The sequence below is a fragment of the Cibotium barometz genome, chromosome 40 (genome assembly GCF_041138505.1).
Source record: "Cibotium barometz isolate CiBa-2024 chromosome 40, ASM4113850v1, whole genome shotgun sequence".
Lineage (NCBI taxonomy): Eukaryota > Viridiplantae > Streptophyta > Polypodiopsida > Cyatheales > Cibotiaceae > Cibotium > Cibotium barometz.
The window spans coordinates 23,031,350-23,319,707 of NC_141085.1; the positions used below are offsets into that span (position 1 = coordinate 23,031,350).

Genomic DNA, 288,358 nt, shown 5'->3' on the forward strand with positions numbered 1-288,358 from the left:
ACAGGTTGCATACAAAAATTGCATGTATACAGGTTGTGTTGAAGTACTGTTGCATAGTCACAAAAGATATTGTTGATATTGGGCGTATGTACATGTATCTAGACATATCTGGTGACATACAGGTTGTGTTGAAGTACTGTTGCATAGTCACAAAAAGAGATTGTTGTGTTACAGGTTGCATACAAAAATTGCATGTTTGTAGGTTTCTGATTGTTGCAAGTAAAAATTTCGGATGGAATCAATAAGATTGTCTATGAGAAGCTAGACAAGAATAACTTCCATGCCTGGAAGTTCAAAATGACCAATTACTTGATGGGTAAAGGATTTTGGGACTATGTCGAAGGAGATAATGAGGAGCCTCCAGAGTTGTCCACCGCTAAAGATAATGCCACTCCAAGGGATATAAAGGCATTCAAAGTCATGTATTGGCTTCCGATTAGTGTCACAAACCCAATGATAGGACATATACAAGATGCCAAGGCTTTAGCAATTGCATGGCAGAACCTGGTAGTACAGATGTCCTAAACCAATACAAAGGCAAGGAAACTACAGCTAAAATAAGAGCTACATACTGTGGAAAAGAAAAGCATGTTTATCAATGAGTATAATTTAAAGATCAAGGGCATTATTGAATCCCTTGGGTCTATTAATGTATCCATGGAAGATGATGATTTGGTGAGTTTTTGTTTGAATGGGCTTGGCAAAGAGTACAAGCCATTCAAGACCTCCGTCGTAGTCAGAGAGAATATTCTCGAATTTTGGTTCTTGGTGTCTATGTTGATCTCATAGAAGAAAATTCTCTAGGTGAGGACTCTTCTTCAAATCAAGAATACATCAAAACGGGCCTTATACTCTAATTGAAGTAGAGGTCGTGGTAGAGGTTAAGGTGGTGGCCAACAAGGAAACCATAATTCTAGACAACAAAAGTCCAATGATCTGCATTAGTAGTAATCATACACAAGTGGAAGAGGCCAGTCTAAAGGCAGGAGGAGCCAAAGAGGTCAAGGTGGTTGGCAAAGAAATCAAAGTGTAAATAGCATAGAGTGCTATTATTCTGGCAAACTAGGGCACATGGCAAAGGAATGCTATAAAAAGTAAAATGACATTAAAAGGGGAAAGTTGCAGCAAGGCAACTATGCATCATCTAATAAACAGGGTGGTGATGATAGAAGTGAGCAGCTATTTGTGATATAGCACATGATTAGTTGCACAACATGAGATGTGTGAGAGTCTCAAGATATATGGTATGTACATTCTAGTGCCTCTAGCCACATGACCAGTACGGTAAATGTTTTAGAGACATGTAAAAATGGAAAGACCAGGTTATGTAGAAATAAGTGATGATATTGTGCATCCCTTTGCACATGTTGGTAAAGTGACATTGTCTATGCAGGATGGCAAAATGAAGTACTTTGCAATAGATGTACTTCATGTTTCAAATATTACAAAGAACCTGGTTTCTATTGGATAGATGGTTGAGCAAGGTTTGTAAGTGAGGTTCCTTAAGGATGTTTTGTGAAAGACTTCAAAAATTAGTGTCGCTTGGTTGCAAAGGGCAACAAAAATGGCACGATATTTACTTTGGATGTAAACATGACTCAAGTAAAGGCAGTCGTGTTTGCGCATGGAACATGTGTCATTGTTGTAAATATTGATATATGACACAAGCGCATTGGTCATGTGAATATACATCAACTGAAGTCTATGTAGGCCCAAAATATTGTTGCAGGTTTGCCAAAGTTTAAGGTTGCTGGTATGCATAAAGTATGTGAAGCATGCCAGCTTGGTAAGCAGGACAAACATGCTTTCTCACATGAAAAGCATGTCAATGCAAGGCCATTAGATGTTATACATTCAGATGTTTGGGGACTAGCCAAGACTGTACAATTTTTGCAGGTTGCAAGTATTATGTTACATTCATTGATGATCACACTAGAAAAGTGTGGGATTACTTCATGAAGGAGAAAAGTGAGATGTTTGCTCACTTTCAGATATTTAAAGTCTTGGTTGAGAAGAAAAAAGGCATGCAAGTAAAATTCTTGAGATCAGATGGTGGGGGATAAAATTTCTCCAATGAGTTCAATAATTTCCTAAGAAAGAAGGGAATCAAGAGAAAATTTACATACAAGTACACTCCGCAACATAATGATATTACAGAAAGAAAAAATAGACACATTGTAGAAGTGACACATGCCTTAATGGTTGAAAAGAGTAGTATGCCACATTATTTTTGGGCAGAAGCAATAGCAACTATTGTGTACATTATAAACAGGATATTCACTATAGTTGTTCTTGGTATCATGCCTAAAAACAAGTTTACAGGCATAAGATCGGATGTGTCTCACTTGAAAATGTTTGGGTGTATTGCATATATGCATGTTCCTGGTGCAGTAAGAACAAAGTTGGATCAAAGGCAAAGAAATGCATCTTTATTGGCTATGCTATGGAGAAGAAAGGTTATAGATGTTATAACTCTACCACTCATGAGATGCAAGAAAGCAGAGATGTCTTTGTCGAGATGAGTAGTTGGTATGCACCAGCGGTGTGAAGGCAACAGAAGATGTAGATGTAAGAAGTGCTAATATTGCACCACATATAAAGCAGCAATTATTAGAGGTGTTTAGTGAACCTAGAGAATTCTCTAGTAGTGGATCCAATGTTAGTCCATAGTAGTCAGGTAGGTTGAGGATAGATGTAGGTAAACATGTATCACGCAAAGGGAAGAAAAAGGTAGATCAACTTTTTGTGAACTGATCTGTCAGCAAGTCACTCATATATGGATGGTGATTCTAATAGCTCCAAGCAAAGCCTTGATGAGGATCTTAGCATTTCGTCTATGGTTACTCCGGGTGTAAGGAGAACTAGAGCTATTTTAAGGACACCTGGCAATGATCCAGGTGTACGCAGGTCTATGAGGGTTAGGTGGTACATTGTTGAGACATGTTGAGATATGATGGATATACAATCCATCGTTATGCTTATATTATTAAAGTAATATAGGAGTTGGAGCCCACTTGTTTTGTGCAGGCACTTGGAAATAAGGAAGGGAAGATGCCATGAATAAGGAGATGATAGCATTGGATGCAAATGTAACATGGGAGTTAGTGCCTTTGCCTAAGGAAAAGAAGGCAATTGGATGCAAATGCAACATGGAAGTTAGTGCCTTTGCCTTAAAAAAGAAGGCGATTGGATGCAAGTAGGTGTATAAAGTCAAGCATAACATTGTTTAGTGAGCAGGTATAAGGCAAGTTTGGTTGCCAAGGGCTATGCACGAACTTCTAGCATCGACTATGTAGAGGAGACATTCAGCTCGATTGCAAGAATGGCAACTGTGAGAGTTGTCATTGCTATGGATGTAGCAGAGTTAGTCTTTACTTACATCAGATGGATGTAAAGAATGCCTTCTTACATGGTGATTTTCAAGAAGAAGTATACATGATGCACCACGAGGTTATGAGAGTGATGCAAACCTAGATTTTGTGTATAGGTTACGCAAAGCCTTGTATGGCTTGAAGCAAGCACCCAGATTTTGTGTACAAGTTATGAGAGTGATGCACACTGAGATTTTTTGTACAGGTTACACAAAGCCTTGTATAGTGTGAAGCAGGCACCCAGAGCATTACCAAACAAGATGAGGAAGTATCTTGTTATACCATTGGATTTTAGATATCCAAATGAAATTTTTCACTTTATGTAAAAAAGACAGATAGAGAGAGGCACTGTACAAGGGTGTTGCTATGGCAGCTTGTGAGGTAGCTTGGTTTCGAAAGATACTTGTGGTGATATGGGTAAGCCCGTGGATAGGGCAGTTGTCATTTATTGTGACAACATGAGTAGCATACAATTCAGTAACTCAATATACCACGTTAAAACAAAGCACATTGAGGTGCATTATCACTTTGTGAGAGAGAAGGTTCTAGCATGTGATGTAGATCTAGTAGATGTTATCACAGAGGATAAAGTGGTTGGCATCTTCACAAAGTCATTGGGCACAAAGAAAGTCCACAGGTTTAGGAGCTTACTTGGAGTACAGTGTGTGGAGTTGAGCTCGAGGGGGAGTGTTGAGATATCGAGCTCAACTAGTGCTATGGTGGACATTGATAAACCCGCATGGGTGACAACTTCCGCACTTATGCCATTGGCATGGTTGTTGCTAAGATTATGGTTGATATGCTGGTAGTGGATGATAGGCTATGTGACAGCCACTTTGGAGTACTAGAGTTATGCCATAGGTATAGCGCCAGCTCATCTAGTCAAGTTCACATTATGGACCAACCATTTGTATGTTATTGTAGGAGAGTAATTTCTCTGTATGTATGTACTCTTATCTTTTAGTTATGTGGTTGTAGAGAAGAGAAAAAGATAGAAGAAAATTCAACCATTCATCTCTCTCTTGTATCTTACTCTCTTGTGTGTGTGTGTTTGCTTGCAAGGAACGTAAGCTCTCTCTCTCTCCCTCGCATTCTCTTTACCTAGTAGGTGCCATCTAATTTTCATGGTGGGGATGTGAGCTCTATTTGAGCTATATATAGACGTATCAAGATGATTTTAATAATGCAAGCCATGATCATGTGACTAGTTTCTCTCCCTTTTTTAATTATAGTAATTAGTGTTAACTGCTTTTATTAACTATGGCATTTCTCATGTTTGAACCACCATGCCTTCCACTTAGCACTCTCTTGCACATGAATACCATGATTCTCAACAAGGGTTGCTTCCTTTTTTTTGGGTGCTAAATGTGGAGCATATGAGTTGCCACAAGATTCAATCCCCTATTTAACCCATGAGTACACATGTTAAATGCTAAGACGTGTAAAGGCTACACCCTTTACTTTGGCGCTTTAAAAATTTTAATTTCTATTAAATCTCCCTTTGGTCCTAGCTAGCGAAAAGCAACACTATCTTACTAACATAGACTTTTCTCCCTTTGGTCCTAGCTAGCAAAAGCAACACTATCTTACTAACATAGACTTTTCTCCTCAAAATAAAGAAGTGAATAAACTCTCTCTCTCTCTCTCTCTCTCTCTCTCTCTCTCTCTCTCTCTCTCTCTCTCTCTAATTTACAAAGGCAAACTCATCAAATTCTCTCTCTTCCATGTGTGAAATCGGAAGCTACTATCAAAAACCTCTTATCATCCTTTAAACCTAAAGATGAATCTTTCCAGTTTTAAGTAAGAGAGTTTTTCTTAATTATTTTGTCTTCTTAAATTTTTTCTAAAATTTTCATTTCATCCAATAATTAACCACATTATTCATAAAGCTTCAACACATAAAAATACATATTTCACTCTTTTTACATAGGTGAATGCGTGTATTTTTGCTTGCATATTTTTTTTAAATGAATTGTGTGATAGTAGCAAGTGATTTGCTTCTATATAGAGGGAAGAAGTTATTTATTTGCATATGCATAATTATATTGTATATATTTAAATTTTCATATTGTTTATTCCATGAGAAGCACATGGGTTTGGTTAATTTCTAAAAAATATTTTCATGCTTAGGAATATGGGGAAGTTATGTCAAAATTTTCTTAGAAGTTCATGCATAAACTTTTGGAAAATTAGCGAAGAAAGGTAAAGCTTTGTTAGTTTTTCTAGGTTAAAGGAAAATGATTTACACATAAACTAAAGCTTTGTTAGTTTTTATGGGTTAAAAGAAAACAATTTACACAAACTAAAGCTTTGTTAGTTTTTATGGGTTAAAGCAAAATGATTTACACATAAACTAAAGCTAAACTTTTGAAAACTATTTACACACAAACTAAAGCTAAACTTTTGAAAATGTTTGGCTGAAAACATGGAAGCTTCTCCTGACCAATTCGGTCATAGACGTGCTATAATAAGACAGGACACTAGTGGCTCTTTTCTAGCAATTTCTCAGGCTATAGTAGCAGTGGGTACGAGGGGTGTTACCCAACCACAACCACAGAAGGTCCTTATCAAACCAAATTAGCTTTAGAATTTATTCTAGCAAGTTTAGGATCTACAGACTCGAGTGGCACAAAGTGAAGAATGGCCGTCCCACAAGCTGGGCCATTGGGTACTTTTGGGACATATCCTCCTTCGACTACCGAATTGTTTTCTTGAGAGAAGAAGAGCGTTATCCAGACTTTGTCAGAGCTTGGGTGAGTCAATGAGAGACACATTTTGAAATTGTTCATTGCCCAGAAGAGCATAAAAAATTGGCAATAGAAATGTTTCTAAGAGGTCGTACCTTCTCCTGGTGGCAAGATCTTAAAGTGAAACTCACAACTCCTAGGACTTGGGGAAACTTCAAGTTTTCTAGAAAACCTTTCTTTCCTTGTTATGTACCTTGATAGCATAGATGTATTACGGGGAAAAGAGTGGTTTTTCCACAAAAGCCCCATTGTAAATATTGACTATGTACATCATGTAATCACTTTTGAACATAATATGAAGAAGGTTTCCTTCGTTGGTGATTTATTTGGTCTAATGAGCATCTTCTAGTATTGGTGTGTCAAATGTAATTATTAGTGATGATAGTCATGTATGTTCAGCTTTGGAAATGAGAGAAATGATAATGAATGTGATGTTCTTTATTATCTTTTAAAGCATGAAGTGCAGTGTAGTGATGGTATTTGGGCATCTTCCTTAAAGAATAGTTTTGAAATGTTTCCGTGATTCAAAGATTTCTTTTTATTCTAGTTATTTTTCTCAATGTGAAGTTGATGGGTGTATTTTTGTTGGCAAGCATTTTTTAGCAAGCGCTTTTTGGTGTTTAGGCGAGTGATTTCTCTCTCTACACTTCTCTCCCTCTACTGTCTCGCACATTGCGACTCATGGTGACACTAGAGGAGAGGAGTAGATGGATACAAGAACACTACACATATTGCAACTCATTTACAACTATCAATGAAACTCGTTTACAACTACCATTGCAACTCATTTACAAAGTCACCATATTATATCTTAAACTTCCATTATATTCCCTATAAAACTTACAAGGCCACAACATTACATGCAAACACCTACGACATAACACGATCATTCGTACTTCTTTACAAAGACATCATATGAAAGCATTTTGGGCCTCAACTATCATCTTGGCCTTTTCCATCTACCCTAACTTCCGAATGAAAGGGGCAACTTCAACTCTAAAAGGAACCTCCTTTGCCTCTTCAATGATGCCGAAATCTCTCCATATCCCAATGGCTGTTGCTGCTTTCACCTTTACCATTTGGCATGTTTTAAGCTTCTTGTAGATCTCATGCACTTCAGACGTTGTTGTCAATGCTTCTAAAATGACATCCTATCTGGGTTCCTTTTCTTTGAGTTGCATGAAAGATTGAAGAGCTTTACTTAAGATGATTGCAAACATAGTAGTATTAGAGGGATTGTTGGATGAAGCCATAAACAAGGAGTTCACAAGGACCCTATTACAATATAAAGATATAAGGGGAGAGTGGTGTGGATGTGTCTACAAGAAGAGTATTGGAACATGGTAATCTCTATTATTTTTATAACTTTAAAAGGAATAAAAAAATACTTTTTGAGCACTAGAATTCTTACTTTAAGCATAAGAATAACTACTTTAAGCACAATTGTTATTATTTTAATGTCTCAGGCTAGCACTCTTTCATCGCTCTCTTTCTCATAGAAACGTCAAGATCTCACACCAAATTGCTCCATCTCTCTCAAAAAACAATGCCATGGAAGAAGCAAAAAACAAATCCATTGACATAATATGAGTGAACAACAATAATGTCTAAAACCAATCTATTTTGGGCATTAAAACCTACTAAAATACATCAGTACAGACGCTACACATGGCAGTGGAAGAAGGAAGGTGGTATGGGGTAGGGATCTCTTCTAAAAGGTGCAAGTGTGGGTGGAAAAAGTGGCCTTGCAAGATCAAGACGTGGTGCCCACCATGAGGGAACTGCAAAAGAACATACGGGGGATGTATGTGGAATGACATGTCGATATTGGGGCTCCATTAGAACACCAATACAAGTGGAATGACATGTCGATATTGGGGCTCCATTAGAACACCAATACAAGTGGCCATGACAAAGCACTAGACTATGTTGGGCTCATGGGTAGTACTAAGAGGACTGGAGGATATGGTGTTCGCACATCCATCTATTGCTCCCGTCGAGCAATCTCACTGACCTCACCCCTTAAAAATTGGTGGCAAGTGGTCACAGACATGAACTAAGGCACACCTCATCACTCTCCATGACGCTGATGCAATGTCGTTGTAGTGTCTTACATGCTCTAACCATGGTCCCAGTACCAGAAAAGCAATCTAGGACTGCATCCTCGTGATCAGTGTGAATGTCCAGAGTAATCATCTGCCATAGTACAAGCTCACAATTAGCATATGGACAATTGGACAACAATGTTTAAGATAATGCCTATATAACAATTTCACTACTCGAATCGTACTTTAATTACCTTGTGAAAGGCTCGCTACGCTCAATAGTATATGGGATGGGATTCCTGTCTACATCCAACTGGTATGGGGAGGTTTCCTCCTGTGCTTTCGGCTCCAGGAAGATATCATCACCCACCTCAAAACCTGAACAATCTGCAACTACCTCATGAACCCCGCCTGTCATACTTTGGATGACTAGACGTACTCTCACTGGGGTGAGTGAAGATAGCGATGAACAAAGCGAAGACCTACATGCACACACTAGTAAGTATGTTAGGGAGGGAAATCATTGATTTTCACTTTGATAAAAACCAAAGAAACCTACACTCACCTCTTCTTGGCCATCTTCTGACATGACATACAGGTATTGCGGAACGCGCAAGAACAAAGTCCTTCACAATGTGAAGTTCCAAGTTCCTACCACACAGCAATCCCCAGGCCCTCCGTATGTAGAGTGCACACCATAGTGCCATCGGCCTGTAGGAACTGTGCAATAAGCACAAAAGCCAACTCCACAAGTGCCTCCCTAAAAACATTCCATTGAGGAACCACAAAATCACCCTTGTGGAGACATAGATCTGTAGGAAAATCAGCCCACACCAAGCACAATCCTCCAAGGCTATTAAAGGCGTCCATGCTTCCCCACCTCGTTAGAGATCCCATGAATCGTTGCAATACTACAAGATTCTTGGAACAACAAAGCATGTAAGGGGAGTGCAAACTCTATAATGACGATGAATGGAGAGAGTCACTAGCACGCGTGAGAGATCGTACCTATGTTTTCGTTTTCCCAAAAGTGCAAGACAAGGTGATCAATGTTGAAGCTCAAAACTAAGTTTAGGGGGTCCACCACAACGGGATGGTAGTCTTCAACACCAAATACATGTTATGTGCATTGATGAGTAAATGATCTAATGAATGTTCAAACATGTTAAGTTCACTTACTAGATCCCAAAAGGTCTGCCTCGTCATCTTTTAAAATCTCCGACCCCTGCTCTTGGGTCTCACCGTGCGAAGGGGTCACCTGCTCTTCACCCTATGCATGGGACTACTGCTCATCTTCATGATCATCATCCTTGGAATGGCTGTTCTCGTATTCCTCATAAAAGTCATCACCTTCCCACTTTGGTCGTGACCTTTTTTGGGACGATGGAGGCTCCTCAATATTGTGGATTTCTTACCCTTTTTCTTCTTGGGAGCCAATTGTTGCTCGGTGGTAGGCTTCTTGCCCTTTCTCGATACTGCATTCAACCAACACTAGAACTTTAAATTCTCAAAAAACAAGCTTCATACAAATTAAATATTGTACATAAGGAAACGTACTTTGAAACTACTCTGCCTCCTACACTCCCCCTCTAGGTAGTCTAACCACCACCATGGGCAAAGTATCCATGTGTCCTTTCCCCGAAGCTCGTTGATCCACTCTTCGCGGTGCAATCCTATCTCCTCTACCTCAAATAGCACACCCATGCATTTGAAGGGTGCTCGAGAATGTAGACCCAATCATGTACACTACTTCTCCACCACCTAATACACAAACGTTAAAGAAGTCTAAGAAACCAATACAAGAGGCGTGCCAACTTCTCCACCATGCAAGGTGAAAAAAAAAAGAGTTGTGGTACTTTATACTTGTACAAGAGGCATCATAATGTGCATGGTAGGTGTGGTTGCTGGTTAGAATCCAAGGTGGCACGCATTTGTTCTTTCCACCTGACGAATGCCTTCTCAAAATGAGACTTCCTATACAATTTCAAGGCATCCGTGATACCTACTCTAGAGTCTACTGTGGCTCTCTCGTGCATACCAGCTATTGCACGTAAGCCCGTCGCCTCCAGCTTCGCGTACAATTTGTGTGTACTCGGTCAATTGGAACCAGTACACATGATAATGGATCCACATGAAGAATGCTCTGTTGAATGGAGGAATCTGTGTGTCCCTCATAGCAAACTCTCCACTAGCCAATATGTCAAGTAACCTACATTTCTTGCATTATAAACAAGCATTAGGTTTCTACTAACTTTATTTTTTAAAATGTAATACGTCAAGAGAGCTAGAGATCTTACTCTTAATTTGAAACATGTGCTCGAGAAATCTCTGCTAGCTTCATGGTAGTGAATTTGCTAGCCTTTTCACCCTAGCCTTGGTATGAGATCACTTTTAAAAAAAACTCTTTCCCATAATCAGGGTTGGCAACTTGTGCCAGCTCATGTCCCCTCTCAGTGAAAAGTGCCTCTGTCTCCTTTAGGGCGTCCCTATAGTTCGTGTTGAACATTTCTACATTCATCATGTATTCTCTACTCCCTCACGCTCAGGTAAGCCACCATTGATCTTGGCTTGGAACGTGGCATCAAAGTCCGACTGCAATGCATTTATATTTATTTAAGAAACGTACTTTGAAATCAAAACATTAAGAAACATAATTCAAAATCAAAACATATTACAATGCGCACACACCTTGAAAACTAATTGTGACAAGAGTGCCATGGGAAGCTTCAACCACTTGGATCTATTGGGTCCCGATGAGTAAGTGCTTTCTGGGCCCATGCACAATCAGCATCACTAAACTTTGACAACAATGATTGTGGAACGGGAAGACCCACACGTTGCATCATAAATACATCATGTGCCATTGCGTTCGGCACATGAATGCTAGTGACCCTGAAAATTAGCATGCATTTTAAACAAGGAAAATGATGACATACACAATGTTTGTTCATTTCATACACAAAAAAACATTGTACAATGCACTTACTTGTTGATCATGCACAGCACCAACAAGAACCCCGCCTCCTCTTCCTTAAGGAACCGAACCACTCTGCAATTCACCTTGGGAATCCTCTCTTTTTTGACTCAATTGGTATTCACCCATTCTTGTCAATCTTTAAGTCAATGGTTGTCATCCTAAACAACAAACATATTCCCAACCATGTGTTGCCATCCTTCGATCTCCTCTAATATCGTATCAAATTCACATGACAATGATAGGTCATGGCCGGCTGCACCTCGATGGTCGGATGGAAGGGATGCTTTGCCTAGGAAACCCTTTGAGATAATGAATGTTGCCATTATCGATTGGTATTCTCCCTCCTCGATACTTCAGGTCAACCCCTCGATAGAATCCTCGTTTGTGTGGATTGCTGAGTTTGCAAGGAGGCGACAAAGTGGCACTCTAGGAAGGCAGTTTTGGTTGTCGACCAAGTGGTCCTCCACCCAATTCGTAGAGATGTGTCGATTAACCACTTGGTTGAAACTCTCTTTCACAAAAACTCCATAATTGTGGCACTACTGCTAGCCAAACGATTGTTGGTGGGCATTGAAGAACCAGCTCCCATAGTCAACTGCAATTGTAATACTGTTTGCGAACAAAATAGGTAATATTCGTAAAAAGGAGAAACATTTGGCATCTTTCATAAAAAGGTTCACTTCTTATCTCTTTTTGAAAAGTGGTCTACGCATGCATTCAACATTGCCAAAAAAATGATAATATTTTGGACACTTTATACATTTCTTACAAAAATTGACATGAAAAAAAAAACTTTGTTTTGCTTACTTTTTGAGATTATGATTGAGAATCAAACAATAAGTTTTCAAAAACATGCCAAAATAGAGACAATGGTTATTATTGCCATCTTCAATCCAGAAAAAATTTGATACAACTATAAAAAGAAGCCATTTTCTAAACCTATAGCTTATGACATAGTTATGGTTCCTCATAATCATTGCTATCTATACCAACACCATCACTCTAGTTCATGTGCCTTTCCTTAAGAAGGTAGACGAGGCATTCTCGTCTTCACTAATCTCACAAATATAATTTTTCCTTCTATGTGTACACTTGAAGCTTAGACTCCTTGGGTCATCTGCCATGTTAGCATGATTGAGGATGTGCTATAGAGTGCAACTATTAAAAACTATCTATTTATATAAATATATTACAAGAGTTTTATCTTCTATTATCTATTTATATAAATATATTACAAAAGTGTTATCAGCTATTATCTTAATTATAAAACCCTATTTGGCTCTTGATGATGAGAGTAGTATTAAAATCCATTTTGAAGCTCTTGAGTATCACAATTTCTTAATTGATAAACTATAAATTTTTTTAAAGCGCTCGTTATGTACAGATGAATTTTAAAATATCATGAATAAGCTATTTAAAAGTTGTCTAATTTGGAAAATAATTACACTCATTTTTAAAGAAGATGTGTCCTTGACGTGATAAAAAAGGGGGGTCAAAATGGTAATTTTAGTTATTAAATGAGTTTAAAAAGCATAAAAAAGCTCACTTTAAGAAACAAAAGTTTATACTTTCCACATTAGGAATTTTTTGGACCCAAAAAGGGCCTCCTAAGGATTCCTAATTTTAAGGGATTAGAGCTTAAAAAGCTGGGCTTAAGGGAGACAAAGGCTATGATGACCCCCTTGCCACATCAGCCATACCCCCCTAGTTTCACTTTTTAAGAAGAATCTTCTCATAGTCTCTCTCTTACTTTTTGACTTTTCTCATACTTTCTCTCTTACTTTTTGAATTTTTTATCTTCACTCTCTATAAATTGAATCTTTCTTGTCAGTTTGAAATCTCCTTTCTCATTAACTCCCACCATATCTCCCTTCCACATCAGCACAACATTCTCATATTTAGGTGGGCCCCAAAAAGTGAATTTTTTTTATTTTTTTACATTTTGAGGTGAAAAAACACCATCTAACCAATATGTATGATGAAAATAATTTTTTCCATCCAAAAAGCTTGTAATTCAAGGGTCACATCAGAATCCTGTTAGGAGCCAGTACATCCATAACTAACTGTCAGGTCCCCACAACCCATAAACATAACTAACTGTCAAATCCCGAAATTGTGGGGATCCTAAAAATTATTATTTTTTAATTTTTCTCATAAATGTAATCTATTGATGAGAAAAAACTCCATGTTAGTATATTTGTATATCAAAAATATCATTTTCTACTTAGAAAAATGGATTTGTGTTAAACCTGCAACAACAAAGTTTTAACAGTCTCTCAATCACTCCCTCTCTCTCTCTCTCTCTCTCTCTCTCTCTCTCTCTCTCTCTGCTTTAGATTCTTCCTCTGCTTAGCTATGAAGCCTTTGCAAGCTGTGTGTATAGCCCCTTGTGAAGCTAGAAAACGGAAGGTTGATTTACACATTCGTATTCTTGAAGAGTTTAGCAACTCTAAAAAAACCCATCCTACTGATGCACAATCTGTCTAAGCTCATAGGATAGATAAGGATAAAAATGTAGATCTTTGGGTTGATGGGCATCTCTATCCAGTTGACCCTCCATTAAGAGCAAACCCTCCTTTCCGTAATTTATCATCTTTTATGCAATTTGTTGGCGAAGGAGAGCTTGGCTTGTTAGGATACTGTAGAAGACTGACTACAAGTGGAGCTTGGCAAACCCATATTCTCCAATCTCAATTGCAAGTATCACAATTCAGCCTTTTATAATGTCAAGAAGGACTTAAAACATCATCAGGTAAAATGAAAGAGATCCTCGCAGAGAATGTGGAAAAGGATGCAAAGATTCAAAGGCTAGAGGAACTTATCAAACAACTCAAAGCAACGCCAATGCTCGTCGTCGTGAACGCAAAAAGACATTGGCTGGTATAGAATCTCTTGTGTTTAAAGGTGGAGCATGGAAGAAAAGGATTTGTACAACAAAGTAAGCAACATAAACTTTCATTATGCACTCACAGTGATTTAAACAAAATAGTTATGATTTGTGTTCTGCACGAGGTGTGTGGTTCTAATGAAGAAGGATGGAAGAATTTGGTCAAAGCCATTCTAAATACCAAGGATATTCTCTCAATTATTACTAACCCTCATCATCCTAAAATACGCCAAGCTATTGTCAGTAATGTAGTGTGCGAGATTACCACCTTCATCGATTCTTCATTAATTCAACATGCTTGTGATGCGGCTGGAATCAGCATGAAAGGGTACCAAGCAATCCGTCAGGTTGTAAAAGATGCATTTCTAAGACAAGGAATCACTGGCACTTTATTTCCTACACTCAAGGTGATTCACAATGTCAAGCGTATCAATAATGATGATGTGCAGCGAGCTATAAGACAGTTTTATCACATAGAGGGCACACTAACATTAGACACAGGGTCGAGCAGAAAGAAAATCAAGACAATAAGTACAGAATTTCACTATGATGTTTGCAATAACATCTTTGTTCATATTGAGAGACTACAACAAGCTATGGAGAAGTTCTATGGTCTTTCACCAGCAGGTGAGAACTTGCAATTGCTACTATTCATGTTTTTCAGTAGAAAATGAAGACGATTATTTTGTTTTGAATATTGTAAATTACCGTTTATTTATAGTTTTGGGGAGCACACTTTCATTTGTGCTCAAGCTAGATGAGTGCCAAATTGTGAAAGGTCGGAAGCTAGAATGTATGAGCATTACGCTCATGAATGAGGCCATGATTTGTGCATGGAAAAAGACTACCAAACCAAGTTTTAGTGTGCAATCTGAGAAAGAGGTCTGGTGGCTTGGTGCATTTGAGGTACCGAAGGAGACACATGAGGTATTGACATGGATGTTTGAAAGGACTCCCTAGATAACAGATGTAATCAAAAAGCAAATTGATGATCAACTTTTAGATGTAGAAAACATAGGAAAGTTCAAGGTGGATTGGCATCTTGGGGGAGATTTGAAGATAATTAAATGCATGAAGGGTTGTGCTCAAGGCGTGACATCAAGATGGCCTTGTCCATACTGCAATGCTCAGATTGATATTCCTAGGCAGAAAAAGACAAATGGAAAAGGTATATAGAAGGTTGGTTTTGTTGGAAAGGATGCCTCGAAAGGTCCCAAGAAAGGAAAAAAGCAACAAGAAGATGCAGTAGATCCAACCGAGTCACCTGATGATGAAGATGAGGAACAACCAGATGCAGTGGAAGGTGTCATGTCTCGTGATATGCTAGGAGAACCAAATAGGAATTCAAATTGGAGCCCCATCATTAATTTTCCACTAAAGAATATTCACTTTTGCACACTCCATGCATTCATGAGAATCTTTGATCGATTGCTTAAGTGCCATATCGATTATGCATTCACTTTGCCTACACAAGAGAGGAAAGTTGCAGCCCTTGGTAAATTAGAGCATCTTTTGAATTCTCTGGGCTGCCATGGCGGAAACGTGAAAATTGGAGTGAATAAGCAATGTCATACGAGGTTGCTCAAAAAGTCTCCATGACTGGATCAAAGGCAAGGAGATTTTTGGAGAAGCCAACAAACATACAGAATTCAAAGAAGACTTGGGGACTCTGGAGAGACCTGTGTGCAATCACCACAAATGTAGATTGTCCAATGCCAGCTCTTGTAAATATGCGCAAACAGGTTTGGATAAATTTAATAACATGGTTCGCATTATGAATCAAAGTAGCACAACTGCCCAAGAATGAGCATCATTCCAACAACATATCATAGAATTCACCACAAAAGTGTGCTAGGTGCTTGGGGAGAGAGTAAAGTAACACACTATATGGTAAGTTATACATCAAAAAAATAAATTGGTGTTTTAACCTTGACTTTTTCTAATTAAATTCTATTGTCATGTGTACAGCACATAGTTTATGTGCATGGTGCGTATTTCATGAACAAGTATGGATCGCGCGACATGTGGAGTACCCAAGGGATGGAGAAATCACATTATAAAGCAAGAGAGGTTTATTTAAAAAATACAAGACATGGAGGTGGAGCTTCTATAGGAGGAACACGTACAAACTATCTACAAGAGATGTTCAATTGGTTTTATCGCACAACCTTTAGAAGGGTATTGGTTAGGGAGTGGGCAATCTAAGCTTGCGCAAGAGGCACGCAAGGCTGCAAAAAGTCATGCTTGGCTTGAATGGTTGCAGACCAATGCTCCCCATAGGCATGGTGCTTGTGGCGTGCACGAATGAGGAGACAAGGGAGGCGTTGGATTGTACTAGCATAAATCTAGATGTAATAAGGCTAAGAAAATAAGTTTAGTTAGGTTTTTTGCCCCTTAAAAAAAAACTATTAATAGTTCCTTCTCTCACTTCATTTTCATTTCATTTTTTTAGAGAGCTTGAGCTCAAGATCTACGTAGACACCCACATAAGGACACCAGCACATCACCACATTAGCATAGTCGTACATGGATATGGCACGCACCAAGAACACCGCACGTGTTACCATGCCTTCACAAAACACAGTGCAAGGCACCCAAGGACCACATACTGGCAACGCCACGGAAGAGAGTGACCCTTGGATTCTAGGACACGCCCAATGGGATCACCAGAGTCCAACCCTCCTCCCACAGCAACACCAGCGCACACACATGCAGGCCCTTCTAGTGGGAGCAAGCGTGTGAAGAAGACTCCACAATGCAGCCACCCCAGAGATCAAGATAGAGAGGCCAATGATGAGCAGTTCGACTGGGTTGGTGAAAACATTCCTACATTGCGCAGCACCATAGGTGGCAAGACCCTACTACTACAAGGACAGGGTCTCCTACCTACCCGGGAGGAACTTGATACACAAGTACCACAGCAACAGGAGGAGGAGGATTCAGACTATGAGAGAGACCAAGAGGAGGTTCCTGCAAGTGCGCGCAAGCGTAGAAAGGTCAAGCTCTTCCCAACCTCGCCACCAACGCACTAACACAACACAGAGAGCTCCAAGGAGAAGGATATGCCAAGGGCATAGGGCTCTATAAGAAATCAAGTTTTATAAGAGGAACACTGAGTTGCTGATAAGAAGAGCCCCTTTTGCTCCCACAGCGAAGGAGATTCTCCAACGATATAGAATAGAGTTCCATGTACAGGGAATTGCCCTTGAAGCATTGCAAGAAGCCTCTGAGGCTTACCTTGTTGGGCTTCTTGAAGACACCAACCTCCTTGCAATACATGCAAAGAGGATTACCATATCTGCCAAGGACATGCAACTAGCTCGGCGCATTCGAGGCAAGTGAAACACGATCTAGAGATCTTAGATATTAACCTTTTTTTGAAGCAACTCTTTTGTTTCAAACCCCCCTTTGTAACAAGCCTATCTGGCTTTCATTTGTAACCTTTTGATAATTAAAATTTTAAGTTTCTCTTACAATGTCTCGGTTTCATCATGTTTGTTTAACATGGAGTGTCTATCATGTGCCAGTTTGTCACCCAAGGCATCAGAAATACTCCTGGAGGACTGAGGAAGTTGTGCCACAATAGTGCGAATTTGGCCTCTGCAACAACAATAGCGATGTAGGCTCAAAATTCGCACTGTTCTGGCACTTCTCCCCTAGCCACTCAGGATCATTTCTAATGCATTTATAAATGAAGCTGAGCACACTAATTGTGAGAAACAGTAGTTTATAAGATAAAAACACTTTTAACCATGTGTAAAAATATAGTGTTTATCATCCAATACATCAGAATTGCTCCTGGAGGACTAGGGAAGCTATGCTAGAACAGTGCGAATTTCGGCTCTGCAACGGCGGCGGTGCAAGCTCAAAATTCGCACCGTTTTGGCACTGCTCCCCCAGCCACTCAAGATCATTTTTGATGCATTATAAATGAAGTTAAGCACACTAATTGTGAGAAATAGTAGTTTATAAGATAAAAACACCTTTAATCATATGTAAAAATATAGTGTTTATCATCTAATGCATCAGAATTGCTCCTGGAAGACTGGGGAAGCTATGCCAAAACAGTGCGAATTTAGGCTCTGCGACGACGGCAGTGCACGATAATAAAGTTGAGTACACTAATTCTGAGAAACAATAGTTTATAAGATAAAAACAGCTTTAACCATGTGTAAAATTACATTGTTTGTCATCCACTACATAAGAATTGCTCCTGGAGGACTGGGGAAGCTATGCCAGAACAGTGCGAATTTAGGCTCTGCAGCGGCGGTGAAGGCTTAAAATTCGCACTGTTCTGGCACTGCTCCCCCAGCCACTCAGGATCATTTCTGATGCATTTATAATGAAGTTGAGCACACTAATTGTGAGAAATATTAGTTTATAAGATAAAAACACCTTTAATCATGTGTAACACTCAGGATCATTTCTGATGTATTTATAATGAAGTTGAGTACATTAATGATGTTGAGTACATTAATTATAAAAACAGTAATTTATAAAATAAAAATACCTTTAATCATGTATAAAAATACATTATGTCATCCAATGCATCAGAATTGCTCCTGGAGGGCTGGGGAAGCTATGCCATAACAGTACGAATTTGGGCTCTACAGCAGTGGTGCAGGCTCAAAATTCGCACTGTTTTGGCACTGCTCCCCCAGCCACCCAGAATCATTTTTGATGCATTTATAATCAAGTTGAGTACATTGAGTATGAGAAACAGTAATTTACAAGATAAAAATACCTTTAATCATGTGTAAAAGTACATTATTTATCATCCAATGCATTAGAATTGCTCCTGAAGGGCTGGGGAAGCTGTGCCAAAACAGTGCGAATTTGGGCTCTACAGTAGCGATGCAAGCTCAAAATTCGCACTATTCTGGCACTACTCCCCCAGGCTCCCAGGGTCATTTCTGATGCATTTACAAAAACATTGATGGTACAAACTAGAAAAAACAATGATATACTTGATGAAAATAAGTTTGCAAAAATTGTATTGTATTCATAATAAGAAATGATACATCATTTCTTGTAAAAGCTTTCTTACAATATTGAGCTTCCTTTTCTTATTGTTGGGCAGAGTGTGCTCAAGGAGTGATTGGGCTATTTCTTGAGGATCATCTATGCCTATACTTTTGGCTATACCTATACGAGCAAGAAGCTTACCCCTAAATCCAGAACCAAAAACATCAAAGGCAAGGGATTTTTTAATCAGAACTATACATTTGGTGCTCTGTGCCATAGAGGCTACACAGAGCACCTTAGAGAGGGCTTTCAAAAAGAAGAGAGTGAAGGCAGATTGAGGGGTGTAGTCCCTGATAATGGCGATTGAGGGGTGTAGTCCTTGTGGATAATGGCGATGCCATCCACAGGAAGTCGACCAAGATAGTGCGCCAACGCAACATCATGTCCATGGACCTTGGCCTAGTCTCTGCTACTACTGCCGCCTCTCCTAGCAAATGCGTCAATTTCAACCACCCTCTGTAATCAAAGGAAAAATCAAAATATTTTCCTATACATAATTACAAATGTTTCTAGGTTGTAAAAGGTCGATTATTACCTCTTGCTCAATGTCTTCTTTTGCCAAAGTGCTGGTGGGGGCGGAGAGGTCAATTGAGGACTTAGCCTCATCCTTTTTTGGTGCTTTGGTCTCCTCCATTACTCCAGTAGCAAGGGTATCCTTTTCAGCCTCTAGCTTATCTTGTAAGGTTGTGAATTCCTCCTCTGGAACTAGGGCTTGCTCCACGGTCTCAACCACAGTTTCCTTGACCAAAGCAACTATCTATGCGATAGATTCTCCAAGAAGGGGTAATATAGCACTATCTAGGTGAGGACTGAGGTTGGACGTATCAAGGTCCACCTCACATCACGTGCATATAATGCCCAAGCATTCATCCATTCTCAAGCCAGCTGTCTTCACCTTCCACCATAATGGTGCTCAAGAGATTGATCTCAAGCTCTGGTAGCACCTTGCTCTCCTTGTGTGGGGAAGATGGCCCCGCATCTTCTACTACAGTGGGTTGTTCAGCTCTGCAGATTCTGGAAAGTGCTCTGATGCAAGCTGTTCTTCTACACCAGCACTCGTTCCTATACTGCCTTCACTTCCTTGTCATCCCTCAAATACGCTGCCAACTGCAATGCAGGCATCTCTAACTCCTCATCCAAATCCTCATTGTCGCTGATGAGGAACACAAAAGTGGCGAGCTAGGAGAGGAACCTAGTTCCTAAATTGCCCTTCCCCAACCTCTTCACCTCCTGCTTATTGAAGGTACATTAAGCTCCTGTGGGGATGTAGATGTCGATGAAGCGTTCAAGGCGCTGGATGTAGGGGCGGGCATATTGTTGAATGTACTTAAGTAGCTCAACAGGCACCCATCGATCATTGGGGCAATGGGGAAAGGAGATGGAGTGGGGAGCCAAGTATTGCTCCATATATGCAATCTGTGTCTCATAATGTTGGGATGCAAGGGCGAGCGACTTTACAAAGTTGACTTCACGAGAGAACATGACAAAGAGCTCGCTCTTGCCCGCCCACGGGGTGGTGGAGAGGAACTCACAGAAGTTGTCAAAGTGGGTAGCCATGTGAATGCAAAGAGATAATGTGAGCTTGCGCTTGGTTTCTATCACGTGAAAATGAGAAAGAAGGCACCTTTGGCTATTTATAGTTAAAATTTAAAGTTTGGCCTTTTCACACTAGATCGCTAGACAAAAAAATTACAGTTTGCAAAAATATTAAGATTTCAATTAAATAAAGATTGGTTAAAAAAGAGCCTGCTACAAAATTACAAGCATGTCATCTAATCTAAAATTGTTATAATGTCTTCATTTTTTGCCCCTCTTGTGACATTTACTTCATGTTGATCTCCATCTCCTTGTTGACTTGAAAGCTTGTCATTGCCTTTACCTCGATCTTGAAACTCTTGCCCCTCACGTGCATCAAAACAGAGGCTATTTTCCCATATACTCAGTTCATCTTCAAGCTCTTCCACATGCCTACTATGTGTTGGTAGGGCTATGCACCTTGCTCTGCTGAAAATTCAAGGTCCCCCATTTGCCATGATTCTGAGACCATGGTTGTTCCCTCCTTACGCTTCCCAATCTGTAAAAATATAGAAAGTGGCACAATAACCAGAAAGTGTAAGGGTTAACTCTAGACATGCAGTGGAATCAGATATACCTTTCTTCTCATCAACTTGAAACTTGACTCTTCCACATTGTCAAAGCCCATGATGCTAAAGTGTTGATACAAGTCTGCTAGGCTCCAATGCTTGCTTGCTGTGCCACTCACTCAATCCATCCATTTTGCATCATCGCAGCAGCTACCTCAATAGGCATAATTTCTTCTTCTGAGGCTTGAAGTGGGATCCCTGTCTCGTGCTTTTGCATCCATCTTTGGTAGTGCAGACGCATGTACAAAATAGAGTGTGCCTTCAAGAACCTGAAAGACACTGTAGAATCTACTACATTGCACTTGTACACATCACCTTGATGTGACCCCTCATTAACATCCCAACCCTCTCCTAGTAATCCTTGAATGAGGTCAGACCGTACCTCCTTATTACAAATATACATTATTTTTGTTTGGTGCATTGGCATGGAATTGAACATGTGCACAACAACATGTAAAGGACAAAACCAATTTAGCCCTACTGACCTAGATGCCTTTGAAAACTTGAGTGATGTCTTGATATCACTTACCATCTTAAACTTTAAGCATAAGATGGTCCAAGCATCAGGTTTGGGCCATTCGGGATTGTTAAGAGGGGAGTTGGGGATCTCTTCTAGCTTGGCAAATAAACCTGGTTTTTTATCTACAAAATATGAGTGAGAAAAGAAAAAGATATTGTTATGTACAAGATCACTTGGGCTTTGAGATACAAACATTGCCTCTCCAATGGATGCATGCATAGCATAAAAAACTCCAGTGAGGCTTTGGAGTGGTTGTTCCTCAACGTAATTAGAGGGAAAAATATCTGCAGAGCAGAGAGACATAAGAAAATATCTGCAGAGAGACATAAGAAAATGGAGAATCATAAGAAAATTTAAAACAAAAAATTCAATATTAGCATGTTAAAGCTGTGTTTATGTTACACTGACAATTTGAAGGAAACCTTGGTCGTTGGCCTTGAATGTACAGGTCTCCAAGGTCTCCAAGGGTATACACATGTTAAAGCTGTGTTTATGTTACACTGACAATTTGAAGGAAACCTTGGTCGTTGGCCTTGAATGTACAGGTCTCCAAGGGTATACACATGTTGCACTATGGCAACCAGTCCTTCCTTCTTAGTATGCTTGAAGCCTTGTAGCCGCCCCTTCCAATGATGTAGCATTGTAGCATATTCCCCAGTTCGATGTGGTCCCTTAGAGCTTGGCTGCATATAGACCCAAGCCCCAACCCTGAATCTTGTTGGAGCCCAAACTCCATTCTCATCTCTTGTGTTATGCATCACAAGCTCTTCCACCTTCTCCTCCCTAGGTCTTCTCACATTATTGGAAGAGGCCATGGTGGTAAGAAAAGAGAAGAAGGGAAAATAAAAGCTTGTTTTACAACAGAAGAGTGGAGAGGAGAGAAAGTTCAGGGTTTTCAGTGCAGCAATGGAAAGCTTAAAAGAGGGTTAGAGTTTGAGAATAGGCTTCCTGGACCTAGAATAGACTAAAGAGGGATAGAGTTTCTGCAGCAGCAATGGAGAGGGAGGGAGCTTGAGAGAGAGAGAGAGAGAGAGAGAGAGAGAGAGAGAGAGAGAGGGAGATTGAGAGAGGGAGCTTGAGAAGGAGGGAGAGCTTGAGAGGGATGGAGTTTATGCAGCAATGGAGAGCTCAGAAAAGGAAGAAAGAGGGAGAGGGAGCTTGAGACTAAGGGAGCTTGACAAGGAGGGAGAGCTTGAGAGGTATGGAGTTTCTGTAGCAATGGAGAGATTAGAAGAGGAAGAAAGAGGTTCAAAATGAGCTTTCCAAACCTAGAGTATGTTGGGGGGAAGTTTGAGAGGGAAAACACACTTTTGGGAAAATTTTGAAAATTTTTAATTTTTACGGTTTTTCATCTGCGCGATTCTAGGTGGGGGGGACCTCTAAGTTTAAGCCCAAGAGGTAGGGGGACAAGAGTAGTAATTAGGCCCCATTAGCAAACCAAAGCCTAGGCCCCCAGGGTCAAAGAAGTAAAAAATGTGCACCCAGCCCTCTTCCTATTGGTCCATTCCTAATCAAAAGTTAATCCAAGAGGCCCTCTTTGGGTCCAAAAAATTCCTAATGAAAAATACTTTTTTGTAAAATATTAAGTAGGGACATGGGTTCAAATCCTATTGGTTACTACACATGGTAAGGATCTTTTAGCTATAACATTTGCAACCAACTTAATGTAGAGTAACAACTTCTCAGCTAAGAGTTGATGTTTTGCATCAGCTTTATACAAAACATCAACTTTTATGAAAATTTGATGTTTTGCATTAAGCTGATGTAAAACATCAACTTTTTATGCAAAAGATTAACATTTTTACAAAAGTTGATGTTTTGCATTAAAATTATTCAAAACATCAACTTTTCCACAAAAGATGATGTTTTGCATTGTTGATGCAAAACATCAACTCTACCACAAAACTTGATGTTTTGCATTAACTTTAATGTAAAACATCAACTCTTAACCTATAACTTGATGTTTTGCATCAACTTTAATGTAAAACATCAACTATTTTTCTTAACTTTGAAATATTTTTACATTTTTATGAGATTTTTTTTTTAAATCACCAACAAATCTATAAAAACTCATTTCAAATAGTACATAGTAGCCAATAAAGTCTCAAAAAAAAATCCTATAAATCATAGAATTAAAGAAAAAATATGCCTAGGATAAGGTGATATAGGTAAAACATAGGTTTAGGACTAAGGACCTAAAAACACACATAGTCGTAACCTTTGACTACAAATTTGGGAGGAGGTCTTTACAAAAAATGCTTGTCTATGTATCCATGTAACCTTTGTATCATAAATAATATTGCTACATAGTAGATTCCAATAATTCATAATAGCAAAAGAGCTAGATGAGATAATTCATGACCTGTGCAATGCTCCATTGATAATTCATGACCTGTGCAATGCTCCATTGATTTGGAAAACTATGAGTCGATTGATTCGCCAATCCTGGTTTTTATTCTACAATTCAATTTTAAAACTGAAGAACTATAAGCAAATGCACGTGGTGGGACCATATATGTCAGGGAGGGGGTGCATGTGAGACTCTGGCCGCCATGCTTATGTGTAGTAGTATGCTCTCCAGGATAGTGGACCTTGAATCTATCGTCATCGTGAAAGCTCCAAGCTTCTCTCTACCACCATTCAAGAAGCCCTGAGCTCCTCTCTTTTCTCTCTGTACACAAAGACAATGTCGCGGGCAAAGATTGCATCATTCGCATGTCCTCGGATTAATTATAACCATAGCTTATTCTACACTACCCTTAGACATACCATCTCTCAACATCCTTTACATGTACTCTAAATAATTATAACTAGAGCTCATTCCTACACTACTCTTAGACTTACCATCACCTATGTTCACACCTACATTCATGATAATGGCTATCTGGATCAAACATCAACATATGCATACTATGAATTTTTACCACCACCACATATCTACATGATATAGGCTACAATTTTTTTCCGCCACCATTATTTATATTGCATAACAAGAATTTCCTTCATGACAACAAATGCCTACGTGGGTCGAAATTTACACCCATAGGCTATATGATGTCTGTCTCTAAAATTGTCCTACCGAAAAAATATTTCAATTTTCTACTTTTTTAACATACTTAGGTTTACTCAGAGCCTCCATAGTTATCGTCTTCTACATATATATGAATAAAAGTCTACCTTTTCACACCTATAAACTGACCTCTTTAAATTCTTAGCATTGGTTGTATATCATGCCCACTACCTACTTGTAAATAATAGAGCAAATAATTATGTCATGTAAACTGTCAAGGTAAGTATATACTCAAGGCTTTGCTATTTGGATCTAGAAATAGACTCAAGGATGTTTGTAGGATTTTTTCATAACTTATGGAGTTTATAATGTTATGTATTCTAATATTTTTTTAGTGCTTGTCAAATAATTCGCATATTTATGCATAGTGGTAGAATTTGTCCCAAGACATTCCATTTAAAAAAGCATCTTACATTCATGAAATTTATAAAATAAAATTTATTTAAAAAAGATTGATATTTCTTTAAGTTGTGTGTAGACTCCTATGCTATTTTGTAAGTCAAGTTTATTTTTATGTCACAAACAACAACAGTTTATAAATCTACGAAGGTCACACATGTTCTTGATCTTGAAAAAAATATCAAAATTCATGTAATTTTTAAATGTATACATGGAATTCTAGATGTGTTTTCAAAAAACTATGCTTTTAAGCCATTTTTGAGATTTCATGCATTTTGGAAGGGAATCTTTTTAGGTAACGCTCGTCAGTTATCTATTTTGCTCGCAATAATGTTTTGTGAGGTGTTTATTACCTCGCTTGATGTGGCCACTTGTGATATGCCCACATCTTGTGAGAGAGCGATCTCATCTTGCGATCTAGTGAACCCCTTGATTGTGCAAACGAGTGCGTGGAGGCATTTTGTCTTGAATAAGCATCCATATTTAAAGAATAGTTCATAAATTAGTCCTTAATCACTAAGATACGATTATTTTAAATTAGTCTTTAATTATCATTAATCATTGATTCAAATAACATGCACTATCTCTTAAATTTTAGAAATTATTATGCCATTTATATTAACCAAAATAATTTTACCTCGAGAATTTGGGTGATTGAGAACTCTTGGGCAAGTGAGGACCGCTTGAGCTTGAGAGCGTTGAGACTGCTACCGCTTGAGGGCTGCTTCATCTTGAAGGCGCTTGAGGATAGGCGTTGAGGGCACTTGAGGGCTTCCAGAGGGTGAGCTTGATTGAGAGGGTGAGAGAGAGAGAGAGAGAGTGAGAGAGGGTAAGCTTGAGAGGTCTGATGAGAGAGAGAGAGAGAGAGAGACAGAGAGACAGAGAGAGAGAGTTTTGTCGTTTTGAAGGCTCTATTGTGAGCCCTAACCATTGTGCGCAACAGCTTTTAAAGCCATTGCATAACCACGCGCCTGGTAGGCCGCGTGGCCTTTACCGGCATGCGTGGTGCGCGACATGGCCACATGGACTATGTAGTCCACATGGCCTTGTCACGTGTAATGTGGACATTACAAGTGGCGTGGCCATGTGGCACCACGTGTAATGCCCGAACTTGGGCATTACACATGGCATGCCACGTACAGCCACGTGTGTCATCGATAGTGACACATGTGGCTGTGAAGTACATGTGGCGTTAATTACTAGGAACCACGTGTAATTCACGAGGCGCCCACGTGGACTACACCCCCGCACAGTCCACGTGGGCACGCCACATGTGGTGCGTAGTGCTGCACATGCCACCACGTGCACTACGCACCACACGTGGCAGCCACGTATAATGCCCGCACTCAAGCATTACACATGGCAGCCAGGCATGGCATGTGCCGCATTGCCTGCATGCCATCGGCTACTTGGTGCGGTCGGTGGCATGCAGGCCACGTGTCCTACATGCAAAAGGCCACACGCTAGAGGAGGGCCCACAAAAGCCCTTCTCCTAAGCACCCCCTCTCCTATCGACCCCTCTCCTATCCCTCCCTATCTATCTTTCCCTATCCCTGCATGCTATATTTGTGCCCCACGTCTTTTGCAGCCCAAGCATCCCCTCCTTTCCCTGTGATCTATCAAGGCTAAAACTCTCTTTATTTGTAGTGCCCGCGTGAAGACACCCACTTCTCTTCCATCAACATGCTTTTTTTTTTTACATGTCATGGCCACGCCATCATTAGAGGAGTGTACCATGGAGTGTATCATCTTGCAAAAGGATACATGGCGCTTGATGAGATGTACAAGAAAGACTCAAACAATCCAAACTTGTAAACCAAGCTAAAGAGATTTCAGGGAGTTTATTATGGGAATTGAAGCAAATAATCAAAGCAAAGGAGAACGACCCTGCTGAATGTCAAGTATAATTGCTTACTGGAGGACATATACAGAGTCATCAAACGATGAGAACGAGCAACTAATTAGGAATTTGGCCGAATCAATTGTTGCGCATCGTAGAGCCTAATGAGTGTGTTTCTTAAGTCTTAAGCATAGTAATAATGCTAGCACTACTTCATAATGCCAGCTTCTTTGATGTAGTAATAATGTTGACACTACTTCATATAGTGCCAACTTCTTTAATGTATTTATCAAGTTTTTTTATAGCTTAATGATGATTATGTTTTTTTATGTTCATCTTGTAAACCCTAATGAAGGAGAGAGAGGAGAGAGATGTACGGATGCTAATTTCTTTTTATATATATATATGGATTTTTTAAAATTAATTTAAAAAAATCAAAAATCAAAATTAAATTATAACGGTTAAATGAAAAATGGCCAACTTTTTTAAGGGTGTTAATCACCATTTGATACTTGCAATTCTTTTTATTCTTGTGTACTTCATTTTCGCTCCTCTTTATAACGAGTTGTATAATCACATTCCCATCTTCTAAGAAAACTCTACATTTCAACAATGGATGGGTTATGGTGAGTGCAAAGTTTTTACATGACCAAGTAGCTCCCCACTCATTTTATGGATTACAAGCCATAGTAAATATTGGGTCCCAAGAGTTGCATATCCCTCTAGAGGCAACCTCTAATCATGAGGGGGAGGAGTTCTACATACTTGAGGACTCTCTTTCAACCAATTACTCTCAGCAATAGTTGATTCTTCATTGAACTCAAACCCACAAACAATAGCCATCTTAGATAGCCTGCCCTTAGGTCTTCCAACTCAAAAGAATGTGATAGATTTATATAGGCTACCCCTTTCAAGATAACAACAAAACCAATGCAACATGCTCAACAACCAGTGTTGCAAGAGGACATGGTAAGAGCGTTTTAGAATACCTTTTTAGCATAAAGAAGGGAAACACATTGACAAAGATTTTGTTGAATGTCAAAGAGGTTATCAAGGCCATGGAGATTCCTAAACAATAGGCAAAAGAAATTGTAATGGCAATACTAGTGTAAGAAGATGGTTCCTCACATTTCATTAGGAAACAAGAGTTCATCAACATTGCAGAGGAGATGGGACCACTAATGGACGACAACTGGTAGGCTAATCTAGTTTGGCAAATTAGGTTTATGTAAAAGAGTCATTAAAATCTAGATAAGTAAATTTTGATATTTGAACAAATTTAATTTTAGGTTGCGGAGGTCAGTCAAACTACAGCTTGGCAATGGCCTTCAAAGGAGAGCTTTAGCTTGGATGCACTTCTAAAGCTAAAGCAAGAGTGCACTTACGACTTCTTCCACGGAAGCAGGTTCCTGGTCAAGGGTTCTCAAGTAAGAAGTGCTATGTTTTCAAGATGTCCACCATTGGACCTGCTTCAGGGCTGGATTTGGTGAATCGAATGCGATGGACCGGCTCTGGTGACATTCGTGGATATAGTTCGACCACACCTGACAAACATCAGATCGGGTGACCATGGCTTATCATGTATATGATCCAAGGTAGCAAATTACCAATGTAGAGTATTTAGGTAGTTAGAGAGAGCTAATTGTACAACCTCTTAAATGACTATAGTTTTCACACAGCATACAAGATCTTCTCACGATTGCAACATGTGAAATGAAAGAGGAGGATATGGAGGCACAATGTCTGTTCTAGGAATGCATTAATGAAGTGATGGCCAACCATGGTTGTAAGAGGGTTTCACATTAATATAATTGGAAGTTGTACGTGAATGAACTTGGTTTTATTTTTAGTTTGAACCAACAACCTCAATTGTAGAGGATGCATTGTTGACATGTTTTTATGTATTCACTCCCTCTGGCTCACTATCGACCTCTCCCTCTCAAATAATTATGTCAAGTTGCTCTCTCCAACTTGCTTCGCCCTCTCTTCAGAGAGAGGGGGGTATCTTTTTGGAATCCGCTCACTCAATTCCCAAAAAGCGCTCGCTCGAAAATGCACCAAAAAATCCCCCAAGTTGATACTTACAAGCATCAGCTCTGCTAGGGCTATGAGTTTATCTCTAGGGAAGGGAGAACAGAGTGTTTCTATTTATTTTTCTCAACGTGAAGTTGATGCTTTAGCTCTAGGGAATTGAGAAAAGAGTGATTCTATCCTTCATGAGAGTTTCATTGTGGGAGATCAGTAGACTAGTTCGAGCTTTGGTGCTATTAATATGGCATGCCTGAAGGGAGTGGACCTTCGGAGTGTGGATGGAATATATATATTCCCACATTTATCACTTTTATGAATTCTCCTAGACTTTGGATTGGGACACCTTTCTAAATTCGGGCAATCATAGCTTACTTTAAGTGTATGTGGGTGAATCCATACATGCGTGGAAGTATTGGTTGCATCGTCTCGTTGATATAAAGTTTCGTATGGTTGTTTTTTTTAATCCATTAATTTATTAATTGATTAGCTTAGTTGATGCAAGTGTAGATCATTGAACCGGATAATGGAGGCGAGCTGGTGTTGATTAAAAATATCTTGAGATGACCAATTTTGAATGTCGACAAATAATATTCGATTTTGTGACAAGAAAGCGTCATTAATATACTTTGGACATCGCCATTCATATTTATTAGCAATGTGTATATATTATTTGGGACATGTGAAAGCTCCCTTGTGCATATTTGGTTTTTCAAGATATGTGCACTTTTATAAGGTTTAAGGCTCACATATATTTTTAAAGAAGTCTAGCTTGCAAGCAAGTTATTCTTGAAAAGTCGACATATATATAAAGCACACTATTTTGAGCCCCAAAAGCTATCCCATGAAATATATTTAAGTACATGAAGAGGAAGTGTGGGCTCACTCTTGTGTAGGGGGGCAAATTGGACCCAATATTATGTCTTTAGTATTTCTTTGTTCTATTTATTCTCAATATTTTATTTATTGCAAAGACTATTTTGGGTTTATGTCAACCTTTGACGACATTAACAAGATTACGGTTAAAAATAAATATCATTTGCCAAGGATGGATGATCTTATTGATTGGCTTTATGGAGCGTGATACTTCACAAAGATTGATCTAAGGACAAGTTATCATTAGATTAGGATATTTGAGGATGATGTCTTTAAGACTCGGTTTAGGACTAGATATATGCATTTGGATTTACCATTTGGACTCACGAATGCTAACTTTCAAGCAGATGTTGAATGATTTATTTCGTCCATATATGTGAAAGTTCTTGATTGTCTTTTTAGATGATATCCTCGTGTATAGTGAGACCCTTGAGGAGCATGCTCAACATTTGAGAATTGTGTTAGATATTCTCAGAAAAAGAAGTACTGCTTAAAGAAAGCAAATGTGATCTTGTCAAATAAGAGTTTACATACCTTGGACATGTTATCACTATTAATAGTATCCTCATTGATTATGAGAAGAGGGGGAAGATCTGTGAATGGCCAATCCTAAAGAGCATTACCCTAGTCAAATCCTTTTTAGGATTTGTTAATTTCTTTTAGACATTTATATGGAATTATGCAAAGATTGCTTTACCTCTTTTGAACCTTTCAAAAGGCGTGGAGAAAGGCAAGTACAATAAGTACAAGCATGTTGAGTGGACCAAGGAGTTGGATGGGTGCTTTAATGAATTGAAATATTAAGCAACCACAGCTGCTTCTATGTTGTAGATTGTGGATCCAAGTAAACCATTTGTGGTTGAAACGGATGTCAATGAGTATGCTATTGGTTCTAGGATGGTAGGGTAGTTGCTTCTTTAAAAGTAAAAACTGATCGACCCTCAGATAAAGTGGCCTACACATGAGAAAGAGCCTTTTGATGTTATTCATGCTTTGAAAAACAAGAGACATTATCTTTATGGCTCTACTTTTGTAGTATTTGTGGATAATTCGCCTTTGAAATACTTGCAATCCTCCAGAGTTGAGGGGAAAAAAGACTCATTTAGTTCAAGCTTATGCAAGAGTTTGATTTCGAGATTTGTTATCGGAAAGGATTTACCAATGAAGTGGTAGATGCTTTAAGTAGAATCGGCTACATGAATCAACTCTCATTTGTGGAGATTTAGTTTGATCTATTTGACTCTCTGAAGGGCTTGTATCCCCGTCATGGATTCTTTGGTAGGATCTGGGATATTGTCCAGGTTGGGACGACCTCTATTTTTGTTAGCATGAGGGAGTTTTCTATGTGGAACGGTTTTCTCTTCTGAAAGGGAAAGGTCTTTGTACCCCGATGTTGATGGTGCAAGGAGTCAATCTTGTTTGAGTGTCATGACACACCTTTTGCTGGGCATCCGGTGTGCTAAGAACTGAGCAGTTGGGTAAGAAGAGAAAAGTTGATGTCGAACCTTGAGGAGGAATAATGCCATTTGGGTGATCGTTGAGACCGACTCACCAAATCGGCTAGGTTCATCTCTACAAAAGAAAAAGTCTAAGGGCCTTTACACACCAAGGTCTGCCCACCCCCACAGCTAATGTTGGGAGCCAATTGGATGCTTAAACTGGGCTCGATGGGTGCCAACGCGATTACACATAGCCAAAATTGGGCAGACTTCAAAAGGTGAGGTGGCAGTTGACTGGCACTCATGATAAGCAATTTCATGGGCAGCCAACGTTGGCTGCCCAAACTTGGGCACCCACTCATCCCACCAATCAAATTCAAATACAATTGCAGTCTTCTATCAATAATGCATTTAATACTAACCTTTTGAAACTTTTGAAAGATTATGGCTTGGGCGGTGTGTAAACCCCCTGCCCATTGAAGGCTACCAACTCATGCCCAGACCATGAGCATGCATTGGGCGGGATTGGGTGGTGTGTAAAGGCCCTAAGTGTTGTATGGCTTGCTCATTTATTTATTGAGAAGTTGTTTAGCCTTGGTAGGACAACCCTTTGGTTGAGCTGGGCGCGGACGTTTGTGAATCAGGGCAAAGTTTCCCGCCAAAATAGTCATTGCGGCACATAGCATTTCGAAATGTATAGCAGAGTAAGGACTGTTTTCTCTCTCGAAACTCTAATCAGAAACCCTGATTGGCGCAGGTCTTGAACTCTCAGTCTGAAGAGCTCTCCATCTCTGCGCTGCAGCAGAATCGAACCTCTCAGAAGAAACCCTAACCTGTCAGAATTCCTAACTAGACGAAAAACTTCATTTGCCCTAAGCAGAGCAGGCCATTATCTGGTTGTCTTTGCATTTGTGGTCTCCTCAAGGATGGTAAGAGGAAAGAAGGACCTTGAAGTTGCAAAGGCAGGGTACAAGGAGGCCGTGGACAGAGGGGACAGGGACGAGCAGGCGCGATGGGCAAACCAGGTCGGCCATGCCTGCAAAGAGAGGGGTCAGTATGTTGAAGCCCTGAAATGGTTCCGGAAAGATTACGAAATCTCCACCAAAAGAATGTGTGTGGACGCTTCCCCGCCAGGAAACCTGATGCCCACCTGCCAATCTATTGGAGAAATTTACCTGCGGCTGAATGATTTTGATCAAGCTCTCATCTACCAGGTTAGGGTTAGCAAAATATAGCTGCTGTTTTCTAGTATTGGGGTTAACCTGCTGTTGCAGCTGATTTTTTTAAATTAGGGTCAGGATTAGGGCTTCTGATTATCAACTTGGGGTTATGAATTCAATGTTTATTCCCAGGTTAGGGTTAGGTTAGAAATCGATATGCCCTTTTTAGGGTAGGTTTAATTTTATGTTTTTGTATATATGCGTGTGTATGTACAGGGTTAGTGTCACGAGTCAACCTTATCAGAGTCTCTACAAATAACCCAACTTTTTACCGACAGCATTTTCATTTCACTGTCTTCAACCTGGCTGGGTGATATTTGTTTGGTTTTCCCTGTTTTCAGAGAAAGCATTTTCAACTAGCTGAGGAAATCGACAACCTTGTGGAGCAACAACGGGCAAGCACACAACTTGGTCGCACTTACGTGGAGATCTATGAGCAGAAAGATGACTTCTCAGCCCTTCAGAATGCCAAGGAATATCTGAAGATAGCCATGGACCTTGCCAAGTCCCTGAAGGAGAACCCACCAAGCAGGGACTCCCCATCTTTCGTGAAAGAACTAGTGGATGCTTACAACAACATGGGGCTACTGATGATGGTCATAGATGATCACAGGCAGGCGGCCAGTCTTTTCCAACATGGTTTGAGGATTTGCAATGAAGAGGAGCTTCGAGAAGATGACGATGCACGCTCCCGAATCCATCATAATCTGGGGCGCCTATACTGTGAAAGAAGAGAGTGGGACAAAGCCAAGCATCATACCCAGGCAGACATAGCAATATGCCAGAGGATACCACATCCCCAGGGAGAGGCGAAGGGTTTTATCAACTTAGGGGAAATGCACTTCAAACGCCAACGGTATGAGGAGGCTACTCGTTGCTTCGAACGGGCTTTGCAAGTAGCACAATCTCTTGAGGACGAAGACGATCTCATCTCAACAGCTCAGAAGAACTTGGATGTTGTTTGTGAAGCAGAAGATAAATTGTTGAAGTTAACAGTTGGGGAGCAGCAGCTCAGAAAGTTGCAGCGCAAGAAGCTAGGTGAAATTGCTGTCAAGGCTGGCCAACACGTTGAGGAGTACAAGCTTCTCAATGATCTTATCGGGCTAGCAGAAAACCTTCAAGCATGGGAGAAGGTAAGTCCACATTTTACTATTTAATGTAAGTCACATTTTTAGCTTTCTTTGTGTCCATGTGCTCATAAGCAATTTGCCTTGCATGCAACCTTTGGATCAGTTGCAGCAATTTTGTTCTGGCTGTCATACAAAAAAACTGAATGGATTTGTCTACATCACATGCAGTCATCACTGCTCAGTGTCATGTCTGGACAGGAGCTACAGGTTCTAGGCTGTTGAGGGTACGAAATTGATATCTGTTCTTTAAGAACTATGAGCAAACCAGTTAAGACAGTTCGCAGAGAGAAAGAAAGTTTTAAATAGTGCAACGAGTCCATGAGAACAGAGTCATGGAAAAAAAACTGGAAAAAATGTTAGTAGGTAACAGTGTTGTGAGAGCCAGATGGCTGATATTAGATGTCACTATGTGGGATGAACGGGAGATAGTGTAGCAAGACCGAGCTAATGATGCCACACAGATCAGAGAGCTGTAGTAATATCTTGTGTATTATGGGAGCTCTCCATGTCGTAGAAGAATGTCTTGGATCTATAGCTGACATATAGAAGGTGAGGATGCTTGGGTCAGGGACAGCCTTCAAAATGGATCTACCCTTCTGGTGAACCCCGGGTGCGTGGGACAAGAGGATCACATGTCTCTGGATGGACATGTGTGCATCAAAATAATTTGTAATGGAGGTTTGAGAAGGGTCTTGCTGGCTCTTTCTCTCGGAGGGCTGCCTCAGCATGACCTCTCTGTGAGACGAAGAAGCTCATGTAAAAACATGCTCGAACATCTCTGATCCTCATACTGTGAATGACCTGTGTGAGGGGGCTGAATCTGTCCTGGAAACAATGGAATCTCCGTTGGACCAGGCTGATACAGGAGGCTAATGCTCATGGACAATAATAACCCAAGTCTTGATTATATAGTGGCTACTGTTGCTATAAATAACTGTCCGGTCATTGCACATATTTAGCATGAAGAGATCATTCGATTGGTCAGGATTTGTCTATGATAATATTGAACATGTTATGTTTGGTATGGGTGTCAACCCAAGTTTTCCTTGAGAATTAGAACTTGAAGATGTAGGTGTAGTTCTAGAAAGAATTGACCTATTGTATAGCCAATTTCATAGTTGTGCATTCGGTAGAGGATACGGTACAGTAGGAGAGTTGTATCATGGGTGTTTTGGCTTGGACAAAATTTTGATAGGAACACTTTCAGAGGTCATTTATGACGAGAGTGTTTAGATATCTGGTATTTTTGTTGTTCTCAGAGAGAGAGAGAGATGTTTTTATCCCTTGGGTACGAAGAATTACCCAATCCTAATAAGATAGGTAATTTGATTGGCTACGACAATTGTCTTTGTGATTATCCGATTCCTCAAGAGTTGGATTGAGGGATTGTTGTGTTCCTCACGACACTGTTTTGAGTTGGTCTGTTTTTAGTTCCATTGAGATAGTTGTAGGAATAGTGGTTGCAGATTTAGTTAGTTCCTATAGCAAAGTTATGAGTGGAAAGTGTATGAATGGCTAGAGAAAGCCTGCTGATACAGGTAGCTAGGGTTCAGGTCATGCCGAAGGCCTTAGTAGACAACAAGTGTTGGTGGTATACTAGTGTTGATTGGCACTGCTCGTGGGATTGGAGCCTTAGCCTTTGGCTTGGGGAGGTTTGCGGACGCGAACCTACGGTTGGGTGGTGAGCTAGCTTGCACCCCTCTTAGGGAGTTTGCACTAATCACTCATGTTTTGCGTTTTGGAGATCCCTTGGGTTGTAACAGTGGGACAATGAGCTCCACATCAATGAGAAGAAGAGCACATTTGGACTATTAGAAGTTCATGTCAGAATACGCAGCGGAGATGATGACAAAATTTGGAAAGCATTCAGCCCATTGTGCTCCAACGCATCTCCTCCAGGAAGCATTGGGAGCAGCATAATCAGCAAACGCATCATCCTCAGCATCATCATCAGCAAACGCATTCAGTTCAGCCCATCAGATCTGCAAACGCATCTGCGTTTCATCATCAGGTCAGCATTCAGCATCTGTTCCAAAGCCTCCCTTCAGCGTTTCCTTCCCAGGAGACAAGGGAAAGATAGTGGACAGCAGTTCATTCAGTTCATTCAGTATATTCAGCATATAGGCAGCATATTCAGCAGTACAGATCCATTTGGATCTCATTGTAACCGCATTCTTCATATAATATAGCTGCATTGCATTGACACCTATTTGTCCATCTCTTAAACATCATTAAGTGCAGTTTAGTTAGGCTAAGGTTGTGATTACTACGGTCTTAATCTCTCACATGTCACATTGGTATCAGAGCGTTACAGGGTAACCAGCCTTAGAGCATGTTCATTCCAGCAGTCATTCAGTCAGACATCATTTTTATCGCTTCCGCACAGTTAAACCCAGTTCTCAAAATTTTGCAAGCCACCCTTAGGGATTTTCCCTTAGGTATGCATCAGTAACCCATTCATCTGCATTCTTGCACAGCATATAGGGTTGCACATGGCTTGCATAACAAACATCATAGCAGTCATCTTAGCAGTCATCTTAGCAGTCTTGCATACATGTTACCCATGAACTCTCAGGGAAGAATGACATCCATCATCAAAGGAGGACATAAGTTTTGGACTTCAACTGGCAGCAGCAGGGGGTTTTTCTTCCACAGAAGACGGAAGTTTGCTCCAACATCACCTCAGGAGGTTCAGAGCTTCAGGTACGACGGAGATGGTAGGTGAAAGGTTCCCACAGGCAAGTCAGGGGTGACTCAGGTATTTGCCATTCAGTTCCCGCAATACATAGAGTCTTGGCTCGAAGGATTTCACTCCTGCAAACGGCCTCAGTCCCGGCAGCAGAAGACAGAAGGGGGCAGTGGTTCGGAGGAGAAGGATCATCAGAGGAGTCGAAGGTTGCCAGGTATCCACCCAGCAACAGTTTAGCAGCGGGGAATGTCACGTGCACACCAGTCAGGTGTACAGTGACATGGCATCATTAGCATCATCAGGAGTCATCAGGTAGTTTACTGGCATTTATGCAATTTTATAGGCATTTTTCAGGCATTTATGGGGCAACCGACAGCAAGTTGTGGACATTGCATCTGGTCGACAGTCCTTATGCTGGCTGACCAGCAGCATGCTTGCATATATATACAGGCGCCTCTCCATTCAGCAGAGCAAGCTCATCATAGAAGCATTCAACCCATTGTGCTCCAACGCATCTCCTCCAGGAAGCATTGGGAGCAGCATAATCAGCAAACGCATCATCCTCAGCATCATCATCAGCAAACGCATTCAGTTCAGCCCATCAGATCTGCAAACGCATCTGCGTTTCATCATCAGGTCAGCATTCAGCATCTGTTCCAAAGCCTCCCTTCAGCGTTTCCTTCCCAGGAGACAAGGGAAAGATAGTGGACAGCAGTTCATTCAGTTCATTCAGTATATTCAGCATATAGGCAGCATATTCAGCAGTACAGATCCATTTGGATCTCATTGTAACCGCATTCTTCATATAATATAGCTGCATTGCATTGACACCTATTTGTCTGTCTCTTAAACATCATTAAGTGCAGTTTAGTTAGGCTAAGGTTGTGATTACTACGGTCTTAATCTCTCACATGTCACATGGAGTGCCGCCTAAGCAAAGCCTGAGATAGCAACTTCGTGAAGAGGTCCACCGTATTGTCCTCCGTCGAATAGAACTCTAGCAAGATGTCATCAACAACAATCTTCTCACGAACAAAGTGCCTCTGGATGACCGTGGATTCCTTCAGTGGAAGCCCAATCCTGCCATGCAACCTCTACAACCTCACCACCTCACAAGTAGCACCACAAGCAGCCCGGTACTCTGCCTCTGTCGACGACAAGGCAAAAGATGACTGTCTCTTACTGCTCCAGAAAATTGCTCCTGGGCCGGAAGCAGATCTCCTCGTGTCTGAATTCCCCAAACTGAGTCACTCCAACCTTGGAGTTCGACTCCATCCATCAATCTCCCTCCTGTGTAAAAGAGACCAAGATCCTTCGCATGCTGCAAAAACCACAAGATACGCAATCCTGCCTCCCAAAGAGTCATCTGCAAACATGAGCCCAACAGCCTCATCAGGAAGCTCCTGTCCAATTTGGTATCCATCAACCAAATCAATGAACCATACTGCTTCTGAGTCAAAAAGGCATCATGCTGCTCACAAGGATCAACACCTGTTACGGTGGGATGCCAAGTCCTGGAAACCTGTTGAAGTCCACGCAAGGTCTTCGGAAACCTGTAACCAACCCCCTTTGAATCCGGAACCACAAAGCCTGGAGAATGTGCAACAACCACCTCCTTCTGCAAGTAATCAACTGCCACCTGCCTGGCTTTCCAAGAGGTCCCTGTGGAAAGAACTTCCTCAACTACAGGAATTTCTTTGTCCCGAATGCTACGAGACATCAGACCATAGGTTACCTGTTCAATTTCCTCTGACTGACGAACACAAGAACCACCAGCATCAGTACTGGAAAGTTCCTGCCAAGTACTGCCATCAATTGGCAAGCTATCCACCATCTGGTCCGGGAAAGCCTGCACCTCCAGCATATCCACACTTAAGTGGCCATTACCAGATTGCCACTCATCACAAAACTGAGGACCTGGGAGAGAGTGCTGAAAGCTTGTAAACTCCATTCTCCACTTTGCCTTCCCAAACTACTTGGCTTGTTGCCTTGTCTCGGAGAGCAACAAAATGCTCATCAAACTCCACCCGTACGCAAGTCTTGCAAACCTGATGCACTGACAACAGATGAAAACCAAGTGACGGAACATACAACACTTGGGATGAATGCTTCTCCCCTCTGCCATCGGGAACTATCTCCAACTTGCCTTCACTGTGAACTGGGATAGTGGATGTATCCACAGTAAGAATGTGACCAGAATACTTGCAGAGATCTTGTAAATCTGAACGAGAAGGAGTCATGTGCTTGGAAGTACCAGTGTCTAGAATCCACTCCCGAGTATCCGTAGCGGTGAGTCCTCCAATCTCCTTCCTGCCCAAAGAAAATGAAACATCAGTGTCCATCACCTCCAGGTGCACAAATGTTGGAGTCTTCATGATTGCTATTGAGGAATCTTCACCCTTCTCGGTGTTTTGCTTGGGACACTGCCTCCAATAGTGGCTTTTCTCGCCACAATCATTACAGGTTCTCTCTGCCTTTAGTTTCTCGCGGTCAACGTCGGACTTCTTCTCAGAAGACTTCTCCGATGAAGCCTTCCCTTTGACCTTGTTACGGCCTTTCGACTGTTGGTTAGTTAAGGCCTCCGAACCTCCGCCCTGTGGAGGGTTCGAGAATCTTTGCTCCTGGTCCAAGACCATGGGCACAAGCTCCTCCCATGTAATGGTGTTGAGCCTGCCCACTGGTAATCAAAGATGAGTAGAATGCTGAGTACTGAGAGGGCAAATGCGACAGCAACGTTATGGCCATATCCTTTGACGATATCTCCTTCCCAGCCTGGAGAACTTCCTGCTGAAGAGCCTGCAGCTTGTTAATGTGCTTCTGCATCGTCAACGACTTTGCAGGATTCATAACTTGCATCTGTACTTCCAAGGAAATCCTCTTCATGGGCGATACCCTATTGTAAAGAGAAGCCAAATGTTGCCATATACCTCTGGCCAGCGTCATGTGCTTGATATGATTGATTACCTGCGGTGTGCAGTTGAGGAAGATGAATGAACGGACCTTGGTGTTGACACGATCCCACAATTGTGCCTGTGCCTCCCGGTCCTTACGAATCGACGGTAACTCCCCTTCCTCTACCTCTGGCCGTGGAACCCCAACAACGATGAAATCAGCAAGGTCATATGACTCCAGAACAGATTCCATTATAACCTTCCATATGCCGTAGTTCTCGTCCAACTGACAGTCCATCGGGAATGTGGGGAGTGTTGGGATCTTCACATGCTTCTCAGCCATCTCTAATAGATCTGTCATTGTGGGGATGTAACTAAAAAAAGGGTGGGTGGGTGGGAACAAAGAAGAACTTACACATGCAAGTGGCTGTCCAGCAAATCAGCCCGCCGTCCTCTTGCTTCTCCTCTTCCCGAACAGTCCCAAACAGTCCACCAATCAGCAACACAACAGTCCCCCTCTTGCTCACACAACTCCCAAGATCTATCAAGAGCCTAGGGCTCTGATACCATGTCAGAATACGCAGCGGAGATGATGACAAAATCTGGAAACACTAGAGCAAGAACAGTGCAGAAAATAAACAGCACAAGAGAAGTAGAGAGATAGGCGTGTAACTCTGCTCTATATACACAAGAAGATCCTGAATACAACACACAAAGTGGCAAGGGGTTGTGGGGCCATTTTACATGGCCCCCATACAGCAGTCGTCCTGCTCTAGGACAGCCGACAGGAGTCCAAAGGTGCCCACGATTGCATACGCACCAGTCAGCCAGCCCATAGGGGTGTCGGCCAGCACCAAGAGGGTCCACGACCTGTCCACATACAGTCGGCCAGCACCACTAAGAAGACTGATGCAGTCGGCTACCAAATAGGACCTCCTGCCACCACAGAACTGCCCCCCAAGCCATAGAAAAAATAGGAAAAATGGGGGAAGAATACGGGGAGTGAGGAAAAATGAGAAACCACCTACAAAGGGTGGGCACACCCACAACAAAGGCCCTGGTGAATAGGTAAAGACAAGAGATGACTTCTAACGGTTCATTATGTTGTATATGTTCTCAATGCTTTTTCAGTATTCGTCTTGATCTTGAAAAGGTGGAAGCTTTATTGGATTGGGAAATTCCCAAGGCTGCTCAAGAAATCAGATCATTTTTGGGTCTTTACCAAGCCTAGAGTATATTTGGGTCTTTGCCAAGCCTAGAGTATACATATGGACAAGTTTTCTGACCTTGCAGCTCCTCTCACAGATCTTCTCAAAGGAGTGAAGATGCGTTGCCAGAAAGTATCCATTACAGGCAAGGCTCGTGAAGCATTTTATGCATTGAAGAAAGTGGTCTCGGAAGAGTCAATTCTTAGGCTTGCATCATGGATGATGAGATGACCCGCTCAAGGTTATTACTGGCATTAGCAGTCTTGCCATTGGAGTTGTTTTACAACAAGATGGCAAATCAATGGCTTATTATAGTCAAAAGTTGAATGTTGGATGAAAAAACTATTTTGTATATGGCAAGGAGCTATTGAGGGTGGTCATAGCACTCGAGCATTGGAAACTTCTCCTTTATGGGAGGAAAGTCAATAACCAGGCACTTAAATGGTTACCGACCATGCTTAGGGTCTAGTGGGGTGATAGACAAGTCAGGTGGAGTGGATTTTTCCAAGAGTTTGGAGGCATGATTGAGTATGCCTTTGGCCTCGTTGCTAGTGCTCGAAGTCGAAAGACCACTATTCAAACCATTGTTGGAGTCCCCTGTGCTCGAGATTCCAAGCAAATAGTATGAAGTCACAATATGCAAATTCTCTAAAATTCGGGACTCTATAGCTTGGCCCTCACTTTAAAACCGGGCCACTAGGCAGCTCAAGATGGTTGGTTGTTCTATAAAAACCAACTATGTGTAACTAAGGATGAAAAAGACAGGTACTTCTTCATAATGGTCATGATTTTCTTGTTGGGGTTCATCGCGATATCAATAGTACGATGGAGTGATTATTTTATCGGCCAAAAATGGGAAGGGACATCTACGAGATTTGCCAAAAAGTGAAGGTTCCGCACACGAAGAAGGTTGGTTGGTTCAATCTTTGTCTATTCTCGAGAGGTCTTTTCAGGATATTAGCGTGTACTTTGTATGCCCTCTTCCAACAGCTATAGAAACTAGGAATGCATAGTGTATGATCATTGTTGAGACCTGTTCAGTAAGTTTTGCATGCTCATTCCTTGTTGCAAGTAGATGGCCACATCAAAAGACATTGCTCGCCTCTTTCATGTAGGGCATGTAGGTATCATAGGCTAGCCTTCCATAGATGGGCATCCCATATGGGATGCCCAAGAGGCACAAAAGGGGCCAGCCATGGGACTTTGGCTTAGTGGCCAACGGCCAACCCTTAGGCTAGGATTAGATTGCAGGGTGAGAGGAATGGGCCATGGCACTGAATAAAGTGTGGAGTTGTTGCCTCTCAAAATGGAGTGGGAGAAAATGCAAAATTCCCCAAGGTGGCGAGCTCCCCGTATTGCTGATCTGCGCCCCCCTCTGATTTGTGCCATTCTGTTCTTCGCCCTTTGTTCCTCAGCCTCCTTCTTGCCCGCTAGCCCCTCCCTCTTGCTCATTCTCTCCTGCCTCATGCTGCACCATTCGAGCATACCCCCCCCCATGTGTCCTACCTCCGCCTAGCCATTTGCTCCCCCCTGCATTCTAGCTCAGCCCTTGCTCCTTCACATGCTTTCTTTTTCTCTCTCTTTCCTGTCCTGTTACCTTTTTTTTCCGAGAAAAAGATCCTTCTATTAGTTAATGAAAAAACAGCCACAATGGGCTAGATACAACCCCGTAGGGCTAGATACAAACTCGCCTCATGTATGGGGCGGCTATCAAATGATCATAAGGGAAGAGACACTTCTCCTCCGGCTGGCCGCTCTGTGAGGAGAAGGCTATCTCATAAGGGGGGGAAGGGGGGGGAGGGAAACAACCACATGGGTGGTCTGTAATGTTAGAAGTCATCTCTTGTCTACTTTTATACACCAGGGCCTTTGTTGTGGGTGTGCCCGCCCTTATGAGGTGTTTTATCATTTTTCCTCACTCCCCGTATTTTTTCCCTATTTTTCCCCATTTTCCAGTGGTGTGGAGGGATGCCAGAGGTTGGCAGGAGCACCTAGTGGTGGCTGGCCGACTGTCCCATCAGCAGACGTGTGACTGGCCGACTGCCCATCAGCAAGCGTGGAGTATTTTATTGTTGGCCGACTTGCTGTATGCAGTCGTGGGCTTCATTTACTGCTGGCCGACTGCTCATGCAGTCGTGGAGGGCCACCAGTGCTGGCCGACTGCTCACATGGGGCATATAAATAGGCCCCATACCCCCACCACTTTCTCATTCAGTGTTCTGCGGGATCTTGTGTATAGAGAAGAGTTTACACACCTATCTCTCTGTGTTTCTTGTGCTGTCTATTTTCTGCATTCTACTTGCTCTTGTCTACCCAAGTTTGGTTATCATTTCCGCTGCATATTCTGACATGTAATGCCAAGTGGGGTCACCTCTTCTATTTGTGAGAAATGGGCCAGGCCTCCAAGGCCTCAAGAAGGCTTCTTGCCGCTTCCGCATGCGGTCTGAACGTCCCTGAAGCTTCCCCCATTGACTGCGGAGGGTGTGAATGATATCTAGCCATATGCTTGTGATGGACTCAACCGGCAGAGTGTGGGTGCCCTTGATGGCCTCGTTGCATCTAGTTCGCCAAATGTGCCAGCTTGCTATGCTATTGCAAATCTCCCATCCCTGGCATGAGCTTGGCTGCCAGTCGCTTGTAGGTGGGGCTGTGACTGGTACTGTTGCAATACGATGGTGAGAGACTGAAGGGCCAGCCCTCCCCCATCCTCGTCATAAGTCCTGACTCTTGACCACTCCAGCCTCTGTGGCCCAAGCAACAGCGCCCCATGTAATGATTCGGGTTGATGCGTTGTCCATAATGAAGATGCGGAGAATTCGTTGCCAATTCTGTTGATTCTTCGGGCAATCCCAAAGACAATGTCACTGAGACTTCTTAGGGTGGCCGCATCGTGGGCAAGTAGCTAGCCAACGACCAATTGCCAGCCAACAAATGTCGACCGCCAAAATCTTGAGTGCCAGCAACCAAAGAAAGAGAGTGATCTTTCTAGGCCGAAAGCTATCCCAAAGCCTCTTCCAAAAATCTGAAAGGAAGCGTTGTGAGAGGCCTTGTGACTACCAATGTGTTGTTGTTGTCAGTGTGCCATCTATCTTTGGCATTTGGATCCTGTGGCCTAGCCGTGCTGTGTATGCAAAGAAGGGGGCCATCCAAAGTCTCCTCCCGATCCGCGGGGTCATGCCAAGTCCACTCTCTCGGGTCCTACTATAGGCGCATGAAGGTCGGCACTCCCATATCCATAGCTGCCAAAATCTCTCCCTGGCCACCTTCTCGTGCCCGAAAACCAACCACCCTGTGATATGCAGCGGAAGTCTTTGTATTGGTTGATCCTGTCACACAATATGCTCACACCGTCTTCTGTATCCTGAGTTTCGTGAGTTTAGCAATCCATTTCATTTACTTCAAACTTTAAAGAGATGAGAGAGAGATATGAACACTGTACACCAGATTGGGTCTCGAATTACCCACTGAAGGGCCCCCTATCCCGATAACGAGATAGTATTTGCTTTATTACTTTAGAGAGAATGACTTTGGACTGTAGATAAGCCAAACGCAAGATCTCGGAGGATCGGAGAGCGGCTGATCTGTACACGGCTGTAGAAACACCTCAATGACTTGATCTCGAGCTTATGCACTCCTCCCAAGGGCATGAGGAAGGGCTGCACACCTGAGGCTCAAAGAAGAAGAAGGTGGACTGTTCTACACACTGTTAGAATGCTGAAAACACATATGAATGCTGAGTTACCTTCACCAGATGACTGCTGAATGTGTGGATGATGCACAGAATGCTGAACACTGATGCAAACAACAGTTTCAGGGCTGGAAACTGCTGTAGACTGTTGCTTCAGGGTTGGAATCTGCTGTGGACAGAAACGCTGAGCTGTGGAGGATGCTGTGGACTGAAACGCATGTGAATCTGGGACTGCAGGAGCTGTTGCTGTACGGCTGGGACAGAAACGCAGCACTGCTGCTGCTGGATCAGAAAACGCAGGTGTATACAGGCTGCAAACTGGCGTTGAACTGAAGGTGAAGAGTATGCTGAATCTGGGCCTGAACTGAGTGCTGAATTCAGGGCTGAATGCAAGCACCTAGGGCTGAATGAAGCTAGGGTTTCTCAAGGGGCTGGAGAAGCAAGCTTATGGGCTCTAGGGTTGGATTAGTCTTGGGCTGAAAGCAAGAGAGAGGAGAGCTCTTAGCACAATGAAGACTGAATGAGCAAAAGAGGCTCTAGGCAAGCCTATTTATACTAACTGGAGGTTGGTCATTTAATAAAGTTAATATTTATAAATGCCCAATAATGCAAATAATGATAAATAGATACTAATAAATATGGAAAAAATACCAGATAAATCCCAGTAAATTCCCTAACGCTTTGGGGATGTTCTAAATGATGCACAGGCATATGTATGCATATTATGCAAGATGCAGAGTGCTTTCTGATGCAAACCCTAAGGCTTCTTCTGACTCTACATGCATGAATGATTCTCTCCAAGTGGGTTAAGGGACTTGACTGACTGACTGACCCACTAAGGCTGAGGAATGACCTACGTAGCTCATGCCTGACTTATCCTGGACTGAGGATGTACAATGGGGTCACGGCGTACGACAAATATCATCCTACTGGGTTCTAAAACTGTACAAATGTTGCACTTCTGATGATGAGCCATCTTGTCACCATGCACTGAGTGCAGAGTGCATGTGACATTCCCTCCTGATTAGCTTGGCGGCAGGTTCATGGCTTCCAAGTAGTCCGCCAATAACTGGGGGTACTCCTGAAAGAACTCCTCGTCGAGCCATATGGCTTCGTGGGTGCCTCGATCTCGGAACTTCGTATAGAACTGACGAATCCGTCGACCGGAACCATGCTTCCATCGATGAAGAAGGATCTGCTCAGGCTCAATAACTTCTGCCTCGTCTACCACGTCTGGCTGCTGTTCATCTGAAACATCAAACACTTCTGGACCAACATATGGTTTTAGCCAAGAAACATGGAAAACATCATGCATTGTCCAACTGACAGGCAACTTTAACTTCATTGAGACATCACTTATCTTCTTAACTATTGGAAAAGGGCCAAAACTATGGAATGAAAGCTTGGGACAATGTTTGCCCACTTGTTTCAATCTTTGTTTCATGATGCACTGAGAGACCCAATCCCCTTCCTTGAAGTGGATATCTCGTCTAAACTTACATGCCTGTCTGTGAACTGAATGATGGCCAGGCTCAAAATTGAGGGCCAAACTGGGTTGAGTATCAAACTTTGCGGAATCGACATACTGATCTTCTAAGTCTTTTCCAGAGATGTTGAGAATGGTAGACTCCTGACTGGTCGGGATGCTCGTCTTTCTACTAAGAACATCTGCTACTACTGGGTTATGTTGACCAGGGATGTACTTAATCATTCCTCCAAACTGTTGGAAGAGCTGACCCTGTCTAGTGTGCTGAGCACTCCACTGGGCACTTGGCATCGTCGGGAGCCACTTAAGTGCTTGGTGGTCTGTGGTGACTGTGAAAATGTGTCCATAAGGAACATGTTTCAAATGTTTGAGAACTGACTGCTGTTCTAGCTTGCCCTTGAAAGTCTTGGAAAGACAAGAGGGAAACTTGCTAGGAGGTTCTGCTAACTGTGGAATACTGGGTAGGAGATCATCCTTAAAAATGTCTGAATGAGAAAGGAGATCTGCTAACTGAGAGACTGAAGATAATGAGACAGCGGTTATTGATGAGATAGAAGCTGTCTGAGCATAAATTAATGCTTCTTCTGCTCCCTTGCATATAGCTCGTCGGGCCTGGAGATGAGAAATCATAGGAACGCCAAGAATGCTCCTATCCCCCCGAATCATGACAGGCTCAGGAAAACCTTTAGAGATAATAAAGGTGTCCTGCCCCCAATTGGGAATAGGTTCATACTGACGAAACCACTGGATTCCTAAGATCATGTCACATCCCAAAAGAGGAGAGACAATGAAATCTTGTTGGAATGAGGCCTTCTGAACTTCAAAGGCAAATTGCTGTGCCTTCTGGGAAATGTGGGTGCGAAGACCAGGTGTAAACCCGTCCACATCCAGATGATATGGAACTAATGTGCAATTCAATTTATTAGCCAACTGGGGAGAGATGGCGTCTTCAGAACTACCCATATCGAAAAGGACTACAAACTGTCGGCCCTGGGCAGAGCCATAAGCTCGGATAAGGCTCTTCTGAGCAGCATCGCTCTCACCCTCCTGCTTAGCATCAAATACCACGGATGGCATAGGATGCATGGAAGGTAAAAGTTGAACTGCATTTGAGGTAGTAGGCGGGGCTGGAGGAGCTGGGGAAGCTGTGGCAACTGTGGAAGAAGGAGCTTTGGCAGCTTGTGCCGCTTGCCATTTGTGGCAATCCTTCTTACCATGCCCTATAATATGACAGAAAAAACATCTATTTTCTAACTGGTACTTCTTTTGCTCCTCTGGAGAAAGATAATCTCCAGTAATGCCTGCTTTAGCCTTTTCATCAGGGGTTTTCTTAGGTTCTTTATCCTTCTTACCCCCTGAACTGGAGCTATTACTGCTGTCCTTCTTAGCATCTTTAGAAGATGCGTTACCTTTCCCTGTCTGTGCAGCGGATTGCTGCTGCTGGGGTTTGGTACTGGACTGAGATGCCTGCTTGGGCTTGCCCCCGTTGAGCTTCATTTCTTCATTCTGAGCGAGAGTCAAAGCCCGGTCATATGTACTTGGTTCAAAGTTACGAACTGTGAACCGAATGTTGGAGTCCAATCCACGAATGAATTGCTCCATCTTGGCCTGCTCAGATAACCCTAACTGCTGTGCTAAAGTAATAACCTTACCGGAAAACTGAAGCACTGGGGAACCGTTCTGCCTGAGTCCATAGAACTCGTCTTTCAGACCGGTCATGTACTGGGGCGGGAGAAATCTGGTCTTCAGGTCATGGACAAAGATGTCCCAGTCAAAGGCTGTGACACCTGTGGCCTGGTCAGTATGAATACTAGACCAATGCTGCCACCAAGTGACTGCCTCACCAGTGAGATGGGGAGCCGCTAAGTGGACTTTGTCTTGAGGGTCTGTGATCCTAGCTAATGGAAAATGAGCATTAAATTGATGAACAAATTGATTAACTGAAGAATGATCACACTTACCATCATACTTGCTGAAATTCGGTTGACTGCGAATGATGGTGGTTGCTGCTGCGGGATGCTGGCTGGTGACACCTATGATTGGGGAGACTGAGGAGAGCTGCTGATACCTCAGGTGTATGGCCTCCTTTTCCCGTTGGTGTTCGAGTAACATACGTTCTCGATCAAGCTCACGTTGGTGTTCCCGAGCGGCGAGTTCAGCCTGACGCCGGTCTTCGTCGATCCTGCGTTGGGCTTCCTCATAGTCCCGTCTTTCTTCTTTTTCTCTTCTCCTTCGGGCCTCGTCCTCTCTCCTTTGTTGTTCCATCTGAAAGAAGAGGGAGATGTAGTCGGGTGCTGCTGGAGGTGTAGAAGGACGTGCTGCTGCTACCTCCAAGAGTTGGAGACGCTCCATGAGTAGCTGGTTCTGAGCTCTAAGAAGAGCTATGGTGTCTGCTGTAGGCGGAAGAACAAGGTCTCCTTCGGGGGAGACGTCTTCCGGCTGATGAGTACTCTCTCCTGTAGACATGATGCTGAAGTCGGTGGTCGTGCCGGAACGCAATCTAACCATCCGAGGATGCCCCCACGCTAGGATACGGTGTGTGTGGACTATCTGAATCTGATACCAATGTGATATGCAGCGGAAGTCTTTGTATTGGTTGATCCTGTCACACAATATGCTCACACCGTCTTCTGTATCCTGAGTTTCGTGAGTTTAGCAATCCATTTCATTTACTTCAAACTTTAAAGAGATGAGAGAGAGATATGAACACTGTACACCAGATTGGGTCCCGAATTACCCACTGAAGGGCCCCCTATCCCGATAACGAGATAGTATTTGCTTTATTACTTTAGAGAGAATGACTTTGGACTGTAGATAAGCCAAACGCAAGATCTCGGAGGATCGGAGAGCGGCTGATCTGTACACGGCTGTAGAAACACCTCAATGACTTGATCTCGAGCCTATGCACTCCTCCCAAGGGCATGAGGAAGGGCTGCACATGTCACGTGCACACCAGTCAGGTGTACAGTGACATGGCATCATTATGGCATCATCATATGGCATCATTAGCATCATCAGATTCATCACATATTTAATCAGCATTTTTCAGGCATTTTTCAGGTATTTTATGACCAGCCGACTGGCATTTATGGTATTTATGCTCAGTCGTGGACATATAGCAGCTGGCCGACTGCATTAATGCTGGCCGACCAGCATCCTTCATGCATATAAATAGAAGAGCACCTCATCCATTCAGTCATCAGGCATCAGAGTGAAGCACATCCTCATCTGGAGCATCTGGCGTTTCAGCATATCAGCCTCAGCACCATAATCAGCAAACGCAGCCTCCTCTGGAGCATCATGCGTTTCAGCCATCATCATCAGCAGTAGCATTCAGTTAACGCATCTCCATCAGCATTCAACGCATCTCCATCAGCATTCAGTTAACGCATCATCTCCATCAGCCATCATCATCAGCAAACGCAGCCAGTTCAGCCCAACAGGTCAGCGTTTCATCATCCATTCAGCATACAGCTTCTGTTCCAAAGCCTCCCTTCAGTGTTTCCTTCCCAGGAGATAAGGGAAAGAGTGGACAGCAGTTCAGCCCGCATTTCCAGCACATAGTCAGCATATTCAGCAGCACAGATCCAGTTGGATCTCATTGTAACCGCATTCATTCATTTAATATAGCTGCACTGCATTGACACATACTTGTCTATCTCTTTGTATATCTGTTTGTCTCTTAAACATCATTAAGTGCAGTTAAGTGTAGACTAAGGTTGAGATTACTATGGTCTCATCCCTCACATGTTACATTGGTATCCCTCACCCTCTGCAAGGTGCAGCCATTGAAATCCTCTTAAGGGGAGCTCGGATCTCTCTAGTTCGCCATGAGATCCAATAGAAAAAGTGAGCAGACCCCTGCCCTCATTTGCTCCGTGGACTGCCATGAGAATATTGTGTCTAGTAAACACGCCTAGCCATACTGGGGGGTCGGGTCTAGGATAGGAGTCAGCCAGTCCTGAGGGATAGCTGAGTCGATGTCGATACTGAGCCTATCTCTACCCCGGTGTAACGCGCGGAAGCTTTGGGTAGTCTTCTTTTAGCCCTAAACACTCTTGGAAACCTTCTGATGCAAAAAATGCACCATCTGATGCAAAAACGCAGGTAGAGAGAGAGTAGAGAGAGAGAGAGAAGTGCTGGAAATTCAGTATATACTATGGTACAAAAAGGTACATATCTTGCAGCCCTTGGCTGTCTCCATAAAAAGGTGGTTAACCCTAAAATCTGTCCCCTATGGGACCTCTAGTGATCCCAACCCCTAGTGGGTTTGAATGCCTAGAATGATTGGCACTTGGGCTATTTATAGCCCCTTGATATTCATGGGGAACTGGCCGACTGCTGGTCGGCCAGTCCATATATTCATAAATCCCTTTTTACTTCAGCCGACTGGTTATACTGCTTGCTCATGATGCGCCTGATGCTGCCCATGTCCTCTGATTCAGCCGACTGGTTCTGTGAGCAGCCGACAGCATCCCTTTGGTTCTTCTCCAAGCCTTGCTTCAGTCTACACTGCAAAGGTGCTCTGTGCTCTGTGCTCCATCATCCTGGTTCTTCTACTGGGTTCATACTCTTTATCTGGTTGCCTTTTCTGGATCTAGCCCTGAGAATGTCCATGGCATCTATGATGCACATGACACCCGTCAGACCTCTCTCTTGAACTTGTGGGGGTAGTATTGCCTGTGTGCAATCCAATCTCCAAGAGACCTGGCTGGTCCCATGCTCAAGGCGCCCCATGATACATGCGGTCGGCCCCCCCAAGGGGGTTCCAAACCAAAGGCCATCGAAGCCGCTCCTCTGAGGCAACTTGAGCTATCTGTCTGAGGGCCGGCTTGAGATGATCCCAAGCTCGTAGTAAGTTGGTGGCAAATCTCTCCTCAAAAGCCAGACTAAAACCGTGAGCTCGCATCTCTGTGAAGATCCATTTGGTACTTAACAATCAGCTTGCCTAGCAAGGCACGGCTTTGAATAGCAGGGTCAATGAGGCCTTGCCCCCCTCTACGACATGGTTGAATGATCACTCTCCATGCCACCTTGGCCGTGGCTGGCCTCCCGTCTCGCTGCTTGCCCATAAGAAGTTCCGAATCAATCGTTGTACTTGGCCAATACATGCTCGAGAAATGACCCAGCACGACGTGATGTACCACATGGTGGCAAGAAGAACCTGGTTCGCTACCATAACTCTGCCTGCCAGGGAGAGTCTTGCCGAACTCCAGTATAAAAGCTTCTTCGGAATGCTTAGAAGAAGCGGGGCAAGTTGCTGCTCGGGAGAGATATCAATGCCCACTTGGCAACCAAGATAACGAACTGGGTTGCCCCTCGGGATCCACTGGAAAGCCTCATTTGGCTGCCAAGTCGGGGCAGGTGCTGAGCCTACCCAAAAATCACACGACTTGTGCCAGTTGATCTGCACTCCTGATGCGTGGCAGAAAATCTCTATCGTCTCCGGAGATTCCCCACATCTCTTGAAAGGAAAGCTGTTGTGTCGTCTCCAAACTAGAGTCAAGCAGCTCCTCTTGCGTGTGGAGGGGGAGATGCAATCCTTGAAGCTTGGTCTCTTGAGAGAAAGCTACTCATGGCCTTGGCGACAAATAAGAAGAGGCAAGGTGCCAAAGGACAGCCCTATCGAACCGAGTGGGAAAGGGGGAATCTGTCGCCCACCACGAGCTCCCTGAATGAGAATCTGGTTGTGTGAGGCTGAGTAAAGTCCAGAGACTCCATGAACCCACTCCATGGGAAATCCCATCCGATTCATTCTGCCCTCTAGAAAGCTCCAATCCACCATATCATAAGCTTTCTCAAAGTCTAGAAGAAGCACAATGAGGTCCTGTTGTCGCATCCTCATCGAGGCAATCACCTTCTAGAAGGTAAAGAATCAAGATGTTGTCTAGGATGCTCCGAGCCTGAACAAAGCCAGTTTGAGTGTCGTGGATCAAGTCTGGGAGGAAAGGTTGAAGTCTCCTGTTGATGGCCTTGGCCAAGATCTTATAGGTTGTCCCTAGAAGAGTGATGGGTCTCCACTGTGGGATCTCCAATCTGTCGCCACCCTCTTTGGGAATCAAGTGAATCAAGCCCTTTGAGAGCCTCTCTGGCATGGTACCAGTAACCATAATCTCGTTGAAGGCAGCTCCAAGGCTGCCTTCCATGATGTTCCAATGGCTAGAAGCCCATTGCCCTTGGGCATTTGCCCTTGGGAAGTGCCGTCACTACCTCCGCCAACTCCTTAGCAGTGAATGGTGTCGATAAGGACCTGAGAGAAGGGGGAACCACCTCCCTTGTGTGTCACCAGACGCTCTCGCGTGCTTCCACCACCTGTGGAGATAATGGGGCACTTGTAAGAAGAGATCAAAAGAAGTCCGTGGCAATGGCTCACACATGGAGGGGATCTAAAACGATAGCTCCATCTTGGCCTTGCAACTTGTGAATGCCGTCTCTCCTCCTATGGGGGTTGGCTATCTCAAAAAAATCCCCTTTGACTTTGTCACTGGCCTGAGTCCAGAATGAGGCCCTAGCATGATACCTGTACACCACCCTCCTCTCCTCGATGGATCTAATCTCCGTGCGGGCGGTAGCAAGGTGACTCTCGATCCATTGGCTATCGGGGGACCTCTCTTGAAGCTGCTGTAAAGAGGCTAGACTCGTCCTCAGACTCCTCTCCTGCTCTCGGAAGCCCTCCAATTGGCTTTGGGCTGCCTCCTGCAAGAAATTGGTGATCTCCCCTAGGTCCACATCCAATGTGCAAGCAGCAGAGCACGAGATAAAGTTCAATCGTGCCCATATCTGCTCTATCTTGTTGCATATCTCAGGGTCTTGAATGAGGCTGTTCGAAATCCTAGAGCTCGCATGCCTGTCATGCCTCCAAGGGTCCTATAAGGACAGAATAGCCGAGACGTGATTAGAAAAGGAAGTGCTTGCCAGGAAACCAATCTTGCCCCCACGGCTACAAGCCCACTCATCAACATAAAACCTGTCTAGTCTAGAGAGGTTGGGGCCTGTGCTCCTCCTAGTTGATCTCGAGAAGCTAAGGCTCCCAGTACTACGCCCAAACTCTGGAAGATGCTGAGGCCCAAGGGTCCTGTCCTGTGTGTGCGAGAATCATCTCCTCCTAGGTCGAATACTCTACTCTTGAGACTGTGGCCGTGCCACCTGCAAGTCTTTCCTCTGCTGCTTCTATCATGTTAAAGTCACTGCCCAAGCACCAAAAGTCAGCCTAAGGGAGGGCTTGTCGGACTGTGCTCCAAAAGAGGGCTCTATTTGCTGCAATGTTTGGAGCATAAACATTGAGGAAGCCAATGCTATCCTCTCTGATCAAAATAGTAATCCACTGTGCACGCCTCAGGATTATGACTCCTAAGCCAGTCACTAACGGCAAAAGCTGCTCATTGACCGAAATACACACACCTCCCTGCGTCCCTGAGGCAGAGTGAACTGTTGTGGGTGAAGTTGGTGTCAAGGATGGAGGAGGAGGGGGGGAGGAGGCGGGAGAGGTGGTGAGGGAGGGCGGAGGGGCAGAGAGGCCGGAGAGGGGTGTTGCTGTGAGAGATTCGCCACTCGTCCGCAACTAGGTCGTCTGTAGTAGTCAGGGCCTAATGCTCTGTTGCTTGAGGGCCTACCCCTTGGTGAGGATTTGCACAAGAAACGAGGGGAGGAACCATCGGAGGCGGTCTCTTGGAATGCCATCAAGGGCAAGCTCTGGCTAAATGTCCCATTTGTTTGCAAATGAAGCATTGACTCGGAAGGTTTGAATACTCCACGCATTGCTATATGGGGTCGTCCTCCCGATGGCTAGGAATAGATATACAATGCGGCACAGACTTCGGCGAGGCTACACAGATGTGGTAGGATGGAATCCCAGCTACCCGTGCGAGGGCCAAGGCAGCAGTGGGAGGGGACTCCATTGTTGTCCCGATGGCACCACCAATCACTGGGAGAAGAGGAAGGTACTACATCCTAAGGCTTGGGAAACACACTCTCATTGAGAAGCCCGACACACCAGCCAGACGGTTAGACGCAGGATCGAAGTCGTGTTGCCATCGTGCAAAGAAGGCATGCGCCGTACGCAGTGCAAGGGGGCTCAGTTGCATGACTTGGTTTGACGCCGTTGGCGAGTCGAACTCCACTTGGTAGTATCCGCTCCCCAGAGGGTGAATATCAGTGATCTTTGCAGGCTCGCTTGTAAAAGATTCCTAAGTTGTCCGCATGCGGGGCAGCTACCAACAATTTGCAAACCAGGGTGGAGGCCTCTAGTGAGGCAACATTCATGGTGGCGAGAATTTGAAGATCTGCTTCAGAGAAGGAAATGCAAGCAACGACGGCCTTGGTCGGGGATGACGGAGCGGTTGCCATGGAGTCCTCCTGAGGGTGAAGATCAGAATAGGTGGAAGCTTGTTGAATAGAGCGAAAAACCCCAAAGAGCTTGAGAGCTCAACCTACACGGGAGGGGATAAAGGAAGAGCAACTGAAGAAAGAAAAGGAGGACGGAGGGGGGCGGCTTTGATGGGAGGCGGGGCAGGAAAGGGGGACGAAGGAGAGGGAAGAGATGGGGGCGGGAGGAAACGGAGGCGCCAAGGGGAGAGGGGAGGCGGGCAGAGGCATGAAAGGTGAAAGAGCCCCCCACGAAGAAGGGGGGAGGGGGCGGCACAAGAACATGTAGAGAGGGGGGGGGGACTACGCGAAGGAAAGGAGAAGGGGTGGGTTGAAATGCGCAATGGGAGGAGGGGGCGCAGGAGATATGCAGACGAGGGGGAGAGCTCAGATGTGCTCACGATATCAGTATATGCTTCTTGTCCTGTTGCCTTGTTTAGACCTGCGTTTCTTTGTTGCCCTCTCCTCCCTCTTGCTTTTCACTCCAGCTCCCTTCTCTTCATGGTCCTTTTTGTTGAGAATAAGTTGATCTACATCCATCACTTAGTGTGTGACATTGGATTTAATATATTTATGTTAAGGGTATAGGCAAAGGTGTTAACCATGGGTTAGCTTGTAACCCATGGTTATTGACTAGCATTAAAGTGTGATATGCAGCGGAAGTCTTTGTATTGGAAGATCCTGTCACACAAATGCTCACACCGTCTTCTGTATCCTGAGTTTCGTGAGTTTAGCAATCCATTTCAATACTTCAAACTTTAAAGAGGATGAGAGAGAGAGATATGAGAACTGTACACCAGATTGGGTCCCGAATTACCCACTGAAGGGCCCCCTATCCCGATAACGAGATAGTATTTGCTTTATTTCTTTAGAGAGAATGACTGTGGACTGTAGATAAGCCAAACGCAAGATCTCGGAGGATCGGAGAGTGGCTGATCTGTACACTGCTGTAGAAACACCTCGATGACTTGATCTCGAGCCTATGCACTCTTCCCAAGGGCATGAGGAAGGGCTGCACACCTGAGGCTGAGAGAAGAAGAAGGTGGACTGTTCTACACTATGTTAGAATGCTGAAAACACTTAAGAATGCTGTGTTACCTTCACCAAATGACTGCTGCATGTATGGATGATGCACAAAAGGCTGGACACTGATGCAAACAGCAGATTCAGGGCTGGAAATTGCTGTAGACTGAATCTTCAGGGCTGGAAACTGCTGTGGACAGAAACGCTAGCCTGTAGAGATGCTGTGGACTGAAACGCATGAGCAAACAGAGGCTGCAGGCTGCTGCTGTACGGCTGGACAGAAAACGCAGGACTGCTGTACGGCTGGGCAAAATGCAGGACTGCTGTGCTGAATCTGGTGTTGAACTGGGCTGAATGGTGTGCTGAATCTGGGCCTAAATGGATGCTGAATCAGGGCTGAATGGATGCTGAAGGCAGGCGCCTAGGGCTGATTGAAGCTATGGTTTCTCAAGGGGCTGGAGAAGCAAGCTTATGGGCTCTAGGGCTGGATTAGTCTAGGGCTGAAAGCAAGGGTGCTCCTAGGGCTGAGGAGGAGAGCTCTTAGCACAATGAAGACTGAATGAGAGAATAGGCTCTAGGCAAGCCTATTTATACTAACTGGAGGTTGGTCATTTAATAAAGTTTTATATTTATAAATGCCCAATAATGCAAATAATGCTAAATAAATACTAATAAATATGGAAAAAATACCAGATAAATCCCAATAAATTCCCTAAGGCTTCAGGGATGTTCTAAATGATGCACAGGCATATGAATGCATATTATGCAGGATGCAGAGTGCTTTCTGATGCAAACCCTAAGGCTTCTTCTGACTCTACATGCATGAATGATTCTCTCCAAGTGGGTTAAGGGACTTGATTGATTGACTGACCCACTAAGGCTGAGGAATGACCTACGTAGCTCGTGCCTGACTTATCATGGACTGAGGATGTACAATGGGGTCACGACGTACGACAATTATCATCCTATTGGGTTCTAAAAGTGTACAATTGTTGCACTTCTGATGATGAGCCATCTTGTCACCATGTACTGAGTGCAGAGTGCATGTGACATTCCCTCCTGATTAGCTTGGCGGCAGGTTCATGGCTTCCAAGTAGTCCGCCAATAACTGGGGTTACTCCTGGAAGAACTCCTCGTCGAGCCATACGGCTTCGTGGGTGCCTCGATCTCGGAACTTCGTATAGAACTGACGAATCCGTCGACCGGAACCATGCTTCCATCGATGAAGAAGGATTTGCTCAGGCTCAATAACTTCTGCCTCGTCTACCACGTCTGGCTGCTGTTCATCTGAAACATCAAACACTTCTGGACCAACATATGGTTTTAGCCAAGAAACATGGAAAACATCATGCATTGTCCAACTGGCAGGCAACTTTAACTTTATGGAGACATCACTTAACTTTTTGACTATTGGAAAAGGGCCAAAACTACGGAATGAAAGCTTGGGACAATGTTTGCCCACTTGTTTAAATCTTTGTTTCATGATGCACGGAGAGACCCAATCCCCTTCCTTGAAGTGGATATCTCGTCTAAACTTACATGCTTGTCTGTGAACTGAATGATGGCCAGGCTCAAAATTGAGGGCCAACCTGGGTTGAGTACCAAACTCTGCGGAATCGACATACTGATCTTCTAAGTCTTTTCCAGAAATGTTGAGAATGGTAGACTCCTGATGACTGGTTGGGATGCTGGTCTTATCTGCTACTGGGTTATGCTGACCAGGGATGTACTTAATCATTCCTCCAACTTGTTGGAAGAGCTGACCCTGTCTAGTGTGTTGAGCACTCCACTGGGCACTTGGCATCGTCGGGAGCCACTTAAGTGCTTGGTGGTCTGTGGTGACTGTGAAAATGTGTCCATAAGGAACATGTTTCAAATGTTTGAGAACTGACTGCTGTTCTAGCTTGCCCTTAAAAGTCTTGGAAAGACAAGAGGGAAACTTGCTAGGAAGTTCTGCTAACTGTGGGATACTGGGTAGGAGATCATCCTTAAAAATGTCTGAATGAGAAAGGAGATCTGCTAACTGAGGGACTGAAGATGATGAGACAACGGTTATTGATGAGATAGAAGCTGTCTGAGCATAAATTAATGCTCCTTCTGCTCCCTTGCATATAGCTCGTCGGGCCTGGAGATGAGAAATCATAGGAACGCCAAGAATGCTCCTATCCCCCCGAATCATGACAGGCTCAAGAAAACCTTTAGAGATAATAAAGGTGTCCTGTCCCCAATTGGGAATAGGTTCATACTGATGAAACCACTGGATTCCTAAGATCATGTCACATCCCAAAAGAGGAGAGACAATGAAATCTCGCTGGAATGAGGCCTTTTGAACTTGAAAAGAAAACTGTTGTGCCTTCTGAGAGATGTGGGTGCGGAGACCAGGTGTAAACCCGTCTACCTCCAAATGACAGGGCACTAAGGTACAGCTCATGTTGGTAGCCAACTGGGGAGAGATGGCATCCTCAGAACTGCCCATGTCAAAAAGGATTATGAACTGTCGGCCCTTGGCAGAGCCATAAGCTCGGATCAGGCTTTTCTGGTGGTTGTTGCCTCACCCTCCTGCTTAGCATCAAGTACCACAGATGGCATGGAATGCATAGAAGGTAAGATCTGAACCGCATTGGTGGTAGTAGGCACGTCTGGAGGAGCAGGGGATACTGCGGCAACTGTGGCAGAAGGCTCTTTGGAGGCTTGCTCCGCTTGTCTTTTTGGACAATCCTTCTTACCATGCCCAATGGTATGACAGAAAAAACATCTGTTTTTTGATTGATACTGTCTTTGCTCCTCTGGAGGAAGATAGCCTCCAGTGATGCCTGCTTGAGCCTTTTCCTCAGGGGTCTTCTTAGGCTTGGATTCCTTACCCCCTGAACTAGAGCTAGGACTGTTGTCTCTCTTAGTGTCTTTACCCTTCCCCTGTTGGGGTTTGGTACTGGACTGAGATGACTGCTTGGGCTTGCCCCCGTTAAGCTTCATTTCTTCATTCTGAGCGAGAGTCAGAGCCCGGTCATATGTGCTTGGTTCAAAGTTACGAACTGTGAACCGAATGTTAGAGTCCAATCCACGAATGAATTGCTCCATCTTGGCCTGCTCAGATAACCCTAACTGCTGTGCTAAAGTAATAACCTTACCGGAAAACTGAAGCACTGGGGATCCGTTCTGTCTGTGTCCATAGAACTCGTCTTTCAGACCGGTCATGTACTAGGGCGGGAGAAATCTGGTCTTCAGGTCATGGACAAAGATGTCCCAGTCAAAGGTTGTGACACCTGTGGCCTGGTCAGTATGAATACTAGACCAATGCTGCCACCAAGTAACTGCTGTACGGCTGGGCAAAACGCAGGACTGCTGTGCTGAATCTGGCGTTGAACTGGGCTGAATGGTGTGCTGAATCTGGGCCTGAATGGATGCTGAATCAGGGCTGAATGGATGCTGAAGGCAGGCGCCTAGGGCTGACTGAAGCTATGGTTTCTCAAGGGGCTGGAGAAGCAAGCTTATGGGCTCTAGGGCTGGATTAGTTTAGGGCTGAAAGCAAGGGTGCTCCTGGGGCTGAGGAGGAGAGCTCTTAGCACAATGAAGACTGAATGAGAGAATAGGCTCTAGGCAAGCCTATTTATACTAACTGGAGGTTGGTCATTTAATAAAGTTTTATATTTATAAATGCCCAATAATGCAAATAATGCTAAATAAATACTAATAAATATGGAAAAAATACCAGATAAATCCCAGTAAATTCCCTAAGGCTTCAGGGATGTTCTAAATGATGCACAGGCATATGAATGCATATTATGCAGGATGCAGAGTGCTTTCTGATGCAAACCCTAAGGCTTCTTCTGACTCTACATGCATGAATGATTCTCTCCAAGTGGGTTAAGGGACTTGACTAATTGACTGACCCGTGTATGAGTGATTTGTTCACAGGCATCCCTTCTCATTATTAAGTGTGTGCATTGGTTGCTAAGTAGGTTGTTTTCATGCTTCAATTGAGTGGCACTTTGGAGCATATTAGAGAGAGAAAAAAATCTGTTACAAAACAGTACATAAAACTCTTTGTGAGTACATTTAGCAAAGCTTTGTGATCACTGATGGCATTCACATCCTCTTAGTGAGTGACATGTTGAGAGATTGAGAGCCTTTTCATTCACTTTGTGTGAGACTAATTGAGATGAATTATGAGAAAGGGAGCTTGTTTGAGTGACTCTTGTGTGAGGCATTCATATGTATGTGAAGGAGTAGTCTTTCCATCCTCATATCTAAGTGAGAGAGGAGTAAGAGGTACGAGAGTAAGGAAAAACTCTTTCTTTTCCATGTGAGAGTGATATATACTACAGTGGGAAACATCACCTATTTCTATACAGCCAGGTGTCAAGCGTTGAAGGCAAGGTGGTTGTCTCTGTGATTCTGTGTGATACGCATCAATGGTGGGTGACAACTAAAGTGGCAACGCTAGCAGCAGTGGTGTTTTTTGTGTGCAAGGGCGGTGGCTGCAAAGGGTGCAACAAAGACTTGTGTAGATCCAGCGGCGGCAGTAAACTCGTGCTTGTGTGTCGAATAGTAAAGCTCGCCTTGGTGACTGGGAAGAGCTTCCGCACATTGGAAATACAAGCAACAAGCTCAAGCACAGCTTCGATATCTAAGGTGGTTAGCTGTATGCAAGGTCACTTGGGAGTCCACATCAGTATGCATACAGTCCTAACCATAGTAACAAAAAAACCTATTTCTAGCTTTCGAAACTCGAAACTTCGAAATGGTTTTTAAAAACCTCAAAACCTCTCTAGTACGGTAGTTTCATCCAAATTTCAGTTTTTGTTTTTTTCCCCCTTGGATTTTTTGGGATTTTTTTAATTTTGTTTTTTTCCATAGCCGCCTCATCACCTTTCTTCCCTCTTCTTCTCCTACCTCCCTCCTTCCCTTTTCCATCTTCAGCTACTTCTTTCACCTCTACTCTTGCTTCCTTCATTGTCTTCTTCTCTCCTTTCTCTTCGTCTCTCCTCTATTTCTCCCTTGCTCTTCTTCTCCTTTTCTCTTCTTTCTCCTTTTTCTTCCTTCAATGTCTTAAATCTTTCCCAATTTCGACCTTCTCTTCTTCAATCTTAAGAGTCCTTGATTGAATCACTTGTGGCATCTAATCAAGCAAAATTGCCATAATGCCTCACCAAAATAAGGATGGTTCCCCGAGATAGGTGAGAAGAGACCATTTTTTTCATCATTACACTATGTTTTTAGATGGCTACTATAAGTTCTTTAAGTATTTATACTTTATGAAATTATTGATTTTTCGAAACCTCGCGGTTTCTTAGTCGAGGGACGAAACCTTTTGAAAAAAGCCCCAAAAACCTTGAAACGAAAAAAATCTCGAAACGTTTCTTGTGACTATGGTCTTAACACAACTAGTTGCATTCAAAAACAAGTAAGACAAGTGTAATATCCTCTCTTGAGCTTAGACGTATGGGCATCATCGGCAACAACTAATCTGCAAACCCTACTAGCAATAAGCCTTTTTGATGCGTAACACCCTCTCTCTCTCTCAATTGTGCAAGATAATGCTTTGGGAATAGGCTTTCCATGTGTTGCACTAACTTTTGTAGCTGTGAATTAGTTGGCAAGAATGAGCGGCGACTGTCATGCTCTATTTTCAGAAGAAGCGCTAAAAGCTGGCCGAATACATATTGAGGGGTTTATTAATATCTCCTTTTTTCTTCTCTTTTTGGGACACAAACAAACCTTTGTAATAGTCCTATCACTATAAAGAACCCATTGTGTATGACATGCCTAGTTCTTGTAAGCCAAGCAACATCAACCAAAAAAAGATTAAAATAAAAAAAACCAAAACCAAAAAATCAAGAAAATCTCACTACTTGGTAAAAAGTATGGAATTTTCAGAATTTCTATGTAGAAATATGCATTTGTATGGGGAAGAAACTTGGTGAAGCCAAGTGAGAGAGAATCTTTGTATTTATCCTCCAACTTTAAAGGGTTTTTACAACTAGAGAGAAACTTTGTGGTAACATCTTAAAAAAAATAAAATAAAAAAATGTCAAGTCACCATGGATGTTTCTTTGATAGAAATGACCATTTTGATAGCTCAAAATATCATACTTGGGCTATCAAAGTGCAAATGGCTCTCATAGATTAAGCTCTATGGGATATTGCAAGTGGGACCGAAAGGAAACCCACAGCAAGGAATCTGGAGGCAGTTTAAAAATGGGAAGACAATGATGCCAAAGCTTTGTCATTCATCATCAGTGGTCTTAGTGACAATCAGATACATTAGGTCAGCTCATCATCTAGTGCCCGTGAACATAGTTGTCAGGTATGATACCGCACGGTTCGTACGATACGATACCGTACGGGAAAATACGATATGATATAAAGAAAATCTTATTGTACGGTATTTAAAAAAAATACTTAATAAACTTTAGTATTTTCAATTTCAAAGAGAAGACAAGTTGTCACATGACACAAACACTAAAATTCCATTAAAACCAAGTTGAAAACATACATAGATGATAGATGTTAGGCTAAAGCCTAAGTCATACAATGCGAGGCGCTCTAGGTGCATGTAGGTGGCCCGGTCCCATAGTAGTAAGTACAAAAAGTGGTGCACAAAAAAGAGAGGCTAGAGAGTTGGGGCTAGAATCTAGGTGGAGAATTGATCACTATCAAAATCAGAGCTCTCGCTAGGATCATCTCCATCAGAAGAGTGCCCATCGGAGCACTCGCAGAAGTCACCCTCGCTAAGGACGTTACCCTCATCATCAAACTCGGGCTCTCTAAGCTCCTGTGACACGGCAATCGGAGCATCCTCATTTGCAAGAGCAGAGGAAGAACTACCGGAACCTCGTCGTGTGTAGGTTTGCACTATGCCACTCGAGCCGGGAGGAAAGATGCGTCCGCCGCGAGTGTCCACTCGCACTCCTTTGCTACTAGGTCCAGTTGTTGCTTGCCCACGACGAGTATGAGAAACTCGTCGATCAATCTCCTGGAGCTCTGCATAGAGCTCCGCATAGTCTCTCCTCCTCCTCATCTACCTCCTTGTGGACACTCTTCAGAGAGTCGCTTGTGAGCTTGAACTCGTCCACATTTACCTACAAGCGATAATGCGCATTGACACGTTGTGGAGTGGAAAAAAAAGCAAGGAAACAGGCCTCTATAGCTTCCCACTCCCCCAACCTTGGAATCACTAGCACAAAACAGGGGCACCATAGACAAAATAATCACCCAACAAACACATACACTTCCACTGTGTGCATGACGAGGTAATCGAAGGCTGGCACAAAGTGCGTTGTGAGAGTGTAAACCCGTGGACTACACCACCAAACACGTCAATCACGCCTTCTCCTTCAAATCAACACACACGAGATACAAACACAGAAACCATAGCCAGATACATGACCAGTATCATCCATCTTTGAATTCCCAACCAACACTTCCATACAAGCTTCTTCCAACACACAGAAGCTTTTGCTTCACACCATCTCACATACTTGACACCTTCAAATCAACACACAAGATGTATACTCACAAGGTTGTCCCCCATTCGTCTTGGCAACATATACCTGGGCCATGGCCTCTGGCTAATACGAGCTGCACCTCAACAAGGTAACCATCTGCTGCGCTACCAGCAGCTGCGCCAAAAACAACAAACTTTGGCGCCGGCAACAGTACACTCTCTCTCCTTGCTACCAGCTGTAGAAAATATGAAAGCAAGAGCAGACTAGAAATGAAACAAGAACACAAATGAAAGACAAAGAGTTACCTTGAGATGAGTGTAGACAAGACACAAGATTGATACTTTCATTGATGTGACACCCACAATATATAGGTGAGAAGTACAAGATAGAGTAGACTGACTTATGGGACAATTATATAGGTGCCACATGGCACACACTTAAGACTAGACAAATGTAGACTAGAGAAATAGTACACCTAGTGTGCACTTATTTCCAACTAGACAAATGTAGACTAGAGAAATAGTACACCTAGTGTGCACTTATTTCCAACACCCTCCTTAAGTGGACACTAGGAGGAAGACAGAAAGACAAGACTAGAAGACAGACATAAAGACCTATAGACTGAGAGACAAGACAGAAGACATGACAGACAAAGATCCTGAGACACCCCTCCTCAAGTGATATCCTCATATGGGTTCACAAGGATAGGGACAAGATGGATCTAAAACAAGACAGTCAAATTGATAGACAAATAGACAGACAGACAAGACTAGATAGACAGAAGACTGACTGTAGACCTGACTGTAGACAAACAGATGGACCTTGAAGACATCCTCTCCTCAAGGGCAATCTCTGCCTCTTGGGTAGGGACAAGAGAGAGGTCAAAAAGCATAATGAGTAAGACACTAGAACCCCTTGACCTACATCATCGGTGGTCAAAGTGGTAGACAAGAAAGGTGAAGTAATCAGAAAGCCCATTCCTCATCATGTGAGGAATGAACAGCAAGATCTGCTGATGTAGATGCTGTAGCAACATGGGCTGAGGTAGATGCAGGGGCTGATGTAGAGGTTTTAGAGTAGCAGTCCTTCTCCCGGTGATTATCACGGCCACAAATGGTGCATGGATGAGCCTTGAAGCAGTCCTTCTCCATATGATTAGTTTTTCCACAATGGGTGCAAGGCTTTCTTACCTTAGAACCTCCTTTCTTTGCTAAAAATGTAGTGTCAGTTACCTTTTGTTGTTTTGTTCTTTCCTCTTCTTGGAGAGCATTGATGATACCTTCAAGAGTAGGATTATTGTGATACTTGAAGGTAGTGACAAGAGTAGCATAGGTGTCAGGTAAGCTTTTGAGAAGCACAGCAATAGCAATATCTTCGGAGATGGGGGACTTCACTGATGCAAGCTGAACCATAAGACTGCGAAAATAATTGACATGAGAGGCTATAGTAGCTCCCTCCTGCATATATAGATCAAAGAATGAGATCATAAGTGCAATCTTAGAGTTTTTAGAGCGGGGTCCAAAAAGGGTATCCAAAGTGATCCATGCTCGAGAAGCAGACTACGTCGGAGATGTGATGAATGTAATCATCTCCAAGACCGAGCAAGATGATAGCATAGGCTTTGTCATTCTTGGCAGTGGGAGCATAAGTGATAACTTGCTCAATGTCGGAATCTTCGGGAGCAGCATGGTGAACAACGTCCCAAAGACTTTCTTTCATAAGATGGCACTTGATTTTGATTTGCCAAGTATGAAAGTTGGACCCATTGAATTTGTCGATAGACATGAGAGAATGAGTAGAAGAGGCCATGTGGGAAGGTCTTACCTCTTGCTAAAATGCAAGGGCAGTGTCTATTCCCTTACAAGATTGCAGAAATGAATGAAAGAAGAGATCCAAACTGTTTTTAGAAGCCGGCTCTCTCACCACTTGTCAAGGCCATAGCATGTGACAGCCCATCGAAGCATGAGGAACTAGCAGTTTGCAGATATGAGGATAAGAAAAGGACTGACCAGCAAACTGAAGGAGACAATGCACAGTACCTTGTAGACTCTTCAAGAGGAAGCGATGTTAGAACTGAATGCAGCAAATAGCTCGTTAGGAGGAAAGTCGATCTGCAGCTGCTTCTAGATGATGCGCACCCTTGAGTCGATGAAGAAGGCAGCCAAAGGAGAGCAGCAATAGTACAGCGGGCTGTATGAGCCTGAACAGGGTGGACAACAAGAAAGTGGGCGGACAGAAAATTCAGGCCGGCGGGTTGCTTACTGATATGACGAGCTGCATGTGCAATACTAGAGGACAGAAGCGAACATATAGAAACGGTGAGATACAAAAAAAACGTGAGGCAGCTCCCAAAAATGTGGCGGCAGATAGTTGTTGGGCTGCTACAGCAGCAGGTCGACTACCAAGAGCAGGGGCAGCACCCAGCTAAGCGGCGGCCAACAGCAAAGGCGGCAGCCTGTTCTGAACCAAGTGACTGCAGCAAGAAGAGGGGCAGTCGCTCACAGGAAACAGGGGCAAAGATGAGGGGAGCCAGGATAAACCTGCTCTGATACCATGTAGAAAATATGAAAGCAAGAGCAGACTAGAAATGGAACAAGAACACAAATGAAAGACAAAGAGTTACCTTGAGATGAGTGTAGACAAGACACAAGATTGATACTTTCATTGATGTGACACCCACAATATATAGATGAGAAGTACAAGATAGAGTAGACTGACTTATGGGACAATTATAGAGGTGCCACATGGCACACACTTAAGACTAGACAAATGTAGACTAGAGAAATAGTACACCTAGTGTGCACTTATTTCCAACACCAGCCATCGCCTGCTGCGACAAAGCAAACAAAGCAACACCTAAAAAACTCTCCGCTACCAGAGGCGGCAACCCCAATGAAAAACTCCCTATACTGTCACCACCAGTGCGCCATCCTTTTTACTTCTTAGAGTTTTAAGAATTCCACTCGCAGAATCGAGCAAATCCTGAAATTGTGCTCCTCGTTTGGCATCCATCACACCCGCCGTCTTCTCACCCGCCGTTTGAACCTTTCTTTGCTTGCTATTTTAATTCCGCCGCCCTTTTTAAAGAAAATTACATGGTATTGCATTATTTCCCTTATGTATTAAGGCCTCTATATATTAAGGCCCTAAGTATTATGCACACCTTTGGCTTGATACTGGTGATGAAGATCTCCGATTGCATACGTGCCATCTACAAAGATTTGATCTTCTCCTGCTCTTCGAGATCCCAGATTTAAGGAAGCCAAACCTTGATCATAACTCTGGTGGTGTTCCACAATGTGTTCCCCATGTTGTTGCCAAACATCTTGCCATTGATGTAACCTTAGTCTTGCACCGTTTCCAACAAACATATCTGCATCAAACACATCATCACATGCTAAAAAGGCTTCATTGCCACTTCAGTGGGTGGAGTATTGGGCATCCCAGTGCTATATGAACATGCATCTATATGTACATATGCCCAAAACACTTTTACAAAATTTTGCCTGACATACTTTGCCCAACCCCTAGTCTGCTAGAGCATTTATGCTCAGCAGCAAAAAGATAAAGTCCAATAGCTATCCACCAGGATCAAAAGGAATCTGTTGTAACTTACCATCCCATTTCCCAACATCTGTGAAAAACAATGGTTGCATCACTACATACCAAACGTCATTCATATGTGCCACAAAATCATTTTCGTCCAAAGCATTCACAGACTCTGACCACGCAGCATCACCTTCAAGCCTTCGCTCTTCAAATAAACCATGAAAGAACACTTCACCCACAACAAACCTCCTTGTCTTCAAAACCTGTGGCATTACAACATCTAGCATCCAATTCATCAATACCAGTGAAGGCCAAGTTCCAACATTTTGACCTTTATGCACACAAAAATCCACAACCTTTCCAACAGCAGTGTCCACAAGCACTTCCAACTCTTGTTAAATAGGCATCTCTTCACAACCATACAACTCAACTGATTTAGAATCCTTGTCATCCATGGACTTTGTCTTTAACATTTCAGCAACACGCAAAGAAGCCTTAGTTACATTCTCAACCATATTTGCATCCATGTCCATCTCTGGCTCCTGTTCATCAAGGCTAGCAACTGCCCACATATCATCCTCAAACACAATACTCACATCACAACGCTCTTCATCAGCCCAATCTACATGCATATCTTCTTGAGTGTTGCCAACCCCCCTAGTATCATCGTCCAAAGACTCCCCAGCACATAATGCATCAAATGGAAAAACATCCACATCATTCATCGTAGGTACCATACCACCATCAAGCTGTCCAAGAAAATCCATAACAATAGGATCTTCCTCCATGCTCTCCACATCCGCATTGCAAACTGTCTTCACTTCATCACAAGTCCCTACCCCATCCTCCTCCCTTGTAGAATCTGGCAAAGAATCATCCTCAAAGCATTATGTATCCAACTCCTCTTCCTTCTTATCATGAGCCAATCCCAAGGCATTATCCTCTTTGCTTCCATGTGCATGCATGTCATCCAGATCCGAATGCAAATGATCTTCAATAGAGCATTCCAAATCACTGTCATGCACAGCCATGACGTCCCAATCCAAAGAAGAATCCACTGGCAACTCCTCATGTGCAAAAGTCTCAAACCTTGACCCAGATTCCTCATCCTGCTTTTCAACATGCACATCCTTAGTTTCAATCGCAACATCAATAGGGAAAACCTTAGCTACATCCACATCATTCATCAAACACACATCTTCACTTTGCTCCTTCACCTGCTTCATCCACCTTCACATGCTTTAAAGACTTTGGAAAAAAATCAAAAGGCACATAGAACATCCCCCTTTGCACCTGCATAGGCCTTTGAGGCTCCTGTCTAATCAAACTTTGCATAGGACTCTTATCCACCTCAACCAAATTTACATGCATATCCCTTGCAGACACAACACCTTCATGCAGATAAATACCCATCTCCATCTGCTTCAAAATCTTGCCTTCCTTTTCCCTAGCAACCCTAACTGCATCATCAAATGACTTGGGATTCTTCAACTCAACCCTGATCTTCAAATGGGGTAGCAAACCATCAATAAACAAGCTCTTCTTCAGAAACATAGAAGGAACTTCTTGCTTCAATGTCGTACACCACTTATCCCATAGACATGTAAATACCTTCCCAAAATCATCCAGTGATTGCCCATGGACCTGCTTCAAGATACTCAACTCCTGCCAAAGCACACTAGGCTCCTCTGCTTGTTGCTGAAAATGCTCCAAAAGGCCTTCTTTCAACCTGTCTAAGGTCAAAACACCATGTAGCTCATATGCTGCATCCTGTGCTTCAAAATCTTTAAGCCAGCTTCGGGCATCTTCCTTCAAAAAAATCTTTACTAGCCTCAAAACCTGCTCTTCATCTGTAACATGATTGCTAATGCATGTCAACTCCATTTGCTCCAAAAAGTTAAACACATCTTCATTCTTACTGCCATGAAATTTTGGATAAGACCACATCATGAAAATCTGCAACAATCCCTGCCAAAAGAAGCGGTACGAGTCTCTTTCCTATGGGGCATACACCCTTGTAGGCGAAGAAAAACCCTTGGCTCTCCTCAGTGGGGGCACCAAAAAGCTTTGGAGTGGAAAAAAAAGCAAGGAAACAGGCCTCTATAGCTTCCCACTCCCCCAACCTTGGAATCACTAGCACAAAACAAGGGCACCATAGACAAAATAATCACCCAACAAACACATACACTTCCACTGTGTGCATGACGAGGTAATCGAAGGCTGGCACAAAGTGCGCTGTGAGAGTGTAAACCCGTGGACTACACCACCAAACACGTCAATCACACCTTCTCCTTCAAATCAACACACATGAGATACAAACACAGAAACCATAGCCAGATACATCACCAGTATCATCCATCTTTGAATTCCCAACCAACACTTCCATACAAGCTTCTTCCAACACACAGAAGCTTTTGCTTCACACCATCTCACATACTTGACACCTTCAAATCAACACACAAGATGTATACTCACAAGGTTGTCTTCCATTCGTCGTGGCAACATATACCTGGGCCATGGCCTCTGGCTAATACGAGCTGCACCTCAACAAGGTAACCATCTGCTGCGCTACCAGTAGCTGCGCCAAAAACAACAAACTCTGGCGCCGGCAGCAGTACACTCTCTCTCCTTGCTACCAGCCACCGCCTGCTACGACAAAGCAAACAAAGCAACACCTAAAAAACTCTCCGCTACCAGAGGCGGCAATCCCAATGAAAAACTCCCTATACTGTCACCACCAATGCGCCATCCTTTTTACTTCTCAGAGTTTTAAGAATTCCACTTGCAGAATTGGGTAAATCTTGAAATTATGCTCCTCGTTTGGCATCCATCACACCCGCCGTCTTCTCACCCGCCGTTTGAACCTTTCTTTGCTTGCTATTTTAATTCCGCCGCCCTTTTTAAAGAAAATTACATGGTATTGCATTATTTCCCTTATGTATCAAGGCCTTTATATATTAAGGTCCTAAGTATTATGCACACCTTTGGCTTGATATTGGTGATGAAGATCTCCGATTGCATACGTGCCATCTACAAAGATTTGATCTGCTCCTGCTCTTCGAGATCCCAGATTTAAGGAAGCCAAACCTTGATCATAACTCTGGTGGTGTTCCACAATGTGTTCCCCATGTTGTTGCCAAACATCCTGCCATTGATGTAACCTTAGTCTTGCACCGTTTCCAACAAACATATCTGCATCAAACACATCATCACATGCTAAAAAGGCTTCATTGCCACTTCAGTGGGTGGAGTATTGGGCATCCCAGTGCTATATGAACATGCATCTATATGTACATATGTCCAAAACACTTTTACAAAATTTTGCCTGACAACGTCACATAGTTATTATCAAATAAAACTCAAAAAGCAAAAAGCTAGAAGTTTACAACTTAAGTTTTAATTTTTAATTGGTCGTTAGTTGTAAGTTGTAATTTAAAAGTTAAAAGCTATACGGTATACCTGTCTAGCCGAGTCCATCTTGTGCATGGCACGTAGCATGCGCAAGTTAGTGCGACAATACACTAGCCGCTCTAGTTGCCGTGTGCTCAAGCGATTGCTGAGCTTTGTGTGTATGAGAGAGTAGGTGCTTCAATTTCTCACATGCACCCGAAGCACAATCTTGAGCCAAGAGTCTCAAAGCCAGCTTTTGGAGGCGGCTAAGCGTGTAGCCAAATGTCTCCCCACCAGAAAAGGGGTTTCACAAGATACTCCCTTTTCCAAGTAGGCGGTGATGCAAGTGCAGCTCCCTCCCTCTGGTCATTGTAGCTAATGAGCTCTTCCAAGAACTTCCCATGGAACTCCTTTGGCAATGCCTTAGGCAAGAAGGCATCGCGGTCCTCTAGCAACAACTCAATGTCGGTGAAGAGGGCGGGGAGGCTATAGGCGGCTTGGTCCATATGGGCTTATGGCCATTGGCAAGTAACGCCAGCCGCCAAGTATCCAAAGTCTCGACTCCCAAACGGCTCTAAATGGGCTGCGCAGTGCGGGCAGTGAGTCGTGTCCAGTCTGGCAGGCTGATGGGCAGTGAGTCTGCAAACGGGTCATCTAACGCGCAGAAAACGGCCATGCAAACGCGGCGAAAACAGGCGAAAACGGCGAAACGGTGCGCAGCAACAACGCCAACGATCAAGAAAACACGCCTGTCGACCATACGAACCCGTACGGTATTTCGTACGAAATGGGGTCGTACGACGTACGGAAACAACTATGCCCATGAAGGTTGGCTAAGATTGAAAGCTATCTTTGGTCAAACCAATGCTGCAGCACGTCTGTTTCTCATAAAGTGTCTTTACAAGTTAGAGAGAGCTGAAAAGATAACAATTGCAACTCATATTATGAATGACCTTAGGTGTCTAATCGACCAGCTCTCTTGAGGAGGTGCTTTCATTTCAGAAGAAGCAGTTGTTTTTGTACTTTTATGCAGCATGCATCCAACATTTGAACAATGTGTTTCTGTCATTTCCAATCAATCCAACCTTACACTTGTCTCAGCAGCGTCATCTCTAATTTTAGAAGAAACGACAATGGAGGCAAGTTCATCATCTCAAATTGCACCACATCTCTTGGGAGACCAAGCTTTAATTGCAAATCAAGATAAAAAGAAGGCACCAAGAATTTGCTATTATTGCATAAAAAAAGGGCATATGATCAAAGATTGCAAGAAGAAAAAGAAAGATGAAGAGAAAGGGAACTTCATCGACAAAGACAAAGACAAAGACAAAGACAAAGACAAAGACAAGGACAAAGGCAAAGCCAAATCTAAGGAGGAGGCTAACGTGGTTGAATTTGATAGGGCTTTTTAGTCCCTTAGTGGTAAATTTTCATTGTGATACTATGTGATTGTTTGACTCCTTGATCTACACACCCTGCGGGGCATGCATGTAGATCAAGAGAGGGTGTTGAGAATAAGTTGATCTACATCCATCACTTAGTGTGACTGTTTGTGATATTGGATTTAATACATTTATGCTAAGGATATAGGCAAAGGTGTAAACCATGGGTTAGCTTGTAACCCATGGTTATTGGCTAGCATTAAAGGCACCTCTTCTAGGTGGCAAGAGAGGGGCAAGTGGGCAAGTGGATGAGAGCTAGGCGCCTTTCTTCCATGAGCCTATAAAAGCAGGGTCTCAACACTTTCTCATGTGTGTGAGAGGTCTAGCATTCTTGTAAGTTCTTTCTGCTTAATCCAAGGTTTGTGTTACTTTGTGAAACCCTTGCTTTTATCACCATTTGACTCTTCTTTGAGTACTCTAACTATTCTATGTGTTAAGTAGCTCTAATGAGATGTGTGAGATCTTTATCATTGTTACTTAATGAGTATTCATTAGCATAATCATTGTTTGAAGTATTGCTTTGTGTTATGATAAGCTATCACATCTGTTGGAGAATGCACAGGTAGAAGCATAAACAAGACAAGAGAGAGAGTACTAAGTAGAGAGAGCTTGTGGACAAGATCACCTTTTATATTAGCTTGAAGCTTTACAATGACAATTAGCCAGCAAAAGAATGTTGAACTTGTGCAAGAGATTGGATTGAATAGTGAGAAATGGGGGAACTTCTTATATAGTGCATGAATGACCTGGTCGACTGCACTAAAGCAGGCCGAGCAACTCACGATCCATAAAAAGAAGAAAAAATACATAAAACACGATATAAATGGTACAATCCCAAATACACTAAGATTCATAAATTCTAACATCCCCTCTGCAGCTCATAGTGTGCAAGAGTTGAAAGAAGATAAGCTGCTGATGAAGATGCAACCATGGATCCTCCAGCACCGCGAATATTGGAATCACTTCAGAGAGAGCATCCACTGTCATGTGCACAGTGTGTATCTACCGTGTGCTACATGCACACAAGACTAGCTTCGAGGTTTGGGAAAGCTTGGAGCTAGGCAGGCTGATTGGCGAGTTGAGTTAGGGATAGACTAACGGGAGGGCACCCAAGTGTGGACACCCGATGACCGGCCAAGAGCCTATAAAAGGGTGGCCAAGGTTAGTCATTAGTTCATAGAGTCTCGCGTGTCTTTGTGAGAGCTCTATGGTCAGGAGCCTGGATCTAGTGCAGACGTGCACCTGCTTTATGCAGTCGAGGCCGATAGCAGTCTCGAGGGCCGTGAGGATAGCTTCGTGGCGGTATGGGACGTCACGAGGTAGAGATTGGTCGGTACGTCCATCTAGTTAGCTCAGCTCGTGGCTTGGTGGGGACAGCCAAGACTTGTGGGCTTGCCCACGGCTGTCAAGGTTGGGAGGTGAGTCAGGCTTGCACCCCCTTCACGTTTGCTTGGTTTTGTTTGCAGGTTTCAAGTCTTGTACCAGGAGCGTTCTACGAGGTGATCTTGCAGGGATTTGACAGTGGTATCAGAGCAAGCCTCGTGAACGAGCAAGTCGGTAGGTAGAGAAAAAGAGGTCGAAGAAAAGGTATGAGTTCGAGAAGCTTGTTGTTTCTCTGTTCATATTGTTGTTTTTTCAAATTTAGTATGTTGCTTTTGCATCCTAAGAACCCATGATGGGGTTGTGGTCTTGTATGGGTTGTTTGCTTAGCAAGAAGAAGGGTTGGATGTGTTCTGCAATTCTTTGAACAGTTTGAGACAGAGAAGAAGTAAAAGCATGCCAGAAGTATGTAAGAGAGAGAGAGAGAGAGAGAGAGAGAGAGAGAGAGAGAGAGAGAGTAGCGCCGGTTGTTTGCTCTTACGGCTGTATCACTTGTGTGGGTGTGGCGCACAAGTGGCTGCACATACATAGTTGTGTGATGCTTGAAGGTTGCGCAGCCCACCTGAATGAGGACGCAAGCCGCATGAACTTGCGTCAGAGTATGCAGGCGCGCTGGTACGCACGGCCAGGTAGGCACCTTTGCCTATTCGCACGTGGACTGGTATGCGCAAGTAGGCACAAGCGGCCAAGTCTGTGCGCAGGCGGCCAATCTTTGCAGGTAGGCACGCGGGTACACGTAGGCCGATGGGTGGCAGGTAGGCGGCGCTAAGGTGTTGCAAAAATTAGTGAAAAGCAAACGATAGCGCCGGGTGGAGTTTTTTTTATAGCTTTCGTTAAAAAAAAAAACCCACACCATGCTTTGCCTTGCTTTCGTTTTTTTCTTGAACCTTAGCAAAGGGGTTTAAAAACCCTGCCTTGTTTTTATATATATATATATATATATATATATATATATATAACACAAAAGTAAAAGCTAAGTAAGCTTTTGGGGAAGCCTATAAATTCTCCTCAAGGAGGCTTCTTACCACGCATCTCTCAAGCTCTCAAGTTCTCTAGTACTCTTCTTTGTGCAAGATCATACTTTTCTCTCATCTTGTTCTCTTCAAGATGTCGACCTATGGAGCCCATTCCCGAATGTAAAGACTTGCCGGCTTACGGAAGCCACCGATGGCGATCTTTTCGACGATTTTGTTTCAAAATCAGATTTCCAAGAGTTTAAAGTTGCTCTCGAAGTTTCTTTCTCGGAACGTCAAGCATAAATCGCCACGCAGATGCAGGCTTTACAGAACTCCATCTCTTTGTTGACCACTATCCTATCTACTCTTTCGGGTATGGATACTTTGGCATCTGCTTTAGGCCCCAATATTACTCCGGAACAGTTTGGGGGCGAGCAAAAGCAGCGTACCAAGGAGATAGTGAACACTTGGCTACATAAGTGGCAGGTCCATTTTCAGTTTCATCCATATGACGATGGCAAAAAGATCCAATTAGCAGCAGGTTTCCTCTTAGGCAAAGCTTTGCTTTGGTGGAAAGAACTTAATCCTAAACCATTGACTTGGGCACAATTCGAAGAAGTCTTCAAGAAAGAGGATGACTATGATGTTGTTGCCCGGTTTGCTACTTTGACCATGACCTCGCAGAACCTCATTATGAGGTCTATCTCCAGAAATTTAGAGACTTGCAGATGAAAGCTACGAAGATGGGTTTCACCACTCTTTTGGGTTTCTTCGTAGACGGTTTACTCGACTCATACCGTTTACAGGTTAAAAACAACAAATGCAGAACTTTGGACGAGGCCATTCATTCCGCTCATATCTATGATGATACAATTTGCAAAACATAAAAATCAAGAAAACCATAGATTTTTCATTAAAATTTGTAAACAAAGTAAGAAAATTAGCTTACATGGAGCTTGTAAGCTCTCCTTTGGCTTGAGGGATTGAGGGTTCCACTCTTGTTTGAAGCAATAGTGGCCACCAATTCACTCTGGAGAGGATTAGGCCAAAAACAATTGAATTGGTCTCTTCCAAGTCTAAACCCTTTACTGAGCCGGGGGAACAAGCACAAAAGGAAGTTCTCCGCACCGATGGCTAGCACGACAGAAGGAAAGTCTTCGGACCAACCTGCCCTGAGTTGGCAGGAGGATCCAGTTGTTGTTGGCCGACTGCATCAGCATGTGTGTGTTCCCATTCTGGAGTTGGCCGACTGCTGCATATGCTGGTCGTGGAGATTCAGGACCAGTCGGTTGCCTATAGGACAGGTCGACTGGTATATGGGGCCATATAAATAGGCCCCCAGTCCCCCATTCCATTTTGTATCATACTCCGGGATCTTCTTGTGTATATAGAGCAGAGTTACACACATCTATCTCTCTCTGTTGTGTTGTATTTTTTTCTGTATGCATTTTTGCTCTCGTGTTCCCAGATCTGGTCATCATCTCCGTTGCGTATTCTGACAGAACGTTCTATGAGGTGATCCTGCGGGGATTTGACATCCACCAACCTGTTTCCTCGAAACAAAATGCCACCATGAATAGCAAGGAACTTTGCTTGGCCACGAATTCCCACACAAGTATGCAGTGAACTCCAAGAATAGATGGTAAGTTGCTGGACACCGCATCCATAATCCCCAACAGTGGACGGAACACATCACGTCCCAAAAGCCTCGAACAATGAACTTGGAAAAGATTATGTTCATAATTTCTACTTATTTTTGTACTAATTCTTTCTATTTGCTACTTCCCTTAGTGCTAGGCTTCATTATGTCTGAGTCTGCCCTGCATCTCCGGAGGTTTGACAGAAACTCAGTTTCAAGGGCTTTGTGTGAATATATGCTCTTATGTGTGTGTGTGTGTGTGGATTGCGTGTGTGAGAGCATATCTTGATACAGAGTTCTACACCCACGATTGGGCACTGATGACGTTAGTGGGGATGTCGTAGTATCTAGTCCATACTATACATAATGGAGTTGATAGTTATATAGTCTTGTGGGTTGACTACCATGAGTATATAGCATGCACATTCCTAAAAGGTGAATTTGGGCATGTTCTTGGATTCATCTAGGTATATATATATATAATTTCTGTTGGAAATAAGTGCACACTAGGTGTACTATTTCTCTAGTCTAGTTTCAGTTCAGTCTTTGTGTCTTGAGTCTAGTGCCATGTGGCACCTCTACATTTATCCCATAAGTGAGTCTACTCAATCTTGTACTTCTCACCTATAAATTGTAGGTGTCACATCAATGAATATATCAATCTTGTGTCTTGTCTACACTCATCTCAAGGTAACTCTTTGTCTTTCATTTTTTGTTCTTGTTTCATTTCTAGTCTGCTCTAGCTTTCATATTTTCTACATGGTATCATAGCCATGGTTTTAGGGTTTCCCTGTTTTTTTCTATGAGCTTTCGCCATTCTCTCCAAGCTGTCCCACTCAATTCAGCGCAGCCCATGTGTTGCCCGCCATATCTTCAGGCCGCTGCCTAGTTGCATCTGTTGCCCTCGCCAGATTCACAGCATTGGGACATAACGTGTGTACCTATCCAATACCTGCTGCTGTAGCAACCCGCCGGCCTGAACTTGCTGTCCGCCCTGTTGAATACTTGAGAGCTTTAACTGGTGGTTACCTGCGCCCGCTGTTTTTCATTGCACCCGTTGCTCTAGAAGTCTCAAGATGGCCCTTTGTGTATTTTTCGCCATGACCCTGCTCCCCCTTGCACCTACTCACTCTGCAGACAGTAGCGCCGACTTGCAATGCATTTGCGCCCTAAAGAGCACCTCTTCGTCTCTCTACACCGCTGCCCTCAGCCTATCCACAGTCTGCTGCAGCCATAGCTGCGTTTTTTTCTGCCCGCCATGCCAACAACTGCCCGACTTCTTCTTCTTGCTGCTGCGGGGGTTCATCATGGTGCTGCCGCCTCTCTACTTGAGCTTACCGGCCTGTCCTCTAGTACTGCACATGCAGCAGCTACCCCCGCACTCTCTTCTTCATCAACATGTCTTCTCAAGTCGTGGACCTCTTGGACATTCAACTCATGCAACAACTTGTCATTTTTGGATCTCTAGTCTTCTCGACATCACCTCCTTTTGTGAAGGTAAACTCCAATGCTGATTTTGGACCTGATTTGCAACATCTGTGCAAAAGGCATTTTCCCCTTTGTTATTTCACATTTCCTCTTCATCTTCACATGTGGGTTAGCTGTCCATTGGACCAGCCAGACTTGCAGCAGCAAATTTGAAACAGAAATCAAGTGTATGTCGTGTTCTATTTTCAGTCTACTCTCTATTTCTTATTTTTTTTAAAAAAAAAAAGAAAAAAAAAGAAAAAAAAAGAAAAAAAAAAGAGAGTTCTGAATTTCATTTACTTCTCTATCTTGTACGGGATTAGACACTGCCAAATCTGGTAAGACCTTCCCATCTCTCTCATAATTGTCTATGTTTTCATGCTATCTACCACCATTGATCACCAATGATGTAGATCATGGGGTAATATCATGTCTATTTGTCTACATGGACTTATCTTTGTCCCTATCCAAGAGGCACCCCTGCATTACTCACTCTAGCAGGAGGATTGACCTTGAGGAGGGATTATCTATCAAGGTCCATCTCTCTGTCTATCTACAATCAGTCAGTCTCTCTGTCTATGTGTCTATCTTGTGTGATCTTACAGTCATATGTCTCTGACACTCTGTCTATCAGTCTATATGCCTATCTTTTGTGGATTAGCTACCCACATTCTCTTGGCATTTTTTGTCTATTTATCTTCTGTTTGTCAGTCTCTCTCATGTCTATCTGAAAGTTCTCTCTCTGTGGGACCACTCTACTGGCTGATTGTCTCTCTCTCTGTCTGTCTATGATCCACTCTTGTCCCTACCCTTGTGGACCCATATGAGGATATCACTTGAGGAGGGGTGTCTCAGGATCTTTTGTCTCTCATATCTTGTCTCTCAGTCTATCAGTCTTTATGTCTGTCTTCTAGTCTTGTCCATCTTGTCTTCTAGCTTGTCTCTCAATCCTTGTCTAGTCTCTCTGTCTTGGTCTTATCTTTTGTCATGTCATAGTCTTGTCTTTTTGTCTTCCTCCTAGTGTCCACTTAAGGAGGGTGTTGGAAATAAGTGCACACTAGGTGTACTATTTCTCTAGTCTAGTTTCAGTTCAGTCTTTGTGTCTTGAGTCTAGTGCCATGTGGCATCTCTACATTTATCCCATAAGTGAGTCTACTCAATCTTGTACTTCTCACCTATAAATTGTAGGTGTCACATCAATGAATATATCAATCTTGTGTCTTGTCTACACTCATCTCAAGGTAACTCTTTGTCTTTCATTTTTTGTTCTTGTTTCATTTCTAGTCTGCTCTAGCTTTCATATTTTCTACAATTTCTGCTACACCAAAGGTAACCATGTCTTGCTAGATATCTAATGCTTGGAACTCCAAATCATGGTCCCCATGCACCAGTAGGTGGAGTTGTAGTTAGTTTCCTCTCTCGCCCACAAGCCTCCTCTGGTGGAAGCACATGGGGGAAATTGCATGTGTACTAGAGAAGTACACCATTTGGTCCTCCTAAGCCGGAAGCACCTTGGGAGTCCTAGAAGTGGTACTAGAATCTGTATCACTGTCACGTGTCGCGTCTTTGCCCTTTCTCTGAGATGAAGCCTTGCCCTTCGTCTTGTCCTTCTTCTTAGACAAACAATCTTTGGACAGATGTCCTCTCTTCTCACAAGAGAAGCAACGACTCCGACCTTTCTTTTGAACTGAGAAAAGTGCTTGGTCAGAATTGTTGACTAACACCTTCAACTTACCCTATGAGACGAGAACGGACTCTTTCTCCAAAAGTAGGGAGCTAAGATCATCAAAATCCAATTGAGTGGATGTGACTTGGCACCGCAAAGATCGAGAAATCACATCATAGTCCGGAGGAAGCTTGGTGAGGATAAGTGCAGCCAGCTGAGCAGAGGACAAAGTAGCACCCATAGCGTCATGGATAAACTTGGCCTTCATGAGAAACGTCTGCATGGAACTGCCTTCAGGGAATAACAAAACGTAGAGCTGCCCTTGCAAGGTAACTGCCTTGCTCTCATTGACGAATCTCGAGCAAAGAGATCCTCCAATTTAGACCATACTTGATGAGCATTGGTGAGAGTTTGCATTGCTAGTGAGACCTCCTCTGTGATAGTCCGCACAAGCACAGAATACGCCTTTGAGTCTCGATTCTCCCAGTCTTGTAATTCCGCAACAAATTCACCCTCCTGATCTTGAGTCCACCTCCTAGAGTTTTGAGGACGCTCGGGCTTCCTTTCAGTGCCCTGAATAATATCCCACAAACCCTTGTGGATGAACCAGATCCACATCTGAAGCTTCCAATGGGCATAGTTGGGTCTTTTCAACTTGTCATCCTTGTTCATACAGGGAGGAGCCATATCCACAGCAACAAGAAACACAAATCTCAGCTCTCAAAGACTTCTCTCAAGTGCTTTCCAACGAAGCGAGGCTCCAAAACCAATCAGCCCCCTCTCAAACCTGAGAGAGGAGGAGGCTGGACAACAGCAAAACAGTTTAAGAAACCACTGGGAACATCCTATCGGAAGGGTAGGGACTCGTGGAGGAAGAAGGAAATGTACAGCCACTTGTTTGGCAACTCCACATGCAAGAGAACTCACCAACAACTGATGCCGGAGCAGAATTTGCAGCCAAAACTCCAACGCTTGCCTCTGTAGAAGAAAACACAGCCAAGAACCAGGCCGGCTTGCCTCTGTAGGAGAGAACGCAGCCAAGAAACTGGCCAGCAGCAAGGGAAGGGCTGGTTGGATGAGAAAATGCAGCAGATTATGGAAACACAGCCACTGTTTGGGATTGATCTGCAGCCACAGCCAAGAGAAGCTAGGCCAGAAAACGCAAGGCATAGATGAGAAGGCGGCAGATTTGCAGAAGATAGAGCAGCCTGAACCTGAGCGAGTGATACCATGTTGGAGAATGCACATGCAGAAGCATAAACAAGACAAGAGAGAGAGTAGAGAGAGCTTGTGGACAAGATGACCTTTTATATTAGCTTGAAGGTTTACAATGGCAATTGGCCAGCAAGAGAATGTTGAACTTGTGCAAGGGATTGGATTGAATAGTGAGAAATGGGTGAACTCCTTATAGAGTGCATGAATGACTTGGCCGACTGCATTGAAGTACTCACGACCCATAAAAAGAAGAGAAAATACATAAAATACCAAATAAATGGTACAACCCCAAATACAGTGAGATGCATAAATTCTGACAACATCATCTATTGGTGACTAGCTTCATAACTAAGTGATTTCAACACTTTCCTCTCTCTCTCTCTCAGCATATAGAGATGCATCTTGCCTTAGCACTCCATCCACATCCCCACCCCCCTTATATTGTTTGTATATGGGCTCCACCGATTCATGATGATTCACAGTTGTATCCAGACACATGCACACTTTTTCTTTTGTTTCTTTTCTTCCGATGACCGGAAGAACACAGTTGTATTATTTTTTGTCTCATAGGCCGACTTTGGCCTCTCGTAGGCATTAATCAAGGAGAACAAGAAGACATCCGATTCCAACCTCAATGAGGTGGAAAACAAACTACACAAGCACATCATAGCTCTCGAAGCACGGGTCACGCACCTCGAACAAGAGAACACGGCACTCAAGGAGGAGGTGAGTGCATTGAAAGTGGAAATGGTAGCCATCAAGAATGCAGAGAAGGAAGAAGGGGAGATCAATGACAACACTCTCACGGCCATCAAAGAAGAGATCTCCAAGGAGATCACAAAGGACATGGAGGGAAAGCTTGAAGCCAAGCAGTCAGGATGGGTCGAGGTGGTGAAGAAGAACATCCGTAAAGAAGTGAGGGAGGAGACTCAAAGGGAAGAAAACCAAATCATTCACACCACCATTGAGGAGGAGAAGATGAGGCATGCCCGCCGCCTCAACATTCGAGTCACAGGTATAGCCGAGACACCCGACTCCACTCCCGAGAAAGATGGACAGCTTCTATGCATGAAGCTCGGCTACAAGGAAGAGCACCCTCTCCCCTTCACCAAAGCATGGAGAGCCGGGAAAGACTCAACACGCAAGCGAGCCCTCATCCTACAGTTTGCAGGAGAGACGGAGAGGGTCACCTTCATGAGGAAGAGGGTCATACTACGGGGTTTAGAGGGAGCTCCTATTTTCTTGGATGATGATCTCACGAGGATGCAGCTTGAGCATAGGAGAACTTGCATGCCACGAGTCTTACACGCGAGGAGAGAAGGCAAGAAGGCCTTCTATCGAGATGGTCGGGTCATCATTGATGGCCGGCCCATGGATTAGCGGTTTGGGGCCTATGGGACACAGACCAGGCCACTGACAGAGATACACATAGCAGTATGGAACTGTAATGGTTCACTATGGGTGCAGCCTGGACGACTGGAGCATGTTATGGTGGGGAGAGACATCATACTTCTGACAGAGACACATCAGAGCCCAGAGAGAGGGCTACCTCGAGTAGAGGGATTCCAGTGGGAGTCAGCATACAGGAGGACCACACGCCAGGGTACCTCGAGAGGGTCGGGGGGAGTAGCAGTCCTATTCAGACGGGAGCTACAGGGGAGACTGAGAGTGGTAGCACAGGATCCAGAGGCCAGATACATGTGGATCAGCTTACAGCTCTCACAGGACAGGGTTATATACATAGCTCTATGTTACTTTTCTCCATCAGGATCCTCCTACGTCATTACAGAGGACATGCCACAGGAGGAGGAGATAGGAGCCTCGCCATACACTTGTCTGTCAGAGGAGATTATGCATTATTCTACACTAGGGGAAGTATTTCTTACGGGCGACTTCAATGCCCACACACAGAGCAGACAGTGTGAGGTGTATGACTATGATGACATGGAGATCCTCCACCCTGTGGATCCAGAGGAGATAGGGGCTAGTCGGGCATCAGAGGACACTGGACCAGACAGAGGGCATTATGGGGACCACTTACTAGAGTTGGGAGCCAGGCATCGTCTCGTTATTTATAACGGGATGCTACAGTGGCCGGGATCAGGAGGGCTGACATGCTTCCCACATGGGGGTCATACACGGACCGGAGGCACGGTGGTAGACTACATTATGGGGTCTTTGGAGGCATCACAGCTTGTCACCTCATTCTCCATTCCACCTCGTCCTATTGGGGCAGATCATACATACTTGGCATTTTCACTAGCCGGATCACCAGTATCACCAGCCCCCCATATACCGACGCCACACACTACCATCTACTTCACACATGACATGGCAGACATATACACTGGCAGAGTAGAGGATGGGCTCCTACTCATGGATCCCCTAGCATCTATGGATACCATTACAGCCCAGCTCGCATCACTCCTACACACGGCTGCATTACAGAGCTTCCCACATCGTGTACACTCAAGAGAGCCTGCGAGACCTGGGACTATGCCCCAGAACAGATGGTATGATGACGAGTGCAGAGCCCTATACTCACGACTCCGCATACAGAGAGCCTTGGGAGCCATCACAGAGCAGGAGTCGAGGAGAGAGATGAGGAGACTTACTCGCCGCAAAAGGCGGGCCTTTGCAGAGATACAGGAGCTAGAGATCTTTCATTTCTTCATGAGTAGAGATAGCCCTGTCTCATGGCGGCACTTCAGAGAGCCCCGGACCCCGACACCTATTGCAGACCCACAGACATGGCACACATATGCAGAGGGTCTATACCATGCCCCACAGCAGCCACCTATACCTCAGCCACAGGAGCCTCGACCTACCACAGCTAGCTTCTTTACCCACTCGATGGTACAGGAAGCTATCCGCCGCCTACAGCATGGACGGGCCGCCGACCATATGGGCCTGCAGGGTGAGCATCTCATATATGCAGTAGATTCTTTAGCTCCTTTTCTTGCACACCTGTTTAACAGGGCACTAGCAGAGGGTTTGCCTGCGGAGTGGACGATGCACACCATTGTGCCGATTCACAAAACAGGGGATATGCTCGATCCGAGCAACTACAGGACGGTTATGGTTGGCCACGTGTTGGCCAAACTCTATGGTGCAGTGCTGGAGCAGGAGCTTAGCTTATATGCTGAGCGAGCAGGTTTACGCTCATCAGGGCAGGCAGGCTTCAGGAGAGCTTTCTCTACCATTGACCATGTATTCACTTTGAGATGTATGATTGATCAGGCCAGAGTGAGGAAGAGAAAGCTCTATTGCTGCTTTGTGGATTTCCGCAAGGCATTTAACACAGTACCACGAGAGAGGCTCTTTCAGCGCCTGCAGTCTCTTGGCATACCAGCAGATATGACATGGGGCATCTATGCATTATATGAGCAGGTTTTTGGGCGAGTCAGATGTCCAGGAGGTATGTCCGAGACTATTGCTAGCACCATTGGTGTGAAGCAAGGATGCCCACTTTCCCCCACGCTATTTGGGTTATACATTGATGAGGTGGCTGACTTCATTACACGGGGAGGCGGAGATGGAGTTGATTTAGCAGGTACCTTAGTACATATTATGCTCTATGCTGATGATATTGTATTGGTGTCTGAGTCCCCAGGTGGTCTACAGCAGCATCTACATGCACTCCATGATTTCTGCACACAGAGGGGTCTTACTGTGAACCTTGGGAAAACCAAGGTTATGGTCTTTCATACATCGAGACAGGGCAGGAGTCAGCTGACATTCACTCTCGCAGGATGCCAGGTGGAGGTGGTGACATCATACGTGTACCTAGGGGTTACCTTCTCTGCAGCAGCCACACGCTTTACCATGGGTTCAGCAGCCAGAGCTAGATTGACACGGGGATATGCAGCATTGGCTATGCTAGAGAGACAGTGCCACCAAGCGCATTTTCAGGAGCCCCGGACGAAGGGGTGGCTATTTGACACATTAGTCACACCGGCATTGATGTATGGAGCAGCAGTATGGGCGCCAGGCCTTGCTACTCATTGGTGGACACAGATAGAGAGACCACAGGCCCTCATGATGGCACGCATGATACGCAGCAAACCGTCAGTACCTCATGACATTATCCGAGCAGAGTTTGCTGCGCCTCCTATGATGGTAGAGGCCATATTTCAGACTATATGCCTGCTAGACAGATTCAGAGAGATGCCACAGGACAGATTATCATACAGAGCTTTTCAGGCATCTAGACAGTTGGCTGAGGCAGGAGACAGAGGATCATGGTATGCACAGGTCACACATTGGTTCTCACAGCATGGCCTAGACATGGATCATCTACCACCATTCCAGTATGACAGGGATGCACCACATATCCGTCTCTCTCATAGTGAGAGGAACAGAGTATTGAGACAGGATCTATGGCAGCTCTATACACGAGAGACATGGATATCGCCTACACAGCCTCTTCCACCGAAGATGCTATACTACAGAGATCACTTCATGAGTATCACTGATGATGGATTTATAGAGAGGCCTAGATACATGGAGGGCTTTTTACCACACGGCTCCCGAGTGGCTATTGGTCAGCTCAGAGTTTCATCACACCGATTGGAGATTGAGACTGGCAGAGCAGCACGGATCCCCCGAGAGGAGAGGGTATGCAGATTGTGCAGAGAGGAGGTGGAGAGTGAGGAGCATTATGTATGCAGATGCAGAGCATATACAGCCATCAGACAGAGATATCCCATTTTATTCAGAGAGCCACATTCCCTACGCCAGATCTTTGAGACAGCAGACCAGCGCATACTGGGGAGATACATTCTAGACATACAGCGCCACAGAGAGACATTATTACAGGCTCAGACAGCTCCAGAGGGGGGCGACAGACACAGATTACTACATTTTTTCAGAGATCCATACCCCTCCCAGCCCCTACACGGCAGGGAATTACTCTCCAGAGAGCAGAGACACTTAGAGCCCGTAGGAGACAGAGGACACCTGGCTTTCGGACACCACGCCTATACCAGAGAGAGATGACAGAGATCAGAGCTCAGTTTCACAGAGAGGGTGCGGAGCGACTGGCTCGCTTCAGAGCACACCCAGGCATGTTCTTCAGGGAGCTGTGGACACCCCCTTCACTGATGTATACCATTTTATACCCCCAGTATGGTACAGGATGGAGCTAGCTAGGTTGCATATCATGATTGTATACTCCATGCATATAGCTTTGCATTCTCCTAGTAATAGAGCTCCATCCCCTGCACACCCAGATTCAGCTTTTTTATTCAGTACTTTTTCATTTTGTTGGGATGACAGAGGATACCCCATACAGGTACTCCGATTTGTCTCATAGGCCGAGTTCGGTCTTTTGGAAGACGTTAATAAAATCTTTCTTTCTTTCTTTCTTTCTCTCTCTCTCTGTGTCTCTTTTGCTTTTCCCTTTGGCTTCCTCCTCTTCGCTGCCCTTTCTTTTGCCCTACTCAAGTATGGATTACACTTAATTAGGTTCAAGTCGGCCTTTTTTTTCTTGATTAACATTGTGGCTAATCAATCCCCTCCGGCCGAGCGAGGGATGCTTTTAACCCCATGAAAAGCATGCCCTTCTTTAGTTACACTGTGCGGAATGCGAGACTTTTGGTTCTGGGACAAATCCAGAGAGTCCCTACTTTTAGGTCTCATTGGGAGGCTTATGGGATCACCCTTGACATCATAGAACTTTTTGGCAGAGGTGGTGGCACTCGTACATGGAAACAAAGATTTTGTCTTTTATTTGGCTTTCTCTACATGGTGGCTTGGCCACCAACCAATGGAGATTGGTGGTCGTTGGTGCTAGCCCACTTGTTCGAGATGTGCGGGAACTTCAGAGTTAGTCTACTTTTGCTGATGGGAGTGCAGGGAGGCACATAGGATTTGGATTGCAATAGTACACCTTTTTGGAAGGATGAGGAGGGATGCGTACATTTGTTTTGGTGCTATTGTATTGCATGTGGGGGCCAGCTATTGCATTGCATGTAGGGGGATAGGGAGATTCAATGAGAGGGGGCGTAGGGTGTTGTCGGTTCTTGGTTGAGTCCTCCGAAAATCTTCTCAGCATTTATTATCTTTGTGTAGTGATCTTAAGGACCCATGCATACATATTCTAATGTGGAGCAACAGCCAATGCTTATACTCTTGAAAAAGTTTTTTTGATATGTAGTCAATGAATATTTTGAGCATATCAAAAAAACTTTTTCAAGAGTACAATGAATATTCTGAGCTTGTATGCAAAGGTGTGGCCCAACGCTGCATGCTACATGATATTCCTCATACCCAATATAGACCACCTCTGCAGAGGATTGATACTACTTGGGAGCTCATTGCCAATATCACAGCTTGGGAGATTTGGAGGGCTAGATGCACAAAGGCTATTGAGGGCACTCAGACTCACTATATGGGGAGATATTATTCACTTTTATGGCAACATGGGCTCGTATACAAGGGACCTTCGAGATGTGCGCATGCAAAGCGCACCGTTTTCATGAGGGAGTGGGATCAAGGTATCTTTTTCTCAACGACCCCCACAGGACTCTCTCTTGGCACCTTTGTGCCCCATATTAGTTGAGGTCAACCTACATTTTGGGATAGGTTTTGTTTTGCTCTGCCTTCCAGCCGTGATTTTGTAAGGTTTATTCATACTTAATAGAAGTCTCCTTTTTGCAAAAAAATAAAATTAAAAATTCTGAATTTGTAAGTCTGGGCCTGCCTTAGATCTGGTCCTTCCTTACTAATGTTAAGGTTTTTTTGTGCAGCATCTCAAGCTTGCCAAGAGTTTAAAAGCAGTTGTCAAAGAGATGGGTGACATGGAAAAGCTCGGGGATGCATTGGAGACTGTGGGCGAATCCTACTATAATCTTAGGGATTTTGCAAAGGCGAAGAAGTGGCATCTAAGGAGTTGGGATCTTTGTAAACGAATTGGCCACCTTGAAGTAAGCTTCCACCTGTGTATGATGCGTTTTTTATAAAATTGGCTTCTGAAAGATTTTCATCTTGGATTTGAATGCTTTACAGGGACAATGTGTAGCGATGATCAACTATGGAAATGCGCTTGATTGTACTGAAGATTGGGAACAGGCTTTGAAGGCATATAACGATGCTTATGAGTACAGTTTTCTTATACCTAGTACATGAAAGTGTATAAACTACTTTTATAACCCTTTGAAAACTCATCAAATCCTGGGGATGCAGTAGTGCGGCTAGAGGATGAATGAACGTGATCTCAAGTCTCAAGGGGTGGAGCAAATGCTCTTACAATACGTCAGTAAGGTTGGTTGTTACCTTAGGCAGTTGGGCACAAGGTACCACGTTTGCTCCCAAGTGCAGTACTATTTAAGGATGTTAGGTGGCATCCACCTTAGCCCTGTAAAAAACCTGCATGCTGTTGATCTGTTGTGGAAGGGGGATCTGAGCCAACAGGTCTTGGAGGTGACGACCTATGATCCTCACTATTGGAACTGTTCTGACCAGTTTTCAATGCTATCATGGTCTATATGTCTTAATCGCCAATTTCTGCACCCTTTAGATGTGTCAAAGGCCCTAGTCAGCCCCTTTTATAAAGTTGGTTAGAGCCCTAAAACAAGGTGGACCTGCTCAGCCTTCTGTCTGGCCTGTAGCTTTCACTTGAACGGCCTTGAGTATCTACAGCGCCTATGGGCCTACAACAGTAAATTCACTTGGTACAGGCTCAAACGAGTCATTCGTGCATCAAAGACTGAATAAGTGGCATTCAGCTCACATGTAAGGGCTGCTACAGCCCGGCGAATGAAGGGGGGGAGAGGAGGGAGGGGGGGGGCATTGCCTCCGAGAACTCGGAGGACAAGCCAAAATCAATAGGAATCTCTTGGACAACGCGGGGGGTTGCCACGTTGTCCATCTCCTAGTTAGGAACTAAATGCTTATAATGGTTGCCAGTGGGAACCGTTGCCTCGGGGGGGTTACCTGCCTGGTGTTCTGGCTGGCGGTGCTCCCACGGAAGCAGGCAGTGGTGCCACTTGGACTGGTTGCCAACGGCTAGTACCCTCCTCCTCCTGAGCCTGATTGAGGTTGGCCATAGGGATCGGTGGGCCGAGAACCTCCACCGTGGGCTCTCTTGCTCTCGTCAAGCACTCTCGTTGAGGCCTCGGGGCGACATGCGTCGTGGAAGCGTGTTCTTAATTAATGCTAAGCAAAGAAGATTAATGCTATGTTTAGCAAAGACACATAAGAGAAGGAGAGATCGACCTAATCTATTATATATTGCCAAAACACAATAAACTTGCCGATTCACAGCTTCATGATGCATACCAAAGATCCTTGCAACCCTTTGCTTGGAATCGGACAAGAGAAGCTCTTGTTGATCCACCATTGTGTCCTTGGTGCCTTGTAGACTCTGACAAATGTATCCTCTTGATCTTTGAATGATGATTCTATTGAGTTGCTTTTACATTTTTAGCCCACCAAACTTTGTCCAAAATGTCATATTTTGTGTTCATTATGTGTCCAACTTGTGCCCCAACCATTGGGTTATGTCTTGGACACTTTTGGGCTGCCAGGACTTCTCAAATCGGACCCTATTCTGCCTCTTGTCTTCTCATATACTTGTTGATGAGGATGAGCATGTCCATGAGCATCAGGATTAACGGATGCACATAACATTTAGATGGGGGATGGGGGGATGTCTCTTGCAGGCTTGGTGCCGAGGGCAAGATTGAGCAAGGTGGCCCTATGTACTTGTAGATGAAACACTTGTTGGGGAGACTAGTGTACTCTACCTGTTGAAGAATTGGGTCGCCCTGGAGGTTGCAAGAGATCCTTTGAGGAGGAAATGCAAACTTTGATGGACGGAATGCTCGCTCCCCTTGCCACCACTGAAGCGGCCGTCTATAGGGACTCCAAAACTTACCCTATTGACCATCCAATTGATCAAATCAGAGGGTGATACTCTTTTCGGAGATTGGGGAAGCAGACCATCTCACAGGGAAGTTGGATACACTTGCCAAGGGTTGGTGGATGTAGGGTCGAAGCCATGGTGACATCTCGCGAAGAACGCATGAGCGTTATGTATTGCAACGGGACTCTTGTTGGATCAGAGGAATCCTGGCTGTGTAGGCTATGGAGGTTGTGGCAAGAATAACACCATAGCAAGATGAAGTTGTACGAGAGAGAAATGAAATGATATATTAACGTCTCTAAGAGGCCATAATGGCCTATGAGACCAAAACTGAGAGTACATCTGAAGTTGGTGTCTCATCAAAGAGAACAAGCAAATGAAACTAAAAAGTACAATAAACTGACTGTCATACAGTTATAAGAACTGTAAGTAAGACTCCTAGATGATATTGAGTACAAAATACTAGAAAATGTATATCAAGTAGATCCATGTATGCTGATCAGTTGAAGTGTTGCTCTCTCCTCAGATCAAATATCTTTGCCATGGAGATGTCTAGAATGGAGAGGTCGTAGAAGCGAGGTAGGCGCCTCCGATGCCGAGCAATAATGGCTCTGACCTGGCGATGGTGAGGATGCCGTGGTCGGGGTCTTGTGGCCGACGAGCATGACATAAGATGACTGCTCTATCAATAGTGACTCCCTGGGAGCATGGCTGGTGCCATGATGGCCCGATGGAGGAGGTATCAGGAGGTGTGTGGGCGGGGGTGCGGGTGCGGGTGTGGGTGTCGGTGCTGGTGTCGAAGAAATCTGTCAGGATCCTCTGTCTAGGTACATCATGGCTCGGTCTCCTGTTTGCCAAGAAGGTCTCTCTGTGTCTCTTGAGCTCAAGTAGGAACAATCCCAGGCATCTCTGATCCTCAAACTCCATGACCTTGCGTAACGGCCCAAAACCCTCTCGGAAGCGGCAGTGATATCTCCCTCGGATCTCATAATATACTGTACATCGGCAAATGTAGTGCTCCTCTGTCTCTGCCTCCTGGTAGCATAGCTGACAAATGCGGTCATTCGAGATCTGATGCACATATTGCTTTGTCTCAATCCGCAGCTGGTGTGATGAGGTCCGGATCTGTCCAATGGCACAACGTATCCCATGTGATAGGTGTACGTCCATGTACGCCGGGCGGGTGATAAAATCATCTGATGAGAGGTGTAAAAAATGGCTCTTGTAATGAGCCATTTTCGTGCCTAAGGGCTCAAGGGGACTAGTCCATGTCCTCTCTGTGTCCACTCTGACGATATCCATCCTAATCACGCGGTTCTACTCTGAGTGGGTGAGATCCAAAATGGACAATCCAGGCTGTACTGAAAGGGTGGTAGGTCAAACCATGATCTCATTTGAGCATACCAGCAATGAGTATCTCCATCCTCTGCCAACTGTATGGATGAGGTCAATGCCAATCGGGAGTGCCTCTGTTGAGGGAGCTCCCATAGCCGTTGTAAAAAGGTAACTGCCTGGAATAGGGCCTCGGTCACTACTAGTGTGGCACCCAGCTTAGCCCTTACAATCTGATGTGGTACCGATGAATTGCTCCGAATCATGTGCGCAATCATCATAATCAGTGGTCTCTCCATTTGTCTCCATCCCTCATCCGTCCCTCTGGGATCTCTGATGTATGTTGGGCTCCCAAATTGGAGCTCCGTACAGGAGAGGGTCGGTGTAACAAGTGTATCAAAAAGCCACAATTTGGTGCGCATAGCCGCCCAATGACCCATGCATGACATAAGTGATGATGTGTGAAAAGATAAGGGGCTTGCCTATAAAAGCAATGTACTATGTATACAGTCCAAAGAGGGTGGGTGATAGTGGTTATCCTTGCTTCACTCCTATCGTGTTGGTCACCATATCGGATAGTCCACTTGGAGCTCGGACTCTCCCTGTCAGAGACTCATACAAAGCGTATATCCCCCACTGCATATCCTCAGGTACCTCAATGTCATGCAATCTGTGCATAAGCCTGGCACGTGGTACGGTATCGAAGGCTTTGACTCCTCATGTCTGAATGTAGGTGCATGTTGCTTTCCATCCAATTGAGAAGAACCCGCTTGGAATGTAGTAGGCTTCATCTCCTGCATAGAAGGCCTCCTAGCATCCGTCTCATGAATCCGAAAGTGACATTCTTGGTGGAATGCTCATGTGTTACCTTGGGAGAAACCTCTTGTACCATGGGTAGCTTGCCTTCCCTACGGCCTTCAAAAGCTGTCCCAAATTGCTTGCCTTCATGTAAAGCACCATGACCACTATCATAGGAAGGTTGGCTCATTGGCCGAGCGACCCTCTCTTCCAAAACTTCCATCCTTGTAGCCATAGTGTCAAGCCTACCATTGACTTCCACCCTTGTAGCCATCGTGTCCATCTTAGCATTCATTTCCATCAGCATTTGCATGATCGAATCGATGGGGATGGCATGCGAAGATTGTGGGGTGTGCCTATGGGCACTTCCGACATTCAACTCCTCATTCCCTTCTCTTGAAGTATGTCCAAAAGTATCCCCTTCTCTTGAAGTGTGCCGAAGAGTATCCTCCGGAGCATCCAAAATTCCTTGGTCCATCATTGCTTCTTCACCCTCTACCTCATCAGAAGCCAAAGTGTTGCGTCTCGGTCGCCCTTTTGGCTTCGGTTCCATGGAAACCTTCGGTTTCAGAAATTTGGCTCTAAATTGAGGTAGGGATGTCCGATTGAAGTGATCTAAAGCTTGTTGGAGAGCTAATGAAGTGTACTAGACCACTATGCAAAGACCCGTAAGAGATGAGGTGTGCTACTATTCTCTGTTTTAGGGTTTACAGGGTTATAGACTGAAACGGTATTTTGGGTACAACTTGAGCTAGAGATATCCAAATGCAAAACTTTTTAGCTCAAATGGAAGCCTTCGATGAGTACTACAAGCCTATGTAATTTGATCTAGAAGATCTTCAAACCCCTGTGACTGAATTAGGGTTTACTGTTTTACAAAAACTCTAAATTCTACCCTAAAGAGATATCGAAATGCGGAGGTTAAGGGCTCGTTGGGTAGCTCTAAGGAAGCACTAAGAGCTCATATGGTCCCTTTTAATTCAGTCCAAAAGGGTTGGGACTGAATTAAGGTTTTTGTGAATTTGCAGATTCTTGCCAAAGTGACTCTTTTTGTGCCCAATTGATCTTTGTTTGCTCCCAAACCAATGTCAACACCTTTCGCACCTCATTGGCATTCCAAGGTCTACAAATTATGCTCCACAAGCTTTAATTGTCCATGTATGACCAGAAATTTGAGAAAATTTTGACATAGTCTCCTTTGTTTTAGAGACTAAATCTCAATTTTTCTAAAGTAGCAATGCAAAAATCCATAATCCTCTTATCAATTCCCATCCATTTCATAGCATGTGCCTCAACTTGCATCACCAAAAGGCATACAAATTCCTTGCAATTCCAAGCATTCACCATACGTTTCCCATGGCATAATGCAAGATCAATTCCCATGAGATGTCCATATGAAGGCGCCATTGCCATGTACATAAACCAAGAGGATGATTGTGCGAAGAAGATCGTCGGTGTAGCGCGTTGAAGCTTGCCGATCTCCCGGCCAAGCTCTTCTCACTCCCGTACCTAGTCCGAACCAAGGCACGGGTTGAGGCCAAGTCTTCACCTCCACACCTAATCCTCCACTGTACCGCTTTGCCACGGCACTCACGGCACGGTGGATTCAAGCCATGCTCCCCCCCGGGCCTCTCCGCCAACACCCGGGGTACCCTCACCAACATATCTAGTTTTTAGAAATTGAAGTGAGTGCAAATAATTGTGAGGTGCATATAGCTTGAATATGAAAATGAGGCGGATCACTTACAAGGATGTGGCATGACTCATGTCCATTACAATATACTCATAAACCATTATGCATGAACTCATGCTTATCCACATAGCTTCAAATGTCCGCCATTCATCCAAAGATCCAACATCAATCAATAAGCACAAGTGAGGTAATACCATATATCAATGACATCAATATCCAATTGGTATCAATCTTATAAGCATTGCTTATGAGTAATTGGCATCAAATGGCATTCAAGGGCATCAACTTGCATTTGAATGTAGCATTACCAATTGATTCCAATCACACATCAAGCTCTTCCAATGCTCAATAGTATCATACCAATGCATAAGAGCATCATGTCCATAGCAAAAACCTTCTCATTATTACCCAACATCCACTCCATGCATGTGGCTCAATCAATGCATCTAAGCATCTGCATTCCTTCATCCATTTACGCATGGATTCATCAAAGAATCTTGCATTTGTCTCACAAATGGCTACATGACAACCAAATGGGTGTGATTAAAGAAAGATGTGAGCAATAAGCTTTCTATGCATCCCCATTAGAGCATGTAATCACTTTCCAATGGATCATGAGTTATGTAGGAATGTTAAAATTCTGTAAATTAGGGTTTCCTTTCATGAATAACCCCAATTTGTCCATAGCATGAGGATTAATCACCAATGCTTGAGAAAATGGCCATAGCAACTCACCAATGGTATTCCGAAAGCTTCAATGGTTGGATTGTTGCTTGATAGAGCCTCCAATGGATCCAAATCTTGAAGATTTTTGCAATTTTTGAGGGCTGGTCAAACCTCCTCTTCTCCCTCTCCAATAGCAATGAAGAACTCCCCAAAATCCGCAAAAGATTAGTCATTTTCTTGATAATTTTTTGAATTTTTTCTTGATTTCTTGGAGTTTTGGCTTAATCTTGCTTAATTTCTACTTAATCTTTTGAGATTAGTTGAGGGGAGGCATCATTTCATGTAATTTCATGGAGATTTAGCTCAATTGGATCTAATTTGGGCACCTTGGATCAATTATTTGGAGTGGGGATATAAAAATTGAGAATTTTTTTTTAAATTAATCACCTGTTAATCTCTCTGTTAATCACGTTTATCTTTTTGTGCTTCTACTCCAAGCTTTCCATAGCCATTACTTCTCATCTTTTCCTCTTTTTGCTCCCATTTGCTAGGGCTTTTGTTGATCTTGAGGAGAGGAACACATAGAGTACCAATTTACATGCATTTTTCTGAAAATTTCTGAAAATTTGTTTCCCTTTTCTTTGCCTTTGCTCCAAACCCTAATCTCTCTCACATAGCTCACCATTGTCCCATTCCACTCACTCTAAATTGCTGCAAATGTTATCCTATTGCTAATGAGGGCCTAGCTTGGTGTTAGTCTTGCTTTTTTTGACCCGTGAGGCTAGGCGTGGCTGCGCTGAATTCGCACGCAGCCTAACGGCCTACAATCACAAGAAGAAGATCCATTCCATTCCATTTGGTATCAGAGCCTTGATTTTGATCCATTATCAAGGTTTTGGGCATGAGATTAGTCATTTTCTTGATAATTTTATGAATTTTCTCTTGGTTTCTTGGAGTTTTGGCTTAATCTTGCTTAATTTCTACTTAATGTTTTGAGATTAGTGGAGAGGAGGCATCATTTCATGTGATTTTATGGAGATTTAACTCAATTGGATCTAATTTGGGTACCTTGGACCAATTATTTGGGGTGGGGATACAAAAATTGAGAAAAATTTGAATTAATCACTTGTTAATCTCTCTGTTAATCATGTTTATCTTTTTGTGCTTCTACTCCAAGCTTTCCATAGCCATTACTTCTCATCTTTCTCCCATTTTGCTCCCATTTGCTCTAGGGCTTTTGTTGATCTTGAGGAGAGGAATACATAGAGTACCAATTTACATGCATTTTTCTGAAAATTTCTGAAAATTTGTTTCCCTTTTCTCTCCCTTTGCTCCAAACCCTAATCTCTCTCACATAGCTCACCATTGTCCCATTCCACTCGCTCTAAATTGTTGTAAATGTTATCCTATTGCTAATGAGGGCCTAACTTGGTGTTACTCTTGCCTTTTTGACCCGTGAGGCTAGGCGTGGTTGCGCCGAATTCGCACGTAGCCTCACGGCCTACAATCACAAGAAGAAGATCCATTCCATTCCATTTGGTGGTTAGCTAAGATGTTTGGCATCTCTTTTGTGGATTTTGGGGAGTTCTTCATTGCTATTGGAGAGGGAGAAGAGGAGGTTTGACCAGCCCTCAAAAATTGCAAAAATCTTCAAGATTTGGATCCATTGGAGGCTCTATCAAGCAACAATCCAACCATTGAAGCTTTCGGAATACCATTGGTGAGTTGCTATGGCCATTTTCTCAAGCATTGGTGATTAATCCTCATGCTATGGACAAATTGGGGTTATTCATGAAAGGAAACCCTATAACTCATGATCCATTGGAAAGTGATTACATGCTCTAATGGGGATGCATAGAAAGCTTATTGCTCACATCTTTCTTTAATCACACTCATTTGGTTGTCATGTGGTCATTTGTGAGACAAATGCAAGATTCTTTGATAAATCCATGCATAAATGGATGAAGGAATGCATATGCTTAGATGCATTGATTGAGCCACATGCATGGAGTGGATGTTGGGTAATAATGAGAAGGTTTTTGCTATGGACATGATGCTCTTATGCATTGGTATGATGCTATTGAGCATTGGAAGAGCTTGATGTGTGATTGGAATCAATTGGTAATGCTACATTCAAATGCAAGTTGATGCCCTTGAATGCCATTTGATGCCAATTACTCATAAGCAATGCTTATAAGATTGATACCAATTGGATATTGATGTCATTGGTATATGGTATTACCTCACTTGTGCTTATTGATTGATGTTGGATCTTTGGATGAATGGCGGACATTTGAAGCTATGTGGATAAGCATGAGTTCATGCATAATGGGTTATGAGTATATTGTAATGGGCATGAGTCATGCCACATCCTTGTAAGTGATCCGCCTCATTTTCATATTCAAGCTATATGCACCTCACAATTGTTTGCACTCACTTCAATTTCTAAAAACTAGATATGTTGGTGAGGGTACCCCGGGTGTTGGCGGAGAGGCCCGGGGGGGAGCATGGCTTGAATCCACCGTGCCGTGAGTGCTGTGGTAAAGCGGTACAGTGGAGGATTAGGTGTGGAGGTGAAGACTTGGCCTCAACCCGTGCCTTGGTTCGGACTAGGTACGGGAGTGAGAAGAGCTTGGCCGGGAGATCGGCAAGCTTCAACGCGCTACACCGACGATCTTCTCCCCACAATCATCCTCTTGGTTTATGTATATGGCAATGGCGCCTTAATATGGATATCTCATGGGAATTGATCTTGCATTATGCCATGGGAAACGTATGGTGAATGCTTGGAATTACAAGGAATTTGTATGCCTTTTGGTGATGCAAGTTGAGGCACATGCTATGAAATGGATGGAAATTGATAAGAGGATTATGGATTTTTGCATTGCTACTTGAGAAAAATTGAGATTTAGCCCCTAAAACAAAGGAGTCTGTCAAAATTTTCTCAAATTTCTGGTCATACATGGACAATTGAAGCTTGTGGAGCATAATTTGCAGACCTTGGGATGCCAATGAGGTGCGAAAGGTGTTGACATTGGTTTGGGAGCAAACAAAGATCAATTGGGCACAAAAAGGGTCACTTTGGCAAGAATCTGCAGATTCACAAAAACCTTAATTCAGTCCCAACCCTTTTGGACAAAATTAAAAGGGACCATATGAGCTTTTAGTGCTTCCTTAGAGCTACCCAACGAGCCCTTAACCTCCGCATTTCGATATCTCTTTAGAGTAGAATTTAGGGTTTTTGCAGAAACAGTAAACCCTAATTCAGTCACAGGGGTTTGAAGGTCTGCTAGATCCAATTACATAGGCTTGTAGTACTCATCGAAGGCTTCCATTTGAGCTAAAAAGTTTTGCATTTGGATATCTCTAGCTCAAGTTGTACCCAAAATACCGTTTCAGTCTATAACCCTGTAAACCCTAAAACAGAGAATAGTAGCACACCTCATCTCTTACGGGTCTTTGCATAGTGGTGTAGTACACTTCATTAGCTCTCCAACAAGCTTTAGATCACTTCAATCGGACATCCCTACCTCAATTTAGAGCCAAATTTCTGAAACCGAAGGTTTCCATGGGGCCGAAGCCAAAAGGGCGACCGAGGCGCAATACTTTGGCTTCCGACGAGGTAGAGGGTGAAGAAGCAATGATGGAGCAAGGAATTTTGGATGCTCCGGAGGATACTCTTGGGCACACTTGAAGAGAAGGGGATACTTTTGGGCATACTTCAAGAGAAGGGAATGAGGAGTTGAATGTCGGAAGTGCCCATAAGCACACCCCAGAATCTTCGCATGCCATCCCCATCGATTCGATCATGCAAATGCTGATGGAAATGAATGCTAAGATGGACACGATGGCTACAAGGGTGGAAGTCAATGGTAGGCTTGACACTATGGCTACAAGGATGGAAGTTTTGGAAGAGAGGGTCGCTCGGCCAATGAGCCAACCTTCCTATGATAGTGGTCATGGTGCTTTACATGAAGGCAAGCAATTTGGGACAGCTTTTGAAGGCCGTAGGGAAGGCAAGCTACCCATGGTACAAGAGGTTTCTCCCAAGGTAACACATGAGCATTCCACCAAGAATGTCACTTTCGGATTCATGGCGGATGCTAGGAGGCCTTCTATGCGGGAGATGAAGCCTACTACATTCCAAGCGGGTTCTTCTCAATTGGATGGAAAGCAACATGCACCTACATTCAGACATGAGGAGTCAAATTTTGGGGATCCGAGGAGAGTACCTTTGTATCCCAAAGCAAATCAGTTCTCTATGCTTGAAGAGGAGGTGTATGATATGGATGATGTGGTTGAGCTTGATTGGGAACATATGTCATTCATTGAGAGACAAAGAGAAGCTCATGATAGGTGGATGGAAATGCCAAATTTCCTCAAGAGGGAGTACAAGGATTTTGCACAATTCCTTGGATCTTATGTGCAAATGCAAAAGCACAAGCCCTCGCACCGTCATGAGAATGCATCGTCAACCGTGTCAAAGGATGTAAAGGACAAGATTTCACTCTCTAAGTTCAAGGGTGATGCTTCAGCCCCACATGAGTTGGAAGAATGGATGAATAAGTTGGATACATGCTTTCAGGTCTATCCGAAGAGTGAAAGGGACAAAGTGCATTTTGCATCCTTGCATTTGGAAGACTATGCACATCAATGGTGGAGACATATGCTCAAGGAAGGAGTTATGCCACATACTTGGGAAGAACTCAAGCATGAAATGAATATGACATTTGTGTCACCTTTGGTTCTTGACCGATACCATGAAGAATGGTATGAACTCACACAAAAGGGCATGTCGGTTAGGGAGTACATCAAGAGGTTCATGAAGCTCTCTATGTTTGTGGATGGACTCAATGAAGGCAGGCGATTGAAGAAGTTTGTGCATGGTCTAGATTCATACATCAAAGCGGATGTCTCGGCACAAAGACCAAGCACTATCAAAGAGGCTAGGTTGGCGGAGCTATATGAGGCAAAGTATAAGAGGGTTCAGCCCAATGTACCTTTTCATAAGCCATTTCACACTTCTTCAAATGTGGGGAAAAGTCTACCTTCTTCTACATCCACTTACACTTCCAAATTCCATACATCTTTTGGAAGTGGACAGTCCACAAGTGGAGTTCATAATGATACTAAGAAGAGCAATGGGTTTATCAAGAAGCCTCCTCAACCATTCAAGAAGACTCAACGGATGGATGATCCTCAGATTGAGGAATTGAGGAGCAAAGCCCTATGTTTTAAATGCAAAGAGAAGTGGTCACCTGGGCACATTTGCAAATCAAAGAAAGTGGTGGCTACTATGATCATTATGGATGAGGATGACGATTCCAAGTCATCTCATGATGTGGAAGAGTTTGAAGATTGCAGCTAGGAGACACATGAAGAAGACTTGGAGGGTCATTCTTTTGTCAAAGAAGAGGATGAGTTTCCTTTCGACCCCGGTGGAAGGGATCATGCATGCATTTTGAGGGACAATATGCTAAAAGATGCAGGAAATGCAGAAAATGCAGCCCATGTATGTTCCATTTCACAAGAACTTTTGGCGGGTTGCAAGAGTCCGAACACCTTGAGGTTGGTGGGCACCATTAATGGGAGAGTTGTACACATCTTGGTGGATTCAGGGAGTACTCATAGTTTTGTTAACTCCAAATCCCTCAACTCTCTCAAACTATCTCCGACGGAGCTACCCATAACCTTCCAAGTACAAGTAGCAAATGGAGAGAATGAAAAAGCCAAATTGTTTTGCCCTTCAACAAGAGTGAGTTTATCCTCTTCATATGCTTGGGAAGGTGACTTGGTAGTATTGGACATGGGGCCCATTGATGTGATTATGGGATGTGATTGGTTGGCTTCTCTTGGTGATTTTCACATGAACCTTCAACAAGGTGTTATGAGCTTTTCACATGATGGACAGCTTGTGGTATTGGCTGGAAATACACCAAAAGAGCTTTCTTTGATCACTCCAAAGAGACTCAAGAAGGAACTCAAAACTCTTGGTACAGTCTATGTGTTGTATGTCACTCAAGAAGGGATGGATAGCAATGGACAGCACATAGACAAGGATATGGCAGCTCTTCTCAAGGATTATGAGGACATTTTCCAAGTGCCAAAGAGTTTGCCACCAAAGAGGGAAATCGACCATGCCATTGTACTTGAGCCGAATGCAAAGGTTGCGAACAAACCTCCTTACCGGTTGTCAAAGGTGGAAAGGGAAGAAGTGGCAAAGCAAGTGCAAGAATTGCTTTCCATGGGTCTCATTCAACCCTCACAATCTCCGTTTGCATCTCCCGTTCTATTGGTGAAGAAGAAGGATGGTTCCTTTCGTATGTGCATAGATTACCGTGATTTGAATAAGGTAACCATCAAGAATAGATACCCCATACCTCGCATCGATGATCTTCTTGATAAGCTAAAAGGGGCAAAGTTCTTCACCAAGATTGACTTGAGATCGGGATACCATCAAATAAGGATGAAGGAGGGTGATGAAGAGAAGACGGCATTTAGGACCGAAAGAGGATTGTTTCATTTCATGGTTATGACTTTTGGTCTCACGAATGTCCCGGCCACCTTCCAAGCACTCATGAATAGGGTGTTGGCTCCTTTCTTATTCAAATTTGTACTTGTGTTCTTTGATGACATATTGGTCTATAGCAAGAGCAAAGACGAGCATTTGGTACATGTGAAGCAAGTTTTTGAGGTCATGAGGGAGCATAGATTGTTTGCAAAGGAGACCAAGTGCACTTTCATGGTGAATGAGGTTGAATACCTTGGACACTTGGTGGGAGAAAATGGCATTAGGGCTGATCCAAAGAAGGTGGCATGTGTCAAAGAATGGCCAATCCCTACTAATGCAACTCAATTGAGAGGATTTTTGGGTCTATCTTCTTTCTATAGAAGATTTATGGAGCACTATGCATCAATTGCGGCACCTCTTACCGATCTACTTAAGAGGGAAGCTTTCTTTTGGGATGCCATTGCCGACAAGAGTTTCAATGAGCTCAAGGCTTTACTTACATCAGCTCCTATTCTTGTTTGTCCGGATTTCTCAAAGACATTCTATGTGAGAGCGGATGCAAGTGAAAGAGGTCTTGGGGCAGTTTTGTATCAAGAGCATGGTGTCATTGCATTTGAGAGTAGGAAGCTTTCCGAGAAGGAGATGGAATTGCATGTGTATGAACAAGAGATGTTGGCTATACTTCATGCAATCAAGAAATGGCATCACTATCTTTATGGTGCTCATTTCAAGGTGAGAAGTGATCATAGGGTGTTGAAATTTTTCCTCTCTCAACCCAATCTTTCTCCCAAGCAAAAGAGATGATTGGCTACGCTTCAAGGATATGACTTTGAGATATCCTATACTCCGGGAAAGGACAATGTAGTAGCGGACGCATTGTCTAGAATGTGGGCTTGCACCTTGACATCAATTATGGAAGTGTATAGTGAATGGATAAAAGGGATACAAGAGGAGTATCTTGTCAATGATAGTGCTGTCCATATTTACAGAAAATTACAGCAAGGAGATGGTGAAGAATTTCCTCATTATAAGCTTCGGAATGGTCTACTATGGCACAAGGATAAGGTGTATTTGGTTCCAACCTCATCCTACATTCCCAAGGTGCTTCATGAGATGCATTCTTCACCGCTTTCGGGTCATCTTGGTGTTCTCAAGACATTTGACACAGTGAGCAAAAGCTTCTATTGGAAAGGCATGTGGAGGGATGTCTAAGAAGTTTGTTTTGGAATGTGTGTCATGCCAAAGGAATAAGGATAGTCACCAATTGCCAAGTGGTTTACTTCATCCTTTGCCTATTCCGGATGGAAAATGGACTCACATTTCCATGAACTTCATCACGGGCTTGCCAAAGACGAAGCATGGATGGGATCGAGTATTTGTGGTGGTGGATAGACTCACCACATCAGCTCATTTTATTGCTTCCAAGACTACTTATGGGGCCTCTCACATTGCCAAGCAATTTATGGAGCATGTATTCAAGATACATGGTTTGCCACTCAACATAGTTTGTGATAGAGATACCAAGTTCATGGGCACTTTTTGGAGGACATTGTATGAGAACTTGGGGACTCAAATCACTCCTTCTACAGCCTATCACTCTCAAACGGATGGGCAAACGGAGTGCACAAACAAATGGCTCGAAGTGTACTTGAGGCACTATTGTCATGACATGCAAGCATCATGGGATGAATGGCTTTACCTTGCTGAATTTTGTCATAATTCAAGCAAGCATTTGAGTATTGGGATGTCACCTTTCGAGGCTCTTTATGGGTATCAAGTGCATGTGCCATCTATTGCCTTCCATGAGGATAAAATGGTTAATCCTTTAGCCAAGGAAGAGTTGGAAAGGATGAGACAGCTTCTTCAATTATGCAAGGATAATATGAAGAAGTCACAAGAAGTCATGAAGGCAAATGCGGATGAGCATAGACGCAAAATGGAGTTCAAGGAAGGTGATTATGTGTTGCTCAAGCTTCCTAAGAGCCGTCACAATATTCCCAAAGGGTCTTCCAATTCCAAGTTGGCACATAGATACTATGGACCATATTTGGTAGTCAAGAAAGTGGGTGATTTGGCTTATAAGCTTGACCTACCTCCTTCTACAAGGATTCATAATGTGTTTCATGTAGCCAACCTTAAGAGGTTTGTGGGCTCTCTTCCTCAAGAGATTGAAGAGTTACCACCGATGGATGAAGAAGGAGAGATTATCTATGAGCCGGAGAGGATTGTGGACAAGAGGACAAGGGTTTTGAGGAACCGGAACATTGATGAATTCCTTGTGAAATGGAAGCGCTTGCCCATAGATGAGGCTACTTGGCAATCAATGGAGTATGTTCAACAACATGGTTTACTTGATGGAAGTATTCCTTGATCAAGTGGCATGATTATTATGTGAAGAATGGGCATATCATGAGGTTTTATATGTGCTGTAATTTCTGGACAGCTTTGGTTGGATCTATTGTTGGGGTTACCAATCTACTCCAACACACTTGGAAGATCATTTGGTTCGATGACAAATATGTGGGATCCTTTTGGGTGCGGCTACGCATCATTTGCAGCTCATTTTTATGGAGGTTTCATGAAGAATTTCAAGGGAAGCTTCATCGACAACATGGCTGCCATAACAGTCCTACATGCTATTTTTGGAGAAGGAGTTTGCCGGCTTCACTACATTTGGTTTCTCTATTCCAAATGTATTCGAGGTGCATTTTTGAAGACCTCTCTACTTTCCATGGGTTTACATTGAGATTGCGATTCAATTGTAAATATCTTGTATGATTTTGAGGACAAAATCTTTGGGAAGGGATGGTTTGTCATGAAGCCATAGAGCTTGATTTCCACATGTACATAGGGGCCCATGGGCAAAAGGAGAAAGTGACTATAAATAGGGCTTGGGGTACATTGGTTGGATCTTTTGACACTTTTACTAATTTTGGTCATCTTGTACCTTTGGGCTCCATCAATGGAGATTTGGCCTTCCATGGTCAAGTTCATGGCTAACTTGAAAGCCATCCTCTTGGTGAGAGGTTAAACACACTTAGGCTATTTGTGCATCTTCTCTTGCTACATGCACTTATAGATTTTCTCTCTCTTGTATATTCATGTGATGAGCCATTTGATAACTAATCTCATGATTAATGGATACTAGATTCTTGCTTTGATGTGTTTGATTCAATATTTTACTCTAGATCCATTCCATTTGGTATCAGAGCCTTGATTTTGATCCATTATCAAGGTTTTGGGCATGAGATTAGTCATTTTCTTGATAATTTTTTGAATTTTCTTTTGATTTCTTGGAGTTTTGACTTAATCTTACTTAATTTCTACTTAATCTTTTGAGATTAGTGGAGGAGAGGCATCATTTCATGTGATTTTATGTGATTTCATGGAGATTTAACTCAATTGGACCTAATTTGGACACCTTGGATCAATTATTTGGGGCGGGGGTACAAAATTGAGAAAAATTTGAATTAATCACTTGTTAATCTCTCTGTTAATCACGTTTATCTTTTTGTGCTTCTACTCTAAGCTTTCCATAGCCATTACTTCTCATCTTTCCCTCGTTTTGCTCCCATTTGCTAGGGCTTTTGTTGATCTTGAGGAGAGGAACACATAGAGTACCAATTTACATGCATTTTTCTGAAAATTTTTGAAAATTTGTTTTCCTTTTCTTTCCCTTTGCTCCAAACTCTAATCTCTCTCACATAGCTCACCATTGTTCCATTCCGCTCACTCTAAATTGCTGCAAATGTTATTCTATTGCTAATGAGGGCCTAGCTTGGTGTTACTCTTGCCTTTTTGACCCGTGAGGCTAGGCGTGGCTGCGCCGAATTCGCACGCAGCCTCACGGCCTACAATCACAAGAAGAAGATTCATTCCATTCCATTTGGTATCAGAGCCTTGATTTAGATCCATTATCAAGGTTTTGGGCATGAGATTAGTCATTTTCTTGATAATTTTCTGAATTTTCTCTTGATTTCTTGGAGTTTTGGCTTAATCTTGCTTAATTTCTACTTAATCTTTTGAGATTAGTGGAGGGAAGACATCATTTCATGTGATTTCATGGAGATTTAGGTCAATTGAACCTAATTTGGGCACCTTGGATCAATTATTTGGGATAGGGGTACAAAAATTGAAAAAAATTTAAATTAATCACCTCTTAATCTCTCTGTTAATCACGTTTATCTTTTTGTGCTTCTACTCCAAGCTTTCCATAGCCATTACTTCTCATCTTTCCTCCGTTTTGCTCCCATTTGCTAGGGCTTTTGTAGATCTTGAGGAGAGGAACACATAGAGTACCAATTTACATGCATTTTTCTAAAAATTTCTTGAAAATTTGTTTCCCTTTTCTTTCCCTTTGCTCCAAACCCTAATCTCTCTCACATAGCTCGTATGGTCTCTTTTTAAATGGAAAACTTTTTAGCTCAAATGGAAGCCTTCGATGAGTACTACAAGCCTATGTAATTGGATCTAGAAGATCTTCAAACCCCTGTGATTGAATTAGGGTTTACTGTTTCTGCAAAAACCCTAAATTCTACCCTAAAGAGATATCGAAATGCGGAGGTTAAGGGCTCGTTGGGTAGCTCTAAGGAAGCACTAAGAGCTCATATGGTCTCTTTTAATTCAGTCCAAAAGGGTTGGGACTGAATTAGGGTTTTTGTAAATCTGCAGATTCTTGCCAAAGAGACCATATGAGCTATGTGAGAGAGATTAGGGTTTGGAGCAAAGGGAAAGAAAAGGAAAACAAATTTTCAGAAATTTTCAGAAAAATGCATGTAAATTGGTACTCTATGTGTTCCTCTCCTCAAGATCAACAAAAGCCCTAGCAAATGGGAGCAAAACGGGAGAAAGATGAGAAGTAATGGCTATGGAAAGCTTGGAGTAGAAGCACAAAAAGATAAACGTGATTAACAGAGATTAACAGGTGATTAATTCAAAATTTTTCCAATTTTGTACCCTCGCTTCAAATAATTGATCCAGGGTGTCCAAATTAGGTCCAATTGAGTTAAATCTCCATGAAATCACATAAAATCACATAAAATGATGCCTCCCCTCCACTAATCTCAAAAGATTAAGTAGAAATTAAGTAAGATTAAGCCAAAACTCTAAGAAATCAAGAGAAAATTCAGAAAATTATCAAGAAAATGACTAATCTCATGCCCAAAACCTTGATAATGGATCAAAATCAAGGCTCTGATACCAAATGAAATGGATCTAGAGTAAAATATTGAATCAAACACATCAAAGCAAGAATCTAGTATCCATTAATCAAGAGATTAGTTATCAAATGGCTCATCACATGAATATATAAGAGAGAGAAAATCTATAAGTGCATGTAGCAAGAGAAGATGCACAAATAGCCTAAGTGTGTTTAACCTCTCACCAAGAGGATGGCTTTCAAGTTAGCCATGAACTTGACCATGGAAGGCCAAATCTCCATTGATGGAGCCCAAAGGTACAAGATGACCAAAATTAGTAAAAGTGTCAAAAGATCCAACCAATGTACCCCAAGCCCTATTTACAGTCACTTTCTCCTTTTGCCCATGGGTCCCTATGTACATGTGGAAATCAAGCTCTATGGCTTCATGACAGGAGGGGATGGAGCTCTACTACTAGGAGAATGCAAAGCTATATGCATGGAGTATACAATCATGATATGCAACCTAGCTAGCTCCATCCTCTATCATACTAGGGGTATAAAATGGTATACATCAATGAAGGGGGTGTCCACAGCTCCCTGAAGAACATGCTTGGGTCTGCTATGAAGCGAGCCAGTCGCTCCGCACCCTCTCTGAGAAACTGAGCTCTGATCTTTGTCATCTCTCTCTGGTATAGGCTTGGTGTCTGAGAGCCAGGTGTCCTTTGTCTTCATTGCGGGCTCTGAGTGTCTGCTCTCTGGAGAGTAATTCCTTGCTGTGTAGGGGCTGGGAGTGGGATGGATCTATGAAAAAATGTAGTAGTCTGTGTATGTCGTCCCCTCTTTGGAGCTGTCTGAGCCTGTAATGATGTCTCTCTGTGACGTTGTATGTCTAGAATGAATCTCCCCAGTATGCGCTGGTCTGTTGTATATGCTTTGCATCTGCATACATAATGCTCCTCACTCTCCACCTCCTCTCTGCACAATCTGCATACCCTCTCCTCTCAGGGGATCCGTGCTGCTCTGCCAGTCTCGATCTCCAATCGATGTGATGAGACTCTAAGCTGACCAATGGCTACTCGGGAGCCGTGTGGTAAAAAGTCCTCCATGTATCTAGGCCTCTCTATAAATCCATCATCTGTGATACTCATGAAGTGATCTCTGTAGTACACCATCTTCGGTGGAAGAGACTGTGTAGGCGATAACCATGTCTCTCGTGTATAGAGCTGCCATAGGTCCTATGGCAATACTCTGTTCCTCTCACTATGAGAGACGGATATGTGGTGCATCCCTGTCATACTGGAATGGTGGTAGATGATCCATGTCCAGGCCATGCTGTGAGAACCAATGTGTGACTTGTGCATACCATGATCCTCTGTCTCCTGCCTCAGCCAACTGTCTAGATGCCTCAAAGGCTCTGTATGACAATCTGTACTGTGGCATCTCTCCGAATCTGTCTAGCAGGCATATAGTTTGGAATGTGGCCTCTACCATCATAGGAGGCGCAGCAAACTCTGCTCGGATAATGTCATGAGGTACTGACGGTTTGCTGCGTATCATGCGTGCCATCATGAGGGCCTGTGGTCTCTCTATCTGTGTCCACCAATGGGTAGCAAGGCCTGACGCCCATACTGCTGCTCCATACATTAGTGCCGGTGTGACTAATGTGTCAAATAGCCACCCCTTCGTCTGGGGCTCCTGAAAATGCGCCTGGTGGCACTGTCTCTCTAGCATAGCCAATGCTGCATATCCCCGTGTCAATCTAGCTCTGGCTGCTGAATCCATGGTGAAGTGCGTGGTTGCTGCACAGAAGGTAACCCCTAGGTACACCACCTGGTGTCCTGCGAGAGTGAATGTCAGCTGACTCCTGCCCTGTCTCGATGTATGAAAGACCATAACCTTGGTTTTCCCAAGGTTCACAGTAAGACCCCTATGTGTGCAGAAATCATCGAGTGCACACTGCATGTAGATGCTGTTGTAGACCTCCTGGAGACTCAGACACTAATACAATATCATCAGCATAAAGCATAATATGTATTGAGGTACCTGCTAGATCAACTCCATCTCTCCTCCCCGTGTAATGAAGTCAGCCACCTCATCAAATAGCGTGGGGGAAAGTGGGCATCCTTGCTTCACACCAATGGTGCTAGCAATAGTCTCGGACATACCTCTTGGGCATCTGACTCGCCCAAAAACCTGCTCATATAATGCATAGATACCCCATGTCATATCTGCTGGTATGCCAAGAGACTGCAGCGCTGAAAGAGCCTCTCTTGTGGTACTGTGTCAAATGCCTTGCGGAAATCCACAAAGCAGCAATAGAGCTTTCTCTTCCTCACTCTGGCCTGATCAATCATACATCTCAAAGTGAATACATGGTCAATGGTAGAGAAAGCTCTCTTGAAGCCTGCTTGCCCTGATGAGCGTAAACCTGCTCGCTCAGCATATAAGCTAAGCTCTTGCTCCAGCACTGCACCATAGAGTTTGGCCAACATGTGGCCAACCATAACCGTCCTGTAGTTGCTCGGATAGAGCATATCCCCTGTTTTGTGAATCGGCACAATGGTGTGCATCGTCCACTCCGCAGGCAAACCCTCTGCTAGTGCCCTGTTAAACAGGTGTGCAAGAAAAGGAGCTAAAGAATCTACTGCATATATGAGATGCTCACCCTGCAGGCCCATATGGTCGGCGGCCCGTCCATGCTGTAGGCGGCGGATAGCTTCCTTTACCATCGAGTGGGTGTAAAGGAGCTAGCTCTGGTAGGTCGAGGCTCATGTGGTGGCTGACGTATAGGTGGCTGGTGTGGGGGGTGGTATAGGCCCCTCTGCATATGTGTGCCATGTCTGTGGGTTTGCAATGGGTGTCGGTGTCCGGGGCTCTCTGAAGTGCCGCCATGAGATAGGGCTCTCTACTCATGAAGAAATGGAAGATCTCTAGCTGCTGTATCTCTGCGAAGGCCCGCCTTTTGCGGCGAGTAAGTCTCCTCATCTCTCTCCTCGACTTTTGCTCTGTGATGGCTCCCAAGGCTCTTTGTATGCGGAGCCGTGAGTATAGGGCTCTGTAGTCGTCATCATACCATCTGTTCTGGGGCATAGTCCCAGATCTCGCAGGCTCTCCTGAGTGGACATGATGTGGGAAGCTCTGTAATGCAGCCGTGTGTAGGAGTGATGCCAGCTGGGCTGTAATGGTATCCATAGATGCCAGGGGATCCACGAGTAGGAGCCCATCCTCTACTCTGCCAGTGTATATGTCTGCCATGTCATGTGTGAAGTAGATGGTAGTGTGTGGCGTCGGTAGTTGGGGGCTGGTGATACTGGTGATCCGGCTAGTGAAAATGCCAAGTATGTATGATCTGCTCCAATAGGATGAGGTGGGATGGAGAATGAGGTGACAAGCTGTGATACATAGGAGACACACACCAGATCTATATTCTAATCATCAACACAAGATAGAGAAGCACCATAGCTTTGCTTCATTATTCTCCACACAAGCTACACACACATAATGATGTGTGTTCATACTAAAGTAAACCTAGACTAAATGTCCACACACTCCGGCCATCTGGGGTCGGCCATTATTGTCCACACACTAATGTCCTAGTGTCCACACTCTGCTAATGATATCAATCTGGCGGAGTTGAGCTTGATATCTCAACACTCCCCCTCAAGCTCATCATGTCCATCTCATGCACTCCAAGCATGTCACGGAAGTACTCATACTTCTCTCTCCCAAGTGGCTTTGTGAAAATGTCAGCCACTTGCTCATCTGTCTTCACATAAGACAAGCCAACCTGTCCATCCAATACCTTCTCCCTGATGAAATGATAATGGACCTCTATGTGTTTGGTCCTCGCATGATAGACAGGGTTACTTGCCAACTGTATGCTACTCATGTTGTCACAATGACTGACAACACTGTTACCATAATGCATACCCAAATCATCAAGTAGCTTTTTCAGCCACACCACTTCACATGCAGCCATAGCTGCGCCCCTGTACTCTGCCTCTGTGCTAGACAAAGCAATTGTGGGTTGCTTCTTGCTGCTCCAACTTACTGCAGCACTACCAATGCTAAAAGCATACCCACTGGTCGATCTCCTTCTGCATCCGTGTATCCATACACATGCACATCTCCCCCATGCTCATAGAATAAGCCATAATGGGCAGTAGTCTTGACATACCTCATGATCCTCCGGACGGCATCCAAATGAGGCTTCTTGGGACTCTGCATAAATTGACTCACTAGTCCCACTGCATAACATAAGTCAAGCCTCGTGATAGTCAAGTAGATAAGACTACCAACCATTTTCCTGTACATGGTGACATCTTCCAACTCATCACCCAAATCAGCCCCGAGCTTCACATTTTGCTCCAATGGTATAGACATAGGCTTGCATCCTGTCATCCCATACTTTGCAAGCTTTCCAAGGCATATTGTCTCTGCACCAGCCATATGCCATGTGATGTCCTAATCACCTCAATGCCAAGAAAGAATCTCAGCTCTCCCAAATCCTTCATGTCAAACTGGCTGTTCAATGATGCTTTCACATCTGCAACATCATGCCCATGATCACCTGTGACTATCAATTTATCCACATAGATGACTATCACCACAATGCCTCTCTTTGTCTTCTTCACATACAATGAAGAATCTGAATTTCGCACATGAAATCCAATGCTAATAAGATACCTGCTTATCTTATCACTCCAAGCTCGAGGTGCTTGCTTAAGCCCATACAAGGCTTTCTTTAATCTGCATACATATGTGGGAAACTTTGGATGTACATATCCCTGTGGCTGCTCCATGAATACTTCCTCTTGCAATTCACCATTCAAGAAAGCATTCTTCACATCCATTTGGTGCAACTCTCAACCTTTGAGTGCAGCCATAGAAATCACGGATCTCACGGTGGCCATCTTGGCCATTGGACTAAATGTCTCATCACAGTCAAGGCCATGAGTTTGTGCATAACCCTTTGCAACTAGCCTTGCCTTATGTCTCTCCACAGATCCATCTGACTTACACTTCACTTTGTACACCCATTTGCAACCAATTGCATTCTTGCCTTTTGGTAAGGCAACCAACTCCCATGTCTCATTGCTAGACAATGCATCCATCTCCTCATCCATGGCACCGTCCCAAACCTGTTTGCCAATAGCCTCCTCAAAATGAGTAGGCTCAACCTGTTTCACCATGGAAGTCATATATGCATAATGCATCCTCACTATCACGGTACCAACTAGCCATCTCTGAGAATATTATATCCCTGCTAATGACCACCTGCTTGGCCATTGGATTGTAACATTTGTATGCTTTCCTGTCCTGTGCATACCCAATAAATATACATTTTTCGGCCTTTGGATCCAACTTTCTCCTCCTCTCATCTGGCACATGCACATATGCCACACATCCAAAGACTTTCAAATGTCCAATGTCAGGCCTACAACCTGTCATCCTCATCTCAGGAGTACTCTCATGTATGGCAGCTGTAGGTGTCTTGTTCAACAAGTACACCGTTGTAGCACACGCTTTGGCCCAAAAGTAATTTGGCATACTCTTCTCATTGAGCATGGCTCTAGCAATCTCACCAATGACCCTGTTCTTTCTTTCAGCAACACCATTTTGCTGAGGTGAGTACCTGCAAAAGTAATCTGTCTCCGAATCCCATGTTCTCGCAAGAACCTGTCAAATGCATGTGAGGTGTACTCCCCACCTCCATCTGTCCTTATGCATTTTATCCATTGGCCATATTGTTTTTCCACCAATGCTTTAAAGTCCATAAACTTCCCAAGTGCTTCACTCTTCTCTTTCAAGAAGTAGATCCATGTCATCCTGCTAAAATCATCAATGAAGGTGACATAGTACCTGAAACCACTAATAGATGGAGTCTGTGCGGGACCCCATATGTCACTCTGTATGATCTCCAATGGCCTCCTGGTGATCTGGCCATCCTTTGGAAATGGCAACCTTGCCTGCTTTCCAAACTGACATGCATCACACACATGGTTGCTACCATCATATTTGAACCTAGGCAAACCACCAACAATACCCTTGGTTTGCATAGACTTCAACTTTTGCATATTCACATGTCCAATCCTTTTGTGCCATATGTCTATGTCAGGCACAACACCCTGGCTCTTTGAGAACATGGCAGACTTCAATTCTGGGATACCTGCATCCAACTTAAATAGCTTGCCATCCTTTTGCCCCTTGGCAATCAACCTGCAACCATTCTTGAAATCTTCAACGAAGCATCCATGCTCATTGAATCTCACTTGCATTCCTTGCTCAACCATTTGACCAACGGATGCAAGATTCTTTGTTATGGTTGGCACATACAAGACATCTGACATTGTCTTGACTCTCCCATCATGCATCTTGAGCGGAACATTACCAACATGTGTAATGGGATGCTGAGTGTCATCCCCTGTAGTCACATAGCCCTGTGTCTGCATAGGCAACATCCTGTCAAACCACTCACCATGACCTGTCATGTGGTTTGATGCACCTGAATCCATATACCAAGTATCATCACTCTCCTTGTGTGATGACATATTGCCCATTACATGCTTCATGGCAAACAGATGATCCTCATTGCCAACATTGCTAGTAGATGCATAATGTCCACCATGCTGCACTCTACCACCTCGTACATCATTCTGCTTTTTGTAGCAGTCTCTGGCCAAATGTCCAAGCTTACCACAATAGTGGCAATCAATGCCACTTCTCTGTTGTTGTTGAGGTTGCCAACGACCTTGTCCTCTACTAGGCATGGACCTGTCTCTAGCATGAGGAGCATAACCTCTACCACCATGAGCACCATATGATGGTTGAGAATCCTGTTGTTGTTGTGGTCTATCATACCATCCACGACCACTTGTACGACCTCTAGAAGCAGATCTCCCCCTGCCTCTAGCACCACGAAATGAATAGAATGCTTGGTCCCTAGCATGACCACTGCTGCTAGATGAGGAACCAAGTCCAAGCTTCATCTCCTCAACAATGAGTAACGAGACAAGCTCCTCGAACTCTGGAGACTCACCGCCTCGAACCCTAATCGAGGTCTCAAAAGCTTTGTAGTCTTTTCCAAGACCATTCAATGTGATTGCAACAACATCTTCATCATCCATGGGTGCACCAATAGATGCCAATGCATCTGCACATCCCTTTATCTCCAGCACATAATCATTTATGTTCTTGTTGTTGCGATTCAAGCTATGCATCTTTTGCTTCAATTGCATCTTCTTGGGCTGCGTGTTGGTGTCATACATTTTCACCAAAGTGTCCCATGCTTCCTTAGGAGTTCCACAATCCTGTATATGACAAAGCATGGCATCTGTCACACATATAGAGAAGTAATGCAACACTTTAAATGCTCTTTTTGTCCATGTCCCGTGTGCCGTCCTTTGTACGAGAGTTACATTCTCCACTGGGAGCCTTGGCTCCTCCTCATCACCTGTAATCAAGGCCCAATAGCCTTTGCCTTTCAGGAAATTTGTCATCCTGTACTTCCACACTTGGAAGTTGTTCCTGTCAAGCTTCTCACCAACAATTTGTACGGGACCATCACCCATCTTGGCAACACAATGCCACAAGCTCAAACACCTGCAAATGAGCTATGTATAGCCCAAATAATCTCCAAACAATGTCCCGGACACTTCAAAGTATTCAAAACACTTCACAAGTGATGTCGAAATCACTTCACAAATACCCTGTTTTGGAGGCTCAAAATACCCTGTTTTTGGAACACTTCCCGAGGCTCCAAATGCATCAATTTGCAATGTAATACTTCAATCAAGTGTGGGAAACATGAATCATCATCCCAACATGCTCAATGTTGCATATAAACACTCTTCAAGATGTGTACAACCCAAATGTGTACTAATCCAATTCTCTGTTTTGAGAAAAAACAGGTAACCAGAGATTAATCCCGCTCTAATTCCTTCAAATGTTGTCCAAATTGAGGGCCCAGGCATTCAAAAGTTTAGCAATGATGTGTTCTAACACCATGTAAGAGGAATTTGGCCAATTTTGCTTCAGTAGGTAGTAATTGACCAATTAAGCATGCTCTGTTTCACTAATCCTGTTTTAACAGATTTGCTAATCCTTGTTTAATTAGCTCAAGATCTACTCCAAAATGTGCTTTGAGCTGAACCAACTTGATAGCAATGTTCACAAGAGTGATCTCCACCCAATTGCTAAGCTCAACACCACTTCATTTGCCCAAACAACACTCAATAAGCCAAGATTTGACACTTTTTTTGATGAAAATCCCTGTTTTGCATTCTGGCTGCACCGCCTTCTTGTGTGAGGATATGGAGGAGTTACACACCACCTTTGATGCTTATGAGGCTTAGCAAAGGTCCCTAGTATACTCCCAAACATTCAATGGTTTGATTTCATGCATAAATGCTCCACATTGCCATGATTTTTTTGAGCATCTATTGGGCTGTTTTTTTGAGAGATTCAAAGCAGAGTTTTTCCTCTTCAAATGATTCAAAATGATTGTTCCAGATCAAGGCAAATGCAACCTTCCAAGTTGCTCATGCATCCAACCTTGCCACATACATGTTCTGGCTCCAGATCTGCAAGTACATCATCTAACTCTTGCAAGCTTCAATGGAAAGCTTCAAAACCAGATTTTTGCTTTGCTCTTTGGCAACTCAGATTTGCTTTGTTCTTGTCAGATTTACCTGCAAACCGCTCAAGGGTGTTTAGCTATTCTTACCCGATAGGCCAAGCTCTGAGATCTGTTGATTTGGTGTGCTCCACAGCTTCACAAGTCTCCAAGCTCCAATGGCTTTCTTCACAGCTTCTTCCCTCTTTCTCACAACTCAGATTTTTTGCAACTCAAGCTCTGATACCATAATAAGAAATAGAAGAAGGCAATACATAGGAGACACACACCAGATCTATATTCTAATCATCAACACAAGATAGAGAAGCACCATAGCTTTGCTTCATTATTCTCCACACAAGCTACACACACATAATGATGTGTGTTCACACTAAAGTAAACCTAGACTAAATGTCCACACACTCCGGCCATCTGGGGTCGGCCATTATTGTCCACACACTAATGTCCTAGTGTCCACACTCTGCTAATGATATCAATCTGGCGGAGTTGAGCTTGATATCTCAACACTCATAATAATCTGGGATATCAAGCTCAACTCCGGCCATCTGGGATATTAAGCTTAACTCCGCCAGATTGATATCTCAACTCCGCCAGATTGAGTGTAGAATAATGCATAATCTCCTATGACAGACAAGTGTATGGCGAGGCTCTTGTCTCCTCCTCCTGTGGCATGTCCTCTGTAATGACATAGGAGGATCTTGATGGAGGAAAGTAACATAGGGCTATGTATATAACCCTGTCCTGTGAGAGCTGTAAGCTGATCCACATGTATCTGGCCTCTGGATCCTGTGCTACCACTCTCAGTCTCCCCTGTAGCTCCCGTTAAAATAGAACTGCTACTCCCCCCGACCCTCTCGAGGTACCTTGGTGTGTGGTTCTCCTGTATGCTGACTCCCACTGGAATCCCTCTACTCGAGGTACAATGATGATGATGATGAGAGTGAAGTACAATGATTGGACACAGTACAAGTTTGCTTAATGATTAAACGAGTACAATGAAGCCCCTTTCATGGGCTGATGGTACAACCTCCTCCTTTGACCTTTATTTAATGAGGCATGATGTCACTCCATACCTCATGCTACACACATCATCATATACATGACTTAGAACATGTTCCCACATTTAACTCCGAGATTCCCAACAACTCTGCCCGGCATCACTCTATCAGCCACCCCCGTGGGTGAATCAAACTCCAGAGTAGCCAAACCCAAGAAAATGGGTGCCGGTGATTTTTCCTGGCTCACCGATAAGGGCTGCCTGGAGCAAGTCCCCAATATGTCCGCGCGTGGGATGGCTCCCTAGGATCTTGCAAACCAAAGAAGAGGCCGCGAGGGGGTGGGGCTTCAGCGAGAGCTCACAAGATTCACAAGAGTTTACCAGATGTGCCAAACTCTTAGAGGGGGGAGTTTGGGAACTTCAAGAAAACAGCCCGTTGTAGCTTCTCAAAGTCTTCCATCAGTAGAAAGAAGGGTCGATTCATCACTGAAACAATTTTGTACTTGATTCTGTTAAACTTTGGGTCGCTTCAGATGAACACCTGCCCACCAGATGGGCAGCAACCTGTATGGGAGGAGGGCAGCCTCAAAGGACTGCCCGATAAAACTGCAGCCCTGTATGGGGTTGCTTATTGAAGCTATCCCTGTTCCAAACTTTTTTTTCGCATTAAGGGAGTTCCAAGCTCAATTACTTGGTGTTCAACAATTCTGAGCCATTGCTTTTGTTAGTTAAAACTTAAGTTCTTCTCTAGATCCTTTTGTTTCTCAACTTGTTTGCCGTTTTTCTTTGGACCGGTGACACAGGATAGCTAGGTCACAGGGAAAGACGAGGATGTTGTCCCAACAGATTAGTGCCTTGGAGAACATGCAGTATTGCTATTTTGTGCGACTAGAATGGACAGCAGATGCCAAGTAATGTTTTTTGGTGGTTATACTGGTGCAGGATGTGCTTTGGTACTTGCATGTAATCATTACTTGAGCCAATGTTTTCTTATGAATGGGGTTTTTAAAAACTTGTCTCAGGGCTACCGAGTCTAAGATAAAAGGCTTGAAGGAGTTGAGGGACATGCAAGACGCATTGTCCGAAGAAAATGAGCACTGCTCGGAAACAGATAACGAGTCAGAAGCTCACGTAACTCCTTCAAAAAGCGATGGCAATAAGTTGTGCTCAAAGAAGCAACAGTTTAAGATCAATACACAAGACATGGAAACCGACCTGAGTGACGATGTCCCCCTGGCTTCTGTCCTGACACCAAATTGTCTGCAAACGTATGGGGCTAATAAGATGAGGAAAAAGGTTCAGGTGCAAAAGGGATCACAAATGATGAGTAGCATGCAAAGAAAAGATTTCAGATGCCCAGAAAAAGATATGGGAAGTCTGGATTGTAGCCAGCTCAAGGGGTCTCGTAAGCGCCCACGTATTGTGCTTTTGGACGATGAAGAAATCCAAGAGTCTTTTATATCTGCAGACAATGGATCAGAAACTCACGGCTCTGCAAAAGAAAAGGAAAGTTCAAAGGGTGCAAGCAAGCAATCGTGTGAGATGTCAGGGTCTGGGCAGCTCTTTTGTCAGGCCATATCCTCCCAAACAGTTGCAAGTTTACGAAAGCCCAACATAGTCAGTTCTCCTTTTGTAGAAGTTACAGCTGAAAGGGAATCAGTGCAAAGGCAGTCGGCTTTAGGGGAAGAACCTGGTGACAATGTTTCTCCTTGTAACATGGACTTTACTTCTGTCGATGCTATGGGTGATCAACTGGAAACTTCAGAATTGGGGTCAGTGAAATCTGCTAACCGGATTCCTGTCCATAATGTGGATGCTGGCATGGACAAGTTCACAAGCCAGGATGATGAATTGCAGACTTCCTTAGAAAACCAGAAGGGGGATGCTATTGTTGAGAACAGAAAAGGTACCTTACCGATTGTGGATGGAGCAGATTCAATCCCTGAACAGGTTATACTCTTTTTGTATTTTGTTTAACTAGATTTTTATGCTTTACAGCTGCAAATTGCTGCCATCTTTTTACTGAAAAAGGCTTAATAACAATACCAAAACACAGCCAATAGATGTCTCGTTTCTTGCCACAAAAAACACGTGCTTAAAGCAGTTTGCAGCCTTTGCACGAAGCTGACTTTGCCTGAAGAAGTTGTGAAGGAAGAAGAATGTTCATAGATCTGGAAATATTTAGGTGATAGGAAGATCTCCCTGCACTTTATACCCCCACTTCCCCTTCTTTCCCCCTTCAAATCCTCCCCCCCCCCCCCCCCCCCTCACAAGCCTGCCTTTTCCTTCCTCTTTCCTGCCAAGCCCCTTGCTGCCTGTGTGCACTTTATACCTCCCCTTCCCCTTCTTTCCCCCTTCAAATCCCCTCCCCCCCCCCCCCCCCCCCCCCTCTCCTGCTCCTCTTCCCCCCTTCCCAACAAATATAATACTTGAGCACATTGAGTGCAAGTTGATTATAAATCTCTCAGTGCCCGCAATTATAAATCTGTGATTGCCCACACGTTTGTGGCTGAAACACAATGGAAAATTGCAATTTAATCTCAAAATTATAAAATATGCACACCAAAATGACATGTAAACTTTGTCACATGTGTACACCAAGAGTGCCAGTGATCTTTAGCTAGGAGGCAAGAGATCTTGGATAGAGATAGAGCCATCACGGGTAGATTGTGTGCTTTGCAGAGGGAACTTGAGAAACACCCTAATGCCGAGTGGATTGTAGATGCATTATGCACGGTTCGGGCTGAGTTGCAAGACTCTCTTGAGCAACGTGCATAGTTTCATTATCATGCACATGAGTCATTCTCGACTCAGATGCGAGGTGCTTTTGAAATGGCTCCTATTCAGTGTTGTGGTGGATGCATCAGTGGCGTTGGCAAAAGGTGTTTGGAGGATGTTTATGAGTGCTCCAAGCAAAGCTCGACATGGTCAGGAGGATTGCCTCTGTTTTTACTGCTGCTTGTTATCTGCACAGAGGCTCACTCCCCTCAGAGGGATAGGGCATAGGAGAAGGTTTGGGAGTCCCTGCCTAGGCTGATTTTGGATGACATGTGCATTACTTATGCCCTTTTTCAGCAGATGAGCTTAGACATGCGATTCAAGCATTACCACATGATAAATGTCCTCGGGATGATGGCCTCTCTCCCATGTTTTCCATGAGTTTTTGGGATGACATTGGGGATGAGATCACTGTGGCATTAAAGGGATAGGTAGAATACGGGCTCTATACCCCCTTTTCTTACTGAGGGTCTTATCCACCTCATCCCTAAGGGTGGTAATAAGACTAACATTGCCCAGTGGAGGCCTATCACATTGCTTGGTACTGCATACAAAATTCTTGGGAAGGTAGTGAGCATGCGATTGTAGCCATTGTTAACAGATAGCCATTCACGACATAGAATGGATTCCTCCAAGGAAAAAGTATCTTGGATAACATCTTTTCCTTTTGAAAGGCGGTAGAGTGGGCCAAGACAAATAATCAGCCCTTGGCAAATCTTGTACTTGATTTTAAGAAAGCCTATGAAAGAGTGGATTGGGACTTCTTAGAGAATACTCACATGCATGGGATTTTGTCAAGATTGGATCTCAGGTATCTCTTGCCTTTATTGGGAGGCTCACAACACTGTGCTTGCTTGTGGAGGTCAAGGTGAGTGCTTAGATGTCTCACCCCACATGGCAAGGCTGCCCCTTAACTCCCCTCCTGTACTCATTGTTGCAGAAACTTTCAGCATTTTCCTGGGACTTTTGAGTTGGCCGACGATACAAGATGTTTCTTGATGCATCCTTCTCATCTCTTTGCTCATTTCACACTGCCTTGGAAGAGTTTTGTCTAGTAGAGCAGGGGCCTTTATAAATTGGCATAAGCCTGTCAGATATTTGGTTAGTGACTCCGAGAAGATTGATTAGGGCACATATGTTGGCTCACATGGATTGAGATAGGACACATTGCTTGGATGCCTGGTTGGAATAGACATTACACTTGCCCACCAGCATTTTGCCCCTGTGCTCATAAGCATAAGGAAAAAGCTCCTTCATTGGAGGTCTAGGAAGCTCGACTTGGCGCCTAGAGCCTTGGTGGTAAACCAGGTGTTGCTTGCCACAGCTTGGTATGTCACTTCTTATTGGTGTTGTGACTGTACAGTCACGGAGGGTGATCTGCAATTTCTAATGGTCAGGGCTTGATGGCACATAGACACCAGAGCTAGAGTTGCTTCGGAAACTATTATTTAGAACATTCCTCCTTGGTACTCAACCTTGGAAGGATTTCTTCATGTACCGTATTCTTTAATGTGTGCTTGAGAGTGGTGGCGATTGGAAGCACAACACGTTTTATTTTCTCTGAGGCAGATTGCTGCTGCTCCCTCTCCCATTGGTTTCTTCCATCATCTGGACTTACAGTATGTGGATATTTTTATGTCATCGGCCTCCAAGCTCAGTAGATGAGGTTGACATGCAGCCCATTATGTGGAACGACCTTATCAGAGATGATCCTTGCAGGCCTTTGGGTGTAGCAAGATATTTTCAGTGGCCAGGTTGGGAGAGTTGTGCAGCAACAGTATTTGACTGGAAGAACTTCAAAACTTTTTTAGTTGATCAGAGAGAGGCATCTACTCAGCATCCGAGGGAGCCACTGACGGATTGCATAGATTGATGCAACTATACCTAACCACTGGATTACTGGTACGTTCTTAGATGAGTATCACCACTATTGGCAAATCGGAGTTAAGTGTGGGAACACCCTCTTAGCCTAGGAATCTTTCCTTGAGGTAAGCAGTGATGTCACACCTCATTTAATAAAAGGTCAAAGACGAGGTTGTACTTTCAGCCCATAAAAGGGGCTTCATTGTACTCGTTTAATCATCAAGCAAACTAGTACTTTGTGTCCAATCACTGTACTTCACTCTCCATCATTATAATGTATTTCTCTCGAGTCTCTCTCCCCCTCTCTTGTCCCTCATTTCAGCTCTGCTCTTGACCGGTGAGCACGTGCGTTCTTGATGCTACTGCCTGCAATTGATCCCCAAGTGCTGTTCAGGGAGAAGGGAGGGCTGTCTCCACCAAGGTAGCATGTTGACTTTTCCATTGAGCTCTCTTGCAAGAGAACATAAAGAAGCATCAGGAACTTCTTTAATGAATCCCACCTGCCGAGCATATTCTCCAAAGCTTTTTAACTCATAAGAAAGCCTTCTTCTAGCAGTCGTAACCAGGAGGGTACCTGACACATTACTGAACATTGAGGACAAATTCAACATTTTTCTTGCATATGAGTAGTGCATCTTCTCTGCCACAGTGACCAAACAAAAACATCTCTAAAGGATCTTCAAGCATATTACTGATGTTCCCTGGTACAGATGGGTTCTTTACTGCATTATATTTGACCTTGGCATCAGTCTTTGTGACAGACCATACATCCTCTTACCCCAAAATACCAGCAAAACGTTCTGCAATGCATTTCAGATCTCTTTCTCTGAAGATGAAACTGAACCTTCTGCAAAAGACACCAGAGGGATGTGGTCTTTCTGAATTTTTTGCTTAAGCATCCAGAAGACTTGTTAGTAGGCCTCTTTGCAATACCACAACACCAGTCTCATGAAGCTGCACCTTTTTCTTTAAATAGCAATTAGAGGTCTGGCATCCAGTAACAAACCAGATACACACAACATTTGACATCATTCCAGAGGGAGATTCACAGTGTGGACTGGCACTGCTTCATGTGCAAGACAATGCAGCCTCAAGAGTACAGACCCGAGCTTAAAGTGCGTTCGTTTCTGTTGGGGCTGTCTGGCTGCCTGCATTGATTGCTTTATGAAGTATAGCCATGTTTTTTCAGAGTTCTGAGATACGTTTCAGCCTAGCTTTGGGAACCTCCCTCCCACTATCCCTGAATGGTCGCTACCTAGTAGTTATCCGTGTTGAGAAGCAGATATTCAGGGTTGGCCCAGAGCTACTGAATTTTCCTTCGTACCAGGAATAATTAAAAAGAGTATCATTACATTTGAAATAAGTGTCCCTTGGTCTGCTCATATCTTCCCAAAGATAAATGAATGGGGAAGTGGTCATTACCGCAAAAAACATGTTAAAGTAGAGACAATTGCTGATGGTTACAACTATTACATGCTGCAGAGGTGTAAAACCTATTGGGCGTTGTCACAAATCCCTATATTCTAGGGACATGCGGATGCGTGTCAGGCCTAGAAACATGCGGATGCATGTATGTATTATACCTGGGCATGTGTATGGATCATATGAGTGGATGCATATGAGTCCAAGGACATGGCAGGACATTTGTGGACTTTCGGGCGGTGCCCGTGTGGATTCCGGCAATGCACACATGGTGTGTTATGATGGCAGGCGGAATATTTTCAAGTACAAGAATGATGATAGGTGGTTCTCCAAGTTTACATGTGCACAATGCATAAATGATGCATGCCATAACTTTATTTTACTTTGTGTGACATTGTCTTGCTGCCTGGACAATGCTTGTTATTTTGGCTTGTGAAGTCCGAGGGACCGGGGACGCCCGGGCACCTTGTGGACGCGTGTGTGCACTCCTGTTTGGGCCTAAAACTGTGGGCTTATGGGTTTTGCAGGTGGTAAGTGCGTCCACACTCAATTTACAGCTTATTTCATTTACTACTAAAGTTTATTGGTTTGCAGGTCCACACTCATTAATAAGTGGCCGGACAACTTATAATGCGTTCGCATTTGGTTGGACCAAAATTAATGAAGTCCGGACAACTTATGGCCATTTCCCATTTGGTTGGACCTAAACTTATACAAACAGGACAAATGGAGCACTATGGGCTGGACACCTACCTGGACACCTTATGGGGACACTTGTCAGCCTGTATGTGTACCCACCAAGCTCCTTAGGTGGCACTGGAGAAAGGCGTCTCCTTCAAGAGGCCTTTTGGGCTGTTTTATTCATTACTGAACACATTGGAGAGCTGGTTGAAGCTTTTGGAGTTGCTACAGGGCTGGTTGCTTGCTTCCCGGACTCACACAAGCTTGGATATCGATCCCCACACTCTTCTAAAGGGCTGGTTGGTAAATTTCAGACCTGTAATTTCTGGTTATTGCGAGTTTTGGGCTGGTTACAGGTGTCCAAAGTCAACTTGGACAGTACAGGACAGCTCTAGGGACCTCCACAGGGCTGTAGGACCCCTTACAGGTGGATTTCTCGCGATAGAAAGTTGCTGTTTTGGACTGGTTATTGCACAAAACAGGCCGGACAGCAATGAAATATGTGAGCATGGATGTGTCTCAAGGATTCCTGGTATAACAGGTGCTTAGGGCAAGCATTGGGGACACTTGCTCGCGGAGAACACAGGTTTCTGGATCAGTTTCTCGCGTGGAAACAGGGCCTAAAGATCCATTTACATCTTGTGCAGGGCGGAGTACCTGTGAGGATTGTGATACTCTTGTGCAGGGCGGATGTACCTGTGAAGAGGCTTGTGCAGGGCGGATGTACCTGTGTGTAGGGCGGATGTACCTACAGATTCTCTTGTTTGAAATGTATTCATTCATGATGTATTTGGAAGAATCAGGTGCAGGCTGGTGGTGAATCCCCAGGCACCCGTAATCTTGTACTTTGCAGACTCTTTTGGTAATATAACCTAAAAGGGGGGGGGGTCAGCCTATCATCGGCCCCTTTATGTGGTGTACTGTCATTTTCAGCTTTGTGGTTGTAATGCTCAAGTGTTAAGTGCTCAGAATCTTGTTCACATTTATACGATTCCAATACACGCGTCCGTCTCCCGTTACATTGGTATCAGAGCTCAGTTTTTCCCCTCATTGGAAAACGGTCTGAGGCTTGGAATCATAAGTGGTGACCTGATTTGAGTGTCATGGACAGCCACATTTCTGACAGTGTGGAGAACACACAGGACCGTGAACTTCATGGTACAAGGGATGCAAGAGATGCTGCAGGCAATGATGTCTATGGAGATGCAGGTACTCATGACACTATGCATTCTGATTTGGAATCTTTGAGGCGTCAAGTGCGACGCTATAGGGCTGAAACCGAAGAGCTTAGGTCATTGAAAAATGACCCGGATGTACAAAGGGTGTTGGCTGCGAAGGCAAAGGCTTCGGTCCATGAAGTCACTTTTGAAGCAATTGCAAAGGAAATGGATGTAGAGAAAACCCGAGAGCTTGCACTTGCATACCTAATGGTTAAGGGTGATGTATACACTGAAGCAGATGGTAGTTTGGCTTTCAAGAAGCCACCCCTCATGGCTGCCCGTGGTGATGCACATGATGCACAACAAGCAGAAAGAGCACAGCAAGTGCCAAATGCTGAAAGGACAAGAGTCCCTGGTGCTAGGCTTGATGCAGGTCAAGAGAAGAGTAAGGATGAGGGATCCTCTACTCATTCCCGCTTTGCTCCAAGACGACATGTCCGTTCTCGTGTTGAGCTTTCCACTCATTTGGAGAGTGTGGCTCAAGAGAGAACGAAGAGGGATCGTGAATCTTCATCGCGGCATCATCATCATGCAGATGAACAGGATGTACATAGGGATGCATTTAGAAGGAAGAAGCCTCGAGAGTTCAAGTCCGGTGACAAGGATGTAAAGTTTGAAAACTTTCAGGGACGGATGGACTCTACCAAAGCACTTGCTTTCATCAGACAGTTTGAGATAGCTTTTTGCAATGAAGACTTTTCGGAAAAGTCTATGCTCAGGCATGTGGGAATGCATCTCAAGGATACGGCAAGTGATTGGTGGCTTGCAAAAATACTTGATGGAAGTGCTGCCCCAACTTGGTCTTCTTTCAAAATTCAGTTTTATGATCAATTCTTACCACCAAACTTTGCAAAGGATGTACGCAAGGAGTGGGATTGGCTGTCCCAAGATGAGGGAGAGTCCGTTGCTTCATATATAGCAAAGTTTTGGAAAGTCCTTCTCAAGGTTACTCCCTTCATGAAGATTGGAGAGGACGAGAAGAAGAGAAAGTTTGAATCGGGGCTCCATCACATCATCCAACAAAGCTTGGGAGTGTACCCAAATAAGACCATACAAGAGCTTATACACTCAGCCATGATTGCGGAGAACTTGCACATAAAAGCACCCACAAATAAGCCATTTGCAGGTCAAAACAAGAGCAAATTCAGGGCTGGTTATGACCAGAAAAAGGGTGGACAGCCACCTAAGAATGCTCCCAAAGATGGCCGAGATGCAAAGGATGACTCTGAAAAGAAGCCGGGGGGTAAACGCCACAATTTTGGGCTCTCAAAACAGCAATTGGAAGAGTACAGGAAGGCTGGAAAATGCTTTAAGTGTGGCAGTCAAGATCATATATATCCTAAATGCCCACAGAATCCTAAGAATGCTGAGCCTAATGTGCAAAAGCCTCTTGTGAATGTTGTACCCGATGTGCAGGGTAATACAGGGCATGAGCCCAAGAGTAGAGTCATATGCAAGGCTTGGGGCAAATTGAAGGATTAGCCCGCTTTGTTTCTTTTTGATGATGCTTCCACAGATAACTTTATATCCGTACAGATGGCTGCCGCCATAGGTCTCAATGTGGAAGACATGGGAATGCAAATGAATGCAGATGCCGCCTTTGAGGGCAAACAGGTTGATGTAGCTCCGGTCATTGGTAAGCTCCGTGTACAAATACAGGACTACCTCGACTATGAGAGCTTTCTAGTGGCTCCTCTTACAGGTTGTGATGTTTTGTTGGGGATGCCCTGGCATCACCGTTTAGAGCCTGTTAAGGCTTACAAAGAGAAGAAAATCAGCTTTGTACATAGAGGCCGTGAGCACTCTATAGATGCTGGTACTACTGGAAGTACCATACCTCTTGTAAGCCATGTACAAATTAATAAGGCAATAAAGAAATCAGCTTGTTCTTACTTGGTTTTTGTACGTGATACCATTGAACATTCTAGTGTTGATGTTAGTGCATTAGATCAACACAAGCTTAACTTTTTGAATGAGTTCAAAGATTGTTTTGCAAATGCTTTACCAGCAAGGTTGCCACCAGAGAGGCCGGAAGATCATTGCATAGATCTAATTCCCGGTAGCTCTCCACCTAATAGGCCACCATACAGGGTGAGTGCTAGTCAACAAGAAGAGATTATGGCACAGGTGAATGAACTTTTGGAAAAGGGTTTGATTCGGCCTAGTTCCTCGCCATATTGCTCGCCGGTACTTCTTGTTCAAAAGAAGGATGGTACTTACAGGATGTGTGTTGATTACCGTGCCCTCAATAAGATAACCATCAAGAATCGGTTTCCGATTCCGTGCATTGATGACATCTTGGACAAGCTTGAAGGTTCGGCATGTTTCAGCCGAATAGACCTCAAGAATGGTATCATCAAGTGAGAGTGGCACCTCAAGATGTACACAAGACTGCATTTAGGACAGCCTTTGGTCTTTATGAGTTTTTGGTGGTGCCTTTTGGCCTTACAAATGCACCCGCTACCTTCAACAGGATGATGGACAGGGTGTTCAGAAAGCATAGAAAGTTCACAGGTATATTCTTTGATGACATTATTGTATTCTCAAAGAATGAAGCCCAACATCGTGAGCATCTAGCTATTGTGTTTAAAGAGCTTAAGGAAAATCAGCTCTACATAAATACAAAAAAGAGTGAATTCTTCCTCCCAGAGATTCACTATCTTGGTCACATTGTATCAAAGGATGGTGTGCGCATGGATCCCGCAAAGATACAAGCCATGCAAGAATGGCCAGAGCTGAAATCAGTCCATGAAGTGAGGAGCTTCCTTGGTTTATGTGCTTACTACAGGAGGTTCGTCAAGCATTTTGCTTTCATTGCCGCTCCGTTACATGACTTAACGAAGAAGAAAGCAATCTTTAAATGGACTCAAGAAGAGAGAGATGCCTTTCAAAAGTTGAAGAGTGCAATCATCTCGGGACCGGTACTCATTATTCCGGATTTGCACAAACCTTTTGTGGTGGAATGTGATGCAAGTGGGGACTGCATAGGGGCTGTTTTGAACCAAGAAGGACATGCCATTGCCTATGAGAGCAGACGCTTGCAACATGCAGAGCTTCACTTACAGGTTTATGAGAAGGAGTTGTTGGCTGTAATTCATGCCCTTACTATTTGGAAACACTATCTTTTAGGGGCTGATTTTATGGTCAAAACTGATCATCAAAGTTTGAGATACTTTTTGACTCAAAGTAAGCTCTCAGAGAAGCATATGAGATGGGCAAATTTCCTCTCAATGTTTCATTTTCAGATTTTACACACTCCAGGGAAAAAGAATGTGGTGGCGGATGCCTTATCTAGACGACCACAGGTTCATGCTATTACAGTTGCATACCATGAGGACTTATCGGATATGCGTAATACTTATCATCTGGATGAGGATTTTGCACATGTATGGGTTGATTTGCAAGAGGGTATTGCTGTCCCATCTTATGTCATAAGAGATGGATATCTCATGATGCAAAATCGTATGTGTGTGGTAAAGAACCTTCGCCATAAGGTTATGGATGAGTGTCATGCTCCTCCATATGCAGGTCATAGAGGCATTTTGGCCACAGCACAAGCTTTGGAGAGGTATTTCTTTTGGCCACATATTCGCAAGGATATTGAAGCATATGTACGTGAATGTATGGTGTGTCAAAAGGTCAAGTTTGATCGACATAAAGCACCTGGATTGCTTTAGCCTTTGCCTATACCAAATGAACCATGGGAAAGCATTGCTATGGATTTCATTATGGATTTGCCAAGGACGCCACAGGGAAATGATGCTATTTGGACCATTATTGACAGGTTTAGCAAGCAGGCGCATTTCATTCCCGTGCGCAAGACAATAAAGCCAGATCATATGGCTAGGATGTTTTTGGCACAGATATTCAAACACCATGGCATGCCTAAATCTATTGTGGGGGATAGAGATCCTAGAACCACAAGTTTATTTTGGCGCGCATTGTTTGACAATATGGGTATAAAGCTGAACTTCTCATCAGCTTACCATCCACAGACAGATGGGCAAAGTGAAATAGCAAATTCAGTCGTCCTTGACTTGCTGAAATCTTATGTATCTGACCGCAAATCGGATTGGGAGAAGTATTTACCACTTGTGGAGTTTGCCTACAACAATACGGTACATACTTCTACGGGCAAGGCGCCCTTTGAGATTATCTATGGCAAGGTAGTACTACCACCCATCCTTCGCACAAAGGATGAGATTTTTGCAGCAGATGAGTATGTCAGAGACTTGGATACTGCATTTGCACAGGTACGGACAGCCATAGAGAGGTCTCAAACCAAGATTAAAAAGGCAGCTGATAAGCATAGAAGGGATGTACAATTCAAACAAGGTGATTGGGTCTTGCTGAAATTTGAAAAGGCACGCCTTCGGAAGAGGCCAGGGAAAGAGGGAAAGTACCCTAAACTTTCCAACAGGTATTATGGACCTTTTCAGATCTTGGAGAAGATCAATGATGTTGCATTTCGGCTGGTACTCCCAGATCATTGGAACATGCATAATGCTTTTCATGTGAGCCTATTGAGGCCTTATGTGGGACCGACACCGTTTGAGCCGGTTTTGGAAGACCCACCCGAGGTGGATGAGCTGGAAGAGATTCTTCAACCTGAACAGATTGTTTTTCACAAGGAACGAAAGCTTGCGGGAGGCAAACTTGTTCGTAGGTACCTTGTGAAGTTCAAGAATTATTCAGCTTTGGATGCGAAATGGATGGATGAGGCCTACTTCGAGGATTACCTAGATCTTTTGAAGGCCTATCTGGAGGCTTTTCAGTTGCGGTCAACTGATTAGAAGCCGGGGGGATGTCACAAATCCCTATATTCTAGGGACATGCGGATGCGTGTCAGGCCTAGAAACATGCGGATGCATGTATGTATTATACCTGGGCATGTGTATGGATCATATGAGTGGATGGATATGAGTCCAAGGACATGGCAGGACATTTGTGGACTTTCGGGCGGTGCCCGTGTGGATTCCGGCCATGCACACATGGTGTGTTATGATGGCAGGCGGAATATTTTCAAGTACAAGAATGATGATAGGTGGTTCTCCAAGTTTACATGTGCACAATGCATAAATGATGCATGCCATAACTTTATTTTACTTTGTGTGACATTGTCTTGCTGCTTGGACAATGCTTGTTATTTTGGCTTGTGAAGTCCGAGGGACCGGGGACGCCCGGGCACCTTGTGGACGCGTGTGTGCACTCCTGTTTGGGCCTAAAACTGTGGGCTTATGGGTTTTGCAGGTGGTAAGTGCGTCCACACTCAATTTACAGCTTATTTCATTTACTACTAAAGTTTATTGGTTTGCAGGTCCACACTCATTAATAAGTGGCCGGACAACTTATAATGCGTTCGCATTTGGTTGGACCAAAATTAATGAAGTCCGGACAACTTATGGCCATTTCCCATTTGGTTGGACCTAAACTTACACAAACAGGACAAATGGAGCACTATGGGCTGGACACCTACCTGGACACCTTATGGGGACACTTGTCAGCCTGTATGTGTACCCACCAAGCCCCTTAGGTGGCACTGGAGAAAGGCGTCTCCTTCAAGAGGCCTTTTGGGCTGTTTTATTCATTACTGAACACATTGGAGAGCTGGTTGAAGCTTTTGGAGTTGCTACAGGGCTGGTTGCTTGCTTCCCGGACTCACACAAGCTTGGATATCGATCCCCACACTCTTCTAAAGGGCTGGTTGGTAAATTTCAGACCTGTAATTTCTGGTTATTGCGAGTTTTGGGCTGGTTACAGGTGTCCAAAGTCAACTTGGACAGTACAGGACAGCTCTAGGGACCTCCACAGGGCTGTAGGACCCCTTACAGGTGGATTTCTCGCGATAGAAAGTTGCTGTTTTGGACTGGTTATTGCACAAAACAGGCCGGACAGCAATGAAATATGTGAGCATGGATGTGTCTCAAGGATTCCTGGTATAACAGGTGCTTAGGGCAAGCATTGGGGACACTTGCTCGCGGAGAACACAGGTTTCTGGATCAGTTTCTCGCGTGGAAACAGGGCCTAAAGATCCATTTACATCTTGTGCAGGGCGGAGTACCTGTGAGGATTGTGATACTCTTGTGCAGGGCGGATGTACCTATGAAGAGGCTTGTGCAGGGCGGATGTACCTGTGTGTAGGGCGGATGTACCTACAGATTCTCTTGTTTGAAATGTATTCATTCATGATGTATTTGGAAGAATCAGGTGCAGGCTGGTGGTGAATCCCCAGGCACCCGTAATCTTGTACTTTGCAGACTCTTTTGGTAATATAACCTAAAAGGGGGGGGTCAGCCTATCATCGGCCCCTTTATGTGGTGTACTGTCATTTTCAGCTTTGTGGTTGTAATGCTCAAGTGTTAAGTGCTCAGAATCTTGTTCACATTTATACGATTCCAATACACGCGTCCGCCTCCCGTTACAGGCGTAGCTTGTCGGAGAGAGTTTCCTGAGTAGGGGTTGTGCCAGGTAAATAGCTTGTTTGTGCAGGGATCAGAGACATCCAGTCTTTCCATCATTCTATTCCAATCATCCAGTTCTCTACCATGCATTTTTTGACTCTTGCAAAGCAATCTATCATCACTCAAGGATTCGACATTATTAGAATCACCCAGAAGCCCAATGATGGGAACATCAGAGGATAAACTCTTCGACAATTCTGTCTGATCCACTGCGGAGTCAGGGGCATAGATGGAAAGATGTTGAAGGTTTCACCTTTCCATCAAATCTTAATTCTAACCCATCCTGAGGATTGATGAACTTCTTCAATAATGATAGAGATGTCTGGTGAGGGGTGATTGGAGCACAACAACCAATGGTAACCGGCATGAAAAGCTGCCAATCTTTCCTTAAGGGTAATTCCTGCTATCTTGACCTTGAAGGTCTATCACTTCAGAAACCATTGTTTGAACCTGCCTGGTCGAGAAGGGACTGTAAACCCTCGACGGTCAAAAACAAGAAACTAATCATTTGGCTTTATGGGGTTTTGTGGTTTTTTTTTTTTTGGGGCTAAACGACGGGAGGGTAAGTTGGGAGGACCTATTCACAGTGCCCCTTCCCCTTAATGGGAGAATGGGAGGGGATTTTGTCCCCTCCCTCTCTCCCCAATCTCCATCTCTTCTGAGGAGCCTCCCTTCACACTTTTGATGTCTTCTTAAACAGTCTGACCCTCAACAAATTCTTGTTCTGCTGCTGCCGATGAACGAAGTGAAGTGAATTGACCCCCTGAAAAAACTGAAGAGCGAGCATCCTTCTTATGGGAGGGGAGGAAAGACTTCCTAGATCTAGATATTTGACAGCTAGACCTAGACATTTGACACTGATAGGTACCTTGTCCACCTGATCAAGGGGTCTAATAAATGTGCAGGAGACCAATACATCATTCAAGAGGGTTACATTGGTGTGCGGGACTAGCACGATTAATGCGAGGACATGCACAACTAACCCTGATTCAGCTGCAGTGAGCCCGTGGAGAGAAGGAGATAATTGAATGTCGGCAACATGCAAAACATAAACATAAACATAAACATGAATGAATGGAGAGAGAGAGAGAGAGAGAGAGAGAGAAAGAAAGAAAGAAAGAAAGAAAGATTTTATTAACGTCTTCCAAAAGACCGAACTCGGCCTATGAGACAAATCGGAGTACCTGTATGGGGTATCCTCTGTCATCCCAACAAAATGAAAAAGTACTGAATAAAAAAGCTGAATCTGGGTGTGCAGGGGATGGAGCTCTATTACTAGGAGAATGCAAAGCTATATGCATGGAGAGAGAGAGAGAGAGAGAGAGAGAGAGAGAGAGAGAGAGAGAGAGAGAGAGAGAGAGAGAGAGAGAGCAGTTGTGTCTCTCACAGGCTCCAGATTATGCAACAATAGACATTGGGGGTCAACTCATCAAAGTAAACCTCATGAGGCAAAACAAGGACCGCACGAGTTTAAAAACAGTTGAGTGGTTGAAGAAAGAGATTGTAAACATCTATGGCTCCAGCAATCCTGCAGGTTTAAATGCCTTGTATTTATCTTTTTTCAGTGCCTGACAGAGAAACATATCCATACCCTGCCCATACTTGGCTGTCCAAATATTGTGTGTTTGATGGTGTTTAGTAGAATCATGCACCCATTTGTGAGTTTGAGTATTATACTTAACAGAAAGATAATGCAGGCTTGAAGCCGTTGATACGACATCTAGTTCTAAAGGGCAGAACTCTTCAACCCTCGGAAACACTGAAAAGTGTTTTGGCTGACCTCCATTCTTCGGACACATTGGAAGCTGTAGTTGATTGTGAGTTTTACCTTTCTTGAGTGAACGTGTTTTTTTTTCTTGCAAAAAAGCTATCAAGTAAAATAAAATCATACAAAGGGAGAAGATCTCAAACCAAAAGCTAGGGAGATCTCAACCAATCGGGGGCATTATGCTGCCATAAAAATGCTAGCAGTCATCTCCTGTCTGTGTACATATTACTCAGTGAGGGCCTTTGTTGTGGGTGTGCCCGCCTAGGAGTTTTCTCATTTTCTCCCCATTTTTCCATGTTTTTTTCCCTGTTTTTGAGTTGTGGGGGACTGTCCTGTGCTGGCCGACTCCATGTCTTCTGCTGGCCGACTGGCTTTCTCCAGTCGTGGACATGATGTGCAGGCTGTTGGCTCATTTAGGGCTGGCCGACCAGCACTGTAGGGTGGTGTAAGTACCACCCTTGTCCCCCACACTCTCATTGTACCGGATCTTTGTGTACATAGCAGAGTTTATATAGCTTCTCTCTCTCTCTACACTTCTGCGTTTTGTTTCTCACAGCAGTTGTCTCATTTTCTGCTGTGCATTCCGACAAAAAGCCCCATAGGAGTGGAGGACAAGAAAATACCATGGTTCTACTCTGATAAATCTGCTGTGTTTTGTATGCGCAGCTCTAGAATATCCCTTTATGTGGGCCCAAGTGGCCAAAAGAGTGTGAACGATGTCACTCCATATATTGCAAGTACACTGGGTGTCATAAACCTGAATTCCTTCAAAGGCCTTTGAGCACCTGGTCTTCTAGATATGCAACACCGTGATACTAGCAATTATCTCCCAGGTGGTGTGACGGTGTCAATACTCAGCGAAGGTGGGGTGTATCGTAACTAGGGCATACCCTGAAGCAAACATCTCTGAGCTATTCCCCTACGGACAAGTATAACAGGGTCTACTGTTTTGCCTTCAAAAAGCAGCTGTGGGCCAGACTGAGTCGACCATTCACTAACACCCCAAAATATATAGGATCACTCCTCAATCTGCCCAAGAGCTGGGCTATAGATACCCAGATCCTCTGTGCTCCTCTCCTCTCCTATAAGCAATGATACACTATCTTGGATGGAGCTGGGCATCCACGCCAAAAGTTGATCTCCACTGGTTGGTGGGTAACTCACCAACCAGTGTAGAAACAGCCAGAAGAAGCAGGATATTTGGCTTCTCCTGTACGAGTGCCAGAGTCTTTACCAGAATCTCCTTTGAATGCCGGGGTGTAATGTCATATGCTTCCTAGTGTGGCCTAAGGTTGGGAACTCTTTGGGTCTGTCCAAGCATGTGCAACCTGGTGTTAGGCACATTGTAGCTGAAGGAAGGTATGTCCCTCATATGGTTAGTCACATCAGTCCGTTCCCACTCACCGGGGTCCCAATGTAGATATCTGATAGGGCATCCACCATATAGCTATAGGGCTTTGCCACACCAAGGCTCTAGACTCCAGATTGAGCCTCCTGGAGCTCCAATGAAGGAGATTTTCGTTTATGCTCATGAGCACACTGGCAAACTGCTAGGCAGGTTTAATGTCTATCCCGACTTGGCATCCAAGATGTATGGCAATGGGCATGAGCACACGGGCAAACTGCTAGCCAGGTGTAATGTCTATCCCGACTTGGCAAGATGTATGGCAATGTGTCCTGAATCCATGTGAAGCTAACATCTGTGCCCCAATCAATCCTCTCAAGTTCACTAACCCAAAATCGACAGACTTATGCCAAGTTATGAATAATGAAGGCCCCTACTCCTAGACAACTCTTCCAACATAGTGCGAAACCAGCAAAGATATGAGTAAGATGCCTCAAGAAACATGGTTGCATGGTTAGCCAACTGTGAGTCTAAAAGCTCCTGCTTTGTGTGCAATGGCAATCTCAATCGTGATACTCTGGCACTGGAGTGAGGGAAAATGCTCAAAGTTTCTGCAAACAATGAAATACATGGGAGCTAAGGGGCAGCACTGCTATACAGAGATAGAGATCTCGAAGCGTTCACCTTGACCTCCACAAGGAAGCACAGTGTTAGGCAAGAGACACCCTTGATTGAGAAAATCCCATGCATGTGAGAGTACCCTCTAAGAAGTCCCAATCTGTCCTGGACTTTCTCAAAATAAAGTAGCAAGATTCCAAGGGCTAATTACTCGCCTTGGCTCACCCGACCACCTCCCAAATGGAAAAGATGCTTGTTCCTTGGAGGAATCCAGTGTGTGTCATGAATGACTATCTGTAACATTGGCTATAATCTCATGCTCACGGCCTTGCTGAGAATTTTGTATGCAGTCCCAAGTAATGTGATAGGCCTCCATTGGGCAATGTTATTATTATGACTACCCTTGGGGATGAAGTGAATAAGACCCTCGGTAAGAAAAGGAGGCATAGAGCCCTTGTTCCACGTATTCTGTAATGCCATGTATTCTGTAAGCCCTTGTTCCATGTATTCTGTAATGCCACAGTGATCTCATCCCCAATGTCAATAACTCATAAAAAACATGGGAGAGACCCATCCTCCCCATGACATTTACTGTGTGGTAATGCTTGAATCGCATGTCTAAGCTCATCTGCCGAAAAAGGGGCGTCAAGTGATGCACACATGTCATCACAAATCAGCCTACATAGGGAGTCCCAAACCTTCTGCTGTGCCCTATCCCTTTGAGGGGGAGTGAGCCTCTACAGATAGCAAACGAAAGTAACAATAAGAGGCAATCCTCTTGACCATGTCAATCGCTGAGTAGAGCATTCCCTGCGTGTTCTGCAACTGTCTAATGCATTCCCTGTTATGGGAGAGACCATGCGTAGCAAAGAAATGCTTGCTACATCTACCTCCCATTTGAATCGAGAATGACTCCTATACATGAAAACGCAACTGTGCACGTTGCTCAAAAGAGTCTTGCAACTCAGCCCTAACAGTGCACAATGCATCTTAGATCCATTGGGCTTCAGGGTGTTTCTCAAGTTCCCTCTACAAAGCACGCAATCTACGCATTGATAGCTCTCTCTATCCAAGATCTCTTGCCTCCTAGCTTGGGCCACACTGTGATAAAGGCCACTAACACTCTCTAACGCAAGAGCAACTCTTTGCCTAGAGTCATGAGCATCAGACAGTCTCCAAACATCCATCACCTGCCGTGACAGCTTTTGCATCTGAATAAAGTGACTCTGCTGTTGTCATGAAAGGAAAAGCTTAATCTCTACCATGATGCCCTTCAATGGCACGGACAGTTGGTTAGAGGAAGAAGTTATCCTTAGAGGATGACTTCTTATGGAAGTCATTGTCTAACCACCTCTTTTGTCATGAAAGGAAAAGCTTATATGGCACGGACAGTAGGTTAGAGGAAGAAGTCATCCTCTATCCAATTGTCCGTGCCATGAATGGAAAATCTTAATCTCTCCCAGGATGATGCCTTCATGTCCCCCCTTATCCATTGGTTGCTCAACCGTGTTGAAGTCACCTCCAATGATCTGATGATTTGCCTGAGGGAGAGAGTCCATGATGGCTTTCCAAAAAAAGAAAATTTTGTCCTGTGAAGTTAGGAGCATATGCATTCAGCACACCAATTGGTGCATGATCTAGTTTGGGGTCTCTCATAGGTCTGCACACTGCCCCTATCAGGATCGGAAACTTATCTGGTGTGATGGCTATCGAGGACCATAAGACGTAATCATCAACATGGACATCATCACCAAGATGCTGCAGGGTGTGTACATCTGACTCATTTGCCTGCACATTCTGCTATACATCACCCTGCAATACGTCCTCATGCATTAAATCCCCATGTAATACATCTTGCTACGAAGGTGATGCGTCAACATCCGCAGCTGGATTAGGAGTGGTTGCATGTGTGTCAACCCGTTTGTAATCCCAAAGAAGCCGAGGTTTGGGGGCAGCGATGGTTGGAGGGTCCAAGGGTTGTCGCCTGGGAGTGCATTTGTGCCGTCTCCTAGTGCGGCCCTTGTCTGAATAAAGAGCCATCTGGTCCTACTCCTGGCAGCATCACATGATCATCTGTAAAGCATGGTTCACTAACGGGTATCATGACTCATGGTACCCCCTCAAAATTGGCCGTAACTGCTGCTGCACCCGTGGAAGGTGTCTCTGGAAGGGCTGGGATTTTTGGAACCTGTCCAAAGGCTGACCCTATGGAAGGCAAAAACTTTCAATAGATCTATGGGAGCCCAGGGAACTTGAGGAAGATCGGACAAAAGTTGCAGTCCTCTAGCATTGTGTCGGAGTTCCAGCGGTATCGAAAGAATAGTTTCCTCGAGCTGGGAGGAAGTGGGCTGCTCTCAAGAGTCTATGAGGTTGCCTCTGCCGAATCAAAATCTGGTTGGAAGAAGCCCCTTCGAAGTAAGCAGGCATCTATAAAGTACGAGGCAAGCTCTATGGGATGTGCCACCAAAATCCAATCCCTAGCTTGAGAGTGGGAAGGATGCGACCCAAAAACCTTTTCAATAAGTGTGGTCTTGACTTTATCAAAATCTGCAAATAAGGTATTAAGCTCGTCTTCGGATAAAAAGATTGTTCTCCTGGTTGGTAGGGTGGAGGATGATTGACCTGGGCTGAAGCCATAATGCTGCCAATAAAAGGGCAGGTGGGTGACTTAAACACAGTAAAAACTTTTTCGTATGTTGATGCAGTCAAAGAATCCGGAGAGCCAGATTTTTGGGTCTCAGTGCATTAGTACTATATGGGCTGATATCATCCATACTCTCATGGCTACTTGGGCTCGTATTCATGGGTCCTCTTGTTCTGCGCAGGCAAAACGCGTTGTATTTATGCGGGAGTGCGACCATGACATTTTCTTGTCCTCTAGTCCCACAGGTCTCTCATGGCATCATGATGCTCCTCAGTGGTTGAAATCACCCTACATATTGGGGTGATTCTATTCTATTCCGGCTTATAGCCATGATTGTTGTATGCCTTTTTTCATACTTAATAGAAGTCTCTTTCTTGAAAAAAGAAAAATGAATCGGGAGAGGAAGGAGGCACTTATCTGCACAGGAGAAGGAAGAAGAAGGCAGGCAAAAAGAGAGGGGCACTAGGTGAATGGATGGTAGGAGGGAAACTGTGCATGAAGGGTATGGTGGGCAGAAGGAGATGCAAGTAAAGGGGTGAATGGTGGGAAGGAGGAAAATACACAGAAAAGAGGGGGAACGGCGGGCAGAAGGAGAAGGGGAAGAGTGGCAGGTGAAGAGGAGTGGCAGAAGGAGAAGGGGAAGAGTGGAAGAGGAGAGAGGTGCAGAGGTCAGGACATACAGGGAGCTCCAACTTCAGGCCATGCATGCTTTTATCGGATTGAATGTTCCTAGAATTTCACTATTTGAATGAATTAAGTGTCTTTATAGACATCTCTGTGCCCTAGGGATGGGCGGGGATTGGATGGAGACCCCTGCCCACCATGAGGGATGGGCGGGTTAGATCTCCCCTATTAATGGGTAGGAGTATGTCTGTAAAGCTGGTTCCCCTCCTTGAGAGTAAGTGCATGTGCTCCACATGCGCACGCACAAGTGAGCACTCAAGCAAAGGGCATTTATTAGTGTCATGCATGGGAATGCATGCACGAGCACACACAAGCAAATATGCACTTGTGCGCATGCAATCACCCACTGACTGACAGGTGCACAGCAAAATTCTGAAGTTTGTTCCATTGATATCTGAATTGTAGGCTGGGTTGCGGTACCACTTGTGGAGCGATATCAGTTATTTTGTGAGCTGTATCAGCAGACTGCAAATGTAAAACTCATGAGCTGCCTGAAGGAAAGCAAGGTGCTCATATCAAAGTTCTGTATGCCCATATCAATGCTGTATGCTGTATGATGCCATTTTAGACTGTCTTTATTTGTACTATAGTGTCTATCTTTGGACATGCAGGCTCTCGAGGACAAAATCTCTGCTTCTGAATGTAATTTGGATGATAATTCTGCTTGGCCTTTACTGATGGCACTGAGTGGAAATGGGTCCTTCTCACACCTTGATTTGTCTCACAACTCAATAGGTGTGTTCTTTTGCCACAAAGCACCCTTATTATGAGGCAAGGGTATCCGTTAAAATTTACATGCTACCTTTTGCTCATAGGAAGTCAGTCAATGCAGAAGATTCAGCAGCTGATTGCAGCAAGCAATCAGCCAAATCTAGGCCTTATTCTTGATCTCCATAACAACCGCCTTGGAGCAGCATCTGTTTTTCATGTGAGTATCTGTTCTGAGCAGGGTTCTTTAATGATACTCAAAAAGAGTAAAATTTTACTGTAAGATTGATGAGTTTTTGCAGGTATGCGAATGCCCTGTCACCTTATCAAGACTCGAGATTCTGAACCTATCAGGCAACAGACTTACCGATGCAGCAGCTAGATACCTTACTGATCTGCTTAGAAACTCTAAAGGTAGATATAGCTTCTATTACCCAGTCTGATGTTTTTAGTTTGATAATAAGGTAATGGTTTTTTTGCTGCCATTTGTACTGTTATTACTTGGTCGATATCTTTTCCAAATTTAATATTTAAATGGAAATCGCTTGCAGCCTTGGAGGTTTTGAAATTGGAGGATTGCAGCCTCACCTCTCGGTCGATCTTGAAAATCTCAAGTGCCCTTCACTCCAATTGCCCCTTGGTAAAATTGGCAATCGGTAAGGATACCTTACTAGTGCTTAGATTACAGTTCAACATCTGAGCATTTTATGCGAGCATTTTTACTTGAAGTTAACAATAATGCTAGTCAGGATTCTCTGACTTTGACACACTTTTTTGAATATAGTGAAACCACTGATTTTAATTAAGTTAATGTAGAACTGCTACCACCTAGAGTGGATGGAAGCTAGAAACAGTGGGAAAACATGTCTAAGATATGCAGAGAAATGTCTCTTATATGATAGGCATCATATAGAGAGGTATGCAAAGAATACCTGAAAAATGCATACGTATCTAAGGGGGCATGCATGAAGGTCTGATGATTCCTATCATGCGTGATAGTCCAGAAGGCAGTAAATCTGACCCAAGCAAAGAAAGGGGCATATGCGTCCAACGATGAGGGGAACTTCCCAAAGAGCCAAAATTTCAAGAAACGTTTTGATGGGAAACGAATCTGCAGGCATGCCGACAATACCACAATGAATTGACTGGTAACCGAATGTTGCCATAATAGGTGTGAAACGGTCTTAGTGTAGCAAGAGCAACACACATAGTGCGACGATGCAATACGTGGTTTTGCCAATGTCATCCCCACCGGTAACACCACGAGCAGACATCTCCACATGAAAACTTTTTGCTTCAAAGGAAGACCATTCTTCCATATACAGCGTAGGCACCGAGTCCACCATCTGAGAGGTTTATCAAGTCTCCAAAGCTGATTGGCATGTTGCTTTATCCATGGTGGGGAAATCAATAGCCTATAGGGCTTTCCTGCTGTTATTTCCTTCATAGGAATGGCAGTGTAACCAATCTCTTGCCGATCCAGTTTCCAATCATCCAGACAATGTTGCATCTCTAGCATGGGGGCAGGCAGTAAGGGTTGAAGCAACTCTCACAGTCTATGCCAAATTGGCCGGGTGTGCATACCCAAACCATAGCGCCTATTGGCCAACGGAAAAGACATAAAAGAACTATCAGGTTGTATAACATCTTGCACATGTTTGACTTCTTTATATGCAAGAAAGTATGCTTTTTTGGGTTCAGCCACTGCAAGGGGCGCTTGAAACATACGACTCCAATGCACACTTTGCAACGCCATGTTGTTACCCTGCTGAGGAGGTCTCCCCGACCAACACATATATTGCAAGATCTCTTGCCAGTCTGTGATTAGACGGTTGGAAAAAGGGCTGCTAGGAATTGTACCTTTGAAACAACCCATGATAAAGTCCCATGTAGTGGTCTCCCAATTGCCAAATGCATTAGTTTGCACCTTGGTGCACATTTCAGCCAACATTTTCATCCATGGTTGCATTTGGGCAGCAAAGGTATGGAGCATGGTAGCTTTCCTTGCAATCAGGTGATAGTGAATGTTAAGGATGTTGAGTCCTCCATGTATTTTAGGAGAGCATACCAGCTCAAATTTCAGAAGGCAGACTGCTTTTTTATCAATGTGGGTTTTCCATAGACATTTCATAGCTTGTGACATAAAAGCATCCAAATCTTTTTGTTCCATGCTATAAGTGGTAAGTAAAACTGTATGTACGCCATAATGATCGATTGAACAATTCTCAGGAGGACATGCAAAGGCCATGTTGAGAGCTCCCAATAATCTAGCTTCTGTTGTATGCGATGCATCACCCATCGGGTTTCATCTTTGAGCGAAACAGACCAACCTATGGGATAGCCCAAGTGTCATTTGATTTGTCCTGGTGGCACAATATTCCCTGGCCACAAAATGTAATGCCAATCCTTATCATTCAAAGGCAAGAGCTTTGACTTGGGAAAATGAATCTGTAGCCCAACAGCTAATCCATACAAATTCAAAGCATCCATAATGGATCGCAGGTCCGACTCAATATTGCGAGGGAAGAAAAAAGAGTCATCTTCATACGCTTGAGCAACAAAATGCTTTCCATCCGGTAGCTGCAGCCCATGCAAACGGCCCACAGCAATGAGTTTATCCATATACAATAGCAAGAAATGGATGTGTGGCAATGGCATAAAGCAATGCATTGAGGGGGCAGCCTTGCCATACTGATGTACCAAGTATCCAGGAGCGAGAGAGATCACCACCAAGAATGCATCTAGCAGTGCTATCCTTATACAACCAATATATAACATTACTCATCTTAGGACCGAACCCCATTTTTCTCATTACTTGAGCAATGTATTCCCAATGCACCGTGTCAAAAGCCTTGGCAATATCTGCCTGCATGATAAGCACATCCTGTTTGGTGTACTTGGCATATTCAATGCCAATGTGGGCATTTGCAATATTATCATTAATCTGCCTACGTGGTACAAAACCATACTGAGCCGGATGGAGATCTGCATAAAGGACACCTTTCAACTGATTGACCAGCATTTTAGTTATGAGCTTATATATAACATGTATCAATGTTATCGTATGCCAATCAGCAAGAGACTCATATATTTGCTTTTTCAGGGCCAACTTAACTAAGCCTTCCTTCCATGAGGACGGGAGTAGCTGAATCTCCCAACAGTGATTAACCATGTGAAGGATCGTATCCTTAAGTTGATCCCAATAGGTACGAAAGAATTCCATTGTGAGTCCATCCCATCTTGGGGATTTCTATGTGCCAAGAGATTTTAATGCATCATCAAGTTCCACCTGGAAGAAAGGCATGTCCATGTTGAGAGCATCTTCAGGCAACACTATAGTAGTCACTTCATCCAACAACACATTTTTGGCTGCAACCTCACGTTGAGAAGGTGACAGTGGGGTGCAAACAATTGTCGGAAATGGTTCACACACTCACTTTCTAATTCAAAGCTATGCATGGTCCAACTCCTGTCCAGCTTCTTAATGTGAGCAATAGATTGCTTTTGTCTGGTTGCATGCAAACCTTTGAAGAAACCTTTGGATGAGCAGCCCTTATCCTCAAAGGATTTTTGACGCACACGGATTTGCCATTTCTATAGTTTTTTGTGGTCATTTCGAGTGGTGCAATTTTGGGCTAGATAGTGTTGGCCATACCATGCAATAACCTGTTGCATTCGCATTACAAAAGAATGCCATGCTACATCCATCGTGTAAGTTACAACGACAGAAGTGGAGGGCAAAATACGAAGTTGGTGAAGAGAGGATAGAAAAGACAAAGGGAAAGAGAAAAAAAAAAGATGTGCCTCTACCTGCCGAGACGCTTTTCATGCGGGAGGTTTTTTTTAATATTCATCAGCCTTGGCCTGCTAAGAGATGGTTTTCAGGCCTATGTTGGAGATTGAATTGGATCCATTTACCAAAGGAAGGTGCTCATTGGACAAGGTGCACAATTGCACTACGCCTTGTGGCAGAATTTCTTGAACTTTGTAAGGTTTTGCCTATGCAAGTGCTAGCTTCTTGGCTTGGTTAAGGTACTGAGCTTGGTAAAGGATCACCAAGTGAACTTGAGAGAAGTGAGGGCGATGTAAATGTCGGTTGTGCCATGCCTTGCATCTGTGCTGTTGTGCTTCCAGGGCTAGGTTGGCAAGGGCATGGTTTTTCCAAGACAGATAGACGGTTGATGGAAGAGAAATGAGAGGCACCAAAGTTGAGTAGCAACTTTAAAAGGAGTCGATATGGCTAGAATGTGCCTAGAAGAGCGTTCGACCATTGCTTGGGATGCTGATGACAAGCCTTGCGGAGAAGGTGACAGAGCACTTTGTTTTGGTGCTCTTGGCCTAATCATTGGCCCGAGGATAATAGGCACAAGCTTTGTGGTGGAATACTTGGAAGTTGGCTGTGATGATTTCATTGACAAAATGGGAACTCGTATTATTGGTCAACTCGAAGGGACAATCAAAGCGGGTGAGAATGTGCTCCTAAAGGAATTGGGTGATTGTAGAGGGAGTGGCATCTTTCGTTACTTGTGCTTCTACCCACTTGGTGGCAGAATCGGTAGCGACAAAGATGTAGCGACATCTGTTGGGAGATAAGCTATGGGATTGATGGGGCCCACAGTGAATTGCCCATCCCTCAAATGGAGATTGCACAAGGGAGACCTATAGGGGACAGTTGGATTGGTGGCAGGTGGTTTTGGGTCCACATCGGAGCATGTGCTTTGCTATCTTTGAACATACTGGGCCACCATATGTCAGTGGTGTGCCCTGGTTAGTGACCACCTGAAGGTCTAGATTGAGCATCCTCCACCAAGTGTGGAACCTCATGAGGATTGGCACATCGCCGCGCAAGATGCTGTCATGATCGGCTTTGTAGAGTTGTCCGCCTATGGACTAGTACAGCCCGCTTTTGAGGAGCAACCACCTTTTGTCCTTGGGGAATATACACGTGAGAAAAGAACTTGTAGAGAGCAGGGCAACATCGCCATACCAAGCAAGAGCAACATCTACCCTAAAAAGCACATTGTCAAGAAGGTCATTGTCAATATCTGCAGATGTTACTTGGGGGGCAGTTGCTTGGCTCTCCCAGTCTTGTCCGCAGCTTTTTTATGAGGGCAGTGGTACAAATTGTGCTATTTTCATTCGTAGAGGTATTGCTCAGCACGGTTTATTCTAGGATGTCCCTCACTCTGATTATACACCCCCTAGACAGAGGATTGACTCCAGTTGGGAGATTGTTGCCAGTATTACAGCATGGCAGATCTGGAGAGCTAGATGAACGGAGGCTATTGAGGGTGTCTAGATTTTTGGGTTTCAGTGCATTAGTACTATATGGGGTGATATCATCCATACTCTTATGGCTACTTGGGCTCATATTCAGGGGCCCTCTCGTTTTGCGCAGGCAAAGCGGGTGATATTTATGCGGGAGTGGGACCATAGCATCTTCTTTTCCTCTAGTACCACAGGTCTTTCATGGCATCATGATGCTCCTCTGTGGTTGAAATCACCTTACATATTGGGGTGATTCTATTCTTTTCCGGCTTATAGTTGTGATTGTTGTATGTCTTTTTCATACTTAATAGAAGTCTCTTTCTGAAAAAATAAAAATAAAAATCTGCAGATGTGGCAAGTTCATGGTTATATATGCGGGAAAGGTGAATCGCCATGACGTGATGCTTGCATGGTTGGAGCAAGATGTCGAAATCAAATTCTTGGAAGAGAAGTGGCCATCTCCAAACTTCGTGGGGCTTGTTGAAACATCTTTTGCCACCTGGGGCTTGTCGAGAAGGTATTTCAAGGCATGATAGTTGGTGATGACAATGAAATGGACACCAGGAGATAGTGTCGAAACTTTTGGAGTACATAGTCCATTGCCAAGCTTCACGCTCCATTGTGTTGTAATTTCTCTGCGCTCGATTACGTTGGCAGTTGGCATAGTATATAGGCTTGTCCAGTTGAAATTTGGTTCTAGGTTGGGTAAGACCACACCAATTGCAGTTGGATTGGCATCAGTGTGGGCATGGAATGTGGCAGATTAATTTGGTGGAATGAGAATGAGAGCTTTTGTGAAGCGTTGCCTAAGATAATTAAAGGTAGTGGCCTTAGGAATGTTGTGGAAGGGCTCACTAGGCGGGTGAGGGGCAAGGCAATGTCAGCATACATTCTGATGAAGTGCTTGTGATAGCGAGTGCGGCTGACAAAGACTTGGGTGCCCTTAGAGCTAATGGGAGGAGGGAGGGGAAGCATGGCAAAGTTTTTGTCTGGATCTTAGGTTAAGACCCTATGTAGAGATGATGTGCTGAAGGAGGGTGCCTTGTATTAGCAGAAAGTGGCATTTGAAAGGGTTGAGATGCAGGTGAGATGATCGACACTTGCTGATGATTTGGACAAATTGGAGAAGGTGCTCACTGAAGGCTTCTAAACAGGAGGAGAGACGGGTGCCGGTAAAGTTGGAGAAATCATTCACGAAAGTGCGAAGGAAGGTGATAATAAATTTTCTAAAGATGTCGGTGATAATCCTTTGAAATGTTGGCAAGCTGGGTAAGCTGAAGGCTGCCGACGTGCAGGGTGAACTCAGACATCTAGGTGATGCTAGACTCGTCATCTATGATGACACTAGAAAGTGACGTGTCGTTGGTGTGGACTGTCGGCAGGGTTCCGGTAGTTGGTGAGAGTGGCACTGGATGGGCCTATCCCCATGCACATGGCAATGTCTTGTGCTCCCGGTCGCCCACCACTGTTGGTGGAGTGCTGCAAGTTGGAGAACCTCAATGGTCCAGTGAAGTAGATCATGCAGGGGCACATCTAGTTAGTAGCCTTGAAGAAGGAAGTGGATTGAGGGTGTTGATGGCTCTGGGACAGGTGATGGTGGTGATGGCGAGCCAAAATGTATGGCAGTCTCCTGTGGTAGCATCGTTAGAAGATCCTTGTATGCTCATAGGAATGCATGGCCCACAATATTGCGAGAAAGAAGAGATGTGTCTGCAGACTTTTCCTCAGTTAAAGTGGCTTCTAGAGCCTTCTTTTTGGGCATGGGTGATCATTGTGCAGGTGGGGGGTCGATCACCGGCGTGGTTGGAGTGGGTGGTGAGGGGGAGACTCCTCTAAGGGAGGAGGGGAAGTGATTGGGAGTGGATGTGGTGACAAGGGGTGTGCTCCTTCTCCCAGTGAGATAAGGTGTGTTGTTGGAAAAGTGAAGTCCGTGGATGGACAAGTAGAAGTGCTGGTCCTCTGTGTGGGGTAGGTAGTCACTCACATGTATAGTGATCCTTGGAGCTTGGGCAGTAGCGGCAAGGTGGTGATCGTTCTGGAAGGGGGCATTCGCTTTGGTAGTGACCATACTCACCGCATCTGTAATAGGGGATTGGCCATGTGCGGGGTGGTGGCTGATGAGGTGGGCAAGCTATGGGGTTTGCTGCTAGAGTGGGAGTTGGAGGATTGGGGATGAGAGGTGGAAGAGCTAATGGTGAGGGAGGGGCTTGTTGGGTGTAAGTGGGTGCTAGGATTGGCGCGTGGTAGATAGGAGTGTAGGGGCCTACCAAGTGTCTGGAAACTGTGGTTGTTAGTGGGAAGGGTTGCTGTTGTTGGTGTAACTGGTGGAACCCCTTCAGGTGATAGAAATATTTAACCTCATGACACCCTTCTCACAAATGTTGCAAGCGTGATGGACTGCTTGACAGATGGCACACCAAACTGTTCTTTTGGCTTCCTGTTGAGCCTTGAGTTCTTTTCTCTCCCTCCAGAGCTGGGCAAGAATTCCCTCTTCTTGCTGAGCCTTTTGGAGTTTGAGAGCTTCCAAGTCCATTTGGAGCTTGGTCACTACGTTGTTGGCTGTGGACCCCCCTATAGAGTCAGTTCCTCCGTTGCCGTCACCTTCGAGCAAGAGATGTGCATTTTCAAGTTGAGTGGCAAGTTCTTGGAACTCCTGCAAGGTGGAGCTTTGCCTGATACTGTCTTGGATCTTTTGTTGAGTGGTGTGAGGAAGAGCCTGATTCACCCACTAACGTACCATGAAGGCACTTGGATGGTTAGGCAAGCGGGCCACCAAGACAACTACCTGTGTCATGAGCTCGGAAACTGTTTCATTGGGAAGAAGCTTTAGGTGGTGGAGTTCGGGCTTTTTGGTGGACTTGATGACCCAACCTTAGAGCGCCTGCGACACTAGGCTCTAGAGCTCATGAGGAACTCTTAATTGTTGAGAGTCCCCAGTAGGATTGCCAAATTTTTCGCGTACCTCTAGCAGACCTTACTGTTGGCACATTGGACAGTGTCATGGGTTCACTCTATGGCAGTATGCCTCCAAGAGTTGCTACTTGACTGGGGAGACATGGAGCTACGCGGTCCACTCCACTACGCACTCACACAACTCTGACAAGACATGATGCTTACCATGTACCCAAGCCTAGACAGTAACAACTAGCAATTGGCAAGATGACACTTCAATAGAACCCTTGAAGGAAAGAGACACATAGTACACAGACAATGAAGAATGAGAACAATTGCATTCATTCACTAAAACTGATTCTCTTGGCAATCCCAAGATTGCTCATTTATACAAGTGGTCCCAACCACATTGGGTAGGTGCACCGTTTGGTTCATAAAGTGTTGCCGCTGAATGTGGAGCATGATTCCGATGCAACCTACTATTGATTACCAATATTAGGGGCACACCACCCACTTGTTGATGGCGTGCAACTGGCAGTCCTCCAAGGTAAGAGAGACCTAGTAAATGCCACGGAGCGCACGTAGCCGATGAAGAGGTTGGTTGTAGGTAGGTGTTTCCATCAATGGATCACTAGCTTGGAGTGCCACTTGTTAGGTTTGCTAGATGGCTGACACTTGTTAGCTCATTACTTGTCGCAGTTGGACGGTTGTCACTTGTTAGCTGGACTGTTGGCACTTGTCTGGACGGTTGGCACTTATCAGTTGGACACTTGCATTGGGCAATCTGACAGGCTACAGTTCCTTGTATTAAGCCCTGCAAGGATTTCTTTGTGTACCATATTCTTAGATGTGTCCCTCAGAGTGGTGGTGACTGTAGGCACAACACATGATTTATTTTCTCTAATGTAGTACCGCCCCTCGTTCTCCCCACTAGTTTCTTCCATCATTTGGGCTTGGAGCAGTATGCAGATATTCTTTTGTCATAGACCTCCAAGCTCAGTAGATGAGGTTGATAAGCAGTTCATTATATGGAACGAACTTATAAAAGGTGATCTTGGGAGACCCCTGAGTGCAACAGGGTATATGCAATGGCCAGGCTAAGAGAGATGCGTAGTGACAATACTTGACTGGAAGAATTTTAAGTGTCTTCCAGATTATCAAGGAGTGGCATCAACCCAATATCTTAGGAGTCACTGTCACTGACAGATTGCACAGATTTATGTAGCTGTGTCTGACCACTGGGTCACTACTACATTTTTAGATGAGTATCATCACTTGTGGTTGGGGTTTTTTTGGGACATGCATGCGCCTTCAGGCGTTGGGCTTCCCGAAGCTAGAGGAGGAAGGGGGTGTTGCCTTTTATTCCATTCAGTCTTGATGGCGGATGGAGAGATGCGATATAGAGGTGATCACACTTGGCTCTGTGATCTGTCTAGTGAGAGTAGTGTTGCTCTAGGAAGCGTTGGTATACCGACCTTTCCACAATGATGATTACTCATGCTTTGCGGTGCCTATGTCTTGTCACATGCACTCTGCACTGTAGTGCACGGTGACAAGATGGCTCATCATCAGTGCAACATTGTACATTATTAGTACCTTTAAGGATGATAATTGTCGTATGTCGTGACCCCATTGTAGACCTCAGTGCAAGATAAGTTAGGCACGAGCTACGAAGGTCATTCTCAGCCGTAGACAGTCAATTAGTCAGTCCAAGTTCCTTACCCCACTTGAAGAGATGCATTCATGCATGTAGAGTCAGTAGAAGCCTTAGAGTTTGCATTAGCACATGTGTGCATTTATGCATAGCATTCATCCCATATGCATGTAGGCCATCTAGACCATTGTAGAAGCCTTCAGATATCATCTAGCAGTCATTAGAATTTATCTATTATTATTCCCATAATTTACAACATTTATTGGGCATTTTTTACATCATTTATATATTTTGACTGGACAAGTGTAGTCGGCCCTCTCTGTAGCTAGTCGACCTGCATCCCTTGTCCATATAAATAGCTGAGCATGTAGTCCTTTCATTCATTCATATCATATTCAGTCTTGAAGCACTCATTGCTTGGAGCCTTTAGCACAAGGAGCATAAGCGATTGCAGAATTCAGCACCTCATCCTTCAGCATTTTCCTCATCAGCATCTAGGAGCATCAACGCTTGAGCAATTCAGCCTCTATGCAGTAAAATGCAGCATCTACAACATTCAGCCTTAAGTACCCCTTGCGTTTTCAACATTCATACAGTTTTCAGCACCCTCATATGCATCCTTTTGCTACAGCCACTTGGTGAAGGTAAAACTCAGCATTCATACTCATTTTCAGCATTCATACATAGTCTAGAACAATCCCAATCAGCCCCTTCTCTCAGCCTCAGATTTGCAGCCTTCCTACATCCATTGGGAAGAGTGCATAGACTCGAGATTGGTCATCATTGGTGCTTCTACAGCCGTGAACAGTTCAGCCCGACTCTTGGTCTTCCGAGATCTTGCGTTTGGCTTATCGTTAGTCCACCGTTAGTCTCTTCAAAGAAATAAAGCAAATACTATTCCAGAAACGAGATAGGGAGCCCTTTAGTGGGTAATTCGGGACACCCATACGGTGTACAGTCTCTCTCTCTCTCTCTCTCTCTCTCTCTGTCTCTCTCTCCAATCTCTTAATGTTTGAAGTCTTAAAGTGGATTGCTAAACTCGCGAAACTCAGGATACAGAAGACGGTGTGAGCATGTGTGACAGGATCCTCAAATTACGAATACTTCCGCTGCATGTTACATTGGTATAAGATTCAGCTTGTCCATACACACCGTATCCTAGCGTGAGGGCATCCTTGGATGGTCAGATTGCGTTCCGGCACGACCACCGACTTCAGCATCATGTCTACAGAGGAGAGTATCCATTAGTCGGAAGCCGTCTCCCTCGAAGGAGACCTTACTCTTCCGACTACAGCAGACACCATAGCTTTACTTAGAGCTCAGAACCAGCTTCTCATGGAGCGCCTGCAACTCTTGGAGGCAAGAGTAGCACGTCCTCCTCCGCCTCCTGCAACCCCCGACTACATATCCCTCTTCTTTTAGATGGAACGACAAAGAAGAGTAGACGAAGCTAGACGGAGAGAAGAAAAAGCAGAAGCTGAAGCAAGAAAGCAACAAGAAAAAGTAGAAGTTGAAGCAAGAAAGCAACAAGAAAAAGCAGATAGACGGGACTATAAGGAAGCCCAATGTAGGAAGGAGCATACCTTTCTTCAGCTACACTTTGTGCAACACCAGGTTGCTCATGCTTGGACACACCCAGAGAGTTCCCATTCATAGGCCTAGGCGCATGACATTACACCCCCTATTCAGAGGAGAAGAGACTCTGGCACTTGTATAGGAGGAGCCAGATATCCTACTCGTAGTTGTTTTACACCGGGGATTGTCCACCAACCAATGGAGATGTATTTTGGGCGTAGATCCCTCTTGTCCTAGATGCTTTGCTCCATCTGAGACAGTGTATCATTGCTTATTGGAGTGCAAAGGAGTACATTGAATCTGGGTATCTATAGCCAATTCTTGGGTAGATTGAGGAGTGATCCTATCTATATCACTTGGGGTGCTATTGCATGGTTGACTTCGTCTTGCCCACAGCTTATTTTTGAGGGTAGGGGAGCAGATCTTGTTACGCTCAAAGGAGTTTGCTTCAGGATATCCCCCAATTGCGATACACACTAGCTCTGCTGAATATTTACACGAGCTACACAGACAAAACACAGTAGATTTATGAGAGTGGAACCATGGTATTTTCTTCTCCTCCAATTCTATGGTGCTTTTATGGCAGCATATTGTTCTGGATTGGTTGAAATGTCCCTACCTTTTGGTTTGAGATCTCCCTTGGTATGGATTTATTTTACTTAATAGAAGTCTCTTTTCTTAAATAAATGTTAGTATGTTAAAAAATTGCATATTTTCCTAAGCTAGAATATACATTTTTTAATCCCCTTCAATGAACTCTTGAGAAACATTTCAGAAAGATATGAACTAGAGGAAATGTTTTTGAAAGGTTTTTCGTATGGCGCACATAAAAAACGCATGGTACTTATGGTTAACCTTTGGAGTAATGGTGTGTGAGCTTGTAGAGCACTGTAGAGAAAGAAAGAAAGAAAGCTGTATTAACGTCTACTAGAGGCCGAACTCGACCTATGAGACAAATCAATGTACAACTGTCAATGTCCTCTGGATGTCCCAAAAAAAAAGGACAAAATAAACATGAAATAAACTATGAAAGTACTGAGCTAGTGGGGGGGGGGGTGTGATGGATGGAGCACTACTGCTAAAGGCTCAATATGCAACCTATATGCGTAGGGTATACAAGAATGCAATGCAGATTTGTCTAGCTCCAACCAGTACCATAATGGGGGTGTAATATGCGATACATAGGTGATGCCGAGCAAAAATCCCTCGGAGCATGATCTCCCGGTGTGAGTGTAAGTGAGCTAGCCACTCCTGGATATGGTGCTGATGGCGAGCCCGTATCTCTGTAATCTCCCTCTGATGTAGCCTGGGAGTCTGGTAGCCTGGTGCTCTCGGTCTCCGTTTGGCTCGGAGGTCCGCAGCGCGCTGAAGTGTAACCCCCTCCTGTGTCAAGGTAGGCAGTGGGATAGATCTCTGGAAGAAATCAGTGAGCTGGAGCTGTCGCCCGCCTCCCCTTGTGGTATGAGTCCCTAGCAGTGCCTCTGTGTGGCGTTGTGTCTCTAGCAAGAACTGGCCAAATCTGCGTTGGTCTGTGGATTCCATGATCTGGCGGAGTGAGGGATGTCCACTGAAGATGGTGGTGTATCTCTCTCTAATATCACTATGTGCTTTGCATCTGCATACATAATGCTCCTCACTCTCAACCTCCTCTTGGCATAGTTTGCATATCCTCTCTGCTATGGGGATCCGTGCTGCCCTACCTGCCTCAATCTCAAGTTGGTGTGATGGCACTTTGAGCTGGCCAATCGCCACTCGGGCATTGTGAGGCATGTACACATCCATATATCCGGGTCGCTGAATGAATCCATCCGTTGAGATATGCATAAACGGATCTCTGTAGTATAGCATCTTCCGCAGTAGAGGTTGATTGGGTGTAATCCAAGTCTCTTGAGTGTATCATTGCCATAAATCCTGCCGAAGGACTCTGTTCCTCTCACTGTGAGAGAGAGCTAGATGTGTGGTGCATGTATATCATACTGGAAAGGTGGCAGGTGATCTATGTTGAGACCATGCTGAGTGAGCCACTATATCATGTGTGAATACCATGATCTCCTATCTCCACTCTCTGCGAGCTGCCTGAATGCCTCAAAAGCTCTATATGAAGCAGATCGTCTGGAAGAGGGCCTCTACTAGCATAGGAGGTGCAACAAACTCCACTTGGACAATGTCATGTGGGACGGAGGGTTTGCTGCGGATCATCTGTGAGAGCATGAGAATCTGAGGCCTCTCTATCTGAGACAATGTGGAGGTGGCGAGCCCAGGTGCCCATACTGCTAGAGCATACATCAAAGCAGGGGTGACTAGTGTGTCAAACAACCACCCCTTTGTGCGGGGCTCTTGGAAGTGTGCCTGGTGACATTGTCTCTCTAGCATGGCTAGAGCTGCATACCCTCGTGTGAGTCTATCCCTGGCTGCCTGTGCCATAGTAAATCTTCCTAGCAGAGTCGCAAATGTAATCCCCAAGTACACATAGGAGTCTACCACCTCTATCTGTCCTCCTACTAGTGTGAAGATGGCCTGTCATTGAACCGGCCCTGAGGTGTGGAAAATCATGACCTTGGTTTTCCCAAGGTTCACTTTAATTCCCCTCTGTGTGGAGAAGTCATCGAGAGCATGGAGATGATGCTGTAGTCCCATCCGCGACTCAGAGACCAAAATAATATCATCTGCATATAGCATAATGTGGAATGTGGTACCTGAGATGTCTACCCCGTCCCCACCACTGTGAACAATGAAGTCAGCCACCTCATCGATGTATAGCCCAAATAGTGTAGGAGAGAGTGGGCATCCTTGCTTCACACCTATGGTGCTAGCAATAACATCAGATAGCCCCCTGGGGCATCGTATGCGCGTGAGTACCTGCTCATATAAAGCATAGATGCCCCAAACCATCTCTGATGGGATCCCCAATGATTGGAGGTGCTGGAAGAGTCTCTCCCGTGGCACTGTGTCAAATGCTTTGCAGAAATCCACAAAGCAGCAGGAGAGAGAGAGAGAGAGAGAGAGAGAGAGAGAGAGAGAGAGAGAGAGAGAGAGAGAGTCCTTGGTGTGCATGCGTACACACACAGGCACATAGACTGAATTGGGGGATAGAGTCTTTAAAAGTTCTATGGTTTGTTCTCGAAACATCCAGGGAAAAACAACCCTATTTCGAGCTTGGCGATGACAGTGTTGCTTGAAAAACTCTCAAGCCTTAGCAAGTAAGAACATGCTGTAGTTTTGTTTGGTTCCTATTTCTCCATGTGATTAAATTAACATATGTAGTTGCTGTTGCAGTTTCTCGGAGCTTGATATGACAGGTGTTAGCCTTGACAAACAGGGAGTCGAGGCTCTTGGAAGGCTTTTGAAATCTTCCCAGACCATCTCGACTCTTATGCTGGGAGAGAGTTGCATTCAGAATGTACCTTTATGCTTATTCCCATTCCATGAAGGGTACAAATTTTGTAGTTATGCCTTTGTTAGAGAGAAGTATTTGTGATGGGAATGTTCTGTACAAATGCAGGAAGGTGTTACTGTATTGAGTCATGCAATTGGTATGTGTCATCGACTGATCATAAAGCTTGATGTCTCCTTTTGTGGACTCACGGTTGATGTTGCTGAGAAGTTCTGCACTCAAATCGGCATGCTTAGAAGTCTCACATATCTGAACCTTAGTGGAAACAAGCTTGGTGAGAAGGTAAAATACCTTTATCTCAGTCTCATATCTATTAGTGGTATTACACTTTTGCCAACTTTGCAACAGATGAATTCCTGTTCATGCTGGTTCTTTGTTTAAAGATATAGTGATGCTACAACTTTCATTAGGATCTGGGATGAGGGCCCTGATTGGGGGCTGCTTTTGATGTTGTTACCAGCCCTATCTCCTCCTCACCCCCTCTCCCCTCTCCAACTTCCTGGTCTTATTACCGTCTGTAATGGGTTTTGACTGATGTTCTCTTCACTCTACTGATAGAAGGATCTTCCTCTAATGGCCCATGAGACCAAAAAGGTAGTGTATACAACTTATAATAAGAGATGCCTAAAGCATTCCCTAAATGCTTTCAAAACAAAGAAATGATATGTTAAATTACTTTTAATCTAATAAGTTCCAAAAAAGCACTGTGGTCTACCGCTAGGGTTCTGGATATATGCTCCTCTGTGAAGACTGCAAGCTCCTAAAACGAAAGGAACAGGATTAGAAAGCTTTTTAAACTGCGGAATGGAGCAAGTATGCAAGAGATCACAAAGATTCCAGAGGAGACAGTCAACCAGTTTAGACGAGGATAGCCTTGGCATGTGATGAAACATGGAGCTGTCCCGTAGATATCTTCAGTGCATGTGATAGTTGAGTCCCCAAATATCTTGGTATCTCAATAACTCTCGTTTGTTATCTTATGAGAAAGTGGTCTCTACATAGTCTCATTGTGGTTCGAAGCATGTCAAGAACCCATGTCTCGTGGTTGTCAACCTGAATAACTCTGTTTTGCTCTTATTTTGGTTAGAATGGCTGCTTGTGTTTGTGTGTATCAGAAAGGTGGGGAGGGCGAGTAGGATGGCTCATGGGGGCTGCTGACATGGTGGCTAGTGCGCAGGAGGATTAGGAATGAGTGGTGGAAGGTAGGTTACCTGAGGAGTAGGTTGGCAAGGGGAGGGTGTATCAGTGTGGAAGGTTTGTGGAATGACAAGGGTGGCTGTGGCATAATGGGCTACGTTGGTGGTTGTTGAGGCGGGGTGAGGGGTTTGTTGCTGATGAAGTTGACGGAACCCCTTCAGATAGTAGCAGTCTTTGTCTTCATGTCCTCTTTTTTTGCAAAAGGAGAAGTACCTCCTCTTTGGGCATCCTTGGTCGGTGTGTCCAAGTGACTGACATATAGAACACAACATGCCCTTCTTGGCTTCTTGTCGAGTCTTCAATTCCTCAATCTCCCTTTTGAGTTGGAGCAAGGTACTTGCCTCGCTCGGAGATTTTTGGCTAACTTTGAGTGCCTCCAGCTCCCGCTTTAGCTTAGCCACCGGTCATCAAATGGTGCCACCATTGGATGTACAGAGCATACATCACACTAAAACATGAGTCGTGCATTTTCAAGTTGGGAGGCTAGCTCCTGGAATTCCAACAATGTAGTTGGTGGGGGCCGACTCTCTCGAATCTTCTGTTGGGTGGGACCTGGGCAAGGACAGTGTCACCCACCGACGCACCATGAAGTTGCCAAGGTAAGTCGGTAATCGGGCTACGAGTACTGTGGTCCGTGTCATAAGTTCCGACACCCTCTCCCTTGGTACTAGTTGTAGCCTCCCGAGCTCCTGGAGAATGTGGTCCTCATAGTTATCAGGAGGTGCAGAGGAAGGTGTTCTTCAGGGTGGTCCAGTCTGCAAAACGGTCAGTTGGAAATTCATTGAACCACTTATCTGCATAGCCTTGGAGAGTAAAGAGTACCAAAAAGGCATCCTCCCGCTCAAGGTCGCGGCTCTTGCATATGGAGACGAATTGCTGGATGTGGTCATCCACATCTTCGGTGGAAGAACCTTTGAAGGTTGGGCACTTGACATTGACTCGGCCCAATACCGTGGAAAGGGGTTCTGTGCCAGGGGGATTGGCTGGACCAGGTGGGTTGGCTTGGCTTCCAGCGTTGTTATCGAGAGTGGGATTACCAAGGTTAGCTGCCATAGGGAGAGGTGGAAGGGGATCCCTAGGTGGTACGTAATTGAACCTCCTCCGACTGTAGCAGCGTATTGAGAGAGGACTTTTGGATGTTCTGACCGGACTACCACGGGGGTGTGTATCGGGCATACAGAGAGGACACGGAGATAAGGGTCCCACCGGCCGTGCCAAATTTTAGTGTACATGTACTAGGGCTTATTGCCCGGCACACTAAGTGGTGGGTCTTCTTTGGACAGTATGTTCGGAGTCCTCAATGCTCACAGCGCGACACACAACACACAGACTAGTAGAGCGGAACACAACACAAGTGACAAGATTGCAAGAGGAACAAGAGGCTGGGTTACACTTGCACTACTCCAAAACACTGTTACATGTCCTTCACTATACGGTGCATACTTAGCAGAGGTCACAGTGTGAAGAGGATGACACACAGCTCAAGGTGAGGACAAGTGACTACAGCCCCAGGCTAAGGCTACAATGTAGTATCAAGGATGTAGCATGAAGGCGAAGGATGAAGGATTATCATGAAGGATATGTTGAGGGACCATATAAGCATTCTTGCAATGCAAGACGTGGTGGAGTAGGTGGCATCTCCTATGTTTGGAAGATGCCCTCGAAGTGGCAGCCTTTGGTAGAATCTCATATCTCTGGAAGTTGCCCGTTGGAGTGCCAGTGCGGTGCCTTTAATGCTGGTGCGTGCACCGTTCTTGTATCCATTGGTGGTGCGCCTCACCGAATGCTTTGGGATGGTACCTCTAGGTTGACCCGCTGTGACGGTGTGACGCTGTTAATGGTGGTCCGTCTAGTGTGGGCACCCTCGGTGGCTACAGGGCAGGAGGAAGGATGACGCTACTGTGGAGCTGGGATGCGGCCACGACCGCGCCCGGTGGGGGGGGGGGGGGGGGGTGTTGGGGCGCAAGGAGGGAACAGAGGTGATCAGGCACAGTGGTGGCAGCAGATCGATTACACCTCTCTATCTACAAAGTATACTAAGATGATATGATGTGAGTGAGATAGAGGGCCAACGGCCCAAAATGGCACACCGTACATTACTGCTGTTATGACAAACGAATCAAAAAGAAGTGCATTGGTTTGGATCTACTTAAAGTGGGCTTGAAATCATTGTCCCTCAAGGTGGGCCAATGAAGCAAACCCCATCACCAACGGTGATGTGGCAGCTAGTCTCATCGTGAATTTTGGGCATGAGAATGCAACTCCCACGAATTATGGGTATGCTCTTACAATCTCCACTAGCTGTCCATTAAATGTAAATGATTCTCTGTGCAAGTAACCAGGGCCCATTTGAAGATCATGACTGTTGTTTTACCAAGGTTAATTGTAATGTCAAATCTTCTGTAAAGCATCTAATGATGTGGAGATTTCTGGTTGTGACTAGAATACTAGAGCGTTTGCATAAATGATTGAGACCATCATCTCTGCTAGTGTAGAGCAAACCCCTCCAAAAGAGTTGACAAAATCAGCCAATTCATCTGAGTAGAGTCCAAAGAGTGCAAAGGAGAGAGGGCATCCCTGTTTCACACCAATAGTGCTTTGAATCTCTTTTGAGAGGCCTCAATTGTGTGCACTTTGCTAGTTACCTGCTCGTTAAGTGTCATAGTGGCCCATATCACTAGCTCTTCGTCCTGTAGCCACCTCAGTATTCTGATCAATCAAGCTGGTGGGACTGTCAAAAGCTTTACAAAAAACCACGGAGCAACAATATAATTTCTATCTTTGGTGCTTCACTTCTTTAATGATAGATGTTTGTGAGAATATGATCCAATGTGGAGTGGTCCCATCTAAAACCTGCTTGCCTTCCTTTGCTCAGCCCAATCATTCAAAGATGCTTCTAGTGTAGCTCCATTGATTTTGGCCATCAAATACGTAACCATAAGAGGGGGGTAATTTTGTGGGTCCATTGGTGCCCTTCTCTATGGATTGGGATAATGGAGTTGGTGGTCCATGATTTGAGAAAGCCATGGCAAACAGCTTGATTCAAGAGCATTGCTAAGATAGGTGCCATGGCATCGCCACCATGGGAAAAAATTTCGGACTGAAGCTCTTCACAGACCTTGGCTGTTATATTTTTCAGATCATGATGGATGGATTTGATGACAAATTTAATGTAAAACAAAGATGAAGTAGTAGGACGTGGGACATGCATGTATGGTTTGGTTGGGTATGTTGTAGAGGGTCTCAGTGAGGGCCTTCCAAATCATTGGGTCTGTAAGGGGGCAGGCTGATTTTTGTTTCAGAAACCTTGTCCAAAAATCGTTCTTGCTATTCAGTATTCTAAGCAATTTTTGTGCATTGGATTCTAGAAATTTACACTTCTTGCATTGAACCAAGCATTTGTATTGTTCCATTTCACGTGTGACATGCATAGGGATGTTCTAGCAGACTTGCTCATTGCAACGTCTACTCATTATCTTGCACACGTGACACATCATCATACCATGCATTTTGTGGAGTCAATCCCACACAGTTTCTTGGTGGATTTGATAGTTTAAGGAAGAGTTGTAAGGCAGCCTTGTGAAGAGACTGAGTGAGGCTAATGAGGTGATAGCCCAAGTGGTGAAAATGTTTGCCTAGGAAATGGAGGTGCTGGGTTCAAAAACCCCACAAGGTGCTTCCTCGACGGCATAGTCTAGGGGCAGATAAAATGCGCCTATGGGCGGTGAAAAATGGTAACTATGGGAGGATCTGGGCCTAAGGCTGGGGGGGTGGGGACAAAAAAAAAGAGACCGAGTGAGGTGGCTACCAATCTGCCTCTGACCACTCGCGAGATTGCATTAGCTTTAATTTCAAGTTCCTGCGTAAGTGCTCCATTGTGTCCTGGGGATTAGAGAACTACCCGTGTTTTTGTGGCTTCTGTGGTGTCATGGGACTCCACTGTAGCTAGGCTGTTTTCAAACTTGGAATGTTTTGATTTGAATTCAGAGTTTTCCTTTGCAATTGGAGCACTTACTGTTGACAATACACTGTCCACACGGTGAGTGGATATAGGGGTTTAAGAGACTTCTATTCAAGTAAAATAAAATCATACTAAGGGAGATCTCAACCAATCGGAGGCACTATGCTGCCATAAAAGTCCCATAGGTGTGGAGGAGTTGCCAGATGTTTCAAAACGTTCCATATGAAACATGTTATGTAGGTGTTTCATACATTTCATAATAATATGAAAAATTTCTTAAACCGAAGCGCCCATGCGGGGCAGCTGGGGGGCTTTGGTCACCTGCAACTGACAGGTGGCTACTGTGCCCACTGGAGTACTGCGAGTGGTGGCTTTTCAGCTGGGGAACTAGCTGTTGTTGAGGGTTCGGTGGGGCAAAGCCTAGAGTGATGACAAAGGAGCTTTGTGCTGAAGAAGTCCACAAGGCTGATTGTATAAACGCCCAGCCTGGCATCCAGGTGTATGCGTGTCACATGCACCCTTGCACTGAGGTCAAATGTAACACACTGGCTCATCATCATGGGCGTGCATGTGCACGTGCGCCCGCCGGGGGGGGGGGGGGGGGGGGGGGGGGGGGGGGGGTTGCGCTTTGGTCACCTGCAGCTGACAGGTGGCTACTGTGCCGCCCACTGGAGTACTGCCAGTGGTGGCTTTTCAGCTGGGGAACCAGCTGTTGTTGAGGGTTTGGTGGGCAAAGCCTAGAGTGATGACAAAGCAGCTTTGTGCGGAAGAAGTCCCCAAGGCTGATTATATAAACGCCCAGCCTGGCATCCAGGGTATATGAGTCCCACATGCACCCATGCACTTCATCATCAGTGCTATACTTACACAGAAAATAATACCTTTTAGGAACATTTGTCGTACGCCATGACACCATTGAGCCCTAGTCTAGGACATGTTAGGCAGGAGCTACGTAGCTTAGTTTCCCAGCCTTAGGTGTGAGGGTCAATCCTTTAACCCACTTGGAGAACAAGCATTTAGGTCATTTGAGGTTAGGGCATGAGAAGTCAGTCCTTTAGGAGCATTTAGAACAGGTTAGCCAAAAAATGAAAAGGCTCTAGGTCAGCCCTTGGGCCAGCCTAGGAGCCTTGGGCTTTTGGGCATCAAACGCCACATCTAAGAGGCATATATGGTCTTCAAGGTCCAGTCGGCAGCCTTTCTTGTGTTGGGCAGCCAGTCTGCTGATTTGACAGCAGACGGCCAGTAGCCAGACTCACACGTATGAAATGCGCAAGCAGTTAATGCTATATTCCGCCAGTCGTGAGCATTTAAACCTTGCCAACAGCAGTATCCATCCACCGACCACTTCCTTGCATAAATATTTATTCAATTCAGCAGTAGAACAAGTGCAGAACATGTGTGCCTAAGATTTTTGTCTTTTGCATGCATCATTATCAGTCAAGCACTTAGTGCTGCAGGCCCATTGCAGCCCCAAAGCTTGCTTCAGCATCCAGCCTTCAGTAGTGCAACTCCCTCAGCAGATCTGGGTGTGCATAAGCCTATCCGAAGTGGCTTCAAAGTTGCCTTCGATCCAGTTGATGGTTCAGCAGATGTCCGGTCGACCACGTCCTTGCGTTTGGGAGTCTCCGTGAGTCATACTCAGTAAGATCTCTGCATTGTAACAGAAGCTCTCCAAAGTAATAAATTAAATGCTCTTGCTTGCAGGAGGGGTTCCTTAAGTGGGCATATCGGGACCCAATTTGGTGCATAGTCACAAGAAATGTTTTGAGGTTTTGAAGGTTTCAAAGGTTTTTTTCGAAAGGTTTCATCCATCTCTAAAAAACCCGCATGTTTTGAAAAATCTTTATTTTATAAATTATATATATTTTATATATCTTTCAGAAACCACTAGAAAGTTTTAAAAGATACATACAATTTAAGAGAAACTTAAAGAAAAAATCGACATTAAATCTTTGAAATTTGAAAGTTGAAATTGAAAACATAAAGTGCATTGTGCAAAGTGTATAGAATTTCACAAAACATTATCCAAAATCCAGATTCCATACTTGATAAGTCTGGTAGGGGTTGGTTAGGAACATCATAAAGCCCTCATGCATAAGCTTATTTGTTGTAGTGATTCTTTCTATTTGCTACTTCCCTTAGTGCTAGGCTTCATTATGGCTGAGTCTGCCCTGCATCTCCGGAGGTTTGACAGAAACTGAGTATGAAGGGCTTTGTGTGTATATATGCTCTTATGTGAGTGTGTGGAGTGCGTGTGTGAGAGCATATCTTGATATAGAGTTCTACACCCACTATTGGGCCACTGATGACGTTAGTGGGGATGTCGTGGTATCTGGTCCATACTATGCATAATGGAGTTGATAGTTAAATAGCTTGTGGGTTGACTACCATGAGTATATAACATGCACGTTCCTAAAAGGTGAATTTGGGCATGTTCTTGGATTCATCTAGGTATATAATTCAGCTGTATTAGCGGACATGCAAATTTCACATTGTGAAGTTTTTGTCCGAGTTGCGGCCAATTGATATTGTGCTTATTCTTTCTATCTTTAGCAGTGCATTTGCCCTATCAACTACTTATTTTGCTGTAGTAATTCTTTCTATTTGCTACTTCCTTTAGTGCTAGGCTTCATTATGACTGAGTCTGCCCTGCATCTCCGGGGGTTTAACAGAAACTCAGTATGAAGGGCTTTGTGTGAATATATGCTCTTATGTGTGTGTGTGTGTGTATGTGTGTGTGGAGTGCGTGTCTGAGAGCATATCTTGATACAGAGTTCTACACCCACTATGGGCACTGATGACGTTAGTGTGGATGTCATGGTATCTAGTCCATACTATGCATAATGGAGTTGATAGTTATATAGTCTTGTGGGTTGACTACCATGAGTATATAACATGCACGTTCCTAAAAGGTGAATTTGGGCATTTTCTTGGATTCATCTAGGTATATATAAGATCCACAACCACCCCCTTCTCCCCCCCCCCCCGCGCGCGCCCCCCCTCCAAAAAAAAAAAGAGAGAGAAATGAAATGAAATGTTATATTAACGTCTTCAGAAGGCCATAATGACCTATAAGACCAAAAAGTTACATCATGGTGGATCTGATACAATGTCTGGATAAAAAACCAGAAAATGAAAAATAAAGATGATACTACTGGCACCTAGAAAATGAAACTGGAACTGGAAGGTAAACAGAAACCCTTATAGGGTGTGAATATAGTGAGGGGGGGGGTACGCTATGGAGGTGAGTGGAGTACAGTGAGGGGATACAATATCATATGGGATGGGGGGGTACACTATGGAGGTGCCTCCATCTCATAATATGTGCCGCATCGGACGCTGGCGGATCTCCTCAATATCCTCTGTGGTCAGCACCCTGACCGGGTGTCCCGCATATCTCGCAAGAATAATCCGAATCCGCCGCTGCAACCTCCGTCTATGCTGGGATGCCCTCCTCCGTAGTCGTGGGCATCTCGACCACCCAAGCTCAATCGCACGATCAATCAGTGTACCGCTGGTGTGGGCGGTATCCATGTCCTGCTGCTGCTGTGGTCCATCTGGCGCAGTGATGGCTGGACTAAAGCAGTCTGTAATGTGCCTCTGAGTCTGGCTCTCTGTGCGCCTAAGCAGGCTATCTCTATATCTCCGCAGCTCAAGCAAGAACAATCCCAAACACCTCTGGTCCTGGTACCCCATGACTCTGGAAAGTGGTCCAAAACCCTCTCTGAATAAACAATGGAAACGATCACGTATCTCATAGTATGCAGTGAGAGAGAGAGAGAGAGAGAGAGAGAGAGAGAGAGAGAGAGAGTTTTGATTTTAATATGACTCACTGGTAATTGCAAACAGGGTGCATTGCAATTGGCATGTCTGCTTTCGAGTTTGGAGTGCAGATTGAAAGCACTATTGTTAAAGAGGTCTCAATTAGGTTGGATAGGTATCTTGATCATAATGAAAGCTCTTCAAGGTAAGTGCAAATGACAAGCACATGCCTCATAAATAACCTTTTTAAAACCCAAAGCTCCCGTCTTCATGAAGTCTCTAATATGCATAAAATAATGCAGGAAACACTGTTTTACAGCAGCTAATTCTTGGTGGGAACAACCCATCCAAGGATAGAGAAGTCTTGTGCAAAAAGCCTGAACACCCAGTTGACTCTTTTGTTACTATGGGTCAGGCTACTCTTTTGGACCATAAGTTGGAGCCAAAGACTCCTACAAGTTGCTTAGCCGCAGAGGGTATGAAACCTAATCATGAATGCCATGATGCTTTTGTTGCTGACCAAAAAGTTGGAAGCATGGATGTGTCGGAAGCTAGTGCTGAAGGTGGTTTCACTCATTTGGGCAAGAGCACAAAAACCTCTCTAGAGATTGCCAAAGGAAATGATGAAGATATAAAGGGCATTTTAAGCTCTTGCTTGAATCCAAAGGGAGTCAAAGTCGATGTTGTATCTGACAGTGAAGATGATGGTGAAGCGGAGCAATCCTCAAATAAGCACTTGGATACTGATTATGTAAGTACTCCCAAACATCTGAAGGCACCCGAGTCTGAAATCTGTGGTTCTACAGGAACCCAACTGCCATCTGCCATGGTGATGGATTGCAGTATGGAAGGGGTCATGGACGAGTTTGCAAGAGCACTGGCTTACAATGAGGGTCTCAAGTTTCTTGATGTGAGTGACAATGCATTAACCGCATCTAATGTAGAAAAGCTGTTTTTGGGATGGGTAGCATCTACAAGGTGGGTTCATGAACCCAAGAGGCATTCTGTTGATAGGATAGTCCACTTCACTGCGGACGGTGAGGAATGCTGTGGCAGAAAACCTTGTTGTGACATCAGTTGAGCCATAGCTGCATTGTTGTCGATGTGACACAATTAGGGTATTGCCAATGGTGGCCATGGAGAGTGGACACCACTGGTCATTGGATCAAGTGCGGCGGAAACACAAGCCCTTGGCAGTTCTATCGATGAGGATGGCACCCAACTTGCAGCTTCCAAGGACTCAGCAGTCTGGTGGTCTTCATACAATGCGGGGCTTATGTACATTTGGCTTTGGGGCTACAATACAGCTAGTGCAAAGTCCTTAAGATTGAGAACTATGGCTTATGTGCATTTGCCTTTGGGGCTGCAATACAGCAAGTGCGAAGAATATGCATCTTATTTTATAATTATCATATGATGTGACAAAATCACATACACATGAAGTAAATGTGCTAAGAAACAAATAAATCTTCATGTGACAAATGTGACTTCAGTATGAACTAGTCACATAGCTCTAGAGATAATACATCACCTATTCTTGGCATCAAGCAATGTGTACAAATTATCAGAATGCATTATAGTATCTAGTTGACTAGAGGAAAACTGTCAACATATGATGGAATGCAATATCAAAATGTGAAAGGCCATCATCTCGAAACCCTTTCTTCACAACGAGAGTTGTTGGCAATGATGATAGGAGGAAATAGAAAGTTTCACAACATTCGTAATCCAAGGAGGGTTGAATTTTACTAAAGTTCTCATTGGTTATATAGAAAGGGCCATAAACACTAATTAAGGATTAAATCAATGCAATGGTACTCGAGCAGAAAAAATAGACTATAGGAAAGACCATAAACACTTATTAAGGATTAAGTCAACACAATGCTACTCAAGCAAAAGCAATATGGCACCATTTTTTTTTCATTAATTAATTACTTGAAGAGAGGGAACCTTAGACATTAAACAATAGAAGGATTAGATGTTAGACTTTAGGGATTTAAAAAAATCGACTATGTCTAGAGTGTTCGGAGCATAAACTTTGGAGTATTTGGAGTCTTCACCGAAGGCTTTACAGCGGAGGTGTGGTTGGTATTCGAGTTGGGGCAAAACCCCTCGCGAGAGAGAGCGCGTTGAACGAACGGATGAACGTCGGAGTTTTATTTATTTATTTTTGTTGCGTTGGGCCTATATATTAAAGGTTACAGCATGAGGTTAAAAGCTTAGCGCAATTTTGATTAATTAGAGCTTGTAAATTAATTAATCAAATTCGCAGCTGGCCCTAATATGGGACTAGCCCTTCTACCTAACAAGTTATAGGAGCACGCATCCCCTTTAATTCTTTGGTGAGTGAGTCTTTACGCATGTGATAGAGTGGATTTGTCTTTCCTTAGTAGAGTGCTTACAAAGTTAGGCTTTGGTCTTTCCTTGGTAAGAGTGCTTTCAAAAACTAGGCTTTGGTCATTTGATTGCCAACTTGATCTATGTGCTAAGTTATGGGACTAAACCCGTTGATGAGTAATGGGTTAGTGCTTTCCATCACGTCTCCTAATCAATTATCCCTTCACTTTTGCTAAGGGTCATTGATTTAGATGTCTCTAAAAATCAGGTTGAGGGTATGCATATTGACATAAGGGTATCAAATTGATCACTCCATGCTTCGCAAATGTCTCCTTGTTTTAGGGGGCTTCTCGTGAAAATGCTAAAAAAGCCTTGATTGTACAATGTTATGCACATGTCTTAGGATTCAAATGTAATATACATAAATCCACACTTAGTTGATTGATTGAGGATGCCTCTTTTGATGTGAACACATGGAGTTATTGAATCATTAATGAAGGATAATCGTTTACACACTTGGGATGCCCCAATGAGGGTGTATACATATGGAAAATGTATAATTAATTGGTTTATGGGGAAGATGGCTACCAAATTCAAAAAGTGGGACAATGGTTTTGCTCCCTTTCAGTCAAGAGTTATAATTTTGAAGGTGATTCTAATGGTGTAGGACAAGTTTAAAGGTGATTGATGAGCTTCAATGACGCATTCCTATGGAAGGTTGTCCCTTTTCAAACTTGGTACAAGGTTTATAGATATAAAGAAAGTGATGGTCTTGCATTGTTAGACGAAAAAGTACATGCCAAGGCAAGGGTGGCCAAATAGATGGAGAACTTTCTAGATTAGAAGAAGCCTTGGACCAAAATCTTGAAAGAACACAATGAAGCATGTGCTATGGACTATGGCATGGATTTACTTGCTCGAAGAAGACTTTCTCCTAATACTTCTTTGGTGATTAAGAATATGCTCTTTGAAAAATTTTCGATGAAGAGTTAAAAGGTGTCTGCACTATTAGTAAACTTGTAAATGATGTACAATATTCGATGGACCCAGGAGGTTGACCTCCCTTTGGGAATAAGGGTCTCAAAAATAAATCGATATTTTATATTGTTAATAAGTGGAATGAGATACTAATTGGGTGGAAAATTCATGATCACCTTGCCAGCATGTTCAATACTTCTAAAGAGATGCTACAAGTTGTTCTACGTAGAGAATAAAGGTGTCCCACTCAACATAACATGTAATTAGGATTCTTGGATCAAGGACATGAAGTATGTAGATTGAGCTCTGATTTGCTTTCCTTTGATTGTTGTGGTATACAAGTGGTTGGCTCCTTCATTGTGGTGACTTTGTCCTTGTGTCACCCAAGTTCATGGTGGTGAAGTTTTGCCTAGGTGTAGGTGGAAAGGTGTGGATGATCCAAGCTACGGAAAGAAGTAAGTGGTATGGATCGAGGCCAATCCACATTCCGATACATGGCATATTGGTGATAAGAAGGTATAGTTTGAGACCAATCCGCAGTCCGATACATGGCATATGGGTAGTAGTAGCTATGGTAGTAGGCAACTTGGTAGGCATCTTGTAAAGGAGGCATGGAAGGTATATGCGAAGTGGGAGTTCTTCATGTGAGGCCTCATTTGGTTTTGGAATTGGTTTAGGCTCTATAAGTTCATGTGTTTTGTAGAAGGTGCCCATGCCCTTGGATTGGTAGAATGAGTGCCAAACGAATGATAATGATTGCAATGGGTAAATGATACTCTGGATGCACTTGGTGCGACATGATATTATACCTAGATCTCATAGGGTGGGCTTCATCATGGTCGATACATTGACCAAGGGGATGTGTTGAATTAGAGTTAAAAAAGGTACTTGCAAGGTCGATGGTTTTCCCGGCGATGGGCCATACCATAGGGTGGTAGGCTTGTAGCCTCGAACATGGTCCCCCCCATGCAAAGTTATACTTTGAGGGTATTGTTGTGAGACGAGGTTACTTAGGTGCATGTGACTTCGTGCCATGAGGATGTGAAAAAAAAAGTGATGCTCATAATGAAATTTGCAGGTGACGTGCATGGGCAAAGGGCGGAATGTGCACCCTATGTGTGTAGTTCTCCTCCAAACTTGAAGATTTCTCCTACTCACTGCTTCCTTTGACTCTCTTTGCTACTTTTCTAGACATTTACTCAAGATCCCTCTGCTTGGGGAGTCAATATCATGATATATTGATGCATGGCAACGGCCCCATAGATGCCCATAGTTACAATGAAGTTGCTGGGTGGGCCTGTGTGGCTATATCAAGCATCGGCGATACATACAATGTGGATCAAGGGTTGGTGTGGTCGAAGAAGAGGCTACGAAAGGTTCCTGCTAATTTGAGGAAGGTCTAGGCAATGGGTTGTACCATGGGCAAGGCTTGGGTTCACCTTGATCATCCCACCATCCAAAAATGTACATTGACGCTTGTTTGTCAATGAAGCTTAATGTAGGTGTTTGAGCTAGGGGTGCCTATTCCTGCTAGATGTGTTTGCTAAATACACAACCCATATGTATATTACATATGTCATGAATGGAAAATGGTCTAAGGTGTACTCGTGAAGAGGCTCCTTCCAGTGAAAACTTCAATACATTGCTTTCTTCAACTCTTATTTGTTTGCTTTCTTCGACTCTTACACATGGTTCGTGATAGGAAATTGAGTGTTAATGTGTAACAACACCGACAAGATGATTATGAATGAGGTTGGGTTTTATCCATGAGAATGCAAGAATTAAGGACAACCGGTATGATTGATTGGGCAGACATGGTGGTCGAGTGGATTTTGGCGATCTTGGCCAAACATGGTCAAATGGATCCATATGATTCTTGAGCCTCTTTTTGAACTGTGGCAAGCTAATTTTCCCCTTGCTAGAAGTGTGGCAATGGCAGTAGAAAGAAGTGAAGCATTAAAACACTTGCACAACTAAGGGGTGAAATTTCAGATTGCTGGACAATGCTGACTTGGGCATGCGACTTTTGTTACCATATTATAGTAGTGATGTGTGTGAACACACTTAGGACCGCCGGGGCACTTTTTCCCTCACTAGGAGGTTTTTTCCCCCGTGCATTGTATATACGCCCATTATCTTCTAGGGCTTGTTATCTTTCATTTTTGGCACTCATAATACACTACTGTGTTGTGCTCAAGCTTCCTCTCTTGAAGTTGTGTGTGCATTCCTGCAACCCTAATTCCAACAATTGGTATCAGAGCAGGCTTCCTCCTCCCGGGCAGCATCACCGGCACCTGCCGCTTCATCTCCTCCGATTGCGACGAGATTTCACGAGCGTCTGCAGGTTAGTATATGCCGTGGGTGAGCCCATAGGGCTCGGTCTTTTCAGAATTTTGATCTGAGGTCATTTCGCCCTCCGTTTTTGCATTCCAAGTACTGCGCAGGCAATATCGTCCTACTGTGCAGATTTTCTGTCAAGATTGAAATCTGCAGGACAGGTGCCCATTCGTCTGTTTTGGGCTGTGCTACATAGCACAGGTCGATTTTATACAGGTTTACCTCTTACAGACAGCATTTACATCCAGTAGTACAGTCATTGGCCATGGCTGACAACAATGATGTATTCCGCATGTTGGCTGCTGAGGATAAGTTGGATGGCACCAACTATCCATTGTGGGCATATATGATGCGACATGTATTGGTAGCAAAGGGGTTATGGAACATTGTGCAGGGTATTGATGCACGTCCTATTGTGGCTGGGAATGCTGCAAACACATCAGAAACAGGTACTGTTGATGATGGTGCAGGCACAAGTGCTGTAGCAGCTGTTCGAGAACCACCACTTTCAGCAGAGCAGATTCGTTGGGATGGTAGAGATGCGCAGGCTCATGCCTTGATTGCGCTGTCTGTCAAACGTACCATTATCCCACATATTCGCTCCTGCAGGACTTCTAAGGATGCTTGGGATGTACTTGCCACATTGTATCAGGCAAGAAATGAGGCTCGTGTTGCTTATCTCCGAAAACAGTTGGAGAGTGAGCATATGAACGAAGGTGATTCTATGGATAGCTTTTTGACAAAGATCAAGGATTTCAAAGAGCAGCTCATTTCTGCAGATGAAATCCTGTCAGACAGTTCACTTGTGCAGACTGTTTTGAATGGTCTACCAGATTCTTATCAGGGTTTTGCTTCCACTCTTCGCTTGATGATGAAAGGCAATCCCAATGCCTTATCATTTGAGGAGTTAGTTTCTGTTTTGCTGCAAGAAGACCAGTCAAGGCAAAACAGGAATATTATGCGTGTCGCAGATCAAGCTTTCGTTGCTAATCAGAGAAGCGGGAAAGGTAAAGCTGGCTTTTCTTCTAGTAAGCAGAAATCTGCAAATGCTGCGCAACCAAAGAAGGAAGACAAAGATGAGAAGAAGGGTGACAAACAGAAGACATTTTGCAAGTACTGTAAGGGAAATGATCATGTCATCAAAGCGTGTCCTAAGCTGGCTGCGAAAGAGGCTAAGAAGAAAGAGGCTGGTATGGCTGTTGCAGATGCCTCTCCTTCTAACAATGAATCTGCTAATGTTGTGCTAGATACAGAATGGGCATTCAATGCGCAGTGCAGTTATGACCCATCTTTGCATGACACATGTATGTCTGCAGTAGATTCAGATGTATGGTACTTTGACAGTGGTGCCACTAAGCATATCACCTCGCAGCGCAGTTTATTCACTTTCCTTGAGTCTGCTCCCACAGGGAATACTGTCACTTGTGCCAATAACTCCTCTTATCCCGTTAAAGGAGTTGGACAGATTGTGCTGAATGTTGCAAATGGCAACACCTTTACACTTTTTGATGCATTGTATGTGCCAGGGATCAAAAAGAATCTGCTGTCAGTCTCCGCATTTGCCAAAACAGGTTTGGTTGTAAAATTTGTGGATGACAGATGTACTGTTCATGATCTCTCTTGTGGTGACATCATTGTAGCATCTGGTTCACTATGTCGAGGGCTGTATAAGCTCAATATGGATGGCAAATGTGTAGAGGATTCAGCATGTGCTATTATGGATATGCAGGCTATTTCAAATGCAAAACTGTGGCATGCACGTTTTGGTCATCTGAATTTTGCAAGTTTGCTGCGCCTGCAGAAATCTGAAATGGTGTCTTCTTTGCCTAAGCTTGAGGCACCTGTCAAGCATGTTTGTGAGGGCTGCATATTGGGTAAAATGCAGCGTGCTTCCTTTCCCAAAGATGGATCAGTGAGAGCTGAACGCAGATTGCAGCTTGTTCACAGTGATGTTTGTGGTCCCATGCAAACTCCATCATTTGGAAACTACCTTTACTTCGTGACTTTCATTGATGATTTTACCAGGCATGCATGGGTATATCCTTTGAAGGCAAAGTCCGAAGTGTTTTTGTGCTTCAAACAGTTTTTGGTTATGGCTGAAAATGTGTCAGAAAGTAAGATGGGCACCCTCCGTTCAGATCGAGGGGGGGAGTATATGTCTTCAGAATTTAATGCATTTCTGGCTGAGCGTGGGATAAAACACCAATGTACAGTGCCGTATACACCACAGCAAAATGGTGTGGCTGAGAGAAAAAACAGGTCTCTCATGGAAATGGCAAGATGTATGGTTAAGAGTCAAAGTCTACCACATGGTTTTTGGCTTGAGGCTGTCATGTGTGCCACTTATGTACTAAACAGGTGTCCCACCAAAGCATTACAGGTTGTCACTCCATATGAGGCTTGGCATGGCCGCAAGCCATCTGTTGGCCATTTACGTGTTTTTGGTTGCCTGGCATATGCATTAGTGCCTGTGCAACATCGCAGAAAATTGGATGACAAAGCTGTCAAATGTATTTTTGTTGGATATAGTGCTGAGACCAAAGGCTATCGTTTGTATCATCCACAGACAAAGCGCATTTTGGTTAGCCGTGATGTTGTATTTGTGGAAGATGCAGTTCAGCCCTTGGTTTCATGTACTAAGGAGACAGATATCAGCTCACGTGATGTCTATGATACATTGTTGCCTCTTTTCAGTGGTGCACAGTCAAGTGCAATACCTCATGAGGCAGTTTTTCAGCCTATGCAGGTTTTAAATGATGGCACAGATCAGCCTATATCTGATGCAGATGTGCATGATGCACTTGAGGATGAGAGACAAGAGATTGAGGGCTCTAAGAATATGCCTAGATGGCTGGTGCAGACTTTGCGTGACAGCAAGTTGGATGCCCCTTTGTCTAGTCGCACTCGTTCTGGCTCTCATGGTGCCTCTTATGCGTCAGATTGTTATGCATTGGCTGTTTCTAGTCTGTGCGATGAAAGTGAGCCTGTTTCATTTGATGAGGCACAAAGTTCAGAAAATTGGATGGCTGCTATGCAAGCAGAATACGATGCTATTATGAAGAATGGTACATGGTCTTTATGTGACTTGCCCCCTGGCAAGAAGGCCATTGGCACTAAGTGGGTATACAAATTGAAGCGTAAGCCTGATGGCACAGTGGATCGCCATAAGGCTAGGCTTGTTGCAAAAGGTTATGCTCAAGAGAAGGGCATTGATTTTGATGAGACTTTTGCTCCCACATGTCGTATGACCACTGTTCGTAGCATCTGTGCATTAGCAGCTCATAATGGTTGGAATGTACATCAGCTGGACATAAAGACTGCGTTCTTAAATGGAGATTTGCATGAGGAGGTGTATGTATCGCAGCCTCGTGGTTTTGTTCAAAGAGGGCAGGAAAACAAAGTGTGCAGGTTAAAAAAGGCTTTATATGGTTTAAAGCAAGCTCCACGAGCTTGGTATGAAAAAATACATGCATATTTGACTGCACATGAATTTCAGAATAGTCCAACAGAAAGCACTTTGTATGTTAAACGTGTGGATGGTGTACATCTAATCATTGCTCTCTATGTCGATGACATGCTGCTCACAGGACCAAATGAGAATCATATTGCTGATTTTAAGGCTGATTTGAATGCCTCTTTTGAGATGTCAGATTTGGGGCATTTGCATCATTATTTGGGAATACAATTTAAGCAGTGTGATGGAGGTATTGCTTTGTGTCAGACAAAGTATATTGAAACATTGTTGCGGAGATTTGGCCTTGAAGACTGCAAGCCTATTGCTACTCCAATGGAGACAGGTTTGAAGTTGAGTCTTCATGATGCTGGAGATCACTTTGATGTCACACTCTATCAGACAGCTGTTGGTTGCCTCATTTATGTATGCATTACGAGGCCAGACATTCAGTTTGCAGTCTCACAGGTGAGCAGATTTATGCATAGCCCAGGCATTAAGCATTGGCAGGCAGTGAAGCGTATCTTTCGCTATTTGAGTGGTACTCGGCATCTTGGGTTGTTTTATCCCAAGGGGGGATCATTGCCGCCAGATTTACATGCTTTTTCAGATTCTGACTGGGCTGGTTGTTATGACACACGCGTGTCCACGAGTGGTTTTTGCTTCATGCTTGGAAGCTCATGCATATCATGGTTGAGCAAGAAGCAGCCTACTGTGGCCACTTCTAGTTGTGAAGCTGAGTACAGGGCAGCTTTCACAGCTACGGTTGAGTGTGTGTGGCTCAGACGCCTTATGGCTGATTTGGGTGTTGGGCAGCCATCTGCCACCACCATCTTCACTGACAGTCAGAGCGCATTGGCAGTTGCGCGGAACCCAGTGTTCCATGCTCGTACGAAGCACATTGAGGTGCACTACCATTATGTCAGGGAGAGACTCTCTGCAGGAGAGATCAGTTTGGCTTATGTGCCAACACAGGATAACCTTGCAGACCTTTTCACAAAGGCTCTGCCTCGTGAGAAGTTCGAAGCTTTTCGCAAAGCTTTGGGCTTACTCCCTTTTGTGGATTCGTCCACATAGCTAGACACTTCCCTATACATGAGTGCTAGCTCTTGTTCACCGCATCACTCCAGGGGGGATTTGTTACCATATTATAGTAGTGATGTGTGTGAACACACTTAGGACCGCCGGGGCACTTTTTCCCTCACTAGGAGGTTTTTTCCCCCGTGCATTGTATATACGCCCATTATCTTCTAGGGCTTGTTATCTTTCATTTTTGGCACTCATAATACACTACTGTGTTGTGCTCAAGCTTCCTCTCTTGAAGTTGTGTGTGCATTCCTGCAACCCTAATTCCAACAACTTTAATTTGACCTTTTGGTCTTTACACCTCACTTGATTAGCATGGTTGTAGGCATGGTGCCTTCGAGAGAGATGCGCAGTTGATTTGAATAACCTCTTTGTGTGAAGATCTTTGTTTGGGTCATGGATTCAAAGGCTCCATAGATCATAATTTGAATATCCACCATTTAATTAGGGCACGTTGGAGGATTCTATGGTTGACATTTCACAAAGTCTATGTGTGCCATGATGGAAGAAGGCTAGTAGACCTTATGAGTGCATAAATGCCGAAATGACAATTTATGGTTGGACAGAGGGTTGGCCTTTGCAAGAATAAGACTCAACAAAGAAGACAACACAAGAAGACAAGCAAACCGACAACAAGTATGCAAGATGTTGGCATGGGGCATTGTTACGGCTCGTTTGAATGGTATCCAATGTTCGGGTGTCAAGATCAGGGTGTGGCGATTAAGTCTATTATTGGGCAGGATCGATGAGAGGCATGGGTGTGTATATTGGGGCTAGGTGGGCCAGATGGTTGGACAAATTGCTAGGATCTATGATCAATGAAATTAAGTGCCGATGTGTGTGAAGAGGGTTGAATGCAAATTTGAAACTCGCAACGTCTGTTTATAAGTAGAAATTGATTTTGCTAGAGTGGAGACAAAGGTGGCAACACACACGAATGCAACAAGAAAGTAGAGATAGAGAGAAGCACAACACCTTAAGTAGATTGATGAGAAAGAGTGAAGTACAAGTGAAGTGACATGATAAGCCACTCACTCATAACAGTGTGTACATATGCTCGGGGGAAAAACCCTAAGTGCCTCAGCTCATTATTAGTCTGCACCCACACATCATACCATATAAATGGTTAAAAATCTCCCCTGTAGTGATGATGCAATATGTGTAGGGATCATGTGGCTGATCAATCCCCAAATTTCAATAAGACCAATTTTTTTTGAGAATCTTACTTCTTTCATGAGAGAGCCACATTGTCATTTGTAGAGATATAAGCTATGTTACTCTCTCCTGGTATAATTTTCTACAAGGCCTTGGTGGGGCATCTGCTTAGCTTATAAGCAAAGCCCCTATCACATGTATGTGAGGCATGTATTTTAGGCAAGACTCAATGGGTATCATTCTTTAAAGATGGACGAGTAAGGACTGTCCAAAACTACATCTTATACACAATGATGTATGTGTTCCTATGAGGACACCAACAATTGTTCTATTTTATGACTTTTATTGATGACTACTCTATAGGCACACATGGGTGTATCTACTAAAAGAAAAGTAAAAGGTTTTTACATTCTTTAGACACTTTGTTTCTAAGGTGGCTGAAAATGTGTCTCCATGGAAAGTTCGAGGGGGGGGGGGGGGTATGTGTCAAAGGAGTTTCATGCATATATGGCTAAGAGAGGCATAAAACATCAATGGATGGTGCCTTACACACCGCAAGAAAATGGTGTGGCTGAGAGAAAGAACAAATCTCTTATGGAGATGGCACATTTCACGGTTTAAGGCCAAGATTGGCCTCATTTTTTTGGTTGGAAGGAGTTACATATGTTGCTTATGTGCTAAACAAATGCCCCACCAAGGCCAAGTTGTGGCAACTCTGACACCATCTCTTGCCTTTTAAGGCACAATAAATTGCCAAAATTCAAGTGACCAAAGAGGGCATGGAATAACTTCCACATTACTTATAGCATACGTGGTAGTTATAATTGAACAATCTCTCATACTTGTCTAACACATGGCTTAGAGTACCACATACTATAGTGATATCTCCATCACTTTGGAAATAAATTGTACACCTATCATCAACAAATCTGACCACTGCTAGGTTGGCTTAATCAGGTCCATGTCGCTTAAGACAAAAGGTTGTTGCTAGCCTTGCTCTATCAACCAAGGTGGGCCACATAGCTAGGTGGACTTTTTGGGAAAACTCTAGCTCAAGCTACCACTTTCTCTATTTCGAATGTGTCTAGCATGAATAGTGATGTGAACGGTACCTTCCAATTATGCAAATCTTATCCTAAGCTTTTATGGAAGATTGTTCATGGTTGCATGTGAATCCAATCCTCAGGGTTGGCAAGATTTGAGAGGAACTCAGTCCTCATCTTCACCATCAAACATATAGAGATATCAATTAACGTGGTGTGAGCTTCAGTATTACATGCTTTGTAGATATCCTGAAGTAGTCCAAATGATTGTGTTAGACTCATTGGTGAGCCTTTGTGTTAACCCATGAGATGTATCTTTTCGTTTCTTAAATCTTATTTTAAGGGCTGGTTGCCTTTGCATATATAAATGTGATTGATTTTCCAATCATAAATGAGCCTTTCTCCTTGCATGTAAGGCTTCCCGAGGATCATGGTGTATGACTCTTCTTTGAAAACCCATCACCATGAATATGTGGTGGAAGTTTAGCCTGAAGGTCTTAGTCTTTGTATCACAAAGGTTTACTTGTATTTGGCAAGCTGGACCACGAGGCTAGTGCCTACGAGTGGTGGACTTCCCCAGACATCCTAATAATCCTCGGGAGATGATGCTCACACTAGCACAACCATCCAAGATAGTGATAAGTCATTCTTTTATTACTGACAAGTAACATGATATTCATTTCATCACTTTTGAAGTAATGTCCTACCTTGTTCATGTGCACTCTCAACTATCCTTTGGTTTTAGCTATGGAGGGAGGATGCTCAATGTGTCATGGGTCACCCTCCTCCTCTTCTTCACGTCCTAGTGTGTGGGCTCTTAGGTTTCTACCCATCTAGTCAGATATGCGTCTTCAAAGCTGAGAGTTTCTTTGTAAAATAGACCTTATCAGTCCCTTGTAAAATAGAACTTATCAGGGCTCAGACCTTTAAGGATAAGAAGGCTCTGAGGCTTGCTATGTCCCATAGGTGATATTTACACTTGCTTGGTTCACACTCACTCCATGATGGGCTTGGACCTATCAATGTGTATAAGGGATATGGAATGATCCTTCCCCATGTGGTGGTGCCTTTGAAGGGAAGAAATGAAGTTGTTCGCTAATAATCTTAGAGAAAATATTGTGTTGTCTATGATGACCCATGGAAGGCCAACTTTCTCCTCCTACTGAGTCCTCCTTCACTACTCGGGACTTGATAGATTAGTTCTAGAGCGAGAGGCTAAATTGGTTATTTTTACAGCCTAGTTTGGTCAAGGCTTTAGCACACTCTTGGGTTTCCTTAATATTTCAATGATTGGCTCTAGAATAGGGACTAGGATATGCTCAAGATTGGTTTGTACTTGAGCACTTTCTCAAGTATTGGCTCTAGTCCTACCTATACCTTTCTTACAAGCTGTTGGGCTTGTTTTAGTCGCTCTTTCTTGAACATGGGGTTGGGGGACTCCTTGAGTTTCTTTAGAAGATTTTTGTAATTGATTGGTTTCTTCACTTTGCGAAGACTTGGTTTGAGCGAGAGATCACTTGTTGTTTGTGTGAAAGGGAGGAAACTTTGAAGCACTCGTCCTTACCACTTTTAATGGGCATGCCATTTTTCTCCTTTATAACTATTTCTGCACATTTTGGTCCTTTCGCCTCAGGGCTTGCACCTCAACTAGCTTTGAGGTTATAGCCTAATATTTTTTCTTCTTAAAGATGTTTCCTTGGAAACTTCCCTTGTCTCAATCTAAAGCCTTATGATGGCATTAAGAGGGTCCATATGAGCACCTAAAAAAGTTAAGGCTACCACAATGGGGTGATTCTTGTCACTTTGTTGGGATAATCCTTGAAGGTATGATTGAATGTGCTAGTGGAGTGAATTCATACACTTCGTCTCCCATAGGTTAATTAGATGTTATTAGCAACCACTATAATGTGGACAAAGGATCATGGGGAGAGGGATCATGATTTCCTTTGAATGGAAAGATAGTAGTCCATTCGTTGGTTAAAGTCAATTCACTACTTTTCTCTTTCTAGATGGTGGAGGGGGCTTCTTTGATCCATCTCCATCCTAAGATAACCCATTCTTCAAGTGTAACTTTAGGCTTGCAAACCACTTTAACCAACCTTGGCTCATACCAACTATAAGAACCATGCCCCCTTAGTTTAACTAACACAAGGGGTAAAAGTACTAGTCCGAAAGAATCTTAGTATTCACCTGCATGAATGGTCTAGTAAGAAGCTCCACGAGTATCCAACTAGTGAGTAGGGTACACCCATTTGTTGAGCCCATTTTTTGAGATATCAAGCTCAACTAGTGCACATATGGATGACATGTGAAGATAACAAAACTTATGCCACTATTATTGGACAGACCATAATATCCTCACAGTGACTCAGGATAGGGACAATAAATGCCATAAATCTACAAAAGGATTATAGGTTATGTGATTTTTCTGATATACATGTTAATGAGGATCTGCAACATAATAAATGCTCATAGAGAAACTCAAGATAGCGTTAGCAAATGCGTAAAAAGATGATAGCTTATGTGATGTTTTTGATGTACATGCTAATGAGGATCTATAACACAATAATAGCATAGATGAAAAATCACGTAAAATCATTGGATTAGGCAAGACATGAATGATTAATGCCATGATGATAAACACACCATCATGTGCATTGTGATCAATAACATATCACATGCATCCCATGTTATGCCCAAGAGGAGGCACATGAGTGTTTTTTTATAAAAGTAACCAGTTAACAATGCAACAAAGCTATAAGTAGCCTTCCCATAACCTAGAGGCAATCACAACTAGGTGTTTAGTAGTGTAGAGAACATTGCAACAATCATCACTATCGCTTACGCACAACAACCATCGCTTGCAAATTCAATACACAGCCGATGAAAAAAAAAGGTTTCAATTAACATAAAAGATAACCTTAATTTTTTAAGCATAAAATAAAACCTTTATTATCCAAATAAGGGCATGTTCACATGACATTCAAACATAATCCAAAGTCAAAGGTAAAGATGTAAGCACGGATGGACAACTCTTTCCTTGATGCTCAAGTATCAACAAGGACATAAAGCTTCCTAAAAGAGGAGATAAAGACTCTTTGAAAGGAAGAGATTAAGCTCTCAAAGGATAAAACTGGTCCAATATTCACAAGGGCTAGTTGTTAATGAGGAGATAAAGATTCCTCAAAGAGGAGGTGAAGACTCTTTCAAAGGAAGAGATGAAGCTCTCAAAGGATAAAACTAGTCCAACATTCCCAAGGGCTAGTCTCATGGATGCCTAGGTGCATACCACTTTATAAAGGGAGTCTAAGCACATATTAGGAAAGTTTCATTAAGGGAGGGAGGGTGTATAAAGTAGTGTGATAAATGTTTAGTAAGACAAGGCGGCACATAGATGTGTAGGAGGTGTACCTGCCAAGCCTAGGAGATGATGAATTAGAAATTCAATTAGGTTAACCATGTTGACATTGATAGGTGAGGTGGCATGATGCTTATATAGAGTCTCTCCAATATGAGATGGACACAAACTCGCACATAGACATGCAAGAGGTGTACCCACCAAGCCTAGGATATAAAAGCTAAATAAGGGTTACACATGGCATGGCTTTTAGGCTTGATTCATTACTAATCCTAGATAACCAAAGCTAAATAGGCATAGGTTTAGACTTGCATAGACACAAAATGAGAATTTTCACTTGTATGGGGGAAAAATGGACTTCCCAAACTCAAATTAACCGAATTGTTTATTTATAAATTGACCATTACAACTACCTTTACCCACGTGAGTTTAGAGTAATTTATATTAATATTGAGGTTTTTATTATTAAATCATAAAACTTTCTCAGGCCTTTTAACAGATTACTATAATTTTCTTCATGATATTTAAAACATTTTAACCGTTAAATTTAGAATTTCACATTGCCCCACATTTTATCAAACTTCATCTATTTTCTAATCATTGGATCTCTGAAATTGAACATTGAAAGTAGTGTATGTTTTAGTACTCATAAGATCTATTGGTACTATCGATTAACTCCTCGTCTATTGGTACTATCCACCATTAACTCCTCATTTATTGGTACTACCCATCAACAACTGCTCATCTATTGGTGTACGATCACTAGGACCAAACATAAATCTTCTTTTTGACCATGCATGTGAACATGCATTAACTCCTCATCTATTGGTATGATCACTAGGACCAAACATAAATCTTCATTGTGACCATGCATTAAATCCTTTGTTTTCAAGTCTATTGGTATATTATTACTAAGGAATAATAATAAACCTTATTTAAGCTAACTATCAATGCCCAAAACTTATTGAAGCAAACTATCAATTCCCAAACTTATGCAAATCTTCAAATCCTTTTAAATATGGACTATAGACTACGTATCAATATGCACCTTAGTTACCTCATGTTATATTGTGTATGCCTTTATTGGTACTTAGAAAAAGAAAATTGCAATTTGAATGTAACAAGGAGAGAAATACAATCAAGTCCATAACTTTATTTACCTAGAATTTTTCATTTAGACTTTAAAAGTGCAAAGTAAGTATTTTCTATTATGATTTACATTGACAAATAAAGGAAAGTATGATTTACATTGATAAATAAAGGAAAGTATTGAGGGGAGGAAAAATGGACGATACAAAATATGTGACACCATATTTATGGATGAAACTAGACACAAGTTACCTTATTACATCATGCAAATCAACCTCTAACTTTTGAAGAGGTGTTAGCACTAACCATTAGAAGCTAGAACCATTCAAAGAGATGTTAACGTTAGCATCAAAGAAAGCTAGAACAATAGCCTCTTTCACGAGAACTAGTTCTTAGGCTTACCAAAGTGAGGACCAAGTTTTGCAAGTTTTGAATATACTCAGGGCATCTACGAATACTACTCACGCTTGCATTAAAAGAGAAATTTAAAACTAGCATATTTGAGTTTGGTCTACATGTTTGTGAGGTTGATATCTAGACGATGAATGTAATTACATATAATTTGAGAAAAAAGAAACTCTCTCTCTCTCTCTCTCTCTCTCTCTCTCTCTCTCTCTCTCCAAATAAAAAAAATCGCACATGCATATTACCTGATTTTCAAATGGTTCTCTTAGGGCTTGTTGGAGAACTTGCTCAAAACACCAACATCAAAACTGATGTTTGGTTGTCGACGAATATATAGAAGAAGATAAGACTACAAACAACTAGTTTCTTATATTACCAACCGGCTTCATATATAAGGTCTCATCCACAAGGTCTAAAGTGTCTTCAATAAACAACTTCAGATGAACCCCCATCAGGGTACTAAATACCTTGCATTCAATTATGCCAAACATTCCTTGTGTATCTCATCTATGTATTTCAATTGAGACATGAAAATGTTATCTAGCTTCTATGAGACATCAATCCCTAAACAATAATGCATGAGCCCAAGATCTATTATCTTAAAACTCTACACAAAAGATTAATAAATTTGTACGTGAAGGGCTATAAGAGATCAAGGGTAGTAGCATGATAAGTCGGCTACTTCGCGCGGCAATTTGGAAACGAGTGGGACATTTTTGAGCTTCCCAAATTCATGTCCAGGGTATATCGAGCGAGTTAAAAATGACCAATCACACACTGTCAAGCCACCACAGTCACATATATTGATTGAGATATGTGGTAGCAGCCACGTAGGTTTGAGAAACTTTGCCACGCTATATCTCAGGTGAGATACATGGCATCACGACCGGGTAATTTAGTGAGCATCTCAACGTATCTCAGGCAAGATAGAGGGAGTTATTGACTAGATTTCCTGGTCATGGTACCATGCCAACTTAGTATGTATATTTATATCTCGGGCGAGATATGAAAATTGAGAAAATGTTTCTCGGGCGAGATACAAAATTTATTTAACATATCTCGGGCGAGATATCGAAAATGAAATTGAATTAATATATATGTAAAATTGAATTATCATATCTTGAGCAAGATAAGAAAAGTTCCAAAACATTTATCAGTCGAGATACCGAAAATGAAATTGGATTAATATATGCGTTAAATTGAATTACCATATCTCGGGCAAGATAAGAAAATTGAGAAAATATATTTCGGGCAAGATACCGAAAATGAAATTGGATTAATATATGGGTGAAATTGAATTACCATATCTTGGGCGAGATATGAAAATTGAGAAAATGTTTCTCGGGTGAGATACTGGAAATGAAATTAGATTAACATATGCTTGAAATTGAATTACCATATCTCAGGTGAGAAATGGAAATTTATTTAACATATCTTAGGCGAGATACGTAAATTGAAATTGAATTAACATTTATTGTGCGAGAGTGAAAATGAATGTAGATGGCCATGTATATTGCTTGAGATATTTGTACCCTAAAATTCCTAAACTTTCCACATCTTTCATTATCTGCCATCTATGGATCTTGATCAACCTGTCGCATGGTGCTGTCGATCTTGCTTGAGCTACCCCATCAAGCTGCTATCGGGCTTGGCTTGTTGTAAGCCTTGCTTCTCGATTAATTAGTTAATGGTTTATTTTAAACCTTTGAGTAAAACATGTCTATTAAAACCTTAATTAACGAAACAAATTGAAACAAAACAAAACCTTGATTGTGCTGTTAATGCCTCGAGCTGCACCACGAGCGAATATATAATGCTTTATGCAACAAATGTGTGCATTACTCTGTTTCCTTTTTGTAGCCATGGAAACCTTAGCCACCGCAAGATGAGTATATTTGATGTATTGATTATCAATCGATGATTGTATGTTAATCTTTTTCAGTGCTTTGATTAATCTATTATAATTAGTGTATATGATCTCCCCTTTTAATCGTATGTTAATCTTGCTCAATGCTCTACTGTTATTAGTATTTGTGATCTCCCCTCTTGATTTCCACATGGTTATCCAAGGCAGGCCTTTGAATTCACAGACCATTAAAACTTTGACCTAGTTCCTTGCGTTTTATCAGATTGGCCCTTGTGCCTCTCTATGTCCATCTCTTGTAGAGACTTTCTTAGATGATTCCAATCAAGCCCCATTTCTTCATAACTTTGTGATGCTCCTACCATGGTACATTCTATATTTATTGAGCCCTGGTTTCTAGATCACTTCCCAAATACAACCTAGTGTTTGCATGTATGTATCCTTCATGTCACACATAATTTTGGTAGTGAGGTTTTATCTTTGTAATTATTCTCTAAAATTAATAGTTCATACACTACACCTTCTTTTAAGGCTTTACTATTAAACCTTTCATCTTCACCACTAAAACCATTAGCATTCTTGCCCAATTTTATAATATTTATGCTCATTATGTCTTCTCATGAGTCTTCGTGGACATATTCCTAAGTGTCTTTTGTCTCTTCATTGTCCCATACACATGCAAAGAGGCTCTGTTGTGTCCAATCAACCACTTAGACCCCTTGGCACATATGCATATATCACCAACCCTGCAACCTATCATTGCCCCTAAAGCAATGAGGTTCTTTTGTCCATCATTAACAAAAGAACCTCTTGCCCCATGTAGACTACAATTCCCCCCCACATCAACCTTTCTAAAATCGTTTCAAGCCTACATGGTTAGTCCCCAAGCAGCCTATTTTCCCTTTGAGGCACATAAAAGAGCCCATAGAGGCAAAATACCCAAAAGGAAAAACATATAAAAAAAAGCCGAAAGTGGCCTTGAGAAACACAAATGGGGCGATAACATAAAACACCTTTTGTAAGCCCAAAGTGGCAAGAAATACATATGGGGTGATAACACAGAACACCTCGTAAGCCCAAAGTGGTAAGGGTGATAACAAAGGCCACTTAAAAATGCCCCCACAGTGGTGATGCAAACATTAGTAATGAAAAAACCTAGACTTTTCCATCCGATTTGCTTCGTAACACGCTCTCACAACTTTCCCTAGCAATTGGGATTGCAAACAACAGGCTGTCACAAATTTAGACTTGAGTAGAAGTGCAGTAGAAGAATGTGGGAGCCCTAAACAATGTCTATGTAGTAAGATGTCATCTAGAATGAGAGAGAGAGAGAGAGAGAGAGAGAGAGAGAGAGAGAGAGAGAGAGAGAGAGAGAGAGAGAGATGACCTTTTGGTTATGTGGCACCCTATAGTTTTTATCATGGCTCATGAGGCACGTCCAAAGACTATCCCCGAGATGGGCGCACTCTTAGAGGCTTCATGCAATTAGCTTCACAGATAGAGAGATCCACGTCACTCCACCATGCATCTTGTTGCATCATTGGAGAGCTTGCTGGAGACTCTATGTTCCCTCGACGATACAGAGTCTTTGACAGCATGGCTAGAGACACAACAAGGTGGACGAGTATGTTGCGACTTGTCTCATCAAGAGGTATCCCGACTGCCTCTATCAGAGAGAGGAAATTTTCCTTTGGTTCGTTAGGATGGGCAAATCACGACTATAGGGCCGCTTAAGGCAGTTTGGTGCACCCATGCAGCTATGGCAGCCCACATTCTACCATGATATGTGGCGTATTATGGTGCCTTTCCCCATCATCATGAGATTTCGATCTACTTTGCATAGTAGTTATATATGCAGAGTTTGTGTTGGGGCTCGAGTTAGATCATTCATGATCGTCGCGACCGGATACTGGCCATGGTGTAGGCTACTTCAAGACCAGGACACAGGAGGCCTGCTGGTGAGTAGGCTAGGTGTCCGTCACCTGTAGTTCAGACATCTCGTGGATTGGAGATGCTGCTATTTTCCACAGTGCATGAGCTACGTGTGCAGATCGATCACCAGTTCCATCATGCTACAGAGTCTATTCGACACGCCGTGGCTCTCTTCTCGGAGTTGCCGACCACTAGCATGGTATTCTTCGAAACCCTTCAAGAGTAATTCAATTATTATGTGTATTTCTATGTTGGGGAGTTATCCACCTATATTTTATCTTGTTTGTAGAGGTCCCCACATAGTTTCACACCCAGGCTTCTACTTCAGGGCAGGTCGAGGAGAGAGTTGGGGTAACATCACCTTTACCAGCACCTCGTAGTAGCTAAATTATTTTCCCATTGCTCAAGTATGATTTCTTGTATTTGACTTAATATTGTTCACTTTCACTTTCTAGGATGCCGAGCTACATTAGCTTCGTCGACGACAGGTGTCACAGCTCACTCTTGAGTTACAGGAGCAGGACTAGGAGATTGAGCACTGGAGATAGCTAGTCCATGAGGTGGATGTGGAGAGATGGATCGCATACTACCATTGAGAGCACTACATGAGGGAGTGGACTTGGTAGAGATGCAACTCGCCATTGTGTGATGCCGAGCATTGCTATCTATCCCCTTCCGCCAGACTCTTTGGTTGCGAGACCACATGCGAACACCGGTACCGCACTTTGTGGAGTTTGCCTCAGCGAGTTTGCACATTAGAATGCACCACCAGTTTCATCTTTACTGCCTTGTCTGCTCATTGGCAATTGTAAGAAATCTAGGGTGGATTAAAATTGATTAGAGCCATGAGATTAACATATAGATTAAGCTAATAAAAATATTTAACACTAATCAAGGTGAACAAGATAATGAGACAATGATGATTGGATTGATTGTAATGGGTACAATATATAGGACTAGAGGTCTATCTACCTCATATATTAGCATTGAATGCATACTTATCCACTCCATCATCGAAGCTCACACACAACTACACACATAAAGTGTTCACACCTTTTTAGGGATGTTTTCACACACACACACACATACACATACACATACACATACACATACAAGCAAGACCTTGATCCCAACAAACCCCCCCCTCAAGGGATTCCCTCACACAAGTCTTCTATGGTGGATAACCTCTCCCCCTCTCGCATTGAATCTGTCACCAGAGATGGGCGTGGCTGCCGATGCTTGAGCTATACTCGCTCTGTCATTGTGCGATGCTCGTTCTTCACTTCTTCTTTACGTTGTCTGCTACTAGCTGCACAGCCGCACTGATTTTTCTTACTATTGTGTGAGCACCATGCTTGCTGTGGGATCGGTAAGAGCAACAAGTAGTTCTTAGCCGTTTTGCTCAGGAGGCCCGTTCTGACTAAAGAGCGCTGCCCCTTATCTCTTGTGATGCTCTACTGAAGGCCATTGATGAACCCTCTTATGAATTGCTCTCTCTTTGCTTTACTACTGCTGTTGCAGAGCTCCGTTCTTTGATGGAGATGTCGAGGCCTTAACATAGATTACACCAGCTGCAAAAATGTAGGAGCACCTTGGGGGAATCGCTTTGGAGAGCGGAATGTATTTTTGTAGTGCTCTCTCTAAAGAACACTAACCCTAATGATGAGGAGACCATCCACAATGAAAATTCTAAACAACTTGATCACCTAATCCTAATCATTTAATCCTAGCCCTAAGCTTTGATACCATGTAAGAAATCTAGGGTGGATCAAAACTGTCATTTAATCCTAGCCCTAAGCTTTGATACCATGTAAGAAATCTAGGGTGGATCAAAACTGATCAGAGCCATGAGATTAACATACAGATTAAGCTAATAAAAAATATTAACACTAATCAAGGTGAACAAGATAATGAGAGGATATTGCACGATTCAATGATAATTGGATTGATTTTAATGGGTACAATATATAGGAATAGAGGTCTATCTACCTCATAGACCATCATTGAAGGCATACTTATCCACTCCATCTAAGTTCACAAACAACTACACACATTAAGTGTTCACACCTTTTTAGGGATATGTTCACACACACACATACAAGCAAGACGTTGATCCTAACAACAATGATTGCTAGGTGTCCGACTTGTCAGTGTAGTGTAGAGTTTGCCCTATATTGCCTTTGGGGGATAGACAACTCGTACCTAGGGTCAGCAGTAGTGACTGTGGATCTTGTCTCACAGAGGCCTATCGGTAGCACTGATCATCAACAGGCTATCCTAGATATCATGGGCTGATGTGATGGATATGTTGTTGAGGATGTACTAGAGGATTTTTAGATTCCCATAGAGATGGATTTATCACTAGAGGAGGAGGAGGCACACATAGTATGATGGGCCCGCATTGATGAGTTTATTTTACAGGCCCAGTAGGTTTCTTTACGTACCCCATTTAGATCAGGGAGTTTGGTGGACCGGGATCTTGAGGCATGTATTAGGTCGATGGAGCAGTCTACACGTGGCCATTTTGTTTCTCGACTGAACATTGACCTCCACTTATGGGAGATGAGGCACAAGAATAGAGGCGATGCGATTGACAAGGAGCTTAGTGATGCAGTTGGATGCTGCTACATGTGGTGAGTCTAGAGGAGCATCTTACTTAGAGGACCATTGCAGAGTGGGTTATACAGGAGTCATGGAGGCAGCGGGCACGCCATCCTGGATCTTATCAGGTCCTCTCAGATGAGGATTAGCTATCATGTAGATGTATATCCCATCATGTTTTTTTATCGACCAGTCTATATGCCATTTGTATAGTAGCTCCATGGACCCCCTCACAAAGTTCAACTTGCATCGAATGCCGTACAGGCGTGATGCCACACACAAACCTGCTTTTTTTTGCATAGTGCCCAAGGGGTCCCCTATGCAAAAAATAGCGGGTGACAACACATCGTCCTGTCAATCCGATGTCCAATGGTGGTGGTGAAACTTTGTGAGTGGAGGGGTAGCAGCACCATGGAACCACTTGCAAAGTTTCATCTACATCGGATGCCATATGAGTGTGATGCCACACCCAAACCCGCTATTTTTTGCATAGGGCACTATGCAAAAAACAACGGGTGGCAACACACCGTCCCGCCCATCCGGTGTCCGATGGTGGTGAAATTTTTTACTAAAGGGGTAGCAATTCCATGGACCCACTCGCAAATTTTCACCCACATCGGATGTCATACGATCGTGATGACCCACCCAAACCTACTATTTTTTGCGTAGGGAACTCCTTGGGCACTATGCAAAAAATAGGCGGGTGGCAACACACCATCCCGCCCATTTGGCATCCGTCGATGGTGGTGAAAATTTGCAAGTGGAGGGGTAGGAGCCCCATGGACCCACTCTCAAAGTTTTCCCTATATTAGATGCCATATGGGCATGATGGCCTGCCCAAACTTGCTATTTTTTTGTATGGGAGACCCCTTGGGCACTATGCAAAGAAATAGTGGGTGGAAACACATTGGCCCATCCACCGTCGTCCAATGGTGGAGAAATTTTGGGAGTTGAGGGGTAGTAGTCCCATGGACCCACTTGCAAAGTTTCACTCACATATAGAAAGCTATACGAGGATGATTCTCCACCCAACCCACTATTTTTTGCATAGGGGCCCCCTTGAGCAAAACTACGCAAAAAATAGTGGGTGGCAACACACCATCTCACTCATCCGGCATCTGATGGTGGCGAAACTTAACGAGTGCAGGTGTGGCGGCCCCATGGATCCACTCACAAAGTTTTCCACATTGGATGGTATACGAGCATGATGCCTCGCCAAAACCTACTATTTTTTGTATAGGGGATCCCTTGGGCACTATGCAAACTCATATTTTTTTGCATAGGGGACCCCTTGGGCACTACGCCCCCATCCGGCATCCAATGGTGGTGAAAATTTGCGAGTGGAGGGTTAGCAGCCCCATGGACCCACTTGCAAATTTTCACCCACATCCGAGGCCATACGTGCGTTATTCATCATCCACATTGCTATTTTTTTTGCATAGGGGACCCCTTGGTCACTATGCAAAAAAATAGCGGGTGGCAACACACTTCTCCGCCCATTTGATGTACGATGGTGGTGAAACTTTACAAGTGGAGGGGTAACATTCTCATGGATTTACTCAAAGTTTCACCTGCATCATCGGATGCCGTCGTATGAGCGTGATGCCCCACCCAAACCCGCTATTTTTTGCATAGGGGACCCCTTGGGCACTATGCAAAAAATAACGGGTGGCAACACACCGTCCCGCCCATCCGGCATCTGATGGTGGTGAAACCTTGCGAATTGAGAGGGAGTAGTCCCATGGACCCACTTGCAAAGTTTAACCTGCATATTGGATGCCGTATGAGCTTGATGCCCCACACAAAACTACTATTTTTTGCATAGGGGACCCCTTGGACACTACACAAAAAAATAGTCGGTGGCAACACACCATCTCATTCATCCGACATCCGCCGATGGTGGTGAAAATTTGCGAGTGAAGGGGTAGCAGCCCCATGGGTCCACTCACAAAGTTTTACTCACATCAGATGCCATACGAGCGTGATGCCCCACCCAAACCCACCATGTTTTGCATAGGGGACCTCTTGGGCATGATACAAAAAATAGCGGGTAGTAGCATCACGGTCCCACTCGCAAAGTTTCACTTGCATCGGATGCCACACGAACATGTGATGCCCCACTAACTCGCAAAGTTTCACCCCCCAAACCATTAACAGAAAGATACAAACTATATGGGCACAACTGAAAAGCCAACTCATAAGATATATGGGTAGAAGATACAAAATGAGAGAAAGATACAAAATGAAGGGCAATAGATACAACAAATAAGAGGGAGAAGGCTCCAATATCAATCTGTAGACTCTCTAGCTTTGAGGGTCTCCAAGATGCTCACATGCTTGTGCTGGGCTAAGGACCACCATGGGGGGCCTCCCTTCTTGATATTAACTCGCTAAAGCATGAGTTTCACAGCAAGAACTAGATGACAGTATATAATTTCCTCCTTTCTCCACTCATACTACACAATCTCCTCACACTAGGCTTGTGGCTCACTTTGAATGCCTCTAGCTCCTGCTTTAGTTGAGCCATCGATCATCTAATTGTGTCACTGAGTTGACATCACGCTCAAACATGAGTCATGCATCTTCAAGTTGGGAGGCTAGCTCCTGGAATTCCAACAATGTTGTTGGTGTGGGCTGACTCTCTTAAATCATCTGTTGGGTGGACCTGGGTAAGTCTTGTGTCACCCACTGATGTACCATAAAGTCGCCAAGGTAAGTCAGTGAGTGGGCCACGAGCATTGTGGTTCATGTCACGAGTTTCAACACTCTCTCCCTGAAAAGATGTAGGGGGGAAGAGAGCTTGAGCTCTTGCAAGCACACACACACACTCACAAAACCCTAATAGAGAACACACGAGGTGAGAGGCTGAAAATCTTCTTCTTCTTCACTTAACACACCATATACAAAGATAAGAGTACACATAATATGAAAGGTACTCAACCAGATACATACAAGGGTTCTCTATAGTGTGAACCCAACTAAATGAGCTGGCGCTATAACTATGCCAGTCTCTAGAATGGCTGTCACACCGTCTGTCATCCCACTGGCTGCATATCACCCAAGATCTCACCAACCATGCCAGTGGTATAAGTGTGGGGCCTATCCCCCAAGCGGGTCATGAGTGTCCACTGTCTCACTAGATGAGCTCGATATCTCAACACTCCCCCTCGAGCTCAACTCCATCTCATGTACACCAAGCGAAGCCCTGAATCTGCGGAGCTTCTCTGTACCCAATGCTTTAGTGAAGATGTCAGCTACGTGATCCTGTGTGCTGACATAAACAAGGTCAAGGTCTCCTGCCAAGACCTTCTCTCTGACAAAATGGTAGTGGACCTCTATATGCTTCGTACGAGCATGAAAAACTGGGTTCCTGGTTAACTGTATACTGCTAATGTTGTCACAGAAAATGACAACTTGTCTATCCACTGATAGACCCAAATCTGCAAGTAGCTTTCTCAACCAAGCTACCTCACATGCTGCCATAACAGCTCCTCTCTACTCGGCCTCTGTACTGGATAGGGCAACCGTAGGCTGCTTCTTGCTGCTCCAAGTCACAGCAGCACTCCCCAAAGAAAACATGAAGCCACTAGTAGATCTTTTATCTGAGACCAGGGAAAAGAGTTCCCAGGCCCCCTAGCCGGCACTTCATACAAAATTATTAAATAGACACACAATTTACGCACCCAATATGAAATTGCCTTTTTCTCAGATTCAACTATTCTCAAGACAGAACTGTAAAAAAACCACAGTGTTTCCAATCATAATCCTCAATATTCCAGGTCCATTATTTTACAATCAAGTATCATCCGGACTCTCCGTTGAAGACTAGCTAGTCAACCAATGAGATCCAATTTCAAGTTTCTAGTTCACTTAAATAATTCTCACCAATCCATGAAGATCTCCCTCGACATACAAATGGGTGTACTAGCAGCCCGCGAGCCCGTGCATCGCCTGGTCAGATGATGAATGCCAATGGACGACAATTCCACACAATAAGGACAAGATGCCCCTTTACCCCATCATGTGTTTACAACCATTTGACAAATGGAGCATTGATTTTATGGGTCCCATTAGTCTTGCTGCCTGACACCGGTACATTATAGCGGCCACGGACTACTGCACAAAATGGGTTGAAGTTAGAGCCACCAGAAAAGCCGATGCAAGGTCCATGGCTAAATTCCTTTATGAGTGTGTCATCACTCTCTTTGAGTGTCCCCTTAAGCTTGTTAGTGACAATGGCACCCACTTCATCAATGAGGTAATACAATTATTGATATAAGAATTCATGTGGTCACACACCATAAATCTTCACCCTATTATCTCCCAAGCCAATGGCCAAGCAAAAAGTACGAACAAGATGCTATGTGCTATCTTGACCAAGACTATAGAGGCAAGTCGCATGACTGGGAACAGAAGTTGCTGCACTTTGGGCCATCAACACAACACCTGTTGAGATGTCATGCTCAACATGAGTTGGCCCACTCACGAGGGGCTGCATGACCATTCGACATTTATATCACTGGGCGGGTTTGGTAGCTGGCACCGACATATCTCCGCCACCAAAGATTCTATAGCTAGAGTACACCGACATATCTTCACCAGAGATTCTACAGTTGGAGTACACTCCACTTAGCGTGTTCACATTATGGACCGCTTGTATATACTCTATTATGTGTGTTAGTCACTTTATCTTCTTTGTAGATGTCTTTTGTTGTGTGAAGAAGAAGAAGAATTTTCAGCCTCTCACCTTGTGTGTTCTCTTCTAAGGTTTGTGTGAGTGTGTGTGTGCTTGCATGAGCTCAAGCTCTCTTCTCTCCTGTATCTTTTCATGGTATCAGAGCCTGGTTCATGCTAAGGGATGAGCGGCAAGCAAGAGAAGCACAAGAAACGGTACAAGGGTAAGAGCTTCATCTACTTATCCCCCTTTATGTTGGCTGCTACACCATTGTCGGGAGCTCTTCGGGAGGCATCGGTAAACAAACTCCGATTAAGGAGATTTCTTTGCGGGAGTACAACTACAAGGCCACTATACCGTTCATTGGAAAATATTTTTCAGGCTGAAAATGCGTTTCGGGCACGTCTGGACCTCCGTTTTTCAATTCGCAGGCATTCATGCACTGTGGGTAAGTTTCGATTCTCTTTCAGAACTCTGTTTTTGGAATTGTAGGAAGGGCAATTGGTTGTGCAGACACTGTGTGTGCTGCAAAGAGGTCTAAAGTTGCCATTCGGTGTATGTATGCAAATTGAGGTCACTGGTTGTGACAGTTTGGGTGCAATATAGTACCACTGTAGAGAATACAATAGTTTGTGGTGCAGGTCAAACAAAAGTGTTATTTTTTGGTAAATTTGTGTTGTAGACAAGATGTTGAATGATAGAATAAACCAGATTGTTGCAGAGAAGCTTGATAAGAACAAATTCCATTCTTGGAGGTTTAGATTGACCAATTTCCTGATGGGAAAAGGTTACTGGGACTACATTGAAGGTGAATATGAGGAAGCACCAGAGATACCGGAGATTAATCCAACTACTATAGATGCAAAAGAAATCAAGGATTGGAATCAAGGAACAAGGAAAGACATGTCCTGGCTTTCTATCATCATACAGCACACTATGATTGGGCATATATAGGATGCCAAGTCACCTTGGTGAAGTTGTATGAAACTAACACCAAGGCACAAAAGATTCAGTTGAAGAATGAGCTTCATACTGTGGAGAAGAAAAATATGTTCGTGAATGATTAAGCTTTGAAGATCAAGGGCATTGTGGAATCCTTTGCATCAATTGGTGTTTCTGTGAGATGATGATAAGGTGGAAGTATGCGATAAGGTGGAAGTGTGTCTACGTGGTCTCGAGCCGCAATACAAGGCATTCAAGACATCTATTCAGACTTAGGAGAACATTCCCAACTTCACAGATTTGGTGTCAATGCTGATTATTGAAGAAAAGAATTTGGGTGAAGATCAACAATCTTTACAAAACAAAAACAGTTCAGAGCAATAGGTCTTCTACACAAGTTCAGGTAGAAAAAGAGGTAGAGGTCATGGATGTGGCCAAGGTGGTGGCCGAATAGGTAATCAGAATTATGGTCAACAGTAGTAGCAACAATCCCAGGATTCACAACAACAACACATAGGTGAAAGAGGCCAGTTTAGAGGCAAGGGGAGTCAAACAGGTCATGGTAATTGGCAAAGGCAGCATAATGATACATGAGGTTGTTTTTACTGTGGTGGTAAGCTTGAATATGTGCAGGTAGATTGCTATAAGAAGCAGAGTGACATGCGAAATGGAAAAGTGCAGTAAAACAACTATGCATCCTCTAGTAGAAATGAGGATAATGAGAGGTTACATGTGGTTAATGCTGTGTCTAGAAATGATGTAGCAGTATGTAAGGATGATGATGTATGGTATGTTGATTCAGGTGCTTCAAACCACATGAAAGTCATGGTGAGTGGTTCAAGGAAATGAAGAGTCTTGAAAGACCAAGTTTTGTTAAAATAGGGGATGACACTGCTCATCCGACTGCCCATGTTGGAGATGTGCCATTATCTATACAGGATGGTAAGGTGAAGTACCTTGTGGATGTACTTCATGTTCCGAACATTACAAAGAATCTGGTTTCTGTTGGCCAGATGGTTGAGTAGGGTTTGTAGGTCCAATTTAACCCTGATGGATGTTATGTAGAAGACTTTAAAGAGTGGTTATGCCTATGGCATTTTTGGTGCCAAGCCTCTGGGTAGCTGTGCACGAAAGACTCATTGGCAATGTGAGGGAAATGTTTTGAGCGATCGGCTCTTTTGAGCTTCAAAAACTTGAAGAAATACATCTAAGGATTATGTATGGAATGATGGTTGAAAACATTAGGCATAAGTAATGGTTTGATGACCAACTCAAGGATAGGGAAATGAATGAGGGGGATATGGTCCTCCTCTATAGCACTAAAAATCATAAGAGAAAACTCAAATACAAAGGACCAGGACCTTTCCTAAGGACTGAAATAACCTCATAGGACACACGGTGAGCATTGTGAAACCCTTGATAGTATGGAGATGGTAGGTTATTGCAATGGTAAAAAACTATGATGCTACTATGGACCACTCACGCTGAACACCTTACTTAAGCAATTTGCCTCAAAAAGGAAATGAAACAAAAGCACAATGAAAGGAAAAAACTAGCATAACATGAAGCCAAGGAACGGCAAGAGAAACTTAGAGGCCAACAAATCATAGTAAGCATGGCTGTTAAGCTCACCCTAACATGTTGTGGGAAGTTACCGATCCACCAAGATCGGAGCTATGGTCAAGAGGTCCACCGTAGCCACTCATCTGACTGCTATCCTCCTGTACTCATTCACACCGAGGTGGTTGCAAATCTAACGGGTGGTACAACCTCTCTCGTGAAGATTATGTGGGTTCTCTGCCCCCGCGGAAGACAATCGTAATGATAGCTTAATCAATTAAGCAAGAGGGAAGCATGAGAGAACAAGTGATTATCACTCTTAAAACCTAATCCTAAGCACATCACACATGCTAGATTAGAGTTGCAAAGAGAGAGGGAGAGAGACCACTCCACTTCTATTGCACAAATGGGAGAATGAGTTACAAACAAGATGAATTGGATTTTATAGTTCCAAGCCTTTTCCCACTAAGCTGCCTGGGAGTAAGTGACCCGAGGCACCCACCCAAAACATAGTTACAAGGATTCTCTCTATGGTTTGGCCAACTGACCAAGATCCTCTTGTCTGTCTTTTAAAAATCAATACTTGGGAGCATCTTTAGGGAGTTTCCCTCATCAAATGACGTTATTTACAGTATAGTGCAGGTGCCCATTACATAAGTGTGTGAACATAGTTATTGTAGAAATTTGTTAACTAATATGTGGTTAATATACTCCCCTTTCTAAACTTAACGATCATGTCCTTGTGATGATTCGTAAGAGGTTGGCGAGGGATGCTAGGAAGTGTTGCACTTGGTTGGTTCTCCTGTCTCTCCAAAAATGTGAGGGGGTGGGAGAGTTAATAAGATAGAAAGAAGTTATGAAGTATCGAGATAGTCTTATGGGCTCGTATGAATTCCCTTTCTTGTATGTGCCCAATTGCCAGTTGAGAGTCCTACCCTTGGGAGTCTATGATGGAATCCTTGGAATGGATTGGCTCCATAAGAATCAGGTTGACATTCATTGTCACAAAGGAACCATCTCTTTCCTTGACCTTCACGGGAATAAAGTTCAAGGAACTGGAATTTTCTGATCCCCAGTGCTGCAATTAGTCAAGGCTTCTAAATTGTAGAAAGAGGCAAGATGTTTATGTCGTTAAGATGAATCCAGTAGACATAAAATGCAAGGCTAAGGAACCAGAGTGGTTAAGTGAGTATGCAGATGTGTTCCCTAAAGAGCTGACTGAGATGTCTCTGTCTCGCGAAGTAGATCATGAGATCGAGTTAACCCCAAGAGCTCAGCTAGTTGCCTAGCGTGCATACAAAATGCCGATTTCTGAAGCCATAGAACTTAAGGAACATTTAAGACAACTGTTAGAGCAGGGATTCGTCAGACCCAGTGTCTCACCTTGGGGTGCGCCCATTCTCTTTCAAAAGAAGAAAGATGGAATGTTAAGACTCTGTATTGACTACAGTGGATTGAATCAATTAACAATTAAAAATAAGTATCCTATCCCTAGGATTGATGAACTTCTGGATCGGTTAAGTGGGACCCAAATGTTCACAAAGATAGATCTCAAATCCGGGTACTACCAGATTAGAATCAAGGAACAGGACATCCCGAAGACAGCATTCAATACTCGCTATGGGCATTATGAGTTCACAGTCATGCCATTTGGATTGACTAATGCCTTGGCGACGTTTAATCATCTTATGCAGGATTTTCTCAGAGAATACTTGGATGATTTTGTTCTTGTCTTCTTTGATGATATCTTGGTATACTCAAAGAATGCTGCAGATCATGAAGATCATGTGCGCAAGGTCCTGGAAATCCTAAGGAAACACCAACTCTTTGCAAAAAAGAGCAAGTGTTCTTTTTCTGTTGAGACCAGGTGGAATACTTGGGATTCGTAGTGTCAAAAGATGGGATTTCTCTTGACCCCGCAAAGATCCAAGCCGTAGAACCCAAGACGGTAAAGGAGGTCAGAGGATTCCTAGGATTAATCGGATGGTATAGGATCTTTATACCTAGGTATGCTCAGATAGCATCCTCTTTAACTAACCTTCTCAAGAAGAGTACCCTTTTTCTATGGACTGCAATGTGTCAGAGTGCCTTTGATAAACTAAAGACAGCCTTAGTAACCAACCCTATCCTTAAATTGCCAGATTTTACCAAACCTTTGATGTAGGTACTGATGTGCCAGTGGGTTTGCCTTAGGCAGTGCTCTTATGCAAGAAGATCATGCAATGGCCTATGAATCCAGAAAACTCAGAACACATGAGAGAAATTATGATGTCCATGACTTGGAGTTACTCTCAGTAGTTTATGCTTTGAAGTTGTGGAGACATTATCTTTTGGGACAGAGGTTCACCTTGATGATAGATCATCAAAGTTTTAAGTGGATCTTCACCCAAAGGGATCTCAACATGAGTCAAAGGAGATGGATGCAGACCCTGCAAGAATTCGATTTTGAAATTAAGTATCGGTCGGGGAAAGAAAATGTGGTGACAGATGTGCTCAGTAGAAAAGCCTCCTTGCTTGCAATTACAGTGGTGTCAAATCCATTAATCTGTAAAGCAAGGGAGAAAATCATGCAGGACAAATTCTTTGCCCCTATTGCTACCCTTGTGATGTAGGAAAGCAAGACTCCTCAGGAAATGAGTCGAGTTCTTGGGTACAAATTGGATGAAGGATGCATGTATTATAATAATTGGCTATGCATTCCCAATGATGAGGGAATAAAGGGAAGGATTCTGAGAGAAGCCCATGATAGCCTGAAAGCTGGACATCCAGGGTCTATAAAAACCTATATGTATGTGAAGAAAAGCTTCTTCTGGCCTGGACTCAAAAAGGATGTACTTGATCATGTGCGACAATGCTTAATGTGTCAGAGAGTCAAGGCAGAGAGAGTCAAGATGCCAGGAAAACTGCAGCCTCTAGACAACCTAGAGGTAAGAAGGAATTTTTGTTAATATTCTGGGGAAAACATAACCAAATTTTTATAAAGGAATCCCACCAATACAGTGGTTGGACGGTTGGCTAACCCATGGGCCCCGGTTGGGGTTAGACTGGATCGGGGGATTCCTGCGAAACAAATAAGTTATACGATTAGTTCGTTAGTTAGATCAAGTCCTAGGAAGACCCTTGTTCTATGGGAGGGAATTAGCCGGCTGTGCCTCGCTCAAGGAGGAAAAAAGAGGTGATTCTATGGACCAAGTGCAAGTCTCTTCTTTGATCTGGCCATGTGACTTCGATTTGGTTGGATCAGTTTGGATAGTTAAGACTTTGACTCATTAGATCAATTTTCCCGTTAGATGATTTTCCTGGTAGAATTGCGCGTGCCTTCCAGGCGAGGGAAGTTTTTCCGGGCTCGGTTTTGGAGGAACCGCTGGGCTAGTCTCTTGTCCGGATATCCGTGGGGTGAGGCCCTGAGTGTGGATCCCTGCCCCATGTGGGAGGCTGACGCTGCTTCCGTCGCTAGCGCCGTCGGAGGGGGCATTGCAGAGGGGGGGTGGGGGTCTCACACCAATGACATCCCCTCAACCTTGACACTTGCCCTTATCATATGACTCCCCTGATACAACCCTACTCAACCTCTTGCCTCTCCACCCCCTCACTGTCAAGCAACTCCCTCCTATGAGGAAACATGGATTCAAGACGTGTTGCCAACCTTGCCCAACCTAATTGGACCCACCTTCTCGAAATCAACAATCAGGCAAGGACTCAGTACAAAACCCACCATGGGGTGTGCTGACCACATAGCCTCAAAGTACAAAACCTGTTCATAGGGTGCCCAAAACAAAATGTCTCTCTAAAGAGAAAGAGAAAGGCCATTCACACATTTTCCACAACCGATCACACATTTTGCCACTATGGCTATTCACTTATCATGATTGGGAGGTTGGGAGAGTGTTGAGGTGTCCCCCTTGAGTTAGCTAGAGGGCTGGGGATAGTAGGTACTAGGTTGGTTGGTGCCCTTGGAGCTAGGATTTCAGTGTCCCCTAGTTCTGATCCCACTGTGTCTTCTTCTTGTGTGCTTGCTCATGGAATAGTAGAGGCCATCTCCCAGACACCACACATTGTTTTAGTGCCTCCATTGAGGATCATAAGGTTCTTGTTAAGGGCTTTAGTCAGTAGGTTGGAGTCCATGTGTTGATCAACTCAAGACCAATGGTGGCTGATTTTAAATCTAATATGTTCAGAGGTGAGAAGGGTGAGGATGTCACCTAATTTCTGAGGAAGATCGAGTTGGTGGCTTTAGGCAATAACTGGGATGATGATTCCTATAAGATGAGGATGGCAGATTTGTTATACCAAAGAGTGGTTTGACTATGAGGCCATGGATGCTGACAGAGAAAGCCAGGATAGGTTGAAGAGAACCTTGAAGAGAAAGTATGGGAGAGCTAACAACCCAGAAGAGTTGTGGAGAGAGTTTCGTAGGCTAAATCAGGGAGAGAATGAAGAGATGCATATTTTTGTTGGCAAGTTTGAAGCTAGAGAAAAGACTGGTTCATTAGTGTGTGGCATGAGAGCATTAGGATAAAAGTGGAGCTAAAATAACCTGACACCTTTGATAAGGTGGTAAGGATGGCAATTCAGCACTGGAAGAAGATCATAAAATGAAGTGGGATTTGACAAGGAAAGAGAGCAAAGCCAGCAAGCTGGTAGTTCCTATGGATATGCATCGGAGAGAGAAGCCTGTTTAGAGATGTCAAGGGTTGTGGGACCAAGTAAGGGGCAAAGTGGTCTACACATCAGGAGGCACAGAAGCTGACTGATCAAGTAGGGAATCTAAGTGTTGTGCTAGAGAATCTGGGAGTTGATTGGGATCAATAGCGACTCTCAAATCAATTTGATAATGTGAGTATGACGAGAGCTATTACAGAAGTGGCAAAGTCTTTGGATAGATTAGATGAGGAAGAAGATTTGGATGAGATTTTGTTTGAGTCAGGAATGGAAGATACATGCGCTAATGCTTATGGATTCTTGGAGCTGACTATAGATCTTCTTTTAGAGGAAGCAGATACAGGCTTGAAGGATGCTAGCCATATGCTTTCAAGAAGGGGTTTGGAGGAAGGTGATATTGTGAACCAAACATCTGAGTGTGTACTGAAAGTGGCAAGGGATTCTAGGGATGTTGTGAATGTTGAATGTGAACGGGTTGAGCTGTAAGATGCATCTATGTGTTTTGCTGATACTTTTTTGGATGATATTGGCCTTTGTAAATTCCCAGCCAGATGGCTGTGATGGGTTGGATAAAAGTTATTACTTGTGTGATGTAGAATGTTTGAAGGATGTTCTGAATCTAGATGTTATGAAGAATGGTGACGTTTTGTATGAGGAGAGTTTGCAAGACATGCAGAGTTTGAATGATGCAAAGAGTAAGTATGATGATGATGTTTACGAAGCTACTATTTTGCAAGGTGAAAAATGGTATGAGAAGACTTGTAGCTCTGTGCTAAGGGGTCATTGCCATGTTCTTAATGATGCTTTGGATGGGGTTTCTGTACTCAAGGTTTTTGGTGGTGGTCTAGATGGGCAGCCTTGTAATACGAAGGATGTGTTTAAAGATGAGGAAAATGTTTTTCTTGTAGATACAAACGTGTTTGGAAAGTGGGATGAATGCATGATGGAGGCACACAAGCTGGTAAGAGGATATGGTTTGTATGATCGTACCAGGGTGTCTATGGATGAACGGACAAAGAGGAAGGCTAGCAAGAGATCTCGCTGGATTAAGCTCTTTGATAAGGGAAAAGTGCTGAGAGGGTTTGTAACTTGTCTATAGATATTTGATCCACATGGGTGGATCAGGCCAACAAAATGGTTGTGGAAGAGAGTGTTGCTCGGGGGGTTCACCTAAAAATATATAACTATAGCACGTGAGTTCATCAGGAGGGGCATATTAATTTAAAAAAGTTACGGAATTACATTTATAGGAGGGGTTCTTTTAACCAATTTGAAAAAAACCCCTAAGTTTATGAAGGAAAAGGGGTCATTTTATTCATAAAAGTACGTAAGTGTAAGGGGTTTTTTAAATACCCCTTGAACGCACGTGATACATAAAATTTCTTAGAGGTGAACCCCCCCGAAGGAGTGTTGTTCCCCTTTGATTTGATCCAGGGGGGTTTAAAGATGCTGGATCATGCCTTTGTAATTGTAAAAGTTGGATGGTGGTAGAGAATAGTTTGGAGATCAAAGGATGCAATGAAACACACGAATGTGTTTCACCTAGGGGGTGGGTTATATGTGAGGTGAATCCCAAGCCCCTCCTAAACCCAATGTATAGATGAATGCAAGTTATCTAATGTGGTGTGTAGTTGAGCCATGATGGTAGAATCGACGTGTGGGTAGGCAAATGGATAAGCTCATATGCGCTGGTGAAAATAGAAGGTGCATGGCGATCCAAGGAAGATGGGTGGTACACTGCTGGTGTGGGGAAGAGGAAAATGGGGACCAATGGGGTGGTTCAAGAGGCGCAATCAAGTTTTTTTGAGAGAAATGTCCTCGACAAGGTGGTTCGTGATACCAAAAGATAGAGTGGAGAGTGAAAGTTGCACTAGAGTGGACTCTTGCATGTTGAATTGATTTTGATAAGGGCTGTAGGCTAGAGTTTCTACACGGCAGTTGAAGATTTACAGAAGGGAAGAGTAATGGGAGAAGGGTTGTTTGAGCCAAAGCAAGGGGAAAGCTAAAGACAAAGAGGACCATCTAGATGGAGTGTCCCCTAGGGTCTTTGTGTAGTGCCTTTGTTAGATACTTCGCCCAGACCATGGCTCCTCATCTGTACCTGCTATTAGTCAGTTGAAAACTGGTTTATCGTGATGAAGATTTTGTTCTCAAGAGCTGGCACTTTGGTCTATCAGGGAGGACCCCTCATAGCTTTTTTCTTTTTCTTCCTTTTTCTTAGAGCCCAAAGTCTCAAGGATGTTGAGACTATTTTGTTGTGTTTCAGTGAAGAATATAGCATGTGATCTTGAGTTTTTAATGATTTGATGAGTTTTTGTGCCATGGTGTTGAATTTGAGTTGATTTAATTGAGATGAAAGGGGAGGAATCCTTGTGAGTGCAAATCCATAGTTTGCTAGGTTAGTGGTGCTGACTCAGTCTATGTTAGAAGAGAGAATATAGAGTCATCAGGTCAGCTGAGGGTCAAGAATGGTCAGTTGTGTGTATAGAGGGTGAGTACTGGTCTTTCAAGGTTGAGTGGGGCTTATTTGGAGTTTGGTCTGATAGTCTAGTCTCTCAGCAATCAACAATCAGAAAGACTTGTAGGCTAAAAGTGTTTTTGAGGTAGCCGTGAATCAACTAAGGGCTTGTTGTGATGGATCCTAGTTGGTTTTGAATGTTTTGAGAGCTTAAGAGTGTCAACTAACATAGAGGAGAGAGAGTTTTCATCAAATGAGTTAGATTGGTCAATTTTAAGAGGACTCCCACATGTGAGACTGCCGCAGTCAATTTTAAGAGGACTCCCACATGTGAGACTGCCGCAGTCAATTGAGAATCTCAAGTGTGATATCTCTTTGAGTTTTAAGTAGCCTGAGTGTTAGGTAGGGATGGCGAAATGATAGGGATTACTCTTTTAGCATAATAAAAGATAATACTTATTTTCAAAAATTTTGCCATAACCTCCTTTGTATGGCGAGGATTTAGGCAGTGAAGTGCTAGAATCTATGCTCAAAGGAGACTCATGTAAAGTTGGATTCATCTTAGGTACACAAGTTGATGGTGGAAGTGTGTAACAAGGAGAAGTTGGGACAACTGGTGATTCAATACATGTTTGGGGAAGGTTAACCAACACAAGGAGATTTGTAGGTGCTATCACAACCACCTATCCTATCTTGAAGAGGTTGTGTTGATTTCCTTTGCACCCACTGATATGAAAAACCAAGAGTGGCTTTTGGAATCTTATTGAGACACTCTTCTGGCTCTAGCAAACCATGGCATTTAGGAAGCCAAAGTGCTGTTGCACCCTCATAATAGCCTTGTGCTTTAAGAACATGCTTTGGGACCCAATGAGTAACAATCTGAGGCTTAGGCTTGAAAAAGATATGCTTTTTAGGAGGTTTAGCAACTAGGCTACATGGTACAAGTTTGTACGCATCTTTGGGTAGCCAAATTGACAATTCCTTCTTGCCTCTGGCCTTCTTTGAGCAGTGACTAGAGTAGTTGGAACATGCCAGCCATGGCCCTCACTTGAGGACTCATCGATTATCCACATCATTTGTCTTGGAGCTTGAAGAGCAGATGTTGAAAGTGGGTTGTGTAAGGTAGAACTACCACCCTTTTGACATGATAAAACTCATGGAGCAGCAGATCCCAAGATGCAATCAGAATCAATTTATAATTTGTATTGTCTATTCTTCCAATCTAATGAACAATTGGTAGAAACTTAACCATGATCGACCAAGAACAAATCGACCAAGAACAACCTCTACCACTGTCTTGGACTTACTAGCCACATAAAAGGGAACTGACATCTGGTGATCCTGAATGGACATCATAATGACATATTTTTCCTCTATAGGGTTATCTTCACCTGAGAAGCTTCGTAAGTCAACAGGAATGTGCACAAGTGTTGGTTGTCCCAAGGCTACCCATGTGTCAAATGAGAGAACATTATAATCTTCACCTGAGTCAATTAAGGCAGAGACAAATTAGGTAGTCTCATGAAGATGAAGACACACGTGAATATTGAAAGGATCGACATATTGTTCATCAGTAACCAACTGTAAGGTCAACACAGAAGCCTTGCGACGCTCCTTGGCTTTTGCAACTCTAGCTTTAGCTTCTTCTTGAGCCTGACGTTTAAGTAGGTCATGTGCTTCTTTCCGTGTGTGGACAGCATGCATTTGTTGAAGCATGGCTTCAGTTAATGGTTCATTGTATTTCTTGAGACGACTTCCATTAATGAAGTTAGGCATTTGCTCACCTTCTAGTGTCTCTAAACGCACTGCACCACTAGGAGTAAGCTCATTATTCACAAACGGTCCTAGGCCACGTTTCTTGAGCTTTCGCTTATGCTTCTTCAGTGTGTACAAGAGCACAAGGTCCCCTTTTTTGAATCGGCCAGTTGTTACATTTCGATCATACCATTGCTTTTGTCTCCTCTTCTCGGCATACATCCCCATTACCGCCAATAAGTGGGTCTCATCAAGCTTTTCCAATTCATCAATGCATTGAGAAAGCTCATGACCAGTCCAGTCCAATTGTTTAGCAACTCGTAGAGTAGGTACAAGAAATTCAATGGGAAGAATTGCATCTAGTCCAAAAGCAAGCTCAAATGGGGTTGTGCCCACAGATGTTTTATAGGCTGTTCTATATGCCCAAAGAACTGAGTGCAACTTTTGCTCCCAATCAGTCCTATGTCCCTCAACAATCTTTGTGAGTGCAGAGAATCTTGTTAGTACTCTCAGCTTGACCATTGGTGTGGGGATGATAGGGTGCAGAACACTTGTGAATTACCATAAATTCTTGAAGTAAAAACTCTATGACCTCATTCACAAAGTGCACACCTTGATCACTAACGATTTCAATAGGTAAGCCATAGCGTGTAAACACGTACTCATACAAGAACTTGGCTGTGGTTCTGGCATCATTTTTGACTGTAGCCTTTGCCTCTACCCATTTAGTCAAATAGTCAGTTGCGACTATAATATATTCGGCATGCGTGTGACGAGCTGGAGGTTTAATGGGACCGACAAAATCAATACCCCATTTGGCAAAAGCACGTGTGCTTAACATAGGCCGCAATGGCATATTGTCCTTTGTGATGGGAGGTTTGGTCCTTTGACAATCGTCACAACGTTCTACATATTCTTTGGCATCATTTGTAAGGTTGGCCACCAAAGCCCAGACCACCTAATCAACTTAGCTGTGGTATTGCTCGAAAAGTGTCCACCCCCAACACCTGCATGTGCATGAGTCAAGATTTTCAAGTAGTCAGCTTCACATACACACATGCGCAAGTTGCCATCCTTGCCCCTCTTGTAGAGTTGGCCCTCTATCAGCATATAGTTGGCCGCTTCAACTTCAATAGCATGCTTTTGATATTTAGGAATTGTTTGATCAGTATGACCATGCTGAAGATAGTCCACAATATACTTACTCCAACTTGGTGTAGTTGAAATTTGGAATAATGTGACATTATGAATTGGTTGTTGAATTTGACATGAAGCACAGTTACGAACAAAGTTTTCAGCATCCGCATGCATGGTAGGCCACCATTGCCCATCCTGAGTTATACGTCGCACACAAGTAGTAGCTGATGCACAGATTTCACCAATACCCTCATGTGCCCATTCCAAGATCTCCTCATATTGGTCAGGGTTAGGTATAAAAAATTGAAACTGTAAAAATTATCCTCAAACTGAATGACAGAAATGCAAATCAGGCCTCTCTCTTTCGCACACAAATTGAAATTGGCAGGTTTAGCGCCTACCTCCAATCCTTCCCGTGTGTTGATTCCTTGTCCTGACCTCAAGGGAGAGGCGTAGCTAGCCAATCGCACTCAAATTGCAAGACAATAAAGAGAAGTTAACAAAAGATTAGTCTTAAATAAGTACCAAAATTAGTCCCAAAGCCTGCTCTCCTATCCAATGGTTTTGCAACCGATTGGAGCTTAACAAGGAGTGGTAGTGTGTGTATGGTGCTCAACTAATGTAGGCACTCGCTCCCCGACAGCGGCGCCATTGAAGAGCGGTTCTCTCTACCGTGCAATATAGTGCTCATAGAGTACCGATCAACAAATGTGTTGAGAAACACAATGTCAATCCGAGGACTCGACCCGATTAATGCATGAAGGCTTATCCCTTGCGAGAGAGCTCACATACACGAACCACCACTTGATGATTCAACCATTCAACACCTCAATCAATCTCTCAATCCCTTAAACCCACTACACTAATCAAGAGAATAAGCAATGCATGGCAATCTCTTAATCCCATTCAAACATTGATTAAATCTTAGCTTTCCCTAATGCAAGCAAACCCATAAGCATGCATTTACTAACTCACAAGCTTAAGCAAGCATAGAATGTAACATTCACAAACCCACAAGCTCATAGAGAGAGTCTATCCATGAATAACTCATTGCCAATGAAGTGGGCAAGAGCTTGCATCAATGGAGACTACACACACACACACTACAAGCATGCATACACAAGAGAAAGAAAGAAGCATTCAACTAATCATTGATTAATCTACTTTAATGATGCTAAAACAGATTAAGAGAAAGAAGTGGAGCTATACTCATTGGAGCTTGATGCTCATTAGAGTACAATAGAGAGAGTTAGAGAGTTGCCATAGCTTGAGAGCTCAAGAGCTTCACTCATTAGCTTATGAGAATGGCCAAAACATCCTCTTTCTTTAGCTAACATCTCTTTTATAGAGATGTCACTAACCCTAGGCCTCTTTCACACATGGGCGGACAACCCCATAAGTGAGCCTTGCTTAATACACTTAGAACTCTCATTTAGAACCCACATTGGCCTAAAACGATTTACATTATTGCACTTCGGCACAAAAATATGGAAAAATTATGTGCGTCTTTATGTTCCCATGGCTACAATCCCGCTCTCTCGCATTAATTGCTTCCGGCCTCCTTCCATAATCTGTGTTCCCGTGAGTGTTCCCGTGGAACACCAATCAACCAGATCCATATCCAAGTTCAGAAAACAACTCTAACTCCTTGTTCCATTTTCTTCCTCGATGCATGCATGGGTATCTTCGGTGACCGAGAGCCCAAGCACCATATGGTCAGCACCCTCTAGGCTCCTTCGCAGGTCACCTAGCACTTCACTCATAGGCCGCTTCCTTGGTCCCTCATCTACCGTACCGGAAACTCACCATTTAAATCAAATCGAGGCTGGTCAAGACCTCGGCTGACCTTTCTAGGCGAGATGTCCTCCATTGACTCTCCGTCAGCTGTTGCAACTTTATCACTTAGGTCTCCACGACCTCATTCACAAGATGGTCAAAATGCTTCCCCAGCATTTTTGACATAAAACAATCATTAAAAAATAGGTTATAAATACAATTTCTAACGAACTCTCATCTTTCCACATTGTTCCACATCATTTCTCGTTATTCCACATTCTTCTAAATCAATTCACTTTGCTTATTCCTCATCCAGTCATACTTATTCCCATCATCCTTCATCCATTCTCATCCAATCACATCATATTACATCTCATCACATCTATCCACATCTCATACCTATTCCCATCATCCTTCATCCATTCTCATCCAATCACATCATATTACATCTCATCACATCTATCCACATCACATCCCATTCATCCACATCACATCCCATCACATCCATTTACATCTATTCAGATCCTCATCACATCACGTCACTTTGCTTATTCCTCATCCAGTCATACCTATTCCCATCATCCTTCATCCATTCTCATCCAATCGTGAACATCATATTACATCTCATCACATCTATCCACATCACATCACATTCATCCACATCACATCTCATCACATCCATTTACATCTATTCAGATCCTCATCACATCATGTCACATCCATCCTCATCACATCTCATCCATTCACATCTACCCATATCCACATCACATGCATTCACATCACATCTCATCCATTCACATCTATCGCGATCCACATCACATCACATCCATTCACATCACATCTCATCCATTCACATCTCATCACATCATATTCACATCATCATATCATATTCACATCCATTTACATCTACCCAGATCCACATCACATCCATTCACATCACATCACATCCATTCAGATATCATCACATCACATTCACATCTGATTGCATCCATTCACATCTCACCACATCCACTCACATCTCATCACATCCATTTATATCTCATCACACCCATTCACATCCCATCACACCCATTCACATCCATCACATTCATTGCATCCACATCACATCACATACATTCCATCCACATCTATCCTTATATCACACCACATTCATTCCATCCATATCACATCACATTCATTCCATCCACATTACGTCACATCCACATCTATCCACATCACATCTCATTCATTCCATCCACATTACATTACATCCACATCTATCCATATCTCATCACATCCATTCACATCTCATCACATTCATCCACATCCATCCATTCATTCACCTTCACATCTATCCACATCCATTCATTCATTCACATGCAAATCTTTCACTTCACATCTCATTCTCATCCATTTTTGTAACATCACACCCATTCACATATCATCACAAAATCTTATTCACATCTCATCACATTCACATCCACATCCATTTACATCACATCACATCCCATCCATATCTCATCACATTCACATCCACATCCATTCACATCACATCACATCTCATCCACATCTCATCACAGCCACTCACATCTCCTCACATCATATTCACATCTTATCACATCACATTCACATCTCATCTACTCACATCGCATTCATTTACATCCCATCACATTCATTTATATTTATTCAGCTCCACATCACATCTTATCACATCCATTTTTAGTACCGTTTTTTACTTTCGATATTGATAGGACTTTTCTAAGTTTCTGCCAATTTCTTGGCCTTGTTAAAGGTACTTTTTCTCGATCCCATTGAATCTCTGTAACAGAGTGTTGTTGAAGGTTTAAAAAGGGAAAATAAACCTTATCAAAATTGAATAGTAAGAATTCACAAAGAGCATTTAAGTATTGTATTTTCATTCCTTAAGCTTCATTAATGAGAATTAATTCTAAACTTCCATTTACTCATTGGATTCTCGATCCTCCCAGGGATTCTAGATTCTCTTTTCTCTGAATAAGAATTATCCAAGTTTTCTCGATGGATATTTTCATATTCTTTCTCAAATTTCTCAAGTAAAATATATTCAATATTCTTCTTTTTGACGAGTAAAGAATTCATGGGATTTACAAAAATCAATTCTACCCATATTTCCCAATCAAAATAATAATACTCAAAATTTCACTTTTGATAAATACTCATAATTTGAATTATGCCAAAAACTCCTCTTTTACCATTTAATTACTTGGATCTCAAATATCATGGGAATTCCTCTCTTTGCATAAAATTAAATTTACCAAAAATTTATCTTTTACCATTTAATTACTTGGATCTCAAATATCATGGGAATTCCTCTTTTTATATAAAGATAAATTTACCAAAAATTCCTCTTATACCATTTAATTACTTGGATCTCAAATATTGTGAAAAATCCTCTTTTTGTATAAAAAATAAATTTACAAAAATTTACTCTTTTCTCATAATCAATTAATTATGCATAATTATAAAAATTTTATTTCTCATGAATATGATGAAAATCATTCTTTTTGCATAGGATGTCCAATCCTAGAATATGGTAAGAAGTCTTCTTTTAGCATTATGCAAAAAATAAGATATGTATTATTTTCTGAAAATTTTACCATAGCTTGCTGCTATTACTGATAATTCTCATTTTTTCCTAAAAGAGTAAAAGCTTGTAATGAAAATATGATAGCAGTTCCTCTTTTATGCTTAAAATCAAACTATGAGCTTAAATCATAATTTTAACCATAATTATAATCATAACTATGATTATCTCACTAGATTAAGCTAATTTCAACATTCCTCTTTTCCCAAATTCTTAGGATAATCCATTTCTCATTTAGAATGAATTAGAGTAGTTTTTAACCAATCTAAAATAATTTACCATTATTTTAATAGCACAAAATCATGAAAATATCATTTTTTTACTCTCTAGCTTATCAAGCTTAGAGTTTAGCTTTGAATTACGAGACTTTCATTTTGAGAAGTAAGAATAAAGATTAACTTTCTCTTAACTAAACATTAAGACTTTAAGGGAAAGCTTGATTTGAATTAAAACAATCATTTAGAAAGCTTCTCAAGCTTGAGAGGGGTTGAGAACAAGAAAGTTATTGAGAAAATTGAAAAAAACCATAAAAATTGATTTTACCTCCAAGTTTGGCTTGATTCTCTAATTGCAGTGAAGTCCGTGACCAATCAATTAGTCCACCAAGAGGAGAAGAGCAACTCCAATAGAGAGAGAGAGCTCCCAAGAGAGAGAAAATTTTATGGGATAATAGAAAATATGATTATTTTAATATAATATTGGCATGGTATAGCTTCCCATATTCCATTACAAATGGTTGAAGGTCTATTTATAGGTGAGGGAGGCAACTAACCAAGTCCAACTGGGTTCTAGAATTTTTTAGGTTCAGTTTCACTCAATTTGGACAAGATTTGGACCAGTTTGGCTCCCTTTTTGATTTGGTTTGATCTAGGAGAGAGGAGAGATAAAAATATCACAATTTTTTTGAATTAAAGCCCCTTTCACACATTTGAAAGAGGTGCCTACCTCAAGAGTGCCCCTTTCCTTACCAAGGTGTCAAAAATGCATCTGTCTTCTAAAATATCTCATTTTTTTAGTGGTATCTCATTATTTTTAACTAATAAACCTTGTACTCAGTCAACTCTTCATCTTATGTGAGCATTTACTCTTTTTTGGGTATTTTCTTTTATTCTTTTGGATTTATCTCATCCCAACACTTGGATTAATCCAATTGGCCCATTGGAACCTTAATTGGACCATAATCTAAAAATTTCTGAAAATGTAGACCCTTAGGCTAAGGACCCTTATACCATTTTCAATTAATTCCTAATGCACATTGGAAAGTTCATTTTGAGGTTCTGTTTCAGGGGAATCCATTTTAGACACTAGGAGGATTTTTATATCCAAAGATATTTCAATTTTGGATTATCTCTCTGTAGATATTTTCTCTCTCTAGGCCAAAACAGGGTAAAACAAGATCTTTCTTCTATTTTAGAGAGGAGAATAATTACAAGAAGAGAAGGGGAGGTTCTTACACCTTTACACCTCAAAAGCTAGAGGGAGGAATCTTACATCCTACCCCATTTAAAAAACGCGAGATGTCCTCATCTCGCAGGCTGGAGGATAAACTCTTTCACCTTAAGATCCAACTGATTCTGGGGTTCCTTATAATCTGGTCAACCCACACAAAATCCTAGGATAAAGATCCCTCTTACTCTACAAGAAGAATATACAAAACTCATTCTCAGAGAACAATTCATTCAGAACATACAGAACATTTATATCCTTAACACAATAATGGTCCATCAAACCGAAAATTCTATCTGAACATTCTCCATGAAAATTTCATTTATGCAAGTTCTCAATTTGTCATTCCTTAATTAGATCCATTGGGTCAAAGGTCAAATAGCAGCAATCTGTCAACACAATCCACTAATCTCATAGTGATTTGCTGAAGTCATAATCGTCTTCTAGTTACTAACATTATCACTGGGATTCTCCCCATTCATCCTCATTGTGGCTTTATTCAACTTATCTTCTTTCACTTGGATTAACCTTATTGGACTTTTTGAACACTATTGTGACCTTAATATTTTTTTTGAAATTATATACCCCTAGGCCAAGATGTCCAATACACATATTCAATTAATTTCTAATGCTGCATGCACATTGGAAAACTCTTTTTAAGATTCTGTTTCAAGGGATCTCTTCCTATTGACTGGGAGCTCTGATTTTATATTCACGTGATCACAAATTTTTTTTGTTAATAACATGTGTGAACATGTTATTAACATGTTCACATGTTAACATGTTCTCAAAAAAGCCGGTGGCAAGCGACCTGGTAACCGGGAAAAATCCCGCCGGGCTTTTGCTATACCCGGCGGGCCCGCCGGGATAAATCAAAGCCCGGCGGGTCCCTGCGGGGTCGTCATATAGCCCGGCGGGGTACAATTTTCTATATATATGGGCCCGGGGGGCCCTTTGGGATTTCATTGCTGACAGCATACACAGGTAATGAAAACTTGTGTGTGTGTGTGTATGTGGGTGTGTTCGTGCGGGCAGCCGCCCACTGTCGCAATGCGCGGCAGGATGTGGGTGGTCTGCCACACGAGGGATGTGTGTGTGGGTGAGTTCGTGCGGGCAGCCGCCCATTGTCGCAATGCGCGACAGGATTTGGGTGGCCCGCCACACGACTGGAGTGTGTGTAAGGCCATTCTTCGGAATGGTGCTTACCCTGGGGCACTTAGTCGGTAACGCGGCTAGTCTGTGTCCTATGGTAAGTATGACACGCCGTAGCGGTATTAGTCGGTAACGCGGCAAGCATAGTATCGTTATGGCGATGTCACCTTCCCTTCCCTTCCCTTTGTCAAATGCAGACATATGGTCGGTAATGCGGCCAGTGTATGTTCGTATCCTATTGGTATTCCCATAGAATCGGGCGGCATTTTGTCGTTAACACGGCAAGTTGGTGTCGTCCGCTAGTGCATAAAATATTTTTTGCATATTGCGGCATTTGATCGTTAACGCGGTCGAAAAAGTGTCGTAAATTTGCTTGCGTATTTCGGCATATGATCGTTAACGCGGTCGAATAAATGTCGTAAATTTGTTTGATTTGACTTGTATTGTTTTTATTGTGTTTGATCCATGCGATACTTGGTTGCTAACGCGGCATTCGTATTTCATGGATCAAAGTTTATATCATATTGTCTAAACGTTTTATTTTATAATATCGTGATTCGTAACTCGAAAAATATGAATCTCTCTCTTCTTACCCCCCTCTCTCTCTCATGATACACTTCACAACTCTTTCTCTTTCTCTCTCATGATTCACTTCACAACACGATAGATGTGTAGATAATGATTTTTTTTATTTCTCTTAAAATATACATAATTCTTAATAATTTCTTTTTTCTCCCTCTATTTACTTAAAAATTAAAACAATACATTATTTTTCTCTTTAGGAACTCACAAAAACATTAAAAATGTCATTTAATGTTTCTTCTCTCTATCTGTCACAACTCTCTCTTCCTCTCCTCTCTCTCTCTCTCTCTCATGATACACTTCACAATTCTCTCTCTCTCTCTTGCAATGATACACTTCACAACTCTTTCTCTCTCTCTCTCATGATACACTTCACATCTCTCTCTATCACGATAGGTATGTAGATGAGGAGTGCTTTAGGATTACAAAACATTATTTTTCTCTCTTTAGGAACTCACAAAACTATAAAAAATGTCATTTAATTTTTCCTCTCTCTATCTGTCACACCTCTCTCTCTTCCTCCCCCCCCTCTCTCTCTCTCATTCGATAATGTATACACTTCGTAAGTAATAATGCGCTTGTTGCGGTTGTCTCACGTTCGATAATGTATTGCATGATGTTGAGTTCAGTAATGTTGTTTGATATATTCTGTTTTTGTTTGATCATTGATAAGTAATGATACACTTATTGCTGTTTTCTCACGTTTGATGATGTATTGGATGATGTTGAGTTCATTAAAATTATTTGATATTCCGTTTTTGTATGAACATTGACGATATTGATATACTTGTTGCTGTTCTCTCACGTTTGCTTGATGTTTATTTAGTAATGTTTGATATTCTATTTTTTTGTGTTTAGTGATATTTGCTAGATTTACGAAGACGATCAACATGCTTTCTCCCGAAGAGCGCAAAATTGTTCTGCGAGCAATTCGCGTTGAAGCGGTCATCACAGTATCACAATGTACTGATGATGTCGTCAAAAAGATCAATGAGTCTGAGATACTCATGCGAGATCTCATAGACCAAATATGGGAAAATGCACAGCGTCGGCTTCGAAGCGGAGGCAACGCTGAGCTGCTAGATAGACAGAAGATAGCAGATTTCAACCATCAGCACATAACACAAACCATTTTGGGGAGCATGCGTGTAGCATGCAGTGATCTTAGAGATGCTGCCCCGCCTGAAGCCAATATGCAACGTCTACAGTTATGGGACGTTGTATGGAGCGAGCAAAGAGCCAAGAGCAAGCGCATGAAGGCGTTGGATGCAGAGTCCCTCCCCAAAAGAGTGCGTATTGCCCAGGACGTCGCTGCAACGTCCAGTCAGGCAGATGCAAGTGGTACAGGTGTCATTAATCGTACCATCTACAATTCTATGTGCACACATCTTATTGGCATCCCGCACGAAGCTCTTCACGAAGGACGAACAATAGGCTCCGGTGTGTTTGGAACAGTAAAAGAGTATGCAATTAAAGGTATATCATTTTTACCGGAGCACATCACTTTTTGCGGAAAGCACTACAAAGGAGAAGGCAGCGCGAAGTTCGAGAGCTTCCAGGCAGAGCAGGGTATGCAAGTGCTACATCCATCGATTGTCCGATGCATTGCCTTTACAAAAGAGGCTCCTTGGATCACAATTTTCCCGTACTATAATGGCGGCGCTCTTGGTGATACTCTTCTGAAGGTTCCCTTCAGATTCAGTGAGTTCACCAGAGCAATTTTTCGTTTGGATCGAGGATGGAGACAACCCCCGCCTGATAATATCCCTTTAAGTCATCTGGAACTTTCAAAAATAAAAGAGGTAGTAATAAACATGCCACATATTATGCATGCCCTGGTGGAAGGTCTAGCGGCAGCACATATGGCAGGTATTGTACATACCGACCTACATCCTTTCAATGTAGTGTTGGATTATACAAAAGAGCTAAAGCCACGCATAGGTATTATCGATTGGGGGTTGCTGCTGAGAGCGCCCAAAAAACGGGTGTCTCTCAATTTTGTTTTTGAAGCAGACAAGAACCCCGAGAAGGTGGCACAAGCAGTCTCCTACGCAGACAGAGAGCGAAATAAACGGCCGTGGATAGCCCCAGAGCTTTATGATCCATTTTTGGCAGATGCATACACTCCTGCATCTGATGTTTTTGCCTTGGGATATTTATTACAAACTTTATATGACTTTTGGCAGAAAGTGCAAGAGTTGTGGATGGATAATAGTTCCCATGACAAAGTTATCATGGATACTATTATTCATAGAGTCAAAAATTGGATGTTTCTGCCTAATCGCGATGAGCGAAAATCAATTTTGCAAGTAGTTGAATTTTTTAGATCACTAAATACTGACCCTACGAGGGCACAACGTCCTCTTGTAGAGCTATCGGTGGCATTCACCCCAACTTTGTAATGATACAGTATCAAGAGATTAAGTTTCAGGAATGGCATTTTGTTTCTCTCTTCAAAATTTGATGTGTCCAATGTTTCAAAATTTTGTTTCTCTCTTCATTGAGTCTTTGCAACATCTCTCTCCTCTTGTGGTGTTTAAGTTTATGTTTTCTCTTCAAAATTTGATGTGCGAGCATTGTTTGAAGTGTTTTTGGAGTCAAGTGGATATTTCTCATCGAGTCTTTGCAATACATATCTCCTCTCGTGGTGTTTGACTTCAAGATTTTGAGAGTAATGGTCAATTTATCTTACGTTGATCTTTACAGTTCATTAAAATCCTAAAGTCATTTACGTTCATGCAGATATGGAGCAGGCACAAGCGAACGAGCATCAGGAGTTAGCCAAGAAGGCATACGAGCGAATGAAGGCCCTTGCACATGGCCTGATAGCCCGCGAAGCTACAAGAACAGCATGCAGGTTATCGAAATGGACAAATCCAACTTATGCCCAATGGAAAGATATAAACAAACGCGTAACCAGAGAGATGATAAAGGAAATATGGCCATGTCCAGATGGCGAGATTAAGAAGGGAAGATGGAAGATTTCTCGTTGCACTCACAATGATATTAAAACTAATGCCGAGCGCATTTTCTTGGAGGTGTACGGTCGTCCTCTCCATAACGCCGACGCTCCACTCTATTTTGCTAAAATGCTATATGCTCACTTTATCCTAGAAACTCCAGTGGACTTCGCCTCCAGAGAGGCCACTGTCAACACCCACGACATACGTGAAGAGACAGTGACATTCACAAGAGAAGAACTTGCTCTCATGGTGGAGGGCGCTGGACTGGAGTTAAACCAGGTCAAAGAAAGCTTAGGGGCACAGCTAGCAGAGAAGGAGAAAGAAGCTGACCGATTAACTCAAGCATCAACTCCTCCCCCGGCCAATAGAGGGATTCAAGAGCAGCTAACAAAGATCAGCCAAGATGTGCAGAGCATCTCCTCACGTATTGCTCCTGTGCGCCAAGGAAACCACATCTCTCATTTTTTGATACATCCTGATCTTGTGGGAGTTTCTGCTGAGGCTACAAGTTCCTCCACCCCCCAATGTCCTGTATGTTACAAAGTATTCGATGGGTGGAGCGGCCAGTATATACTACCATGTGGACACTATTACCACTTAATATGTTTAGTGAGACAAATGCAAAATACTTCCACATGTGCATTGTGCAATGTCCCAATAAATCAAGGTATTTATACAGTGTTCGGCATGGCTAGCGAATATAAACCACCAGGACCTTTAGATGCAACTCCTAGTGCAATTCGCAATTTATTTCAAGATGAGAGCTAAGAAAAACAAATTCTACTTTTGTATTGATAATTTTTCCAAATATGATCATTTGTACAAGTACTTTTTATTAAATTAATGAAGTGACTTCTTCCTCTATGTCAGTATCTTGCTCCAAAATTCTTTCACCGTTTACTCTCTCGTCTGCTAAATTAAGCTCATCTAAGTCAATGTCTAAATTGTCTTCTATCTCAAGGGTGGTGCACAACGTACGTCCAACATCAAAGTTCTCGTCTACTACATCTTCACAATTGTACATCCATCTGGGCATATCTTCTTCATACTCTTCGCTTTCGATGTCTCGCAAGATCTTTTCATTGCAGTACATGTAAACAAGTTTATTTGCTCGATCTGCAAGAAGTCGATTGCGAATAGTACTATGAATATATTTATACATGCTCCAGTTTCTTTCTGAGCCTGAGTTTGAAGAGCACTGACTTAGAACCTTCATCGCAAGGTTGCGCAATAAAGCATAATGCTCACCACCATTCACCATCCACCACTTCCATGCAGGTTGCTCTTTAGCCATTTGTTGAACAAGGGAGTTGGAAAATAAACCCTCTTTCAACCGAAATGAGGTCATCTCCTTTATGCACTGTACACGATCATCATCATTATTATAGAAAGTGTTTACCACTTTATAAAAATCTTGCACCACCTCAACGTTGGACATCAAATCCATATTCCAATATTCAGGATCTAACATGTAAGCAGCACTGTGCAGTGGTGAATGCGCTCCAATCCATCTAGCATGAAAGTACTTCAACATAACTTTTCTTTGTCTACTGGAGAATGGTACACGCCATTGCTTTTCCACCACTGAATGCTCTAATTTCTCAGGACACTCCAAACTCCGCTGGACAGTCCACCATTGCATCCATGCTTTTCCGAGATTAGGCGCTCTTTGATCAAGACTTCGTACAGCATACATAACAGGCATCATTACATGGTATGCATCCATCACACTGTTCCACCAACTTCTTCTCGTAAGTGCTCCCTTCAAGACTTTGATTTTCTCTTTCACTTTTTCAAGTTGAGTGTTCTCCCAGTCATGAAATGCCATGCATGTAAATGTTTCACAAACTGCATCTTTATTTCTAAGAAGAGACTCAAAAGTGTAAAAGTGAGTGCAAAACCTAGTCTCCGCTGGAAGCTTTAACATAACTGACATGCGAGGTCGAAACATATCTAAAACTCTCTGTCTCTTGAGCATGAATTTCACAAGCTGGCGAGCAGTGTCGACGATTGAGGCAAACCATTTGGTATCATCAGATTTATACCAATCTTTTAATACAAGATTCAAACTATGAGTATTACAGCCTACCGGAAAAATATGTGGATATTGTCGCTGTAGGATTCTGGATGCATTTTTACAATTTTTTGCATTGTCCATGACGACTTGGACTACATTTTTGGCACCCACTTCCTCTATCACAGAGCTAATGACTTGAGCAATGTAAGCCCCAGTTTTGATTGAACCAGCTGAATCCAAGGCACGGATGAAAGTCTCACCTCTAGGTGAAATAACCATTACATTAATTAATGGTTTTCTTTGCACATTAGACCATCCATCACTTACTATACTACATCCAGAAAGCTCTATATTGCTAAGAATTATTCTTTGTACACGTTCTTTTACCTGCGCATAACATTTCTCTAATAGATCATTTCGCATAGCATGGTACGTAGGCGGTGAAAACCCTGGTCCAAACTCACCAATTTTCTTCCATGCTCCAATGCTCACTGTCCACCATCATCATAGCACTCCCAGAAAAGTAAATCGCTTCAGCAAGGACGAGTTGTGCATCATCGAGTCGACCTTGACGTAGGCTTTCTTGCAATGAAGTTTGACGCATGGGTATATTTCCTACGTCAAAGTTTCGCTTGCAAGAAGATGCACTGGGTAGATTACTTTCTGGTTGCACATTGCCGTTCGGGGTACAAGTAGGCGATGTAGCGGGAGTTTGATGATTAGAACAACAGTGTTCTTGCTGCCTTGATACATTAACGGTAGGAGTGTCATGTTTTCTTGAATCTTTCTTTTGAATTTCTTCTCTTATGCGTTTGGCCACTATAGGTGCAGAGGGGTGGGTACATGACTTTTTCTTCGGTCCGCCTAAAAAGTGTTCTCTTAGTCGAGGCGCCCCACCTGATTTTACTGCATGGCATAGCTTACACTCCCAATCTATGAATCGATCACCAATGTTAATTGCATATTGCCACTCTATCCCAGGTGCCTTTTTTTTCTGCTATTTGAAATTTGGACTCTATTGGAGGTATCACTGGATCCAACATTGTCCTCCATCTCAACAAATAACCTATTCAACCAAGCATATAACAATGAATACACAAATGAAAAAACAACAAATCACTCACGTATGACAAAACATACATCTGTAGACAAAGTACTTCGAAACTATCTTGACAAATACAAAAGATCATTACATAACATAAAACTACTTCAAACTATCTTGCAAGGTCTTACTACAAAACTACTTCGAGACTATCATGCACATTGCACCCCCAATGAAGGATGCCTTTTGTACCCAATTAAGGATACTTTATACAATCAAAGATCTATGCTTGCCCAATACTCTAGTATAGGACAATAGACCTTCTCTAACATTCACAAAAAAAATCAAAGATCTATGCTTGCCCAATACTCTAGTATAGGACAATAGACCCTTGTCTACTCTAAACTATATCAAGTATCAAGAACCAATACAAGCCCCTAAGCAGGACTCTTGGCTCCATCAAACCATTCATAAAGCAGAATGAGGTAGATTACGTACGTGGCTCAAATGCAAAGCTGAATGACTCCAAATTTGTCCCTAAATCTCCGCAAGTATTAGCTACGAACCACACCCTGCCCCCAGTTCAAAGAACTAAGGACGAGTGGCCCAATAGCCTTAGGAGTGCCTACAAGGAAAGACGACAGCCCCTAAAATAAGGACGTTCTTCCCAAGAGGACACTTCTAGCAACTCGAGAGCTCTACAAGTACTTTGAGGAGAGATATCACGCCCCCAAAACAAGGACTATCTTCCCAAAAGTTGTACGATGGGTGTCGGGCAGTGTTTATATACAGAATAATACCCCGCCGGTGTTCCTTTTTTTCCCGGCGGGCCCGGCGGGCTTCTATCTTTCCCGGCGGGCCCGTCGGGAAAACTCTGTATCCCGGCGGGCCCGCCGGGAAAGATAGAAGCCCGGAGGTGTTACTGGACTAGTGGGTTCCGGCAGGTCATTTCTCAGGTCATGTGAATATACAATGTGATCACAAGTTTTAATATGTTAACACTAGGTTTTGTTAACGTGATCACGAAATTGTGAAGACGTTAATGAAATCCCTGACTGGGAGAAAATACTTATCAAAAAATATTTCAAAATTGTATTACCTCTCTCTAGAATATTTTCTCTCTAGACCAAAACAGGGTAAAACAATGTTTTCTTGCATTCTGAGAATTAGGGGATGATTTCAGAGACTAAAGGGGAGGTTCTTACACCTTACATCTCAAAAGCTGGAGGGAGGAATATTACATGAATGAGGCTTCTGATGTACCCTCATGGAGTTCTTGGAACGTGTTCCCTTGAAGTTGTCCTCGAAGTCCATAACACCCATGGAGCATTTCTCGAAGGAGGTATGGGCCAAGGAATAAAAAGAATTGTGTAGGGGTACATCCTCTAGATTTTTCAAAAATCTCCCTATCAACCTTTCATTAGAGAACTTTTCTCTGGAACTACAACTAGAGTGGAGATATCTGACCTTGTTGATGCAATTTTTGATGGTTTCAACTATTGGAACTAGGGTTAGGGTTGCAACAATGCACACACACAAGATAGAGAAGCTAGAGAGCACACAAACTCACTAGGTTAGAATGAACAAATGTGTTCCAGATACAAAGATAAGTACACACCCCAAAATGAGTAGATTCGCATAGGGAAAAAAACCTCCTACTGAGGAAAAAAGTACCCTGACGGTCCTAAGTGTGTTCACACACATCACTACCATACAATGCTACAAATCCCCCTTGGAGTGATAATGTGAACATGTACAGCATATGGCTGATCAATCTTGAAAAGGCAGTAAGCCCAAAGCCTTCGAACTTTTCATGAGGAATAGCCTTCGTGAATAAATCTGCCATGTTGTCATGTATAGGCACATAGACCAAGCTGAATTTCGGTCTCCAAACTAGTCATGATGAAGAAGTGCAATTTGCGGGCATGGACCCGTCAACTAGCGCTAGACTCGGTCCAAGACAAGAAGTGCCATTCCAAGCGTTGAGCTCCAGGCTGTCAAATACTGGCACCCCTCGAATTAGACGAGATGTGAAAAGTGCAGGGTCAAATATTCTCTCCCACCACTAAGGAAGTGGAATTGGACCTCCAACGAAGTGAGATAGAACGACAAGCACTCCAATCATGAGGGAAAGAACTTGAAATTGCTACAGGTAGAAGTGATGGAGAAATTCCGAACTTGGAACCCCATCAATGAGGAATCCAGAATGGAGGAAGGGTTTACAACCAGAGAAGAAGAGGGTAACATAGCTAACTTGGCTGTAGAAGTAGAGGACCGATTCTATACTAAGAAGGATATTGAGCTAAATGATCAATAACCCTAGATTCTTACAAGACATGGAGCTCTTAATTACACAAAGATGCACATAGGCCACTAATGGGGAATTCCACTAGGGTACCACAACTGGACTAGTCCATGAACCCAAGATACCTAGAAGAGCCAATACAGGTAGGGGACAAGGTCTAGGAAGGGGGGGAGCAATTTTCCAGAGACCTAGAAACGATCCAGCCATGGACCTTAATGTGGCTACAAGGGCAGACTTGTTAAATATGGCAGCAGAGATGGGTAGGGGGATGGTCAGGGAACTAGGCTCTACTCTAGAATCCTGACCTTCCCACATGAAACCCCATATCATTTCAAAACTTGTCCAAAAGTTCTCTGGGGATGGGGATCCTATCCAACATGTAGAGATTTTTGAATCTACATGTGAAACCTGCAGAGATCGGTCAGTGTATTTACCTTTCTCACAGAGATGTTCTCTAGTTCATCTAAACCCCCTCCAAGAATCTCCAAAGTGCCTCGTTGTGTGTATGTTTTCACTGCAAGGTTGGATTTCTTAATCGAATCTTCCAGAGGAAATCTCAATGCTGAAAGGAAAGTACCTACTCTCTCTACACTCATCTGCTTCAGCTTTGCATCCTCCAATTTTTGCTGAAAACCCAAATATTCCTCATTTGAAATATGCAGTTTTTCATTGATGCCTTCAATCAATGAATTAAGGTTCTTTGTGTTTTTCTATGCCAACATATAATCTTCATCTCAGAAAATGTCACACTGCTACTATGAAATAGGCTGTGCTCTTGGCTAAGGGGTGGCCAACTTGTCCACATCCTGTCGAGCTCCTATCCAATATCAGCATGGACGTTACCAACTCCATTGGTAAAATTCCAACACATCAAGTGGGGTGTCAAAATACCCCCCTTTTTGTAAATCATTGTTGTGCTCCTCAGTGTGAGGACGGCCCACGCAAAGTGCATGGCATTCCTCACGTCAATACCATGAGGGATGAATTGAAGCACATAAGCCCAAGCAAATGCTAGAGTGACTTCCATGTTGGTTAGCCGCCTCTGATACACTTTGTTGTAGAACAACATCATGTCTTCAAACCTTTCAGGATAGATGCTACTATACTTCACATGGTATGACACACTTTCCTTGGTGTGGCTGAAAATAGACAGCCAGGAAGCATCCAAAACATCTAACTCTTTTAAGTTCCTTAGATCATCAACATCAATATCCAAGCCATGGTTGACATGGAAGTCCACCTTGGTCAAACAAAACACCTTCTGAGGTGGATAGGCCACCTTCGGTGCTTTCCACTGCATTGCAAAAAACATAAAAAATATGAAACATGTGTGCTGAAAAAGACAAGCACACAAAATAGTTACATAGCAGGTCAGGCACATTACCTGCATTGTCCCTCAACTTATTTCATTTCACATGGACCTTCGTGGCTAACATAGGTTCATTTTTCACTAGTGATACACATGCTTCTTCCTTGTTTGACACTTCTACCTGTTGGTTACGTTGTTCTTCTTCCACCTTCGTCTTTTGCCTTGCTTGTCTTCTAGCCACAAGCAACTACCTGCTTCGCTTCTTTTCTGGCCTAGAGTCGCTCATGGGTTCGTCATCTGATTGGGTTGTCTAACTATGTCTCTTGGGTGGAGGCGATGGCTCCCTGTTTGTAGACAACCTGAATGGTCTCTTCCTACAGACTCTTACATTGCTTTTCCCGGCCATATCTCCCAAATAAACATTTGGAGAGGAAGGATCATAACTCATAGCAATGAGAATCCTTTCATTTTGTGCATGCAGCCACCCCTTCCAAGTTATCATTGTGCTATGTGGCTACTTTCGGTATTACATCTCTAATAAACATGTGCTAGTTCAACCCCCAACTAAAAATATGCTAACGAGCACAAAAGGTGTAACCTTGAATGTGCTTACACCCATCACCAACAATCGAGTGATAATCATTAGTGCCCTTGGTAACCAACATTCTTAAACAAGACTTATGTAGCTTGGGTAGCAAGATTCAAAAAAGTGTGATTATCGATGTTGTTTATGTTCTCACACACTTGACTGAGATTGATGGTATGGACACTAATATTATTACATCATCAACGATGAGGTGGAAGCATGCCCATAGAGCAATGATGGGAAATTAATATGGTGGGGGGATGGCAACTGTATGCCAAAACCACATAAGTTTATGGAGTCCTTAAGAAAGTTTAAACTCAAGACCTCTCGAAGCAAACATAAGCTTAGGGAGTCCTCAAGAAAGTCTAAACCCAAGACTCTCCAAACGGCAAACCCAACCCACATAAGGTTAGGGAGTCCCCAAGAGCATTTGAACCCAACCTACATAAGCTAATGCAATCCCCAAGAATGTTTGACCCAAGACCTCTCAAAAGAGCAAACTAGATCTATCCTTTTTTTTCCCTTTTTTTTTTAGACGACTGGAATTGAACACCACACTACCTACCACTATGTGCCTCACAATGTGCCTTTATGGAAAAACCATTGGATAAACCTCGGCAAACTGGTGTGAAGACCCTATACAATGTGATCAGGGGACACATGTATTAATGGGGGGGGGACAATCTTTGTTATTTATGGAAACCAACATTCCTAAAGAAGAGTTGAAAATGTTTGGGGAGCTAGATTGAACATGATTAATTTGATAGGATTAGCAAAGATGAGGTGAGAGGGTGCAAAAAAAAATGGACAAATGATCTTTGTTGTTTATGGCAACCAACATCCCTAAAGAAGAGTCAACAATGTTTGAGGAGCTCGATTGAATACCATTAATTCTATAGGATTAGCAAAGATGAGGTGTGAGGGTGCAAACAAATATTTGAGGGGATGATCTTTGTTATTTAAGTGCAACCAACATCCCTAAAGAAGAGTTGACAATGTTCGAGGAGCCAGATTAAGTGTGTCACAATCGAGTGTGATGACCATTGATGCCCTTGGTAACAAACATTCGTAAACCTTGATGTAGCCTGACTAGCTAGATTTAAAATCATGTAAAGTGATGATCGATGTTGTTTATGTCCTCACAAAATTGCAGGAGATTGAGGGTATGGACATGATTGATGTTATTGGATTATCAAAGATGAGGTGGAAGCATGCAAAGAAAGCATTTATGGAAATTGATGTGGTGTGGGGATGGCGACGTCCATGCCAAACCACATAAGGTTACAAAGTCCTCAAGAGAGTTTGAACCCAAGACCTCTACAAGAAAACGTAAGCTTAGGGAGTCCTCAAGAGAGTTTGAACCCTCGGCCTCTCCGAGAACGGCAAACCTAACCCACATAGGGTTAGGGAGTCCCCAAGATCGTTTGAACCCAACTTATAGAAGGTTGGGTTCAAAAGGAAAATCTAACCCTCATAAGGTTAGGGAGTCCCCAAGAGTGTTTGAACCCAAACTACATAAGGTTATGAAATCCCCAAGAGCATTTGAAGCCAAGACCTCCTCCTTGTAGAGTTTGATTTTGACACCATGTGTCGCCAACAATCCAGTTGGCAATGATTCAGGAGCTAGATTGATTGGAATGAACTCCTCCCTCTAGAGTAATGAACTCCTCCCTCTAGAGTTTGATTTTGACACCATGTGCCGCCAATCCAGTTGGCAATGTTTGAGGAGCTAGATTTAATGTTTAAGGAGCAAGATTGATTGGAATGAACTCCTCCCTCTAGTGTTTGATTGACACCATGTGTCACCAACAATTGAGTTATAATCATTAATTCCCTTGGTAACCAACATCCTTAAACAAGACTTGATGTAGCTTCTTAAGTAGCAAGATTCAAAACACTGTTCAGTGATTATCGATGTTGTTTATGTTCTCACACACTTGACAGAGAGATTGAGGGTATGGACACTACTTCTATTATTGGATCTTCAAAGATGAGGTGGTGGAAGCATGTGAACAGAGCATTGATGGAAATTAATGTGGTGGGGGGGTGGCGATTGCATGCCAAACCACATAAATTAACAAAGTCCTTAAGAAAGTTTGAACCATGTTAAGGAGTCCTCAAGAAAGTTTGAACCCAAGACCTCTCCAAATGGGAAACCCAACCCACAAAAGGTTAGGGAGTCCCCAAGAGCATTTGAACCCAACCTACATAAGCTTATGCAGTCCCCAAGAGCATTTGAACCCAAGAGCAAAGTGGGTCTATGTGCCTGTCCGTGTACGGGGGACGTGTGTTTGAGGAGCTCGATTGAATACCATTAATTCTATACGATTAGCAAAGATGAGGTGTGAGGGTGCAAACAAATTTTCGAGGGGAGGATCTTTGTTATTTAAGTGCAACCAACATCCCTAAAGAAGAGTTGACAATGTTAAGTGCAACCAACATCCCTAAAGAAGAGTTGATAATGTTCGAGGAGCCAGATTAAGTGTGTCACAATCGAGTGATGACCATTGATGCCCTTGGTAAAAACAAACATTCGTAAACCTTGATGTAGCATGACTAGCTAGATTTAAAATCATGTTAAGTGATGATCGATGTTGTTTATGTCCTCACAAAATTGCTGGAGATTGAGGGTATGGACACGATTGATGTTATCGGATTATCAAAGATGAGGTGGAAGCATGCGAAGAAAGCATTTATGGAAATTGATGTGGTGTGGGGATGGCGACGTCCATGCCAAACCACATAAGGTTACGAAGTCCTCAAGAGAGTTTGAACCCAAGACCTCTACAAGAACATGTAAGGTTAGGGAGTCCCCAAGAGAGTTTGAACCCAAGGCCTCTCCGAGAATGGCAAACACAACCCACATAGGGTTAGGGAGTCCCCAAGATCATTTGAACCCAACTTACAGAAGGTTGGGTTCAAACGAAAAATCTAACCCTCATAAGGTTAGGGAGTCCCCAAGAGTGTTTGAACCCAAACTACAATGCAATCCCCAAGAGCATTTGAAGCCAAGACCTCCTCCTTGTAGAGTTTGATTTTGACACCATGTGTGAGGAGCTAGATTGATTGGAATGAACTCCTCCCTCTGGAGTAATGAACTCTTCCCGCTAGAGTTTGATTTTGACACCATGTGTCACCAACAATCCAGTTGGCAATGTTTGAGGAGCTAGATTTATGTTTAAGGAGCAAGATTGATTGGAATGAACTCCTCCCTCTAGAGTAATGAACTCCTCCCTTTAGTGTTTGATTGACACCATGTGTCACCAACAATTGAGTTATAATCATTAATTCCCTTGGTAACCAACATCCTTAAACAAGACTTGATGTAGCTTCTTGAGTAGCAAGATTCAAAACAGTGTTCAGTGATTATGGATGTTGTTTATGTTCTCACACACTTGACAGAGAGATTGAGGGTATGGACACTACTTCTATTTTTGGACCATCATGGTGGAAGCATGTGAACAGAGCATTGATGGAAATTAATGTGGTGGGGGGGTGGCGATTGCATGCCAAACCACATAAATTTACAAAGTCCTTAAGAAAGTTTGAACCAGGTTAGGGAGTCCTCAAGAAAGTTTGAACCCAAGACCTCTCCGAATGGGAAACCCAACCCACAAAAGGTTAGGGAGTCCCCAAGAGCATTTGAACCCAACCTACATAAGCTTATGCAGTCCCCAAGAGCATTTGAACCCCAACCTCTCCAAAGAGCAAAGTGGGTCTATGTACGGGGGACGTGTGTTTGATATAACGTGCTAAGTCGCCTTTCCATGGCGATGGCCCTCCCATCGAGAGCGCGCGCTAACGACGGCTATATAAGAAGCAGCCTATAGAGACCTCCTTATACCGCACACAGAAAGACAGACAGAGAGAGATAAGGAGAGGGGACAGATTTCTTAGCGCATCAGGAAGTGAAGCAGCTTTGTTAGAGCAGCGTGGTGTTGCTAACGCAACACAGGGTGGTGTCGTTTTCTTCGTGTTTGGTGAAGCGTGAGCGAGCAAACGCTACGTTTTTTGGTGATGACAGAGCTAGTCGTACCTGATGTCGTTAAGTTGGTGTTACAATTTCATTTGTTTTCTAAGCTTCTGTAATCAAGTTTTGATTTCCTCCGTGAGCAGGCCCCCATGGAAACATGACGAAAATCTGGTGTGCGCTCCGATGCCGCTGGCGTGCGCTGGAGAGGTGACCATGAGAGGTGGGAGGCCGAGATCACCATTCCTGACGCCCTGCTGAGGGCCATGCAGGCGCAGGAGGAGGTGAACCGGATGCCGCGGAGGAAAAGGCTCCTGACACTGGGTAGTTTCCTAACTGAACGCCAAGCCGCCAGGGCTTTTGATGCGGTCATCAATTTCAACTCCGCTAGAGCGCCGGACGTTCCTCAACATAACTGCAAGAGAAAGCGGGCCGCCAACTACGAGCCACCTGTAATGGTGAGCGAAGAGGTGCTCAGAGCAAGCCAGGCGGCTCAACCAGGTTCCCTCATCTCCCGAGAGCACATTATCTTGTTTTCTCGGGCCGTCTCGCTGAGGCACAGTTCCCCGCTTACGCGCTGGAGAAGCCTCTCCCGACCCAGCAAAAGGCGGCAGAAGCGATGTATACTAACGATGAGCCACGTAATAATTAGCGCCATGAGGTCTGGATGAGATACCCTTCACTTGATGCATCTATTATTTTTCTTTTTGATTTGTCTTGGAGTCACTTTAAAGTGGCCTTTTGTCTTACTTCAAACCAACAACATTAGTATGAAAGCTATTAAGTTTTCAATCACGAGAAATGCCAAATATACGGCTACGAAAATCTATGGAGAAGTTGAAACTTGGGTGTAGTTTAAGGGTAAGGTTTTGAACATGGAGAGTCAAAAGACTCCATATAGTAAAAGGTCATGAATCTTAGGGTTTAACAAGATACCGATATTTGATGCAGTGCTGTAGTGTGATGGGTAATGGAGCATTTAGTGCTTTCTCTCACAGGCAAAATTATGTACGTTAAAAGATATCATGCACCATAACCTTGGATTGATGCGTGTAGTTAAAGAAGGTGCGATTTGTGTTGCTTGCCTTTGATGAGATACAATGGCCAAACCACTGACATAAGGTACTCCTTCAGATGTACCATTGTGGTTAATGGAGCTTCGTATGCTTTTTCCCACTTCTTCTAGGCAAAATTGTGTGATCTTTGTGTACTTAAAAAACTATCATGTAACAAAATCAACAATGGCTATGGATCAATGCATAGAGTTAAATGTGTAAACTACCGCCGGTTATGTTTCTTGCCTTTAATAAGATATAATGGCCACTGATTCATGTTACTCCTTGAGATAAAAGGCCCTTGCTTTTTACTATATACAAAGAAAATAGGAAATGTGTATGATCTTCACTACTTTTGTTAAAGGTTCGCATTAGTTGTAAACTTGAGAATGACTTTGTTAGTGGAATGTGGCTAAAAGAATAAAAGGGGTTTGAACATTGCTACTCAGTATAAGGTATTATGGCCTAAAGCGATACTCTATTTAGTGACATAAGTTAATAATGTTGCTATGCGACTCCCGTAGTAACATTATAAGTAAGGAGTATTCCCTCCAAAGTAATGTTTTGAAAGAAAGTTACGGTTGTCACTTAGCAACACAAATAAATTCACTAGAATTGTAAGCGACACTACTAGGGACAAGATTCCCATTTAATAATAGGGTATATTGTGGTAGGCGATTACTTACACCATAAATTTCAACTCCGAACTCCGATGAAGCCGAGCAAATACTCAAAATTTACCGCACGAGCTGCACGTTGCCCGTTTTCCTAATTTAAGTGTTGTTTATCTGAAATGACATAACTTTTGATAGGAATTTCAAATTGAAAAACCAATTGACTCTACAGAAATCTTGTGCGACACTGTGCACACACCAAGAATAAGGAAACGTTTTGGTACCAATTGTGTTTCTATAATGCAATTGCAATTAGGATAAGATAGGGTGGTCCAGATCAACAGTCCAAGGAAATACATACATAAACTTGCTAACAATGGTTAATCACTGAATTCTACAAAACATGAATAAGGGATTGAATGAAACACAGAACATGCACATGAATGGAATTAACACAATTGATTCCCCCTTTCTCTTCTCCTCACGATAGTAAGATCGATGATGCTCTAATACCATGTTGGAAATACACGAACACGAAGAGATAGGGACATAGTGACTCAAAGAGAGAGAAGAAGGAAGAGAGTTACACCATATACACTCCCAAAAGACTAGTTCATATTGATTATGAGTTTGTATATATAGGTGAGATCTAGGTCAAGTTAGGGTGTGATATATATAGCTCCAACACTAGCGACAAGATTCCCATTTAATAATAGAGTATACAATAGCAACTGTACTTCATAATTTTCACTTGTGCATTACTCTCTTAGATCTCTGTATAGCAGCTTTTTTGCACACCCTAGGCAGCTTGCTTTGTTGCCTAGCTACACTTGACATTGCCGACACCCCTAGTCATGGATCCTACTTCTGATCTTGCTTAGGCAGATCTTAGTAGATGCAGATTTCTTTGAGGGTGTTTTGGAGGATGCCATGGTCTCCATGGATTTTGCTAGATTATATTAGAGACTTCATCAAATCTATGCAGAGGAGGCTAATCACTAGGTAAAATGGAGGTACCCTTTACCATTCGAGAGAGCTAGTTGCGGTTAGATCGAGGGACCACGATGCATGTAAGTGGCTCTCTTATTGAAGTATGGTTTAGGGTATTTTCTCTTAAGTGACAAAATTAATGTATAATCTGTTTTTGTTAATGTGTTGCACTTTAGTTCCATTCAACTTGGTAGCTTTACCAATCTTAGTGCCTATATTATAGGTCTTACAAATTATACACACACGATTTGTCATTCACTACACATGTCATAGCTCTTAGGAATTCTACACACACAATTTATCATTCACTACACATATCCCTTTGAAACCCATGATTTCTAGCTTATCTACACATCCAAATCTTTATCTTGCAAGAAGATAAAGATTTCTAGAGAGTGGTATTGGAAACTCATTGGGCCTTTGTCTATGCGTTGACCTCATTGAGGACTATGCGTTGACCTCATTGAGGACTATGTGTCCTTCCACCTAGTCCATGTAATTTCCCAAACAATACTTCATTTATGAGACTCTGTAAGATCTCTTTCTAGCTCCTTTAGGTGCTTCTCTGCATAGGATTTTTTTGGGGTGAACTCTTCTTCTTCCAAAGTCAAAGGGTCAAATTCGATTTATTTTGAGTCGAAAAATTACTTTTTCTTTGGTAGTGCCATTCTCTTATAAAAATAAAGCAATAATAATGAGCTTGATTTTTAGTAGGCTAGTAAGAGAAGGGCCTTATAGCTAGTTTCCAAGAGAAAGGGTAATTGGGAATCTCAGGGGTACTCTAAGACAGAGGTTGGTATACTTGTCTTGACCTAACCCTTAAGTTAGTGGCAAACAAGAATCTCTTATCAGAGTTAGAAAGTGTAGATTATTTATTGATATCTTTTTTATGGTCCATATTCTCATGGCATGAGAATGTCAGTCTATTTTCATGGCTTGAGAACTAAAGTTGATTCCAGTAGATCCACCTTGATTTTACTTGGTTTAGTAGCACGTTGGGTAACCTTTGACTTCCCTTTCCACCATCATCCTCATTTCACTAAGCTTATGTAGTCCCAAGCCTTCCTTAAGCCTCCTTCATCAGGAAGGATGTCATGTGCACAAGGCAGTGCTATGGTTAATCCCATATCAAAATCACTTATTCGGCAGCTTTAGGTGCATTTAGGACATGTAGCATCCTGTCGAGAACATCATATGGGCATGTCAGCAACATGAAATAATGGTGGAAAGTAAGAGTGGATAAGGCTATTGGCCAAACATAGTAGCATTCCATCGACAACATCATATGGGCATGTCAGCAACATCAAATAATGGTGTAAACTATGAGTGGATAAGGCTATTGGACAAACACATAAGGTTTATGCATAAGACTTATGCACAAGACGTTATATATATAGATTTATGAATAAGGACTTATGCATGTCCCTTATGCATAATATTTCAAAAAAAGGGAGAGCTCCTAGAGACTAATGCATGTCTTATGCAAAAATATCTCGACATGCATTGGAAGCTACCTAAGCATGCTCGTATAGCTATCGGCATGCATTGGGAGCTCTTGATGCATGCTAGTACCTACTCGTATAGCTATTGACATCATGCATTGGGAGCTCTGGGTGTATGGAAATAGGTACCGGCATGCTTAGGTGCATCCTGAGTACCTAAGCATGCTAGTAGCTCTATATCGACATACTTAAATAACTATCGGCATGCATTGGGAGCCTACTGGTGCATGCTGATAGCTCTGATAGCTACTAGCGTACTTAGATAGCTACTTGGCATCATACACCGAAAGCTCTCAATGCATACTGGTAGCACTGGCATATATTGGGAGCTATCAATGCATGGAAATAGGTATTAGCATGATTAGGTAACTATTGGCATACATAGAGAGCTACTGTTGTTGTATGCTGATAGTAACCAAGTAGCTACCTAAGTATGCTGGGAGCTGACTGGTAGCACCTGGCATGCATTGAGAGCTCCCAGTGGGTGTGCTACCTAACCATGAGGCCTATGCATATGGCTAAAGAATTAGCCTCATACATAAGCCTTATGTATGAGACTTCATGCATTAGCCTCATGTCTCATTCATACAGCTTATGAATGAGACTAATGCATAACCTTATGCATATGGCTAATGCATTTTCCTCATGCATAAGAGTTATGCATAATAAGGCTAATGCATGAGGCTTTATGCATTAGCCTCATGCCTCATACATATAGTTTATGCATACAACTTACACATGAGGCTTATGTATATGGCTAATGCATTAGTCTCATGCATAATCTTTATGCATGCAGCTTAAACATGAGGCTTATGCATACATCTTCTGCATGAGGCTAATGCATAACTTTTATGCATACAACTTATGCAAGAGGCTAATGCATAACCTTTATACATAAAGCTACTACACAAGTCTCATGCATAAGGCTAATGCACAAGCCTCATGTATAAGGCTAATGTATAAGCCTCATGCATAATGTGTGTGAAAATTTTATCGAGAAAAGAAGCATATAAAAATATTTGACTTAAAGCTTATTTTCATAAAAAAAATTGCCAAGGTTTATAAAACTCAAGACAAAAGTAGAACACGATTTGTCTCTTTCATGGACAAAAGAGATAAATTTCTTGAGACTCTTGGGAAAAGGCTTAATGGGTGGAGTCTCCAAAGTGTAAACAAAGCTTGTAAAAGCTATATATATATATCTATATAGGATTAAGGACAACCCCACCTCCCTCCACGTGGGCAAAGGAGGTGATTCAAAATAAACATCCTACAGCAAACGTGAACTTCACGCTTGCATTTCAAAAACGCTCCTCCCGCGACGTGACTTCACGCTTGCCTGCTCTTCCAGTCATTTTGCTGTTCCAGTTGTTTCATCACCTTTGGGTCGCCTGCTGTTCCAGTCCTCATCGTCATCACCTCAGGGTAGCGTGCGGCACTTCACCTCGCCTGCCATTCGAGTCGTCATCACCTCCAGGTCGCCTCTAGCTCTACCTCCACAGGTATCACTTATCAACTTTGAAGTTTGCTGTTTGTGCATGATCATTAATTGTGAGTACTCAACATCGGTAAAAGGAGCCATTACTAATCATAGAGTTAATCACGCATTAATCATATGATTTAATAGCATCACATTAGGATGTTGAGGGGCAGCTTTAGGGCCTTGAAACTTTCGTAGAAGGAGCGGACGGAGGCTAAAGAACTGAGATCGAGTTGCAGCACGTGCAGCCGAGCGTGTGGAATCTCTTGCAGGATGCCGTGCTTCTCCTGTTCTCCCGCGCTGACATTCCTCACGGCCAGCACCACCCGAGTGCCTCGCAGTGCCAGTACCCGTACCGTCTCCACTCCGATCCCGCTGGATGCACTTGTGCCATATAATAAGCATGTAAAACATGAAGCAGTGATTCAATGAATCACTCGCTAATTATACAACCAAATGAAACGAACCTGTGACAATGGCTGTTCTGTCGGGTTGCAGCATGTGTCCACAGCCAAACATGGCAGAGCGAGAGGCGGCCCTCGCCCCATGGCGCATCTGCAGAAAGCCGCCCCTGGCGGCTCCTGCAAAGATAGAGTTCCAGGTAGACCATGGAATAATCAAACACAGAAAAAAGTCCCCCCCACACGGCGAAGCTGCCACCCAAGCTACGTATTGCCTGGCTGCCACACCCAGGAGGCGCTCCCCCTTGGGCGAGTTCTTCATACCCTTGATGAGATGGAAGACGGAGCCGCCCACAGCCCCCATGCCCTCTTCCAACAACAACAACAACTCCTCTGTTTGCATGCAACAACAGCTCCTCTATGTTGCATGCAAACAAATTGTGAAGGTGGTGGCAACCAGATGTCCGTGATGTCAGCAACTCCATGCAAACAGATTGTGAAGGTGGTGGCAACCAGATGTCCGTGATGTCAGCAAACGCAACGTCCAATGGCACGGGAGAGGGGTGGTGTGTTTCGGGGGCTACGATTTGCTGCTTACATGAGAGTGGGGAGTGCTAGGCACATAAGTACTTTGCATGGAAAGGAAAGGCGCGAAGGGAGGAAGTAGGGAGGCACGGAGGGGCGCTGCTATGGAGGAGAGGAGAAAAAGGTGGAAGAGGGGAGGCGACAGGGTGAAAAGGAGAGCTTAAAAGATGATGATAAGAGGGTGAAGGCAGAAGGAGAAGAATGCAAGGATGGACAGAAGGCGGAGGTGAAGATGGGAGGAAAGATTTTACAACAGTGCAGAGATATAGAATAACCTACAGATCTTAGCTGATTCTCGCCCTGAAATGCTGAGAGCTCTGCCCAGCAACACTGAGAAGCTCTCTGCGTTTACTTGCAAGCCGACTCCAAGCCTCGACGTAGAGCCGGCAGAGAGAGAGAGAAAGAGAGAGAGAGGGAGGGAGGGAGGGAGGGAGATGATGCATGCATGGCATCCCCCCTCATCCATTTGCATGTTTCTAAATGTCCACCACCGTGCCCAAAAACACTGAGAAGCTCTCTGTGTTTACTTGCAAGCTGACTCCAAGCCTCGACGTAGATTCTCACCCTGAAATGCTGAGAGCTCTGCCCCAGAAACACTGAGAAGCTCTCTGCGTTTACTTGCAAGCCGACTCCAAGCCTCGACGTAGAGGCGGCAGAGAGAGAGAGAGAGAGAGAGAGAGAGAGAGAGAGAGAGAGGGAGGGAGGGAGGGAGATGATGCATGCATGGCATCCCCCCTCATCCATTTGCATGTTTCTAAATGTCCACCACCGTGCCCAGAAACACTGAGAAGCTCTCTGCGTTTACTTGCAAGCCGACTCCAAGCCTTGACGTAGAGGCGGCAGAGAGAGAGAGAGGGAGGGAGGGAGGGAGGGAGGGAGATGATGCATGCATGGCATCCCCCCTTATCCATTTGCATGTTTCTAAATGTCCGCCACCACGCCTTGACGTAGAGGCAACAGAGAGAGAGAGAGAGAGAGAGAGAGAGAGAGAGAGAGAGAGAGAGAGAGAGAGAGAGAGAGAGAGAGAGAGAGAGAGAGAGAGAGAGAGAGAGAGAGAGAGAGAAGGGGGGGAGTGAGGGAGGGAGATGATGCATGCATGGCATCCATTTTCATGTTTCTAAATGTCTACCACCACCCTCTATCCAAAAAAAAATCCCCTTATCTCCGGCCTCACGTGCTGCTCATCACACCGGGTTCGATCCATCTCTTGGAGAACTGTGGGGGCGATCGAGGTGGGGGAACCAGATATCCCCCTTGGGCGAGTTCTTCATGCCCTTGATGAGATGGAAGAAGGAGCCGTATGTATGTATATATATATATATATATATATATATATATATAGAGAGAGAGAGAGAGAGAGAGAGAGAGAGAGAGAGAGAGAGAGAGTAAAATGATTTTGGATTTTTAAAATAAAAAGTGATTTATTTTGTTATATATATGTGTGTGTGTATAAGATTTAAATAAAAAATATTTGGATTGTTCTTGGAGAGCCCCCCACAATGGATACCACGCGAATAGGACTGTAGCCGTGCAGCTCTGGGGAGAGCCCCCCACGATGGTGGATACCCACCACACCCACGAGCTCTGGGCACGAGCTGATTTCAAACAAAATGTATTATATATATCTATACAAGATTAACCACAACTCCCCCTCAGTCCACGTGGCCAGCCAAAAACGAGGTTAATTCAAAAGGAGGGTTAATTAGCGCCAAATACGGAGGTGCTTTGTTTTTGAAAATATGCGCTCCAGCCAAAAGTGTGATCACGCTTGCACTTCACGCCTCCGGTCCACCTCCATGTTCACCTACTCCAGTCCACGTCCACATTCTACAGTCCGTATACCCGTATAATGGTGATGCTAATATGAGCGCATAGTCGTCCAGCCACGTGACACATCATCGGTGTGCGTCTGCTGTCTGGCATCTCCCGTCGCTCAGCTGTGCAACTGTGTTAATTAACTGAAGGCCTCACCCCCCGTCTGCGTTGCAAACCAAGCCCATAACTGGGATAGCCTCTGCAAAGTGTGCATCGAGGTTGCCATCTTTGAAGGCAAGCATGCAAAAGGAGGTACAATTTGACAGTAGGAGGCAGAAGAAGGTTTTAAAACACACACAAAAACGCATTGCAAACCAGAACTCGTACTGCACTGTTACCTTGAACTCGATGCATTCATGGATGGGAGTGGAGGCTCTACATGGGGAACATGCATGTTGTTCAAACAATATGTGTCCTCTACATGGGGAACATGCATGTTGTTGAGACAAAGAGAGTGGTTCTCATGATAAGTGTAAGGGAGTTCACTACAGGAGTAGTTTAAAACTCTTTGATCTATGAAGCTTGATGTTTTAAATATACCCATTTTGTTAACTTCAAGGTAATAAACTATGGTTAAACTTACAACTTTTTTCATTCTTTGTATTTAAAAAATCGAGGATGTATGTAAAACTTTATGTAAGTCGATGAAATTATAAGCTCCTTTTGTTTAACTCACATGATATTTTACATATTCCTAGGTGAAACCCTTGAGCCCACACTCTCATCCATCTTTTTAAATGAGTTTCCTAAAAGCTAAAATTAGGTGAACCGCCTTCAGACATATATAGATATATATACAAATACATATACATATATATATGTATGTATATGCATATACATATACATATACATATACATATACATATACATATACATATACAAATACGTATACATACATATATGTATGTATATGCATATGCATATGCATATGCATATGCATATACATATACATATACATATACATATACATATACATATACATACATACATACATACATATATATATATATATATATATATATATATATTCATGTGGATACCTTTTTACCATTTATTCACTTGAGCGTAGTTGGGTCTTAATCTATTCTACATACGTGTGATTTAGTTTGTGATTCACCGTTTGGATTATTTTCATAATCCATAATTTCTTCTAGATTAAATAAAATTTAAATAAAATTTCATTAATATATTTCTTTATGATATACAGTATGGATAACGAGGGTGAAATTGTGAGGTGTTCCATGGACGTTGAGGATAGAAGCCATCGTGCAGAGTATTCAAGACCTCAACAATCTGAGGTAAGAGAAGATAATGAGAAGACTCAACGAATAATGCATGCTTTTAAGCAATGCCAGAGGAAACTAAAAACCTACTAAGTGGGTGCGACGTAACCATGGTAAGAAGACTCGAAATGGAAAGAAGATAAAAAATGTAACATCAGAGAATATACTCCATTTGGTCAACGACACAAACTCCCATGTGTTAAATGTGGAGAGCTTGATTGCTGGTCTTGGTCAAATAGGAATCAGAAGGTGACCATGTCTTCAAGATCAGACACAATTGATGGATTTGCCATGGTCCAAAACCCCTTCTTCGACTCTCATAAGCATTGAAACCTTCAAGGCAAGAATTTCTTAGTTTTAATAGCTGATAGTGAACATCGCTTCCTCCAAACATTTTTCAGTGACTTTTATCACAAAATAAGCCTTTGCATTAAGCTTATTAAATAAGATCTTTCTTAAGCCTTAATCTTCTTATCCTTTGAGGCTTTTAAAATATCATTACTTTAAGTCTTTAAACCCACATTTTAGTGACCTTTTCATACTTAGGGATATAGATAAGGGAACTTATCTGCGCAAGAGTTTGATCATGAGGGAAAAATAAAATAAAATCTTTTGGTAAGCATCTTTCAAGCTTCTGACATATCTATGACCAAAAGCATGACATCTTTCAAGCTTCTGACATATCTATGACCAAAAGCATGATGAAGCGGTCATAAATCCCTTCCATTCACAAGCCCTCAACAAAGTTAAAATAACAATACTCATTAAGAATACGTTAATGATGATACTCACTAAGGATACATTATTATACCTTATACAAAATGCATCCTAGAAGAAGAGCACATGTTTGTCACATTTTCCTTCCTCATGAACTAGGGAGGATTATTTATTACCACAAAAATTGAAAATCAGAGTCAAGATGAGCAATTTCCTCAACAAGAATACTTAAGAAATTCGTTAGCAAGAAGGTCCACCTAATGGGATGGGTATATGGATGAAGGAGATAAAAAAATGAATTTTATATCAACTCAGACACACATTATACGAATATAGCCACCTCATAAGGTGCACTTTATTCGGTGGCTATATGGGACACAAATAATGAATCTTATGTTGAATCACACACTTTTAATATTCTTGTTCATGTCATCTTTGCACATTCAAGAAACCCCCTTATCAAAATACCTTATCACATGAATTTTGCAAGTTCAACCCTATGGCAAAGATGAGGTGAGAGGGTACACTCAAAGTATTGCTAATCCTATGGGATTAATGGTGTTAAATCTAGCTTCTCAAAATTTTAGTAAAAATAAGAGGGGGATGGGAAAAGGGAGGAGCCTTGAGAGATTTTATGGCATCTTTTAAGAGGAGGGGGTATCAAAACTGTAAACACAAAGGTGATTTGAGTGATAGCCAATGATGATAGCACACTCATGCCAATGTCCATGCGAGGGAGAGAGGAAGAGCCAACCATGATTCTCTATCATGTATGTTTTGAAGAAACCCCTTATAAGCAACAACATTCCAATTCCTAGTCGAGGGAGAGGGGAGGAGCTAACCATGCTTATCTCTCATGTTTATTATGAAGAAACCCCATATAGCTTTTATATTAATAAGGTTGTAGGGCATGTGTAATTTTCCCCCTTCTCTCTCTTTCCATTAAGGAGTGAATTGCATATTTTTTTTATACGATATTATGTATATTAGTGAAATATGTGTATTCTATGTGAAGTGGCCAAAACAATTGAACTATGCTATTTGATATAACACACATTAAACCATAGTGAGGTTCAAGATATTCTAGTAGTAGAAATAATATACAACAAAGATAAAATGATGATATTGAATAAGAATATGTTAATCATTAACGGTACTCACTAAGGTTACATTAATTATATCCTATATGAAAGGCATCCTAGAAGAAGAACACATGGTTGTCGCGTTTTTCTTCCTCCTCAATACTTGTGCAAGATGATTTATTACCACAAAAAATAACAATGAGAGGCACAATGAGCGGTTTACTCAGCAAAGAATAGAAGGTAAGAAATTCATTTGTTTTAGGAAGGCCCCCCTAATTGGGTGGGTATATGGATAAGGGAGATACAAACCATTAATTTCATATCAAATCAAATACACATTATATGGCATAAAAACAATGAATTTTATGCCAAATCACACACACTTTTAACTTTTTTGTATGTTCCATCTTTGCACATCCAAGTAACCCCCTTATCAAAATACCTTATGGAGGATAATATATGTTTATTTTAACTAAAAGGGCGGTGTTGAAAGATATATAGCCCTCCTCTTCAACTATAAGGAAAACGAAGGGGGGGGAGGGGCAAGGGAAGAGCTTTGGTAGAGGTTATGGAAATTGTCAAGAGAAGAGGGTATCAAAACTCTAAACACAAATTTATTTTGAGCAATGACCAATGACGATAGAACACTCATGAGTAAGAAGATGTTAATGCCTATGAGATGGATACAGGAGGGGCCAATCATGCTTCTCTGTCCTATATTTTTTGCAAAAACCCTTGATAGGTTTGATCTTCACAAGGTTATAACACATGTTCTCTCTCCTTATAATATAAAGTGATTTGCATAGTCTTTTATGAAGGTATTAGTTAAATGTGTGTATATTATGTGAAGTACAAAATTTAAACCATGGTAGAAAAGGATATTTGATAACACACACACCAAAACATAATGCAGTTCAAGATATTCTAGTTGACATAGACATAATATACAAACAAAGATAAAATAATGGTACTCTCATTAAGAATACGTTATTAATAGTACTCACTAAGGATACAATATTATATCCTATATGAAAGGCATTCTAAGAGAAGAGAACATTTTTGTCACATTTGTCTTCCTCAAGAATAAGGGAGGATGATTTATTACCATAAAAAATGAAAATCAAAGTCAAGATGAACAGTTTGCTTACCAAGAATAGGTGGTAAGAAATTTGTTAGCGAGAAGGTCCACCTAATGGGGTGGGTATATGGATAAGGGAGATACAAACATGTTTATTTTTTAGAAAGACACACGCTATATGAATATAGTGACCCCATAAGGTGGACCTTATGGGGTGGCTATATGGATACAAAAATGAATTTTATATCAAATCACACAATTTTAATATTTCTGTTCATGCCATCTTTGCACACCCAAGGAACCCTCTTACCAAAATACCTTGTAGAGGAGAATATATGTTCAATTTGACTAAAATGGAGGTGTTGAAAGTGATATAGCTCTCCTATTCAACCATTGCTACCTACCACATGATTTTTGAAAGTTCAACCCTATGGTAAAGATGAGGCGAAAGTATCCAAAATGTTAACACAAAGGTGATTTGATAGATAGCCGTTGATGGTCGCACATTCATAAGCAACAACATGTCAATGCCTATGCAAGGGAGAGGGGAGGAGCCAACCATGCGTCTCTCTCATTTCTTTTTTGAAGAAACCCCTTATAGATTTTATCTTTATGAGGTTGTAGGGCATGTGTGATTTTTCTTCTTTTGGCTCCTTACAATATAGAGTGAATTGCATAGTTTTTTAAAGTTATTATGTATATTAGTGAATATGTGTATTGTATGTGAAGTGGTACAAATTTTGAACAATGCTAGCAATCATATTTGATATAACACACACCAAAACATAATGAGGTTCAAGATATTCTAGTAGTAGAAATAATATACAACAAATATAAAAATGATGATACTCAATTCAAATACATTAATCATTCATGGTACTTACTAAGGATATATTATTATATCCTATATAAAAGGCATCCTAGAAGATAAGCACATTTTTATCACCTTTATCTTCCTTGAGCATCGGGGAGGATGATTTATTACCACAAAAAATGAAAATGATAGTCAAGAGATGAGCGGTTTACTCAATAACAATACGAGGTAAGAAATTCATCCGTGGGAAGGCCCTAACGGGGTGGTTATATGGATAAGGGAGATACAAACGATGGATTTTATATGAACTCAAATACATGTTATATGAATATAGACACCCTATAAGGTGCACCTTATGGGGTGGCTATATAGGATACAAACAATGAATTTTAATACAAATCACACACACTTTTATCTTTACTATTCATGTCATGCTTGCACAGCCAAATAACCCCCTTATCAAAATACCTTAAGGAGTATAATCTATTTTTAGTTTAACTAAAAGTTAGGTGTTAGAAGATATATGGTCCTCCTCTTAAACCATTGCTACCTATCATATGATTTGCAAGTTCAACCCTATGGCAAAGATGAAGTGAGAGGGTGCAAAAAAAATGATTGCTAATCCTATGGCATTAATGGTTTTCAATCTACCTCCTCAATCATTTTTTACTCTTATTTGGGGATGTCGGTTGCAATAAACAACAAAGATTGTCCCCCCTCCAATGTTTCTTTGCACCCTCTCACCTCATCTTCACTAATCCAATGGAATTAATATTATTCAGTCTAGGTCCTCAAACATTGTCAACTCTTCTTTAGGGATGTTGGTTTCCATAAATCACAAAGATTGTCCCTCCATTAATACACATGCCCCTAATCACATTTTGTAGGGACTTCACTCTAGCTTTCTCGAGTTTATCCCATTGGTTTTGCATCAAGGAACATGTCCCTTATAACATCGTGTATGGTTTTTACTCTCAACTTCTCCAACTTATTCCATAGCTTCTCCATTGCTAACAAAAGTGGAAAATTTAGAGGGTAGTTCCACCATGATTTGGTAGTTGGTACTTGTGTATGCATACAAATAAGTGAAAAGTGAGAGCATATATTCAAGGCATCGAGTCCTATATTTTAAAAAACCTAGAAAATGGATTTGAAAAAATCCATGAGAACTACTAATAACTCTCTCTCTCTCTCTCTCTCTCTATATATATATATATATATATATATATATATATATAGTTTTACGATTAGATTTTGACACTCTAGGATTAAGTTTTTTAATATAGAAGCTATAATAAAACCAAGTATTACATGACACACTAAAAGAAACAAAATAATCAGTTGCCCTTCTTGAAAGGCCACAAAAAGGGGTGATCCAAAAAAAAATCAAAGCTTAATTTTGTGTTATGGATATGCATATCTTATTTACATCATGGAGACACTTTGTTGGGAAAATGGGAAGGGGGGGGGACGGAACAGATTTAGGGGAGGTTCAAAGTCTTTCAAGAGTAGAGGGTATCAAAACTGTAAACACAAATGTAACTTGAGCGATAGCCAATGACCGTAGCACACTCATGAGCTCCTCATGAGTAACAACATGCCAATGCCTATTGAGGGTGAGGGGAGGAGCCAACAATGCTCCTCTATCTTATATGTTTTGAGGAAACCCCTTATAGCTTTAAATTTCATAAGGTTATATGGCATGTGCGATTCCCCCCAACAATATAAAGGGAAATGCATAGTTTTTTTAGAAGATATGATGTGTATTAGTTAAATGTGTGTATATTATGTGAAGTGGTATAAAATTTAAACTATGGTAGAAAAGGATATTTTATATAACACACACCAAAGCATAATGCAGTTCAAGATATTCTACTTTTGGAAATAATATGTAAACAAAGATAAAATAATCATGGTACTCATTAAGAATGCATCAATAACATCAATAATGGTACTCACTAAGAATACAATATTATATCCTATACGAAAGGCATCCTACAAGAAGAGAACTTTTTTGTCACATGTGTCTTCCACAAGAACTAGGGAGGATGATTTATTACCATAAAAAAATGAAAATCAAAGTCAAGATGAGCATTGTATTACCAAGAATAGGAGGTAAGGAATTCGTTAGGGAGAAGGTCAACCTAATGGGGTGGGTATATGGATAAGGGAGATACAAAAAATGAATTTTATATCAACTAAGACAAACTTTATATGAATAAAGCCACCCCCCCATAAGGTGCACCTTATGGGGTGGCTATATGGGACACAAACAATGATTTTTATGTCAAGTCAGACACTTTTAACATTTCTGTTCATGTCAACTTTGCACATCCAAGGAACCCCCTTATCATAATACCTTATGGAGGATAATCTATGTTTAATTTTAATAAAAGGGAGATGTTTAGTGTGATATAGCTTTCCTCTTCAACCATTTCTACCTACCACATGATTTTTGCAAGTTAAACCCTATGGCAAAGATGAGGTGAGAGGGTGCAATCAAAGTATTTCTAATCTTAGGGAATAAATGGTGTTCAATCTGCCTCCTCAAACATTGTCAACTCTTCTTTAGGGATGCTGGTTACCATAAATAAGAAAGATCATCCCTCTATTAATACAAATGTCCCTAATCACATTGTGTAGGGTCTTTGCTCTAATTTTATTGGGTTTATCCTATTGCTTTTGTATTAAGGCACATGTCCCTAATAGCATGCCATAACATGAGGAACAACATGCCAGTGCCTATGCAAGGGAGAGGGGAGGACCCAACCATGCTTCTCTCTCATGTATGTTTTGAAGAAACCCCTTACAAAATTTGATCTATGTTAGCAATGATATTTGATATAACACACACTGAAACATAATGAGGTTCAATATATTCTAGTAGTAGAAATAATATAGAACAAAGATGAAATAATGATACTCAATAAGAATATGTTAATCATTAATTGTATACTCACTAAGATACATTATTATATCCTATATGAAAGGCACTCTAGAAGAAGAGCACATGTTCTTCACGTTTGTCTTCCTTGAGAACTAGGGAGGATGATTTTCTAACATAAAAAATGAAAATGAGAGTCAAGATGAGCGGTTTTATTAGCGAGAATAGGAGGTAAGAAATTTGTTTATGGGAAGGTCCTCCTAATGGGGTTGGTATATGGATAAGGGAGTTACAAACAATTAATTTTTTAAGGACTCAAATACACATTATATGAATATAGCCACCCCATAAGGTGCACCTTATGGGGTGGCTATCTGGGATACAAACAATGAATTTTATGTCAAAGCACACACTTTTTACTTTTCTGTTCATGTCATCTCTGAACATCCAAAGTAACCCCCTTATTAAAATACCTTATGGATGATAATCTATGTTTAGTTTGACTGAAAGGGAGGTGTTGAAAGTGATAGCTCTCCCCTTCAACCATTTCTGCCTAACAAATGATTTGCAAGTTTAACATCCTTCTTATTGAAATTAGTAGTGAAGGGAAGCCAAAGGTTGCCCAACACTACTAAACCAAGGAAAATCAAGGTGGATCTATCACTATGCGAATCAACTTTAGTTCTCAAGCCATGAAAATAGACCAACATTCTCATGCCATGAGAATATGGACCATAAAAAGTATATCAATAAATAAGCTACACTTTCTAACTCTCATCAGAGATTCTTATTTGTCACTAACTTAAGGGTTAGGTCAAGACAAGTATACCGACCTCTATCCTAGAGTACCCCTAAGATTCTCGATTACCCTTTCTCTTGGAAACAAGCTATAAGGCCCTGCTCTTACTAGCCTAATAAAAATCAAGCTCATTATTATTTCTTTATTTTTATAAGAGAATGGCACTACCAAAGAAAAAGCAATTTTTTAACTCAAAATAAACTGAATTTGACCCTTTGATTTTGGAAGAAGAAGAGTTCACCCCAAAAAAATCCTATGCGGAGAAGCACTTAAAGGAGCTAGAAAGAGATCTTAGAGAGTCTCATAAATGAAGTATTGTTTGGGAAATTACATGGACTAGGTGGAAGGACACATAGTCCTCAATGAGGTCAACCCATAGACAAAGGCCCAATGAGTTTCCAATACCACTCTCTAGAAATCTTTATCTTCTTGCAAGATAAAGATTTGGATGTGTAGATAAGCTAGAAATCATGGGTTTCAAAGGGATATGTGTAGTGAATGATAAATTGTATGTGTAGAATTCCTAAGAGCTATGACATGTGTAGTGAATGACAAATTGTGTGTGTATAATTTGTAAGACCTATAATATAGGCACTAAGATTGGTAAAGCTACCAAGTTGAATGGAACTAAAGTGCAACACATTAACAAAAACAGATTATACATTAATTTTGTCACTTAAGAGAAAATACCCTAAACCATACTTCAATAAGAGAGCCACTTACATGCATCGTGGTCACTCGATCTAACCGCAACTAGCTCTCTCGAATGGTAAAGAGTACCTCCATTTTACCTAGTGATTGGCCTCCTCTGCATAGATTTGATGAAGTCTCTAATATAATCTAGCAAAATCCATGGAGACCATGGCATCCTCCAAAACACCCCCAAAGAAATCTGCATCTACTAAGATCTGCCTAAGCAAGATCAGAAGTAGGATCCATGACTAGGGGTGTCGGCAATGTCAAGTGTAGCTAGGCAACAAAGCAAGCTGCCTAGGGTGTGCAAAAAAGCTGCTATACAGAGATCTAAGAGAGCAATGCACAAGTGAAAATTATGAAGTACAGTTGCTATTGTATACTCTATTATTAAATGGGAATCTTGTCGCTAGTGTTGGAGCTATAGATATCACACCCTAACTTGACCTAGATCTCACCTATATATACAAACTCATAATCAATATGAACTAGTCTTTTGGGAGTGTATATGGTGTAACTCTCTTCCTTCTTCTCTCTCTTTGAGTCACTATGTCCCTATCTCTTCGTGTTCGTGTATTTCCAACATGGTATTAGAGCATCATCGATCTTGCTATCGTGAGGAGAAGAGAAAGGGGGAATCAATTGTGTTAATTCCATTCATGTGCATGTTCTATGTTTCATTCAATCTCTTATTCATGTTTTGTAGAACTCCAGTGATTAACTATTGTTAGCAAGTTTATGTATGTATTTCCTTGGACGGTTGATCTGGACGACCCTATCTTATCCTAATTGGAATTGTATTATAGAAACACAATTGGTACCAAAACGTTTCCTTATCCTTGGTGTGTGCAAAGTGTCGCACAAGCTTTCTGTAGAGTCAATTGGTTTGTCAATTTGATATTCCTATCAAAAGTTATGTCATTTCAGATAAACAACACTTAAAATAGGAAAACAGGCAACGTGCAGCTCGTGCGGTAAATTTTGAGTATTTGCTCGGCTTCATCGGAGTCCGGAGTTGAAATTTATGGTGTAAGTAATCGCCTACCACAATATACCCTATTATTAAATGGGAATCTTGTCCCTAGTAGTGTCGCTTACAATTCTAGCGAATTTATTTGTGTTGCTAAGTGACAACCGTAACTTTCTTTCAAAACATTGCTTTGGAGGGAATACTCCTTACTTATAATGTTACTATGGGAGTCGCATAGCAACATTATTAACTTATGTCGCTAAATAGAGTATCGCTTTAGGCCATAATACCTTATACTGAGTAGCAATGTTAAAACCCCTTTTATTCTTTTAGCCACATTTTCCACTAACAAAGTCATTCTCAAGTTTACAACTAATGCGAACCTTTAACAAAAGTAGTGAAGATCATGCACATTTCCTATTTTCTTTGTATATAGTGAAAAGCAAGGGCCTTTTATCTCAAGGAGTAACATGAATCTGTGGCCATTATATCTTATTAAAGGCAAGAAACACAACCGGTGGTAGTTTACACATTTAACTCTATGCATTGATCCATAGCCATTGTTGATTTTGTTACATGATAGTTTTTTAAGTACACAAAGATCACACAATTTTGCCTAGAAGAAGTGGGAGAAAGCATACGAAGCTCCATTACCCACAATGGTACATCTGAAGGAGTACCTTATGTCAGTGGTTTGGCCATTGTATCTCATCAAAGGCAAGCAACACAAATCGCACCTTCTTTAACTACACGCATCAATCCAAGGTTATGGTGCATGACATCTTTTAACGTACATAATTTTGCCTGTGAGAGAAAGCACTAAATGCTCCATTACCCATCACACTACAGCACTGCATCAAATATCGGTATCTTGTTAAACCCTAAGATTCATGACCTTTTAGTATATGGAGTCTTTTGACTCTCCATGTTCAAAACCTTACCCTTAAATTACACCCAAGTTTCAACTTCTCCATAGATTTTTGTAGCCGTATATTTGGCATTTCTCGTGATTGAAAACTTAATAGCTTTCATACTAATGTTGTTGGTTTGAAGTAAGACAAAAGGCCACTTTAAAGTGACTCCAAGACAAATCAAAAAGAAAAATAATAGATGCTAATTATTACGTGGCTCATCGTTAGTATACGCTGGGTCGGGAGAGGCTTCTCTTGCAGTTAGGTTGAGGAACGTCCGGCGCTCTGGCGGAGTTGAAATTGAGACATGCCACGGCCGCATCAAAAGCCCTGGCGGCTTGGCGTTCAGTTAGGAAACTGCCCAGCGTCAGGAGCCTTTTCCTCCGCGGCATCCGGTTCGCCTCCTCCTGCGCCTGCATGGCCCTCAGCAGGGCGTCAGGAATGGTGATCTCGGCCTCCCACCTCTCATGGTCACCTCTCCAGCGCACGCCGGCGGCGTCGGAGCGCACACCAGATTTTCGTCGTGTTTCCATGGGGGCCTGCTCACGGAGGAAATCAAAACTTGATTACAGAAGCTTAGAAAACAAATGAAATTGTAACAGCAACTTAACGACAGCAGGTACGACTAGCTCGCTCATCACCAGAAAACGTAGCGTTTGCTCGCTCACGCTTGCACCAAACACGAAGAAAACGACACCGCCCTGTGGTGCGTTAGCGACACCACGCTGCTCTAACAAAGCTGCTTCACTTCCTGATGCGCTTAGAAATCTGTCCCCTCTCCTTATCTCTCTCTCTGTCTCTGTCTTTCTGTGTGCGGTATAAGGAGGTCTCGCGAGGCTGCTTCTTATATAGCCGTCGTTAGCGCGCGCTCTCGATGGGAGGGCCATCGCCATGGAAAGGCGATTGAGCACGTCACCCACCGCCCTATTTTCCCTTTTATTAAGTATATTGATATTATATCAAACACACGTCCATAGACCCACTTTGCTCTTTGGAGAGGTTGGGGTTCAAATGCTCTTGGGGACTGCATAAGCTTAAATGTAGGTTGGGTTCAAATGCTCTTTGGGACTCCCTAACCTTATTTGGGTTGGGTTTTCCATTTGGAGAGGTCTTGGGTTCAAACTTTCTTGAGGACTCCCTAACCTTATGTTTATTTCGAGAGGTCTTGGGTTCAAACTTTCTTAAGGACTTTGTAAATTTATGTGGTTTGGCATGCAATTGTCACCCCCCCACATTAATTTCTATCAATGCTCTGTTCACATGCTTCCACCACCTTATCTTTGATGATCCAATAATAGAAGTAGTGTCCATACCCTCAATCTCTGCGTCAAGTGTGTGAGAACATAAACAACATCGATAATCACTGAACACTGTTTTGAATCTTGCTACTCAAGAAGCTACATCAAGTCTTGTTTAACGATGTTGGTTACCGAGGGAATTAATGATTATAACTCAATTGTTGGTGACACATGGTGTCAATCAAACACTAGAGGGAGGAGTTCATTACTCTAAAGGGAGGAGTTCATTCCAATCAATCTTGCTCCTTAAACATAAAATATAGCTCCTCAAACATTGTCAACTAGATTGTTGGCGACACATGGTGTCAAAATCAAACTCTACAAGGAGGAGGGCTTGGCTTCAAACGCTCTTGGGGATTGCATAACCTTATGTAGTTTGGGTTCAAACACTCTTGGGGACTCCCTAACCTTATGAGGGTTAGATTTTCCATTTGAACCCAACCTTCTGTAAGTTGGGTTCAAACGATGTCGGGGACTCCCTAACCTTCTGTAAGTTGGGTTCAAACGATCTTGGGGACTCCCTAACCCTATGTGGGTTAGGTTTGCCATTCTCGGAGAGGCCTTGGGTTCAAGCTCTCATGAGGACTCCCTAACCTTACGTTTTCTCGGAGAGGCCTTGGGTTCAAGCTCTCATGAGGACTCCCTAACCTTACATTTTCTCGGAGAGGCCTTGGGTTCAAGCTCTCATGAGGACTCCCTAACCTTACGTTTTCTTGTAGAGGTCTTGGGTTCAAACGCTCTTGAGGACTTCGTAACCTAATGTGGTTTGGCATGGACGTCGCCATCCCCACACCACATCAATTTCCATAAATGCTTTCTTCGCATGCTTCGACCTCATCTTTGATAATCCGATAACATCAATCGTTTCCATACCCTCAATCTCCAGCAATTTTGTGAGGACATAAACAACATCGATCATCACTTAACATGATTTTAAATCTAGCTAGTCAGGCTACATCAAGGTTTAAGAATGTTTGTTACCAAGGGCATCAATGGTCATCACTTGATTGTGACACACTTAATCTGGCTCCTCTAACATTGTCAGCTCTTCTTTAGGGATGTTGGTTCCACCTTCACACCTCATCTTTGCTAATCCTATAGAATTAATGGTATTCAAACGAGCTCCTCAAACATTGTCGACTCTTCTTTAGGGATGTTGGTTGCCATAAACAACAAATTAGATCATCTGTCCAATTTTTTTTTGTACCCTCTCACCTCATCTTTGCTAATCCTATCAAATTAATCATGTTCAATCTAGCTCCCCAAACATTGTCAACTCTTCTTTAGGGATGTTGGTTTCCATAAATAACAAAGATTGTCCCCCCCATTAATACACGTGTCCCCTCATCACATTGTGTAGGGTCTTCACACTAATTTGCCAAGGTTTATCCAATTGTTTTTCCATAAAGGCACATTGTGAGGCACATAGTGGTAGGTAGTGTGGTGTTCAATTCTAGTAACCTAAAAAAAAAGGAAAAAAAAGGGATAGATCCAGTTTTCTCTTTTGAGAGGTCTTGGGTGGTTCAAACATTCTTGGGGATTGCATAAGCTTATGTAGGTTGGGTTCAAATGCTCTTGGGGACTCCCTAACCTTATGTGGGTTGGGTTTGCCATTTGGAGAGGTCTTGGGTTTAGACTTTCTTGAGGACTCCATAAACTTTCTTGAGGACTCCATGTGGGTTGGGTTTGCCGTTTGGAGAGGCCTTGGGTTTAGACTTTGGAGAGGCCTTGGGTTTAGACTTTCTTGAGGACTCCCTAAGCTTATGTTTGCTTTGAGAGGTCTTGGGTTTAAGCTTTCTGAAAAGGACTCCATAAACTTATGTGGTTTTGGCATGCAGTTGCGATCCCCCCACCATACTTCCATCAACGCTCTCATGGCATGCTTCCACCTCATCTTTGATGATGCAATAGTATAAGTGGTGTCCATACCATCAATCTCCGTCAAGTGTGTGAGAACATAAACAACATCGATAATCACACTTTTTGGATGATGCAATAGTATAAGTGGTGTCCATCAATCTCCGTCAAGTGTGTGAGAACATAAACAACATCGATAATCACACTTTTTGGATTATCACGCGATTGTTGGTGATGGGTGTAAGCACATTCAATGTTACACCTTTTGTGCTCGTTAGCATATTTTTAGTTGGGGGTTGAACTAGCACATGTTTATTAGAGATGTAATACCGAAAGTAGCCACGTAGCACAATGATAACTTGGAGGGAGTGGCTGCATGCACGAAATAAAAGGATGCTTATTGCTATGAGTTATGATCCTTCCTCTCCAATTGTTTATTTGGGAGATATGACCGGGAAAGGCAATGTAAGAACAGAGCGCTCTGTTGGAAGGAAGAGACCATTTAGGTTGTGTCTGCGAATAGGGAGCCATCGCCTCCACCCAGGAGACACAGTTGGACAACCCAATCAGATGACAAACCCATGAGAAACTCTAGGCTAGAAAAGAAGCAAAGTAGGCAGTCGCTTGTGGCAAGAAGACAAGCAAGGCAAAAGACGAAGGTGGAAGAAGAACAACGTAACCAACAGGTAAAAGTGTCAAACAAGGAAGAAGCATGTGTATCACCAATGAAAAATGAAGCTATGTTAGCCATGAAGGTCCATGTGAAATGAAATAAGTTGAGGGACAATGCAAGTAATGTGCCTAACCTGCTATGTAACCATTTTGTGTGTCTGTCTTTTTCAGCACATGTTTCATATTTTTTAATGTTATTTGCAATGCAGTGGAAAGCACCGAAGGTGGCCTATCCACCTCAGAAGGTGTTTTGTTTGACCAAGGCGGACTTCCATGTCAACCATGGCTTGGATATTGATGTTGATGATCTAAGGAACTTAAAAGAGTTAGATGTTTCGGATGCTTCTTGGCTATTTGTTTTCAGCCACACCAAGGAAAGGGGATCATACCGTGTGAAGTATAGTAGAATCTATCTATCCTGAAAGGTTTAAAGACATGATGTTGTTCTACAACAAAGTGTATCAGAGGCGGCCAACCAACATGGAAGTCACTCTAGCATTTGCTTGGGCTTATGTGCTTCAGTTCAGCCCTTGCAGACTCAGTTGGAGGTGCATAATGAAGTCAAGAAGAAAATAACAGGGCAGTGTGCCAGACATGGTAGACAAAGTTCACGGAGGAAACATAGGGGCTGCTTGTATCCTAATGCACCATCCCAGGGAAGTAAGAGTGTGGAAAACCTTACTCTCCTAGGTTATTGTGTAGGTTGTGGTGTATTTTTGATGCTATAAAACTTTCACGCTGGTCTCACTATCGTGCAACCATGTATACCAGGCCATGTGTTTTGCAAATGTGTGCACCTTATAAGGTGCACAATGTAGAGAAGAAAACTGTGATTTTGTGATTTTGCAAAGTGCTGTTATAAATGTCGTTTGGATATCAAATAACCCCCTTGTACTTTTTTGAGTGACATTAACTCATGGTTTATGTTTAGTAGTACATATGTGCCTTGTCTATTTAGCAAAATATGATGATTGTCTAGCATAATTCATCAACTGTCTATTATTACTATGTTAATTAGCATCATTTATGTTAGCTACTTGCTATAATCAGCATATGTTATTTTGGTGATATGTTTTTTACCATCGTCAAGCTATTAATTAACAATCCTTTTTTATCATATAGTAATTAGCACACAACTATGCTAATTAGAATATGACAATGCTTGTTAGCATATACCTAACAAAGTCTATGTTAAGAGGTGTGCATAGCTTTTACTTAGCATATAACTATGCTAATTAGCATATGACCCTTCTGGTTAGCATAAGCTATTTTAGCTAGCAAATAAGACTTAGCATACAACTATGCTAATTAGCATATGAGTCTTCTGGTTAGCACATCTATGCTATTTTAGTTAGCGTATAACTCTTCTGGTTAGCATATAACTATTTTAGTTAGCATAGAAGACTATGCTAACAAGCATATACTATGTTGATTAGCATACAATTAGCCTATGTTAACTAGTATCTAACAAGCATATACTATGTTGATTAGCATACAATTAGCCTGTGTTAACTAGTGTCTAATCAAATTTTTATTAGCATATAACTATTTTAATTAGCATATGAGTATGCTTGTTAGCATATGGCTATTCTAATTATCATAGCATACTATGGTAACTATATGCTAGTACGCATATTCTATTCTAGTTAACATAGACGATGCTAACTAGTATAGTTGATTTTTTTGTTAGCATACAGCTATGCTAGTTAGAATATGAGTATTCTTGTTAGCATATGACTGCTTTAGTTAACAGTCTGTTTTTCTAACCAAAATTTTAAAATTTGGTTTCATATAAGGAACATTGTCAAAATTAAGTAGATGTTTGAACTTGGACCAATTGCAGTTTTGAATGCTCTCTTGCCCTTCTCTACCATGGTAGTTTCCCACTTGCAAGAGCTCTCGCTTGCAACTGGAAAGAGGGAACATAGTCTATGTTAACTAGTATAGAACTATGCTTGTAATCTTATGGATGTTCTAATAACATGTAAAACAATGACAGCTTTATGCTAATTAGCATATATTATGGTATCTAGGACAAGTAATCTGTGTTTCTTCTCTCTGTTTTGCAGAGGCCTCAAGGTCCAATAGTGCCTACAATGCATGATGTGCCCTTCTGAGGTGACTATGTCCACTGTGTTCACATCAGCCCACAACCTTGTAATCATTGTTGTAATGCACGATATTTAAGGCAATTGACTAATTACATAATGGTCTATTATAGTTTCGTGTCCATAAAGGGTTGAAAGTCCACATGTCCACAAAGTGCTTAAGCTTGGCATGTTCCTATGCTGTAATATCACTTGTTATAATTTCAGTGCAAGATATTCTTTGTTTCATTAATTTTGGGTGGTGCCTAAGAGATGTTAAACCCATGGCTGTAGGATATTTAAAGCCTGATTGTACATTAGTTATATATGGCAGCCCCTGTGTCTTTGTATTGTAGTTGACTAGTCAAGGGGTTTAATGCACATAGATTGTTGGTTGAGGGGGTTAATGCACATATTTCAGGGTCCTATAACGGGGTGCTTGTACAAGATTCCCGAACATCCTCTCATGCCAAGAAAAATGCCTCTACTAAACCTAGAGGAAGTAGTCACAGTTTGTGATGAGCACACCCGCAAGGCTTTACTTTCTACATTGGAGGTCAAGAAATGTCCCATGACTGCAAAAAGTGTGGAGAAAATTGTAGAGGTAAAGTAGTGTCCCATAACTAAAAGAAGGGGTGAGGCTCCTGCATAGACATCTACAGACAAAGTTATTGAGAAAATAGAGAGAGAGCTTCCTTCCACTAGCTACTCCCCTCCTAATTTGATGAGGAATCTGGATCCATAGGTGGAAGATCAAAGAGAACTAATCCTTGATCTAAATGGTGTCTTGATCAGCTCTTTCAAGCGTGGTGAATCAATTCCATTCTATATGACACTTGTGGAGTATGGTGGTTGGAAAAGAGCAAGTCTGGGTAAGAAATGATGCAAGATGTTTTCTAAAATGGGCCATTGAAAATTTTATTGTGTTCATATGGAGTTGTGCATGGGAAAAGCAAGTTAGTGATCTGCTAAATGCTTCATTTCTAGTTCAAGCACAACAATTGAGTGACCACCTTCTCAGCCACTCGAATTGTACACCATATGAGGAATTTGAGTGTGTTCTAGGGGAAAAAAGCCAATTTTACTCAAGCGGATGTCTAATTTTTGGGACAAGTATACAATATTTGACACAAGGAACACGCTGATAATGGATGATTGAGCATATAAGTGTTTCAAAAATCCTCGTCACTCTACTGCATTATTATTCCCAAGTTGCATGATCTTCAACTGTAGGAGGTGAGAAATTATCTTGTAGACAAGATGGTCCAATGGTTGTGGATGTGGCTATTGGCACAATGCCAACCTACCTATGCACTTGAGAATGGAATTAACACAGTGCGAGAACATAAGAGCCTCACTATTTACCATTTTTGTGTTGTGGACGCTTAACATATTGCAATTTAGAAATAGGGATTATAGACTATTGTCTGGCATCTCTGTATCTTTTTCTTTGCCCTGGTGCCCTCTTAGAGCTCGTTAGCCCATGCATTCACGTGGATGCTCTTATGTGGCTATTCCGATGTTTGTGGTTCTAGAAAACTATTGGTGTTTGGCTTCTAGGCCTACTTTCATGGACAGTTAGGGCTTTTAAGTGCTGTTCCTTTTGTAAGTTTACAGTTGGTACTTGGAGTTCTAAGCCTCGTTCTTTTTGTGATCGATTAAGTGCCAACATATTGGTGTAGATGGGCTCAGCCCAGGATGTTTCCCCTACGTGTTGCAAATATTTACCTTTAATATAAATCTCTCATTTTGCATTTAAAAAAAAGATTGTCTTGTTCAAAAAAAGGTTCTTGCTTATATAGATTCTTGTGTGCAGAGTGGTATAGTTACATATAATTGTCAAAATGTTACATCCATGGGTCTTATAGTTTCAGGATCACATAATGGTGACTCATTGAAATGGGAATTTACATAGTGTTGTATCTATGGTTTACTCAGGCTATATATTGTGCATATTTATTTAGTAAAGTTGTATTATAAACTGATGTTCACAAAGTGTTATAGTTATGTTGTATATGCTAGTTATCATATAACTATGCTAATTAGCATACAACTAGCATCCATGTACATGCAAGTTAGCATACAACTATGTTAATTAGCATATGCTAGTTAGCATATAACTAGCATTTTCAAGGGCATCAATGGTCATCACTCGATTGTGACAAACTTAATCTAGCTCCTCAAACACTGTCAACTCTTCTTTGCACTTAAATAACAAAGATCATCCCTATAATCTTTGTTTGGACTCTCTCACCTCATCTTTGATAATCCTAAAGAATTAATGGTGTTCAATCTAGCTCCACAAAATGTTGTCAACTCTTCTTTAGGGATGTTGGTTGCCATAAATAACAAAGATCATCCCTCCAACTTTTGTTTGCACCCTCTCACCTCATTTTTGATAATCCTATCAAATTAATTATGTTTAATCTAGCTCCCCAAACATTTTCAACTCTTCTTTAGGGATGTTGGTTGCCATAAATCACAAACATCGTCCCCCCCATTAATACACGTGTCCCCTCATCACATTGTGTAGGGTCTTCACTCTAAGTTTGTTGAGGTTTATCCAATTGCTTTTGCATTGAGGCACACTATGAGGCACATAGTGGTAGGTAATGTAGTGTTCAATTCCAGTCATCTCAAAAAAAAGTGGTAGGTAATGTAGTGTTCAATTCCAGTCATCTCAAAAAAAAAGAAAAAAATAGGATAGACCTAGTTTGCTCTTTGGAGAGGTCTTGGGTTAAAACGCTCTTGGGGATTGCATAAGCTTATGTAGCTTGGGTTCAAATGCTCTTGGGGATTGCATAAGTTTAGGTAGGTTGGGTTCAAATGCTCTTGGGGATTGCATAAGTTTAGGTAGGTTGGGTTCAAATGCTCTTGGGGACTGCCTAGGCTTATGTATCTTGGGTTCAAATGCTCTTGGGGATTACAAAAGCTTATGTGGCTTGGGCTTAAATGCTCTTGGGGATTGCAGAGGCTTATGTAGGCTGGGTTCAAATGCTCTCGGGGACTCCCTAACCTTATGTGGGTTGGGTTTGCGGTTTGGAGAAGTCTCGGGCTCAAACTTTCTTCAGGACTCCCTAACCTTATGTTTGCTTCTTTGAGAGGCCTTGGGTTTAAACTTTCTTAAGGGCTCCTTAAACTTATGTGGTTCGGCATGCAATCGCCATCCCCCCACCATATTAATTTTCATTAACTCTCTTTTTGCATCCTTCCACCTCATCTTTGATGATGCAATAATAGAAGTAGTGTACATACCCTTAATCTTCGTCAAGTGTGTGAGGACATAAACAACATCGATAATCACTCAACATTATTTTTAATCTTGCTACGCAAGCTACATCAAGTTGTTTAAGGAGGATGCTTGTTAACAAGGGCATTAATGATTATCACTCGACTTTTGGGGGCAACACATGGTGTTAATCAAACTCTAGAGGGAGGATTTTACTCCAATGAATCTAGCTCCTCAAAAATTATCACTCGATTGTTGTCAACACATGGTGTCATTCAAACTTTAGAGGGAGGAGTTCACTCTAATCAATCTAGCTCCTCAAACATTTAATCTAGCTCCTCAAACATTGTCAACGCTTGTTTAGGAATGTTGGTTGCCATAAATATCAAAGATCGTCCCTCCAATATTGGTTTGCACCGTCTCACCTCATCTTTTCTAATACTACGGAATTAATGGTGTTCAATTTAGTTCCTCAAACATTGTCAACTCTTATTTAGGAATATTGGTTGCCATAAACAACAATGATCATCCCTCCTGTGTTTGTTTGCACCCTCTCACCTCATATGTGCTAATCCTATGGAATTAATGGTGTTCAATCTAGCTCCTCAAACATTGTCAACTCGTCTTTAGGGACGTTTGTTGCCATAAATAATAAAGATCGTCCCTCTATTAATACATGTGCACTTGATCACATTGTGTAGAGTCTTTACTCTAACTTACCTAGGTTTATCCAATTGATTTTGTAGAGTCTTTGAAGAGGTCTTGGATTCAAACGCTATTAGGGATTGCATAAGCTTACCTAGGATGGGTTCAAATGCTCTAGGGGACTCCCTAGCTTTATGTGGGTTGGGTTTTTTAGTTGGAGAGTTCTTGGGTTCAAACTTTCTTGAGGACTCCCTAACCTTATGCTTACTTCGAGAGGTCTTGGGTTGAAACTTGCTTAAGGACTCCGTAAACTTATGTAGTTTGGCACACACTTGCCAACCCCCCAAAACAAATTTCCACCATCAACGCTCTGTTCACATGCTTCCACCTCATCTTTGATGATCCAATAATATAAGTAGTGTCTTTCAATCTTCATCAAGTGTGTGAGGACATAAATAACACTGATAATCACTTAACATTGTTTTGAATCTTTCTACTCAAGCTACATCAAGTCTTGTTTAAGGATGTTGGTTACCAAGGGAATTAATGATTATCACTCGATTGTTGGTGACACATGGTGTCAATCAAAATCTAGAGGGAGGAGTTCACTCCAATCAATCTAGCTCCTCAAATATTATCACTTGATTGTTGGCAAACAAATCATGTCAATCAAACTGTAGAGGGAGGAGTTCACTCTAATCAATCTAGCTCCTCAAATATTATCAACTCTTCTTTAGGAAAGTTGGTTGCAATAAATATCAAAGATTGTCCTTGCAATATTTGTTTGAACCCTCTCACCTCATCTTTTCTAATACTATGAAATTAATGGTGTTCAATTTAGCTCCTCAAACATTGTCAACTCTTCTTCAGGAACCTTGGTTGCCTTAAATAATAAAGATCATTCCATCCAATGTTTATTTGCACCCTCTCACCTCATATGTTCTAATCTTATGGAATTAATGGTGTTCAATCTAGCTCCTCAAACATTGTCAACTCTTCTTTAGGGACGTTCGTTGCCATAAATAATAGTGATCGTCCCTCTGTTTAATACGCATGTCCTAATCACATTGTGTAGGGTCTTCACTCTAATTTATCTGGGTTTATCCAATTTCTTTTGCATTAAGGAACATGTTCCTAATAACATCGTGTATGGTCTTCAGTCTAAAATTCTTTGGCTTATCCCATAGCATCTCCATTTCTAACAAAAGTGGAAAATTTAGAGCATAGTACCTCTATGTGGTATTTGGTTCTCGTGTATGTTTACAAATTAACAAAAATTGTAGTATATATTTAAGCCCTCAAGTCGTATGCTTGAATAGCCTTCAAAATGGATCTATAAAAAGCCATGAGGACTACTAATAACTCTCTCTCTCTCTCTCTCTCTCTCTCTCGATATATATATATATATATTTCTAATGATTAGGTTTTGACACTCTAGGACTAAATTATCTTTTAGAGAAGCTATAATAAAACCAAGTATTACATGACACACTAAAAAAAAGAAAAAGAACATTTGCACTTCTCAAAAGGCAATGAAAGGGGGTGTATCTAACAAGATTTTAGAGCTTAAGTTTTTGTTATGAGATAAATATCTTGTTTACATCATAGAGACACGTTTTTGGGAAAAAGAAGAGAGGGGGGAAGGGAGGAGCTTTGGTAGAGGTTATGGCATCTTTGAAGAGGAGAGGATATGAAAAGTGTAACTGTAAAGGTGATTTGAGCGATAGCCATTGACGGTAGCACACTCATGAGTAACAACATGACAATTGTGCCTATGAAAAGGAAAGAGTAGGAGCACAACAAGAGAAGGGGAGAATAGGCATGCAAGACAACCGCATGAAGAGAAGAGAGAGTAGTGACAGGGGACCCAATGTAGCTAAGTAGGGTGTCCAGTTCCAGTGCACATGTATGCACACGACTATAGTTGCGCAAGGCTATACACAAAGCTATAGCGTGAGGCTATACACACAGCTATGCATGTGACTATAGCTGTGTGTTGTGGGAATGAGAAACCTCTTGTTCACCTTAGGAGGTGGTGCATGGTTGCTGGTTGGGTTTCTCTTGCACATAGGTTGAGGAACATTTAGCACTCTAGTGGAATTGAAAGTTATACACCCCATAAGTGCAAGGAAGGCCATGGTGATTTGGTCCCATATTCATGAGCCTCTTCCTTTAGGACTTTTCATACAAACTTGAAGGCCCACATATCATCTTAAAGGCCCAAAGGCATGTAGCATGTTAACAACATTACATTAGCACTAACAATTCCTACAACCTATATAGTGCGTTAATGACACCACTCTACTCTAATAAAAATAAGTATGAGTCCAAAAAATCGCTTCATTATGTGATGCACTAGCATAAATTTTCTAGAAATATGTCCTCTCTCTCTCTCTCTCTCTCTCTCTCTCATGTAGGATAGGTATGCCTACTAGTGGATAAGGATCATGTCTATGTGAGTTTTGGGAGTACATGTACCTAGTATAATCTACCCTAGTATATCATCCATGAAATTACCCTCTCTCTACACTTCTTGAAATTTTGTAAATCCTTCTTATATTCACCAACTTAAAATGCAAATATTATTTTGGAAGTGAGTCCATTTAGGACTAAAACATTGAATCCAAAACAAAGACCATTGTCCCTCTCGATTTCACCTCTCAAACATAGAATATGCCTCACTACTAATTTCAATAGAAAGGTTGTTTCACAAGGTATGTTTGATAGCCTATCCTTGATATAAGATATGTTGAAAAGAGGGTTCTAGAGGGCATGGGTAAAGATGGCACAAATGTAACATACCCCATGTTCTGTTCCATTTAAATAATCATAAATATTCATAATATTTCTCAAATTTTCATAAAAACACATCACACTTCAAGAGGAAGAAGAGATTTTTAATAACAATAATCATTTCTAAGTCAAACAATCCAAAAATGCATAATAATTGCCAATACAATTACTCAGAATCGAAGAGATAATCACCAACAAAAAATCTAGCTAATCTAGGGCTTTCCTCTGACGCCCGTCCACCCAACCTCCACATTGAACATTGCAGCTATGCCTCCTTCTCGATCTCATCCTCTTTGTGTACTACCACACGGCTCCCATAGGGCTTCAATCTCATTCTCTGTTCTGCGAGTAAACAATATCGGCCGGCTTGAATCTCTCTTTCTCTCTCTTCCTGCACATAATCCTAAAGGATCTCAAAGAATAGCCCAAAAAGCATCCCACGAGAATTAGTTAGATTACCATGCATGAAACTGATAAAGATTGCAATCTTTTCTAAAAGCATGTTCTTTAACCACAATAGAGATGATAGTGGAAGGTGGTGTCAGATTGGTTTTGCGAGTACTCACCAAGCATGCAGAATCTTGAAATGGTATGAACACATAATTTTTTTCTCTTATGATGATCTATATTTCTTTAACTCTTCTCTCTGACAAATAAAGTTATGTACCCCCTTATGTAAAGCCATTACTAAAAATTAAGGGTCAATTTGGTGTTCAGGTCTTGTTTTTGATGCTATGTAAACCCCCATATGAGTTTCCTTTAGTCTAAAATACCATTGTGACCTTCATACATTGTCTAACTCTTCAATATCAAAGATCGTCCCTCCAATATTGGTTTGCACCGTCTCACCTCATCTTTTCTAATACTACGGAATTAATGGTGTTCAATTTAGTTCCTCAAACATTGTCAACTCTTATTTAGGAATATTGGTTGCCATAAACAACATTGATCATCCCTCCTGTGTTTGTTTGCACCCTCTCACCTCATATGTGCTAATCCTATGGAATTAATGGTGTTCAATCTAGCTCCTCAAACATTGTCAACTCGTCTTTAGGGACGTTTGTTGCCATAAATAATAAAGATCGTCCCTCTATTAATACATGTGCACTTGATCACATTGTGTAGAGTCTTTACTCTAACTTACCTAGGTTTATCCAATTGATTTTGTAGAGTCTTTGAAGAGGTCTTGGATTCAAACGCTATTAGGGATTGCATAAGCTTACCTAGGATGGGTTCAAATGCTCTAGGGGACTCCCTAGCTTTATGTGGGTTGGGTTTTTTAGTTGGAGAGTTCTTGGGTTCAAACTTTCTTGAGGACTCCCTAACCTTATGCTTACTTCGAGAGGTCTTGGGTTGAAACTTGCTTAAGGACTCCGTAAACTTATGTAGTTTGGCACACACTTGCCAACCCCCCAAAACAAATTTCCACCATCAACGCTCTGTTCACATGCTTCCACCTCATCTTTGATGATCCAATAATATAAGTAGTGTCTTTCAATCTTCATCAAGTGTGTGAGGACATAAATAACACTGATAATCACTTAACATTGTTTTGAATCTTTCTACTCAAGCTACATCAAGTCTTGTTTAAGGATGTTGGTTACCAAGGGAATTAATGATTATCACTCGATTGTTGGTGACACATGGTGTCAATCAAAATCTAGAGGGAGGAGTTCACTCCAATCAATCTAGCTCCTCAAATATTATCACTTGATTGTTGGCAAACAAATCATGTCAATCAAACTGTAGAGGGAGGAGTTCACTCTAATCAATCTAGCTCCTCAAATATTATCAACTCTTCTTTAGGAAAGTTGGTTGCAATAAATATCAAAGATTGTCCTTGCAATATTCGTTTGAACCCTCTCACCTCATCTTTTCTAATACTATGAAATTAATGGTGTTCAATTTAGCTCCTCAAACATTGTCAACTCTTCTTCAGGAACCTTGGTTGCCTTAAATAATAAAGATCATTCCATCCAATGTTTATTTGCACCCTCTCACCTCATATGTTCTAATCTTATGGAATTAATGGTGTTCAATCTAGCTCCTCAAACATTGTCAACTCTTCTTTAGGGACGTTCGTTGCCATAAATAATAGTGATCGTCCCTCTGTTTAATACGCATGTCCTAATCACATTGTGCAGGGTCTTTACTCTAATTTATAATTTTGAACAATTCTAGCAATCATATTTGATATAACACACACTAAAACATAATGAGGTTCAAGATATTCTAGTAGTAGAAATAATATACAACAAATATAAAAATGATGATACTCAATTAAAATACATTAATCATTCATGGTACTTACTAAGGATATATTATTATATCCTATATAAAAGGCATCCTAGAAGATAAGCACATTTTTATCACCTTTATCTTCCTCGAGCATCGGGGAGGATGATTTATTACCACAAAAAATGAAAATGATAGTCAAGAGATGAGCGGTTTACTCAATAACAATACGAGGTAAGAAATTCATCCGTGGGAAGGCCCTTACGGGGTGGTTATATGGATAAGGGAGATACAAACGATGGATTTTATATGAACTCAAATACATGTTATATGAATATAGACACCCTATAAGGTGCACCTTATGGGGTGGCTATATAGGATACAAACAATGAATTTTAATACAAATCACACACACTTTTATCTTTACTATTCATGTCATGCTTGCACATCCAAATAACCCCCTTATCAAAATACCTTAAGGAGTATAATCTATGTTTAGTTTAACTAAAAGTTAGGTGTTAGAAGATATATGGTCCTCCTCTTAAACCATTGCTACCTATCATATGATTTGCAAGTTCAACCCTATGGCAAAGATGAAGTGAGAGGGCGCAAAAAAAATGATTGCTAATCCTATGGCATTAATGGTTTTCAATCTAGCTCCTCAATCATTTTTTACTCTTATTTGGGGATGTCGGTTGCAATAAACAACAAAGATTGTCCCCCCTCTAATGTTTCTTTGCACCCTCTCACCTCATCTTCACTAATCCAATGGAATTAATATTATTCAGTCTAGGTCCTCAAACATTGTCAACTCTTCTTTAGGGATGTTGGTTTCCATAAATCACAAAGATTGTCCCTCCATTAATACACATGCCCCTAATCACATTTTGTAAGGACTTCACTCTAGCTTTCTCGAGTTTATCCCATTGGTTTTGCATCAAGGAACATGTCCCTTATAACATCGTGTATGGTTTTTACTCTCAACTTCTCCAACTTATTCCATAGCTTCTCCATTGCTAACAAAAGTGGAAAATTTAGAGGGTAGTTCCACCATGATTTGGTAGTTGGTACTTGTGTATGCATACAAATAAGTGAAAAGTGAGAGCATATATTTAAGGCATCGAGTCCTATATTTTAAAAAACCTAGAAAATGGATTTGAAAAAATCCATGAGAACTACTAATAACTCTCTCTCTCTCTCTCTCTCTCTCTCTATATATATATATATATATATATAGTTTTACGATTAGATTTTGACACTCTAGGATTAAGTTTTTTAATATAGAAGCTATAATAAAACCAAGTATTACATGACACACTAAAAGAAACAAAATAATCAGTTGCCCTTCTTGAAAGGCCACAAAAAGGGGTGATCCAAAAAAAAATCAAAGCTTAATTTTGTGTTATGGATATGCATATCTTATTTACATCATGGAGACACTTTGTTGGGAAAATGGGAAGGGGGGGGGGACGGAACAGATTTAGGGGAGGTTCAAAGTCTTTCAAGAGTAAAGGGTATCAAAACTGTAAACACAAATGTAATTTGAGCGATAGCCAATGACCGTAGCACACTCATGAGCTCCTCATGAGTAACAACATGCCAATGCCTATTGAGGGTGAGGGGAGGAGCCAACAATGCTCCTCTATCTTATATGTTTTGAGGAAACCCCTTATAGCTTTAAATTTCATAAGGTTATATGGCATGTGCGATTCCCCCCTACAATATAAAGGGAAATGCATAGTTTTTTTAGAAGATATGATGTGTATTAGTTAAATGTGTGTATATTATGTGAAGTGGTATAAAATTTAAACTATGGTAGAAAAGGATATTTTATATAACACACACCAAAGCATAATGCAGTTCAAGATATTCTACTTTTGGAAATAATATGTAAACAAAGATAAAATAATGGTACTCATTAAGAATGCATCAATAACATCAATAATGGTACTCACTAAGAATACAATATTATATCCTATACGAAAGGCATCCTACAAGAAGAGAACTTTTTTGTCACATGTGTCTTCCACAAGAACTAGGGAGGATGATTTATTACCATAAAAAAATGAAAATCAAAGTCAAGATGAGCATTGTATTACCAAGAATAGGAGGTAAGAAATTCGTTAGGGAGAAGGTCAACCTAATGGGGTGGGTATATGGATAAGGGAGATACAAAAAATGAATTTTATATCAACTAAGACAAACTTTATATGAATAAAGCCACCCCCCCATAAGGTGCACCTTATGGGGTGGCTATATGGGACACAAACAATGATTTTTATGTCAAGTCAGACACTTTTAACATTTCTGTTCGTGTCAACTTTGCACATCCAAGGAACCCCCTTATCATAATACCTTATGGAGGATAATCTATGTTTAATTTTAATAAAAGGGAGATGTTTAGTGTGATATAGCTTTCCTCTTCAACCATTTCTACCTACCACATGATTTTTGCAAGTTAAACCCTATGGCAAAGATGAGGTGAGAGGGTGCAATCAAAGTATTTCTAATCTTAGGGAATAAATGGTGTTCAATATGTCTCCTCAAACATTGTCAACTCTTCTTTAGGGATGCTGGTTACCATAAATAAGAAAGATCATCCCTGTATTAACACAGATGTCCCTAATCACATTGTGTAGGGTCTTCGCTCTAATTTTATTGGGTTTATCCTATTGCTTTCGTATTAAGGCACATGTCCCTAATAGCATGCCATAACATGTCCCTAATAGCATGCCATAACATGAGGAACAACATGCCAGTGCCTATGCAAGGGAGAGGGGAGGACCCAACCATGCTTCTCTCTCATGTATGTTTTGAAGAAACCCCTTACAAAATTTGATCTATGTTAGCAATGATATTTGATATAACAGACACTGAAACATAATGAGGTTCAATATATTCTAGTAGTAGAAATAATATAGAACAAAGATGAAATAATGATACTCAATAAGAATATGTTAATCATTAATCGTATACTCACTAAGATACATTATTATATCCTATATGAAAGGCACTCTAGAAGAAGAGCACATGTTCTTCACGTTTGTCTTCCTTGAGAACTAGGGAGGATGATTTTCTAACATAAAAAATGAAAATGAGAGTCAAGATGAGCGGTTTTATTAGCGAGAATAGGAGGTAAGAAATTTGTTTATGGGAAGGTCCTCCTAATGGGGTTGGTATATGGATAAGGGAGTTACAAACAATTAATTTTTTAAGGACTCAAATACACATTATATGAATATAGCCACCCCATAAGGTGCACCTTATGGGGTGGCTATCTGGGATACAAACAATGAATTTTATGTCAAAGCACACACTTTTTACTTTTCTGTTCATGTCATCTCTGAACATCCAAAGTAACCCCCTTATTAAAATACCTTATGGATGATAATCTATGTTTAGTTTGACTAAAAGGGAGGTGTTAAAAGTGATAGCTCTCCGCTTCAACCATTTTTGCCTAACAAATGATTTGCAAGTTTAACATCCTTCTTATTGAAATTAGTAGTGAAGGGAAGCCAAAGGTTGCCCAACACTACTAAACCAAGGAAAATCAAGGTGGATCTATCACTATGCGAATCAACTTTAGTTCTCAAGCCATGAAAATAGACCAACATTCTCATGCCATGAGAATATGGACCATAAAAAGTATATCAATAAATAAGCTACACTTTCTAACTCTCATCAGAGATTCTTGTTTGTCACTAACTTAAGGGTTAGGTCAAGACAAGTATATCGACCTCTACCCTAGAGTACCCCTAAGATTCTCGATTACCCTTTCTCTTGGAAACAAGCTATAAGGCCCTGCTCTTACTAGCCTAATAAAAATCAAGCTCATTATTATTTCTTTATTTTTATAAGAGAATGGCACTACCAAAGAAAAAGCAAATTTTTAACTCAAAATAAACCGAATTTGACCCTTTGACTTTGGAAGAAGAAGAGTTCACCCCAAAAAAATCCTATGCGGAGAAGCACTTAAAGGAGCTAGAAAGAGATCTTAGAGAGTCTCATAAATGAAGTATTGTTTGGGAAATTACATGGACTAGGTGGAAGGACACATAGTCCTCAATGAGGTCAACCCATAGACAAAGGCCCAATGAGTTTCCAATACCACTCTCTAGAAATCTTTATCTTCTTGCAAGATAAAGATTTGGATGTGTAGATAAGCTAGAAATCATGGGTTTCAAAGGATATGTGTAGTGAATGATAAATTGTATGTGTAGAATTCCTAAGAGCTATGACATGTGTAGTGAATGACAAATTGTGTGTGTATAATTTGTAAGACCTATAATATAGGCACTAAGATTGGTAAAGCTACCAAGTTGAATGGAACTAAAGTGCAACACATTAACAAAAATAGATTATACATTAATTTTGTCACTTAAGAGAAAATACCCTAAACCATACTTCAATAAGAGAGCCACTTACATGCATCGTGGTCACTCGATCTAACCGCAACTAGCTCTCTCGAATGGTAAAGAGTACCTCCATTTTACCTAGTGATTGGCCTCCTCTGCATAGATTTGATGAAGTCTCTAATATAATCTAGCAAAATCCATGGAGACCATGGCATCCTCCAAAACACCCCCAAAGAAATCTGCATCTACTAAGATCTGCCTAAGCAAGATCAGAAGTAGGATCCATGATGACTAGGGGTGTCGGCAATGTCAAGTGTAGCTAGGCAACAAAGCAAGCTGCCTAGGGTGTGCAAAAAAGCTGCTATACAGAGATCTAAGAGAGCAATGCACAAGTGAAAATTATGAAGTACAGTTGCTATTGTATACTCTATTATTAAATGGGAATCTTGTCGCTAGTGTTGGAGCTATATATATCACACCCTAACTTGACCTAGATCTCACCTATATATACAAACTCATAATCAATATAAACTAGTCTTTTGGGAGTGTATATGGTGTAACTCTCTTCCTTCTTCTCTCTCTTTGAGTCACTATGTCCCTATCTCTTCGTGTTCGTGTATTTCCAACATGGTATTAGAGCATCATCGATCTTGCTATCATGAGGAGAAGAGAAAGGGGGAATCAATTGTGTTAATTCCATTCATGTGCATGTTCTATGTTTCATTCAGTCTCTTATTCATGTTTTGTAGAACTCCAGTGATTAACTATTGTTAGCAAGTTTATGTATGTATTTCCTTGGACGGTTGATCTGGACGACCCTATCTTATCCTAATTGGAATTGTATTATAGAAACACAATTGGTACCAAAACGTTTCCTTATCCTTGGTGTGTGCAAAGTGTCGCACAAGCTTTTTGTAGAGTCAATTGGTTTGTCAATTTGATATTCCTATCAAAAGTTATGTCATTTCAGATAAACAACACTTAAAATAGGAAAACAGGCAACGTGCAGCTCGTGCGGTAAATTTTGAGTATTTGCTCGGCTTCATCGGAGTTCGGAGTTGAAATTTATGGTGTAAGTAATCGCCTACCACAATATACCCTATTATTAAATGGGAATCTTGTCCCTAGTAGTGTCGCTTACAATTCTAGCGAATTTATTTGTGTTGCTAAGTGACAACCGTAATAATTTTGCCTGAGTTTCTGACGCTGATTGGTATTGATATTAATACATCTTCCTCCAGACAACCACATATATCGACGTCGTTAATCTTTCAAAACATTGCTTTGGAGGGAATACTCCTTACTTATAATGTTACTACGGGAGTCGCATAGCAACATTATTAACTTATGTCGCTAAATAGAGTATCTCTTTAGGCCATAATACCTTATACTGAGTAGCAATGTTAAAACCCCTTTTATTCTTTTAGCCACATTTTCCACTAACAAAGTCATTCTCAAGTTTACAACTAATGCGAACCTTTAACAAAAGTATTGAAGATCATGCACATTTCCTATTTTCTTTGTATATAGTAAAAAGCAAGGGCCTTTTATCTCAAGGAGTAACATGAATCGGCGGCCATTATATCTTATTAAAGGTAAGAAACACAACCGGCGGTAGTTTACACATTTAACTCTATGCATTGATCCATAGCCATTGTTGATTTTGTTACATGATAGTTTTTTAAGTACACAAAGATCACACAATTTTGCCTAGAAGAAGTGGGAGAAAGCATACGAAGCTCCATTACCCACAACGGTACATCTGAAGGAGTACCTTATGTCAGTGGTTTGGTCATTTTATCTCATCAAAGGCAAGCAACACAAATCGCACCTTCTTTAACTACACGCATCAATCCAAGGTTAATATGTTGCATGATATCTTTTAACGTACATAATTTTGCCTGTGAGAGAAAGCACTAAATGCTCCATTACCCATCACACTACAGCACTGCATCAAATATCGGTATCTTGTCAAACCCTAAGATTCATGACCTTTTAGTATATGGAGTCTTTTGACTCTCCATGTTCAAAACCTTACCCTTAAATTACACCCAAGTTTCAACTTCTCCATAGATTTTCGTAGCCGTATATTTGGCATTTCTCGTGATTGAAAACTTAATAGCTTTCATACTAATGTTGTTGGTTTGAAGTAAGACAAAAGGCCACTTTAAAGTGACTCCAAGACAAATCAAAAAGAAAAATAATAGATGCTAATTATTACGTGGCTCATCGTTAGTATACGCTGGGTCGGGAGAGGCTTCTCTTGCAGTTAGGTTGCGGAACGTCCGGCGCTCTGGCGGAGTTGAAATTGAGACATGCCACGGCCGCATCAAAAGCCCTGGCGGCTTGGCGTTCAGTTAGGAAACTGCCCAGCGTCAGGAGCCTTTTCCTCCGCGGCATCCGGTTCGCCTCCTCCTGCGCCTGCATGGCCCTCAGCAGGGCGTCAGGAATGGTGATCTCGGCCTCCCACCTCTCATGGTCACCTCTCCAGCGCACGCCGGCGGCGTCGGAGCGCACACCAGATTTTCGTCGTGTTTCCATGGGGGCCTGCTCACGGAGGAAATCAAAACTTGATTACAGAAGTTTAGAAAACAAATGAAATTGTAACACCAACTTAACGACAGCAGGTACGACTAGCTCGCTCATCACCAGAAAACGTAGCGTTTGCTCGCTCACGCTTGCACCAAACACGAAGAAAACGACACCGCCCTGTGGTGCGTTAGCGACACCACGCTGCTCTAACAAAGCTGCTTCACTTCCTGATGCGCTTAGAAATCTGTCCCCTCTCCTTATCTCTCTCTCTGTCTCTGTCTTTCTGTGTGCGGTATAAGGAGGTCTCGAGAGGCTGCTTCTTATATAGCCGTCGTTAGCGCGCGCTCTCGATGGGAGGGCCATCGCCATGGAAAGGCGATTGAGCACGTCACCCACCGCCCTATTTCCCCTTTTATTAAGTATATTGATATTATATCAAACACACGTCCATAGACCCACTTTGCTCTTTGGAGAGGTTGGGGTTCAAATGCTCTTGGGGACTGAATGTCGGTTGGGTTCAAATGCTCTTTGGGACTCCCTAACCTTATTTGGGTTGGGTTTTCCATTTGGAGAGGTCTTGGGTTCAAACTTTCTTGAGGACTCCCTAACCTTATGTTTATTTCGAGAGGTCTTGGGTTCAAACTTTCTTAAGGACTTTGTAAATTTATGTGGTTTGGCATGCAATTGTCACCCCCCCACATTAATTTCCATCAATGCTCTGTTCGCATGCTTACCACCTTATCTTTGATGATCCAATAATAGAAGTAGTGTCCATACCCTCAATCTCCGCGTCAAGTGTGTGAGAACATAAACAACATTGATAATCACTTAACACTGTTTTGAATCTTGCTACTCAAGAAGCTACATCAAGTCTTGTTTAAGGATGTTGGTTACCGAGGGAATTAATGATTATAACTCAATTGTTGGTGACACATGGTGTCAATCAAACACTAGAGGGAGGAGTTCATTACTCTAAAGGGAGGAGTTCATTCCAATCAATCTTGCTCCTTAAACATAAAATATAGCTCCTCAAACATTGTCAACTGGATTGTTGGCGACACATGGTGTCAAAATCAAACTCTACAAGGAGGAGGGCTTGGCTTCAAACGCTCTTGGGGATTGCATAACCTTATGTAGTTTGGGTTCAAACACTCTTGGGGACTCCCTAACCTTATGAGGGTTAGATTTTCCATTTGAACCCAACCTTCTGTAAGTTGGGTTCAAACGATCTCGGGGACTCCCTAACCTTCTGTAAGTTGGGTTCAAACGATCTTGGGGACTCCCTAACCCTATGTGGGTTAGGTTTGCCATTCTCGGAGAGGCCCTGGGTTCAAGCTCTCATGAGGACTCCCTAACCTTACGTTTTCTTGTAGAGGTCTTGGGTTCAAACGCTGTTGAGGACTTCGTAACCTTATGTGGTTTGGCATGGACGTCGCCATCCCCACACCACATCAATTTCCATAAATGCTTTCTTCGCATGCTTCGACCTCATCTTTGATAATCCGATAACATCAATCGTTTCCATACCCTCAATCTCCAGCAATTTTGTGAGGACATAAACAACATCGATCATCACTTAACATGATTTTAGATCTAGCTAGTCAGGCTACATCAAGGTTTACGAATGTTTGTTACCAAGGGCATCAATGGTCATCACTTGATTGTGACACACTTAATCTGGCTCCTCGAACATTGTCAACTCTTCTTTAGGGATGTTGGTTGCACTTAAATAACAAAGATCCTCCCCTTGAATATTTGTTTACACCTTCACACCTCATCTTTGCTAATCCTATAGAATTAATGGTATTCAAACGAGCTCCTCAAACATTGTCGACTCTTCTTTAGGGATGTTGGTTGTTGCCATAAACAACAAACATCATCTGTCCAATTTTTTTTTGTACCCTCTCACCTCATCTTTGCTAATCCTATCAAATTAATCATGTTCAATCTAGCTCCCCAAACATTGTCAACTCTTCTTTAGGGATGTTGGTTTCCATAAATAACAAAGATTGTCCCCCCCATTAATACACGTGTCCCCTCATCACATTGTGTAGGGTCTTCACACTAATTTGCCAAGGTTTATCCAATTGTTTTTCCATAAAGGCACATTGTGAGGCACATAGTGGTAGGTAGTGTGGTGTTCAATTCTAGTAACCTAAAAAAAAAAGGAAAAAAAAGGATAGATCCAGTTTTCTCTTTTGAGAGGTCTTGGGTGGTTCAAACATTCTTGGGGATTGCATAAGCTTATGTAGGTTGGGTTCAAATGCTCTTGGGGACTCCCTAACCTTATGTGGGTTGGGTTTGCAATTTGGAGAGGTCTTGGGTTTAGACTTTCTTGAGGACTCCATAAACTTTCTTGAGGACTCCATGTGGGTTGGGTTTGCCGTTTGGAGAGGCCTTGGGTTTAGACTTTCTTGAGGACTCCCTAAGCTTATGTTTGCTTTGAGAGGTCTTGGGTTTAAACTTTATGAAAAGGACTCCGTAAACTTATGTGGTTTTGGCATGCAGTTGCCATCCCCCCACCATATTACTTTCCATCAACGCTCTCATGGCATGCTTCCACACCTCATCTTTGATGATGCAATAGTATAAGTGGTGTCCATACCATCAATCTCCGTCAAGTGTGTGAGAACATAAACAACATCGATAATCACACTTTTTGGATGATGCAATAGTATAAGTGGTGTCCATCAATCTCCGTCAAGTGTGTGAGAACATAAACAACATCGATAATCACACTTTTTGGATTATCACTCGATTGTTGGTGATGGGTGTAAGCACATTCAATGTTACACCTTTTGTGCTCGTTAGCATATTTTTAGTTGGGGGTTGAACTAGCACATGTTTATTAGAGATGTAATACCGAAAGTAGCCATGTAGCACAATGATAACTTGGAGGGAGTGGCTGCATGCACGAAATAAAAGGATGCTTATTGCTATGAGTTATGATCCTTCCTCTCCAATTGTTTATTTGGGAGATATGACCGGGAAAGGCAATGTAAGAGCAGAGCGCTCTGTTGGAAGGAAGAGATCATTTAGGTTGTGTCTCGGGGGGGTCACTCATATAAATATGTAAGTATCACGTGGGTTCAACAGAAGGACATTTTAAATATTTAAAACTTACAGAAATATATTTACAGAGGGGATTTATTTATTGTATTTTAAAAAAATTTTACAGATTTGAATAGAAAAGGATACATTATATTCACTAAAAAATTCACAGATAAGGGACTTTTTAAATAGGCCTTGAACGCACGTGATATAGAGGATTTACATATAGTGACCCCCCCGAGGGTTGTGTCTGCGAATAGGGAGCCATCGCCTCCACCCAGGAGACACAGTTGGACGACCCAATCAGATGACAAACCCATGAGAAACGCTAGGCTAGAAAAGAAGCAAAGTAGGCAGTCGCTTGTGGCAAGAAGACAAGCAAGGCAAAAGACGAAGGTGGAAGAAGAACAACGTAACCAACAGGTAAAAGTGTCAAACAAGGAAGAAGCATGTGTATCACCAATGAAAAATGAAGCTATGTTAGCCATGAAGGTCCATGTGAAAAGAAATAAGTTGAGGGACAATGCAAGTAATGTGCCTGACCTGCTATGTAACCATTTTGTGTGCCTGTCTTTTTCAGCACATGTTTCATATTTTTTTATGTTATTTGCAATCAGTGGAAAGCACCGAAGGTGGCCTATCCACCTCAGAACGTGTTTTGTTTGACCAAGGCGGACTTCCATGTCAACCATGGCTTGGATATTGATGTTGATGATCTAAGGAACTTAAAAGAGTTAGATGTTTCGGATGCTTCTTGGCTATTTGTTTTCAGCCACACCAAGGAAAGGGGATCATACCGTGTGAAGTATAGTAGAATCTATCTATCCTGAAAGGTTTGAAGACATGATGTTGTTCTACAACAAAGTGTATCAGAGGCGGCCAACCAACATGGAAGTCACTCTAGCATTTGCTTGGGCTTATGTGCTTCAGTTCAGCCCTTATGCTATTGACATGGGGAATGCCATGCAGTTTGCGTGGGGGACCGTCTTCACTGAGGAGCACAACAATGATTTACACTAAGGGGGGTATTTTGACACCCACTTGATGTGTTGGAATTTGACCAATGGAGTTGGTAACATCCATGATGACATTGGATAGGAGCTCGACAGGATGTGGACAAGTTGGCCACCCCTCAGCCAAGAGCACAGCCTGTTCATAGTAGCAGTGTGACATTTTTTGATGAAGATTATATGTTGGCATAGAAAAACACAAAGAACCTTAATTCATTGATTGAAGGCATCAATGAAAGATTGCATATTTCAAATGAGGAATATTTGGGTTTTTAGCAAAAATTGGAGGATGCAAAGCTGAAGCAGATGAGTGTAGAGAGAGTAGGTACTTTCCTCTCAGCATTGAGATTTCCTCCGGACGATTCGATTAAGAAATCCAACCTTGCAGTGAAAACATACACACAACGATTCTTGGAGGGGGTTCAGATGAACTGGAGAACATCTTTGTGAGAAAGGTAAATAGTCATATTTTTGTTTGTACATGATTCACTTGTCTATAGATCTACACTGGTACATTGCTCACATAGCTATCTTTGCAGACTCAGTTGGAGGTGCATAATGAAGTCAAGAAGAAAATAACAGGGCAGTGTGCCAGACATGGTAGACAAAGTTCACGGAGGAAACATAGGGGATGCTTGTATTCTAATGCGCCATCCCAGGGAAGTAAGAGTGTGGAAAACCTTACTCTCCTAGGTTATTGTGTAGTAGTGACAGGGGACCCAATGTAGCTAAGTAGGGTGTCCAATTCTTGTGCACATGTATGCACACGACTATAGTTGTGCAAGGCTATACACAAAGCTATAGCGTGAGGCTATACACACAGCTATGCATGTGACTATAGCTGTGTGTTGTGAGAATGAGAAACCTCTTGTTCACCTTAGGAGGTGGTGCATGGTTGCTGGTTGGGTTTCTCTTGCACATAGGTTGAGGAACATTTAGCACTCTAGTGGAATTGAAAGTTATACACCCCATAAGTGCAAGGAAGGCCATGGTGATTTGGTCCCATATTCATGAGCCTCTTCCTTTAGGACTTTTCATACAAACTTGAAGGCCCACATATCATCTTAAAGGCCCAAAGGCATGTAGCATGTTAACAACATTACATTAGCACTAACAATTCCTACAACCTATATAGTGCGTCAATGACACCACTCTACTCTAATAAAAATAAGTATGAGTCCAAAAAATCGCTTCATTATGTGATGCACTAGCATAAATTTTCTAGAAATATGTCCTCTCTCTCTCTCTCTCTCTCTCTCTCTAACATGTAGGATAGGTATGCCTACTAGTGGATAAGGATCATGTCTATGTGAGTTTTGGGAGTACATGTACCTAGTATAATCTACCCTAGTATATCATCCATGAAATTACCCTCTCTCTACACTTCTTGAAATTTTGTAAATCCTTCTTATATTCACCAACTTAAAATGCAAATATTATTTTGGAAGTGAGTCCATTTAGGACTAAAACATTGAATCCAAAACAAAGACCATTGTCCCTCTCGATTTCACCTCTCAAACATAGAATATGCCTCACTACTAATTTCAATAGAAAGGTTGTTTTACAAGGTATGTTTGATAGCCTATCCTTGATATAAGATATGTTGAAAAGAGGGTTCTAGAGGGCATGGGTAAAGATGGCACAAATGTAACATACCCCATGTTCTGTTCCATTTAAATAATCATAAATATTCATAATATTTCTCAAATTTTCATAAAAACACATCACACTTCAAGAGGAAGAAGAGATTTTTAATAACAATAATCATTTCTAAGTCAAACAATCCAAAAATGCATAATAATTGCCAATACAATTACTCAGAATCGAAGAGATAATCACCAACAAAAAATCTAGCTAATCTAGGGCTTTCCTCTGACGCCCATCCACCCAACCTCCACATTGAACATTGTGGCTATGCCTCCTTCTCGATCTCATCCTCTTTGTGTACTACCACACGGCTCCCATAGGGCTTCAATCTCATTCTCTGTTCTGCGAGTAAACAATATCGGCCGGCTTGAATCTCTCTTTCTATCTCTCTCTCTCTCTCTCTCTCTCTCTCTCTTCCTGCACATAATCCTAAAGGATCTCAAAGAATAGCCCAAAAAGCATCCCACGAGAATTAGTTAGATTACCATGCATGAAACTGATAAAGATTGCAATCTTTTCTAAAAGCATGTTCTTTAACCACAATAGAGATGATGGTGGAAGGTGGTGTCAGATTGGTTTTGCGAGTACTCGCCAAGCATGCAGAATCTTGAAATGGTATGAACACATAATTTTTTTCTCTTATGATGATCTATATTTCTTTAACTCTTCTCTCTGACAAATAAAGTTATGTACCCCCTTATGTAAAGCCGTTACTAAAAATTAAGGGTCAATTTGGTGTTCAGGTCTTGTTTTTGATGCTATGTAAACCCCCATATGAGTTTCCTTTAGTCTAAAATACCATTGTGACCTTCATACATTGTCTAACATGGCTAGGGATGGTATAGAAAGTACTTACAAATGACAGCACAAAATAGACATAAAAACCCCAAAATTTGACATCTCTAAAATCACACAATTTGTCACCAAAAATGATCTTTTATGCCCTCCAAGTATTTACAAATTTTAAACATTTAATATAGATGATAAAAATCACCAAGTCAATTGGACCCAAAAATAAGTACATATGAGTACGTTACAACAAACATGACATTGGATGCTGACATGATGAAAGATGAGATAAACAAAAAAGTATGCCATTATTTATAATTCCCTTTTACCTATTACCAATGCACCTTACAACTAACAATTTCTTGCCCCATGTAACAAGCCATGCCACTATGGCCCCCCTGCCCTCGTGACATCACCCTCTCTACACTTTCTCAACTCTTACAATGGCCTCTTACATTCACCCACCCACTAAAATAACAAATATTATCTTTGCATAGATTTCATTTAGATCTTACACATTTTTATTTAAATCAAAGATTATTTTCCTTCTTAATTATACCCTCTCAGTCGCTCAATATGCCTAATCAGTAATTTGTAGGAAGGGTGTTGAACTTGCAAATCATGTCGTATAGGTATCAATGGTTGAAGAGGAGAGCTATATCACTTTCAACACCTCCCTTTTAGTCAAAGTAAACATAGATTATCCTCCATAAGGTATTTTGATATGGGGGGTCGCTTGGATGTGCAAAGATGACATGAACGAAAAAGTTGAAAGTGTGTAATTTGACATAAAATTCATTACTTATATCCCATATAACCACCCCATAAGGGGAACCTGATGGAGTGGCTATATTAGCATAATGTGTGTACTCTGTGTGCATGAATTGTGTTAACCCTCATCTGACACCTCTCTAACGTCATTGTATATTTTACATGTGCAATCATCGCTTGTCTATGAAAGGCATGCCATGGGATTAATATTGAAGACTCTATTCTTAGATTAGGGTTTTGCATAAGCCTAGGTGGCCGTGTGGTTAGCCATGGACCTATTTTTTAAGTATGGCCACCCAAGGTGTGAAGGCTATGGACCAAGATAATGGTCATTGTCTATAGTGACCATTCATTCTTTTATGCTATTCAAGAGAGTTCTCTTACTCTCTATACTCTTAAATGTTATTGTGAAGACTATGGACCAAGATAAGGGTCATTGTGTATAGTGACCATTTATTCTTGTATGCTATTGAAGAGAGTGCTCTTCTTCTCTATGTACTCTTATGCTATTGTGAAGGCTACAGACCAAGATAAGGGTCATTGTGTATAGTCACCATTCATTCTTTTATGCTATTCAAGAGAGTGTTGTTCTTCTCTATACTCTTATTCTATTTCTTTCTTGCTTGCCTATTGCATGTTTGACCTATTGTGTGCTTGCGTGCATGTGATTGAGAGAGTGAGTGTGTGATTGAGTGAGAGAGGAGGGTCGAGCTTCCATTGGAGTGTGGCGGGCGGAGTTGGAGTAGAGCGTGAAGTGTGGTTGTGTGACAACAAGCTCTCCTATGATAATCCAAGCACAAGTAATCAACGAGGTGAGTGACACATCCCGTTTATGCAATGGTAGGCTAAGTTATGGTAGATTAACCTCTCGGTTTGAGTTGTTTATGCTCCCGAATGTGGTGATACAAGGCCCCATGACATTGTCTAGTTCTTGCATTGTTTCTTTCATGTAAGGGCTTCCCATAAATGACACCACTGCCAAGAAATATCGCATAGCCACAATGCATTTGGAATGCATGTGTGTGTATCTTTGGATTCTATTTTAAGCCTTCCCATGGATGAATTTATTACCTCGTATTGTTATTGAATAAACCGCTCATCTCTTGACTGTCATTTTCATTTTTTGTGGTAATAATAAATCATCCTCCCCGATGCTCGAGGAAGATAAACGTGATAAAAATGTGCTTATCTTCTAGGATGCCTTTTATATAGGATATAATAATATATCCTTAGTAAGTACCATGAATGATTAATGTATTTTAATTGAGTATCATCATTTTTATATTTGTTGTATATTATTTCTACTACTAGAATATCTTGAACCTCATTATGTTTTGGTGTGTGTTATATCAAATATGATTGGTAGAATTGTTCAAAATTTGTACCACTTCACATACAATACACATATTCACTAATATACATAATACCTTTAAAAAACTATGCAATTCACTAATATACATAATACCTTTAAAAAACTATGCAATTCACTCTATATTGTAAGGAGCCAAAAGAAGAAAAATCACACATGCCCTACAGCCTCATAAAGATAAAATCTATAAGGGGTTTCTTCAAAACAGAAATGAGAGAGACGCATGGTTGGCTCCTCCCCTCTCCCTCGCATAGGCATTGACATGTTGTTGCTCATGAATGTGCGACCATCAATGGCTATCTGTCAAATCACCTTTGTGTTAACATTTTGGATAGTCTCGCCTCATCTTTACCATAGGGTTGAACTTTCAAAATCCATGTGGTAGGTAGCAATGGTTGAATAGGAGAGCTATATCACTTTCAACACCTCCATTTTAGTCAAATTGAACATATATTCTCCTCTACAAGGTATTTTGGTAAGGGGGTTCCTTGGGTGTGCAAAGACGGCATGAACAGAAATATTAAAATTGTGTGATTTGATATAAAATTCATTTTTGTATCCATATAGCCACCCCATAAGGTCCACCTTATGGGGTCGCTATATTCATATAGCATGTGTCTTTCTATAAAATAAACATGTTTGTATCTCCCTTATCCATATACCCACCCCATTAGGTGGACCTTCTCGCTAACAAATTTCTTACCTCCTATTCTTGGTAAGCAAACTGTTCATCTTGACTTTGATTTTCATTTTTTATGGTAATAAATCATCCTCCCTTATTCTTGAGGAAGACAAATGTGACAAACATGTTCTCTTCTCCTAGGATGCCTTTCGTATAAGACATAATATTGTATCCTTAGTGAGTACTATTAATAACGTATTCTTAATGAGTACCATTATTTTATCTTTGTTTGTATATTATTTCTATGTCAACTAGAATATCTTGAACTGCATTATGTTTTGGTGTGTGTGTTATCAAATATCCTTTTCTACCATGGTTTAAATTTTGTACTTCACATAATATACACACATTTAACTAATACCTTTATAAAAGACTATGCAAATCACTTTATATTATAAGGAGAGAGAACATGTGTTATAACCTTATGAAGATCAAACCTATCAAGGGTTTCTGTAAAAAATATAGGACATAGAAGCATGATTGGCCCCTCCTGTATCCATCTCATAGGCATTAACATGTTCTTACTCATGAGTGTTTTATCGTGAAACACTGCCACAAAATGGACACATTTACGGGGTGGTTATATGGATAAGGGAGATACAAACGATGTATTTTATATGAACTCAAATACATGTTATATGAATATAGCCACCCTATAAGGTGCACCTTATGGGGTGGCTATATAGGATACAAACAATGAATTTTAATACAAATCACACACACTTTTATCTTTACTATTCATGTCATGCTTGCACATCCAAATAACCCCCTTATCAAAATACCTTAAGGAGTATAATCTATGTTTAGTTTAACCAAAAGTTAGGTGTTAGAAGATATATGGTCCTCCTCTTAAACCATTGCTACCTATCATATGATTTGCAAGTTCAACCCTATGGCAAAGATGAAGTGAGAGGGTGCAAAAAAATGATTGCTAATCCTATGGCATTAATGGTTTTCAATCTACCTCCTCAATCATTTTTTACTCTTATTTGGGGATGTCGGTTGCAATAAACAACAAAGATTGTCGCCCCTCCAATGTTTCTTTGCACCCTCTCACCTCATCTTCACTAATCCAATGGAATTAATATTATTCAGTCTAGGTCCTCAAACATTGTCAACTCTTCTTTAGGGATGTTGGTTTCCATAAATCACAAAGATTGTCCCTCAAATAATACACATGTCTCTAATCACATTCTGTAGGGACTTCACTCTAGCTTTCTTGAGTTTATCCCATTGGCAAGGAACATGTCCCTAATAACATCGTGTATGGTCTTTACTCTCAACTTCTCCAACTTATTCCATAGCTTCTCCATTGCTAACAAAAGTGGAAAATTTAGAGGGTAGTTCCACCATGATTTGGTAGTTCGTATATGATTTGGTACTTGTGTATGCATACAAATAAGTGAAAAGTGAGAGCATATATTTAAGGCATCAAGTCCTATATTTTAAAAAACCTAGAAAATGGATTTGAAAAAATCCACTAATAACTCTCTCTCTCTCTCTCTCTCTCTCTCTCTCTCTCTCTCTCTCTCTTTATATATATATATATATAGTTTTATTTTATTTTATTCTTACGATTAGATTTTGACACTCTAGGATTAAGTTCTATAATAAAACCAAGTATTACATGACACACTAAAAGAAAGAAAATAATCAATTGCCCTTCTTGAAAGGCCACAAAAAGGGGTGATCCAAAAAAAAATCAAAGCTTAATTTTGTGTTATGGATATGCATATCTTATTAACATCATGGAGAAACTTTATTGGGAAAATGGGAAGGGGGGGGGGGGGGGGGGACAGAATAGATTTAGGGGAGGTTCATAGTCTTTCAAGAGTAGAGGGTATCAAAACTGTAAACACAAATGTAATTTGAGCGATAGAGCCAATGACCGTAGCACACTCATGAGCTCCTCATGAGTAACAACATGCCAATGCCTATTGAGGGTGAGGGGAGGAGCCAACAATGCTCATCTATCTTATATGTTTTGAGGAAACCCCTTATAGCTTTAAATTTCATAAGGTTATAGGACATGTGCAATTCCCCCATACAATATAAAGGGAAATGCATAGTTTTTTTAGAAGATATGATGTGTATTAGTTAAATGTGTGTATATTATGTGAAGTGGTATAAAATTTAAACTATGGTAGAAAAGGATATTTTATATAACACACACCAAAGCATAATGCAGTTCAAGATATTCTACTTTTAGAAATAATATGTAAACAAAGATAAAATAATGGTACTCATTAAGAATACATCAATAATGGTACTCACTAAGAATACAATATTGTATCCTATACGAAAGGCATCCTACAAGAAGAGAACTTTTTTGTCACATTTGTCTTCCGCAAGAACTAGGGAGGATGATTTATGTCAAGTCAGACACTTTTAACATTTCTATTCGTGTCAACTTTGCACATTCAAGGAACCCCCTTATCATAATACCTTATGGAGGATAATCTATGTCTAATTTTAATAAAAGGGAGATGTTTAGTGTGATATAGCTTTCCTCTTCAACCATTTCTACCTACCACATGATTTTTGCAAGTTAAACCCTATGGCAAAGATGAGGTGAGAGGGTGCAATCAAAGTATTTCTAATCTTAGGGAATAAATGGTGTTCAATCTGTCTCCTCAAACATTGTCAACTCTTCTTTAGGGATGTTGGTTACCATAAATAAGAAAGATCATCCCTCTATTAATACAGATGTCCCTAATCACATTTGTAGGGTCTTTGCTCTAATTTTCTTGGGTTTATCCTATTGCTTTCGTATTAAGGCACATGTCCCTAATAGCATGCCATAACATGAGGAACAACATGCCAGTGCCTATGCATGTTTCAAATTAAATAAAAAAACTCCATAAACCACGACTGCAGATTCATGTCCCTATAGTCTCACGTTTGCTCTTTCATGTCTTCATTATTCATGTCTTAATTACTTACGTCTGGGAAATTAATATGGTGGGGGGATGGCAATTTTATGCCAAAACCACATAAGTTTATGGAGTCCTGAAGAAAGTTTAAACCCAAGACCTCTCAAAGCAAACATAAGCTTAGGGAGTCCTCAATAAAGTCTAAACCCAAGACCTCTCCAAACGGCAAACCCAACCCACATTAGGTTAGGGAGTCCCCAAGAGCATTTGAACCCAACCTACATAAGCTTATGTAATCCCCAAGAACGTTTGAACCCAAGACCTCTCAAAAGAGAAAACTGGATCTATCCTTTTTTTCCCCTTTGTTTTTTAGATGACTAGAATTGAACACCACACTACCTACCACTATGTGCCTCACAATGTGCCTTTATGGAAAAACAATTGGATAAACCTTGGCAAATTAGTGTGAAGACCCTACACAATGTGATGAGGGGACATGTGTATTAATGGGGGGGACAATCTTTGTTATTTATGGAAACCAACATCCCTAAAGAAGAGTTGACAATGTTTGGGGAGCGAGATTGAACATGATTAATTTGATAGGATTAGCAAAGATGAGGTGAGAGGGTACAAAAAAAAATTCAACGGATGATCTTTGTTGTTTATGGCAACACAACATCCCTAAAGAAGAGTCGACAATGTTTGAGGAGCTCGATTGAATACCATTAATTCTATAGGATTAGCAAAGATGAGGTGTGAGGGTGCAAACAAATATTCGAGGGCAGGATCTTTGTTATTTAAGTGCAACCAACATCCCTAAAGAAGAGTTGACAACGTTCGAGGAGCCAGATTAAGTGTGTCACAATCGAGTGATGACCATTGATGCCCTTGGTAACAAACGTTACCACACGATTGATGTTATCGGATTATCAAAGATGAGGTGGAAGCATGCGGAGAAAGCATTTATGGAAATTGATGTGGTGTGGGGATGGCAACATCCATGCCAAACCACATAAGGTTACGAAGTCCTCAAGAGAGTTTGAACCCAAGACCTCTACAAGAAAACGTAAAGGTTAGGGAGTCCTCAAGAGAGTTTAAACCCAAGGCTTCTGCGAACGGCAAACCTAACCCACATAGGGTTAGGGAGTCCCCAAGATTGTTCGAACCCAACTTACAGAAGGTTGGGTTCAAACGGAAAATCTAACCCTCATAAGGTTAGGGAGTCCCCAAGAGTGTTTGAACCCAAACTACATAAGGTTATGCAATCCCCACATAAGGTTAGGGAGTCCCCAAGAGCGTTTGAAGCCAAGACCTCCTCCTTGTAGAGTTTGATTTTGACACCATGTGTCGCCAACAATCCAGTTGGCAATGTTTGAGGAGCTAGATCTAATGTTTAAGGAGCAAGATTGATTGGAATGAACTCCTCCCTCTAGAGTAATGAACTCCTCCCTCTAGTGTTTGATTGACACCATGTGTCACCAACAATTGAGTTATAATCATTAATTCCCTTGGTAACCAACATCCTCAAACAAGACTTGATGTAGCTTCTTGAGTAGCAGGATTCAAAATAGTGTTCAGTGATTATCGATGTTGTTTATGTTCTCACACACTTGACGGAGATTGAGGGTATGGACACTACTTCTATTATTGGATCATCAAAGATGAGGTGGTGGAAGCATGTGAAGAGAGCATTGATGGAAATTAATGTGGTGGGGGGGTGGCGATTGCATGCCAAACCACATAAATTTACAAAGTCCTTAAGAAAGTTTGAACCCAAGACCTCTCGAAATAAACATATAAGGTTAGGGAGTCCTCAAGAAAGTTTGAACCCAAGACCTCTCCAAATTGGAAACCCAACCCACATAAGGTTAGGGAGTCCCCAAGAGCATTTGAACCCAACCTACATTTAAGCTTATGCAGTCCCCACCAAGAGCATTTGAACCCCAGCCTCTCCAAAGAGAAAAGTAGGGCGGTGGGTGACGAGACGTGCTCAATCGCCTTTCATATGATAAAAAAGGTATATGCTAACAAGCATTGTCATATTCTAATTAGCACAATTGTGTGCTAATTACTATATGATAAAAAAGGATTGCTAATTAATAGCTTAACGATGGTAAAAAACATATCACCAAAATAACATATGTTGATTAGCAAGTAACTAACATAAAGGATGCTAATTAACATAGTAACAATAGATAGTTGATGAATTATGCTAGCCAATCATCATAGTTTGCTAGATAGACAAGGCACATATGTACTACTAAACATAAACCATGAGTTAATGTCACTCAAAAAAGTACAAGGGGTCACCTGATATATCCAAACGACATTTATAAAACAGCACTTTGCAGAATCACAAAATCACAGTTTTCTTCTCTACATTGTGCACCTTATGAGGTGCACACATTTGCAAAACACATGGCATGGTATACATGGTTGCATGATAGTGAGACCAGCGTGAAAGTTTTACAGCATAAAAAATACACCACAACCTGCATGACCAGTGTGAAAGTTTTACAACATAAAAAAATACACCACAACCTACACAATATTCTAGGAGAGTAAGGTTTTCCACACTCTTACTTCCCTGGGATGGCACATTAGGATACAAGCAGCCCCTATGTTTCCTGCATGAACTTTGTCTACCATGTCTTGAAGCACGGCACACTGCCGTGTTATTTTCTTCTTGACTTCATTATGCACCTCCAACTGAGTTTGCAAAGATAGCTGTGTGAGCAATGTACCAATGTAGATCTATAGACAAGTGAATCATGTACAAACAAAAATATAAGACTATTTACCTTTCTCACAGAGATGTTCTCCAGTTCATCTAAACCTCCTCCAAGAATCTCCAAAGTGCCTCATTGTGTGTATGTTTTCACTGCTGCAAGGTTGGATTTCTTAATCGAATCTTCCGGAGGAAATCTCAATGCTGAAAGGAAAGTACCTACTCTCTCTACACTCATCTGCTTCAGCTTTGCATCCTCCAATTTTTGCTGAAAACCCAAATATTCCTCATTTGAAATATGCAGTCTTTCATTGATGCCTTCAATCAATGAATTAAGGTTCTTTGTGTTTTTCTATGCCAACATATAATCTTCATCTCAGAAAATGTCACACTGCTACTATGAACAGGCTGTGCTCTTGGCTGAGGGGTGGCCAACTTGTCCACATCCTGTCGAGCTCCTATCCAATGTCACCATGGACATTACCAACTCCATTGGTCAAATTCCAACACATCAAGTGGGTGTCAAAATACCCCCCTTTTTGTAAATCATTGTTGTGCTCCTCAGTGTGAAGACGGCCCACACAAAGTGCATGGCATTCCCCACGTCAATAGCATGAGGGATGAACTGAAGCACATAAGCCCAAGCAAATGCTAGAGTGACTTCCTCCTTGGTTAGCCGCCTCTGATACACTTTGTTGTAGAACAACATCATGTCTTCAAACCTTTCAGGATAGATGCTACTATACTTCACACGGTATGACACCCTTTCCTTGGTGTGGTTGAAAACAGACAGCCAGGAAGCATCCAAAACATCTAACTCTTTTAAGTTCCTTAGATCATCAACATCAATATCCAAGCCATGGTTGACATGGAAGTCCGCCTTGGTCAAACAAAACACCTTCTGAGGTGGATAGGCCACCTTCGGTGCTTTTCACTGCATTGGAAAAAACATAAAAAATATGAAACATGTGCTAAAAAAGACAAGCACACAAAATGGTTACATAGCAGGTCAGGCACATTACCTGCATTATTGTCCCTCAACTTATTTCATTTCACATGGACCTTCGTGGCTAACATAGCTTCATTTTTCACTGGTGATACACATGCTTCTTCCTTGTTTGACACTTCTACCTGTTGGTTACGTTGTTCTTCTTCCACCTTCGTCTTTTGCCTTGCTTGTCTTCTAGCCACAAGCGACTACCTACTTCCCTTCTTTTCTGGCCTAGAGTCGCTCATGGGTTCATCATCTGATTGGGTTGTCTAACTGTGTCTCCTGGTGGGTGGAGGCGATGGCTCCCCGTTCGTAGACAACTTGAATGGTCTCTTCCTACTAAACAGAGCACTCTGCTCTTACATTGCCTTTCTCAACCATATCTCCCAAATAAACATTTGGAGAGGAAGGATCATAACTCATAGCAATGAGAATCCTTTCATTTCGTGCATGCGGCCACCCCCTCCAAGTTATCATTGTGCTATGTGGCTACTTTCGGTATTACATCTCTAATAAACATGTGCTAGTTCAACCCCCAACTAAAAATATGCTAACGAGCACAAAAGGTGTAACCTTGAATGTGCTTACACCCATCACCAACAATCGAGTGATAATCATTAGTGCCCTTGGTAACCAACATTCTTAAACAAGACTTATGGAGCTTGGGTAGCAAGATTCACAAAAGTGTGATTATCGATGTTGTTTATGTTCTCACACACTTGACGAAGATTGATGGTATGGACACTACTTATATTATTGCATCATCAATGATGAGGTGGAAGCATGCCCATAGAGCATTGATGGAAATTAATATGGTGGGGGGATGGCAACTGCATGCCAAAACCACATAAGTTTATGGAGTCCTTAAGAAAGTTTAAACCCAAGACCTCTCGAAGCAAACATAAGCTTAGGGAGTCCTCAAGAAAGTCTAAACCCAAGACCTCTCCAAACGGCAAACCCAACCCACAAAAGGTTAGGGAGTCCCCAAGAGCATTTGAACCCAACCTACATAAGCTTATGCAATCCCCAAGAACGTTTGACCCAAGACCTCTTAAAAGAGCAAAATAGAACTATCCTTTTTTTCCCTTTTTTTAAAGATGACTGGAATTGAACACCAAACTACCTACCACTATGTGCCTCACAATGTGCCTTTATGGAAAAACCATTGGATAAACCTCGGCAAATTAGTGTGAAGACCCTACAGAATGTGATCAGGGGACACGTGTATTCATGGGGGGGACAATCTTTGTTATTTATGGAAACCAACATTCCTAAAGAAGAGTTGAAAATGTTTGGGGAGCTAGATTGAACATGATTAATTTGAGTGGATTAGCAAAGATGAGGTGAGAGGGTGCAAAAAAAAAATCTGACGGATGATCTTTGTTGTTTATGGCAACCAACATCCTTGAAGAAGAGTCGACAATGTTTGAGGATCTCGATTGAATACCATTAATTCTATACGATTAGCAAAGATGAGGTGTGAGGGTGCAAACAAATTTTCGAGGGGAGGATCTTTGTTATTTAAGTGCAACCAACATCCCTAAAGAAGAGTTGACAATCTTAAGTGCAACCAACATCCCTAAAGAAGAGTTGAAAATGTTCGAGGAGCCAGATTAAGTGTGTCACAATCGAGTGATGACCATTGATGCCCTTGGTAAAAACAAACATTCGTAAACCTTGATGTAGCCTGACTAGCTAGATTTAAAATCATGTTGAATGATGATCGATGTTGTTTATGTCCTCACAAAATTGCTGGAGATTGAGGGTATGGACACGATTGATGTTATCGGATTATCAAAGATGAGGTGGAAGCATGCGAAGAAAGCATTTATGGAAATTGATGTGGTGTGGGGATGGCGACGTCCATGCCAAACCACATAAGGTTACGAAGTCCTCAAGAGAGTTTGAACCCAAGACCTCTACAAGAACATGTAAGGTTAGGGAGTCCTCAAGAGAGTTTGAACCCAAGGCCTCTCTGAGAACGGCAAACCTAACCCACATAGGGTTAGGGAGTCCCCAAGATCGTTTGAACCCAACTTATAGAAGGTTGGGTTCAAATGGAAAATCTAACCCTCATAAGGTTAGGGAGTCCCCAAGAGTGTTTGAACCCAAACTACATAAGGTTATGCAATCCCCAAGAGCGTTTGAAGCCAAGCCCTCCTCCTTGTAGAGTTTGATTTTGACACCATGTGTCGCCAACAATCCAGTTGACAATGTTTGAGGAGCTAGATTTATGTTTAAGGAGCAAGATTGATTGGAATGAACTCCTCCCTTTAGAGTAATGAACTCCTCCCTCTAGTGTTTGATTGACACCATGTGTCACCAACAATTGAGTTATAATCATTAATTCCCTCGGTAACCAACATCCTTAAACAAGACTTGATGTAGCTTCTTGAGTAGCAAGATTCAAAACAATGTTCAGTGATTATCGATGTTGTTTATGTTCTCACACACTTGACGCGGAGATTGAGGGTATGGACACTACTTCTATTATTGGATCATCAAAGATGAGGTGGTGGAAGCATGCGAATAGAGCATTGATGGAAATTAATGTGGGGGGGTGACAATTGCATGCCAAACCACATAAATTTACAAAGTCCTTAAGAAAGTTTGAACCCAAGACCTCTCGAAATAAACATAAGGTTAGGGAGTCCTCAAGAAAGTTTGAACCCAAGACCTCTCCAAATGGGAAACCAACCCAAATAAGGTTAGGGAGTCCCAAAGAGCATTTGAACCCAACCTACATTTAAGCTTATGCAGTCCCCAAGAGCATTTGAACCCCAACCTCTCCAAAGAGCAAAGTGGGTCTATGGACGGGTATATTGATATAATATCAATATACTTAATAAAAGGGAAAATAGGGCGGTGGGTGACGTGCTCAATCGCCTTTCCATGGCGATGGCCCTCCCATCGAGAGCGCGCGCTAACGACGGCTATATAAGAAGCAGCCTCTCGAGACCTCCTTATACCGCACACAGAAAGACAGAGACAGAGAGAGAGATAAGGAGAGGGGACAGATTTCTAAGCGCATCAGGAAGTGAAGCAGCTTTGTTAGAGCAGCGTGGTGTCGCTAACGCACCACAGGGCGGTGTCGTTTTCTTCGTGTTTGGTGCAAGCGTGAGCGAGCAAACGCTACGTTTTCTGGTGATGAGCGAGCTAGTCGTACCTGCTGTCGTTAAGTTGGTGTTACAATTTCATTTGTTTTCTGAGCTTCTGTAATCAAGTTTTGATTTCCTCCGTGAGCAGGCCCCCATGGAAACACGACGAAAATCTGGTGTGCGCTCCGACACCGCCGGCGTGCGCTGGAGAGGTGACCATGAGAGGTGGGAGGCCGAGATCACCATTCCTGACGCCCTGCTGAGGGCCATGCAGGCGCAGGAGGAGGCGAATCGGATGCCGCGGAGGAAAAGGCTCCTGACGCTGGGCAGTTTCCTAACTGAACGCCAAGCCGCCAGGGCTTTTGATGCGGCCGTGGCATGTCTGAATTTCAACTCCGCCAGAGCGCCGGACGTTCCTCAACCTAACTGCAAGAGAAAGCGGGCCGCCAACTACGAGTCAGCCAGGCGGCTCAACCAGGTTCCTTCATCTCCCGAGAGCACATTGTGTCGCGCTGAGGCACAGTTCCGCGCTGGAGAAGCCTCTCCCGAACCAGCAAAAGGCGGCAGAAGCTACGTATACTAACGCCATGAGGTCTGGATGAGATACCCTTCACTTGATGCATCTATTATTTTTCTTTTTGATTTGTCTTGGAGTCACTTTAAAGTGGCCTTTGGTCTTACTTCAAACCAACAACATTAGTATGAAAGCTATTAAGTTTTCAATCAAGAGAAATGCCAAATATACGGCTACGAAAATCTATGGAGAAGTTGAAACTTGGGTGTAATTTAAGGGTAGGGTTTTGAACATGGAGAGTCAAAAGACTCCATATACTAAAAGGTCATGAATCTTAGGGTTTAACAAGAGAGTGTGATGGGTAATGGAGCATTTAGTGCTTTCTCTCACATGCAAAATTATGTACGTTAAAAGATATCATGCACCATAACCTTGGATTGATGCGTGTAGTTAAAGAAGGTGTGATTTGTGTTGCTTGCCTTTGATGAGATACAATGGCCACCACTGACATAAAGTACTCCTTCAGATGTACCATTGTGGGTAATGGAGCTTCGTATGCTTTCTCCCACTTCTTCTAGGCAAAATTGTGTGATCTTTGTGTACTTTAAAATCTATCATGCAACAAAATCAAAAATGGCTATGGATCAATGCATAGAGTTGAATGTGTAAACTACCGCCGATTGTGTTTCTTGCCTTTAATAAGATATAATGGCCGCCGATTCATGTTACTCCTTGAGATAAAAGGCCCTTGCTCTTTACTATATACAAAAAAAATAGGAAATGTGTATGATCTTCACTACTTTTGTTAAAGGTTCGCATTAGTTGTAAACTTGAGAATGACTATTAGTGGAATGTGGCTAAAAGAATAAAAGGGGTTTTAACATTGCTACTCAGTATAAGGTATTATGGCCTAAAGCGATACTCTATTTAGCGACATAAGTTAATAATGTTGCTATGCGACTCCCGTAGTAACATTATAAGTAAGGAGTATTTCCTCCAAAGTAATGTTTTGAAAGAAAGTTACGGTTGTCACTTAGCAACACAAATAAATTCACTAGAATTGTAAGCGACACTACTAGGGACAAGATTCCCATTTAATAATAGGGTATATTGTGGTAGGCGATTACTTACACCATAAATTTCAACTCCGAACTCCGATGAAGCCGAGCAAATACTCAAAGTTTACCGCACGAGCTGCACGTTGCCTATTTTCCTATTTTAAGTGTTGTTTATCTGAAATGACATAACTTTTGATAGGAATTTCAAATTGACAAACCAATTGACTCTACAGAAAGCTTGTGCGACACTGTGCACACACCAAGAATAAGGAAACGTTTTGGTACCAATTGTGTTTCTATAATACAATTGCAATTAGGATAAGATAGGGTAGTCCAGATCAACAGTCCAAGGACCTACATAAACTTGCTAACAATGATTAATCACTGGAATTCTACAAAACATGAATAAGAGATTGAATGAAACATAGAACATGCACATGAATGGAATTAACACAATTGATTCCCCCTTTCTCTTCTCCTCACGATAGCAAGATCGATGATGCTCTAATACCATGTTGGAAATACACGAACACGAAGAGATAGGGACATAGTGCCTCAGAGAGAGAGAAGAAGGAAGAGAGTTACACCATATACACTCCCAAAAGACTAGTTCATATTGATTATAAGTTTGTATATATAGGTGAGATCTAGGTCAAGTTAGGGTGTGATATATATAGCTCCAACACTAGCGACAAGATTCCCATTTAATAATAGAGTATACAATAGCAACTGTACTTCATAATTTTCACTTGTGCATTGCACTCTTAGATCTCTAGCAGCTTTTTTGCACACCCTAGGCAGCTTGCTTTGTTGACTAGCTACACTTGACATTGCCGACACCCCTAGTCATGGATCCTACTTCTGATCTTGCTTGGGTAGATCTTAGTAGATGCAGATTTCTTTGGGGGTGTTTTGGAGGATGCCATGGTCTCCATGGATTTTGCTAGATTATATTAGAGACTTCATCAAATCTATGCAGAGGAGGCCAATCACTAGGTAAAATGGAGGTACCCTTTACCATTCGAGAGAGCTAGTTGTGGTTAGATCGAGTGACCACGATGCATGTAAGTGGCTCTCTTATTGAAGTATGGTTTAGGGTATTTTCTCTTAAGTGACAAAATTAATGTATAATCTGTTTTTGTTAATGTGTTGCACTTTAGTTCCATTCAACTTGGTAGCTTTACCAATCTTAGTGCCTATATTATAGGTCTTACAAATTATACACACACAATTTGTCATTCACTACACATGTCATAGCTCTTAGGAATTCTACACACACAATTTGTCATTCACTACACATATCCCTTTGAAACCCATGATTTCTAGCTTATCTACACATCCAAATCTTTATCTTGCAAGAAGATAAAGATTTCTAGAGAGTGGTATTGGAAACTCATTGGGCCTTTGTCTATGCGTTGACCTGATTGAGGACTATGTGTCCTTCCACCTAGTCCATGTAATTTCCCAAACAATACTTCATTTATGAGACTTTGTAAGATCTCTTTCTAGCTCCTTTAAGTGCTCCTTCGCATAGGATTTTTTTGGGGTGAACTCTTCTTCTTCCAAAGTCAAAGGGTCAAATTCGGTTTATTTTGAGTCGAAAAATTACTTTTTCTTTGGTAGTGCCATTCTCTAATAAAAATAAAGCAATAATAATGAGCTTGATTTTTAGTAGGCTAGTAGGGCCTTATAGCTAGTTTCCAAGAGAAAGGGTAATTGGGAATCTTAGGGGTACTCTAAGACAGAGGTTGGTATACTTGTCTTGACCTAACCCTTAAGTTAGTGACAAACAAGAATCTCTTATCAGAGTTAGAAAGTGTAGGTTATTTATTGATATCTTTTTTATGGTCCATATTCTCATGGCATGAGAATGTCAGTGTATTTTCATGGCTTGAGAACTAAAGTTGATTCGCACAGTGATAGATGCACCTTGATTTTACTTGGTTTAGTAGCACGTTGGGTAACCTTTGACTTCCCTTTCCACCATCATCCTCATTTCACTAAGCTTATGTAGTCCCAAGCCTTCCTTAAGCCTCCTTCATCAGGAAGGATGTCATGTGCACAAGGCAGTGCTATGGTTAATGCTAGATCGAAATCACTTATTAGGCAGCTTTAGGTGCATTTAGGACATGTAGCATCCTGTCGAGAACATCATATGGGCATGTCAGCAACATGAAATAATGGTGGAAAGTAAGAGTGGATAAGGCTATTGGCCAAACATAGTAGCATCCCATCGGCAACATCATATGGGCATGTCAGCAACATCAAATATTGGTGTAAACTATGAGTGGATAAGGCTATTGGACAAACACATAAGGTTTATGCATAAGACTTATGCACAAGACGTTATATATATAGATTTATGAATAAGGACTTATGCATGTCCCTTATGCATAATATTTCAAAAAAAGGGAGAGCTCCTAGAGACTAATGCATAAGTCTTATGCAAAAATATATACCTAAGTATGCTGGGAGCTGACCGGTAGCACCTGGCATGCATTGAGAGCTCCCAGTGGGTGTGCTGCCTAACCATGAGGCTTATGCATATGGCTATTAGCCTCATACATAAGCCTTATGTATGAGACTTCATGCATTAGTCTCATGTCTCATTCATATAGCTTATGAATGATACTAATGCATAACCTTATGCATATGGCTAATGCATTTTCCTCATGCATAAGCGTTATGCATAATAAGGCTAATGCATGAGGCTTTATGCATTAGCCTCATGCCTCATGCATATAGTTTATGCATACAACTTACACATGAGGCTTATGTATATGGCTAATGCATTAGCCTCATGCATAATCTTTATGCATGCAGCTTAAACATGAGGCTTATGCATACATCTTATGCAAGAGGCTAATGCATAACTTTTATGCATACAACTTATGCAAGAGGCTAATGCATAACCTTTATACATAAAGCTACTGCACAAGTCTCATGCATAAGGCTAATGCACAAGCCTCATGTATAAGGCTAATGTATAAGCCTCATACATAAGGCTCATGCATAATGTGTGTGAAGATTTTATCGAGAAAAGAAGCATATAAAAATATTTGACTTAAAGCTTATTTTCATAAAAAAATTACCAAGGTTTATAAAACTCAAGACAAAAGTACAACACGATTTGTCTCTTTCATGGACAAAAGAGATAAATTTCTTGAGACTCTTGGGAAAAGGCTTAATGGGTGGAGTCTCCAAAGTGTAAACAAAGCTTGTAAAAGCTATATATATATATATATATATATATATATATATATATATATATATATACGATTAAGGACAACCCCACCTCCCTCCACGTGGGCAAAGGAGGTGGGGCTATTTCAAAATAACCATCCTACAGCAAACATGAACTTCACGCTTGTATTTCAAAAACGCTCTTCCCGCGACGTACGCTCGCCTCCTATTCCAGTCATTTTGCTGTTCCAATCGTTTCATCACCTCTGGGTCGCCTGCTGTTCCAGTCGTCATCGTCATCACCTCAGGGTAGCGTGCGGCACTTCACCTCGCCTGCCATTCGAGTCGTCATCACCTCCAGGTCGCCTCTAGCTCTACCTCCACAGGTATCACTTATCAACTTCGAAGTTTGCTGTTTGTGCATGATCGTTAATTATGAGTACTTAGTATCGGTAAAAGAAGCCATTACTAATCACAGAGTTAATCATGCATTAATCATATGATTTAATAGCATCACATTAGGATGTTGAGGGGCAGCTTTAGGGCCTTGAAACTTTCGCAGAAGGAGGGACGGAGGCCAAAGAACTGAGATCGAGTTGTAGCATGTGCAGCCGAGCGTGTGGAATCTCCTGCAGGATGCCGTGCTTCACCTGTTCTCCCACGCTGACATTCCTCACGGCCAGCAACACCCGGGTGCCTCGCAGTGCCAGTACCCATACTGTCTCCACTCCGATCCCGCTGGATGCACCTGCGCCATATAATAAGCACGTAAAACATGAAGCAGTGATTCAATGAATCACTCGCTAATTATACAACCAAACGAAACAAACCTGTGACAATGGCCGTTCTGTCGGGATGCAGCACGTGTCCACAGCCAAACATGGTAGAGCG

The 288,358-nt window shown here is 42.4% G+C and overlaps 1 protein-coding gene across 1 annotated transcript; it reads left to right on the forward strand.

Moving 5' to 3' along the window:
* Positions 1–32,035: 32,035 nt before the first annotated feature.
* On the forward strand, positions 32,036–161,299 carry TSK (tetratricopeptide repeat (TPR)-containing protein). Its single transcript, XM_086779410.1, has 18 exons — positions 32,036–32,582; positions 32,930–33,721; positions 85,969–86,145; positions 86,228–86,319; positions 114,661–114,768; positions 114,880–115,807; positions 129,672–129,816; positions 129,980–130,099; positions 135,747–135,847; positions 135,953–136,076; positions 136,157–136,269; positions 136,352–136,463; positions 136,601–136,705; positions 150,572–150,638; positions 150,715–150,838; positions 150,941–151,114; positions 159,840–159,957; positions 160,055–161,299. The coding sequence occupies exons 1-18, from the start codon at positions 32,295–32,297 to the stop codon at positions 160,831–160,833; spliced, it is 4,467 nt and encodes a 1,488-aa protein (XP_086635536.1). The 5' UTR covers positions 32,036–32,294; the 3' UTR covers positions 160,834–161,299.
* Positions 161,300–288,358: the final 127,059 nt, after the last annotated feature.

Coding starts and splice junctions, on each gene's coding strand:
- TSK (XM_086779410.1), top strand. CDS start 32,295: ATGGTAAGAGGAAAGAAGGACCTTGAAGTTGCAAAGGCAGGGTACAAG. Junction 33,722..85,968: donor ACCTTCAAGCATGGGAGAAG/GTAAGTCCACAT, acceptor TTTTTTGTGCAG/CATCTCAAGCTTGCCAAGAG. Junction 159,958..160,054: donor CATAATGAAAGCTCTTCAAG/GTAAGTGCAAAT, acceptor AAAATAATGCAG/GAAACACTGTTTTACAGCAG.